The following is a 226303-nucleotide window of genomic DNA, read 5'->3' on the forward strand; positions in this document are numbered from 1 at the left end:
AAAATGTTTACATTTACAGACTAGCCTTTAACAAAAAATGTGAATATCTGAAATGTCTTAAGAGAAGAATGTGGAATTTTAATAACATTTGTCCTGTTATTTAATGTTTTATGTATTTGTACATCCACTGTGATCTCAAAGTTGTGATTCACATGCATAAATGATAAACGAAAGTGTAATATTGTTAACATTGCACTTATTTTACTAAAGAATTTTCAGTTTGTTCATATTTTTTCATGTTATGTTCAAGTATAATTCGTCGATGGAAACATTTTCATTACGGAATTTACTTTTTTCACTCAAAAGTTCTTATCCTTTTATTTATATTATTTTACTGGTCCGGCCCACTTTATATCATATTAGGCTGGATGTAGCCCCTGAACTAAAATGAGTTTGACACCCCTGTGTTATGTGTTAGACCAGGGGTGTCAAACTCATTTTGGTTCAGGGGCCATATTTAGCCCAATTTGATCTCAAGTGGGCCAGACCAGTAAAATAATGAATTAATAAACTATAAATAATGACAAATCCAGGTTTTTCTTTTTGTTTTAGTACAAAAAAAAATAAAAAAATTCAATTATGAAAATATTTACATTTTACAAAAAAGATGTGAATAACCTGAAACAACAGAAATTTCTTTTGAAAAGTTAGTGCAATTTTAACAATATTATGCCTTGACTTATTAATTATACATGTACATTACACACAATGTTACATAAACATTTAGTAACAGGCAGAATATTGTTAAAATTTTGGATTTCGAACTAGAATTTGAACAATTTCAACAATATTGCGTCTCTTATTAACACAACTCCAGATCACAGTGGATCTATAAATGCACCAAATATTTAGTAAAAGGCAGAATATTGTTAAAACTGCACTTTCGAGTTGTTCATCTGTGTTTTTTTATGTATTTATTTGCATTTAATTGTGAAAGAATAGTTTTGTAAATGTAAATATATTCAGTGTAATGTAATTTTTTTTCACTAATTTTTTTCCACATAATTTTTCACAAAGAAAATTTGTAGTTGTCATTATTTATGGGTTTATTGTGTTGTTATTTTTACTGTAGATCACATTCGTCTGTATGTGGAACCTAAACCAAAATGATTTGGACAACCTGGACTGTTCAGGTTCATTTTTGCACTTTCATCCCGCAGGGCCAGAACGGAACCTTTGGCGGGCTGAATTTGGCCCCCGGGCTGCATGTTTGACATCTGTGTGTTAGACAATATTTGTAAATTGATATCTAAATAAAGTTTTAAAAAAAAATCTGTTCAAACCAGCATACTCACTCAGACTGCACTACACTTATTTTCAGGTTGATGCTTTGTTTTAATTATGTTTGATGCTATTTTATGTCTTTTTATTGGCTGTAAGGTGACTTTAAAGGTATGCTGTAAAAAAAAAAAAAAAAAACATAAAAAAATAGTATTATTCCGGCAGCAGGGGTGCCAAAAAAAATACTGTTAAATGACGAAAAATAACAATCTCATAAAAATATGGTAATTTTCCATAATTAAAATACAGTTTTTTGCCCTAACTTTACATGAGATGTTGCATATTTTTTTGACTTTTTAATGTTTAATAAAGAATATTTTCATGTATTAAAACAATCAAATTATCTATAAATATTTATATATATATAATTTTTAATGAGACTAAGTTGTACAATCTACTGATTAAATCTGTATTTTGTCAATTTATCAGGGCTTATACATGTTATATATTCACAAAAATACCTTTATTCAGTATTTTTGTTGTGAAACCTGTAATTACACAACATATTTGTCAATTAACAAACAAGTCTTGTTAAAACTTACATAACAAATACTTTTTTACAGTTAACTGTCAGTAATTTTATCTCATTTTATTTATTTTTTTTTTTTTTACAGTATTAAACTTTAAATTAACAGTTCAATCTCATAATAGAAAATATTTGTGAAATTATGATACATTTGCAAATGGACTTTAACTGTATTTTTCTGTGAAAGAAGAAAAAATTTCTTCTAAAAAAATGAAATTTTCTGGTTATTCAGTTAGTTTTTCATGTTATTTTACATTTGACATGTAAAATCCCAGTCTATTTTTGTCATTTCTTTGATATTTTCCTGTATCTTAAAAATACAGGAAAAATCTGTTAAATAAACAGCGAAAATTCTGTTAAATTACAGATTTTTTTTTACAGTGTACCACCAAATAAAATGTTTTTATTATTATTATTATTATTATTATTATTATTATTATTATTATCATTATTATTATTATTATTATTATTTATTATCACATTGAAGTCCGTTTGCCACATTTATTATAAGACACTGAATCATATTACAAAATAAAATCATTTATTTACCCACTTACAATTATATTCATTGGAATCTACTTTATATATGACTTAAGATGAGAATAATGTGCAAAACAGGACATGAACTTCACAGTCATGATTCCACCCTACCAGACAAACACACACCTACTCAGTATTCACAGGTTGTAACACTTCACTTCCACTTCCTGAGGGTGTTGACCTTTACCATCTGAAATCATGCCTTTAGGAGTTGAAAAAACATGAATATTGTAACTGTGTGGTTGTGAACCGTACACTGAAAAATGCAATGTCTTTTTCATACAACCAACCAGAAACTGGATCACACATCCAGTGCTTCTATGAAACTGGGTTCATTTTGGTATCTGGCACTTTACCAGCTTTTTTAGACCCAATAATAAATGAGAAATTTAGACATATTTCCCCTTGAGATGTACCTAATGATGACCTCAGATACATACAAAAAAAATATACTCTTGCTCTGAGCCATCCCAAAATAAATGAATTTTTAATAAAAATAGGACCAAAACTGGGACTGTAAAAGCTACCTAGGTGTCAGTGCATTTCATCTTAAAAACATGGTTTGAAATGGTCATGGTTATACACCGCTATAAATAAAGACACTGTGTTAAATTTGTTGATCCTAGTGATTTTTCTAATCCAAACATGTGGGTTTTTCATGAATCGGCAGTCTCATTCCAGGTTTCGTGTGTAATCAATCGCGTCCACTGGCGTTACATGTGGAACCTGCCCATTTAAACACAAATAAATCGTGAGTAATTTTGCAACAAAGGCCATTTCTGTGAAACTCTCTGCCTTGCAAAATTAGTTCAATTTCCAAAATGTACCTGTAAGAGAATAAAAAGATATTTGGAAAAACAGTAGCACGTAATTTCGTGTCCTTTTTACCATGTTACATGTGGATTTTTGTATAAAAATATAAAAATGTGTTTTATCTGAAAGATAGTTTATCTTTTATCTCTGTTAATATTTATTTTTTAAATAACCCAAAGTGCTTCCAAACTTGCTTCATAACAGTCTACATCTGGTGTGAATTTTTAGCCCCTCTATCCTGTTTTTAGGGACCAGTTTCATAGAAGCACCCATATAGAACATATCATACTGTAGCATGACTTTGTTTCATTCATTCATTCATGTTCATAATATATACATTAATAACAGAATTACATAAGTAGACACATGTCATTTCATATTACATGCTTTACAAGCAGCTGCTCAGATGGCGTTCCACTAACACAAGCAAATTACACCTGCAATTTTAGACGCATCTCAGAACACATTAGTTTCAGGAAACCCACCACAGCAGATGGGGGGGGGGGACTGATGATAACTTTACACCTCAGAACTAACAGGTTAAATCTGAGACAGTTACTGGCACGTGTGCAAGTTTCACTTTCAAGTTTCCCCAAGTTTGATCTTCATCTTGCAAACTGCACAAGAGCCTCGTCTCTGGCTTGTTTCTAATACCTTTACAGAGACAGGCAGCAGTCTACAACAATAGTTCAGCTTGTGCATGCATCTCAGACTGTGTTCTGTAGTCATTTCTGACACTGGAAATAGCTTTAGCTTCTCTACTTATATAGTGTATTTCTAGAAACTTTCAAATCTCTAAATCCAGGATTAATGTCAATCATCTGCAATCTTCATACTGTGTAATAGGCTGTTCCTGGAAGAGCAAGTAATATGAAACATTTGAGTAACACAAAGAGAAATGAAGACAGTGAATGGTCAGCTCTCATCGTACCAGCCTTTCAACAATCTTCAATATCTGACAGACTGATTCTGAAACCAGGTGTGTGTGTGTGTGTGTGTGTAAGGAAGCAATTCTAAGGGTAAAAGTTAGTGTATCTATGATGTAGAAATACTGCTACAAAAAAACATTTCAACCCGACAAACCAAAGTGCTGATTGTGTCACAGTCATATGACATTCTGTGACATTCACTGATCCAGTATCTGTTGTTCTGTCATTTCTATGTGCATCAGCTCTTGCTCTGACCAGCTGCATATACTGTGCTGACTGTTTTAAAATATGCACAGTGGTAGAGTCATGCACGGCAGATACTGTGAGAAAGTCATAAACCTCTGTTCATATTACAGTAAAAAAACAGGTAAATCCATCAGCTGGTGTCACGTTTCTTTTGATTTAGCATCTTTCTGTTTACAGTTTACAGTCTTTACAGTACGTGCCAGTCAGTCTGAAACACGTTGGTTTCAGGAGCAGCTCAGTTTTCTGTCTTTTCATGTGTCAGACTCGTTGAAACAGTAGAAGCCGCTGTTTCCATTATGTGTGAAAACCCCAGGGTGGATGGTCCCGTGTATGTCTGAGGGGATACTCCATCGCGTGGGACAGAGGTCAGTTGATTATACCAGCAAAAGTGTTGATTGGTAGGGGAAGTCCTTTGCTCATGTACTTGCTGAGTCCAGCATCTTTCTCCTCTCCCAAGCTGAATTTGGACCTCATGGTTTTCTGGACGCAGTAACCAGGATCGAGACATGGGAAGATTTCAATGCTATAAAACAAACATATTTCATGTAGATTTGTTAGTTTAGGGTCAGGATTCATGATTTTTCACCTTCAAACTAATGACAAAGCTGAAGAGAAAATACTGGTGTAGCACAAAAAGATGCTAAAAAGAGAGCAATGGAGCACAAGAGCAGTTTTATATAGGTTTATTGTACAGAAAAAAATATTAGACCATCAAAAGTCATCAGAAGCAATGGTTATGCAGTCAAGTGCTACCTCCTGTGTGCATCATGTGACTAAAACAGACAGAAAATGAAACATGGAATGCCTAAAAGCACTGTTTTTGTCAGTACAATGCCATAGATATTGATGTAAGAACTGAAGTGATTTTGGTTATTATTAAGAAAACATGGAAAATGGATAGATATCAGCTCTGAAATTAAAACTCTTATGAGCTGCTTTTGTTGTTATCATCATATTTGTCCAAACAAATGTACCTTTAGTTGTACCAGGCATTAAAATGAACAAGAAACTGAAGAAAACAAGGGTGGTCTAATAATTTTTTCCGTGACTGTAGTTGTTGGTTTCATTTTAAAATTCACAGTATTTTATGACTGAGTCGGCATCTGTATTTTATTTAATGACTTTAATTTTCTCTTACCTCTGCACGTCTTTGAAGGTCCTACGGCAATCTCTGTCCAGTGTAACAGTGAATGATCGGTTTTCCAGTGAGCGAATATTAATGTCGCTCATCCGAATCTTTGACTCCTGTTATTCAAAGGATTCTTTGTTTTAATACACAACCTGTTTTACATATACAGCCGTTAAGGATGGTTCACAGCACAGATTGTCTGGACTTACCGCTGTATGGTTTTTAGTTTTTGTTGGAGGTTCGTTAAAACTCAGTGTCAAACAGTTCAGATCTATGTGACAAAACAGGGGGACATGAGATTCATTAAAACTCTTCAAGTAAAACATAAAAAAAAAAAAAAAAACAGGAGGAAGGTTCTGATTTAAGAAATAGTACAGAACCTTCTGCTTCACTGGAGGGGATAGCACTGATCTGTGCACCCGACGTCCTGATTGACATTCCCTTTCCAACGTCACGGCCACTTAGCGTCACCTAAACACACAGACCAGCCAGAGGTTAAGTATTCATACGTATTTATCCTTTATACAGGGTTCCTACAGGTTTATACAAGTTAAATTTAAGACTTTTTAAGACTACTCAGAACAGAATTTAATGCCCATTTCACAGCCTATTTCATGTCCATACTGGCAAAAATTTGTGACTCCTAAAATTTAGGAAAACTTGTGTCAACCAGGTCAAGAATGATCTTTTCTCCTACCAAGCATTATTTAATTTGCACTTCCCCATGATTACTTTTCGCTTGCAAGCCGTTCCTTAAAGTTGTCAAAGCCAGCCTTCTTGGGTGACTAACAGCCCCAAGTGGGCTGAATGTTCTGTGATCATTTCTCAGGGGCTGCAAAGTTACCAATAATTGGTTCCTAATTTCAATATAAATTGTCGGTTTGGAACGGAGTAAACTAATGTTAATGTATTTGCAGCTTGGACATTTCCCAGACACAATTAAAGACAAAACAGTCACAAGTTTGCAACCTAAGTTAAGACCTACCATATCAAATTGAATACCTTTTAAAGACTTTTTTAAGGCATTAAATGCAGATTTGTAAATTCAAGACTTTTATGACCCCACAGGGAACCCTCCTTATATTCAGGGTTCCTACATGTTTCTACAAGTTAAATGCATGACTTTTTAAGACTATTTAGAACAGAATTTAATGCCCATTTCACAGTCTATTTCATGACCACACTGGCAAAAGCTTTGTGACTCCTAGAATTTAGGAAAACTTGTGTCATCCAGGTCGAGAATGATCTTTTCTCCAACCAGGCATCATTTAATTTGCACTTCCTCATGCTTACTTTTCACTTCTGTGATCATTTCTCACCAGAGGCGGATTTGTTAGCAATAACTGGTTCCTGGTTCAATATAAATTGTCAGGTTGGAACTGAGTCAACTAACGTTACTTTCTTTGTAGCTTGAACATTTAACAGTCACACTGAAACACAATAAGGTGAACAAGATCATGGTAACATAACTTAAGACCTACCATATCAAATGAAACACATTTTAAAGACTTTTTAAGGGATTAAATGCAGATTTGTAAATTCAAGACTTGTAAGACTTTTTCAGACCCTGCAGGAACCCCATATATTACAACATGTAACTTTTTCAAAGTGAATAATAAAACCCACAAGACAGTAATCTAATAATGTTTCTTAAAAAAAAAAAGCAATTTACCTTATTGTATGTTATTGAGACAACAGCTCCACACACCTCACTTGAGCTCCTCCTCTGTTTTTCTGTTTTTAGATACCAGATATGTTATATACAATGAAAATATCAACACAAACATGGTAAAAAAAACATCCACACATACACTCAATATACCTCTGACTGATGCTGAGATCTGTTTGAACTCAGGAAACTCCAGGTCTAGATGAGTAAGAAACACATCTTCTACAGGATCCTTGGTCAAGCTGGTGAAGGTCAACTTTTAGGAAACAAGCAGTGGGTAAAATGTGAACATTTAGTATAAATGTGTGCAATGTGTATTTTAGTGCAGTACTGTTTAGGTAAATGCAGGCAGAGTAAATTGTGCCTTTATCACTGACTGTATAACACTACCTTTACAAAGTAGATGGTGAAGTAGACAGGCTGCTGACCGGTGCGAACGTAGTAGGAAATGACGTCAGATATGAAGGGATCTTTTGGCCTTCCTGGGTTCACCTGTTGCTAGAGAACAAAACAGAAAGTAAACTGCCTGCGCGCTGGTGTAACCACAAACCATTTAGTGACATTAGTTTAGCTCAAAGTACATATAATAAGACCCTTAAAGGTGTCCTGCTTGTTACAGAATACAATAGTATAACACACTGGTGTTCCTCATCTGAACATCCATTCATTGCTCTGAATAAAGAAAAACGGATCAGATTTGTGCAGTTCGATTAGCTCATTACCCTCCAATTTGTTTTACAATTTTCCTTCTTTTAACAAAATGAAATAGTCCCATTTTTATAAAATTACACTGAAAAGTACTCGCTTTATGTTACACTAAAAAAACTAAAATTTCAAGGTTTTTGTGTGTTTAACTTTCTTTCTTCTCCTGTGCATCCCATAAGACAAAACATAAAACAAACCTGAGCAGGATCTTGGGCCATTGAAAATGCATTAATTTCAAAAATAATTGGAAAACAGAAGTACTTAGAGATGTTCTTTTATTTAATGACATAATCTTAATTTTGTATGAATCAAAAAGATAAGAGAAAAATATTTTTGTGAAGAAATAGACTGTCCTTTTGAATGTACCCTAAAAAAATGAAGTCTCCTAAAGAAACGGAGGAATAAATTAATTACTGCCTGTAATTATGTTATTTCATACTATTACATGATATTACATCTACTTTATCTATTTCTGTCTAAAAAGTTTCCTATCTCATTGTTATTCTGGTTTAAGCCTCTAGCTTTAGCACATTGTCAAGATGCCTCAGAGTTTAACACACCAAATCTACGGTTTAAGTAAAATTGAGGTATTAATTTTGTTTGCAAAAGATGTTATGCAATTTCCTGTGTGTGATCTTTTGTAGAGAGCAGCTGCCACGTTGACTAAATGGGATGCGGTAACTTGATGACATTTTCACAGCGTCTCTGAACTGTACTGACAAGAGAAACTAAAACACAATACTCTGCACACTCCGAAGTAATACAGACGAATTCTAATTATACAAAATCAAAAGAATGTGGTATTCACAGGAGAAATTATGTGTGCAATTGTGAATACATCTCTCCCACCAGTCACTCCAACACAAGCTAAGACTTAAGTCTTCTGTGGAAACGCATTTCACTTGAAAACTGCAGTAAACTGTAAATTACCATCTCAGCCAGTTTGGCAATTGTGCATCCTAAATTCTTGATGTTACAGTTGTACCATGGATCCACCATGCTCAAGTAAGAACCGAGAGTGCAGGGACTCCCCTTCAACTGACTGAAGATTTCCTAAAAAAAAAGGAACACGAAAGCAGAAATGAATAAAGTGCAGTAGGTACATTTTGTGTGTGAACTGGAACACATATACGCTGTTTGTGTATTTCATGGAAGAGAGCAACTTTTAACAATTCAAATATCAGTGGATTTCTAAAAAAAATGTTACTTCTAGTTACAAAAATGTATTTTAATGGGATATTGATAATGGTAATATCACTAAGCCTTAAATTAACAAAGTGAATGACTGCAAAACAAAGAATGTGCAAAACACTATAAACTTCCCAGACAGGTGACAAATAGTAATAATTAAAAAAAAAAAAAAAAGAGGTACAACATGCCTCCAGAACAGCTTCAATGCACCTCAGAATTGACTATGAATTTATCTACTTTACTGGAGGAATGAACATCATTCTGCCAAAAGATACTAGTGTACTGATACGTTGGTTCAAATTTTCCCATAGCTGTTCAGTTAGGTTGATTCTGGTGAATGTGAAGGTCATAGAATGATATTCACATCATTTTCATACTCCTGATTACGCTTTGGATGGGGTCACTGTCATCCTGAATGAAATCGCTTTCATCGGGGTAGAAATGTTTCATAAAAGGTGAAACACTCAGAACACAGAACAAAATGTGTGTTTATCTTCGCATACTCACTCTGATGGTTTTGCATCACTGAACTCTTAAACGTGTGCTCGGGTTTGTAAAGAAACCTACAATAATATCAAAAGGAACTGCTCTTTCTGACTCAGTCTGGTGAAGCTCTGCATTCATTTTCACAGGTGTCTGAAGGAGAGCTGCTCCTCTACATTTCACACATATCACATTAATGCATGTGAATTATATCAAATGTGCAATCAGCCATATATTGTCAACCCCTATGACACCCTCATACTTCAGTCACTATGTCTGAAATACTTTCCATTTGGGTTGTCTTTGAGTTTGAAACTACTGCCGTGTTTCAAAGCCAGCTATATCATTTCTTCTGGTTGCATTATTATTAGATGTTCAGTTGTACCATGCAGTGGACCTGTTTAGAAGCATTCACATTTGTCAGGTTTCTCCATGCATTTATTTAGGCTTTGTATACTAATTAATAGAAAATATATTCATTAATGACACCTATACCCATATAAGTTTAAAAAAGAGAGATTTTTAGAAAGAAAGTGTTAGCGATGAAATGATTTAACTGCGCCACAGCGGAAGCAGATTTCAAGTTTTGAGCCCTTTAAGCTAAAAGTGACATAATTTTACATTCTAAAAGGTGTTTCGCAAATTGAGTTTTTGAGTTTGTTTCTTCTCTTTTTTTTTTTTTTTTTAATTCAAATTTTTATTCAGAACAGTCTCGTAAGATACTACACAGGACATCAATGGTACAAAGTACACTGTTCTCTTTTTTTGCTAAGAAAAAAGGTTATCAATAAAGCTCACTGAAAGGAAGAAAAAGAAACAGAAAAAAGTAATATAAATAAAGTAAATAAGTAAGTAAAAAATGGATAATTATAATGATATTAACAAACTTGTACACATAGCCAATCATGCCTCTAGGAAATAAGACAAAGAAAACTATGTACAAATACACATATATGTATACACACAAAGTAGTATTCATAATCACAGTACCAAAAAAAAAGGAGCCTAACAGTGCACATGTACATTTACGATTTGGATTTGTTTCTTCTCTCTTTAACCATTAAAAATATAAAAAAGGATTCAGTCAAATCTTGTCAATAATCTACAGATGAAGTTCAGCTGCAGTTAGTGTTCAGTACTTCATGACCAGGAAAAACACACCATTATTCACTGTATTTTTGTGGTAGTTATCTTTAAAAGTATGCTGATGCCATTACACACAGCCTTTGCATGGAGATTTCCCACTGATAAGAGAAAGCGGCTTTACCTTGACAGGAGAGGTGTGAGTTGGAGCTGTGCAAACAGGGATGTAATAAAATTGGAGGTTGACTTTCATTGTAAGAAAAATCCTCCGTGCTTCCCTTTTCCTGAAATGAGAAACCAGAGATTCATGAGAAGCGTTGACGAGTGTGCACGCTTGACCAAACAGTTTGAGAAGTGCTGAGAATTGGATTTCAGCTTATGTCAAATGCAGTAGAAGTAGACAGCTTATGCTCCCTAAACCAGACATAAAAATGTAGAATTTGTGAGTTTGACTTTAATACTTCAGTTTATTTTTAGAACTTACATAAATAGCACAAAGTTTTCCTGTTGTAAATAAGGAAATGCAGTTGTAAGGTACTTTCCACATGTAACGTACAATGTTAGAGATACAATGAATGAAACAGAGTGGCGTGAATTCTCTGTGTTTTCTTTTCTTACCTCCTATTAATCTGACCAAAAAAATATATACCAGATTCAGATTCGTTCAGATTCAGATACAGATAACTACCGCTCACTCAAACATCTTAAAAAATGTTATTACAGTATTTCAGAGAGTGGAAATCATACGTATTCCAGACTTATTACATATAAACTAAAATTACACACAATGCTTGATATTAATTTTAATAATTATGGCCAGCAGCTCAAAAAAATCATGTCTGAAAATATTAAAATATTTAATTTTGAAGCTGAGTAAACCATTAGTTATGCAGGATAAATACCATGGATCTCTCAGTGCAGTTCAGTTCACACTAAAACCAACACAGAGAAGACTGCTGACTGGGCAGCTGTCCAGAAGACACTCACTGATGTCCTCTACAAGGACGTTAAGACACAGATGATCACTGCTGAAAGCGCTGTTCACGGAACGTTCGATTAAAGCAGATTCATGGAAAGATGACTGGAAGGAAGTGTGGTAGGAAAAGGTGTACACGCAACAGGGATGACCACGGCCTTGAGAGGATGGTTAAAAAAAGCCGACTGAAGAACCAGGATCTTCATGAGTGAACTGAGGCTGGAGTCAGTGCATCAAGAGCCGCCAGGCACAGACGAGTCCAAGAAATGGACTAATGTAGAGGTCAGTGTCAGGTTCTAGGTGTCAAACCACTCCTGAATCAGAAACAATGTCAAAAGAGTTTTACCTAAGGAGACTAAGGAGAAGAAGAAGTGGACCACGGCTCAGTGGTATATTTTATAGAGTAGGGAGGTCAGTGATGATTTGAGGTGTCGTATCATCTGCTGGTGTTGATCCACTGTGTTTTATTGAGTCCAAGGTCAACAAAGCATCTACCAGGAGATTTCAGACCACTTCATGCTTCCTTCTGCTGACAAACTTTATGCAGGTGCTGATTTCCTTTTCCAGCAGAACTTAGCCCCTGCCCTCAGTGTCAAAACCACTAAGAACTGTTTATTTGAACATGGTATTACTCTGCAAGACTGAAAAACCAACCCACCTGGACTGAACCCCATTGGTAATCAGCTTGACATTGTCAAGAAGATGTGAAACACCACACTCAACAACCCACGAGTTGAAGGGCATTATCAAAGCCATCATCGCCTCCACACCCTCCACACCACGCCACACTGATATGTGATTGACTGTGTGTTAAAGAAACCTCAACCAAGTACTGAGTGCATGCCTTGAATTATTTCAGTTTATGTGAAATGAATCCAAAATATATTCAAATGAAAGCACTATTTGAACTCAGTTACAGAAAAAAAGAATTTTCCCACAACATTCAAATTTTCTGAGACACATATGTGCATCTGCAACTACACCTTTTGTGATTTGAATCCCTCACCTGAAGAAGTAGTAGGTCTGAGCCAGGCGTCCCAGTACTCTGTCATCACCCATGGCAACTATCCTGGCTGTGAAGTATCTCTGCTGCTTTGGAAAGGGGTTCTGCATCGCGCTGTTCCCTGCTCGCCTTTGTAGAGTGGTTCCTCTTCTTCCTCCTCTCCCTCCACCCCCACCCCCCCCTCCATGACTTGCGTGGTCCTCTAAGGTGTCCTGCATCAGGACCATACTGTCCTTTACTGTGGGTTTCATCTTGATGCATCCTCGTCGTGAGAGTTTACCTGATTCTTGTTCACTAGGAGAAAAATTAGGTGATTTTAAGAACCGATGACAAAGCCATACATCCAACAAACAGATAAATTACACTGTTTCAGACTATTTTTACACAGTATTTTGGAATTGTGGTAGTTAGTTCCGGTGAAAAGCATTACTTTGAAGCGCTAAAGTTAGTGGGACTTTAGTTAAAGTAAAATTAAAGTGATTTACCTTTTCCCTTGGTCCCATGATGTACATGATGTGGGAACGTCTAAACACAAGGATGCAGAGGGATCGGCACAGGGGGGAAGGTCTCTTTCAATGCCACTGTCATTGGACATGACAGAGAAGCGAGTCTTGTCAGAGGGCGGCTCACTGGGCGACTCCCCCAGTTCGAAGTCCTCCTGCTCCTGGCAGAGGGAAAATGGATCCGACACGGAGCTGGATCGAAACCACTTGGCCAGTTCTCGCCCTGTCAATAGATTACACAGTATATTTACATGTATCTCACTCACATGGAGTAAAGTAGCATGCAGAAAAAATTACAGTGCTTCTGCTGTCACACTCACATCAGCTGCTTCGTCTGTGATTAGCCACCAAAACACATCCTTTTTAATCCTGACATGTACAAGGATGCTGTAGATCTTGTGAGCTTTAACGCCTCATAACCCACCCACAAACATAAGTTTTCTACTGTGTATGTCTGTTTGGTTCTGGATCAAAAGGGCACGAAAATGTCTACGCTTCAACATAGGAAGATTCAGTTTATCAATATGCCAGAAACGTATTAATTTAACATTAATGGGACAATTCACAGTATTTACTGAAGTCTTTTCATAATCCTGCCAGGCACATATTTGGTCATTCCTTGTGATCCCATATGCCTGTTTGGTTGAAATCTGTATCATCCACGGATAAATATCATAAAGTAACATAATTCTTCATATTTTGCAAGAAAAAACATATTCTTTTAATTTCAAAGATTGCATAAAAGTATAGAATTTTCACACAATTTACTTCTGATTGACTTTTTACTACATACCTTAAATGTATGTATAACCATGGGGCTAATTTCACAATTAAATTACTTACACTCAAATCTGTTTAGCTGAAATCAGTTTGTTACGTTGAATTTGTTCAACATTGACAACAGTGTTTCTCAACAGGGGCGGTGCCGCGCCCCAGGGGGCATTGGTACAATATCGGGAGGTGTTTGGTGTGAGAAAGCAGAGAGGAAGGCACTGATACAGAAATGGGGGGCATTAGTCACTGTCATCCCAATGGTCACTTTTACACAAAGATCTCATAAAAAAGGTGAGATGGTGATCCCACCTTTTTTCCACCACTGACATATTTCCACAGCCAAACCAAAGGAGTAACAGAGGTGAGACAGGCTGGAGTTTTACAAAGCAGACCTGCGTTCCAGAATCAAAGGGGCAGTGACGGAGTGCAGCGTATAGTGTGACGTATAGATTATGTGTCGAAAATACCCCAAGCATAGCGGTGTTGCAAACCTCTCCAGAGTCGTCTCATCTTTCACAAATATTAGCATGGATAGAGTTCTCTGCCCGAAGTGACAAAAGTTCACGGATCTCGGCGTCTCCCCAGTTCGACATCTTTCTGGTCAAGTTGTTATGTTTGTTTACCGTACACGGCCCTCACTCATTTTTAAATCCCGCCAGCATGGGGTTCGCAAACAAAATATGTCATCAAAACGACACCTTGGCTGTGGAACGAGAGGTGTTTCTTTTACATAGCGTTCCAGAATCATGATTTCACCTTTATCGCAGCTCTGTTACTATCTCCAGAGGCCTTATAGAGATAAAGGTGGGACCAAATTATCCTACCATTTTGTTTTTCACAGACGTCATTCCAGAATAAAGGTGAAATATTCCCGTAACAGAAGTGCTGTGTAAAAGGGGCTAATGTGAGGGGGCGTTTGGTCAAAAAAGATTGACAAACAATGATCTACAGGAATAATGCATCCACAGAGTCATACAGTGCAGTGCTTTCTAATTACCATACATTCTGTCTCAGCTATTTCTGGGGTAGTTATTAACACAAGCAGAAGCTGAAAATATGCTTATTGTTTAATGAAGCTTCTGTTTGTCGACTAACTTGCATTCATAAAGGATTTCTCTCTTTGTGATTAAAAAAAAGGCTCAAAATGTATTTAGTACGTTCAGCTTTGCATCTACTGGTGGTGTTCCAATTAAACTACCAAAAGTGTTCCTATAAAGCATCAAAATTAGCCATGAAAGATGGAAGAGGGGTCATGTTTAAGTATATTTTTGGTAATTAGGGCACACTTTTTTTTCTTTTTATTTCAGGTCATTTCTATCCAAAATGGAGTTCTTATTCATTCAGTTCAGTATGTAATGAACAACCCAACCATCACCCTAAATCATTTCAGCTAATTTGTATTAACAACTTCCTTTAGACCCCCCACATCGTCCAGAGATACTCACAGATATCCAGATCCTCTGTCCACATGTAGAAGCTCATCTCAGGGTTGGGAAGAGGGCAGTCACACAATGGTCCGCAGGACAATGGCTCTGCAATAAACACACACACACACACACACACACACACACACACACACATATATATATATATGAAGGAAGAAAGAGAGGAAGAGACCAAAACTGTCACAGTGACACTCAGAAACAAAGCAACCCCCAACTTCCTCCCTGTAAATACTCCTGTCCATCTCTGTCTCACAGCTGGGGCAAAGGGACAAAAAGTTTATCAGATGGGCCACCGCCATGATAATAGCTGGGATGAGAGTGGATGTTATGGAAATGGATATCCGGAAAATTGTAAAAATAAAGATTAACTGAGTCAACTGGTTTGGCTAAGGGGGAAATCTGTAGATAGAAGCAATGTCACTTTAGATCTGGACAACAGCTGGCAGGTCAAGCCCCTGTAGGGGGAAACAAACATGTCTATCAAAAGCCATGTGTGGTTTAAGATCACACTGAACAACACTACATGGATATAAAGTATAGTGCTCTCTACTCTTGAAAGGGTTTAGTCTACAAACACACTGTTTGTAGAATAAACCTTATTCAGAAAAGAAAAAAAATGTAGTACCTTACCAGATATCTGACAGAGGAATTATTCCAGAGACAGGAAAAGTATTGTTTACTTTGGACCTGTACAAAACTATCTCTATAGATTTGTTTAAATCTTCCCTTGGATTTAATATAATACAAGAAATTTGCAAATCACCTTAATATTCCACCCATTTACAGCAGATAATGTTATGCTGTTAGACTACCTTTTGTCTATACTAAGATTATTAAGTATGAATACTAACATTTATAGATGTTGCACTCTGTGTTACATCATCAGATGTGACTGTTGTTGCTGTTGTTTGCTGGTTTAAGCACTCAGTTTATTCCCCAGACAAAACAATTCAGTCTCCAAGACATAGTGATTCAGAACACTTTGTTATACTTCCTTACCTACAAATTTATCAGTGACAATCTCACTGTACAGCTGCTGAAGGCGACTTCTTAGCATTCCCCCCTCTCCTTTGCTGCCTCCCTCCATGCTCTGCTCTAAAGTCGCCAACACTTCCTGAAAGTACGGCTCAACGTCTTGGCCCATGTCCTGTCCAAAAAACACACAAACACATGTGGGTGCACAGACATACACACAGGAAGATAAACACACACAGGCTACATATTAATAGCAAAAAGGTGAAGGGTCACTAGTGTGTGTACGTCTGCCCTCGTGTGTGTCCTGCTGAGGTGTTACTTTAGGATCTGTGCCAGGAGACACTTCCACCTAGCACCTCAGACAACGAGCCTTCATTGAGGATGTACCCAATGACACGTAGATATTTTATTTTCAAGTGTTTATACGATGCCATGAAACAAATTGGAGTAAATTTAACACAAAATGATTCTAAGCTCAAACCCCCACCACCACCACCACCACCATCACCACCACCAAAAAGAGCAGGTTGTGTTTTCAAGAAGCTGCTGTAAACAACTGCTGGCTTTTAACTTTAACATGCAGAAAATATTCACATTTTTCAATGCAAAGAAAAGTTAATAAGAGAGAAAAGAAAGGCAAATCTGTCATCAGCAGAACTAAACAAACAGCAGCAAGTCTGACAAAAACACAGTACTGCACACTGCAGTGAAATGGTAACACACCACAGAATAACACAAGTAACAGTGCAGGACTACTGACCTTCAGGGCTTGAGCCAGCTTCAGGCCATGGCACTGCTCTGCTCCTAAAGCAGCCTGTATGGAGTGTTGAACGACACTGCGCATGTGATCTGATGGAGATGGGAATCCACCTGATGCTGAAGCCGATGCCTCAACAGCATCAAACACAACCTGTCCCAGGGCACCAGAGAAAACCGCTGGGTCTGCCAATATAAAGACCCTGCAGGGAATTTAGACAAAAAACTTGAGGGATTGCCACAGTAGGTAGTTTGACTGCAAAATCCTGTGTAAATCTTTAATTCTCTGAGGGTGTTATTGTGCGAAGAGAGATATTTGTTTATGACATACCTTTCCTGAAAGGGATAGTGCTCATTTTTCAGTCTCTGCTCTGCTACTACCATCCTCTGGTACATGAGACCTTTGGATCAAATTGTATTCTCATTAACGAAAATAAGCAGTGGCATATTTATACTCAGACTACTTGACACATTCTCATTAAATAAAAAAATACTCTTTCATTAAGCCACCAAAACAGTGTATTACTTTAGGGTGGTGACAGTTGGTGCCATTCAAGCTCTTGGTCTTTTACATCTATTAACTTAATAATGTTTTTAAAGTTAATCTTAAGTCATTACTTTAAGTGTCCCCATTCTTCCTTCTCTTACATGAGTAAGAGATCATTACTATTTGGATAGAATGTCATAGGGGTGATTATTAGTGGTGAATGACAGTATATAGTTACACAATCAAAGGATCACATCACTGTCATCAAGACAGATATGCAGTGGGGCGTGTCATAACGAGAAAACACCAAAATAAAAAAAACATTTCCTCATTGTTTTTAATGCAAGATAGAAAGATTTTTATTTAATGTGTGAGGTGAAAGGGAAATAAATAATTAAAAGAGCAAAGGAAAGCAGGTGCAGGTTTTAAATTCTGGCTTGGTTCAAAGTGACACTGACTCAGCAGCTGAAGCTCCTGACACCAATTGTTCTGAAATATAAAGCAGTTCTGAGACTCTTCTTTAGCATTTCTAATGAGTAATAAAACTGTGGGTCAGTAATACCTGGAATGGAGCGTTCAACTTTTATCTGTCTTGTGTAGCTGAGGCCAACAGTGCAGTATGGATGAGGGTAAGTAAGGAGTCTTTTAGAAAAGTCATACACCCGCTTGTACAGCTCATCTGGAATGTAGGCCGTCTGGAATATTATCAAACACACATTCATAAAAACATGCAAACACATACCCACATGCCACAAGTCATTAATTCAAAAAAGGAAAGGAATATTTTATATCTAACTGGTAGTATTAGTGAAAAGGAATTGCCACATTACTCTTGTTTACAAAGTAATACACGGGGAAAAAATAAGAAGAGCTTAAATTTGCTGAAATCAAAAATGTGCAAAAAAAAAAAAAAAATCAAAAAATTAAAATTCAGCCAACAAACTGTGCCCCGCACCTCTCCTAGTACTAAAGAACATCTGTGTCCAGTTTGAAAAGAAGTGGGTGAATAGTGTCTGAGAAATTGGTTGAACAAAAATCTCAGATGGTCGGACAGATGGATGGAAGGAATTCCTGGTATATCCATATTATATCTATATTACATTATTATACCCCCACCTGAGGTTAAATAATAATACTAGAAGCACTCGGAGAGCGCAGACCTCCACCAAGGCTGATCAGTGGCCCCCCCCGTGGGCCCCCCCACGCCAAGGAGGTTATGTTTTTGCCAGGGTTTGTTTGTTTGTTTGTCTGTCTGTCTGTTTGTCTGTCCGTTAGTGTGCAACATAACTCAAAAAGTTATGGACAGATTTTGATGAAATTTTGTGGTCTGCCCCCCCCCCCCCGTGGGACCCCCCACCCCCGATCACCACCAAAATTTAATCATTTCTTCCTTATCCCATTTCCAACAAACCCTGAAAATTTCATCAAAATCTGTCCATAACTTTTTGAGTTATGTTGCACACTAACGGACAGACCAACAGACAGACAGACAAACAAACAAACCCTGGCAAAAACATAACCTCCTTGGCGGAGGTAATAACATAACATGGCATAACACAAGTAAGTAACATATTTTCAGTTTTTCATTTCCTTGTGCACATTTGTTCCTGGAATAAAATCACATTTCCTGTTTCATACTAAGTGCACTCTGAACATTACAAAAACACATCCAAATCTAAATCAGGTCACTCCGTATAAACCAGTAATTGAGGACTAAAAAATACTGTACCTATTTCCGTAAAACTTGGTGGAGGGGAAAGGCATAGATATACACACAGTGTGCTTGAACAAGGAAAACAATGATTAATGTTGTGAATTCTCCATAACATTGAAAAAAACTAGAAATGGACTTAAAGAGCATAGACCTCCGCCAAGGCAGATTAGTCCGTCCCCCCTGATCACCACCAAAATTTAATCATTATATTTATGTCCGCCAAGGAGGTTATGTTTTTGCCAGGGTTTGTTTGTTTGTTTGTCTGTCTGTTTGTTTGTCTGTCCGTTAGTGTGCAACATAACTCAAAAAGTTATGAACAGATTTAGATGAAATTTTCAGGGTTTGTTGGAAATGGGATAAGGAAGAAATGATTAAATTTTGGTGGTGATCGGGGGTGGGGGGGCCCACGGGGGGGGCCACTGATCAGCCTTGGCGGAGGTCTGCGCTCTCCGAGTGCTTCTAGTTTTGTGAATTTTTTGCAATATTCTGTCAGACTGTTCCTGAGATCTGTAATAGGGGCCAGCCAATGGACAGCCACACACTCTTATAGAGATTTAGATTTATTACCCTGCCCCCCGAAGGGGAGGCAAGGGTTAGTGTTTTTGGTTTGGTTTGTTACCTCCGCCAAGGAGGTTATGTTTTTGTTGGCGTTGGTTTGTCTGTCTGTTTGTGTGCAAGATAACTCATAAAGTTATGAACGGATTTGGAAGAAAATTTCAGGAAATGTTGATACTGGCACAAGGAACAAATGATTAAATTTTGGTGGTGATCGGGGGTGGGGGGGCCACGGGGGCCCACTGATCTGCCTTGGCGGAGGTGCTTTTCTTGAAAAGACAGTGCAGACCTCCGCCAAGGCAGATCAATGGCCCCCCATGCCCCCATGCCGCCCCCCCCCCCACGATCACCACCAAAATTTAATCATTTGTTCCTTGTGCCAGTATCAACATTTCCAGGAATTTTCATCCAAATCCGTCCATAACTTTTTGAGTTATCTTGCACATGGACAGACAGACAGACAGACAGACAAACCAACGCCGGCAAAAACACAACCTCCTTGGTGGAGGTAATAAGTAGACAAAATGCGTGGCCATGTCATCAATAGCCCTCTCTGTAGTGCAGACACAGTCTTGTAATTATCAGAAAAGGCTAAAAATATTCCACCATCCTCATTATTTTATGGATCTGCTCCAGTTTTAAATATGTTTGTCTTAGTCCATGGCTTTACCCTTCCTCAAGTTTCAGAAAAATGTGTTTTTGTGTAATCCAGCTGAAAGGCAGTCAAACAAATGCATAACCTCTTTGGTAGCAGTAACACAAAACCAGAGTGACCATATTTAATCAGTAGTGCAAGACATGACACAGCCCATAAAGACTGAATATACCAGATACGTCTCTGAAATGACATTCATTTAACAGTGTAATAAAGTGAGACACAACATTAAAATACAGCTACGAAGCAACAATAAGGATCACTGTACCTGCACAATGGCATACATGAGTGTGTGGAGTAGAGGGATGATGTATCTGCGGCTGTCCCATCTTTCAGCCTGCAGAGCAAACACACTTCATGAATGAACAGATTTATTTATTTATTTATTTATTTTTTTTTTTTACTTCAAATACGGAAATGGTACAAGCTTCCTGATTGCTACTAATTGACTTCTTTGCATTAGAAATGAAAATTCAAGGAAGCAAAAAATAATAATACACACAAAAAAAGAAAAAGAGTCCTATTTGAAAAGCAGTGAAAAGAAGCATACATATATACACATCCACATATACAATCATATACATACACAATTTTTATCAATGCAATATTTATTACTGTTTGAAGTATTAAGTAAAACCCTAACTTCTGTGAATCTCTGCTGATTGTATGAACAAGCAACAACATTTTTACCTGTCAAGTAAATAAAAAATGAAAGTTTGACACCAAAATACATGTATTTAGTTCCTGTAATTCATTACCTTCTCTAACTCCTTTATCAGCACCCACACTAGAGATAAGCTGTTGGCAGGATTGTTTCGAACCTTCTTATGAAGCGTCCATCTCAGCATGCCTACACACACACACACACACACACACACACACATACACACACACACACACAGAGAACCATTGACACAAGCAGTATTTCCATGGCACTGAACAGAAACTTGGTAAATGTGTCACATTTTTCCCTAAGTGTGCTAATCCAAAATATGCCAGTGACTAACAACAGAACGGGCCTCATAGTGCTGACACAGCTAAACATGTCACTGTCTGATCAACATTCACAGGCTAGTGTTATTAAATACCTATTCAGCATGGAAAAGTTTATGAGACAGAAAAGGTTTGGATATAGAACAACAACAGAAGAAGACAGGCAGGCCATGACGACAAGTTACGCCTCGGTGACATTATCAGAAAAATCAGGTTGTTAGATTTTATGCTATGTGAAACAGTAGATATAAACAACATGTTGACAAGAAGACAGTGTGAAGAAAAGTCCTATCTAAATGCTGAAACAGATCATATTGTACCTTTGTTGTAACAGTCAGGCGTCTCTCGGTTGTCTGTTTCCTTGGGCAGTACAGCCTGGATGCTGCGGTACAGCTCAGGCTCGGGAACTGTGGGAGAGCAGCCGGCTGATAACAGATAAACAAGTGTTGCTTAAGTATCACATTGTATTTTGAAATTACAAAGTCCATCTCTGAAATACCAAGATGCATTTAACAGACATAAAGTGGAAAACCAGAAAGCGACTAAGTATAACTGTAACTGAGTGTGTCCAAAGGGGGCAGTTAATGGGCTGCAGAACATAATTTGATATCATGAAGTACAGTGTTGTGTGGGTACCTGTTAACTCCATGCTGCACAGACTGCTTGAGTTATCCCAGGGCGCCTTGTTGGTCATGTCTCACGTGCATTGTGAGCCTATCAATGAAAATAACAAGAACCATTAAAGGGTGAAATATTTAGTAAGTGGTCAGCGCTACTATCTGTATGACTTGCACCACAGCTAAAGGCAAATGCGGGAAAGTGATGAGCTTTGGGCTGATGGGTCAGTGTAAAATTATAGATGTGTCACTCTGTTCTATTTAACACTCCTTACTGTGGTTACAAGTAGACGCTAATGTTTTCTCTACTTACGTGAACCTTACACACGGACAACCTTTTCCTTTAATGGCTATGTGTGAAAGACAATGCCTCTAGTTGACTTTTAGTCTTCAGTGGTTTTGTTGCAGAAGTAAGTAAATGTTTAGGGTTGAATGTCTATACACATATGGATCTACATACGACCACACACACCTTCAGATGTAGGCCGATGACTAAGAGGCAACCAAAAATGTAGTGGCCTCATGCTAAGTGCCTCACTTCTGTTTTGAGTCATTTCTCCCACATGTGCAACATACAAAGCCAGCGACAAAACACCTGATAAACATCCTTAATGTAAAGCCCTTTCAGATCTGTTATGATGAAATTAACAATTCCAATATTTTATGAAATGTGACAGTTGAAACAGCAAGAAACACTAGTAAGTAAATAAATGCCACAGGAAACTGAGCTTCCTTTGGCATTACTTCGCATAGATGGACTGTTTCTTGCAAATACAGAGGTACGAGATTTTCATACCTTGATAAAAAAACATATGAAAGAGGGCTTATAAAGGCTAACATAGTGCACTACTGCGTAAAAGATACCACAAACTCAAACTGCAGGAACTCCAGAGAACACAAATAGTACAAAACAATCTGAAACTACATGTTTTTTCTTGACAAAATCACCTTAGCAACAAGCTTAATCAAACCAGTGTCCAAAAACAACCATGAGATTATGAAACCCTTTTAATCAGTGTACAAGAAGAGCCAAACTACAACAGGTAACCAGTAAAGTAGAGAAAGAATGACACTTACGTTCTGTACAGTAACAAAGCTAACACTCCTGCATGTCTTTCACATCCACGCACTGACGCCTCTGTACCAAAAGTAACAAGTGTGTGATACAGAGCAAGAGCAAGAGCAAGAGCAAGACGGGGAGTGACTGAGAGAGCCACGAGCAACTGTGAATGGCGATTCATGATTGTATTTCCTCCTCTGATGGAGTTTGAGTTACTTAGTGACAGGGAATAATTACTGACAGTGCGTTAGCGGCGTCAGAGGGGAGGTGAATAAAAAGGACAGGGGAACAGTTTTGTGTGCAGAGATCAGGGTGTGACAAAGAATCATGAGTTGTTTGAGTGTTGTTTATTTGTCTTAAAGCGGAATGTACCTGACTTTGATTCTGAACTTGCCACTCATAACATGCTTTTCTAACTTTTACTTGTGGCTTTGTGCTCTCTTTTACTTTACTTTCTGTCCCGCTGTTATACTGTTTCACCCTCGCACACACACAGACATGCATTTGGAGTCATTCCAGAAGCCTGCACATGAACAATGAAAGGGTTTACTGTGATGGATTTAGACTTGATCCGTCTGAAAAAAGCAGCATTTTCAACAGCAAGTTAACAGCGCAGCCTCAGCAGTTCAACACTCGCTGCTTGACCACAAGTTTCCGGTTGTTCGTTCGCCCTCTTGTTTCTGTTTTACATTCTCTGCCCCTGTCCCTCAGTCTTATTGTTTGTACTTTCATTATACAATAAAATAAGAAATACAAACTTTTCTGGTCAATCTGCTCACTGAGTAGCAGCTAAGTGGACACTACACTTGGATACATGTAAAACTATTGTTCAGACATCTGCAGTCTCACCCATGTAAATACAGACACTTTTTCTGTTTTTCAGAGTGCACCTATGCACTGAGCTAACGCATATGCAGCACTTCCTGTCTGACAGAATGAGTGGGCAGATGACACTCTAAATTTAGACCAAGAGAGAGAGAGGAGGCATAGAACACACAAAAAGCTTAAAAATAGACCCAACATCATTCATAAACTCTCTGAATAACTGGCTTATAAAAACCACAGTCTGCAGAAAGTCTGTTACTCAAAATCTTCAAAAAGTAAAAAGCCAAAACTTTCCGGTAGAATATATGATATAACTATGACTTCTCTTTCTTTCAATATATGTAAGTACATTATTTCAACATGCCATCTCCCATACATTTTATAGAGCCCACACATATACAGTTTTACATGAAACTTTTAAATAAAGACCTGCATGCTCATGTTTCTATTACTTAGAGCAGGGGTGTCAAACTCATTTTAGTTCAGGGGGCAGATTCAGCAAAATTTGATGTGGAGTGGGCCAAACCAGTAAAATAATAACATAATAATATATAAATAATGTCAACTCCAAAACTTTTCTCTATATTGTAGAGAGACAAAAAGAAATTTACATTATGAAAAGGTTTACATCTACAAACTATCCTTTCAAAAGATGTGAATAACATGAACAAACTGAAAAAATAAGTGTAATTTTAACAATATTAAGCCTCAGTTTATCGTTTACACATGTACATTATAACTTACAGATCACAGTGGATGTACAAATACACAAAACATTTAATAACAGGCAGAATATTGTTGAAACTGCACTTCTCTTAAGACATTTCAGGTTGTTCATATTTCTTCAGGTTATTTAGATTTTTTTTGCAAAATTATACTTTGTTTTAGTGTAAATACATAAAAATATTTACATTTACAAAGAGAAAAGTTTGGAGTTGTCATTATTTCTATGTTATTATGATAGTATTTGACTGGTCCTGGCCACTTGAGATTGACTTGGTCTGAATGTGGAACCTGAACTAAAAGGATTGTTAATATTTTATTTTTGCATTTCACAAATTCATCCCAAGGGCCGGACTGGACCCTTTGGTGGGCTGGATTTGGCCCCCAGGCCGCATGTTTGACACCTGTGACTTAGAGTATTAACCTAGCATTGCAAGCACAAATGCTCAATGTACAAATACACATCAGGAAGTGGAAAACCAGCTATTCCAATTCATCAAACAAAAGCAATGTGATTTATGATGCTTAACAAGCAGTTCATGTTTTATAGTTGCCTGCCAAATCAACTAAAACACAATAACTATAAATATAATAATAACTATAATTGAATATAACACAGCTCAAAGTGCCACGAATCAAACTTAGCTTTTCTTTCTCACCACTTAAGTTCACTGGCCAGCTGTGTAACACAAAGGCATTTATTATGATTACAAACAGTGATCTCTGATTATTCTCATAAACCACTGAGGTAGTTAACTGGACTGTAAACTAGTTACATGACCCAGCCCAGTGCCACCAAGGAGAGCAGAAATGACATTACAGGTGTCAAAGTTGCATGCCAAAGGAACAAACTTCCTCTTTGACCATTCACTATTTACATTGAATGTGGCTAAGTTCCTAATCTCACTTTCAGCTACCATCCACCGGATCTGCCCTCTGGCATTTCTATGGTAAACATATTTGTCAATGTGGTCAAACAGAGGAGTACTCATATCCATACAGGCGTTATGCAGGCATCTCAGAAAACAGGAAGGACCTGACAGTCATGTGTGGAAGTGTGTACCCAGAGCAAAAGAGTGGTGGTGTTTGAGCAGTGTAGCACAGAGGACGACCATGTGTGTGTGTGTGTGTGTATTGTGTGTGTGTGACTGGAAATCCCCAGCCTACAGTAGAATGGGCTAACAAAGAGGGTCTAATCATCTCGTACATTTACAACTTGACACACAGAAAGGGATTGCTGTAATGAGACTGTCCCCAGTCACACCTGAAAAACATGTACAGCATAACAACACCTACATTCCCTATTAAGGAAATTCATTTCTACTAGTTGACGGTAGACATCATTGAGTTCATCATGTTTGTTTAATGAGATCATGTGTGTTGAGAAATCTTAAAATCATCTAAGAAAAAAACAGAAGAGAAAAAAACAGCAGAGCGTTCACAACCTAATTTTTTTTTACCGTACCATTTTAGCTACAGCTGAATAGAAATAGTTCATATTTTAGCTATGGCAAAGTTATTGGTTGGTTTTAGTATGACTTTAAGAGCTGCCTAAGACAGCTCTGTAATACGGCAAGCAAACATGCTAACACATTTGAAACAGTTGTACACATTGCCTGAAACTGACAACTTTCCTTGCGGAGAGAGCAACGGGAATATCCATCAAAGTGTTTTTCCTGCATCAACATACTGGACAATATGAGGAAGTCCTCTTGGATTGGTCGGTGTTTGTTTATGTGTAATTGAGTCAGTGCATATGTGTGCAAAAAGGGTTATTTGTGTTTAAATGTATAGAAAATTCTGTCTATTGTTCAAAATCATCAACACACAGGTCTGTATGCCACAAGGCACTCAAAAAAGTCACTGTTTGATAAACTTTCTACAATGTGTATGAAAGGATACAAGATTAATGCTTAACAAGGGTAGTGTGCTAAATCCATCAGGCCAGAGGAAGAGCGATAGGAAGAGGTAAAGATACAAAGGGGTTTCCTGAGAAAGTGTATGAGCGTGTGTGTCCGTGTGTATCTGTGTGTGAGTGTCGTACACTGTAATCCCTCCTGTGTGGTCGATGACGGTGAGAACTGGGTCACTTGGTTCAGGAGGGGTCAGTTAAGGATCTGGCATTTAGCTTCTGTCTATGAAAACTCAATGGTAACACAAAAATGCAGATCAGACAGACAGAAGAACATTAATACACAGTTTGGATGAACATGTACATACCAGTTAAAATACACTGGTTGGAATAACACCATAATAATAATAATAATAATAATAATAATAATAATAATAATAATAATAATAATAATAATAATAATAATCTGATCAAACATCTCCAATCAGATGTTTGCATAAAAACTGTTAATTTTGCAACCATTTCTCAGCTCTTCTCAAGTATTATGCTCATAGGTGTCTTTTGAATATGACACCATATTGTAGAAATGTCCATTAGTGAGGAATAATGATTTAATTTTTTTTGAAATACCTAAAATACCTCTAAATCCACACTTAGTCATTTACAAAGAAAACAGCTGTGAACAAGGACAGTGCTGTTTCCATAGATACGGTTGGGATTATTAGGTAGAAGTGATGAGTCCTTACTAACAATAGATTACAGATCAATGTTTTTTCAAATATCTCAGCTTCAGAAATGTTTCCGTAAAACTTGAGCTTTTGTAGCATCACTGGGTAAAAATTACATTATTACTTTTCTATTTTACTTCAAGTGACATGAGAGAGCAGGAGACTTCTGCATCTAGCCTATTACTTCCCTACATTTTCAGCCTGTAGGACAGTGTCTATCAACCTTGGGGTCACAACCCCACATGGGGTCGCCTGGAATTCAACTGGGGTCCCCTGAAATTTCTAGTAATTGATAAAAAAAAAAAAAAAAAAAAAATTACTAATAAAAAATATTTATTAATGATTCAATATATAATCTCATTATAATTAAAATGCCATGCACTTTTTCTAATAAAAATCAAGTTCAAATAAAATGCAGGATATAATATCTGAGAGGGCATATCTTCATTGACCAGATCATGTGGCCGTGAGCGTTACGACGCTTCAACCTGCCCGGACACAGTCGCGGTCAGAAAACCAGACCGAACAGAGAATGGAAAGATTTCTTCACCTGCCTGCCCCTGCTAAGACATCTCCCAGAGAAACTGAGAAGCAGACACCAAAAAGCTGCATTATATACATTATATAGCCTAAATGTTGTCTAAAATTAATGTTTACTTGCTACATATATAGCAAACTACTACATGATCAAAAAGAAATTAATTTTAGCAAAAAAAAAAGTCTCCGTTTTGAATGTCTGGGGTTGTCAAAAATTTGTGATGGTAAAATGGGGTCATGAGACAAAAAAGGTTGGGAACCACTGCTGTAGGAAATCTACCTAATATTCTCAAATTATAGGTGTCTTCAGACAGGTATGAGGATTAAATACATACCAGACAGCTGTAATTACTAGTCACTGGTCAGATTCTGTCAGATATTATAACCTTTATTTAACCAGGAAAAAACTCACTGAGATTAAAAATCTCTTTTTCTAGAGTGTCCTGGCCAAGACAGCAGCAGCAGCAGAAGTTACACAAAAAATAAATCACAGCCATACATCCGCACTAAAAATATACATAAAAATACACATAAAACACAATAAAAGTCAATACTAAAACCAAACATAAAACACTAGATAAGAACATATATATAAAACATCACCATTATTTTAAAAGGTACTAAAAGTATAACAACAATGTTCCTTAAAAGCATCTCAAAGCAGAACCCAATTCAGTCAATTACAAAAACATCTACATCCCCATTTATACTTTTCCCATTCTTTTAAAAGGATTTTGAATATATAAAAAGAGACCAGTTCCTTTAGTTTTATCTCCTTCTGTAACCTGCTACTATAAGACCGGCTATTGCTTTACTTTGGGTCTCAACATGCAAGCTTGGAAAAGTGGCTTCAGTTTTCCATAACTGCATGAAACATCGGGTCATCTAGTTAGCCTTTTTATTTTGACTGAGAGGAAAGAGCTGCAGAAGGAAGGTACATTTCCCCTTGATTTCAGCTCCTGCAGCTTTAATAAAAAATATAGGCCATATGAATACTACTTTTTTTCTCATGTTTAAATAGATTAAAACCTGTACCTTTTAAGGGGTCTTCAAAGTAGCAGTTACACAACTGGTTAAATCATGTGGAATGCATTTCAATAACTAGAAGCACTCGGAGAGCGCAGACCTCTGCCAAAGCTGATCAGTGGCCCCCCCCCGTGGGCCCCCCCACCCCTGATCACCACCAAAATTTAATCATTTCTTCCTTATCCCATTTCCAACAAACCCTGAAAATTTCATCAAAATCTGTCCATAACTTTTTGAGTTATGTTGCACACTAACGGACAGACAAACAAACAGACAGACAGACAGACAAACAAACCCTGGCAAAAACATAACCTCCTTGGCGGAGGTAATAAGGCAATTGGTAAGTTCAGTACATACAAGATAGAATTCTGTAACTGCGTGAGAATGTAGACAAATGTAAGCTTTTCTGTGGGCTGTTGGTCTTACCAACCAGCTGACCATATTTAGTCACTATTGGCATAATGAGACCGAAAAAGAGCAGGAAATTTCACTGGAGGTAACTGGGTGTAATCCAGCAGCTACAACCACAGGATGTATTAAGTGTCACATTACAAACTAGAAGCATTCGGAGAGCGCAGACCTCCGCCAAGGCTGATCAGTGGCCCCCCCCTGTGGGCCCCCCCACGCCAAGGAGGTTATGTTTTTGCCAGGGTTTGTCTGGTCTGCCCCCCCCCCCGTGGGCCCGCCCCCCCCCCCCAATCACCACCAAAATTTAATCATTTCTTCCTTATCCCATTTCCAACAAACCCTGAAAATTTCATCAAAATCTGTCCATAACTTTTTGAGTTATGTTGCACACTAATGGACAGACAAACAGACAGACAGACAAACAAACAAACCCTGGCAAAAACATAACCTCCTTGGCGGAGGTAACTATCAGAAATTGAACTATACACACTTTCTTGGCTGGAAATAACTTAAGTCAAGTCATGTTTTCTAAGAAACCACCAAGAAAGTGAGTACACCAAGAAGCATTGCCAGTGTTGCCAACTTTTGTTTTTGTAGCCTTCACAAGACAAACACAAGGGTGGTGTCTCAAAATAAGAAGTCTGCGGCTGTGTGGAGGCTGCAGTATGTGGGTTTTATGGTGTTTTAAGTCTTAAAGAAAGTTTAAAACATTGGCTTGAAGCACTGCAGACAATGTGTGGCTAAAAGTGACAAATACTACTCATACTGACTGTATTGTAAAGAGATGAGAGTGTGGTTTGAACACTAATGAGCGCTTTGTTTGTAAGGCATCGTAATCAAGTCATCTGACTGAGCTAAAATGTGAAAGTCTTGCAGGATTCTGTTGTCAACGTAGCCTTAAGACATGGAGGAGTACACTTTGATGCAACCATCTGAAACTACTGTTAAGTCACGCAAGCCATAAAACAGGACAATAGAAAGGTTTATTGAGTTTACTGCCTCTAACAAAAAAGAAACACAACAAACTAAGCAACAATTTCCCTTTGTAAGTTCTTTATGTTGATCTCAAAGGCAAGTTCAGTCTGCTCTCTGAAATCACACTTAACAGATTTATAGCAGCATCTTACATAATTTTACTTTCAGCTCTGAAAATAAAATTCTACATAGCAACCTGTGGCTAACTTGAGCATGCAGCCTGAGTTTCTCTCTTCAGTCTTGCCATGCTGGTTTTTTTTAACATAAACATTCCAAGTGGCATGAGGTGATTTTTCCAGCACCACTTTTTTTAATCTATCAAAAATAGACTAGTGGTTGAAGGCTCACAGAATACTGAGAGGTCAGATGACACAATAAATCATTCCCTGCTCACCCATGGGTCTAACATTAACACAAAAAACAGCAGGAACATGGGCCATGTCATCCAGTGTTTAACGGCACACAAATGAAGAGAAAAAGAACTCAAATGTGCTTGGAAAGCTGATAAATGTGGGTGGTGCAGTATGCACAAGACGCCACATAGTCTATAACATGGCATAATTGGAATGTAGTGTAGCAGGTGACTAGGCCAACAACTGAAATTACAGTTACTATACACATTATTTGTTACCTAAGCCTCATGGTACACCTCTTCTAGTTATAAGCACATCTGAACATCCATCCAAAACAGGGATGGGCAAAATGATGATATATTTTATGTCGATAAAATATGTTTTTTGTTTGGACGGTGCACTGCATGCGACAATGGAGCATCTTATAAAAAACACCTCTTGTGGACAAGTGCTGTAAAATAGTGTTTCACTACAAACATTTAATACAGTGCATCTGGGACTTATTCATATTAGTTTCAGTGCTACTGTTCTGTTACATCAATATCAAATAAATGAATAAACAAGTGATGACTGGCATAACAAACCCTGTCCCTCACACTTATTGTAGCTTATTTTGGTATTGATCCAGCTTATGTCATCATGTCAATGTGTGTGTGGATGTCAGCATATTAATTGTCTCTATATATGTGCGAAGTTTGAAGTAAACTGAAACAAAATTGATGTTTTTATAAACGTGAAATTTTGCCCAATTTTCTCCCAAGTCAATGGGAGAAAAAAAAGATTTAAAAAATTCATAAAAAATCTGAACCTTGACTTATTTTTCCCAAAATGTAATCACATCTATTCTGGGTCACTGGCAATCTATAAGCCAAATCTGGTATGAATTCAACCAATAGTTTTGTTGCTAGAGTGTTAACTAACAAACAAACAAACAAACAAACAAACTGAGCCAAAAACACTACCCCTTGCCTCCCCTTCAGGAGGCAGAGTAATAAATGTAAATCTCTATAAGAGTGTGTGGCTGTCCATCGGCTGGACCCTATTACAGATCTCAGGAGCAGTTTGACAGAATATTGCAACAAATTCACAAAAATATTCACTTGGACTCAAGGATGAACTGAAACAATTTTGTTGGTCAAAGGTTAAATAAATGAGAGAATTGCATGAACAGATAATGACATAGAGGAGAGAGATCGTGACACAGAACAGGGTAATTCCAAACAGGAGATGGACTCCAATCAGCTGAGACAAAACAAGGAGTTCATGCCTAAAAGAGAGGATACGTCAGTCACATAAACATGGTTTGGTTACATTAAGTCTGCCATAGACCATAACTAGGGCCCTCCTTGTGATCAGTTTATTTAAACTATTAATCCATTGATTTTACTCAAATTGTCCAATGTTGTATGAAACTGTCTGTATATGGATGTGAGATTTTGGTTAAATACAAGTCACTAGTTATTTTCCTGTGTAATCTGATCACAGAGGTTTACATCATAACAGTGAGCTACATGTAGGTGAAGTAATGTTTCAACGTGTGACCATCTATTAGTCTGGTTTACTGGATTGTTTTGTTTTTTGTTTTTTTTTGTTTAATTGAGCATCCTAAATTAGAACAATTTAGTCACTGTTTCCTCATGTCTGACTACAGAGCCTCACCCAGTATCTGACAACACTAGTTTGATTTGGACCAAGATAAGAGAAATAATTCTTTCGGGCGCTGTGTACAACAATGTGGACACACAACATTGATTTTGGTTTTTTAGTTAGTAAATGTTTGGACTTATATAACTGTTTAAACTTTTCATATGCAGACAGTGATACAATAGTGAGACAATTGATAAAGCACTTTGTGACTCTGTCTGTGAAAAGTGCTCTATAAATAAAATTTACTTTACTTACTTTACTTTACTTACAGTGCCTCTGTATTCTCCATAGTACAGCATGAAGTAAAAACTACTCATGGACACAGACTGGAATGCCTTAACCCCAAAGTAATACCAGGAAACTCAGATCTAAAACAAGGAAACTAGAGGAAAGACAGCTGTGCCTTTAGACTCCAACAGAAACAACAGAGAGCATGGTCTTCAATGAGATCAGCCACTGTTATCAAACCCCTGTTATTATCTCAGTGGGGAAAAAAAATAAACCAAGCCTCGTGCCCTCATGTGTCATAGGGCACGGTGTGTGGAAGTGTTTTTTTTTTATATTCTAGCTTACATGTAAAAGGGTTCATTCATTCAATAAAGGATAAAGAAAAAATAGTTATCTTCAAGGAAGCTGCACACCAAACCCAGCTGGGATTTTTCTGTCAGGTCAGGTGCAAATAACTAAACCACACTACCACAATCTTATCTAGATAACGTACATCTGACTGTATCCTTATCAGTGCAAAACCTAAACACCATTAAGGCAATTTGAGTCATAAAAGAAAAAAAGAAAAAAGAAAAAAAAAAGAAATAAGAGAGGCAGCTGAAATTAAGGACTAGTTGGAGTCAAATTAGTAAGCAGCAACAATAAATAAATATCTATAACACCATATAAATTACCTAATATACATTTCATCATATGCTATGTGTCAGTGTTAGCTAGTGAGATCAATCACTCATTTATTTATGCAGTTTTTGTCTTCCTGTTTGCCTGTTTAAAAATGAGTTTTAAAAAAAATCTGAATATGAAATTACCCTGGCCACATTAGCGTGTTGGCTAGACAATGACATAAAAATGCATTTCTCTAAAAATTAAGGAACATATTTCTCTCTCTAGAAAGGTACAAATAAACTTACCAGCGGCTAAGTAGATAAAGTATCTCCGTCCTCTTTACTGTACCATCTGTGACACTTGAGCCGCAGTCAACAGTGTACCCCACAGACCACGCCCACAATCACAAATCGACCAATAGCAGAGCGTAAAAAAACTTAACAACCAATCAACTTCTTCCTCCATGTAGGTTTTTTTTTATTATTATTTTATTTACTCACAGGTGTTTATATTCTCTACCTCTAGATATCGTCACCTTCCCAAAATAATTGCCTGTGTCATTTTTTGACAACAATGGCTTTTTTTTGTCCAAATGATCAAATTCGTCTGATTATGTCTTTTGTCTTTAATGAAAAATCTGAATAAACATCATTTTTGTCAACAGATGACAGGTTACAGTTTTAGGAAGGTGACGATATATGGATTAAAATAAAAGAGAATGAAAAAGAATGTGAGATATTTTAGACAGTCATAGTCTGAGTCCAGTTTTTTATTTGTGTTCATTTGTCTGACCATACTTGATGGAAAAGGGCAGTGACAGGCTTCAAACGTATTTATAGGGTCTAATATGGGACATTTTTTGTATTTCGATCTTCTGTAGAACATTACAATGTTAGGCATGGCAATGTAATAATAATAATAATAATAATAATAATAATAATAATAATAATAATAATGCATGATGTAAAGCTTAAATGTCCCACATTAGGATAATTCACCCTACATGAAATCACTCATTGTCAGGTGACAATGTATAGCAAAAATATTACAAGAACAAAAAGGAGACAGTGAAATAAAATATTGTTTTGCTGCACAGACCTATACAAAGTGCAAAAAACATCTGTTATTTATTTGTTTATAAAGAAAAATGTGCGTGTGAATGTATTTTAGCACCATAAAAAATATGTTTTCCACATGTGCCTTGGCTTAAGGAGTAAAATCATTAAAACTTTGGCATGATCAAAAATCTGCTTCCACACAAGACATCAAGACATAATGAAAACACAGCCCTCTGCTGGTCAGAGGTATACCTGCAGTCACTTCCAGTCTGTCAACAGTAAAGCGCATTTGTGAAGATTTACAAAATCCATTTTATGTAAAATTATATTATTAAGGTCAATATTTTATACACCTAATATTTACATTATCTACAAATGTCCAAAAATGTATAGTGCCCATTTTGAAACACAGTATTATCTGACATTCAGGAAAAGTCAAGCATAAAGACACCAAAACACAAGCTTCTTTATCCATGTTCCTGTAGGTCCAAAGAAGGGAATAATTATAAGGATTATAAGAGGCTTCCCAGGATATTAGATTTCACACCCAAATTAAGACCCAGTCTGTCTTTACAGTACGTATTTCTTGCTACTGTGAATGAAATCTATCTGTATATTCATGTTGTTTGGACAAAATACATTCTTTTTCAGTTCTTTGCCAACAGTACGAAACTATTTTTTCTACACTGAAAACTAAACTCAAAACCATAGTTTCTCCTCTTCATAAGTTTCATAGGTAATTTGGAGCCTTCCAGGTCTGTAGGTCCTTGAATATGTAAAGGCTAGTCATTAAAGATGTTCTGTATGTTTCAGACAGTATTATTGTCCTGGCTTTTGGGTAGTCTGGTAGAAATAAAACAAAAACTCAGTTTCCTCCACAGTCATCCTCTGCAGTGTCTCTCCATTACACAGAGTTTATGAGTCTCCATCCAAACTGACCGGAGATCAGCTGTCTCAGGGAAGAGCCCCACTGAACGTGACAATAGGCAGGCAGAGAAGGGAACAGAAAGTTGGATGGAGAGGCTGGATTTGGGCTGAGGTCTGAGGTTTTCTGAGTCTCCAGTCAGTAGAGCTGTCAGTTTTAAAGCACACTGATATTTCACATCTGTGAGGAACAAAATGAGACACATGGGTTGATAATTAATAACACTTACAAAACATGACCTAAATGTGTTAGCAATAATTTCTAAAACCCTTTGAAGATGTTTGTTAGTTGGTTACAAAACTATTTTGCTGACAAAGTTAACAGATTAACAGTTATCAGCACTTGACCTAAATACTTGTAGTTTTTCAAATATGTCAACATCAGTTCTTCTCAGTGTTCCCATGTGTTTATCTAAACTCCGCACCTGGTGACACTCTGTAGGATCTTCTTCTCATCCTGGTCTAGACACACAGCAAATGTGTTTCCAGCACCAGTGATCTGCACCTTGTCCACCTTCACCTCTGTTACACTCAGCTGCTGCAAAGGGAGGAAACAATGCAAAAAAAAAGAAAAACGCTTTTGTAAATTATGAAGACACATTTTTGTGAAAATAAATATGTAGGTCTTGTAGATGTTTATTTGAAATCTATCTTCACTGTTATGGTTGAATTGTGTTGCGAGGCCTTGTTTTTGTCACTGTATTGTAGAAAGAGCCCTGAGTACTTAAATAGGTTTACATTTTGCTGAGGTGTGTATAGACTTTATAGGGCAAAGCTCCAGCTAATCAAGGTTAATTCTGTTGAGCAAACAGTATTGTTATCAAAACACAAACAGAACGAAAGAGTTGTGCGCCTTGAACATATTGTGGCTTTTTGTTCCATCAGCCTGTCAGTTTGAAACTCTTTGTTCTCACCTGTGAAATGAGAAACTGAGTACTGATGAGTGCTATCGAGTATATGCTGCTGCAGTGCTTTATTTAGAACCACAAACCACCGAGACACGCTGATGTAAAGTAAAACTCACCTGATTGTAGCCCTTCTTGCCTTTTCCGTTCTGTCTCTTCAAGACCTCAGTCATTGTGATCTGCAGGCACTCCATCTTAGAGTCTGACAGATATTAATTTAGTAAAATTACCATCATCAGATCTAAACATCAAAAGGTATTTCGTTCAACATCACTCAAAGCAACATTTTAAATAAAACCCGACTACTATCTGAGATTAGTAATGGCAATAATCAAAGCTGTTTAACTGAAATCAAAGACTAAAAATATAAGTAATTATTATTTAGATGATCTTAAAATCTTGACATATCTATTTGTACTCTAAGCTTTGAACAATCCATTCACATAAATTATCACATTAAGCGTACCAAGCTCCTCTGGATTCTTGCATGCTTTGGTTAAATTCACTGAAGTACAGACTTTTGTTTCTCTTTTCCACTGGTTTCTCCCACTAATGACCACCTAAATGAGAGGAAAAGGAAGATAAGTTGAATATGAACATCAACATCCTAACAGTAATTTCAGTCTAAGAGCGAGAATTGTGTTTTTTTGTCATAATAAAAACACAGAGCCATGAAAGGTAAGGTACAGTTAGACAAAGTAGAGCTAATTCTGCTATAACAACAAAGAACAAGCTTAGTGCTCATAATAAAAAAAAAAAAAAAAAAAAAAAACCCTGCATGTGTTCAGTTTGTCACGTCCTAAGGGAAGGGTGAAAATGTGGTGATAAATGAAACAATTCAGATTTAGGGGAATAACCAGGTTCCCTGCATTGTATTAAAAACTAGGGTGGGGGTTTAAAGGTGTTTTTTTGTTTTTTTTGTTTTTTTTCAGAAGACTTATTTACTGATCATGTAATGTGTTTCTGAAAGACATGATCAAACTCCATCTTTACCCTGTTGTACACCATCTCCAACATTAAAGGCACTGCTTCTCTGTCACCGTCGATGCCAAAACGTTTACTGGCAGCACCTTCATTAAGACATAAATATACAAACATCAGTGATCCATGTGAGAACAGAGAGGCAATAATAAATTCTGGAGTGGTGATTAAAAAAAAACAAAACAAAAAAAAAACCACAAAATATACCAAGTCAAGCAAAATAGTTTTACAGAGAAGTCATTATAGACAATTTGGACTTGAAATTACAACAGCTAGGCTACCACATGAGCATATTATGTATGGTGAGTAATTGAAACAGCACAGAGTCACTTCCCCAGAAACATGAAGCATAAACAGATTTTCCTGAATTTTGACTCGTCTAATGAAATTAAAAATCAGAAGTGCAAGTGGTGGTGACAAGTGAAACCTGAAAAGAAGAAGTACACTGAGTCATTACATAGAAATAGCAGATGTTCCTCTACCATAAATTTAGTCCAGCCTTAACCTCATAATAACTGATGATGCATTCCGCTGCATGGAAAATGTGGAGGATTTGTTGTATTGTGGTACAGTTGCTAGGATATGTGCATGTGTTGGTGTGTATGTCAGACTTACCCATAGCCTTGATGGCTCGTGTTCCTGCGGTGTGACCCAACTCCAGCGAGTGGACGAACACCTCCGTCCTCCTCTCGCCTCCAGCCAGTGTCAGCTACAATAACAAAGACCCTCAGTCACTCACTGTGTTTTACAAATTATTACTAAGGGACCTAAATGTGTGCAATGTGGTAAAGTCTTTAACATACACTGAAGGGACAAGTTTGCCTTTTCATCAGAATGGCCTTTGTTTTACTATTAAATTCTAAAAGGTTCATTTTCAACCCAAACTACCATTTTTTCCTATATGTAACCAACTGATTTTAGCACTGAAGCATGGCCGATGTCCAAAAACTCATAATCTGTAGTATCTAAAACAATCTGCTTGATAGAACTTCCTACAGTTTTCAAAAAAATTCAAACTTCTATCAGTCTTTGATGTGACCTGTGTCTTCATGTACAAATATGTTCACTTAACTCATGTTCCTCCCAAAGTTTTCCAGAACTTCTTTATGTTGTCTTCTGTTATTCACAATCATCCCACAAGATATTCAAACAAATTTTATCTTCGGTACTGCCAAACTTCTGACAGTCAGTATTCTCTAAAATACCGTGGATCACATCTTTGGAATAATCTACGCCCGTAACGTCAATCAACATCTTCTTTATCATTATTTAAAAAGCATCTGAAAAGGATTTATGAAAAAATGTAAGGCTGTATATCATTTGATTAGTATTTGATGATTTGTAATTTGATTTGTATTTTTATTGTTTTTACTTTAGTTTATTATTCCACTTATATCGTATTTTTAACATTATTTCTTTTTTCTCTTTTTTTTTTTCTTCCTGTATTCATATAACCCTTTTTGGCTTCTATCCTCTCCTGCACAATGATGTTACTTGTTTGAATGTTGTTGTTGTTTTTTGATTTTTCTCTTGCAGTTTTATAATGTGCAAATAAATAAAATAAAGCTGTTCCGACTGCCTATATGATAGACAGGAATGTGGCTGTAGATGGAAATGCGTCTCACCTCAGCCTGGTAGAGCTGGATCAGTGCTGGCCGGGCGGCATAGCGGCAGTAGTACAGAATCAAATCAGCCAAAATGGGCAAACGCTGCTCATACGAACTATCATATGACTCTGACTCTGTCTTTGAGGTTTGCTGAGGGAGAATGGAACACGGTTAGTGCACTAGTTCACTGGTTAGTATGTAACACTGAAGGGCAGTTGTACGATAAACATCCTAGTATTAGCTTTGCATTTAGCTTTGGTAGTGTGATATAAAAGTTAGATCAGACTTGTACCTGGCAAACAACATTGGCGGGCAGGTTAAGCAGACTCAGGGTGTTTCTTTCGTACCAAGGGTCGAGCATTCCAAGAAGATGAGCAATGTCATTAGTGCTGTCTCCTATGCTCATGAGTTTAGGATCCTGATTGAGCAAAAGCAAGAGGAAACACAACGCACACAAGAATCTTCATTTAGATGCATGTTGTCTGTCACAGTCTAGCTTTCTGTACTTCAAAAAACTGCACAGCTTAGCTCGGCAATAACACTGGAAGTAGGATTTCATAAATAAAGCATTGTTCAATGTCTATAAATGAGGCACAGGTATTGTTTTGCTTACATTACTTAGGGTTACTCCTTTCTGAGTTCCAGTTTGAGCTACAAGAGATGGAGATGGAGATGTCACATGTCCAAAACCTGTTGTTGAATCTCTCTTTACAGGCACAAAGTAAAACTGAAGCTTGAAGGTCCGGGTGAGACGTGGACATGCACTCTCCCTCCTCTTCAGACTGTTGTAGGCCCGGGCCACCTTTCCTGCAACGTGGTCAGCACCAAACACCACCACCCTCAGTATAGTGTTTTTACTGTCCTCATCACTGCTGAGAATGGGCCTCCTTCGAAAGCAAACATGCCTCAGGGCCTGACTTTGTGGATTTAGTCGGGGCTCGGGACTACGTAAGTGAACTTGCTGTGGTAGGGAATTGGAGCGTTTCTCTCTCACCACTAAAAGGTCTTTTGATTCAGTGTTTCCTAAGCTTTTAGCCCGGGATAGTAACCGAGGACTCTTAGGTTTAATGAAGAGCCGGTAAATGTGTTGGCTTAGCCGAGCTGAGGCTTTGTTGAAAGACTTGGGTGAACCTTTTTCAACAACAGGAGAGGAGCAGATATAGTCATCAAAATCATCAAAGTAGTCGCTGTCAACCCCAGAGGTGACAGAGTGCAGAGATGCAGCACATGACTCGGAAGCTACAGATATGGTGGAGAACATCGAGTCCTTGGAGGCAGTGGACACTGACGAGATAGTGGAGAAAGTAGAGGCACGAGGGTTGGCACTAAAATCGTCAGGAATGATGGACATTAAAGGCAGTCCCACATTGTCTCTGTCCTCTTCCTCTTCCTCATCCTCCACTTCTTTCTCAGTTCTTGCCTCATTCTCCTCCTCCTCATCATCATCATCATCAATGTCTCCTTCCTCTTCCTCAGCCTCCCCATTAGTGGTCAAGTCATCCGGTTCATGCTCCAAAAGACTGTTAAGAATATCTGCAGAAAGTCAAATCAGCAATTATTAATCAATCCCATCCTCAAAATGGAAGGATTTCTATTTATTGTGATACTTTAGTCAACAATAACATTTGAGTGTACAGCAAAACAATAAAAATCAAATTTACTCTTAAAATAAATCAAGAATGTCATGTATTAGAAATATAATTTGTATAATGGTATATAAGTGAGGAGAGAAAACTGTTTTCTGATTGGGATTTATCAGCTCAGAACCAAAGGTCATCATCGCTGGATGCACTGAACATACAGAATATTTTACCAAAGTTATCTTTTTCCCAGTGAAACATGTAACACTTGGCTGTGGGTAGCGGTAGCGTCTGTAGCATTCCTAAGATGGGTAAAGAAAAAAAACAGGCAAAATAATCATATAACAGCAGAACAGTAAACAAAGACATCATATGGCCTACTGTGGACATGTCTTCTAGGTTTTAAGACCTGCCTTCTTACCGTCAGACTTCCTTCCACTGGATGCGGGGATTCTCATCATCTCCCTTAGACCCTCCAGACCCTGGATAACATGACTGCGGCCCTTCACAGGGTCACTCATGGAAGCTGCAGTCTCTAAGATATCACTGACTGTAGAGAAGATCTTACTCAGCTCATTCACACTTTTGGCCTGAAAGGAGGATTCGTGACACATGTATGTTTCAGTAAATCATAACACACTTTTTCAAGATTTGCTTCAACTGTCAGCATGGATGCAGGACTACAATAAATCTTCTTATGATAAATTTGTATTGTATTTGATGAACTTGTATTAACCCTTTCATGCATAGTGGTCACCACAGTGGACAGCTATTCTACAGTTGTTCTCTTATATATCCATGGATTTTATTGTTTTAGTTCCATATCAGCCAACACAGTGGACACCTGTGCATCATCCCATACATTGTAATTCATACCATTACAGTAACTATGCTGTTTTTGATAAAACCTGATCTGCATTAACATGTTTGAGTGTAAATCAATTGCTTGTTATTGTTAATAGACTGTAATTAACCATTTTTCTTAAACAAAAAGGGTTTTTTTTGCATATTATCTCCATAAAGTAAGTAATAACTAATATTAGAGTATGTTAAAATGTGACAAAACACCAGATTAGCAGCATTTAAAAAAAATTATTTCATAGTTTTCACACAGTGTATCAGTAAATACATGTTTCTTTGCTTCAAAAATTAAATGCATGATGTTCAGCTGAGTGGATATTTTTGCAACTCCATGAAAAATAGGTTCATAAAAATTTTTTCGATTGCATTGTTTTTTTCATGCCGAAAGAGGAATAAAAACACTCAGGAAAAATCACTTGATTAGGGTTGAAAAACGGTATTCAAAATCTCTCTGAAGGGACATTTTAGAGACAATTTGACCCACATTTTTTATTTTTAAATTAATTTTTGCTTTAGTTGGACCATAAGGGATGATCCAAAACAAGGAGCTACTTTATATTGAAATAAATGTTGGAATGGCAATCAATTAAAGTTCGCTTTCTGACTGGACATTACTGCGTTTTTGCCCATTAAGGTTCTCATAATTTATGCATGAAAGGGTTAAAATGTATCAACTGTTAATAATAAATGCACAAAGACAGGATGTATTTTTGACTTATAGCAGGGGTGTCAATCTCATTTTCGTTCAGGGGCCACATTCAGCCCAATATGATCTCAAGTGAGCTGGACTAGTAAAATAATAACAATAAAAACAGTAAAGTTACATATGAAAATGTTTACATCTACAAAGTATCCTTTGAGAAATGCGAATGATGAGAACAATATTATGCCTCAGCTTATCATCTATACATGTGCATTACAACGTACAGATCACAGTGGATCTACAAATGCACAAAACACTTAGTAACAGATATAATATTGTTCAACTTGCACTTATTTCTCTTAAGACTTTTCATGTTCATATTTGTTCAGGTTATTCCAATTTTCTGTGAAAGGATACTTTATAAATGTAAACAGTTTTATGTAACATGTGAAGAGAAAAACTTGGAGTGGTCATTATAGGTTTCAGTGGCGGCTTTACCTGCCGGCACCCACTCAGCCAGTGATTGAGTGAATCACACAAAGTTGTCAAACATAGGCCTATACCTCTATTGCACAGGTGTCAAACATGCGACCCAGGGGCCAAAACCAGCCCACCAAGGGGTCCAATGCGAGCTGTGGGAAGAATTTCTGAAATGCAATATTTACACTGAAGTTATTAACCATCAATGATGTTAAAATCATTTCAGGTCAATTCAATCTAAAGTGGGTGAGACCAGTAAAATACTATCATAAAAACCTATAAATAAAGAAAACCATAAATTTCTCTCTTGGTTTTAGAGTGAAAAGGTAAAGTTACACAAATATTTACATTTACAGACTAACCTTTTACAAAAAATGTGAACAACCTGAAATGTCTTAGAGAAGCATGTGAAATTTTACAACATTCTGCTTTTTCTAAATGTTTTGTTTATTTGTCGATCCACTGTGATCTGTAAGCTGTGATGTACATGTGTAAATGATCAACTACAGCATAATATTCTTAAGACTGCACTTATTTTTCTTAAGAATTTTCAGGTTCATATTTGTTCGTGTTATGTTCTAGTACAGTTCGTAGATGTGAGCGTCTTCATTACAGAATTTGACTTTTTTTCACTCAAACATATAAGACAAAACTTTGGAGTTGATATTATTATTCAGTTCTTATCCTATTTTTTAGATTATTTTACTGGTCCGGCCCACTTTATATCATATTAGTCTGTATGTGGCCCCTGAACTAAAATGAGTTTGACACCCCTGCTCTATTGTATCCTGTTGTTTCTAATTTTAAATTATTTGGAATGCAATGGAAGTCAATGTCATAACTGTGGACAACCTTATTAAAGCCAACTCTTTGCTTTAGTTCTAAAAGTGGTCACATTAGTGAGGTTAAAATGCATTCATTTTATTAGTGTATGGACCTCACCATTCTCAAGGATCCGCCTCTGGGTTTTTATACCGTTATTTTACCAGTTTGACCCACTTGAGATCAGATTTGACTGTATGTGGCTCCTTAATTGTATCTTCAATGTAATTTTTGCATTTCACAGATTCATCCCACCTGCCAGATTGGACCCTTCAGTGGTCTGGTTTTGGCCTATAGGCCGTGTATTTGACACCCTTGCGTATAGGTTTCCTGTTAGCCACACATCTATAAGTACTGTTCTGAACACACACCTGCAGAGCTCTGTGGATGCTGAGTAGAGGATACTTGGTCCCTAGTGTGGACTGAAAGGCGTGTTTGATCAGAGTGATGTAGGTCTCTCTCTGTGAGTGTGCAATGCGACTGAGCTGCTCTGCCACAGACAGAAAGTCAGCAGGCACCTCACCAGGGTTCATTAAGAGAACAGTCCTGTAAGACAGATGTCAACAAATTCACATGGGAGAAGAGACCAGCAGGATGTTTCATTTGGTTTTGGTGGGTGCAGAGGTAATGAAAAGGGACTTTCCAACTCACAAAATGAGTACTACTGTACAACATAGGTCACTTAATGAGGGCTGTGTTTTATGCTTTAAAACTAAGGCGTCAGATCAGATTAGCCGACAGTGAACCGATGACATGTATTAAAAAAACTACCCTTTGTAACAAGAAAGCAGAAGGTGACATGTAAGAATAACGCAAATAAAAATAGACTGTCACTGTCATTTCATTTGAAGCTCTTGAGAAAGACAAAAGACGCTTACTGTTGCACCAAACTCACACACATACACACACACACACACACACACACACACACACACACACACATCTGATCAAGCATGAAGAATATAACAGTGGGTTCTTACATGGTCTTAGAAGACTGGCTAGGATCATTCAGGCCCTGCTCTTCTCTTACCAGTCTCTGAAAGGATATCCCTGTGACAAAATCAAAATAATTACATTTAATGTACTGTACTTCAGTTAGTTGAAGTTCTTCTAACTTCACTGGTGACCAAAATACCGTGTGTAAATTATTTTACAGTAACTGTATTATAGATAATCAAAGGTTCTCATGGTCACTGAGCTCAGTTGCTTAACACATAACCTGTTAAATCTACAAATAATGTAATTTCACAGTAGCAGTACACAATGTTCCTGTCTGAAAGCTAGTTGTCACTACAACTATACATTCATGTTGAACATAGTGTTTATACATCCTCTTTTTTTAACAGGTTTTTCCTAATGTCTGTGCACAATTCACACATTGCACTTTCTGTTTGTTGTGCAAGATATAGCTCCTGCTGAGTTTTCCCAGTAAAAGGGATTATTTGGGAGAAGTTTTTAGGACACAGCGAGCTGTATATAATCTATTCTAATGAAAACTAAAATGTTACATCTAAAACCTCAGTATCAACATCTTTAAGTGTGATTATGTACAACACATTTTTGCACTGATTTAGGTGTTGCGTTAAAAAGACCATCAAAGACTTAGTTTAACATAGGTTCATTCAGTTACTTCATGTGTGTTCATTCAGTCCATTGTTTATCTCATAGCACTTCCTTTGACCCTTCTTGGAACTATAAAATCTAGGTGTTCTGGTGCAACTTCTGCTTTTTCTTTTGTAAATGTTAAAGGTACATCCGCTTTCAAAAAATATATCAGTGTGATCAGTATGAAGAAGTGTCCAGTTCTTGTCATATTCCTAACAGTGCTGTTTTGGATGCTGGTATACTTATCTGTGCAAGAAGTGTTTTAAGATATTTCATCATGCACTTCTTTAAGTAGCCACAAGAGGGAGAAAATCACAAGAGATTGAAAGCAACTGTGACTGGTGAAAGGCTTTAACAGTATCAAATCCTATATCTTTACCTGGGGCCTTGATCTCCAGCTGTAGTGTGGAGAGGAGATTTTTACACACACTGCAGTAAGGCTCGGGCCAGGTGAGAAAGTAACGGAACACCTCAATAGCTTCCTCTAGTAGTTCTGTATCCGGAGGGCAGTACGGTGTCTGCAACCAAAGCACATAAAACCTGTGTTAAAGGAGCTTACTGAGGAAGAAGAAGCTTTACAGATCATTGCTGATTTTTTTTTTTTTTTTTTTTTGTCTGATGGATAATCAGGTTATGCATTGATACAGAACTTCAAGCTCTGTGATCCTTCTAGACAATCAAAGCCAACTTGTAGCTGTAAAAATGAATTATGTTTGCTACCATTGACCACACACTGTGTTTTGTGTTTTTGTTTAATTGTTTCCTGTTTTTTGTAAAGGAACAGCACAGATACTGGAATTGCCTTATTCCATGCCTGAAACTGCAAATCAGTCAGAGTGGTTTACATCACATTCAATGTCACTTTTTTTGTGTTTGCTAACTTTTGTCACACTTACACCCGCAGTCACAGCGGTCTGAAGTGAGGAACTTGCAGACCTTTTGGCTTGAGGTTGCTCTTACACATCTGAAACTTTCTGAATAGTACTGAGAGGTTATGAAGGGTTGAAAGACTCAAAACATTTATTTATTTATTTATTTATTTTACCTGAAGGAGTGTGGAGGAGAACATGATAGCGAGTGGAGCCACTAGTTCATATTGACACTGTTCCTGGACCTGAATTCACACAATAACAAAGACAAAAAACAGGGAATTAGGATAAACAATCAGTAGCTGCTGTCTTACAACACTAATGCTACGTTTACACAAGGCTGTGTATTTTTTGAATATTTCCCCCTCTTCGTTTAAAAAAAAAAAAAAAAAAACCTAGTGCAATCATGACTGTTTTCAGAAAAATCTGCGTTTACAGGCCCAGTAGAGCATGCCAGGCCTGTAGATGGCAGTGTGGTGAGATGATCCAAAACCATTAACCAATCAGAATCCTGAAAAGAATCACAAGGACACATTACTTCCGCCTGAGCCTATGGAGATGTAGTTTTCCTGGTTCCGGGTCCAAACAAATCTGGGATGTGTAACCAAGATAATACAAATGGATGAACCGGTGACTTTTTTTTTTTTTTTTTTTTTTTTAACAATCAATTCAATCAATCAACAACAGTCAACTTTTTTTTTAAACAATTTTCTGATCTGTCTGAGTGGATGAAAAAGGGTTTGAACTCTGCTGAGTCGAACGGTGTTACTTCTGTAGTTGTTAACAGCTGCGGTCTGTTTTTCGATCATGTTTTGTCTTTCGCTCATGAAAACTACTAAATGGAAATTATTACTTCAATTACCTTCCACTGACCTGGACAGAACAGATAAAGGACTGATAAACAAAATATGAAGTATGACGATGTGGAAACACCTCATGAAAGCCTCATTTTATATTTATTTTAAGTAAATATAAAAAGATCCTTTTTAGCAGATGTTTTGGGCGTTAATTAGCTAAGATGCTAATGTTCGCTAGCACCAAACTTCTTTATTTTCTCATTTAATACTTGTAACCTCACTTATCAGCTCCTTCCTCTACACCAGCAGTGTCAAACTCACTTTAGTTCAAGGGCCACATTCTTCCCAATATAATCTCAAGTGGGCAGGACCAATAAAATAATAACAGTGAAAAAAGTATAATTACATTATGATAATGTTTACATCTACAAAGTTTCCTTAAAAATCTGAATAACATGAACAACTTCAAATGTCTTAAGAAAAGCAAGTGCAATTTTAACAATATTCTGCCTCAGTTTATCTGTTTATCATTTACACGTGTGTTACAACTTACATTACAATTACAAACACACAAAACAAATAGTATCAGGTACGATACTGGTACAATTGCATTTACTTCTCTTAAGACATTTCAGGTTGTTCATATTTGTTCAGGTTATTCACATTTTTTGTAAAATGATAATTTGTTAATGTAAACATTTTCATGTAATCTTACTTTTTTCACTAAAACAAAGATAAAATCTGCAGTTGTCATTATTTTTAAGTTTTTATAATACTATTTTACTAATCTGAGCCATTTGAGATCTGTATGTGGAACCTGAATTAAAATGATTTTTACATCATTGATTGCTAATATCTTCAGTGTAATTTTTGCATTTCCCTATTTCATCCCCGGGGCCGGATTGGACCCTTTGGCGGGCCAGATTTGGTCCCCAGGCTACATGTTTGATGCCTGTGCTCTATACTGTGCCATCACAGGTGAAGTGGTAGAATATTTCCTTCGAAAAACTGTGAAGTCTGTTCTAGAATCTCCATTTTGTATTTCTGTTTACACACAAATGTGAAAACGGAGATTTGCTGAAATCTCCAATTTGGCTGGAGTTTTTAGAAACCTTTGTTTTCGGTGTGCATGCCTGTCATTGTCATGTAAATGATAGGCATAAATGCAGAGAAAAATTTCCGTTTTCCAAAATACCCGGCTACTTGTAAACGTAGCATATGACACTGTCAAACAACATCATTTTTTTTCTCATCCACCAGGACCTTTGACTTTTACTGTCTCACTCTCACCTCTTTGGTTTTTCTAATGATCTGTTGTAGAAGGATGAGGAAGTTCTCCGGGTCCCTCTTCACAAGCTCCTCCAGACTCCAACGGTTCATCGACTGACCCGCTGAGCACATCAACACTGAAATGCGGCACACAAAGATTTATGAAGGTACATCCACAAGAGAGAGTCGTTCATTCTGAAAAAGCCAATCCCTTTGGTTAAACACAACAATAGAAAACTACACTTCTAGTCAAAGCATCAGAAATAAAACAATTTCTGCTTAAAGCTTAAAGAGGACTGTTAGTTTTAATTCATTATGATGATGGAAGATAATTTGAAAGAAAATAATAACTCAGACATACATACAATTAATGGTTTCGTGCTGTTGGTTTCAATACTTGTGTGAAATCAAAAGTGTAAAATCACATCATCATTCATTATGGCAGGAGCAGAAATTATGTGAACAAATATGTATTGAAATGCACTAAATAGGCCATATAAAAAAATTTTTAAAAAAAAACCTCTTGGTTTGCGTTTTGAAAGAGAACACAGACCAACTTAATTTAATTCCACATGAATTTTTGGTTGGAAAACCTCATTTTCAAGGGGAAAAGGCAGTTTAGAAACAGGGATGGGCTTTGTAATTAAAAAAAAATAGACCAACTAAGAGTAAGTGAAACACAAGTATACCATTTCATTTATAGAAACACTTTAAGAGTTTTTAAGTGCATTCATGGCCATAAATACAAACATTAGTTCCACATCTCTATGAAGTTAAGCATCTTCTCACCCCCACCCCAAATAAAAATCAGTCAACTCTTAAAAAAAGAAACTGTATTTTGAGCAGTCATCTGCAACAACAATTCTGTAAAAAAAATTCTGTTAAGATTCTGTTATGATGTAAAGGCAAAAACAAATCCAGATTTTATCTGTATGTTCTAAAGCATGCAGATAAAAGAAAAAAAAAACAAAAAAAACACCACTTTTCATGTTCTGCAATTTTTGTTACAAGGCAGTGCAGATTTTCTGTGCTCAATGTCTACATAACTTTTTACTGTTGCCCACTACTGTATATATTCAGGGACTCTAAAAAGAAGTTAATCCACAGTGAAATCTCTAAATTAAAGTTATCACGACGGAATATGTGTGGGCACAGGGATAGGCACTGAGGTATTGGACACATTCATGGGAAAGCATGACCATCATATATAAAGCACCAAGTGAATAAAATGTTTTTTCTTTTTTCTTTTAGTAGGTATTGTTTGTGTTTAGTTCTAAGAACACCGAGAAGTAAACGCACATTTTACAACCTTAGAATTACAACAGTCTCTTAATTCAAATAAATAACCATCTGTGCTGTCATACTTGAAATATGTGATTTATTATTGAGTGTGTTTACATTAGAGGAGTTATAAATATAAACCTTTAGAAGGAGGAATAAGATTTTCTTTTGGTACTAAATTTATCTTAATGAAGAAGAATAGTCGATCACAACAATCAACTGTATTTTTAAAGCCCACAGAAATGTTTTATTTAAATGTAGAAACTTTAAGATGTTAAGGTCTGGTGGCAAATGGAAAGAAGATAGAAGATAAAACAATGCACAGTGTATAAAGTATCTAAAACCTGCACAAGTACAGAACAGAAAAGCACTGAAGTAACTGCTGACTCCTCTCAAAGCTGAACTTTCCATTTGATCCCTCAGTCTCAGCGGTTTAGAGCACATCTCTGAGGAGCTCAGTTTCCAAGGAAGAAACACCTCAGCAGTTGTTCCAGTTACACCGAAATGTTTTTCGAGAAACTTGTCAGTTTTGTCACTGCTCACTGTGGATTGTTATCTACCATCAATGTGCAGCGTCTATCTAAAGTTCTGTGGTCTATTTGCATTACGTGTCGTCACCAGAGAACGTGTCAGGGTTATTTGGATATCACTGCTGGAAATTAAGCTGCAAGTTCTGAGTGATCTTGTTAATATCTGAATTTGTTTAAGTAAAGGTCAGTGACAAACAGGTCTGTATGTCTCATATATGACATGCAGTCCTCTGGAAATGCTGCAAACAAAGTGATAAAAATCATCAAAACCATCACTTCACTGTCTAGCAAGATTAAAAAAAAAAAAAAAAAACCTTGAATGCAGCACTGTTTGACAAAAGCCAGTTTGATTTTTTTGTGTTGTTTTGACACACTGCACCATAGTAACTCCTGTTTCACTGTACCTCAGTCACACACTGTGGTCTGTGCCACTACTTCCTCCCAGCTGGTGTGTCTATTCACATAACTTCCTTCAGAAGCCAATAACACCTTTCCCCGATGATCATATGCAGCAGCAGTATTACCAACAACATGCTCATACACACATCAACTCACATAACCCCTGTGCTGGCTCAGTGTTTGTCACACTTTGCCTGTGTGTTGAGAAAGTGAGAAGAAAAAACTGTTCAAGTCAGAACTGTAATGGTAAACACTGGATGTCACATTCAAATGTATGTGCTGGGGTGCATAAATTCTGAGAAAATGTCTTGCTTGTAACATCCTAGAAACAGAAAGTCACAAGTTTGAACACTGCAAAGGACACGTACCATTAAACGAGACTGTTTAACTGTCAGCAGTAAACAGCTCTAGATTGCATGTCAGCTAATGTTGTTGGTTAGATTTGAATAGTCTGACACCTTTGTCAAAACAAGTTTTTTTTTTTTGTTTTTTTTTTCTTTGCATGCAAACCCCTCTTTCCTCTTAGACACTGACTGTACGCCTGACCATTACCTGTCAAAATCAACTCAGGGAAAAAAAGTTTTCAATGTACCTCTAAAATATGTTTTCTAGTGATAAAAACAACTTCATGGATTTAAGATGTTAAAACTGCAAAGAAGTTATGTTACTTAGGAGAATGAAATTGTGGTGATAATTGTAAACACTACTGAATTCTGAATATTTTTTATTTACATGATAACTGCAAAATCTTAAAAAAACAAAAAAAACAAAACAGTAAACATTGTGCTAGATTGATTGTCAACTTGCAGCCTGATGCAGATTCATTAGTTATATAGCTATTATTATAGTAATTTAGTGTCTTTGAGTACCTGGAAAAGTGCTATATTAAACCAATGTATTATTATCATTATTATTATTATTATTATTATTATTATTATTATTATTATTATTATTATTATTATTATATACTTTCTAAGGTGTGATTCTCTACTTCACATGTACTAAAGCAGGGGTGTCAAACTCAATTTAGTTCAGGGGCCACATACAGCCCAATATGATCTCAAGTGGGCCGGACCAGTAAAATAATAACAGTGAAAAAATTCAAATTACATTATGAAAATATTTACATCAACAATGTTTCCTTACAAATCTGAATAACATGAACAATCTGAAATGTCTTAAGAAAAATAAGTGCAATTTTAACAATATTCTGCCTCAGTTTATCATTTACACATGTACATTACAATTTACATTACAATTACAAATACACAAAACATTTAGCAACAAGCAGAATGTTGTTAAAATGACATTTGCTTCTCTAAAGACATTTCAGGTTGTTCATATTTGTTTGGATTTTTCCCATTTTTTATAGAAGGATAGTTTGTAAATGTAAACATTTTCATGTAATTTTACTTTTTTTACACTAAAAGAAAAGAAAATTTGACATTTTCATTATTTATAGGTTAACATGAGACTATTTTACTGGTCTGACCCACTTTAGATTGAACTGGCCTGTATGTGGAACCTGAATTAAAACTATGTTGACTCCACTGATTTTCAGCATCTACAGTGTAATTTTTATATTTCACAAATTCATCCCACAGGCTGGATTGGACCCTTTGGTGGGCCGGTTTTGGCCCGTGGGCCGCATGTTTGACACCTGTGTACTAAAGAATTCAGTGCACTCCAGCGTAATGTTACAACGTTCTAACAACATACAGTAGAAACAAGTCAAAACCATATTGTCATTATGCTAAAACAAGCCTGAAAAGTATGTGTCATGCTTCCTGCAGACGTTCAATCATCTCCATTATACCAGTGCAGGAGAGTAATAAATTGTTGCCACAGTCCCTGGCAAACCCAACCCCAGCTGTGACCCTCATCACCAGTGTAATCCTGGAGTCTTACCGTTCCAGTGGTGTGCTGCTGTGGGACTTTGTCTCAGTCCATCCAGGCATCTGTCCAGAGCGTGCTGGATCCTGTCCTCTGTGCATGAGGTGTGCTGCATCTTCACCGCTCAGGTTCTGTGGAAGGACATGATAAGAGCGCTGATGGTAAGTGTCAAAACATATGACGTAAACAAAGTCCCATTCATGTATTCTGCAGAAAAGAATTTTTGAATGTCAAATTCCTCTGTGTGTGTGATCAGTGTTGGCATGCACACGCACATATGTTTGTCTCTTTTCATGAGCAGTGTGTGTTATCGTGCCTGTTTGCATGAACGCAAATCACCAGCTAAGTATGAAAATGAGCCTATGATATTCAAACCATGAAAAGACATTTCACAGAAGGAGGAAAAACAGAGTGGCTTTTATTGCTGTTTTGTTGCTATAGTTCCTTAGAGGTCACATGCAGTGCTACACGTTTAAATGGAATTCTGACTGTTCTGTATCTACATTATACATACTGGATATATTTTTAATCTATGTATGGTCTGTATCTGTTTGTTTAACTTTCTACAGGGCACCTATAGAAATACTCTGAAATGTTAAATTTCAACCTAAAGCAGGGTGCACACTTAAAGATAAACGGGCTGTTTTTGTTCCGATTTTCCCCCTTCCCAACTAAGGAGTTGCAAACGCCAGATTATCTTGTGTTTTATAAGATTATCCTATAAGATTATCCTGTGGTCTAAGGTGTGTTAAGAGTGAATTTGTCCCGATAATCGGCTCTGAAACAGGTCGGGGCCGACAATCATAAATATTAAACTTGTTTAATATTTACGATGAAAAATCTTCATGTGTGTGGGGAAAGTCAACAACTTCCAAGCAGTGTCCTGCACGGGTCCACTTTTCCAAATCCACACCTGTCCGGGTGGGGGGTGGGAGGTACCTGACCTGATTCAGGACTCTGCTCCCCAGTCATGCTATGTCTCTTCTTCTTCAATTTTGTTAGATCACATTTGATCATGCTAGATTTCTGGTTTGGAGGACTAGATTGTAGATTAGTGGTGGGACAGAACCGTTACATGTGTGGTGTGCTGTGTTGAGATTATCAGAGTACACCACACACAGTACGATCAAAACTGTTCAATGCCTGATTTTTTTGTCTTCGTGTGGGGTCTGTAACAGATAAAAAAAATCTCTTCAGATTTAGAAAATCCTTCTGTGTGTACCCCGCTTTAGTGTGTTATTGGAGGACCTAACAAGACTTTATTACGTTGGTGAAAATTTTTTTTTAAAAAAGAAGAATTTATTGTGTTGTGAATGAAGTTACCATATTTGGTTCTTTGCCCATAAGTGGCTAAAAAAATAATAATTAAGAAGTAAATATAAAAAATACAAGAAAAACACATGTAATGTAAAAGGAACATGTAGTTTAGAACATTAGAAGATCACTTTTAGAGCTTTACAACAACATCAGTGCTGATCCAGACCCCTGTCCACATCCACATTCTCCCTTTGAACATCATTCCTTACATTAGTACCATTACTTCATGGTACCTAACAAAGCAGGTACACTCACTGTTCATGCAGAGGTGGACCTTACAGACCCTGTAGACCACAACTGACATGAGATTGTTGACTGTCTTATAATGTATGCGGAAATTAGCAGAAATAGTCACTTGCCCCATAAAGGGTTAAAGTCATGTAAAAACATAAAATTAATAAATAGTCTCTGTGTAGTTTACTGATCCCCTCTTCAGTGCCTCCTACAGATGCTTACACAAACACTAGAAAAAACAAAAGGGTTTTCGAGTGTTTAAGATTTAAATCAACAAAAATGGCAGCTCATTATTATTATTATTATTATTATTATTATTATTATTACTTATATGATTTTAGCTTTTACCTTTACAAAGCAGGGCATATAATTGCTCACATTAGTTTGTCTATCAGCAGGATTTGTGTGGAACATAGTAAAATGTTGGACATGTGCCATGGACGAACTAAATTTTGGGTGATCAATAAAATGGATGGATCCTTTAGCTCAGCTTCTATCACTGCAAGATGGGAAGGCTGCGGAGCCTTGGCAGAAGAATAGAGAAGAACGGTGTTATAAGTTAGACAAACAAGATGAAATTAGTCAGCTATAGGATCCTAGTATGACTACAGGACCGTTAGTGCATCATATCCTCACCACTGATGGTTCAGATTGTACTGAACTTTACTCTTTAACTTTCAGTTTATCAGTGCATTTGGTTGTTTTTCACACTGAGGATAACCCAGGTGTGGCAATTTGTTTCAGTTCTGTTATGAATGCATCACATTAGAGGCCGTGCCCAACCCAATACAAATGGGTATCCTGTCAGCAACTGAAGGGCTGTGACTGGGTTTTTGTGTGGTTGATAAACAACACTCATATGGCAGACTTTTGATGACAGTGTTTGACAACTGTATCTGGCATCGCTCACAATAAAATACCAACTGAAACTACTATCAGAACTCATATAAATATTTCAGGAAAAAAAGAAGACTATACAGTTACCAATGATTTTCTGGCAACTACAACATTACAAAACCTACAATTTTCAACCCAGAATTGCACAGGTGTTTTGGTGGAGCATCCTCTTGTATCCAAGATCACACAGGACAAAAGATTACACGTCCAAAGAACCATGGCAGAGCCAGTATATTAATGCCAAATGTCTGTCTCATCAGGGTATTTGACTTCTGGAAAATGTTTTATTTGTTATCACCATATTTTTTAGATCCACTCCAATCCATTGATCCTAAATCAACCATGTATTTGTTTCTTTAAATCCATCTAAATCTGCAGCAGACTCAAAACAGAACAAAAAATATTGAAGACATTGAATTTTGGTGTTTATCAGATTCATGATATTTTTAGGTTTGGGCAGGTAAGCCTACCAAAAAAATAAAAAATATTAAACTAGTTTTTTATTTGGTCCAAGAAATGATTACTAAACCAACTTTCATTAGACAAACAGGATTTCAATGACTATTCATCAGATCGCTGTCAGTGGAAAGGCAACATCATTGATTATGTATCATAGTGTTGCTTGATATATTTTTAATCTTTCTGTTGCGTCATTTTGGCTTTTTACTTGGAAATACAGAACATGGCTAATAATGGAAAATATTCAAAACTGAGAAGCAGAACAAAAAGTTCCCTAAAGGAAGGGTGGCAAAGCTTTACGAACCAAAACTTTGACTAATGTAGAAAAAAAAGGAATTAGATGTGCTTATATCAGTGTTTTTCAACCTTGGGGTTGGGACCCCATGTGGTGTCGACTGAAATTTCTAGTAATTAAAAAAACAAAACAAAACAAAAACGTACTAATAAAAAGTATATTGTGAGTTGAGAGAGACAATCACATGCATAAATGACATGACAAACTGTGAAGCTGAAACTGAAGCACTGCGGTACTGTTTATCTTTCAAATGTTCATTGTGGTCGGTTTCAGATGCTGCAGCTCTTTCATAATTCATAGTATGAGTTATTGTTTGTTCAGTATTAATTGTCAGCCTCGTAAATCCAAGCTGGACTGACTGTACATATCCTGACCAAGGAAAATAAAATTCTCCCTTTGTGCAGTAATCTACACCTGGCTTTTCTGCCTCCATCCATAATAATAAACTTTATGTAGACTAAACGTTGTCTAAAATTAACGTTTATTTGCAACATAGTATAGCAAACTATTACATGATCAAAAACAAATTAATTTTAGCAAAAAAAAAAAAAAAAGTCTCCTTTTTGAATGTCTGGGGTCGGCAGAAATTTGTGATGTTAAAATGGAGTCACGAGCCAAAAAAGGTTGGAAACCACTGGCTTATATAATTTGAACATTTATCTTAATGATGAAAATATAATTTGGTGCGTTTCTAAATAATGTGTATGTAAATGTAAGTTTGTATTACAACTGTGTACAGAAATGTCACAACTGATCAAAATCTCTAAAAGCTATTATTTGTATTTGGTGGTGTCACAAGTTTCTGCTGAGGAAACACATATACACACACATAATACCAAAAACAAGAACAAAAATGAGCAATGGCATCAAAGGCGCTGCTTTTTTTAACTGATAACATGTTCATAAATTTCCCCAGTGAATTTGGAAAATCCCCCTTTTAAAATGAAAGACAGAAATAAGTGAAGACTGTTAATGAATGACTCACTTTCCCTAAGATGCTCACTCACCTAATAACCATAAAAGACACAAGGGAATGTGTGTTTCATTTGTTACACTGACAGATATTATTCACACATGCACACATAAGCAGGGCCGTTTCTTGCTATAGGTGAACCAGGCGAATGCTTAGGGACCCCAAGCCATTAGGGGGCCCCAAAGCTGCATGTTCAGCCTCATCTGAGGAAAATTCAACTGTCTTGTCTTTATCTGTAGCTATCTCATGTGTTTATTACAGCCCTGATATACTTTAAAAAAATAAACATAGGATGCAAATAAACAAACTGCAATGATAAGCTGTGGCTGGTGTTTTTGTGGCATCGTTAGGTCATATTCATTAGACAACACTCTCACACAGTTAGTGATGTAGCGGGCCGCCAACAGGTATGATGGGAATGATTGACAGGTACAGCTACACACCTACCATTGCTCTTAGCAAGAGTATTAAACAAAACAAACACTGTATTGTCATCAAAAAGAAGTTATCTCAGCAGTTGTATTTTCTTTTTTAAAGTAAACATTTTTTTATAAACACTCAATATGTGTTTTATTTATTGACATATAGAGAATTGTTGTTTTCCTTGTATTATAGTTTTTTATCAGTTCAACTCTCCTGAGTGGCTCAACTTAAAATGTATACTTTTAACTGTAGCCTGTTTTGCTCATGAAGTGTAATAGAGTGTGGCATCTTAGGGTGTTTTCACACTGCGTACCTGGGTCCGTATCTGAGTATATTGGACTCCAAAGTCCACTTAATTTTATCAGTGTGAATGCAAATGCTCTGTGCGCGAGTACCATACCCAAGTCCAGTTGAGTAGGTAGTCCTGGGTGAAGACTGCGTGGAATCGAGTATGGTACTTTGCCATGTGAAAGCGATCTGTGCCCAAAAACGGACATGACCTAATCGCCACCCCAACAACACAAGTGACTTAATCAGCACGAGACCATAGACCATGCTCCTGTTGTCTCCTGAAAAAGCCTAGGATCCGTGCGGCACAGGCTCGCCTTATTGACCGAACCACTCGGTGATATATCAGGGAAAATGAAGTTCGCCCTTCATTTTGCCTCAAACAGGTTAACAGACAGAAAAGCATTGCCTGTCTTGCCACCATTGTAGACAAATAAACACAACAGTTGCACGGTTGATGACATAAGGGTTTGTCTTCTTCTGACTTTCGTGTCTGTCAGACAGCAAAAGAATTCCTTCCGCACCACCACCTACTGTTTCAGCCCTGTAACACCCATTTGTACTCGGGCACAGGCCGTGGTACATGCTTGTGAGTGCAACATCTACGGGAAAGGTGTGAATGTATCCAAGTATGGTATGGACTTGGGTACGCATTGTGAAAACGCCATCTAAAGGGTTTAGGAATCTCTTCATCATAGTTTGACAAACTAGGGGCCCCCCTAGGATCATTTATACATATGTACTGGGAGTGCCCTGGTGTGTTTGCTTTTTGGAGGCAAATTTCTGTCACTTTGAGTAATATGCTGGAGATTATTATCCCATTATCACCATCTTTACTTCTGCTTAATGATGACTCTACGTGAGAACTTTCTCTTCAGCAGAGGCGGATATTATGGGCTGCCCTCACTGCAGCCAAGAGAATGCTGGCAGTGAGATGGCAGTCGCCTCGTACTTTATCACGGCAACAATGGATCAACTATTTTGTAGACATAGTTATGATGCAGAGGTCAGTGGTCCGGATGCATGCAGCCAGTCGAAAAACTCCTAGTATGTGGGATGGTGTTCACATTATGGTTAAAGAAAGAGTGTAACATAATTGTCTATGACTATCCTGATCACCTATCTGTTTATATCTGTAAATTATATTCATTTTCATCTACATACATGTATTTGTTTTTATTAGTGGTTGTTGTATTTTGTGATCCAGGTTGGGTTGGTATGGAGGTTGCCATTGGGTCTGGGGGTTTTATACTTTGTGTGTCACAAAATCTTGTATCATAAAATGTGAATTTCTGTCTTTTTTGTTATTGTACTTTTGGAGATGCACAATGAAAATAAATAAAAAATTGATAAAAAAAACAAACAAAAAAAAAACCTAGGGGCCCCCAAACAGCATCTTGCTTAGGGCCCCCACGAAGCTAGAAATGGCCCTGCACATAAGTACACATAAGCATATACCGTAGGAACATCTGACCCTCTCTACCTCATCATGTAGCCTGCTCTGCTTAGGAACTGGGGCAGGAAGCTCATGCAAATCCAATACAGGAGGGCACAGGAACGAAGCTCAATTATCCCCCCACCACTTCAGTCCTATTCCAACATTTACCACGGAACAATACCATCAGGTCCAGACATAAACAACATGTCCACGTAGCCCTTTTCTCAGAGGCCCTCCCTCCCTTGAGAGGTATTGTGTCTGAGAGGAGTCCCGAGTGCCACTGAGCAAGGGAATAGCACCCGGCGTGTTGGATACTTATGCTAAGGGCTCCGGTCATTGTCAGGTTGTGCAGAGCTGGATGAGAGCCCGATGAAGGTGGAAGGAACTAATAAGTCAGAGCCGTGATGACTCCAGCATCCATGAGGTTCAATGGAGGCATGTAAAGGTAATAAAAGAAAGGTCTTTTATCAAGTGGTATACTTCAGTGAAAGTATAAAGACAGTGAACTAAACCCTCTGAATATAGAGCAGTGGGGACATGTTTCCAAATCACTGTAACATAAGCTACTGTGTGTGGATCCTAGCATCATGGAATGTTTTGCACATACTGGGCATTAGAAGAAATTTCCGCTTCACCTCCAGATTGTCATCACAGTTGTTTACGTAGAACAGTGCGTTGTGTTGCAAATGCATGAGTCTGTGGCGTTTCATAAGAGGATGTATGCAGTACATCCCTGAGAGTCAACAAGGTCACTTCCACTTTTTCACTAGTTGCAACTTGCAACAGTGAGACAATAACAAGTAGCATTTTTGCAGACGTAGAACCTCAACAAGTTGGACTTAGATGAACCATCAGCTGACTGAAGACACCCAGACGATCATTACATCAAGTTTTTTATGTCAGAATGACATAATGACTTGTTGTAATGTTTCTATGTTTGAAATACCACACATTTTAAACATATCAAGTATTTGACAGTGTTACAAAATTAGCAAAGATTTCATTTTTTTAACATTGATATTTACATCTCAGTTATGTATCGTTAGCCTCATAGCATAATCACTTAAGTCATATTTTTGGCCAAATTGTGATATCTGCATAAGTTTGTTCTCCTTACATTGCTGATTAATGTTTCATCATTGCTATGAAAAAATATGACTTAGGCAGTTATGCTATGAGGTGAACAATATGCAGCTCTAACACTAATATTAACCCTTAGAGACCCAAGCATCCACTGTCGACCAAAAGCATCTACTAAACTGCTGAATACCTGTTGATCTACTAATCCTATCAGTACATATAATTGGTGTAAAATGCAGTTTGTCATCTTTTCATGGTCATCAGATATGACCCATTTGGACATTCAGAGGCTCCGTGGTGAACGTGGAAACACTGTCATCTTCTACAGCATTGATTCACCAATAAAACCCATGAAATTTGATAAAGGACATTAGCTGGAGACGCTTGTTTTATGTTCCGTTAATGATATATTTTGCTTTCAAAAGTCACTTTTTCTTCAGTTTTCTCCATTTCTGATATAATAACCTTTGACACACAAAAGCACTCTGAGCTTTTGTGAACATCGACATCAGAGGTGTTTTAGTTCAGGGGCCACATTCAGCCCAACTTGATCTCAAGTGGGCCGGACCAGTAAAATAATAACAGTAAAAAAAATAAAATTATATTATGATCGGGTTTACATCTACGAAGTTTCCTTAAAAATCTGAATAACATGAACAACTTGAATTGCCTTAAGAAAAACGAGTGCAATTTTAACAATATTCTGCCTTAGTTTATCAGTTTATCATTTACGCATGTGCATTATAATCGCACAAAGCATTTAGTAACAGGCAGAATATTGGTAAAATTGCATTTACTTTTCTTAAGACATTTCCTTTTGTTCATATTTGTTCAGGTTATTCACATTTTTTTTTGTAAAAGGATAGTTTGGTACTGTAAACATTTTCATGTAATTTTACTTCTTTACACCAAAAAAAAAAAACAAAGGGAAAATTTGGAGTTGTTATTATTTACAGGTTATTCTGATAATATTTTACTGGTTCTGACCCACTTGAAATCTAATTAGACTGTATGTGTCTGTATGTAGAACCTGAATTAAAATGATTTTTACACCACTGATTGTTAATATCTTCAGTGTAATTTGGCGATTTGGCCACCGGGCCGCATGTTTGACACCTGAGATCTATATGATCAATGAATTAAAAGTAGAAAATACCTGATTTTCACTGGAAAAGCACAAAATAAATAGAATAATGTTACGATAAATGGTGATAACAAGAAAAGTTGAATATGAAGAAAAATTCAAAACATAAAAGTAGCACTGGGTCTTTATGGGTTAACCACATCTGTCCAACACATGGAGGCAGGTCTCAGGTGTTCGTTCATCATCCTTTCTCTTTGCTTATACTATAAAAATGACAAAAATCTGTATCTAAACCACTACTCTGCACCTACACCTGCATCTCTCTGTCTCCTTCTGAAGCTATCCTCCTTTTCTTCCCCTTCCATCGTCTCACAGGCTGCTTCCCAGTTCTCCCACTGATCCCATTACCAACTGCTTCCTAACAGGAAGATAGCTTCCCTGCTCAGCTGAGGAAGCAGGTGCCTCCCTATTGTTGTTGTGTGATCCGACCCTCAGATATACTCCCACAGACCAGGGAGGAGAGGTTGTGTGTGTTTTGCATTTGCCGTCATGCGTGTGTTGTGTTGTGCTGTGTGTGTGTGGGTGGGTGTGTGTGTGTACAGTAGCCTACTTGTGCCTGTCATTTGTGCCTGATAGAGTCTGATATTCACAATCTCGTCTTCCTCTGCAGCCCCAAAGAGCCGCTATCCTCCCTTTCTCTCTGCTGACCTACTGGATGTGAACCAGGCTCTTATGGCTTTAGGAAACAACAAGGATCCGACTATAAAGCGCTACTGTAATCAAATGCTTCCCTTTAGTTCAAACACCCAATGAAACCTGCTTATGGAAGGGATCCCTCAAGACCTAAACAGCCACTCACGACCAAAAGCATCTACTGATCTAAAATGTTTAATAACTTCTTCACCAGTCATCCTTTAATAATCGGTACGTTTAAAATAATTTAGGGAAAATGCAGTTCTCAGCTTTTCAAGGGCATGAAATATGACCCATTTGGACATTCAGAGGCTCCGTAGTGAACGCGGAAACCATCATCTTTTATAAAATGGATTCACTAGTAAAACTCATGTAGTTCGACAAATAACATTGGTTGTAGACTTATTTTTATGTTCAGTTAATGATATCTTGCTACAAAAAAAGCAACTTTTTTTCTGCTTTCTGTTTTGATATAATGATTTTAAATGTATCATGGAGAATGCAGTGAAGGCAGAATGTCACTGTTTTTCTTGATGCCACTATGGTTGAATAGTTGTTATTGTGTTTTATTGCTCATTGTGTATCATGTATGTGTTTTATGTTGTTTGGACTTTGTATGGCTGCTACCTTAGCCAGGTCTCCCTTGCAAAAGAGATTCTAAATCTCAATGGGACTTCCTGGTTAAATACAGATAAAATAAATTAAAAAAATAAATAAATAATAAGCTTTGAATTTACTCTAAGCTTTTATGAACATCTATCTGATTGGCAAATTAAATACAGGAAAGTACCTGTATCATAATAAATGAAGATAAATCACCTCAGAAAGGTTAGATGTACAGAAAAATGTGTTAGGAAGTCGCCTCAAAAATAGTTCTAGGTCTTTGAGGTTTAGAATGAGCTGAAAACTAAAGTGAGGTTTAAAAAAAAAAGATTATTGCATGAGACAAACTCAAAAAGTCCGCACAGATAAACTTCACGTTATTTTCCCTTGAAGCAGCAGTCAACGAAACTATTTCAGTATCTGGTTAGTGGCTGTGTTTGGGGCGTAACAGCTGCATGATTGCCATTAGCAGATGATTTTTGCTCTATTGTCCATCCAGAGGCACTGATGTATTAACTTCTCTTCACAACATCAGTATTTTTACTTATTTAAACATCTGGGGAGAAATAACTCTATTTATCTTTCTGCAAAACTACAGAAAGCCATGTGTTAACCAAAATATTTCACTATTCTTGTTGAATCAGAATCAGCTTTATTGGCCAAATTTGAGCACAAAAACCAAAAACGAGGCATTTGACTCCAGTTTAATCTTAGTTTTTTTCTGTGTATTTATGTACGTGTATATACTGTATATACTGTTTTGAGGAAGTAAAGGACAAAGTTATTACTGGATGTTTTTTTTCCTGTTCTCTAAGTTACAGAACTGCTTGTATAGTAGTGAGTAAAAAATTTCCACCCCAGTTATATTCATACATACATACATTCATTGACTTTGTCCTTTACTTCCTCAATAAACAGTAATAAACATATGATATGATGAAAGAAAAACCAAAAAACATACAATATCAGACATAGTGACATCACTTTATGACACTTCAAACCACAGGACCCAGGTATGAACCCACGTATACACTGATCAACTCTGGGTTTTTATCACTTGGCAAAGAATGATGATGCAAATAGGCATGTTTCCCAGTAAAATCCAAACCAGCTTTCATTTCATTCAAATCCCACATGGGAAAAGTTGTAAAGCTTGAATTTTTCTTAAGCAGGTGTGTGTCTGTGCATGTGTTCAAATACACGGGGGTGTTGACCTCAAACTTTGTGATGTAAAGGTGAAAATGAAGATTTTACTGATACCACTGCCTTCAAGAGACAAACAGGAAGCAGGGTTCTGAACACAGGCTGTAGCGCTGGGATACTGCAATCACCTGTGTTAGATGTGAAAGGATGACGCACGCTGACAGTTTTCCCTCTGATATAAACTTACTGTATGTGTTCAAGTACATATCTAATTTACAATCATTGTAAATGTCATTGTGAATGTCACTGATGTTGTGCTCCTTTAACTTGAACGTTGACTCATGATCTCCACCCTTTTACACTGACAGTTGTTCTTTCTCAACATGAAGTGATGATTGTACTATGGCTGATTGTGAAATTAAACCATTTCTAAGAAGTTTGGATGAACTCTTCCTGGGGTAACACAGGAAGAGTGACAGAATCTGACAGGAAGAATAGGTTTCTTACATTTAGTTCTGGTATTTATCTTTTGGGGACAAATATGGTTGCTGCGTTAACTATATATATTTTTGGTAGTAGACCTGTGGTTGGTGAAGTGTTATACACCTGATGGCTAAAGGTTTCAACTTTCATCTTGTGAGATCTGGTTGATTTCCTCTGTAACCATCATCTCTGTTCTGCATGGGAAACCAGACAAAAGAATGTACAAAGTTGAACGGATCTCAGAATAGCTGAATAAATCACAGAAATTTGTGATCGCTGAACTCAAGTCCCATTTTATGTTTTATTTTTCACATTTGAGACTTGCTTTGTCAACACTCGAATTACTGTCACGCTTACATATTAACTAAAGTATGAAAACAGCCGGGTGCCAAACACGTGCTGAACCCTACTTCCTCTGTGTTTATTAAAAGTATGAATCATATCAAGTATTTGAAAAGCAGAAGTTTACAAAATGGTATCACAGTGGAGGGGGTCTGTGAGCTCACAGAAAGGAACTTTTATCTTCACTGCAACACTGGCTGCAATAAAGCAACATGTGTCACCGACTGTTATAAAACACATTTGTATATTTTAAAGCACATAGAGTTAACAGAGCAGATAGATAGATAGATAGATAGATAGATAGATAGATAGATAGATAGATAGATAGATAGATAGATAGATAGATAGATAGATAGATAGATAGATAGATAGATAGATAGATAGATAGATAGATAGATAGATAGATAGATAGATAGATAGATAGATAGATAGATAGATAGATATTATACTAATTATTTAGTCCTTTTTATTCCTATTTATACATATCAGTAATCACCTTTGACCAGGTACAATGAATACATACTGAGTCCCAGTTACACTTTATCAAAACCAAATCCCATTGTCACAATCATTTCACAATATTTAATTTTATTATAACATAAATACAGATATACGTACAGATATACATACAGACATACGTACACACACACACACACACACACACACACACATATATATATGCACACACAGACATATGTACATACATATACATACAGACAGACAGACAGACAGACAGACATACATACAGACATATGTACATACATACAGACAGACATACGTACATACATACATACATACATACAGACATATGTACATACATACATACATACATACATACAGACAGACAGACATACAGACATACGTACATACATACATACATACATACATACATACATATGTACATACATACAGACAGACATACGTACATACATACATACATACATACATACATACAGACAGACAGACATACATACATACATACATACATACATACATACATACATACATACATACATACATACATACATACAGACATACATACATACATACATACATACAGACATACATACATACAGACAGACAGACAGACAGACATATGTACATACATACATACATACATACAGACAGACATACGTACATACATACATACATACATACATACATACATACGTACATACATACATACAGACATACGTACATACATACATACAGACATACATACAGACAGACAGACAGACAGACAGACAGACAGACATATGTACATACATACATACATACATACAGACATACAGACAGACATACGTACATACAGACATACGTACATACATACATACATACATACATACAGACAGACAGACATACATACAAACATACATACATACAGACATACATCGATGTCTTACCTGCAGTCTACTGTCCAGCGTCCACAGCCTCTGTACATGTCTGAAGAGTCCACAGATCCAAACTAAAGTGTCTCCGGTGTGTCAGTGTGACTGCCATTCATTCACCGTACACATCATACATCAACAGACAAACCCACATCCTGGGCACGGCTGAGAAGTGCAGTGAAACAAGAGTGAAAAACAGCCGCTGGAAGATGGTTGTAGCTCTCTGCTGCGCTCAAAGACGTCTGCGCTTCATACACACAGCAGCTCACAAACAGGGCAAACAGGAAGTGAATGAGAGAGGTGCATGTGAGCACAATGAGGAACGCTGACAGTGTGTGACTGCATGTGTGTATCAGTGGGAAGTGTATGTGTGTGTTGACGTGTGTGTTTAAGAGGTTGCATGTGGATTTTGAAGGGATGTTGGTCAGTAAAAGGAAGTCATCTGTTTGGCCTGCTTGTTTTGATGCTATTTTCACACTTTCATGTGAAGTGTCTTTGTTTGGGTTTGGAGGTTTTGTTCATTATTTTACAATAGTGTGTTAATTATTGATGGTGCTGGGCATCATTATCCCATAATAAAGATAAACACAGTCACATAAGCAATACTGAATACAGAATGATCCTGGAGTAGTTTTTATCTTAATCAAAAATAAAATAAAAACACTGTATGAAAGGTTGTAAAAATGACTGATTCATGGCCAGAATTTTAATTGTTCAAAAAAATATATTTTTTGAGGAAATGTCTTTGTTTTATTTTAGTTTCATTAGTTTAATTCCTTATCCTCATCTGTTCTCTTTTTACCCCCCTCACTCATGAAAACACTGACTCTTGTTCCTCCTCTGGCTTTGCTTGTCATTTACATTTCTGATATTACTGTGGTGGTGAATTCCCCTTTTCTGAAGGGAGGGAAATGTGATGGCAAGTCATGCAAAAGAGTGACAGTAAACACAGATAGTGCCATCACAGAATTGCCATCATCCCAACACTGACAAATTCTAATAGAAAAAAAAAAAAAAAAAAAAATTAAGAGCGACTACACAAACACTGAAGAACATGTTCATTCATTTCAATGGAAAACTTCACTAACCCATAAAGACCCAAACATCCACTGGTGACCAAAATCATGTACTGATATTAAATGTTTAATACCTGTTGATCTACTAATCTTGTAAATCCATGTAAATAATTGGTGTAAAATAGTTTGTCATCTTTTCATGGTCATCAGATATGACCCATTTGGACATTCAGAGGCTCCGTGGTGAACGTGGAAACATCATTGTCTTCTACATCATTGATTCACCAGTAAAACCCATGGAGTTTGATCAGTGACAGTGGATGGAGACACTTGTTTTATGTTCAGTTAATGATATATTTTGCTGAAAAACTCACTTTTTCTTCAGTCTTCTGTGTTTTTGATACAATAACCCCCAACTTTAATCTGAGCTTTAGTGAACATCTACATGATCAGTAAATTAACCATAAGAAAATATATGATTTTAACTTACAAATGCAAAATACAGAGGATAATATTACAGTAAATGACCTCAAGAAAGGTTAAAAATAGAGAAAAATTCATTTGGAACTACCACAAAAGCAGCACTGGGTCTTTATGGGTTAAGAATATAATAAGGAGGTCCACTGAGCAATAAAATAAGCTAATTGAATTCCATAAAAAAGATAAAACAAGGACAAAATAACACAGTGATTATACATTTACATACAGACAAGAACACCAGTAGCTCCACAATTAACAGACAAAGTTAAGTTAGGCTGAAGTTCATTATCCACAAAATGTAAAATGTTCTGTCTTGGGATCCACATAGAGAAGCAGGATACACAGAAATGATCCTATTATGTAAGTGCATTTATATTGGTCCTGTTTGTGCATTTGTGTGTATTTGGGCCTCTGTGCGTCCAAAATAACAGTGACAAAAAGGAATTTCCCAAATGGGGGACTGATGAAGACATTTCTTTTTCTTGGTACAGGCAGCTGATCCACTTCAGTATCTTAACCCATTCACTGCACTTGGCCTGTAAAAAAAAAAAAAAAAAAATTCTTGTGGATCTTGTGAGTCTAAAATGCCTTCCTGAGGGAAACAGAAGGTCCTTGGCTGACACAGATCACATGTTATGTTAAGAACTTATTTTGATGCATTTCTAGTTTCCTGATGATCTCACTTGCCATTTTTTCCACCACTGACAGTTCCACTTTGGACCTCCAGGTGCCCGTACCAAGTTATTCTGTTACTCACCTGGTTGAACTCATCCCTCATGGCCCAGGGCCTGGCTGTAGTGGATCAATTCCAGGTCCAGATCCTTGCTCTACACCAGTGGTTCCCAACCTTTTTTGGCTTGTGACCCCATTTTAACATCACAAATTTCTGCCGACCCCAGTCATTTAAAACGGAGACATTTTTTGGCTAAAATGAATTTGTTTTTGATCGTGTAATAGTTTGCGATACTACATTGCACATAAAACATTAATTTTAGACGATATTTAGTCTATATAATGTATATTATTATGGACGGCGATAGAAAAGCCAGGCGTAGATTACTGTATAAAGTGAGAATTTTATTTTCCTTGGTCAGGATATGTACAGTCAGTCCAGCTTGTATTTATGAGGCTGACAATCAATACTGAACAAACAAGAACTCAAACTATGAATTATGAAAGAGCTGCAGCATCTGAAACTGACCACAATGAACATTTGAAAAATAAACAGTACCACAGTGCTTCAGTTTCAGCTTCACAGTTTGTCATGTCTTTTATGGATTGGGATTGTCTCTTTCAACTCACCACAAATTTTTATTAGTAAGTTTTAATTTTTATTTTTATCAATTACTCGAAATTTCAGGTGACCCCATTTGAATTCCAGGTAACCCCATGTGGGGTCACAACCACAAGGTTGAAAAACACTGCTCTTCAACATCTCTAAGTGGCTGAAAACAAAACAAGAATAAACCCACTTCTAACATGTATAACAGGGGTATTCAAATCCAGAATCCTTCATGTTTAAGGTAGTTCCCTCTTTCAGCACACCTGGAAGCCATTACATCATTATCAGGAAAACTCTTAGCTTTATTGGAGAGAAAGCTGGTTGAACTATGGAGGTGAAGGTAGTAAGTCTTGTATACACATACCTCATTTTCATAATATGAATAATATAGTAAAACTGAAAAATCATAATGAATGAAATCATCTGCAGAGGAAGTAATGACTTGGTCAGAACCACAGGTTGTTTATTAACATTTCAACACGGAAAATTATATATTAGTATATATTATATATTGGTCTAATAATTTTTTCCGTGACTGTATATAACCTCTGCATTGCATTTTTAAAAACATACAACACACCTAAGCCTGGCTGAGTTGAGTTTAGGATTAGTTAATCTCTGTAAACTATGTAATATTTTTTACAATCATTAAAATAATGAAGCAAGTATAAAAAGTATTTGACTGTTCAAAGATTTTCTGTGAATTAAAGAGAACTTTGTGTTGCATCTATCAAAGACTCTCATTTTCATTGTTTGGTTTATTTGATTATGGAACTAAATTTTAATTCTGTAGTAAATTAAAGTAAAGCCTTGTTGTGTAGTTATACTTGTGAATTGAGTCTATTTATCTTTTTATGTATGAGCTCAACATCTAACGATTTACTGAAATAGTCTCATCTTCAAAATACAAGTTCTTCCTTCAGAGGTTTGTTTAATGTAAATCAGAAATTGTATAATATTAGTCACAGGATGATATTTGTTCCCCAGACATCATACACCTGGCTGATCATTTGTAATTTCATGACCCATCCCAGTGCAGATGCAGACCAGTCAGCCATGACAGGAGCAAGAAAAGGAATAAACCCTTCTGCACATGTATGCTATTTGTGCTAATTTTCCATGCAAAGACACATTCTGTGAGTAGATCTTTGTGCTTAGATGTGTTTATTGAATTTTCAAAATACAGAACAATGATAATACACTCGGGTATTCACACACACAAAGAAAATCAAACAATACCCACCTGACCCTCCCAAACCCCTTACTGTCACCAGATATCTGTATGCATATACAATATGGCACTGTAGAAATAAATACAACTCTGTGTGTAGATCTTAATTATTTCTACAAAGTAGAGCTTTCTAATGTATAATTTACCATTTTGAAATGTTAATAAACAACCTGTGGTTCTGACCAAGTCATAACTTCCTCTGCAGATTGTTTCATTCATTATGATTTTTCAGTTTTACCATATTATTCATATTATGAAAAGGAGGTGTGTGGATATAAGACTTCCTACCTTCACCTCCATAGTTCAACCAGCGTTCTCTCCAACACAGCTAAGAGTTTTCAAGAATCTACATGTGTTCCATTTTGTTTCACCTGATGATGGTTTTAATGTGTGTTTGCAAAGATAAAAACTGTTTTTATACAACACTCCATTAGAGGTGATATATACAGTCGCAGAAAAAAAATTATTAGACCACCCCTTGTTTACTTAAATTTCTTGTTCATTTTAATGCCTGGTACAACTAAACATACATTTGTTTGGAGAAATATAATGATAACAACAAAAATAGCTCGTAAGAGTTTAATTTCAGAGCTGATATCTAGACATTTTCCATGTTTTCTTGATAATAACCAAAGTCTATTCAGTTCTTACATCAATAGCTATGGCATTGTACTGCCAAAAACAGTGCTTTTATTCATTCCATGTTTTCTTTTCTGTCTGTTTTAGTCATATGATACACACAGGAGTTAGTACTTGATTGCATAACCATTGTTTTTGATGACTTTTGGTGATCTAATACTTTTTTCCATGACTGTAAAGCAGATGGGTGAAAGAGGAAGGATATGGCAAAATTTGAGCATACATTAGAAATATTTGGAGATAAAAAGTGCTTTTTTTTGTTTGTTTGTTTGTTTGTCTGATGAAAAACTGTGATCATGAGTCACAGCAAAACTGACTATGACTAACTACTTTATTAAAATGTATAGGGTTGTTTTTGTCTGCCATGTAGCCTCGGTTCTGGTCCCAAAAGGACATGAAAATAATATCAAGCAGTATTTTATTACATTAAAATCCATTTCATCCAGAGGACATCATTTATTCTTATATGTCGATTTTCAATTCGTGGTGATGGGGTTGCACTCATTTCCTTCTTCTTCAGCATCCTTCACCTTATTTCTCATTTTAATTCAAACGTGCCCTAAATATTTTTCTCGCAGGGAATGTAGGCACTACATTCTACTGGGAAATAAAAACATGTGATGGAAAATCAGTCCGCTCCAGTGAGAAATAGCCTCTACATTCATTCATAATTAATTTACATTACAGAAACTGTGTAATGCCTCCACCACCTGGGGAAAAAAGGAGGCAATGGCAGAGAGAAAGAAAGAGAGTGTGGGTTTGTGGACACTAGATGGAGCTGTTACTTGTGCTATTCAACATTCAACAGGTCCAGCGAAGTGGCAGATCTAAGACAGGATGGACCGTTGGAGGATAGATAGATAGATAGATAGATAGATAGATAGATAGATAGATAGATAGATAGATAGATAGATAGATAGATAGATAGATAGATAGATAGATAGATAGATAGATAGATAGATAGATAGATAGATAGATAGATAGATAGATAGATAGATAGATAGATAGATAGATAGATAGATAGATAGATAGATAGATAGATAGATAGATAGATAGATAGATAAGCTTTATTTCAGACTCATGGTCCACATTAAAAAGCAAACAGATAAATACAAACACAATTTAAAAAAAAAACAAAAAACAACTCTATACTTTCAAGAGGCAGTCATACCAGTGTTTCCAGAACAGAGATGCATTCTGCAGAACATTCCTTTTGCTGGAGGTTTTACAAAGGTTTATTTTGCATCCTGTGTTGTTTGTGTTAGAAATGAGAACCCAGTTTGATCTTTTTTATGTATGTATTAGTGGATAAACCGCCTGTGACTTTACAGCTAGGAGCTGTGTTTACAGAGGTGCATTTATAAAACACATCTGCTTTGCTTTATTATTCAACATTTAAGAGACGCAGCCTCGTTTAGGATCTATTTATCTTAGTAATTCAGAGTTAAAGAGAGACTAGAGAGAACTTAAAGCTTTAAACACTTTTTACTTAGTCCTCTAGAAATAGATTTTTTTTTTTTTTTTTTTTTTAATTATGATCCCAGAGCTGTACACTGTAAATAACAGCCCTGTGGATACAGTAAGTCCAACTGTACTTTCAATAAGAATATTTTTTTCCATAAATAATGCATGCACAAGGAAAAGAAACAACGAGGCAAAAATTATTTTAAAAAAATCTTTCATTGTGTGCAGAAACGGCTGAAAAGTGATTTGGATGTTTTGCTCCCAATGCGTAACAGAGTGCGAGCTGCAGGTTCAGTGGTATTAAGTGTTCTTCGTGTGGAGGTGTGGCCAGCGCCGGATCTCCGCCGCCTTTCCCCCAGTTGTGAGGCTCTCCTGCGGTAATTTGCTCTCCAGGCACGTCAATCTTCTCACTGACGCGCCACCAGAGGATGTCGTTGTTCCGTCTGGTGTCATCCCCTCAAGATGAGCTGACCTAAAGCGGTGCCAAAAACAGGATCCGACCCTCACTTTCCTCTGCAGAGAGAGGGAGAGAGAGAGAGAGAGAGAGAGAGAGAGAGAGAGAGAGAGAGAGAGAGAGAGAGAGAGAGAGACCGGCAGGAGGAGTGGGACTTGCTATAAGGACACAAGCAACTCTTAAATCCAGCCGTTCCTCTGTTTTTACGCAGGAGATTTGAGGAAACAAAACAACAAAACAGGTGGAGCTGTGATTTGCTTTCGATAGAGAATAAATATCCTACCATCGCATCGTTGTAAATTTTCAGGTATAGTCACTTTTATTACTAGAAATCTCAGAAAACCCACGTGCATGTGGTGGGAGTGAATGGGATTTTTACTTGTCTTGACGCGCACCGTTTATCATTCAATGTATGTTTGGATGTTTATGTGAAAATCCTCTCTTGCCATCATTAAACTTTGTCCATTCTCTTCCCACATGCTTGCTGCCCCCCCACACACCCACCCCCTGTCTTCCAGCGGCAGAGACACTCGGGGAATCCAGGGACCTACCATGATAAGGGTTGTGGATGTTTTGCTGACTGCGCTCCTCACCGTGTCCTTGTCGTGCCAAAGCGCGCTCGGCGGCTACGGGATGAGTCTGTTCGCGGCGCAGACCTCTCCTCCGGACCCCTGCAACGACGAGCACGGAAACCCCCGGCGTTGCATCCCGGACTTCGTCAACTCAGCCTTTGGGAAGGAGGTGAAGGTGTCCAGCACCTGCGGGAAGACGCCCAGCCGCTACTGCGTGGTGACATCTGCGGAGAAGGGAGACGAGAGGACCAGGAACTGTCACACCTGCGACGCGTCCGACCCCAAGAAGTACCACCCTCCGGCTTACCTGACGGACCTCAACAACCCCCATAACCTCACCTGCTGGCAGTCCGAGAACTTCATCCAGTACCCACAGAATGTCACCCTCACTTTGTCTCTGGGTAAGAAGTTTGAGGTGACTTATGTGAGTCTGCAGTTCTGCTCCCCTCGACCTGAATCCATGGCTATTTACAAGTCAATGGACTACGGCAAAACTTGGGTGCCCTTTCAGTTTTACTCGACCCAGTGCAGGAAGATGTACAACAAACCTAACAGGGCCGTGATCACCAAGCAGAACGAACAAGAGGCCGTTTGCACCGACTCCCACACCGACATGTACCCTCTGACCGGCGGCCTCATCGCCTTCAGCACCCTGGACGGAAGACCCTCTGCGCACGACTTCGACAACTCCCCGGTGCTGCAGGACTGGGTGACGGCCACCGATATTAAAGTCATCTTCAGCCGGTTGCACACTTTCGGTGACGAGAACGAGGATGACTCGGAGCTGGCCCGGGACTCGTACTTCTACGCGGTGTCGGACCTGCAGGTCGGAGGCAGATGCAAATGCAACGGACACGCGTCCCGGTGCGTCAAGGACCGGGATGGGAGTCTGGTGTGTGAGTGCAAACACAACACCGCCGGGCCCGAGTGCGACAGGTGCAAACCCTTCCACTACGACAGACCGTGGCAGAGAGCCACAGCCAGGGAGGCCAACGAGTGTGTGGGTAAGTCCACCCCACGACACGACCCTCCGTCCTGGAGAGTCTGTCTGTCAGAGTCTGGTATTTGCATGAGTAAAGATGTGCGGGATGGTTTTAGAGAAGAAGGTTCTGAATTTAAGAGAAGCAGTGGCTAAAAGAAATATTTCATGAATCATGTGAAGATGACGATAAATTGATCTAACAGTGGAATCCTGCAAAACTGTGCATAATAATAATAATAATAATAATAATAATAATAATAATAATATGTTTTATTAATTCAAACCGAGGCTCATCTTGCTACAAAACAACCCACAGTAAATTCCAAATCTTTGCGTAAATTGTGGCGCACGTCCGCAAACATAAAACTGCACATGCAACATGATTATGCAATTTGAAAGTTCATTTAGTGTTTCAGGCCATAATGGAGGCTTTTCAACCACCTCAAACAGAACCGCTGAATCTAATGATCCACAGGAACATTTCTCAGAGCTCAACTTTACCGCTGCAGTAAAGAAAACCCTTCTCATTTATCTGAGGAATCCTTCAACAAACTCACCACAGTGATAATTGGACACAGATTTTTTTTATTTTTTTTTTAATCGTTATTGTTTTCCACATCAAAATCAACAATTAAACGATATAATAAATTGCACATCTGTGTAAAATTATGTGAAATTTCATTTTTAAATGTAATTTATAAATTATTACAGTTTATTCCCTCCTCTAAAATTATTCTTATTACCACCCTATTGTAAATGTAACTGTTTTGACATTGCATTAATTACACATTTTTAAATATTATGAAAAATAACCAGTATTAATGTATGCAGTTTAGACATTTTCTTAATTATTGCTTGGTTCAGAAAAAGTACGGATGGATGCTTACATCTTTTTAAAAATGCTCAAACCAAGGCAAGAAAAACTGATAAACAACTAAAGAATATGGGCGTTGAGCCATTTAAAGATTTTAACATGCTTATCCTAAAAAGAAAACAGGTGGTAGAGGAAAAACAAGATCACCTCTGATCCAGTCTGTGCTCCTGCTCTTTGTGTCTGAGAGCCAAAATGTTTCATCAGCTGCTGAACGATCAAAGAGATCCATGTAACAATAGTTTAGTATTTTTTACAACCTGGCTCAGACACGTGTACCTGTAGATTACACAGAAACCTGGCCAAGATTGTGTCAGTTTATATTGTGCAGCTGATAAGAAAGATAAGAAATGTTGTTGTTCTTAGTTCTTCACAATGTGGTTTTTATAAATGTTTGCATTCAGAGTTAGGCCTGAGGTGACGTTTGGTTTTGCACCATACTGAATTTTTTTTTTTCCGTTTTGGTTTAATGTAGTTTTATTTTAATGGTTGCAAATGGATTCTGCAGCTCCTGTTGATGAGGAGACATATAATACAAAGAAGGAGGAGAAGGAGGCAGAGGAATAGAAGGAGAGGCAGAAAGATGTTGATGACAGAAACTGACAGTAAGACCTCAGCCCGATTCAGAAAGACAGTTGACTTGCAGTAAAACAAACCATTTCAGACCCTCATATTTTCCTTTCTGCAGGGAGAGAGACTGTGTTGTTTGACAGTCACAGCACATGTCAGCCACTTTGACGCATAGCAGCTGTTTAAAAGGTTTTTGTTTGCCGCCGTTGTCCATTTCTTAAAGCCCAGAGACATTCTTGTGAGTGTGCTGCTAAATCAACATAATGCTTTGTATGTACAGTCCTGCTGTACATAATATGTGACTGTGGAGAGGGTGGAAATGTGTTGAACAGAGCAAAACCATGGCAGGAGCTGTTGGTACATGTCATGTAAAGTGGAGTTATGCCTAATAGTCGTTTTCATCAGCAATTATTCTGCTGATTATTTTCACAATTAATTGTTTTCTCTGTAAAACTTTAAAACTGTGAAAAATACATCCCATATCCACCAAGCAACAGCTCTAAACCTTCAGATGCTTCTTAACCCTTTCATGCATACTGGTCACTACAGTGAACAGCTATTCTACAGTTGTTCTCTTGTGTATTCATGGATTTTGTTGTTTTACTTGCATATCAGCCAACACAGTGGACGCTTATGCATCATCCCATACACTACAAATCATAAACCTGATAAAGCTGATCTGCAGCAACATATTTGAGTGAAATCAATTAGACTGTAATGAACAGTTTCTTTTGAAACAAAAAGTTGTTGTTTTTTTTTCATATTATCTGAGTGAGTAATAGCTTGCATTATAGTATGTTAAAATGTGACAAAACATCAGATTAGGAGCATTAAAAAAATATTTCATAGTTTTCACACAATATGACAGTAAATACATGTTTCTTTGCTTCAAAAATTAAGCAAATGGTGTCCAGCTGAGTGGACATTTTTGTGATTCCATGAAAAATAGGTTCATAAAAACATTTCAATCACATTGTTTTTTTCATGCCTAAAGGGGAATGAAAACACTCAGGAAAAAAAATCTTGATTAAGGCTCTCATAATTCATGCATGAAAGGGTTAAACTCTTATGTGAAAGATGCAAGAAAAACACTAAAAGCTGCATCAACTGGCCAGATCATCACATTTTAGATTTATAAAGAGACCCCCCCCCAAAACATTTACTGAAATGATTAACTGATTATCAAATAACAGAGTAGTCTATTAATCAATCAGTTGTTGCCGTTTTTTCTTAGTAATATGAAATATGAAATAGTATTTAATTAATTTTTCTGTCGACAGTGTTGTTTACAGCAGCCAGTTCTGTTTTATAGAGAGAAAAAGGAAAACAAAATGATAAAAAAAAAAAAAAAAGAGTCAGCACAATAAAACCTCCAAATTAAAAATGACTTTGATGATAAACCATTGATCCAGATAAACACTTTAATAAACCTGTTAGTCACTGGAGAAAAATTAGTGTATGAGAGAAGTTCAAGTTCTACAAGTATTTATCATTCAGTGGGATTTTCAGCCTCACAGAAGACATATGGGCAGGTGTACGTTTACAAGTAAAATCAAACATCAAACTTTAAAGAGAACAGGAAATGACATCATAACAGTGATCATATTGAGTGTGTTGCCTGTGTGCTTCTTTGTGTAAATAAAGTGTGTGGAGTCACAACTGATGTCAGCCGACATTTACCAACCCTCACTTCCCAACAAAGGGGAAAAAAAATCATGAAATAATGTTTGGACACACACAGGTCCCTGTTTTTCTTCTGAAGTGCACTTTACTGATTACTCCGATCACCATCTTTAAGTACGCCTGAGTGTGCGCCTCCATTTCAGATATTGATTCCTGACAGGGAAGGAAAGAAAAAAAAAGCTAAAACTACCATTAATTTAATATCCAGCACCGAGGCACAATTGAAACCTGCTTCAATTCAATTTAGACTTGCTAATCTGAGCTCGCAGTAAAAGTACAAAGAGCTGTTTTACCACTTTGAAAATATAGATAAATGGTCTGTCAGGATGGAATTGCCTGTTTTCACCACCACAGAAAATACACTCTACTGATACTCAGTTACAACCACTGCTAAAAAAAAAAAGGTGACATATTTCAGCTGATTACTGCACGATAAAAAAAAAAAAAAAAAAAAAAACTACAGTCAGGGAGTTCCAAACTGAAGATACAGTGGAATTTTTCTTACCCCAGTCACCCAATTTTTAGTTGTGTGCAGTTAACTGGACGTCTTGGGTTTAAAAAAAAAAAAAAAAAAAAAAAAAAAGAAGGGGAGAAAGTGTCTTGAATTATTCAGGAAGATTAGAAAGACAGCTTAAAGGCATGCAGAATGAGGGACTTGGATTGCAGTGCAGAGAAAAGGAGGGATGGAGGGAGGGGTTGGAGATGGAGCAGGATGACAATAATGAAAATGAAAGAGATGGACGTAAAGTGAGAGAGGGGGAGTATGATGAGGAAAATGTGTGAGTGGGGAAATAAAGGGAAGTAGAGTGACATCTGCATGGTCTGTGGACCGGTAGAGTGTTTGCAGCAATGTGTGGGTTTTTTTTTTACACTTTTTATTGGAACAGTGTTAATGCAAAGACAGGAAGAAGCTTCTTTACTTATTCTTTGATATTTAAACCTCTGTTAGATATTCTAACATATCAGTGACTTGGGTTACAGTGTTTGGTTCTTACTGCTAATGCTAATTTGTCTCTGTTTATACAAGTATCCAACTGTAAAGTCTTATATCATCTGGATGATTTGAGCTCATCACTTATACACACATTTCACTCAAATGTCCCCAGGTGATGTTTGCAGGTGCATATAACTAACAGGAGCAAGAATGAAACACAGAGGTGAAACTTATTAAAGCATGAAGTCTTGACAGAACAACCGCCAACCTAGAGCAAAAATATTTCTTCTTTTTCTTATACAGTCACATAAAAAACCTCAGAGGTAGTACGGAATTCCCACAAGATCTTTAACATTTTGGTGGTGAATTTTTCTTCATTTCATGGATGATTGTCCAAACTGTTTTCATATTCCAGAGCAACTACAGCAGATTTTAATATCAGAAAATGTCCTAGCAATAGCAACAATTTCAGATTCCAGTACAGTCCACAAAAACGGCAGAAACGGAATTCTTTCTTATTTTTTAACATCAAACATTTCACGACAAGTGGCATCTGAAATAACAGGAAAGAATGAATTAATTAACAAATAATCAATAAACACTTCCCATCACTTCTACTGATCAAATTCACATTATATTTAACCCATAAAGACCCAAACCACATCAATTCTAAACTCTTACATACCTGTTGATCCACTCATCCTATCAATTTATGCAAATAATTAGTGTAAAACATAGTTAATCATCTTTTCATGGTCATCAGATATGACCCATTTGGACGTTCAGAGGAAACACCGTCAAATTCTACAACATTGATTCACCAGTAAAACAAAAAAAAGGAGTTTTTCTTCTGTTTTCTCTGTTTCTCACATAATAACAGTGATAAATTGGTGACAAATGGTGATAAATTACTTAAGAAAGGTTAAATAAAGAGAAAAATTCATTGACAAAAAAGTAGCACTGGATCTTTATGGGTTAAAATTAGGATTTTTTTTTTTCTCATGGTAAAGAGGAGTCTTCCAAACAATCTCACCATTTAGATCCCATTATGTCACAGGTGTCAAACATGTGGCCCGGGGGTCAGATCCGGCCTGTCAAAGGGTCCAATCCGGCCCGCGGGATGAATTTGTGAAATGCAAAAATTACACTGAAGATATTAATCAATAGTGTAAAAATCATGTTATTTCAGGTTCCATACATACACATATAAACCAATTAGATCTCAATTGGGTCAGACCACAAAAAAAACTGTCATAATAACCTATAAATAATGACAACTGCAGATTTTATCTTTGTTTTAGTGTTAAAAAAGTAAAATTACATGAAAATGTTTGCATTTACAAACCATCCTTTTACAAAAAATGTGAATAACCTGGAGAAATATGAACAATATGAAATGTCATGAGAAAAGTAAATGCAATTTCATCAATATTATACCTGTTACTAAATGTTTTGTGTATTTGTAATTGTAATGCAAGTTGTAATGCGCATGCGTAAATGATAAACTGATGCAGAATATTGTTAAAACTGCACTTGTTTTTCTTAAGACATTTCAAGTTGTTCATGTTATTCAGATTTTTAAGGAAATGATGTAATTTTACTTATTTCACTGGTATTATTTTATTGGTCCGGCCCACTTGAGATCATATTGGGGTGAATGTGGCCCCTGAACTAAAATGAGTTTGACATCCCTGCATTATATGCTGTCCAGGAATAATGGTTAAAATGTTAGTTTTGACTGAAGCTGACTGAAAATATCAGCTAAATAGAAGGATAAAGATGTTCCTCAGGCCTTTCCTCAAATAACTGTCATTGTTTTGTACCTTCCAGACGACTTCAGGTCTTGTTAATGTTTGAGCAGCTCACCGTATGCCTATATAAGTCGGCCTTCTTCATCTTCAAAGGTGCCGTCATGATGCATTGTTAGACCCAGCAAACAAAGCTGGGAATAAACTGACAGAGTACTTTTGCACTTTGCACTATTATTCCTCACATTCACTGCTTCACTCAGCACTCACCGTTTTTTTTTTTTTTACCCCTGACATACACACACCTGTTGTCATACACACGCACGTACAGGGTTTTGTTCATGTTTTTAGCCGGTAGTTCAAACAAGGGGGGGGACGGCCTCTCTCTCACTTCAAGAACATCTTTCCCTGACCCTTTATCAGTGTTTATGACTCATTTTGTAAACCGCTGCAAAACGTTAGTCTGTCACGGTCCAGACGGTGGTCCAGATGGCTCGCCTACCCTTCTGTTTTACATTCAGAGATCTTTTATATCTTTCAAACAGACAGGAACATGTTCACCGAGCCAAAACACATACTGTAAGCAAGAGTCATGGCTATGTATATCAAGTCCCGTAACCAAACGCCAAAAGTGACAATCAGAAAAGATAAACTCAAATACACATATGTAAAGAGAAATTTTAGTAAAAGGCACAAACTTTTTTTTTTTTTCTTTTTTAATTCTGTTGAAATGCCCAATTTACGTCACTGCTGTCTAATATTAGCTGCTTCTAAATGTAAATATGAATGAGTCTATAGCTTTCAGCCTCGGTCCACACTGGCAGCTGTTCAGTGGTGCCACGATTCAGTGATGTGGACAATATGATTTGTAATATGTAAACAGTAAAGAGACAAATGTACTGTTAACATATATTCCTCAGCAGCACAGTTTCTGGTAGTTCTCTGGTAGTATGTTTTTACCTCTCCAAAGTGTCGATTATAGTTTGGCTGGTGATAGGATGTATATTTCTTCTTCAAACTGTCCTTTTGGTTTGTTGCAAATGTAATCTACAGGTTGATTTACAAGAAAACAGAGTGAATGTGCTGCAGTGTTTAACTAGTTAACAACTGACTCTTAAGGAATGTAGAGAATTAATAAAATAATAACCATATAATCCCTGGAGTCAATTTATTTTAATCTAGGCTAAAGTGAAAGCAATATAGATGACAAATAATGCTGATAATGTTGAGTAGGTTGAAGCATGGAGGATCTTGAAGCTATTAATGTCAGCGCTTGGCACCAGTCCTCTTTGACTGGAATTTTGGAGCTAGTTGTTGCTTGTCATTAGGCCTGTTCAGAAGCAATTCAATTTTAATGGAATTCCAGTTTTGTACAGATGATAAATGTTGACAAGCTAGATGATGAGTGTAATTGAGTTTATACCAAAACGTGTTTGAGGATAATCTACGGACGAAACCGCCAGGCGACACACACACACACAGATTTAATTAGTGCGTGTCTCTGTTTGTGCTAAGCTGCCACCCTTCATAAAACATCTGCAACTGTGTTTTACTATCTGCATGTTGCCTGGTATTAGTCTCAGGTGGAAAAAGATCATTTTCATTACAATTCACTTTTCAAGCCTTTGACAAAGCTCAGGTCACACTGCTCGGGGTGATGGAATGTGTTCAGTTGTCAGAAAAGACAAAAATCCGTTCTGAAATTTCACAGCCTGAGAGTGTCTGTTGTTCAATTCACGGTCCTTTGGGCAAAGTGAACATTTCTGCGGCCGTGGTTTTGTTTCATTGCTTTGGCTACAACACATAATGCAACACAGATCCCGCTCACAGTGTGAGTCCAGATTTTTGGCCAGTACGCTACATGTGTGAGTACGTGCATGCAAGTTTCTGTGCATGTGTTTGTACCAGAAATGGAACCTCGACCTTGTTTTTGAGAAACGTTTTGGTAAGAAGCCATATTGCCTCTGAAGGAAAGCCATATTGCGTTACTCTTTTGGCTTTTGGCCTGTGCTCACTTCCTCTTGTCACCCTCACTTGTGCTTGAACTCACCGTGGACTGCGGCTGGTTTATTACAACGTCCATCCAAGCCAGATGAAGAGCATCATTTTTATTAATATTATTTTCATCTTCTTATTTGTTATGATGAGAACTATCACTACTGCATGTGAGTCATGAAAACTTTGTGAGTCTCTTGCATTTAGAATCAACAGCAGCTGGTCATAATTGGTTTGTCTGATGTGATCCAAGCAAATCTTTTCCTCTTCTTTCCATCTTTTAAGCACAGTGCTCCTCTTACTCACTATTAGCTACACTTCACTCACAGTATTAGCTCCCACTTCCGTACTTTGTTTCTACACTGTCAGGTATATTTTCAAGCGGGAGACCTGTATGTGCTGTGCACTAAAGATTTTCAACAATCTGATTAATCTTTTTCAAACCACAAATGTGAAGTATACCTTTTCTTTACAGCGTTGGCAGCTGTTCCTTTATTTTCTTTGGAAGGTGTGGAATTTGACAGTGCAGAGAGCTCAATCATAGCTGGTAGCCTTAGGTGCAAAATGTTAAATGCATTACAAATTTACCGAAACAGCAATCAAACATGACTAGAACGGCTCCCAAACATCTGCTCAAGTGCTGCTAGGTGTTGTAAAAAAAAAAAAAAAAAAAGAAAGAAAGAAAGAAAGAAAGAAAGAAAAGAGAAAAAAAGGTGTTTGAAGCACATGGGCACCTCTAATAATTTCACTCACTTACACACACTTACATAAAGCATATATACACACACAACTCGACAGATTGATCTCATGTTTCATTCCCCCAGCGACACACAGACTGAAGATGTGCGCTCATTTGAGTTTCTGTTGATACCTGTCTCTGTCGTCTGCCAGGTACCTGTTTATATTTGTGTGTGTGCATTCTTTTATGTGAGTGTTTCCATGTGTCGTTCTTCCCTGCCAGTGGCTTCTCCTGACATTACACAGTGTATTTGATTCTGCCATTCAGAGTGTGTGTGTGAGAGAGAGAGAGAGAGAGAGAGAGAGAGAGAGAGATTGTGCAAGATGGTGAGTGTGTTTCTTAATCTGCGTTGTCTGCCAGTGGGTGTTTATGCAAACAGTAATTCTGTCCAGGTTGTGAGGAGCTATTCAGCCCCTGGGGAGATGTCTGTTAATGAATTAATTGGTGACTTGATGCCGTAGTGAAAGCTTGTCTTAGCTGACGGAGGATCTGTGCATGCTGTGGATTTGGCATGAACTGCAAGATGAGTGTGTGTGTGTGTGTGTGTAATGGAAAGGTTGGGTTCTGTCGGATACCAGATGATTAAGGGTAATTAAAACCCACGCCAGACAACATCATAGTTCACGTATTAGACACACGACGCTCCAGTGCCTCACTCATCAGCTCTATGAATCACAGCCTGCCTGTCTCTGACATTTACACCTCAGAATTACACTGAGGCAACAATGCCCAAACTGGTGAGATGCAGTCTGATCCATATAAATAAATAAACAGAAGAATGACAGCTTCAAAAAAAGTTTGTGTAAGCCATATGCAGATATTTTTTATTAGTTTGTATCATACATTAAGCCTAGTATGAGGAAAATCTGCAAGATGAAAATATCAGATATTTAATTTGTCGATGACAATATGACTCAGGGTAAATAAACTGCTCCAAATAATAAAATGAATAAATAAACAGTGTAATAAACCTTGCAATAAGAACTCATATGTATAATCTATATACATGTCTATATATGTAATTATGTGTGTAGATATGTGTGTATAGGTGTATGTATGAGTATCTCCCCCATCCAACCCCATCTTATCTTATCTTATCTTCTCTTATTTTATTTTATCTTATCTTATCTTATCTTGTCTTGTCTTGTCTTGTCTTATTTTATCTTATCTTATCTTATCTTATTTTATTTTATCTTATCTTATCTTATCTTATTTTATCTTATCTTATCTTATCTTATCTTGTCTTATTTTATCTTATCTTATCTTGTCTTATTTTATCTTATCTTATCTTATCTTATCTTATCTTATCTTATCTTATCTTATCTTATCTTATCTTATCTTATCTTATCTTATCTTATCTTATCTTATCTCATCTTATCTTAAACAAACCCTGAAGCTTCCAATAAAAATGACACTAATAAAACAGATGGGGAGCTGACAGGTAACAAGGGCTTCATCTGATTGGCCAGATGGTGTATTGGGCTCAATCTGTTTGGTCATATGTTCACATGTGGAGTGTGAATGTTTTCTCTTATTGATCCCGGTTGCCTTTTGGAATGTATCTATCACTCATGTTCATGTCACAATGATGAAAACATGATTTATCAGTTGCCATTACTATGTACTATATACAATAACTAGATTTAACTCAGAAAATAGTTAATATCTTTTCACTGAATTATTATTGCAATAATTTGTATGTTTCAGTTATAACTCTCACTCTCACTGACCTGATGCACACTAATACTCTGATCATTGTCTGATTTCTGGAATTATCAGATTATTCAAGTGATCATGTGATAATCATATCATAATCTGATATGCTTTATGGAAAAACAGCAGTTATTTGATTAGGAGAAATCTGATTAACACACCTGGCTTTGTCCCCCATACTCTGAAATGTGTGTTCATGTGTACTGGTTAATCTGATTTATTTCGTTCTTTTCATTTGTGCATGTAAAAATATAGAAAATAAAATCGTAGAAAAAGGAAGCGACATAGTCAAACATGAGTAGAAGACAGTAATAGGAAGTTTAAGTCTACCATCACTATGTATGTGCGTACACCAAAAGAAATCCAACAAAAGACTGAAATGTCTAAATCAGGCTTGTATTTCTGAAGTGCATGTAAACACATCAAATCTGATTGTTACAGTTATCTGATTACTGTCAGTTATTGGGTTTTTATGCTCATGTAAACGGGCTCAGTGATGCAGTGAGTCACTTCTCATTTCTTCAATAACCATCACTTTGAAAGAGAACGTAAAGATTGGACTGTGTTTCATTGGAAAAAGGTCATGTAGTCTGATGAGTCTGGACTGACCCTGTTCCAGAGTGATGGATGCATCAGGGTAGTAAGAGAGGTGAAAGAAGCGATTACCCATCATGCCTGGTGCCTAAAGTACAGGCCTGTGGGGGCAGTGTTATGATCTGGGGTTGGTTCAGATGGTCAGGTCTGGGATCAGAAACATTATGTGCCCAAACAATGTGGTCATCTGAACCTGAATATAATGAATGATTGGGTTTTTCCATCAGTCGACTGCCATGATGGCAAAGACATTTTCCAAGATGACAATGTCAGGATTCATCAGGCTCAGATTGTGAAAGAGTGGTTCAGGGAGCACGAGACGTCATTTTCACACATATTTTGGCCACCACAGAGTTCAGACCTGAACATGGGGTTCAGGAATCACAGTGATGTGATGGAGAAGACTTTATACAGTGGTCCAAGTCTCCCATCATCAGCACAAGATTTTGGCTTTTGTTTGTCTTTTTTTTTTTGTTTTAACATGTTTTCAGTCAGTTACAAAAAGGAAAAGACAAAATGAACAAACAACAATAAAAAATAAATAAAATTAAAGCTGCAAGCAGCATTGGGCGGGACCTCGCACCGGGCGTTCCGCCTCCCCCGCAATCTGCGTCCCGGGAATGTCCACACCTCAGCTCCACTCACACCTCTCCGTCCCCATACCAGTTCCCACCCTTTAGTGTCTGTCCTCCTTACATCTGTACAGAACACCAGCGACCCTCTGCTGAAACCACCATCACCTTTAAAATGACACTTTTATTTTGGAAACCCTACTGTGTGCATGTGCATTTGTTTTGTATGTGAGAGAAAGAATCAGTTTGAAAAATGAATTGAAATTGTATAAATAATTGAGCATTAAAGTGATGATTTCTCACATTTAAGGCTTTTATTTTGAAAAAACCCTATTGTGTGAGCATGTGTGTCTGTGAGAAAGAGTACTTTTGAATGAAGAAACATTGCACAAACAGTTGAGTGTTTGGTCATAAAAATGAAAAGAAGTTATGTAATAGAAATTTTGTATTATTGGTAATTAGGGTTTTATTTAGAAAAAATGTACTCAGTGTACTTTTGAATGTGTGCAAAATTTCCAATATCCAAAATACAATCCAGTAAAACCTGTTTTAAAATGGAGAAAGAAGAAAAAAAAAAAAAAAAAAAAAAAATTGGATTGTCTGGGATTTGAACCTGGGTCCTCTTGTTTCATCAGCAGCTACATGAACCACTGCACTAAGGACAGACACATACAGCTGTGCACCAGGAAGAGTTATATAGGGACTTTGTCATTGTTAAAAGTGAAAGTAAACATAGTCTTCAAAAAATCGCCATTATTCCATAACCGTAGGTCGGATCTGAAAAATTCTTTCACTTTTGGATTCTGCAGACTTGTGGGAATTTAATGAGGTATAACTTTTTATTCAAAGGTCTGAAATGACTAAGCAGTAATTGCAGAAACGTATAGTAACTTTCAAAGGAAGATTGCCAACTTCCTGTTGGAGTTAGCTCATGAGTGTCAGTGTAGGATTTGTCGGGCTCAATCAGACCAACATTTTGGCATTTGTTTCATGTTTCTGTGACATTCCTACTGGCCGCTAGGGCAGATTTTGTGTGTTTTTTAGTACATAGGTGGCGCTACAGAGTCCATTTTGGCACACAAGGGGTTAATTTTGATATTGAATGAAAGTGTTCACCAGCCATGACATACATGGCAAATTTGGTGAATTTTGGAGCATGTTAAGGGGGTCAAATGGCAGTCTAAAGCCGAAAAAGTATGAAAATAAACAAACTGTTATAAATCAATAACCGTACCTCCTGTCTCAAAAAGTTTTGGATGTGAGAGTTGTGCTGAGTCCCGTGAACGCGTAGATATGTCACATGTGGGGAAAAACTCCAAAATGAAAAATGAGTTCCAAACATGGCAACTTTGCGGGCTTGTAAAAAAAAAACTAAGACAGTTATGGAAAAGGTGTGAAATCGTTGTATTAAGGAGAGTTCACTGTATCTTTTGGCACTATTTAGAAGTCAATACCACAAACCGTGTCATCGGAGTTAGTTTTAGAAATTTTATTTTGAAAGGCATATTGCAAAGTTCCTGTTGCAGATAGGTCATGAGTGTCAGTGGATGATTTGTAGAGCATGATTCATCAAAAATTTTAGCACTGGTTTCGTGTCTGTACGACATTCCTACTGGCCACTAGGGCAATTGCCGTTTTTTTTCACATAGGTGGCGCTAGAGAGCCCATTTTGGCACCTATGGGGTTCATTTTTTCATTTTATCAAATTTTTCGCCAGGCCTGACATGTGTGCCAAATTTGGTGAGTTTTCGTGCATGTTCAGGGGGTCAAAATCCAGGTCAAAGTGGTGTGTGAATAATAATAATATAAAAACGAACGAAAAACAATAGGGCCTTGCTTGCAGGCAAGGTCTCTCACTGCGTGAGAGGGCCTTACCTTTCGGCTCGGTCCCTAATAAAGAAAACAAAAAACAAAACAACCAACAACTTCAAAAGTCAGCTGTAAAGACATCTCTTGTGACGTTGCTGAAGCCTATCATGGCATAAACATAATCAAAGCCAATGGTGGCCTATGTAATACTGTGTGTGACTTTTTGGCCGGACAGTGTATGTGGTAGATATTTGCTTCGACTCCACAATGCAGAGCAATTACCTTGAGTGCAGGATTCATTCCAAGAATAACTGTTGGGAAAGTTCAAATACTGTCTTACCTTACAGGCAAAAATGTCAGTTTTCACTATCACACTATTAAAAGGTGAGGGCCAGGACAGATACTAGATCTGACAAGAAATCGGTGCCATTTGATTTCTTTAAGGCAGACATCCTACTCAGCGTCACTCATTCTCACAGTCATCAGGTCTGAAATAGACTGTTAGCATAAAACTGATTCATTGCCATCATAGACATTGCTGAGCGGTCTCACTTGTTAACAAGGAGCCATAAAAGGATCGGTAAACAGTTTAGGAAAACAGTGGTGAACGGCTGTGTGTGAGAGAGTGTGAGTCTGTATATGTGTGTGTGATGATGTATGCTTAGGCACTGAGAGTGAACCTTAGAAGAGTTAAAAACTGGTGAGTTTGTGTGTGTATAAGTGAGACCTGATCCTGAAGCTGGGGCCAGCGGTGCTGTAGAGGATCAGAGCTGATGACCTCAGCACCTCTGTGTGGCAGCAGGTTACTACATGGTTACCAAGAGGAGGGCAAGTGTTTTCAGCCAAGGCAAATATATATTGTGGACGGGAGGTAAGGGCAAAGAGCGAGAAGGGAAACGAGAAAAAGAGAAAGTGATTTTGAGGAAAGAAACCCAAGTCCCTCTCTTGTTCCCTTGGCTCTGCATTGCTTTGCGTAGTTAATGAGAAGAAATGTAAAATCTGAGCTGTATGCCTGTGAGTACCTCAAGGTAAAAGAAACACATCACAACAAGTGCTGAAGTTAGAGGAACATGTGTTGTTACATTATGCTCCAATTATCCAAGTCTGTTCACACTTAAAAATGAAAGCCTTGGCTCAGGTTGTTACAGCTCTCCTCCAGAATCCACTGATAAGCCTTTAACAGCATCATCAATAACAACAACAAAAAACAGATACATGTGAGCGGGAGAGAAATAAAAGAGAAGGAGGCTTTTGTATTTGCAGCAATTCAGCGTCTGATTCAAGGTGAAATTTCTGGCAAAACTTCTTTGGCAACAGCCGTACTCCTCGCCGACAGGACCACCTAGCAGGAGCATGAGCACATGGAGCCTGAAGCAGGGGTCCTTAACACTCACAGTTATAAATGATTAATGGCTGGATGAAGTTACACCCCCCCCCAAAACAGCAGCCTGTTGTGCAGATCAGAGCGCCCCCCGCTGTTTCTGTAGCACATTGCTGTCGTCATCTGGGTGAACTGCAAACAGCTGAACGTTCCATTGAGGCAGTAAGTGTCTGAGGTGGTTAATCAGGCTGTAAATAAGACTGCACATGAGGAGAATGTTTGTTCTTCATTTTGTTCTGTTTTTTGTTGTTTTTTGTCTTAAAATGCATCGATGACATGTATGAATTTGCTCTTTTTACCTCTTTTTTTTGCATCCTTGCATCCTGAAGTACGCTCACTCTCCACTTTTATCTGACACACAAACACACACTCACGAGGCAGATATTTCTAGTGTACCTGTGACAGATCAAGCAGAGTCAAACAATTTTATTTTACGTCAAACAAACTCACACACTGCAAGGTGGAAAGGCAACCCCCCCCCGCCCCCTTCCCTGAAATTCTTACTGTGTATGTGTTTGATGGTGACTGGCTAAGGATGATTTATCACCAATGTCTTTGTCTTTCCCATATAAGTCACGGCATAAGTTGTGTGTGTGTGTGCGTGTGTACGTGTGTGTGTGTGTGTGTGTGACATCCAACAGGTCACCAGAGGATTGTAGCACCCGTTGTCATGGATGCCTTCAAGTCACAACTCTTTGCGTGTATTTATTTGAGTGTGTGTGTGTGGTCTGTGATTGTCTCTATAACCAACAGTAATACAGGCAGCTGAACGTCACCTTTCTTTATCTTTGTGTTCAAGGCCGGCTGTCTGCTGGACCGAGTAAAGCAGCAGGTTGACACGGCTGCACACAGAGATCTCAGTCAGCAGAGGTCAGCAAAAAGTAGACAGATTTACAATTATGTGGAGTAAAGGACATGTCTGATTCCTAATTAAAAGAAAAAAAATGTTGTGTATCCTCAGTAAACAGTATGTTGACGCGTTATCATGGAACTGATATTGTCTCGATGAGTTTCCTTTCATGCAGCAGGTACAATAGGATGACATTTACTCAAGAGTGACATGTGTCTGTGTATTTGTTTGGCTGGTAGAAGTGGAATGCAGACTCTTGGAGTGCGCTTAAGGGAAAGTTTGCGAGGTCATCTCAATTTGCCAGGGGTAAGCTCAGGTTAATCCATCACTCATTAGTTCTCACAGATAAGACATAGTAGGGTGAGGGGCTTCGAGTCCACGTTTTCTCTCTCTGTGCTTTTCTTTTCCTCCGCGGTCCACAACACTCAAGGTTCTAGTGGGAGGCTGATGAATCGGTTGGTTGATTAAGTGCCGTTTTGAGGGACATCATTTCACAGCATGAACCTGGGGTTATTTCATAAGCGTAGCATGTGCAATTTTTTATTTCTTCTCAGAATTCCTGCTGAAGTGTACTGCAGTTTAGTTTTTTCTGTTATGTGGAGATATTTATTTAACTGATACAGTTATTACCCCAATATAAAATAGAACACAAAGTAAAGTGTAGGGTAGATTTGTAAGAGCAAACCCGCACAATAGCGTTGAATAAAAATGATTTGTTAGCATATTCAGCGTTAGCAAAGAAAACAAGCAAGAAAAACAAAGAAAGTACCAATACTAACAGAATTAGACTCAGATTGTCACTGATAGCAGATTTTAGGGTTTGCACCTACCGTTACTAATTTTCAGCTAAAAAGTGACATATTTTTTATGGTTACTTTAATGTTTAATGTATTTTCAGGAAGCATTACTTTTACTTAGATATTATCTGATTAATTTGTTATATTTTCATATCAGTCCATAGAAAAATCCAGGATTTTAAAGGCATTTATTTACTATTGTGAAGCTCCTACCTTCTCTGTCAGTGAAGACAAAATGAGAAGTTCACTTTTCTCCGTATTAACCCCTTCCTCTTGCTGGTTCGACTCCCTCTGGGACGGTGCGGACAATTAATTAGGCTTGGTGTCAAATAAAAGCAGAGAGAAGCCCAGAAAGCACTGGTGTCAGCTGATTTAGCAGCGCTAAAGGAGGTTCATTATAGAGAAGAAGGGGAAAGAATGAAAGACTATAGGGTCGGCTTGGACAGAGTGAGGGAGCGAGGGGTGGTGGGTAAGCAAAAAAAGAGAAGAGGGAGAGGGATAAAGACAGAGAGAGCCTCTTGACTCAGCGTGAGTGCTATTTAAAAGCTTCCACTGCTGCTGGGTCTGAGACAAGGCAGCCTGTGGTGGTACTGTTATATGGCATACGCATGTGTGTGTGTGTGTGTGTATTGAAGGGGCTCCTCAACAGCTGTGGGGACCCCCTCCTCCAGCTGAATAAGTCATCAGGTTCCCGCATGTGTCCCCTCTCTGCTTCTAATAACAAAAGGTCCGTATCACCGTGGATGACAAAGCAAACAAATGGGCCTAATTATAGGGGGTAGATAAGGAAATTATAAGGAAATTGAGTCATTAATGGTAATATTTGTGTTATGAGATGATAGTTTGTGGAAAAAATTCATTTCCAAAAGGGGCCCCTCTGTGTTTTCTCTGAAGCTAAGACCTGGACCTGCAGGACACAGGGAGAAAAACTTGGCCTCAGTCTTGTTCGTTCTATCTATCTTTTGCTTTCTAACCCCATGAGACACAAGCAGATATTGAAATGATTATGTACCAGGTCTCCATGGATATCCAGATGTGTATCTGATAAAAAGAACCTGGAGAATTCATTTCACCTAGCCCCCCCCTCTCTCTCTCCGCCCCTCCCCCTTGTTCCTCTACATTTTGGAAGAGTTTGCCTCCTGTATTTTGGTTATATTTCATTTTTGCATTTTTTTCAGTGCAGCTCAGACAGGTTGTTGGAGGGAGATGAAAGTTCAGGTAGTGCATGAGGGATAACCATTGGGGGATGATTCCTCTGTGTCCTGGGATCTCTGAGGAAGAGAGTGGGTGAAGAAAAAGGTAGATGTATGGAGCTCAGCTAGAAGGTTGAGAGGGAGGTAGCCTACTCCCAAAACTCACCTCCTCTGCTGTGTGTTTCCTGTGGTTGTTTCATATTGCTATGGGAGTATCAACAGAAGCCAACACACATCCTGACCTTAATTATTTGTGGCTTTGTGCATTTTATTATGAAAAATATTGTTTTTAAAAAAACCTTTACACCGGTTCTTCTTCTGGAGAATTGTCCAAATCTGAAACACATGTCACAAAGTTTAACAGTATGTTAACATCTTCAATTTCAAGATGAAAAAACAGCTAGTTTTTTTAATTGAAAGGCCAAAATAAATAACCGCAGGTTCTGATAAGGCACACTTGAGACAAACCTAGAAGACAAGAAATCCCTCTGTCCCCATCAGCACATCAGTTTCAGGAAAATTTGTATTTTCGTCGATAAAATAAAATTGTTCGGGTTAAATTAGACCCTGATGCTATTGAACCTTCTCTTAAAGTTATGCGTTGATTTTTTTTAATTTTTTTTTTTTAAGAAAATGATGCAAGAGGAAGTATGGTTAATTGTTTTGGGGTTTTTTTTTTTTGTTTTGTTTTTTTTACAGGTAAAAGTATATTTACACTCAATCTTAAAATGATGTCTAGGATTTGATTTTGCTTTGTTTGGTCGTGTTTTAAAAGACTTAATTTTGCTTGTAATAACAGGTTACGGCTTTCTTTTTTACATCAGCCTCTAAAGTATTTTATTGTGAGAAACAAAATCAGTAATTATCCTCTTACTCTAGCTGTAATTATAGAACATTAGACAATCTGCTGACAGTCCCATCAAAGTCTTTGTTAACTAAGCCATCACATCACAGTTTGCTCTGTGTCCCACCTCCTCAACCTGTAACAGCCACTATTTCATTAACAACAAACACAAGAAAAGGCAGTTTCTTCTTTTTGAGAGACAGACGGTATTAGATTTCTATGAGAGGTTTCCATAGCAGTGGGTGGGAAATGAAATTACCTCGGATCCCCAATAACAAACAAGGTCAGAGAAAAAATAAAGAGTGAGGCGATCATAAACAAAGATAGGGCGAAAAAAGAAACAAAGGAGTGGGATTTAAGGAAAAGAATAACAGTGGCCGGGGTTTTGGTTGCTGCCTCGGTCAGTGACCTCATAGGAAATGACACCTCTTTTGCCAACACATTGGATTTCATATTTCAGGCTCAGCAGTGTAGCTTACAATGGGTAAAATGCACTGATAGAAGATTATTTTTACAGATGTGAAAATTGATAAGAATGGGCTCAATGTTGACAATGCGATCATCTTGATCCAGTCGGCATTATATGGAAGAGCCCTTTGTTGGGCTTTCATCGCTTTATTACTCAGCTGCAAGATGTTTAATATAAAAGAAGTGTTTTCTGAAGTAATTTTCATTAGATTAAGTTTAAGTGGCCTATTTGATAATTATAGTCAATTTTCCCTACCAAGCGCTGTAATCACCCTGTAGCTGAGGGTCAAACTCATGCCAGAGCAAATATAAAGGAATATCTACGGAATCAATAACCCATTGGAGGTAATATTATCCTTGACAGAAATTACACAACCACTTACATTTCCTTGGAAAGGGCAGGTTGTTCATCAGCCAGGGAGATTACAATAGTCGTTCTATTTAGATGGAAGCTAAACCCTAGGGTTGCAGAAAAGTCGTCCAAAACTGTTTTTCCAGAACTTCAAACTGATAATCTGACAACCTTTTGGAAATACTCTTCTTCTTAACTTAGTATTTTGTTCTATAAATGCTGGAGTTTCCTCTTATATTTTGTACCATCATGTCAGATATGTAGGTGGTGCGGTGGTGCAGTGGATATCCTCACAACAACAAGGTCCTGGGTTCGATTCCAACACCAGTCAATGGGGGTGGGACCTTTCTGTGTGAAGTTTGCATGTCCTCCCCATGTCTGCGTGGGTTCTCTCTGGGTACTCCGGCTTCCTCCCACCATCCAAAGACATGCACTAATAGGTTAATGGGTTAATCTAAATCGCCCATAGGTGTGAATGTGAGACTGATTGTTTGTCTCTATATGTTCAGCCCTGTGATGAACTGGTGACATGTCCAGGGTGTACCCCGCCTTCACCCATAAGTAGCTGGGATAGGTTCTAGCAACCCCCCTGACCTAGTGAGGATAAAGTGGGTTCAGAAAATGAATGAATGTCAGACTTGTGTTTTGACATCACAATGGTGCAATGGTGTCTGTGGTGGTAGACCCTAAAAACTGATCATGAAAGTGAGTGTCAGCATGAAGGGTCATAGACCTGAGAATCTGCCTCAAGTGACAATGCAATAGAAGGATCTTAAAACCATTCTCTGCTCCTGCCTTTTGCATAAAAAAGTTTCATCCAACCTAACTTGAATCAATCCTCGTAAAAAATGAGACCTGAAATAAGTAAAAAGGCCCCACTCTTTTATCCTCTACTGATCTGTATGAGAGGGGGCATCAGTCAGACACATTGCGGTCTCCAGAAAATGCTGTTTAAATGCAGTTCGCTTTGTTTTCCATCAGATAAAACTTCTCACCTGCACTTGCTTGCTCTTGCCTTACAGAAATAACAAGTATTGTTTATCGTCGCATTATTAACACGGCTTTCATTGGAAAGCACAGAGCTCAGCCTCAGCATGTGTCAGCCGTTTGCTTGCTCTGGCAAAGACCAGTCCTCCCTTTCCTTAATTGCCTTCTACCGATGACTAAATTACAATGAGGTTTTGGGTTTCCGGATCAGAGGGGTCTCTTTTCCTCCATCTCTACTTCCCCAACCGTATCCTTCCTGCCTGAGTCAGAGGTGTCACATTGGGTTACAGAAAGTCTGCAATTTGTGCTAGAAAACATTTTCTGCTGGAAAGAAACTCCAAAGCTACTGTTCCAGCACTGCAATCAAATGTATGTCCAGTATGTGTGTGCTTATGTAGCGTCGCTTTCTTGTGTGCATGAGGGTCTAATTCGTGCTGAACAGTAGGCACTATGCCACAGCAGAGGAGTGCAGTAAATGTGGTTCTGGAGCCAGTACAGTAAAAACATCTCCCCTCCATCAGTGTCAGAAACAATCTGTGTGGACCAAACCAGCTGCCACACCATTGTAATGCACAGAAAACACTCTGCTGGAGCAGGAGGGTAGCATGTGCCAGCCTATAGACTAAATAAATGTACATTCTGCTGATTTTACTGCATTCAGTCTGTTTTTGAGCTGTTCTGCTGTTGAGAGATGCTCCTCTTTGGGTTGATGTTTAATAAACTGGATTCTTACTGATTTGGTTGTTCATCTGTGTATGTCAGCCCTGCGATGAACTGGTTTCACATCCATCGTGTACTCTGCCTTCGCCCGATTGTGGCTGGGATAGGCAGCGTCCCTGCAATACACTAAAGGAATAAGCGGTTCAGAAAATGAATGAATGTGTTCTGAGCGATTTGCAAATAAAAGTAGTTTGAATCAGAGAATATTATTGTTATTAAGAGTTACTACACTGAACACTGAGTGTAAACAGCAGCTCTTTCTATTGAACTGAAGTAAAACTGTAGAAGTCTCAGTTCTAGTTCAAGGAAATTCATTGTGGTGAGAAAAAAAAAATCCAACAGGCCTGTAGTGCAGTAAGTGCATAACAGCGTACTTTATTTTTTTCTCACTACTTTCTGTCAGTGTAGCCATCTGTAATCTGTATATTAGGATAGAGTTTAGTGAACTACCGCTGTCATGGTAACCCCAGATGTTTCTATGAAAAGTGCTGTAATAATTTAAGTGTTTTGAGGTTTGATTGTGTGACTGTTCCTCGTATAAAAGTTCAACTCTCTAAGTAAAAGGATCTAAAATAACTACGAGTTGCTCTGGGAAACAACACAAAATGTGTTTGATTTGCTTTTCTAGTGTCCTATTTCTGATGATGTTGGATTATTACGCAGCTGAGGTTGAAAAGCACACACTCCTTTTGAGAGCACAAATACAACATTCGCCATAAAAGTTATGCATATGTATGCACACACTCTTGCCACAATTTGATTCTTTTGATCTTCTCCTTCTACTTGAAATGTGTTTCACAACTTGGCCTCTTCACTCCTCAGTGTTTGACTGTGGACTATAAGGGTAACAACCAGGTTAGTGAGAGATTAGGGTCAGTTAACCCTTTTAAGACTGCTATTATAACAGGACACCTATGTGTCTTCATGTTTTCTTTGCAATTAAAGTGTCAGAAAATGTATTTTTTGCCAATTATTTTGCCCCTTTGTTTTCAGGAAGAACTTAACTTTCAATATCTGGTCATTAATTATCATATTATAAATAAAAAATGCTTAAAACAGTGTGTTAAGAGTAAAAAAGAAAAAAAAAAGCTGACTTGTTTTTAGCATATTTATTAACAGAAACAACTGTACATGTCCATAACAAACCTTTTTGAGATTGCAAAAAGAAACTTTCAATTATTTTGCATCTGCTCAAACATGCTTTTTGGTCTTGAACATTCAGTGTCCATATTATGGCTTCATATTTTTTGTTGTTTACAGGCATTTTTTGTCCGTGTGGAAGTCTCTGGAACAGTTCCTTTCTACTTGTAATAGAGTCCCACATTGCTGCCGTATAGTGTTATATAGTGTCAGAAAGCTCAGGATCTCAGCTTTCTGCTGTTTGTGGATAGTGAAAATGGTTCAGGTGTTACAGTAATTTGAATGCTGTAAAGTGCAAAATGCAGCACCAGTGAGATTGCCATTAAAGGGTTAAAAACAAATGGTGATCGTTCCTAAAAACTCGTCATTATTCATCGTGTCTGTCAAAGACCCTCCTGGTTCAGTAATATTCATTGGCAATGTATCCTGCAGTATCTTGACATCAACTTTTCTGCCAGAGCCTGGCAAAATCAACTTCTCTGTGAGCTCATCTCTCCACATGCAACTTCACTCTCCACTGCCTCTTCCAAGAAAAATGCCTGAGCTGTGGCAAAAGTGCTGCCTGCCTGGCTTCACACTCCATCTGTGACCGAAAGCATCTACACACTGAGCGAACTTTAACCCATAAAGACCCAAACAGCCACTGGCAACCAAAATCATCTACCGATCTAAAATGTTTAATAACTTCTAATCCACTAATCCTATCAATACATGTAAATAATTGGTGTAAAATACAGTTTGTCATCTTTTCATGATCATCAAATATGACCTATTTGGACATTCAGAGGCTGATGGAAACACTGTCATCTTCTACAACATTAATTCACCAGTAAAACCCATTGAGTTGGATCAATGACAGTGGATGGACACACTTGTTTTATGTTCAGTTAATGGTAGACTTTGCTGATAAACTCATTTTTTCGTTATTTTTCTCTATTTCTGATATAATAACCGTCAACTTTAGTTTGAGCTTTTATGAACATCTACAAGATCAGTAAATTAACCCATACAGACCTAAACATCCAATGTCTACCAAAACCATCCACTGATGTAAAATGTTTAACACCCAACTGATCCACTAATTCTATTAATACATGTAAATAATTGGTGTAAAATACACTTTGTCATCTTTTCATGCTCATCAGATATGACCTATTTGGACGTTCCGAGCCTCCGTAGTGAACATGAAAACACTGTCATCTTCTACAACGTTAATTCACCAATAAAACCCATTGAGTTGGAGCAATAACAGTGGATGGAAACACTTGTTTTATGTTCAGTTAATGATAGATTTGACTGAAAAAATGACTTTTTCTTCAGTGTTCTCTGTTTGAGATATAATAACCATCAACTGCACTCTGAGCTTTTATGAACACCAACATTAGGGGTGGCCAACCCTGGTCCTGGAGTGCCACTATCCTGCATGTTGTAGATGTAGCCCTCTTCCGGCACACCTGACAATCATTATCAGGCTTCTGCAGAGCTTGGTGATAGGAGGAGGGATACATCTAAAACATGCAGGATAGTGGCTCTCCAGGACCAGGGTTGGGTATATTAACCCTTTCATGCATAGGTCACTACAGTGGACAGTTCTTCTCCAGCTGTTCTCTTGTATATTCATGGGTTTTGATGTTTTAGCTCCATATCAGCCAACACAGTGGACACTTATGCACCATCCCATACACTGACATTCAGACCATTACTGTAACTTTACTGTTCTTGAAAAACCTGATCTGCAGTAACTTGTTTAAGTGTAAATCAATTGTTATTTGTTAGACAAGAAGGTTTTTTTGCATACTATCTCCATGAAGTGAGTAATTACTAGCATTAGAATATGTTAAAATGTGAGAAGACATCAGATTAGCAGCATTAAAAATGTTCATTGTTTTCATATTACTTTCTAATATTGGGTTTTAAACATGTTTCTTTACTTCAAAAATTAAATGCATGGATATTTTTGTAACTCTATAGAAAAAAAATAACTCGATCGCATTGTTTTTTTCATGCCTAAGGAGGAATAAAAACACTGAAGAAAAATATCTTGACTAAGGTTCTCACAATTCATGCATGAAAGGGTTAAATATAGGAAAATACCTGATTTTCACTGACAAAACACAAAATACAGAAGATAATATTACAATAAATGGTGATAAATTGCTTAAGGAAGGTTAAATATAGAGAAAAAAATCATTTGGGAACTGACTTAAAAGTAACATTGGGTCCTTATGGGTTAAATATAGGAAAATACCTGATTTTCCCTTTAAAAATGCAGAGGATCATATATTAATAAATGGTGATAAAACACTTAAGAAAGGTTCAATAGAGAGAAAAATTCATTTTAGTACAAAAGCATTGGGTCTTTATGGGTTAAAGCCCAGCACATGGCTGAGACAACACGAGGCTGCTGCAGTGACAAATGATTTCCCTTTAGCCTGATAATGTACCCTTAAAGGTCCACACTGAGGGGGTTTCAGAGTCCAGGACACTGAGAAATTTAGGGTGTGTGCAGGTTTAAAAATGTATGAAAGCTGAGGATAATATAACAAGGAGGGGAAAATGAAAAGAGGACAATAAATGTGTCACTGAAGTGAAGGGATGGCGCGGTGGGGTTTCAGATTTATAACTTTCACCGGCTTCCTGCTCGTTCCCTGCTCGGGATAGGTCGACTCGGTGGCAACAAGTCAAAAATGCACTGAACACACACGAAACGTTTTCATGTACGCACTCCTCAACGCTCCACCGCATGCTGCTTTCTGCACGTCTGTTTTCAAGACCAGATGCTCTACGATGATTGGTGACCTCAGGTTCTGATTTATCTCGGATGAGACAGTTTCAATGTCTCTCTGATTGCACACTTTGACAACCCGGCTCTGTTGTCTGTTTACATTCTGGCTTATAGAGCAGGGCAATCATGTGCTGCTTTTGAACTCCCTGCTCTGGTGTGTTTGTCATTTTTCTACATTTTATTCATTCACGTAACCTTCTTTTCCCAACCTTTCAATATCACTGGTGTTTGAGCTTTTGGTATTTAAATGTGAGTGAAACTGACAGTACAAAGAAAATTAAATTTGATTAAAATGTTTGATTGGCAGCTATCTATATTTCCTTAAACTGGCCTGTGCAGTACAGCTTGCAGCGGTGTATTCTCTATATTTTCCCCAACAGCTTTTTCTGCAGCGTTCTGCTCACAGTAATTAGACAGGGCTGTTGAGCTGATTGAACTGAGTTTTTATTCCAACCTGGTCCTGATCCAGACCTGCCCCTTGACAGTGTTAATAGTTATTGTCAGGTTGTAAAAGAGCAACAAAAGGTCAAGCAGCTAAGTCGTGGAATTTCAGTTCATTGTAAGTTTCAGCTGGAAGGAAAGACGCAGAGGGATGAGAGTGATGTAGGAGCAGGAAGAAGAGCAGTGTCTTTAAAGAAAAAAAAGTCTGTCTAGTTGAGATTTATCTCTTTTCCATTCACTCCTCCATTTCCCCCCTGCCACTGGATCTGAGGATCGACTTGTGCTTCAGATAATTCACGCTCCTTTCCTTTCCTTTCCTTTCCTTGTTTCTTCTCATTCCTCCACGTTTCTCCTCTCCTCGTTTCTCCTTGTTTCTCCTCATTTCTCCTCTCCTCATTTCTCCTCGTTTCTCCTCTCCTCATTTCTCCTCTCCTCGTTTCTCCTCATTTCTCTTCTCTTTGTTTCTCCTCATTTCTTCTCATTTCTTCTCATTTCTCCTAATTTCTTCTCATTTCTCCTTGTTTCTCCTCTCCTCTCCTCTCCTCTCCTTGTTTCTCCTCTCCTTGTTTCTCCTCTCCTCTCCTCTCCTGCTTGACCTCCCAACTGAACTTGTTTTCACGGCTTATAAATTTTATAGTCAAATTTGTCTGAACGGTCAAAGTAACACTTACTGATGACATCTGGAATAGGGAAGGTCTGGTTTTCCCCAGAGGTAAAAGGAGAGTAGGGGGACAAAGAGGAGGAGGAGGGTCACGGCTCATTTGGGAGGAGTGGTAACTTAGAGATGGGGAGTTGATAAAGGAATGCGGGTGTGAAGGTCAAAGGTTTCCCACCTGCTTAGCATAGCCACGGTACTGTGGTTGCTAATGAGCCAATAAATTAAGCAGACCTTAAATTTAGCATTCACTGGCCTCTTTGGTCGGCCCATGCATACACTGATATGCTGATGTTACATTGTACACTGTTTGGAACCACAACTACTGGGCTTGACTTCCCAAAGACATCTGAATTTTAGCATTTCAGCTGAAATAAGAAATTTACCATAAACAGCAACATTCTGGCTGTATCTGCATAGTAATTTATGTCATATTTTGGTTACTGTATTAGGACTGGCTCAGGTAAAGTGCATTTTATATGAGTGGAAGAAGAGAGAAATCCAAGTGTACATTCCTATCTTCTCCCTAATCCAAGACTCATCTGCTTTTTCCTCAAGGCTGAGTCAGTATGGGAACAATTTCCAAAGGTAAGAAGCTCCCACAGGGCTCCTCTTCACATGTTGTCGGTAGAATAAGTGTCTGAAGAAAAAAAGAGAGAAAAGAGGAAAAAGATGAGGCATTTATGACTGTTGATGAAGGTACGTCTCTTTGTTTTCCCATAATTTAGCAGAGGAAGCTCTCTCTGTCTTTTCTTGCCTCAAGGGCCAAATTCACTCATCTAATCTTCTAATCATCTAATCTTCAAACATGGTTTATTTTCTCAGCTCATAGCTGCCAATCAGCGTTAGCCGATTGCATATTATTATATTACAACAGGTTTAAGATCTTTGGTTCCCATTGTTGGTGTGGAGTGATTGCCTTAATTGCAGAGACTGTGGGATTAGTGTGAATCCCAGTTATAGAGGGCCGTGAGTTAGCCCAGTGTAAGCTTTGTCTTATTGTTTAGGACTGACAGTACCGGCCCATCCCTGTCAGCCACAGGCCAGCAACACACAAGAAGACCTGCCAGAAGTTATGTGAACCCAAAACACTATGGATCCGCTAGTCCCATAGAAACCAAACTTGCAGGGTAAATAGACTGGAGGTGATGTTTGACATGAGCAGAGAGAGCCCTTGTTTGGGGCGGATTTAGGGATCTGTCTCGCGTGTTTCCACATCTTCTCGGTGAAAGCCCGCTCGGTGTTTGTGGATGTGTGAGGCTGTAGGTAGAGGAGACAGGGTTAGGTAATGGCTGGATGTAAAACAATAGAGAGTAAAGACTGTGGAGAAACCTTGTGATGCTTGGCTTTGACAGGCATGTTGATGGCGGGAAGCTGTGCTGTGGTTGCAAACCATTGCACAATTGATTTACAGCTTATACTTGAAGAGCAGGAGGAGGAGGAGGTAAGACACAGATAGTTCACATCGTGATTATCAGATCAGACACTGATCGCATAGAGAATTGTTAGGTCCTTGTCTCAGTAATCCACCCTTACTTTGAAAAGGAAACATTGCTCCATCAGTCAAACACAATATATTTCTACACTATTCCCACTCATAGGCCTTCAATAAAAACCACACTTGTCAGTGAAAGCAGAGATTTTTGGCCTTTCTGCTACAGGAACTGTAAATCCACTTAGTTCCAATCAGTATCATGCTCAAGAAGGATCTATTGCTGTCGTGCCATTACATCCGTTCACACATGAGGTTTCTGAACATTGAGGTGATATTCTTCTGCCAGCACTGTCGGTTCAGAGTAATATAAATGTACAGGATGCATTCACTGTCTAAACTATGTGCTGAACCCTCTTCTATCCTATTAGACTGTATTATGTTATCACAGAAAAGTGTTGTTCAGGCTCCACCAATCTAAGCATGGATGCTGCTCTGAGAATTGCATCGCTCCTAAAGCTGTCAGTTCCTCACGCTATTAAGACAGCTGCTCTCAGTGGGTATTGTTTAGCTGGGAGCTATGGGGACCTGACAGGCCTAAGGAATCTTTATTCATCCTAAAGGGCCTTTCACCGCTATAGCCCTGAATAGGACCTGCCAATGTCATCCTCCACCCATGGCATTTTTATGGCATAGCTGACATACACACAACGCACTCTCATCAGCCCCTCTGCGGCTCTAACCCGGCCCTCTTTATCCCTGCACTGTATGTCAGCTGGTGTTTTTCCATAGACATAAATTGAAGGAGATCTTTTCCAGGCAGTGCCACTTTATCTGGGAATTACTCACGCAAACACTCACACGAAGACACACACTTTAAGAGCGCACAAATAAAGACAGATGGGCAGAGAGAATCTCCCTCTTGCACTTTTGGACACAGACGTGCACACACACCTTCTCACACACACACCACTGTACACACACCACTCAGACAAAAGGCCCTTGATTACTCAGCAAATGGATGCACCACTGATCACAGGCCAGCCCTTTTACAAACTGGCCTATTATGTGGTCACAGCGTGGGGTGGAAGTGTTGCAGGGGCCCGAGGCACTGTGGCTATGGAGAGCTGAAGGACTGTGTGTTAGAGAGAGACAAAGTGTGAAAGTGTGTGCACAAGCACTAAGGCTAAGAAGTGCTCCCATGCTGCGCTGCCTAACGAGAGGGCAGGTCAGACATTAAATGGGCACTAATGCGGGAAATTGGAGGCCATTAGGCCTTTCTTTGTTGTTGGACCTCTGTGTGGCTAGTTAGACTCTTGAAAATGGAAAGCCTTTAAAGCCTTATTAGCCACCACATGAACACAGAGGATGAATATCTGGGCCTGCTGCTGGAGGCTGCTGCTGATTGTTACACCATGTGCACATGAATGTAGATAAGTTTAAAATACAGCAATATGTCAAAGGCAATCACATCACGTGTTTTTTTGATCAGTTTATAGAATATTGCAGGTCAAACTACATCCTCAGTAAAATAGAAATGTTCCTCTATGCAATTAAAACCAATGCAAATTGTAAAATAAAAATAAAAATGTGAAATAGATTGAAAGACATCAGCCATAAGAAATGAAACACCAAGGCTTTTTTTCTGCTACAGTTATGAATTTGTGTTATTTACACATTCAATACATTACATCTGCTTGACTTTTATTCACTTTAACTACTTGTGACTTCTGATGTGATCTACTGGTATTTACTTTGCACTCTACTGTAAATCCATCGCTTCAAATTAACCTTCACTCCGGTGCTAATCGCTTCATGAGAGCTTCCTTTCTGCTCTGCGGCGAAGCGGTTCTCACAGCTGTTTAATTGCACTGGTCGGTTAATCACACTGCATTTAATCACCCACTGACAGAACATGCACTGTAGGCTCGGCCTGCCGTGGGAATTGCATAATTTGACCAAATATGAGAAAACATCTGAATATTAAATCATGAAATATAGTAAGGGGAAATAAATATACTCCTTGACTGACTGAAAAAGGGTCGGACACGTGTGTAAAGGCAGTTTGACGGCAAATGGAATCTGTTCACTAGAAATCAGTCCTTGCTGCATATTTAATCTTCCTTTGATAACCCTGCAGGGCTGATAAATATTCTGTATGACTTGATCTCAATTAACTGAGTCTCCTTTAGACAGATCTGGGATTTAACAAGCAACAGATTTCCCCTCCTACGACCCACCTCGTGCTTTTTTTTTCTCCACGGTATGTTTTCTATTTCTAACTTCTCTGTGTATGTATTTTTCCTCTTGCTTTCTCACACCCTCAGAGCAGTGTATAGTCTTTATTAAAAATACAGCAGCAGTGAAACATGGCCTTCTTTGGGAGCAGCTGAGATCCAGAGTTTAGTTGGGGTCATTAGAGACTGAATAAAGAGGGCTCGAGGGCTCATGGGGGCCAAAGTGCTGCAGCTAATTGGCTGCAATAAAGGCATTAAATTAGCCTGATGTAATCTCTGTACTGGGCTCCTCATCCTCCTCTGAATTCTCTCTTCCCACCCGCCTGCCCCCTCACTCATTCACCCAGAGTTTCATGGCTTTCCCAGGTTTGAAGCCCATGTTACAAGTCTGCCTTTAATCATATTTTTATCTTTAGTTTACAAGAGGTTTTACTGAGAATTCAAATAACACTTGTGCAGCATTATTCATTAGACTGCTTAGCTACCAAAAATATTAGATACTGTTATGACTGTGTCTCTTTTTTTCTTTTTTTACAGTTTAATAATGTGCCTTTTTTTAAATTTTGCATTGCAATCAAACATATCGCCACCACATGTAATGAAAGAAATATTTGTTTGTTTAACAGGATCCCTTAAAGAGGTAAATTACTTTTTTTTTATAAATATATAATTGCAACTAAATAGAAAGCCATAACAAAAACACTAAGTGTGCTTTATCTCTCATCTTTATCTGTCAAATATCTTCATTTACCTGTCATTTGGAAATTCCCACTTTTATTATTCCACTGTCTGGATCAGCTAACACATGATAAAAATCAATATTGTCCCTATTAATAAAAAAACAAAACAAAACAAAAACGGCTACATAAACAGTCACTTCTTGGAAACAGGATGCAATTACACTAATAGTTGCCACAAAAGTGATTTATGCGTTGATATGTAACAGGGAACAAAATACACATTGCGTCTTGGTTACAGAGTGAACACAAATATTTCTGTAATTTAACATCAGTCATTGTTTTGGTTATTGGAGTCCATAAAAAAAGTGAAATTCTTCTTTTGTTTTGGGAGAAACAGTCATTATTGGTGGCGGGTGATTATTTCTTCATAGTGAGATTCCATCGTCAGTGAATGACATTTTCTTCATTCATGTGGTACCACTCCGGTCTAATGTGAGGCGCTGCCGTACTGAGGCCCACCTGTCACCAACACAGTGTTTTTAAGCCTCTCCTCAGTAAGAAAATATCAATAAGGTGTTAATCTGCCTGCGAAAGGATTCTTTGTGTGTGTGTGTGTGTGTGTGTGTGTGCGTGTGCGTGCGTGTGTGTGTGTGTGTGTGAAATCCCAGACATTAAAGCATAATACTGTTGTTGGTCTTTTGTCGCTTCGTGCCAGGTTTAGGATATGTCATCCCACCTTTTTTTTTTTTTTTCTACCGCTGCATCCTGTTTATCGGCTCCAGCTCCAAATATTTCAGCTTTTACTTACTGACATTTATTCTTTTACCTCTCTACAAACATAAATGAAAACATGTGAGTATTGAGCCATTGTTTTGTTCTTATAATTTCAATTTAGATGACTGTCTTTCAAGCTCATGACGCCTAAGGAACATTTCTGAGCTCAATGTATGCTCATTTTCATTTAATTGATGCCATTTAATTAATTTATCAAAATGTAAAATTAATATAACCCCTGCAGGGTAAATTAATTAATGAAATTAAATTAGTTTTTGATTAAAAAAATTAATGAACATACTGTTCAGGCGCCAGCAGCAGTAAATAGGTTGTAACACATGTGACTGACAGTTTTTTACCTTCACTCTGAGGTGGATAACAACATATCATCACAAGCAAACACTGATATTTCAAGCACAGAACTAGATCTCTGAAATGGATCCATGTGGGACCTTGTGTTTGACACACATCTGATTCTTTGTTTGGTCATGACAAGCAGCAAACTTTCCAAACACTCCCGGCATGTGTGTTATGTTTCCCCACCGACCCCTAGAGAGAGAGAAGACATCAGGGTAACAGGGTAACCAGGGTAACCAGAGGGCGGTTCACCTCAGTGTGGGTTGGACTTAGTACTGCAGTGTGTGCACGTGTATGAGGGAAGAAAAGAGTGATGTTTTACACACTGTCATGATCTAATTTAATGCATTATACAGTACAGAGTATCAGATTGTTCAAGTTTATGAAAACATTTGCAGAAAACGTTATATTCTACTCCCAGCCTCCACTCTCGTATTGTTAAAGCCTTCCCAAACACAGTAAAGACAGCACACAAATGTGTTTTTCATTGTCTCTTGGGAAGGTTTTAGAAGTTAATCTGATTACTTTTGGGGCGCCCGTCGGATTAAAAGTAAACTGTTCATGTGTAGACTCCCCTTATTGTTTGTTTAAAAGTGGGGGACAGAATAGCAGAGCTCCCGCCGACCCCCGGCTCCCAGGCGGTGGTGTTGGGTTCTGGTTTTCTGTCCTGGTTTGTGGGGGTGATGGCAGTGGGGAGGCTGACATCTCCTGAGAGCTGTGGAGGTATGACAGCCTCTCCAGACCTCACAAAAAGATGAGAAGTTTTTATGTTGTTGATCAGAGAAGAAGGAAATAAAGTAGTAATTATTACTCCACTTACATAGAGTTTTCAGGTATTTGCGCTTTACTTGATTATTTTCTAGCTGCTTTTTACTTTTACTTCCTAAAAATACTTTCTACTTATATTTTCAAACCAGGCTTGTAGCTTTCATGTATTTGAGGAACCAGTTTCAACTTAAACAGATGGAATAATCATCAATCCCTTAGTGTTTCCATCACACATAACAAACATAATAGAATGAAAATGACATTAAAGACACAGCCACAAGGTAAAACAGTTATGTTGGATTATAGATGTTAATGATCATTTCAATATTTTCTTTATTTTAAGGTAGAATGGTTGAATAGTCTTTGCATTTTATTAAAGTAGCAGGAAATCCAGAAAAAGCCAATAGAAACGTCTTTCTTACGTTTATTCTTGGGACACATTTCAGAGTTTGTGTTTTTTAACTTTAACTTTAGTGGAAAAAAAAGTCCTTTTATATTTATGATTTTGAATTTGATATTATTCTGTGTTTTTTGCTTAAGTAAGAATGCGTGTACTCCTCTGTTGATTATGCATGGTCGTATTTTATGTTTGTACCCTTTCAAATGAAATAATAACAGCTAAAGTTGCAGAAAATCCAGTCTGTGGAGTAGGAGTGAAAGTGGCAGAGATCGGCTAGTCGAGTGTGTCTTAACAACAAATTAAGGCTGTGACCGACATTACTCAGTTACCAGGCTTATCGTAAGTACGATGAGCTTAACCTCAACCTCCAGCTCTGTTGGTTGAGCTTTGCTTCTAATTAGCCGAGGGAACGCCGCCGCTGTGCTGCTGAGGTCAGTTGATAGAGGCTGGGAATCACTGAGAGAAACTAATTAGCCAACTTTCCAAAACACACTCAGACGTTGCACTGAGGCCTTGTGTTTCCAAGGATGTGCGGGAAACAGCAACAACCGATAAACAAATCGGTTTCCTGTTAAATTCTGCAGTTTGAGGTTAAAAATTTCTAACAGCTGCAAGATTCACACAAAGCTTTTGTCATTTCAAAGAGCGGTGGTCCACATTATGGGAGGTGTCGAAAAGATTTGGGTAAGCTCAGCCTTATCCAGCTAATTCAGTTACACTTGTTTTAAAGGTATCATTTCACACTTGGTTTTACTGCTCACCTGGGGGTGGTTACAGCCGACCACTGACGCACTAATCCAGCCTGAAGCAGTTATCTTGATTGAAAACAGGCCAAACATTTCAGGGTTTCTCATTAGGAAACTCAAGTCTTTTGTATCAAAATAAAGACTAAGCATCCTATTCCCTAATAAAATAAAGTCCTTCATATTTTACATTTCTTTTGCAAAAACATGATCATTTATATCACCTTCATGCAAACGTTTATAGGTATTTTATTTATTAGACTTAATGTCCTATGTTAATGTGTATATGGTTAGGTCTTAATAATAGTGGAATATTTTACATTTCTTTTGCAAAAACGTGATCATTTATATCGGCTTCATGCAAACATTTATAGGTATTTTATTTATAAGACTTAATGCCCTATGCTAATGTGCATATGTTTTGGTCTTAATAATAATGGTAGATTTGTTTACCCTTCAAGTGTGTCTCCACTGATGTGCAGAAAACCACTGGCCGTAAAATCTGTATGTATGTATCTGCAGCACTGGCCCATTTTAAGTTGCTATTGTGAACATGTATTTCCAAGTCAGGAAAGTAACAAAAGAAGGATCAGTTTCAAGTTCTAGATTTTATTATTATTATTATTAATAATAATAATAATAATAATAATAATAATAATAATAATAATAATAATAATAATAATAATAATACATAAAATAACATCTTTCATGTGTGGTTGAATTACTTATTAAAAGTTTTATACTGTTTCTCTGATTTTTAGGATTAAAAAGGTACCAGGAATGATATCACCATGCTCCTGTTAGAGATATATTTGGTTAGTCTCCTATAGGAAATATAAATACAGGTAGTTTTTTTAATATATACATTTCAGTGTACTGTTGTCTTGTTCAGCAAATGTGTTTCATCAGCACAGATAGAGACAAATAAACAACTGCTTCAAATGTATATTTAAAGTTAGAAAATGTTAGATTTAGGTGGTGGTTAATGGCAAATCCTAAAACAGTAGATAATTTCTTACTTTTCTTCTCATAGTTTCACAAATATTTCTTAGTCCATGAGTTATGAGTGATAGAAAGTGACAGACAAATACTCTGCTATGTATGTGGGTGATTGTATGAGGGGATACAGTGTAATATTTACAGATAATTGAGGGCATTTTTTTTTTTTTTTTGCTTCTACTTGATATTTTAAAGAGACAGAAAATGAGGAAGTTGTTCTCAGGGTGTTTGTGCCCATATATGCACCCCCAAACCACTCAGCTCTTGGGTCATTCAGCTGATCTATAAATTGTATATGTATTTCCAAGGTTAAAATCTATAGAGAATGTTAGTGTAGCATGAACTTCAGCGGTAAATGTTTGACTCCCCTTTTTTTTCTTACAAAAATAAAAAGTGTATTTTAGTCCTACTGTAGTACACAAAACATCTAGCACAATTTCATGTTTTTTTTTATCTGCACATGCACTGTATTTGGTAATAATTTTATAAGCACATGCTATAGTTAACGCAACATGATTCACTTTTGACTTAAGTACGAAGTGTTTTGGAGGTTAAAGTACGTGTAAGAATCTTGAAAAAGTGGCACGTGTTAAAAATAACTGTAAAAACTGTAATCATTACCTTAATTACATAATGGAGTTTCTATCTAGTTGTGATCACCGCAGTAAATCTGACTCTATTGTTACATCATTAGCAGCAGCGTGGGTCGAAGACACAGTCGACAGCCGAGACTCTGTGTCACTGGGATATTTGATCATCATGTTATTTTTAAAAACAAGTCGATCATTTGTTTGATAAAGAGACATGAATGTGAACAAAGAACTCCTTCACGGTGTCTGTTGAGGCTGCAGGAAACCTGATAAGGTAATACAACACAATTGAGTTATTTTTAATTAAATATGGCTGTAATGAAGTGACGTCTACACTTTTGAGACTCCTGGATATGTGCCGGTGTTATTTTATGTGCTTTTCTTTCTTTTTTTTTTCTTTTTTTTATTGGAGACAAGGCTTATTGTATGACAGGCTTACATCATGCGCAGCGTCAGTGAGTTTAGATAAAGTGTTTCTCACTCTCTCCCATTATCTGCAACAATCTCTTATGAAGCATGATACCTTTAAACACAATGTGGCCTTCAGCTTCTGTACTCTCTCTACAATAACCAACACATGCTTCAGGACATAAGCATTATTTTCATCTGGTCCGTATAGTCAGGTAGTCTAGAATTCCCCTAGCTTCATTTTGGGAGGGTGTGAAACAATCTTTGTAGTGTAACAGAGACTTGTCTGTGGGTCTGAGGGCGTGCACTGATCCTCCATCAGTTTAACTCCTCTCCATAGTGATCCCTGTTACCTGCAGGCGAGTGTAGAGATAGCTTTCACCAAAGTGGGCCGAGGGCTGGAGTCACACACACACAGAAAACCTCCCCCTGAGGCCTTTTAAGACTAGATTGACCGCCAGCTCAGAACACTAAACTCTGACACAGATCACTTCCGCGCTGTCGTAACAGTTATCTAGATGCTAATTTGGACACAAAATACTAATAAATGAAAGTGTCTTTACTGTAATTTCATGTCTGATCGGTGTCTTTGACTGAGCTGACAGTTCTCTGTAGGGATATACTCGCTGGCTCGTGGCTATGAGTGGGTTTATGGGGGTTTCCAGTGGACGCAAAGAAGTTTCAACATTGTTTGAAGCAGTGGCATGAGTCACACACAAGTGTAAAGATGCAAAACCAGATATACTTGAAAACACTAGGTCTGTCAACAGGCGACAGGAGCAGATACAGAGCATATGCACACAGTTTTACTCTAATAGAAGTACTGATCCAACTTCTTGACAGTAAACGTGAGAAAGTACAGGCTCTGGGACGTACTGAGAATGAAAGTATATATTGTATAGTAAGCATTATTAAACTATTCTATCTGCAAATAAAATCGTAAAGAAATACATTTGCAACATTCGCAAATGGGTGCTTCTATGAAACTGGTCATGGGGCTAAAAATTCAAACCAGATATAGATTAATGTTATGAAGCAAGTTTGGAAGCACTTTGGGTCTATTTTAAAAAAATAAATATTAACTGAGATAAAAGAGAATTTTTTTTTTTTTTCAGATAAAAGACATTTTAGTATTTTTTATATAATTTTTCTACAAAAATCTGTGTGTAACATGGTAAAAAAGGACACAAAAATTACACACTGCTATTTTTTTTTAAAACATCTTTATTCTGACACAGGTACATTTTGGGAATCAAACTAATTACACAAGGCAGAGTGTTTCACAAAAATGACAGCTGTTGTAAAATCACTCACAATTTATTTGTGTTTAAATGGGTAGGTCCCGCGTGGAATGAGACTGCCAATTCATGAAAAACCCACGTCTGGATTAGAAAAACCACTAGGATCAACAAATTTAACACAGTGTCTTTATTTATTGCAGTATATAAGACCATTTACAGCCATGTTTTCCAGATCAAATGCACTGACACCTGGGTAGTTTTTCATGTCCCAATTTTGGTCCTATTTTTAGCCCCAATATTTTATTAAAAATTCATTAATTTTAGGATGGCTCAGAGCAAGAGTATATATTTTTTTGCATTTATCTGAGGTCATCCTTAGGTACATCTTGGGGGGATATATGTCTAAATTCCTCTTTTATTATTGGGTCTAGTGCCAGGTACCAAAATGAACCCAGTTTCATAGAAGCACTCACATCAGTTTTCAGTGTCAGTCCCAGAGCTCAGCCCTTTTTTCTACGGTTCAGTCTCCCTTTCGTGAATGTGTCTTCTTGTTACATTTGTTGAGCACTAAATGCAATAATAGATATGTGACGGTATCGTCTTTTTATGTGTTATTGCCCCATCCATTTACACTGAAACCTGTCTTGATATTGGCAAGGTGTGCAATAATGCAAAATAAAAAGCAAAATCATCAAAAATCTAAAGCAACAAGCCTGGTTTGAAAATCAGAGAGTGCAAATATTAGTGATAAAATATAGCGAGTGAAAGTAAAAAGCAAGACTCAAATGTAATTAAAAACTAAAATATCTCATTTCAGTCTGTGGTATCATGGTGGAGTGAATCAGCTTCACTTCCCACTGAGACTGAAAACCAACAATCTGATGTGATGTCTGGAGTGAACTGAGCATAGAGTCATGCTGTATCTCTAATTAAACCCCTGCTGTCCTGCAGGAAGGACGCAAGGCTGGGAAAACTAACTTACTACTGATAAGGCACAGAGCTGCTAATGCATGTGTACTGTATATTTGTGAGCTTTAGAAAAGATATTGTAATTAGGTCCTTGGAGTGGAGGGAAGGAGTCTCAGGGGTTTTAAAAGAGACACAGAAAACACAGAGAAACTCAGATATACACCAGTGAAGAGATACAGCAGACCGCCATCAGGTTGAGACATGAAACTGTCCCTGTCTACCTCTGTTTTTACAGGCAGAGGAGGAAAACAGGATGGTGCAGTGAAACACGGATAGAGAAACCAACTAGGAGACCCCACCCACCCACACACCCACACACCCACACACATATCCATATATACACACTCATATATACCCACACACTGTATCAGAAGTGGTGTTGTTAATAATGCATGAATGTGTCTGCGTCGGAGATGGTGGTGGTGGAGGACCAGTGTCCCGGACGGTTGGCCTTAATGAAGTTGGGCATGTCTGCCTCACTCCGCTGCCAGAAAGTCATGAATAAACATCAGCTGGCTAATTAAACTCAGGGCTGGCAACTGTACTGTGTATCAGTAAACAAGCAGGGGTCTCGCACATGCTCACAGGGATTTGCAGGGAATGGAGGAATGGTTGATACTAGGCCTTTACTTTCTGTTCAGTACAGTATGGACTCAGGAGAGGAGAGGACCTTGAAAAGAGAGAAGAAATGTTGGACGCAGCAAAAGAAAGCTGCATAAGAAAGAGCTAAAGACAGAAATAGGGGGAAAAGTTGCCTGCTTTACCAGAAGAGTCATATCTCTATCACTGACTTAAATGTGGTATCAAACTTTGTCCATGAATGTGAATTAATCCCTTAACATCGACTGTCATAAATTTGCATCAAATCATTTCCATTACGGAAACAGCCGAGAAAGCGTATGTATTCCCCCAATGCCATTTCAGGCATATTCGATACGTAGTCAGACTGCTCAGAGTAACTCTGTGGCATCAACAAAACCATCTCCATCTCCTGAGACGGGAAAATCTGTTTCATTACTTTTTCATCACTATTGACCATTATGCCTGTTGTTGCAAATTTGTATCATACCCAAATCTATTTTATATGCTATAGTTTAATTAGCAATCTCCACTTAATTTAGCATATGCTTGGAAGAAAAAAACACAAATAGTTAATTTTTTAACAAACTTGTACATAAATTCAGGTGTTAAGGGTTTAACGTATTTCCCAAAATTATTTTAGGTCACACTGGTGAAAATGAGCCAATAATGTGTATAAATGAATACATAAATAAATACTCAAAATAAAGGCTTTAACAGGATTATGCAGATGACATTTTTGCATTGCTTTACTGTCGGCTATTGTAATAAACACAGTTATTTAGTATTCATTCACATAGTCAAATAACAGTCAAATATTTGGCAAAGCTTGGTCCATATTTGTAACCATACTGGTTAATTTTCCCGAAATCCTGGTGTTTTTTTGTATGTTCAGCGCTGAGTATAAACCATTACAACTGAACTTTCATTAAAAACATGGTAATTATTTGCAAATGCTAAATACAAAGCATTAAGATGTATGTAGAATAGAATAGAATAGAATAGAATAGAATAGAATAGAATAGAATAGAATAGAATAGAATAGAATAGAATAGAATAGGTGATTGTTGTCAGTTACAGGAACAATAAAAATCAATTAAAGTGCAAAAAGAAAGACTCAATATAAAACCATCACACTTTAATTCCAATTTAATATGTATTAGAAACAAATATTAAAAGCACTGATTTGACATTTGTCCACTTGTCCCTTAATATTTTAACCAAACAACACTAAATCATCATACAAAGTGCTACTGAATGTTTCCATCAAATCTTAATTTTTTTTTTTTCCACACAGCATGTAACTGTAACCTTCATGCCCGAAGATGCCGATTTAACATGGAACTGTACAAGCTATCAGGGAGGAAGAGCGGAGGAGTCTGCCTCAATTGCCGCCACAACACCGCTGGTCGCCACTGCCACTACTGCAAAGAGGGCTACTACCGAGACCTGTCGAAGCCCATCTCACACAGGAAGGCCTGCAAAGGTACAGCGCTTATTTTTCTTGATTTTTTTTTTTTAATTTCAGATACCAAATGTGAGCAGTCTCCGTCGGCTTTTTAATGACTGCTTTTGCTTATACCGAGAGTATAAAAGGGAAAAAGTCATGGTGAAAGAGGACAAACAGGCCACTTTTGACAATTTAAGATTAATGTAAGAATGTTAAAGACTCAGACAAATCATCCATAGTCAGTACCAGCCACTGCTCATTTTATTCCAGTCTCTTATGGCACAGTTTTAGATAAATTACAGGAAGTGGGAAGAAGCTGAAGTCTTTACATTCCTGAGTCTGTCTCGCCCTCATCTCCTTCTGTCAGCGGAGATGAGTTGGGGGTCTGTTGGGACTGTGGAGGTCGTGGTGGTATGGGCGGGTCGGGGTGGGTGTTCCCTCATCGACACTGAGTTATTTGGCTTCAGCTGTAGGTTGGTGGTGTGTTGGGGGGTGGGGGGGTGGGTAGATGAGGGGATGACAGAACAAGCAAAACAAACAGACCTGAGGTGTGAAGTGATCCCCAGTATAGGTCAAAGATGAATAAGACACAGGAAGATGGGTGGAAAAGCTGCAGGACTAAAAGACGAGACGTGCAGAAGACAAAGGAAAACTCAGGTTCAGAGAGTGAAAGATGGGAGGGAGGGATGAAGACGAAGGAGGAGGAGGACAGGAGGAGTACACCCCCACGCAGGTGTGCTCGCCGCTCTGCATGCTGGATGAATCGCTTCGCATCAGCCTTCACCATAGCTAATAAGGGTCAAAGAAAGGAGGTGGGGGTGATTGAAAAGAAAGGATATGTTTTCTGGCCTCTCCTATAGCTGCAGGGAAAGATAACAGGAGCTGAATCCCTGTGCAAACAAGCCCAGAGTCACTTCGCAAAGATAAAGCTGGAACACATGTACACATATATACACGGCATACCTGTTCGAAGGTGTCACAGCGCTCACTTCCAAAGGTAGTCTGTGAGGAAATATTAGCTGCCTGTTGACAATTTAAGCCCGTGATTTTCCACATCATTCCCCTGGAAGTAAATAAATAAACTGAGCCATCTGTTCGTGTGACTGAAAGCATGCTTGTATTGTTTTGTGTTTTATTCTGCTGAAGTCATGAATATTACAGTTGATCTCACCTATTCAGTAGTAAGTTTGCACCTTTTCGCCTGCAGAAAGTGCATTCGCCATGATGAAATGCTTAACGCTTCTCTAACAAAAACACATGTCAAACCAACGCAAAAGAACGTCACAGAGGATGCGTTCAACCTCCTCACACTACTGACATCCAGCAACCATATCAAGCGCATTTCATTCCTTTGCATGAACACACACTCATAACAAAGCTGTCTGACAAATGCATCCACTTATTCACCCCTCCAGCCGCTCATGAGCAATGTTCCTAAACTGACATTAACACCTTCCGTGGTTTTGGGCCCATTCTCGTGTCAAGCAGGAATGCAAACAGACATTCATCAAGATGAGACGTTGTGTATCATTAACCCCTATCCTCTGCGATGTCTACTAAGCCGGCTAATTGTGGAGATTTAACCTCTTTTTTGTTGTTTTTACATCCCTTCTCATGTGTCCAAGACTCGATTCTTTCAGCATCCCATAACTCACATTCATGGGGGTTTGTTTCTCCTAACACAACTTTAATTCCTCATCATCCTGCGCTACAGAATTTAATAATGTTTTTTTTTTTTTTTTTTTTTTTTTGAGGAAGCACAAAAGTTACAGGGAAAATATCCAGTACATAACTATTAACACAATGCATTTTAATATCTGCAAAACAGATTCAAACCAGTGTTTATATTAACTGTTGGTAAAAACATAACTGGATGCATTATTATAACAACTGTATTATAATGTGACATGACGTGACATTGGAAACAAGCAAGAAAATGAGAATAAATCAATCAGTGGTTTTCACCCAAAGCAGATGAACTAGATTAAAGCTCAAATCAAGAACAGAAACCTCAGTGTAACGTCAAAGTGCTTTTAAACTAAAATACTAGTTTCCAAAGTCCACTGATGCAGAAATCTGCTCTCATACAAAGATGGTGATTAATTTGATTTAAGGAAATTTTGGATGGATGACTCATGTGTGAGGTCAACAGAACCTGTCAAAAGCTGTGGTGAAAAATGCACCTCGTGTGGACATCTGGCATCTGGAGTTAACTGATATCGTGGGGTATGTGAGCATCTGTATAAATGGGCGTAATTCAGTGTTTTATAACTCATGATACTGATTTAAAAGCGTTCCTCTGTCCTGTGTGTGGACAGTTTTTGTGACTTTTCTGACTTGCTGTCATTGCGGGAAACATGCTTCTGCAACTTTCAGCCATTTTTGACCACAAATAACCTGCTGTTCTGTTAAAATTAGACAAAGATTTAAATGACATATCGTCATAAATTAGCTATTTCTCAACACTTAAAATGATGACCTTTCATATTACCATCCTTATTTTTTATTATCATTCTCATTAATCAACTTCAGCAAACACGGATTCATTGAATTCATCGTATGCCAAGTCCAGCAACAGTACATTACATTTACTCTTTCTTAACCCTTAACTATGATCATTAATGATAATATGGTGATTTATAGTCCCACAGGCTCTTAGCAGGAGTCCACTCATGTCATATAGTCATTACATCAGAGTTCCCAAACTAGTAAATATTAAATCATCTCACCCACACTAGAGATTTACTTCTCGATTCCTTCTGCTGCTGCCTCTCACTGAACTACAGTATAAACACATTTCATCATCATTTATAAAATTGTCAGCTTATCCAAACGCTTTTGTTGGGTTTAATTCATGAAATTTGCCAGAGTTTGTGCACCGCCCACCTCTCCAGCCCTGTGTAATTATAAGCAAACGCTGTCTACCCAGTTCTACTGAGGTATTCATTTACATCAAAACAGACTCACAGTGAAGAATTGGTGGTAATTACCCCAAACTGACAAACAATACAAAGCATGAACTCACCTTTTCACTTGCTAAAAGATTTTTGCAAACAATATTTGGAAAGTCACAGATGAAGACTTTAAAGGTGTGTGTTGTTATATCACATGTTCCCCTCTCTCTGTCTGTTAATGACAGTGTTGTGCAGATTACTTCTGCTGTAATCCATTACAGATTACTTGTTACTGTGATTTAAAAGTAATTCCTTACCTTACAATATTACTGTCCCAGAAATTAAATGTGTTACATGACTCCTGTATTACTTATGAGTTACAAACAGACTCTTATCATAAATGGTGCATGTGCAGTAGAACCCCACCCACCCAATACTAGAGATAGCAGAGCCTTGGGATGCATAAATTGGCCCCACAAAGTACACGTGGACAGATAGCTCGGTAAGTAACGCTAAGGTCTACGATGCTCGAATCCCAGCAGGAACTCTTGCATTTTTTTTCAACATTTTACATGTTCAAACAGTGGGCGCAGCGCCGAGGACGCTGGTAGATAAAAAAGAATTCTAACTAGTAATAGAAACGTTAGCTTATCTTGTCATTGCTGATCACAGGGATCATGCTAACTAGCTTCTGTAAAGCAGGGTTAGGGTTAGTAATGAGTCCATGTGGCCAATGAACTGTCTTCTGCCGTCTTCACCCATTGGCTGAACACCAACAGGAAATAGAACTTTCCTGTCGCATTTTTGATTCCTGACTTTCATCACCAATTTTTCATCAAATCTGTAAAACCTGGGTGATAGCCTAAGTATGACGAACCCATTAGTCTTTCCGTGATTACACACCTGCATCATTTCCCTCACGGTGAACAACTTCGAAGTGTCCTCCATCACAAACAGTCCTTTGTGTACATACCAAGCTGAAACCAAACCGCCACTCAGGGATTTTCCGAACTCCACGCAGCCGCAGCAGCAAGAAGCAATGAAGCTGTTTCTGTGTTTGTTGCTGCTGTGGCCATACTGTGGCTGCGTGGAATTCCCATTCCCACAATGCGCTTCGCAACAAAATTTCCAAAAACGCCCAAGTGTCATGTTGGTTTGATATGTAAACAAATGGAGTGTTTGTGATGGAGTACACTTCACCATGAGGGAAGTGATTCAGGCGCGTAATCATGGAAAGCCTAAAGGATCGCGATACTTAGGCTATGACTCGGATTTTACAGATTTGATGAAAAATTGGTGACAAAAGTCATACACCACTTTAAGGTCTCATAGTCTTGCTTTTTTTTTTTTTTTGAGCAATTAAATTATGGGCAAAAAGTGTGTTGTAAAACAAGCACTGCTGAACATGTACAAAGCAAAATATTACTGAAAATTGATTAGTAATGCCTTACACTACTGCGCAAAAAGTAATCTGTTACTGTAATGTATTACTTTTGTAATGCATTACTCCCAACACTGGTTAATGAATGTAACAAATTTACCACACAGAGCTTTTCCCCAGCACTAAACACCTTTACTTGATGTCAAAATCTGGCCTTGCCAAATTCTCTCAGGTTTACCACATCATAACTCAAGATAATTCAATGAAACTCAAACCGCTGAACTAATTTCTGTCCGCTCCTCAACCGGCGTGAGCGCTGCGCCGAAGTGACAGCAATTAAGAGGTTTGGTTATTTATTGAACTAAAAGAGAGGCTTTTGCTGTGCGGCTCTTGGAAGAGAATGAGTGCCGTTGGAGCTCACTCAGGTCGGGGAGCACAAGAGTTTGCTTTTATATGCGTAATACAATCCTCCCTGAAAGCTGCTCATTTCCATAGAAGGCCATTACAAGTAAAAGAGAGCAACGGCGGACGGGCTGCAGAGTGAGCAGTGGCCGGTGGCTGCATTTACCCGCCTAAATTTATAACTTCACCCCTCATTGAGTAAGAGGGTAAACACAGAATACATTTCAAGTCGCTGTTGTTTGTATCTTTTAAGTGTTTGACAGCTTTTGACTGAAGCTGCTGCAGGACACACACTGAGCGTATTTGACAAAAAGAAATGCATGAGTTTAACTTAAAAAAAAAACGTGATTGTGAGACTTAAACAGACCACAAGTTGCTGCACTTTGGGTGGTCTGTGAAGACCTCTGCCGTATAACTTAGATAGCAAATGTCGCTCCACAGTGATAAGTTTAATCAGCTGTTATTCCTGTTTGTCATCCTGTTACTGATTTGCGAAGCCCTTCTGAACTTTTAAAGCGTTTTAAGATTAAAGTGAGTGATTTCCTGTAGAGCCCATTTTGATGTGGAGTCTGTATTGGATGACAATGATATCTACATGAGGTGGCTATGCCAAATAATGAGCCCTGCACTTGATTAGTCCGCCATAGAGGACCATCGAACGTTAATAAAATCAAGCTTGAGCAGGTTGGCATTGGTTCTGTGACCGATGGATTGAATTCATGCTTTCACATTCAAATCCGAGCATCAGCCATCATATAATTATGTCGGTCAGTGGGATGATGAGGAACATATTTTGCATACAGAGGAAAATTAGGCTTTGATTGAGAGACGGTCTATTTCAATCAGAATAACATGTTAAAAACGCACTCCCCTCTCCTCAGCATATGTCTTCCATTGACACAGTAGGGTTTTTTTTATTGACCACATATAAAATGTTTTGTGCTTGGAATTTGAAAAATATAGTTTTTCATGACTTCACTTTTCATTTTGGATTTCCAGAGGGTGTGCTAATATCAGTGTGTTTTCAATTACAACAGCACACGTTTGTAGTGTTGTGCATCAAACATCTTTGGTAAAAAAAAAAAAAAAAAAAAATACATTTGAGTTCAACATTTACAACATTTCGGCGCCATCTGTGGCCAAATGCATGACTGTTCGGGCCATTGCAGCCTGTAAATCTGATCAATAAAATCCTAAACAACCCAACAAACAAGACACACCCTTTATAAGATAAACAGATCATTTAGGAAGCTTTTTATGTATAGTGCAACAGCCCAATACCACTATCTTTTTTGCTTTCCAAAGTTTCTTGTGGAGGAGCAGAAAGTTAATTATAATAGAACACAGACTCGGGTAGGTTGGCTTCACTCCAGGGCCAACAAATTATTCTTATTGGCACAGAAAACACAAATCGAATGGGGGAGTGGAGTTCAGACTTCAAACACTAGCTTTATGGTAAACGATTGGCAGAGTTCAGAATTCTCACATTGTGCAATCTCACTTTCCTTCTTCTCTGACTTATCCGAGTGCCTGACTTTGACTTTGGAAAAGGTTCACATATTTTCATTCTTTTATATGCAACCAGGGCCAACAGTGGGAGAAATTATCTAAAAGCATGAATAACACAAGTGTAGTCCCTAAGATGTAAAAGACTGGTTTACCAATTTGAAGACATCGCCATGCATTATACACCTTTGCTGGAGAAGGAAAGTGCCTCTTGAGGGCTCCTGTATCTTTGCGAGCCATCTGGAGTAGCCACGAAGCACATCCACTTAAATGTGAAGTGGGCACACACGCACACAAACCAGAAACTCTCACTCACACCCTTGGTAATCCAGTCCATTAACCAGTAGGTGGGTCCTCCAGTGAGAAAATCAACCAGCTTGCCTTTAAACCCAACAGCAAGTCGCTTAGCCTTCAAGTCGATGATTAGGACCAAATGTGAAGAGTGTTTCCCACCTGTAGCCCATGTGTAATGCACCTTGATTTACTGGCAGGCTTAAAGCTCTGAGCCGTGGTTACTGAGCAAATGCTCTTAAAAATATAACCCGAGCTCTCTGAAGCTCCAACCGGAGTTGCACTTTGCCCTCTTGTGCTTCAAAATCCTCTGACATACTTCTAAATTTACAGGCTTGAAGACGTGCCGGACTGGCCTCCACGCTGTTTATTAGGCTTCCTGAGGCCGTGTGTATAAATGTGTGTGTGTTGAGCTCCTTCTCCCACTCACAGAGGACGCAACTAGGCAATGAAAGCAGTGACAGATTGGTCTGATAAAGGCACTAATACGTAAACACACTTCTGAAGAGGCCTTCTGATGATAAGGAGGATATTATCGCCTTCACACTCACAGGCATACAGGGGAGATAAGAGCAGCAACAGAAGCTGAATCACAGGAAACAGGCAATAGAGATAAAAGGGAGGGAGGGGGAGGCAGACGAAAGGGAGAGGAGCCTGAAATCCAGAGCCTCCAACAACATGTTGGCCCTCACACAGAGGATAGAGTTGTCTGGTTGTACCTCACTTGTCAAAATAGCTCGCACAACAACAACAGTGTTGGTTTATAGAGTCTGAGATCAATCATAAGGAGAACAGATACTGTACTACATTTCCACTTGACAGCAGTTTTTCCCAGAGGCCTCCTGAGCTCTTCTTTCAGACAGCCAGGCCCCTAGATAGAATAACAAGTACATAAATACTTCAGATTAAAGTAATATAAAGAACATATTGCAGCAAAAATGACTATTCAGATATTGAAATTCACACAACAAAATAACTTGTATTTCTTGCTAATCTCTTGAATGTAAAAAATGAGAGTGGAGCAATGGAAGTAGAAGTCTTTGTATTGAATGTGTGAACCTCTTGGTTTCTTTTAAATGTAGTTTTTAGGTAGATATTAAGCAAAGCATATAACATCTGGCTGTTGTCAATCAAAATACTACTAACAGATGGAGTAGTAGATGACATGATGTAGCATGGGCTCATGAGAGTTGTTTTCATCAGCATTGCAAATGAAAATCAATGTGATGTGACTCAGACATTAAATTTACGTTCACAGAGGAGGTAATGCATTGAAGTTTAAGTGCTATTAATTTCAGGGATGTACATTCCCATGTATGTCATTTCATTCTAATGAAACAGCCGCAAGTGACATTAGCAACAAAATGAAGCCACAGACAGGCAACTAAATGAAACAGGTCATTACATTGAATTAAATGAATGATTTCTCTGAATGTTAAAATTGTTTGAAACATTTGGTGTAATGTAAATACACAGGTCAACAAAATGTAAAACACAGGCCTAGTCTAATGCAGACGTGCTGCATGTTGTAGCTTTAAAGACTAATATTTATGCAGAAATAAGAAGGTTGTTTTGAAGCTCTAATTTTGAGCTGTGGGCTGGACAGTCTGTGTGGTTAAAAACAAAACAGGCCAAACCACTAAATACCCCCATAAACCTCAGAATACTAGATTTAATTATGCCTTTGAAGGTTTCCAGTTTGACAAGTGACATGACGCAGGAGAAGTCTTTGAGGAGGGGCGACGCATGAGCAGAGCATACACTGGAACTGAAAATCAGTATCACAGGTTCTCCACAGGAAATAAACAGAAAATATAACACTTTCATGCTGAGGAATGAGGGGTGCTGACAGCTTAGTGACAAACAGTGTTTTTCACTCCCAGGCTTCACAAGTAAAGCGTGGATATAGTGATAGATTATCAGGACTGTTCTGGATTAAACAGGCATGATTTACTGTACAGACAATGTAGAGTACTATTAATTCAACCACCTCTCTTTGCCAGAGTCACAACAATTTACATCCAAAAATAGATGAAAAGAAACAACTCGCAGACAACTATTATTCAACACTGATCTTAAACCTGACAGTGGTTTGGCTGTGAAAGAAATGAAGGGCTTGGATTGGGACGAGGAATTGGAAAATGATTACATTCCTGAAGCATATGTGTTCGATAGACCCCCCAGTTTGGGAGGAAGTGTGACAGACGTTTTGGGCTCATGCTCAAAGCCTGACATTAATCAGAAACAGGCAATTAGGATTATCCTTCATTATTTTATCATTTGGTAAACATGCACAACCGTTTTTCTTTACCTCACACATACAGCTGCAGTCCCGCAGACTAGCGTGCACAGCAAGGCCGAGCAGCCGCACACAAGCACACGCATCATGTGAGATTCAAGATGCTGCTCACATTGTATCTTGGCAGTTGTGATGATGTTACATGTGACGGTTACATGATAATTAGATAATTAGCAAGAAGCGCAAAAATGTGTACAAATGTTTACAGGTTTAGAAGATGTGTTCTTCTTTCTTTTTGGCTCTATCAATGCAAAAGGAGCATTGTGGCGTCATGTTGGACTTGAGTGAGCTCTGTCTCTTGTGCACGCCTCCACCTGTCTCTCACCACTCTATTATTGTTGCCACTGCTGCTGTGTACCCACCTGCACACTCTGTAGATAGTGGATATGTTTGTATCTCCCCACATGTCTGTGTGTGTGTGTCTGGATGTGTGTGTGTGTGTGTGTGTGTGTGTGTGTCTGTGTGTGTGTGTGTGTGTCTGTGTGTGTGTGTGTGTGTGTGTGTGTGTGTGTGTGTGTGTGTGTGTGTGTGTGTGTGTGCTTGTGTGTGTGCGACCACTCACTGTGCCTCTCTTTCTTCCTCTGTTCCCTCACAGCATGTGATTGCCATCCCGTGGGTGCTGCTGGCAAAACCTGTAACCAAACCACAGGACAATGTCCCTGTAAAGACGGCGTGACTGGTATCACGTGCAACCGCTGTGCTAAAGGCTACCAGCAGAGCCGCTCGCCCATTGCCCCCTGCATAAGTACGTGGAACCAGCCTTTACCATATTTACCTCATTGTAGAGGACCTGGCCTCAGGTCTGTTGCATACCTGTAAAAGGGAGGGACACAACAGAAACTGAAATCTGTGCATGTGCATGTTAAAAATCACACATATCACCCTTTAAACCAACATTTACTGCTCTATATTATAACATCAGACACTGCTACAATGGTTTAATCCACCAATCTTTTCTACAGACAAGTTTTTAGTGTCCAACTGTCGGTTTTCTGGCCAGTAAATCCACAAACTTAAATAAACACGCCATTAAACCAAACCTTGAGGTTATAGTGGCCCAGCCTTCTGGACTTGTCGGCGTCCATAAATCTACATAAAGACCCAAAGTTGTTAACACCAGAAATCCCCAAATGTGTTTGGATAAAAGCACATAAAGCTTTGGGTTGGATTACAAAATCAATTGTTCTCAGCATCCACTGACCATTTGTAAGCCAAAAGATCCTGCTTTATTAATGTCAGCGGGAGAAAGGGCCTTGAAGTGACTTAAAGCACTGTAGTCCTTGACATATTTTGGATTTCCTCACTATTAAAACAACACTATTATTGGAGCATTTATAATTAGATACAAAGAATTAAATACAGCCATATATGTGTCGTTTTCACTCAACATATAAGCAGGGCTGAGGTTCAATAAAGCAGTAAATCAAACCTGCTTTTCAGATATCCAGGAACACGCAGTGCTCCCTGTTAGATCAAATAGAGGTCCCTCTCTGATGATTACTTTGTTATCTTGTGTAAACAGCCAGTAATGACTTGGTAAGGCTTGCCAAGTTTCACTTTAACTGAGTCACGTTACAATGCATATTATAACGTGACTCACAGCACAGCGACTCTGTGTATTCCTTTGAGCGCTGTCAGTTAAAACATAGCACATGTCAGTAATGAGAACCAGGTTCATTATAAGAACTGGCACACACGGTGACAGACTGAAGATAGCCGACCGACAGCAGCATCATTGAAGGGACCTTTAGGGTTCAGGCACCTTTCACTTAGCGCCATTTGTTTTACTTGTCATAGGCCAGTGTGTCATGGCGTGGTCTCCTTATAGATTATATCCACAAGTCAGCAGCAGCCATGCACCTCATTCCACAGATTTCCGCAGTAGATATAAACCTTGTGTACATTCAGAAAACAGGAACCAGGTTTTCTCAGTCCCAGCTAAGACATATTACACCGAATCAAAAGACTTGATTCTTTCTTTGCCTCTTCACCTGCGCACAGCTAAAAACACCTCTGCCCTCACTGTGTCCACTTCTTTATTTGCATGAGTCTTTAAAGAATCCCCTTTTGTCCTCGTATTCCTACACACTCTTCTGTTTTGTTTTTTTTTTTTGTTTTTTTTGTTTTTTTGACAGGACCTTCTCTTCCTCCGACAACAGCAACAAAGAGGCATTCTGTGTATTTTATATCTTCCGTTGCCATCCTGCTCTTTTGTAGATTAGTGGGCCGTTTTCATGCATGGTTTCTCTCAGTGTCAACTTGCTACCCACTTGTGAATTCAGCAGGGCTGAGAGAATCAAGTCTTGGACCATCTGAAGCAGCTGTTTCAGTGCAAAAGAAAGAAGAGGAAGAAGAAAGGAGATCTGTTAAAAATAAAGCATTATGAATAAAAATATACTCAAGAAAAGCAGAAGACAAAGGCTTAGACCCTGGGAGCCAGAATGAGCACCCTCACTATTTTTATGTATTGTTTTATGTATTGCAGATTTTTTTTTTTTTTTTTTTTTTTTAAACCTGCAGATTATTTAACACCTGATTTGTTTGTAGAATAAAAATGATGGACATGTGTGGGGATCTTTAATGAGAAAAGGGTTGCTCATCTAATTAACCATATATTGCAAGAGCATTGTGGAAATGCAGTGAATGTTCATCTTGCATTTTGCCCCAAAAAGCCCCTGAGTATAATTTTTTTTTTTTTTTTTTTTTTTTTTTGAGGGGGGGGGGTGTGGATTTGCAGTAAAAGCTTGTCTGATGAAAAAAACATAAGAAAAGTTACAGCTGCAAGACTGACTTCAATTTCTCATCTTTTGTACCTTTTTTATTCCATTTACACATCACTATGCATGAGCTCAAACACACATTTTTCTGCATAATATAACATAACTGATCTTTCTTTGTATTTGTGCCATGTTTTCTTTGGGAGCAGAGATTCCAGTTGCACCTCCAACAACCCCTTCCAGCAGTACAGAGGAGCCATCAGGTGAGTCCAACATATGATATTATTTATGTTTTTGTTTTTAAGCTGCGTTCGTGTCCGGCCTTTAGGGAAAAATGAGGAGAACATTGTATAAGAATATGTTTTCGGTTATAGGATTTTCAATAGTTCCACGCCTCACTCCAAAATGTTTCCTCCAGTGTAAAAACAGAGTGCATAAATTGGATCCCTCTTGCCTTTCCCCTCCTTATTAGGGGTTCATGAATATTAAATCCATTAGCAGAAACCCTGGGATGTGCCTTCTTTAATCTCTCACACTTTCACAATTAATCAGTCTAACTGCAGCACAGTGGGGTGTTGGTCTAGCATACAGCACGGGGGCCTGGCAGTTTGATTTGATGATTTTTTTCATCTGCTTCGTTCTCATATGATGCTGCTTAGTGAGAAATAGACTGTTGACTGACAGAGAAGTTGTACTTCAGTGAAGGATTCAATAATTTACTTTACTTTTCCTGTCATTACAACTTATGTTTGAAATTACACTTATACATTAGGGGCCACACTGTACTTTTACTACAGGATATAACATCATCATGCGCTAGTAACGGATGGTATAAACTAAAAAGAAAAACTGCCGGGATGTGTTCAGTAATGTTATTTTTCCATTCCCCTTCCACTTATTTATTTATTTGAATTAAATTTGTATGGAAAGTTGTCGAAGTTGTTGTGTAACTTATTGAAAATTACATTTAAAGTAAAGTTGGGTCTGATAAACTAATGATGGCGCTCCTTCATTTGTTTTCCCATAAAACCACCATATGGAAATGATCACTGCCTTAAAACTGATAAATGGAATAGAACATTTATTGATGATACTAATTCCACATTCTCCTTAAAGAAGGTCTATTTTCCCAGTCCTATGATATACTCATTTCCTCTCTGTTACCAAACACAGCTAACTGATAAGTAAACTCTGCACACTACATGTTTAAATGACAGAAATGTGAAACATAAAAATGTAAATATCTGAAACCGCTTATTTTTTTTTTCTCTTTCGGCCTCATGCTGGAAAAAGTTAAGTCATCTTTCAGCACTAAGCTTCCAGTGTCTTAAGCATGAATTTGCAGAGGGTGCGAGGTATACGTGCATGTGAGAGTGTGAAGGCTCAGAAAGGCTCCTGCAGCTGTTGTTCGGCCCTCTCAGGTCCCTAACATTCCCCGGACAGCTCCGATTGACAGCACAGTCAAGATACTGCTGGTCCCCAACCCTCCTCCACCTCTTTTCTTTTCTCCTTGAGTTTCTTTTTTCTCTCTTCCTCCTCCTTCGTCTCCCTCTGTTTCACGCTTTGTCTTCATATAACACGGTGGGTGGTGCCGAGCTAGAATATCTGGAGTTTCTCTGGGCCCCCTTGTCAGAAATCTGTCCACTTTTAGGGTGCAGGAAATTTTCTTCACCTCATAGAGGGATTATTCAGGGGGCTAAGAGAGAGAAAGAACTATATTATTCAACTTGTATTTATTCAGGTCTATCAGGATAGTATAGGATTATCGCAATACTCAACAATGAATAGTAGAAAATAATCAGATAATGTGACGCTGTGCTTTTTTAAGTTTGAGTTCTTCCTGTTCACTTTTGCTTTTAGAAACTTTAGCCTGTAAAAAACTTCCTAAAGTCCTATTGATTAAATGTCGTCGGACTAATGTAAGCATAACCTGAAGGAGACTGTATAATGACTCAGACCATGTAGCTACAGATAATCTAATCATGACAGAGTTATGGGAGTTCCTTCTCATATGTATAATGGGCATGAGTCTGTTCAGCCCAGAGAGGTTGAAATCAAGCAGACTGTGAGCTGCAGGACTTTGATGGACGTCCTGCATTGGTCATGTCAGAGTCATGAGTAGTCGGGGGTCCCACTGGACCACACGGGCCTGAGGCCCAGAGGATGCATACATTACCCTCAGAGTCTCCTCAGAAGGTTGCTCCTCTGCTCAGACTGAAATGTCAACAACTATGATTTCACCCAACATGTGAGTGCAAACAGATGTTTTAATATTCCTTTTAAAGTGCTTCACAAAGTAGCACAGAGATAAACAAATTCACAAAAGGAATCCTACAATAAAATTTTGTAACCCACGGAAATTACTGTAGAAGTACAAAAACAAGACAGGAGGAATTCAGGAAAAGTTTTATTAGTTTTTAATCAGAAGTAGAAATATGGGGAGAAGAAGAAAACAAGTACAGAAAATACATGATACATAAAGAAAAAGGAGCAGAGAATGGAGGGAAGATGGAGGGAAGATACTGAAAATGGCTTAAAATTCAGAAATAAATGTTGGAAAAGGAAAATGTGTGTCTGAGGTGAAGAGCTGACGGCTGTGAGGCAGGTGCCTCGTTGCGCCTCCGTTAAACGAGAGGAGGGATGTTTTTTGGGGAGTGAAAGGAGGAGGCTGTGAGGGAAAATGGAGTAGATATTAATTTGTCTCCTGCAGCCGGGCTCTCCCCCTTTCGACCACACGGAGGGCTGGAATGCATGGAGAATACCTCCGATGGTGTGGCCCAGACAAAACACACATTGTGCTGGTAGGTCACGGATAGTGTGAGTTGCCACTCCCACGGGTCGTGACAGAGACGTCTGCAGAGCAACGCAATGTGGAGGAGATTAACTGCTGATGACCTGTGATCGCCGCCAAGGCCTGTCAGGATACACAGGATGTGAAAGTAACTAATGATGATGAGGAGAAGGAGAATTGGAGTGACGATGATGAGGCTCATAAGGGTAATAAGGCTCAGTCTTATATATGTGTGTGTGTCTTGTCTGAAGCTGGAAGCGATCAGAATGTGTGACGAACCCCTCCTGGATTTTTTGGTCATGAGTCTTGCTTTACACACCCTTCTCCACCGTGCCTTGCAGTCATGTCACCGAGGGATCTTATTACTGTCATATAAGTGTTTAAAAGATCGAAAGAAAACAGGGAAAATTATGGTATGACATACTTTTTTCATTGAGCAGAGTTGTAAATAAGAGAGCAAAATCATGCCGTTTCATTTTATCATTCCCTGCTGATGCTTTGGGTGATAACAAACAGAAGTCTCACATGATTCACTGGAAACTAATCACTGACATGAATGGAGGACAACCTAAGACATCAACAACAATTACATGTCACCAAATCTGGAATCAGTGCAAAAACACAAGCATCCAAATCACAGGCTGTTGGAAAACAAATGCTCTTTTGCTCATGGACGATTCAATGAGATAAAAAAAAAAAAAAAAGTAGGAGGCTCCATCTTTTTCTTACCTCCGTTCGCTCTCTGTCTTTGCTGGACAGGATCCAAACTCTCGGCTGTGGTGTAAGCAGAGCAGAGGCAAACAGAGCAGGGCAGCACACTGGGCTCCATAATCTAATTACATGCTTTATTTGCTGCAATTTGTTTCTCAATCAGTCTGGTTTCGAGTAAAAAGCCCTCCTCCTGGGCTGTCATTTACACCTCATTGTCTGATCATTCTGCTTCTTCTGATGCTGCCCTTTCTCTCTGGCCATGTTCACACTGAGTATCTTTGTATCTACATCTTTGTATCCTGTGTGCGTCTAGATTATGTTGCAGTGGGTTTTTGCGTTGTACCTGACTTTATCTTGGTTTTCATCTTCATTAAGAAACTTCTCATAGTTTTTCAACATACAACAGTGGAGCTAGGAATACATGTGGTCACACATTTTCCTGACCCAAGGTTGTAGATAGTTTTGCCCTTGAATTGTTGTCGTTTTTTTTTTTTTTTTTTTAGCTTGAATGTGTTTAGTTGTTAGATTTAATTTTGTTTTCCTTTTTGAAAAATTAACTATTAAAGGTGAAATCACTGCATTACCCCTGGATTTCACCCATCGTAATACACACATAGGACTTAGCATTAGCATTAGCACACATACGGAGCAGTGAGTGTCCATTGAAGGCATTTGAGGACAAACTCCTTCATCAGCATCATGGCCAGAGGACAAACGCTGAGAGTCAAACCCAGAACTTTTTTGCTGTGAGGCAGAAGTGCTAACCGCCATGCCACCACGCTACCATAAGATGATTTTGATAATTTAATTTCTTTTTTTTCTTTTTTTTTTTTACTACAAATTATTCTTTAAATTACACTGGATTACAAAAAAATGTTTTTTGCAAGTTGTCTAGGTTTTTTCAACTGAATTAGGACCATTTTGCACCGCTAAATCCAAAAATGACATCTGTTTTTCTCAATTAGGTCAGTTTTTGCCAATTTGAATTTGAAAAATTTGATCTTCTCACAAAATTGATTACATTTTTGTGACTTTATCTGTGGATTTTTTTATGTAGCTCTCACCCAAAATAGGTTTTAAGAGGAAAAAAAATTATTTTCTAACGGGATGTATTTATTATTTATTATGTATTCACCGTAAATGTAGCAGAATACGTCAGGCTTGTTTTTGCAAGATCTTCTAGTTGAAGCCATTTCATTCACCTGTAATATTAAAAAAATATATATATATTAATCATAAATTGGCAAAAGTAAAATCTTCAGAACTCGTTTATTGCAAGAAATATGAAAGAATTGTGTATCATATGATGTGGAAATGCCCATAAATGTAAGCAAAAATGTTAAAAAGCTAATATGTAGCATAGTTCAGAAAGTTGACCTGATTGAGCAAAATTAATGTGATTTTTGGATTCAGCACACCAAAATTATCCTAAATCAGCTCAAAAAACTTAAACAATAAATTTGTTGTTGACCAGTGTTATTATTATTTAGGGGCTGTTTAGTTTTAGTCTTTTTACATCATTTGTGACACTAGACCAAAAACAGCTCATAAAATGTGGTAACAACCTTAAATTCAACAGTCTACCTTACTGCGTTAAGCTAAGCTATCTTAGCTTTCTTGTGCAATCTATTCAAATGGACTTTTAGATTTGTGGAATTTTACCCATTGAGACCCATATATAAAATATGCATATTTTACCACCTTTCATTCATAGTTCGTCTTTTAAAGTAATCCCAAATGGGCCAGGACTACCATAAACTGATTTTTGTAACCGTAGTACCGCGCATAAATTGGCAACTCAACCATATGTGACGTGCTGCCACCTGCTGGCATAAACCAGGAGCAGCTAAAACAACTGGAAGCTATTTCATATGCACCCAAAACATTAACCCCGTTAGCCCTAACAGCCTGCCCGCGGGCCAAAAAAATTATATTAATATTCATCTACTATAAAAATATAATAAATCAGGACAATGGATGTTTTTTTCAACTTTTGCTCAAAGTTTAGACCCTAAGGTTAATAAAAGTACATCAAAAGTGTATTTTAGTGCAAACTTTAATGTTCAAACATGATTTTTAATCTTTGTGGGATGAAATATACACTATTAAAAATCTCCGACACGAATAATTAATTGATGCATATCATCATCAATCCAGCCGAAATAAAACAGGCGAGGATAAAAAAATTCTAATTTCTCTTTTGGTTTGTTACAGTTTACTCAGACATAGTAACAGACACAATATTTTAGACAACGGGAATAGATTCTGTGAGGTCTCTAAATGTCCATAGACACCAAGAACATCCATATGAACCTTATTATTATAAGTATTATAAGTAATTCTTCATTTACTTTGAGTATGTCTTTTTAGGTGTTTTTCCCCTGAAAATATGGTCAGGGTTAAACAGGTTAAGGTTATATAAGTAATGAAAGGACAAAGATGCAACCTAAAGACATTTTCTCTTTTCTATTTCTTTTAGCTTTGTTTTTATTTCACTTAAATATGTTGTTTGTTTGTTTTTTCTCTCTCTCACCTTATTGGGTTAGTTTTCATCACTAATAAAGCCTGAATGTGACCATACACAGAACAAAATTTCTCTGTTTTTAGAACTGCTCATTTATTTCTGTATCATTCATCTTAATCCCAGAGGTAAATATTTAGAGGAAACAAAGTTGAAATTTCTGGCACATCATCTACTTCCAATGGAGAAGGAAGGTCTAGCTTTAGTAGAGTTGTTCTATCCAAGTACTCTAGAGTTCTGTGTACCAGGCCTACAGTTTTACTTTAGTTATATGGTGCACAGCTCTAATGCATAGCACTGTACAGTACTGTTTCCTTTCTTAGAGCAGCTCTGGTAAGAAGCATCCCAAATGAAAACGATTAGCTTAATAGGGCTGCACAGCACTTTGATAGAAGGGGCAAAGGTCCACCTCTCAGTTACGTACTGCTCAGTGTTCTGAAAGGCAGGAGACAAAGCGCTGTAGTAACTACATCTACTCAGAACACCCAAAGCACATTTTAGCTCAGTGCTACAGGACTGCTCCCACTTCCCCTGCTTGTAGTGCGCACACAAAGGGGACATTTGTCCTCACGGTAGGGGACTGCCTGGCCCTAAATGGGGATCTCGGGGTGCTCTCAGCGGGGCCCAGAGCTGTGTCTCAGGGGTACACTAATGGGGAACGAAAGGCTATCAAAGAGAAGTATCATGATGGCATCAAGGGGGGTTATGAGAAAACAAAGCGTCCTTTCCACAGCTCCCCCTTCGATCATTTACATGGTAATCAGGTGCAGCTCATATAGACTCCTCTGTTTCATTTACTCTGCCATTTTTTCTTACTCTCTCTGTTTACTACCGTCGGCACCAGCCACACTAGCTTTATTTAAAGGCTCCCAGCTTTTGCTTTATCTCTCAAGTGTGGTTATTACATAAAACCCGGCTGCTCCTCTTCTCCTTCACTTCCCCCTGATAAACTTCACTCCTGTCTTCTTTTTTCTTTTGGCCAACTTCTCCACCCCTTCGCTCTCTCTACCAGTATCCATTCTCCCACCTCCTTCCTTTTTTTGGCTGCATTTTTTCTTGTCATGGTGTTCCCCAGGCAACCTCATTCAGAAAGAGGATAAAGGAAAGTAAAGGCATGGAGCAAAGATCTGGTCACAACAATGAAGTTTGTTCATATTCAGGCAGCCTGAAAGCTCCAAAGATCCTTCTTCACTGGCCCCACGTCACTCTCCTCCACAGCCACTCACTGTCCATCCATCTTTTTCTCCCTCCTTCCTCACCCATATTCTTGTACTTTACTCATGACAGCACTGACATGTAAACTGAGTCTTACTCTGGGTTCAATTTCTGCACGAGGGCTGAGGAAAAAGAGGAAAAATGTTTTTGATATGGCCTCACATCCCATTATTCTGGCCTTCACTGTAAGTGGCTGGCTATGTGACAGCGTAGCATGGGGCAATCACTGAAGCTATGTACTCTGTGGATTGTGGTGGAGAAAGTGGGGGGTATACTGCTGCCTCCTTCACCTCCTGGTAATTTATCATAAAACTGAAAGCACACACATATTCTAGCGCATGTATTTGGAAAAGACGCAAAGCTAAGAACTACATGTGAGGGCGTACTTTACAGGGGACTGCAGATGAAAAATAGCTATTAGGCTAACTCTGGTGCATTTATAACAATGTAAATAAAGGTGCACTGTCCCTGTTAAATAAACCAATAAATAAAAATACTTCTCCAAGGGAGGGGATGTGCATCTAATAATATATTTGATCTTGAAAATGCATACTCTACACAACTAGATTTTTTTAACATCAGGATAGACAGTCAAAATGTGTCTGCCCTTCAGTGTAGAAGAATTTACTTTGTGTTGTCGTACACAAAGAACATGTTCAACAATAGAAAAACCAGAGGCATATTGGATAACAAATACAGGAAAAAAAACAAAACAAAACACTTGCATCAGTTTGTACTCAAAATGTGTGTGCGCTTCCCCATGAGAGACAATCTGAGTGACCCCCCTTTGCCTGTGTGAGGTATTTATTTGTTCACAGCTCCAGAGTGGACACCCCACCCCCCAAAAGCGGTCCAGTGCCTTACGCTTCATGGATGGCTAATTTTCCCTTCCTGACCTCCCTTTCTGTGGCACTGACCCCTTCACACTCACCACCTACTACTCCCTCAAATAGCTGCCCAGCCTTCAGTGCTCTTTCTCCGCCGTCCACGCCATAATAATTGCAATAGCTTGACATGGTTCTTAGTAGGGCCTATTTTTTGGGGGGAGAGGTCGGAGGCTGAGGTGACAAGCGAGGTGAGATTTGGAGGATGGTGGTAGCGGTGGTGGTGGTGGTGGGGGGTCCATATGAACTATTCCCACAGTCCGACAGAGAAAGAGTGGGTGGATGGAATGGCTATGGCAATTTGTGTTTCTATAAACCCGCTGCTGGTACCATAAATGTTATTCAGAAACACACACATCGCCCCCTAATTATTTAAACAGTGCACTTTGCAGCACCCCCATGGAAATGCCATCACACAAGACAGATGTTTGTTAACCAGCCAAGACAAAAAACAATGCCAGCTGTGTTCTAATCATTATTTTTTTTAAGCTGCTTTTATGTCTTTCTATTTTCCAACTAAAACTGCCTCACAATAACCAAGTGTCAGACATGATGCATGAAAAGATCTCTGCTAAAGCGGTACATATAAAATGCAAAGATAATAATTAGAACTCGTCTAAAAAATGTGGCGAAAAGGGGTAATGCACTCCATCAAGTAGATATTAACTCCCTTCTACAAATTGTCTTGTTTTAGATTATACTTTTTTTTTTTTTTTTTTTAAATGTTCAAATCAGACTGACTCAAACTGTATTTTCTCATGTTATCTTTTTCTTGCAGACTGTGACTCTTACTGCAAGGCGTCCAAAGGCAAACTGAAGATCAACATGAAGAAGTATTGCAAGAAAGATTACGGTGAGTCAACAGTTTATTTCAACATATATATGAGTGAGCAATTTTTTTTTATTTTTTTTTTATAGACATATCTCATTCAATGGCTTTAAAACATGGTATTTTATTGAAAATCACAATAAATTAAAATATTACTTATTGTTTTCACTGATAATTTCACCTTAAAAGTGTGGTGGATTTGCAAAATGCCATATTACAAATTACCTTGAATAAATATACCGGTCTAATTTTTTAATTAATTTATTTATTTTTATTGTCTGCCTCAGAAATAAGCAGATATATTTTATATTCTTTAACAAGATGAATTAGAAAACAAATAATAAAAGTGTTGGTTCACTGATGTTTTCAATAGACATGATAAAATTATGACACATATATGTTGATTTAGGTACATTTATGCAATAGATTTATAAATCTTACATTATAAAGAACCTGTAAAGTGAATGTATTATAATGTGTAGACAGTGTTTTGAAGTAGCTCTGAGACAAACATTCCTTTAGAGTAAAATTCATTCTCTCATTAATTCTCACAATTTCACATTTTGACCTAAGACTGCCTGGGAAACAACAGTCAACCAACATTTTTTGACACAATAGTAGTGGTTTCTTTTACCAAGTTTGAGTCACTAAAGTAAAATTCAGTTGCTACTTTTATTCTGGAGGCATTTTACTTTACTTTAGACCAATGATATCAGAGAACATTGTGGGTTATAATCCCATAATCCCTCTGATCAAACTGGAAATATTCATTCCTCTAAATGAAGGGTCTCTCACCTGAGCGCTCGACAAATAAGAGGCTATGTATGAAAATAAAACCCTCCACAACCTGCAAAAATAATCTTTTTTGCATTCGACTCTATACCCAGCATGCATCCTGTCTTTATATCCCCAGTCTTGTGCGTTGCTGGGGAGCTCCTCTAGTTTGCAGGGGAGGCATTTTATTGATGGCTTACTCCTGCTCTGTGAGGATGGAAACAAAGAATCAAACAGAAGAGAAAAGATCTTCCAGGAGAGAAGCAGACAAACAGAAAGAGAGAAAGGGAGCCGGAGAGAAAAGGCAGGATGAAGAATTAGGATGAGATGTGTGTGTCTCTGAGTGGGCATTTAAGACCTGAGCGGATAAAGCCAAGGCGGTGTGATGGACAGTGGGTGCTCACTAAGAGATCCTCATTAAGGCAGCCCGCTACCCCCACAACCGATGCCTTTCTCGCTGCATTCCTGTGACCGTCCGTCCGCCACGCCATTCAAAGGTGTGGATAAGACATATGACCTCTCCCCTCTTCCCCTCCCTCTATCCCCTCCCCTGATTGAAGTCAGGCTGCTGAACCGGTCAACCAAGCAGCAGCATCCTGCAGCATAGCTCCGCAGCTTGACAGACAGGCCGGAGCTTTGTTCTGCTGGGATTTGAAGGAGTTAGAGGTTCAGCTTATACACACCTTCTCTTCCACCAATGCCTACCATGGAGCTGATGTCCTGAGAAGAGCCTAGTCTGAAATACGCAGCAGAACGTGTAAGATGAGTGACTCTGATTTTTGGGGGACTGTTTGTGAATATAGAAAATTATACCCAAAAATACAGATCAAATGTGTTGAAAATATGGATATTAAAACCAGTGTATTTCAGAGATAACAGTAGGAAGCATCCAGTGGAGTATGGAGAAGCAAACAGAGACATTTCCTGCTGTTATGCTGGAGAAACCATCATTCAACACATCCCTAAGTACCATCATCTATGTATATCTACCAAAACGACAAAACTAAGCCGCAAAAGCCTCCTGACAGTGTGTGTGCGTGTGTAAATTGTAAGAAATCTGCTGGTCCTGATGGCTGAGATAACATCAGCCAAGCAAAACACAGGGAGAAGTGGGTCTTCTGCAGCCAGATGTTTGTGTATAGATGCAGGTTATTTATATGCACAGACAAAGTTTAATATAAGCATGGACAGAAAGGTGTCTTGTGATGTCAGTTCAGTGGAAATGAATTGTCTTTTTTTTTTTTTTTGGAGTGTTTTGTTTAAAAGTAGTGTACAATCAGGCCTAGTTCTGTGATTTTAAAGGAATGATATTATCCTTTTTTTCAAATACAATTATGTATTTTAAAACATTTACATAAACTATAAATGCTATGCTTGGGTCTGAATTCTTCATTAATTCAACTCCACAGGTCCATCTTCAACTCTATTTCTGAGTAATGACACCAGAAAGGTTGTTTTGAGCGCTGGCCCTTTAAATACTCGAGCCACTTCACGCCCCGCCCCCTCCAGGTTGTTGACCGTGCTGCTCTGTCCCATTCAAACACTTGTGTTCATTAATACAACCAACAACTGAATATTTTAGGTAACTGGCTCAAAGTTTGGACATATTTTCAGTTTTTACTACAACCGCTGCTGCTGAAAAACAATTATGGTGTACTCAGAGAAATGTTCGTCAGAAGTCTTGATCTTATACGTGCAAATGTCATGACATAACTAATTATAAAATGTAACAAATTAAGCAGGAATTGATACAGGTTGTAGAAATCCACTCAGTTTTGTCAAAATGAAAATAAAGACAGCTTTGCAGCACCTGGAGGGTTCAAATTCAAACTTTTTGAACTGTCAGGATCCCCAAATACACAAATAAATGAACCAAAGACTAATAAAAGTGGGTTTAGCAAAATGTGACCCCTTTAACACAGCTTAGCCAATGATACAGGGGTACTCAACTTATGGTATGCAGACCACATCAGGTCTGGCCTGTCAACCAGGTCTGTTTCAACAAACTGAATGTTTACCTATGCCAGGAGATATTGTGATCACTTTGCTTTGTGTGTTTGTTTGTTTGCATGTTTGTTTGTTTGTTTGTTAGCAACTTTACGAGAAAACTATTCCAACCATCTTCCCCAAATTGTACCCACAGATAGGCCTAGGCCCTGGGACCAACCCATTAAATTTTGGGCCAAGTAGGCCAAAGTTCAAAGTCACAGCAAGGTCACAAAATCTCAAATTTTCCTATCTCTCATCACTGAGCAATTTTAGAAAATTCATAAAAATTCAAAACGACTCCGATTAACCTCCAATATGAGACATCCGTAGCTTATAACAATATCTTGTATCTGGCACAAAATTGTTCACATCCACTGTGGAATGTGGACTCTGTGGACATTTCAATTTAACATTAAAAATCCCACGTACGACACATTTTTCATTATAACTCAACAAATATTGATTGGAATTTAATATAATTTGACATACACATGACTGGTACCAAGCTTTAACGTTTTCTGCTGTATGGAACAACCTTGAAAATGTTTAATTTAAAAAGAAATAGTCGATCCACACATGCACACCGTTCGGGGTGCTTGGCAGAGGTTTGCGTTCTCTGAACACTTGTTGTTTGTTGAAACACTTAAATGTGAAAGAAGCATTTATAGGTAAGACACAGCTGTTAAACACAGTGAAATATCATGTTTATCTGCCATACATCCTTGTACTAAGTTAATTTACTTAATATGAAAACACATAATTTCCAAAAATGATCAGTCATGGGACAGTTTACTGATGTATATGTTTTCACTGTAGTTGATAAATATTATTGTTAGCTGATTACCTGTCATTGTGCATAAATGGGCCTAGAGTAAAGCAATGCAACTGAAATACTGCAGTCACATGTACAGTACAGTGCAGTACGTACAAAAACAGATAGCATTTACTTACATATTACTGAACCATAATGAATTAGAATTAAGAATACATTGTGAAAGCTATTACTTTGTTTTCCTCTTAAACATTTCTTAACTGCCATAAATTCCATCTGCACCTCTTTAAACCTCTGAAGCAGGGGTGTCAGACTCATTTTAGTTCAGGGGCCACATTCACCCCAATTAGATCTCAAGTGGGCCAGACTACTAACATAATCACAGTGACAAAAGTAAAATTAAATTATGTCAATGTTTACATCTATAAAATTTCCTTAAAAATCTGAATAACATGGACAACTTGAAATGTCTTAAGAAAAACAGGTGCAATTTTAACTATATTCTGCCTCAGTTTATCATTTACACATGTGCATTACAACTTACTTTACAATTACAAAAACACAAACTATTTACTAACAGGTAAAATATTGGTAAAATTGCATTTAAATCTCTTAAGACATTTCAGATTGTTCATATTTATTCAGGTTATTCACATTTTTTGATAAAGGAAAGTTTGTCGATGTAAACATTTTCATGTAATTTTACTTTTTTTTTTTTTTTATACACTAAAACAACAAGAAAATTTGTGGTTGTCATTATTTATAGGTTACTGCGATCATATTTTACTGGACTGACCCACTTGAGATTATATTTGTCTGTATGTGGAACCTGAATTAAAAGGATTTTGACACCATTGATTGTTAATATCTTCAGGTTAATTTTTACATTTCACAAATTCATCCCAAGGGCCGGACTGGACCCTTTGGCGGGCCGGATTTGGCCCCCGGGCCGCATGTTTGACACCTGTGCTCTGAAGTGTCACATTATCCTCTGGACACTGGGTAATCAACTTTGTCTTCACTTGGTTTTCACCAGGGGGCCTTTGTGCTCACAACTACATGAGTACCGTGAAAAAAAAAAAAGGATCAAAATAATAGCCAAAGATTCATAACAGACCAGGACAAGACCCCAGTACTGTATTTACTTCATACAGCAGAGCAGAGCTAATCGAGAAGTCAAACAGCATGTAAATCTACAGGATAACACAAGAGAGACCGATTTAAAAAGATCAGCGGGAGACCTGGACTCCACACTGTGTCGGGAAACGATGCTACAAGCCTCTGCGGTCGATATACAAACCCACATTAAGAAACACAGGAGGAAGCGGAGTGCAGGGAGGGGGTGAAAATGTCTGATCTCAGCAAAATCCCATTGAGAAGCCCTCCAGGCCAATCTATGGTGCACAGTGATCGCTGTCCGACCGCAAACATAAAATAGTTCCCAGTGAAAGGAGACAGGTACAAGGTGGAGCCCAGAACATCACAGCTGTTCAGTGAAATAAAGTTTAAGCCGATTTTATGGGCATTGGCAGGAAGATATCTACAAATATAAGCAGAAAATTGGATTGGTTGATAATATTAAAGCATATGAAGGAAAGCAGAACCTTCACTTTTCATTATAATCGTCATGTCAGGAGTACATAGATGGTACATATATATACTGTTGCCCATAAAGATGGTATATTTTTGTTTTCAGACACATTTGTCTTTTTATTCCTATTAATACACATCTGTAATCACATTCAACCAGGTACAATGATTACATACTGAATCCCAGTTACACTTTATCCACCACGAACAAGTCACATTGTCACAATCATTTCATGAGAAGTGGGAAAAATATTTTATTCCAACGTTATGGGCAACAGTGTATAGGCTTCAAGATGCTAAATGTATTACTAAAAAGCAACATGAAACTGAGTGGATTTCAAGTCTTTATAAATAATAAATTACAAAAACAAGTGGTACCAAGCACAACAAGCCCCACCCCTCACACATATTGTAGCTTATTTTGGCATTGATCCAGCTGATGTCATCATGTCTATGCGTGTGCTGATGTCATCATATCAATTGCCTCTATATATGTACCAAGTTTGAAGTAAATTGAAACAAAACTGATGTTTTTATAAACATTTGAAATTTTGCTCAATATAAGTAAAAGGGGAGAAAAAAAAAAGATTTAAAAAATTCATAAAATATTTGAACGTTGATCTACTTTTCCGAAAATGTAACCACATCTATTCTGGGTCACTGGCAATCTATAAACCCAATTTGGTATGAATTCAACTAATAGTTTTGCTGCTACAGATATTTGAAATTTCGCCTATTATAAGTAAAAGGGGAAAAAAAAAAAAGATTTTAGAAATTCATAAACTCAACCAATAGTTTTGCTGTTAGAGTGTTAACAAACAAACACAGAAACAAACAAACCAAACCAAAAACAATATCCCTTGCCTCTCCTTCGGGGGATGGGGTAATACACTTCAATAAGCTTGATTAGACATTCCACACAAATGCATACACAGTAGTATACTCAGTGCTAATGAAAACGCAACACTTGAAGATTCTTATATTTTTTTAAATTGATGAGGATTTTTATCCCATAAGCTCTTTGGAATTAATCACAGGCCATTTCTATACAGTAAAAATAAAAAATCACATCCAAATTTGTTGACAAAAAATAAGGATAAAGAAAGAAACTCAAGGACCCCCAAAACCAAAAGTCACAAAGCGGCCCCGGAGGTGCTGCAGCTCAATGTAGCAATCCTGCTGTGGTGTGGTCACATGTGCTCGTCCAGGGCGAGGTCTGTCTGCAGTTGAGCCAGTTTCTTCATGCCTCTGTTGCATCCTGACTATGGTGGACACATTGCATCTAAAACGGCGCGCCACCTGCCGAGCAGAGACTCCGGCCTCCAGGAGCCCCATAGCATGGCATCTTTAGTCACGTGTCAGTCTACAGGGTGGGGAAGCAAAATTTACAATGAACATTTAGTTGTTTTTTTTCTCAGCAGGCACTACGTCAATTGTTTTGAAACCAAACATATATTGATGTCATAATCATACCTAACACTATTATCCATACCTTTTCAGAAACTTTTGCCCATATGAGTAATCAGGAAAGCAAACGTCAAAGAGTGTGTGATTTGCTGAATGCACTCGTCACACCAAAGGAGATTTCAAAAATAGTTGGAGTGTCCATAAAGACTGTTTATAATGGAAAGAAGAGAATGACTATGAGCAAAACTATTACGAGAAAGTCTGGAAGATACTATTAAAGAAGAATGGGAGAAGTTGTCACCCATTTGAGGAACACTTGCACAAGTTTCAGGAAGCGTGTGAAGGCAGTTATTGAGAAAGAAGGAGGACACATAGAATAAAAACATTTTCTATTATGTCAATTTTCTTGTGGCAAATAAATTCTCATGACTTTCAGTAAAGTAATTGGTCATACACTGTCTTTCAATCCCTGCCTCAAAATATTGTAAATTTTGCTTCCCCACCCTGTAGGCATCGCTGAGTTATTGCAAATGATTTTGGTGCTTTTCAGCTTGCCTTTATATACAGAACATGACCACTCCTTAACTGACCACAATTCCATAAGTTGAGCAGTTTATTTTTGAGCAATGAGGAAAAACAAGTCTTATAAATGCAGACAAGTTCATTCAAACGTGACAATAGCTCAACCCGTCTCAGGTTGTTAAGAAATTGTCTGGGATTACCTTATACAGGTGAAACTGAAACATATTGATGCAGCTCAAGAACAATAAAACACATTCAAGTGTTGCGTTTTCATTGGCACTGAGTATAGAATGATGCTGAGTAATATAGGGATGGGATAGTCAAATCAGAAAATATCCGTCTTCATTTTTCGTACCAGTCTACTCCTGTATAAAACCTGGGTAAGCAGGACTCTCATGATGTTCAACTCCATTAACGTGTCCCTGAAGGTGAAACCAGTGACCCCGTCCTATAGGTATATGAGCATTATAATGGAACAGAGATATAGTCAATATAATACATACTGATACATGCTGAGTTAGGGTCCTGGAGGGGCGACCCCATCTTTCCTCCTCTTCTCCACTCTTTCCTTCTCTCGCTCCTCCTCCTCTGATGACCGTCCCACTTCATTCATCATGTGATATCTCTCAGCTCAAGTCTCTAATAGTCCTCTCCTGCCTCCTAATCACATTACAAATCACACTGCTCTGACAGTAGTAATGGACAGAGTGCTGCTGTATGTCATAGATGGACCAGAGGATAGTCTTTTCTAGAAAGGATAAAAACAGAGTTTAAAACTACTAGGGTCCATTCACAGGCTTAAGGTATCATTTTTGTCTGGTTGAGTTTATGAGGCAAAAGATTTAGTGATATTATTATTCATCTAATTTCTATTTCCAGATACAACTAAGTATATCTGCTAATTGTTGGTGTTATTAGTAGGTTTATAAAACAATAAAAGTGACCACCACCAATAACAACAACAAAAACCATCTGGTCAAAGTCCGCTTTGTTGAGCCTGTTTACATCCAACCAATACTCCGATCATTATCCAATTTCTGGAGTTGTCAGATTATTTAAGTGATCATGTAAACAGGATAATCTGATCTGTTTTATCAGATAACACCAGTAATCTGATAATGAGAAATCAGATTAACACACCTGGATTTCTCCCCAATACTCTGATATCTTCCGGCATATACACTAGTTAATCTGATCTATTTCATTCTTTTACGTGTGTGCATGTATAAACACAATTAAAATCATCGACAATGGAAGTGACGTATAAAACAAAAGTGAAAAATAATAACTGGAAGTTTAAGTGACCTGATGGGCAGAAATTCAATACCGTGTATGTTGTAATATTTCTCTGCAGTTTTCCTGAAATTTAAGAAGAAACAAACAAAAGTGGTGTATTTGGTTTAGATACCCTGTATACCAGGGGTGTCAAACTCATTTTCTTTCAGGGGCCACATTCAGCTCAATTGGATCTCAAGTAGGCTGAACCAGTAAAATGATATCTGTGAAAAAAGTAAAATTATATTATGATCAGGTTTACATCTACAATGTTTATTTAAAAATCTGAATAACATGCACAACTTGAATTGTCTTAATTCAAGTGCAATTTTAACAATATTATTATGCCTCGATTTATCAGTTTATCATTACAGTCACACAAAACATGTAGTAACAGGCAGAATATTGATAAAATTGCATTTACTTTTCTTAACACATTTCCGTTTGTTCATATTTTTTCAGGTTATTCACATTTTTTGTAAAAGTATAGTTTGGTAATGTAAACATTTTCATGTAATTTTACTTTTTTTACACCAAAAAAATAAAGAGCAAATGTGGGGTTATCATTATTTATACGTTATAATGATAATATTTTACTGGTTCTGACCCACTTGAAATCTAATTGGACTGTATGTGTCTGTATGTGGAACCTGAATTAAAATGATTTTGACACCATTGATTGTTAATATCTTCAGTGTAACTTTTGCATTTCACAAATTCATCCCACAGGCCGGATTGGACCCTTTGGCGGGCCGGATTTGGCCCCCGGGCCGCATGTTTGACACCTGTGCTGTATGCTCTTATATACTACATGTATACTACTATTTCTGTTATCACCTTATTATAACTTTTATCCTGTGATTTTATGTATATATTGGTGCTTCTATGAAACTGGGTTCATTTTGGCACCAGCTTTTTATACCCAATAATAAAAGAGAAATTTAGACATATTTCCCCCCAGGATGTACCTAATGATGGCCTCCGGTAAATGCAAAAAAAAATTATACTCTTGCTCTAAGCCATCCCAAAATTAATGAATTTTTAATAAAATATCGGGGCCAAAAATAGGACCAAAATTGGGACAGTACAAGCTACCTAGGTGTCAGTGGATTTGATCTGGAAAACCTGGTTTGAAATGGTCTTATATACCGCTATAAATAAAGACACTGTGTTAAATTTGTTGATCCTAGTGGTTTTTCTAATCCAGACATGTAGGTTTTTCATGAATCTGCAGTCTTATTCCAGGTGTAAAGCCGTCGTGTCCACTCGCATTACACACGGAACCTGCCCATTTAAACACAAATAAATCGTGAGTGATTTTACAACAGCGGTCATTTTTACGAAACACTCTGCCTTAGATATTTACTTCGATTCCCTAAATGAACCTGTGAGAGAATAAAAAGATATTTTAAAAAACAGTAGCGCGTAATTTTCATGTCCGCATATTTTTGTATAAAAAAAAAAAAATATATATATATATATATAAAAATATAAGAATGTGCTTTATCGAAAAATAGTTTCTCTTTTATCTCAGTAAATATTTATATTTAAAACAGACCCAAAGTGCTTCCTAACTTGCTTCATAACATTAGTCTGCATCTGGTTTGAATTTTTAGCCCCATGTCCTGTTTTTAGGGACCAGTTTCATAGAAGCACCCATATATACACACACAACTTAGCTAGCTAATTATGATTATTATTATTACTACTTTGCTACAGTTGTTTCTACATGTACTTTACAATGTACAATTGCCTGGGTTTTTTTTAATACTGTTTTTCTTTTTTAAAGTTAGAGTTTGCTCTTTTCTTGTGTTTATATCTGGTGTTGTGCTGTTATTGGAACCTTAAAGTCCTGACAGCTCTGCCCAAAGGATCAATAATATTCTATCTAATCTAATCTAATCTAATCTATACCTGAGAGACCCCCAGTAGCAGTCTATTATCTTTATATTGTTTGGCCATTGGGTTGTTTGTTGAAAGTGAATGAGGATGTGTCTTCTCATGTCTTCCGATCTTGTCCTCTGCAGCTGTCCAAGTACATATTCTGAAGGCAGACAAAGCCGGCGAGTGGTGGAAGTTCACCGTTAACATCATCTCAGTCTACAAACAAGGAGAGAGCCGGATCCGCCGCGGGGACCAGTTCCTGTGGGTCCGTGCCAAGGACGTGGCCTGCAAATGTCCAAAGATCAAGCCTGGGAAGAAGTACCTACTTCTGGGGAACGACGAGGACTCCCCCGGCCAGAGTGGCGTGGTGGCGGACAAAGGCAGCCTGGTCATCCAGTGGAGGGACACGTGGGCGCGCAGGCTCAGGAAGTTCCAGCAGCGCGAGAAGAAAGGCAAGTGTAAGAAGCCATAAGCAGAAAAACGGAGAGGATGGCAGAGAGGGGAGAGAAGAAAAGCTGAGCGGGTGAAAAAAAAAAAAAAAAAAAAAAAAAAAAAGTGAGAGAGACAGAGGACTACAGACAGAGAAAAGACTGTTTATGTCGCTGCTTTTTTGTGTAGAAGCATGAAGAGAATTATTTAGGATGATTTTTTTTTTTTTTTTTTCCTAGTGAACTTTTGTTGAAGGAGCTCACCCTGCAGATTTGGTTTTATGGTTTATTTTACTTCGAGGTTTGCCTCTCTTGTGGATTTGCCGAATTTGCACCTATTACCAGTATATAAAGTTATTTGTGTTTGTTTTCTTTATCCCAGTATGAATCCATTATATTTTATGTTTTTATTTTATGGACATTTTCTCCTGGTGCAAAAATGACACAGAAAAAAAAACAACCACTTAATTACCACTGCAATTTTGCCTCTGTATGGTTTTTCTTATTGTATCCTTCGCTAAAAATGATTTGTCAAAAGCCTTCACTGTTCTAAATATTGATGTGTTCAGAATAGTGAAAATATAGGACCGATTTAGAGAACAGTGCCATAAAATATTCTTTCTAACTGTTTATAAATGCATATTACTTTTAGCTGCCAATCTGTTGCTCTTTCCACTTTGCACAGATTCAGGTATGTAAGAGGAAAAAAAAAAAAAAAAAAAAACTGAAAAAACCCAACGTATTCTTCAGAATATTTAGTGGTAAAGATTTCACAGATTTTAAAGACACAGAACTGACCTTTAGATTTTTTGACCCAAAATATTTCATGTATTTTTACTCATACATGTGGCTTTTCAATCCTCACTGGTCATGTTTTGGTTTTTCACTATTTGCACAAATTAAACCGTAACTTTTTTTTTTTTTTGCATGGGACTGCGATGTTTACTCAGTACAGCTGCTGATGGTACTAATTTTAGAATAATTACACCAGGAGGAAGTAACACATTTAAAAATAATGATGGCTTTTCATTTCAAGAGTTAAACAAATGATTAAAAAAAAAGAAAAAAAGACAAAAGGCCAGTCACAATGATTATTAATAACGGAACAAAAAAAAAAATGTGAAGAAATAGTAACCAATTTTAGGTTTTTCCAAATAAAAATAATGAATATTGGTTATTAAGTGGCTACTAAATGTCCAACCTTTTAATTTAGTTTTAATCAACTTTCTTTCTTTGTTAACATTTTAGTGAGCAGTCATAAATATTATCATGATGACGATAGTCCAGAATGGTATAAAAGCTGTAAAAGTTAGGTCACTGCACAAAAAAAGGGTGTTTAAGTTCTGCACAATTTCCCAGAGTTGCATGTAAATTAATATTCAATTTCTTTAAACCAGCTCAAGAAAAAATCACTTGACTATTGTGTAAAATTTCCAAACACTATATCTGTAAAAGTGAATTTTTAGGCCAATAAAGATGAGCATGGTTCTTTTTTTTTTTTTTTTTTACCTTATCTGGTGCAGAAACATAAAACGGTACCTTCAAAAAGTGCTTAACACCTCTCTATGACCCTGTCTTTATATAGAAAGAGACTAGAAATATTTAGCAGAGCCCTTAAACCTGCAGGAGGGGTCTGTGTTCAAATCCCTGCTATGAGATTGTAGATAAACACCTTTCCAGTCCTCACCCTCTTTTAAGAAGACAATGCATGACTGTAGGTTCACTACAGGATGCTGTGTGACCAGTCAGAAGCTGCAGTCTCCCCATTGACCTGTCACTTTCATTCTCTTCACTTCGACACCTGCAAAAGGAGGAAACGGAGGAATTGCAAAGGAGATGTAGTTCAGTCACTTGACGCTGCTTGATTCAAACCACATTGCTCATTTATTTGTATGCAGTTCAGCTTGGATTTCTCCATTTCTCTGAGGAATGCACGGTAATAACACAGCTCAGGTTTGTTAAAGTGTATCTAATGTATCATAAACTGGGATTCCTTTCAGTCCATCCCAAAACACTATCAGCAACACTTTGATGTTGCTAGTATTTGTTGTGTACAAACCACGTTTAGCACCTTTTAAACTGTTAAATGGCACAAATCAAAACCATAAAAAGGGTCCACTTTAGAAACACATGGTATTAATTCAGTGAATTTTCTACTCACCCTTGTTATAAGATGGTAATAACAAAAAAAAAAAAAGTAATATGTCCTAGATTTTTCTGAATGGACTGAAAAGCCTTCAAGATGCTGAAAAGAGGCCTCTTAAACCCTCGAAATCACAATCACCTGGGTTCAATCGAAATGACAAAGAACGTATGAGCTTGTTGCTGAAGTATTTCGCAGTATTTACATTAAGAGTTTTTTGGAGGGTGCTGGTTTTTCACTGTACAATCAATCAAATGATTGTGATTTTAACGTGATGCTATAAGACAGTATGTGCTGGTCTCCAGCAAACGTCATGACCACATGTTCTCACACACTAAGTCATGTTCCTGCCTTTTATTGTTAAACACAGCCATCCAGGTCAGTGTTTTTGTGTTTGGCACAGTTAATCCATAATCACACCTCTCTAGTGTCTGTAGCCTCATGCTGTAAATTTTAGATCTGTCTCCTGAGCAATGGTTTGACAAGCTTCCTGATGAAATTCTATACACACACCTGTCAAAGCATTGCTTTGTGTTCATACTATGAATTGTAAATGTTGTTTAGTTGTCACCATTGCAAAGACTTTTTGCAATGCTGTTTTACAATGCGTACTAATATATTATGGTTATTATATATGAATATATTTAATGACACAAGACATTGTGAATTTTATTGTCTTTTTCAACTTTTTTTTTTTTTTACATGTTTGTGGTTGTTTAGGTCTTTGCCATTAAAGAAGGAAATAATAACTACTGAACACACCAACTTGGTAGAACTAAATTCAGATTTTCAGATGAAATAAACTCTTGTTACTTTGAAAAATTACTGGCCTCCGCTGTTTGTATTAATTTATTCTGCTGTCAAGTTTATACTATAGGATATAATCGTATTTTTCTCAGTAAATGATTACCATGTAATATTCTAAGTACATGAAATAAAACAGTGGGTAGGTTTCATGATGGAAATATGGAAGTGTGCTGAAGCTTGGTCAAACCTCAGCTAAATCAGAACGCAAAACACCACTATTCTGCAGCGTGAGCCCTGAGTGTAACTGCAGACAGAAAGGAGACCGAGGACTATTAACTGGAAATGTCATTTATTAGAAATTACCAACTCAACTGATTTACAAGGAAAGAAAACAGCCATGTCCCAGCCAAGCTGTTTGTTTTGGCTGGGAACTATTCTATAAACATTATAAAATCCATAACATTACAGCTACAGTAAAGCATGGGTAAATATAGTAAGTGAGAGGGAATATCACAAAGCTTGCAGAATTACTGTACCCTAGTGTGAGGCACATGTGAGCCCACAGACACACACTCATGAAAGGAAAGCCCCTGCTACCTGCAGAACATCCTACTGTTGGATCAACATTAATCACAGTCCAAGCAAAACATTTTCTCCCCGATACTTACAATTATAGAGGTGTAGTCAGTTTAATCAGATTATTAAAAATAACAACTTCTACAATATGCATAAAAAAAGAAACTTTTTGCAGTTGCCTTCATTCTACCAACAGACTATTAAAAAAAAGGCTTGAGCTTTTTGCACATCACACAAAGAATTGGTCTTCATTTCACATTGCTTGGATGTCTGTGTTTTTTACATGAGGTGCAAGATGAAAATAAAACCGATAGAGAAAAGGTGTCTGGTGTGTGTGTGTGTGTACTGTTTAGCATTCAACTCCGTAACTGTAACTTAAGTAGTCATCCAACTTAGGTCCATGATCCCCGCGTCCCCTTCAGCTACACAGGCCACGCAGCGACCACTACGATGGCTATTAGAAGCAGCACAATCACCACCAGCATCCCTGAGGAGACAAGAGAGAAAACCAGGTCAGACCAAGCCTACGCAGATATGCCCACTGCAGGCTTCATTTGGTAAATCCACAGACTGTTTTCCACAATCCACAGTTAAGCGCAAAACTCATATCTTCCACAAGATATGGAATTTTTAGGCTCAAGACCTGATATCTCATCGTCATAACTTATATAAGTGAGACCATACCCCTTTTTTGTGTTAATTGATGTTTGATTATGTATCAGATAGAAAAATAAATAAATAAATGGATGTTGAGAAGTATTCAAGTCAATATTAATTATATTGTCTGTCAATTATTATTTTATGTTATTTACTTTTACAGCTGTTTCAAAATTCAGAGGTGGCCTGGGGATTTATGCTCAAGGGAGACCCACAAAATATTATCATTTCATGTCAGAAAATATATTTAATGTGTGAAAACCTTAATAAAGATATGTGTTTAAAAAAAATCCACATACTGGCTGATCTGCGTTTCAACTAGGGGACACTGTACACAACGAAGAAAAGTCTACAGTCTCCTTACATCAAACTTACTCTTACTTTGTATTTGACAGGGTTCCTACAGATTTCTACAAGATAAATTTAAGACCTTTTTAAGACTATTTAGAACAGAATTTAATGCCTATTTCATAGCCTATTTCACGGCCATACTGGCAAAAATTCTTGACTTGTAGAATTTAGGAAAATGTATTTATTTACTCCAACGTCTTGATTCCCACCATTCTGAGTCATTTCTCACCCGGAGCTGCAAAGTTAGTGATAACTGGTTCCTAATTTCAGTACAAATTATCAGGTTCGAACGGGTGGAAGTGAATGGACTAATGTTACTGTCTTTGCAGTTTGGACATTTAACGGACACATTTACACACAAGTTTATGGTAAAATAACTTAAGACCTACCACATAAAATGTATATCTTTTAAAGGCTTTTTATGGTATTAAATGCAAATTTGTTAATTCAAGACTTTTAAGACTTTTTAAGACGCTACAGGAACCCTGATTTGAGTAACATGTTTAGGAACAATGTTTAGTGGTGAGTATAATGAAACTGATGCAGAAAAATAAAACTTTTAACCATCTAAGACTTAAGTAGACACCAACGACTAAAAGCATCTACTGCTCTAAAATATTTAATAGAGTGTTTGCTCTTTATCCAAATAAAAATTCCAGACTTTTTCCAAACAGCTATTTTTTTCCCCAAGACCTTGACTTGATGTACTTTCATACTTGCACGCCTACTTTTATGGTGGAGATTTTACCTCTTGTGTGTAGTAGAAAAGTTCATTTTAATAAATGTATGAATGAGTGAATGCATAATTTGCAGTAAATTATGGTTTACTGACAGAAATGTTTTCAAAACATATGAAAATCACAGAAGTATATGGATATCACACAAACAAGTTTCACTAGAATCATTCCACTACCGACCAGTTTGTGAAATCATATGAAGTTTTTAGTATGTTTTCCTCATGTATTTCTTATCTAACAATATTATGTCCCTTTGACCATACTCTAAAATTTGACTATGAGCGAAACTTTTTCCATACTTTATTAAGACTTTCACACAAAATTCCAGACTTTTCAAGGTCTGGAAAACAGCATTTCAAGTTCCATACTTTTTAAGATTTTCAAGACCTGAGTAAGCACCCTGTTAATAACATTTGAACCACAAATCCTATCAACACATGTACATAATTCAGGTGAAATATAGTTCCTAATCGTCATCAGATATGACCCTTTTGGACGTTCATTGGGGCCGTAGTAAATGTGGAAATAACGTCACCCTCTGTAACACCCATTCACAGATAAAACCCATGTACTTTGACAAATGACAGAAGTTTTAGATGCTTGTTTCTATGTTCAGGTAATAATATATTTAGCTGAAAAGTCCCTTTTTCTTCAGTTTTCTCTGTTTGGATTTAATAACCTTTGAATGTACCTGATCAGTAAATTAAATATAGGAAAATAACTGACACTGATTGAAATATGCTAAATGCAGAGGATGATACAACAATAAATGGTGATAAATCCCCAAGAAAGGTTAAATGTAGAGAAACATTCATTTGGACACAGCCACATACACACTTCTAGGATTTTAAGGGTTAATTGATTGAACTGCTAAAAGGAATTGAATCATTTCTTCTACAACACTGAGAATCTTATTGTCTGTATAAAATCAGGACGCAGGACTTTAAGTTTTTTACAAAAAAGAACTCCACAAGCAGAATTACCTGGTTGAAAGAACAGCAGTCTGAATATTAAAAGAATATCCATTTGACTTGACTTTATTTCTTCATCTTCATTATAAAACCTTTGTAGTTAACAAATTCTTTTTAACTTTAATCTCACCGTCTCAAATGTCAAGCGGCCGAGGAGCTCCAAATCTGATTTGAGGCAGAAGGAGGGGAGCGCAGGAGACACGAGGGCACAAGGGAATACACTTGGAAGAGGTAAGAAGCCTACGTACCTCACTGCTAATTTTCAAAGTCCTTGATCTAACGTGAGTCCCAAGTGCTTATGCCCTCGCAGCATATCACCATTCTTCTCTTGATGACTTAATGCAATTTACATGCGTTCAACAGCCGCAAAAGCTTTATTGCCACAGATTGCACACTTTGATAGACATATGTTTCTGATTCTGCCTTGAGAGGATAATCATTGTTTTTCACTGATACTATGGAAGCAGAGAAAAACGTGCAAAAGCTCACTCACACTTCATCAAAGCTCTTTACCCCCCGGACCTGAAAATATTACAGTTTTTATTATAGCCACCACCCATAGAAAAAAAAAGAACTGTGGTTTAATCCACTATAGACGGAATGTTCATCTTTAGTTTAAAAAAAAAAAAAAAAAAGAGGACCATAGCGTAAAAGACATTTCAGCAGAAAAGAGAATACAGCTGAGGTTTCATATCATGTTATCAGGTGTGTGCGTTTGTGTCCAGCTGTTTCCATTTGTATTTCCATTTTGCACAAAACCAACAAAACAGCAGAGATGGCAAAAAATTTAGGAAAAACAGAGCAATCAAGGTTTGATACTTGGAAGAAGGTGGATTAGTTGGTGCATTGATGAAAGGTGAATGAACAGAAACAGATTAAGGGCATTTTATATTCATTAAATTAACAGAAAATGTCATATTTGATGAAAACAAAATGAAACAGCGCCATCTACAGAGAGCTGCTCAAAGAAAAGGCAGATAAAGGCTTTGAGGAAGAGCTTAAAATAATCCAAAGAACTGGTTTGATTCAGTTCAACGTGCAAAAGCGAAAGCCAGCTTTAGGTTTTCAGAACAAATATCTGTAATGTCTATGGACAGTTCAGCACAGGAAGTTATAGCAGAAATACTGCATATTAGTCAAACGGGTAAAGTTTTAAACGATGATGTTGAAGAGAATGAGCTCTCAATATTCACATTACTCTAGTCGATGCACAAATTTGAATTTTCTTTTGGAAATCTGAAAATTAGGTTGAAAGGTGCATTTGCATGAAAATTCATTCAAATGTACTTCAAAAATGGACATACAGTATATAACATAAAACATGTGAATAACAAATCTGCACTCACTTCAGCTCTTCGGAATATTTTAAACATCTTTCAGCATACTGTTTCGGTTTTACAGCCCACAATCTTCCTGTTTTGGCTCCGTTGCACTGCTTTCATCAAACTCTTTTCTAGTCTCTGCAGGCAGCTGTTTTTAGCCAAAAAAGACTCTGATAAACCCAATGTCAGACACTTTTCCAGGTTAAAATGAGCTAATGTTGTTTTATGCTGGATCTATAAACAGGTAACTGGATGTTGACACATTTGCTATAACTAAAAGGTAATAGTACTGTTGCATTTACAAGTTCTAAGGGCCCAAAAATCGATAAATGTAGCTTACATGCAAAAAAACACATAAAAAAAACAAAAAACTGACAAGTCATGTAGGCCACAATTAAGTTCAGCTGTTCCAAATTCTCAAAGTTTTTAAAGTGGTACGAGGGAGAGGTAACAGTGGGTGGCTCATATCATGCGCATCATAAACTCTTGAATGCCTTTAAGATGTGTCATTTTAGTGTATATATACTCAATGACTTATACCACCAACTCGGCCACACACATCAGATATGGAAAACTTTCTCCAAGGCCGCGATCACCCCATCCCTTCCACTGAGAGCGGCGCAGGAGTGAAGATTTCAAACAACTGCATCTCTGGCTGGTTTGGGGGCTGTCGACAGTCCCCTCACTGACTCAACTTGTCCATTGTTATTTAGCATGCGGCTGGTATTTTCCCCAGCCTTTCACTTTGGGTTTACATTTCTCTCATTCTTTGGCTCTCTCTGCCTGCGTTCCCCTCAGCCGCCTAATTGGTCGTCTTTCCCACAGGGAGAGAGACGGAGCGAGATATAAGCCATGCTGAACTAATTGCTTGCGGTGGTCGTGGTGGTCTCAAGAAATGTAAGGCTGATGTTGATTTCCTTGCCAGGATATGGTGAACGGCTGCAAGGGGTCCATGTGTCTTTGTGCCTCTTTAGCACTGTCGACTTTCGCTGTCTGTCTCATTTGTTTCTTTTCCAGTATTTATGACCGACTTCTTCTCTTTGCTTTTAAATAGCTTTATCTCATAGAAAATGTTTGGATGAGTGCCGATAGCATCAGAAATAGACCTCCCAATTCTGACTTGAACAGCTGATGTGCCGTGACATTCAGCATTTCAGCAGCAAAAGTAAGAAGCAAAGTCAAGTTGCTTTTCTGTGCTATGCGGTCTCAAGATCACTCCGATGCAAAGTCTCAGAAGGTATTATGTTGGATCCAGACAATGGGTTCAGGATCAGTGAATGAATCAGAAAGGTCAGTCCGATAGCTGATGAGTAGTGCTGCAACAACGAATCGATTAAACTGATCCAAATCGATTCTTAAAAGAGTTGGCAACGAATTCAGCAGTCGATTCGTTGGGTCTTGAGCACGTTAGTATTGAGGCATGCCCACACACTGTGTAGTGCAACAGAGGAAAACACAGAGCAGCATGGCTGAGGCTTCAGATACCAGGCCAGATTTTTAAAGCTTTACATTATGTTCCTGGTGGCCACAGCAGCCCTGTTTGACTGAAACATAGCGTGCTGTTAATGTAACAAAACTTGAATATGGAGAAAAAAATGGCCAAAATCCCACGGCGCACTACATTTCGGGCAAATGGGGCTGTCATGACCACCGTGAACATAATGTAAACCTAGCTTAAGATAACCTACATTTTGTTATTACTTTAGCCCGCTAGCTAGTTAGACACTGTCATCATAATTAAAACATTTTCATCCATTTCTGTTCATCAGACCACCAGACTAATATTACCAACCGGAGCTTGTTGAAGACTAGTCTCCAGCCATAACAAGTCTAGGTAGCGGACTAGTGCTCGCTAACTAAACCCGAAGCCATTGTGGGGATGTAATCATTAGTGACTTGTCTGCAGCCTATATTGCTTTGGGTTAAATACCAGTCTATGAGAATTTAGTCTATTGTGTTTATCCGATGAATCGATTAGTTATTAAAATAATCTACAGATCAATAAATTATTAAAATTATCCTTAGTTGCAGCACTACCGATGAGTAAATAACATCAGGATCGGGTTAAAGTACGAATATTGAATCAGACTGGACTCAATTCCAGTGTAAAGAAGGCGTTCACATACACTGTATCTACGCAGGACATGCATGTTGGAAGTTATCATTGATCTTGACAGGACAACTTATCCTCTTGATAACTTACACATGTGAAGTTAATAGAAATGTCAAAGCAGAAACACTCGCTCAAATAGTTCTTGTGATGGCTCTTTAAAAGCCTCACACCAAAAGCAAATAGACATACACAAATTCCCAGCAATTATCTTTGTTTGGGTGGAAATGATACTAAACCAACGCCCAGTCCGTGTAAGATTCAGACATCACAGTTTCATTCAGCCTGGTCCAACATCTGTCAGCAACTCAATTTGACAACACCATAGCAACAATAGAAATAAATAGTGAGCTGTCTAACACAGACCCACTGTACACCCTCCAGTGTCACATAACAAACAGTCATATCAGCCACATTAGGCCTCCAGTTCCTTCTGGGCTGTCTCTGCTTCAGAAACTAAACAACCTCCTCCTGACCCTCAGGAGGCCTCCAGAGACTAAAGACAATAATGGCGTTTGCTTGCCAAATAGATTAGGCCTCTGCTGTGACAGTGATGCTGAGGCTGATCGTCGGTGTCTGCTGATAGACTGACCACCCAGGAACTTCGGAGGCCAGAGTCTGGGTTCTTCCCATCTCTGCAATTTTCAGACACATCAGTAAGACAAATTGCACAGACAATGAATAATTGGTGAGAGAGAGGAGACAACCTCTGAACTTTTCTCACTACTTCCTCTGTTTCCCCGTATGGTTCAAAAAACCTTTTGGACCATGAACAGCAGGGGTGACCTCAGGAGAAAAGAGAGTTTTTTTATGTTAACGGGGTTAGTGTGACACTTATCATTTATCTCTCAGTAAAATTCAACAGCACGAAATCTTTCAACAGTGTTTGGCTTTGAGAAATTTGTTCACTTTTTGTTGATAAGCTACAGCTTAAATACTAGTTCGATAATCAATTAAAAATGTTGCTTTTTGTAATATCTCATTTAAATCATGCATTTATCCCGATGATCTGCCAATAAATCACAGAAATTGAAATGGTGTGTGTCAGGGTCAAATATTCAGGGATGAAACTATATACACCTTGGTGTAATTTTGTGGTGTGGGTACAATAATAAGAGCAGAAACTCTTGGCAACAATTAAATGTGTAAAAGGTTTCAAATATTTATACATTTTTGTGGCAAGTTTTATTTAACTTGCCACTGAGAGAAAAATTAGATGCAGAAACATCATTAAGAAGATGTATTCCTTGAAGAAAATCTTTAATCAACTCTGTGAAACATATTCAGTTGCCACTTATGCTTTTCAACAGTCCAGTATGTTGGAACAAAGATGACAGAGTCTTCAAATTTCGACTTCCCTAAAGAGCCAATTTAGTTTCTCCCTGACAGCTCCAAAATCAGAACTGGAGACTTGGTGTAGCACACTCTAATTTACATGCACGTCTTCTAAAAGTGCTGCTCCTCATCCTCCCACCCCCTCTACTTGAAACAGTAAAAATCTACTTGAGATGCGAGCCACCTGCAACATTCATGAGTTTGCAGAAGTGGCCTTCTACAAACGGAGGATTAGCTCTGCTGAGATCGGCCGCTCGAGCACTCGGGGAACTCACACCACTCTCGAAGAGACCTTTTAGTCCTTTAGACTAATCTGCCATACTAATCCAACCACACTCAAAGCCTCCACTCCTCAATTCCCACCAATATCAACCAAAGCAAGTGGTAATGACTCTGTGTAAGAGATTTAAGTAGTTTTAGTGGGACCAATGAACTACATAAAAAATTGAGCTTTTGGTTTGGGCTGGACTGGGCAATAACTGCTTACACATAAAATAAAATATTCAGTTCAGTCCCTTTAACATCCAGATGGTTCTTTTAAATTTTTTAAATTTTACATGTATTTTAAATGCAATGGAAAACAAGTGATGCCAGGCACAACAAACCCTGCCCGTCGCACATATTTTGCCCATTATAAGTAAATGGGAAAATTACAAAAAAATCATAAAAAATGTGAAGTTTGACCTTCTGTTCCCAAAATGTAATGAGACCATTCTGGGTCACTGGCAATATATTAAGTCAATTTGGTAACAATTCAACCAATAGTTTTGCTGCTACAGACATTTGACATTTTGCCCATTATAAGTAAATAGAGAAAAAAAAAAATTTAAATTCATAAAAAAATTTAACTTTGACCTACCTTTCCCAAAATATAATGAGATCTATCCTGGGTCAGTGACAATCTATAAACTAAATGTGATATGAATTCACCCAGTAGTTTTGCTGCTAGAGTGTTAACAAACAAACAAACCAAACCAAAAACAATACCCCTTGCCTCCCCTTCGGGGGTGGGGTAATAATAACATTATAGATGTAATAGTGATTTAAGCCATGATAACAAATTTTACATCAGTTTGGTTTATGTAATCAGTGAATGAAATGGCAAGATGTTTCTACAATGTGCATGATGAACTTTCACACTACTGCCCATGAAATCTCACAAGAACAAAACTGGTGGATGTAAAAAGCAATAATGGTATTATTAAAAAGCATATACACATGGCCAAGGAAAACATGGATCTCTCACTCCTCTGGAAAGGATGAGCCTTCCCATTGGCTGGCCTATACTTCTCCAGGTTTACTGGAGATCGTGCAGACACGCAAAATGTTCCATCAACAACTTCTACAGTGATTGTAATACCAATAAACCTGAAGTGAAGGATGTGTTTTTGGCTCTATATTTAACCTGTGGCGCATCGTTGGTCTCTGAAAAATAAAATGCTTCTTTCTTTATGAGGCAGCTACCAAAAGTTATGTTAAGTAGGCCCGACTGTCAAAGCTAGACGTTCCTACCTTTACAAGGACTCAGCTGAGACATAACACCAAATGCCGGCTTTGGAAGGGAGATGGTTTCAAAAATAAATAAAGCCTTAAAGCTAAGGAATTATAAACATGCTGCCATGGAGAATGAGGGAAAGCAGTTGAAACAATCTGCGGCATGTAGTATTTTCAATTCTTTCACTGCTTGACACAAAGACAAGTGTCAAACAACTGGAGAGATGAACAAGGGGATGACAGAGAGGTATGGAAAAAAGAAAGAGAGCATTGAGGTGAGACTGAAGAAGACCATAGGGGAATTTTCCATTCGCTATAAAGGTCTGACACACGTCAATACATACATGCGTGCAAAAGAGTATACTGTGCAAACAGTTGCACAGATTTGCATGGACACTTCTGCACTGTAAAAAATGCAGTTGGCTCATATATACAGTAGATACATATGAGGTATATATTAAAATGTAGGTGTGCTACGTGCACAAAAGCAGACACAAACACACACGCCCCATGAATATTCCTCAGCCTGAAACTGAGGAAAGGAAGTAAGAGGAAAAAAAAGGAAAGCGTCTTGGTTGCATGACAATGTAAGCTCTGGGATCTTCAAACAAACTCACGCTTGGGCACCATGGGGACAAGGCCAACAAAACCAAAGATCCTGAGGGCTGGCCTTCATTTGGCTTCACTTGTGTCTGTGACCACCTGTTAGTCGGGTCCCCTAGCACAATAATGCAGCCTTTGCCATGGCAATGTGGTCTGGTGTTTAAGGGGGCAAACTGAGCCTGGCTTTCGCCTTACATTCCATAGACTAGCTTCAGCCAGCTAACACACCTCTCCCAGCAGACATTTTCCTTCTGAAAAGCTTTACTCATTGAGAGAAAAAAAGAAAATCAGTCTTTTTGTGAGAGACAAAACAACAGTTTAACAAACTGAAGCAGAACTGTGGTAATGGTGAGGGAGGGTCATGCATTCATTAAGTCTCTTAGTGAACAACTCAACTCCACCAAATCTGGAGATGAGACAGGGAAGGCTGATGACTTATCAACTGATTTGCAACTTTCATTAGACATTTGAACATTCCTCAAAGCTCAGGACAGACATGACAGACAGAACCAGTCCACCCACCATTCACTGGCAAGACGCTCCTGCCAAGTGGGCCTGTCCCCACCAGTGTCATTTTTCTGCTCCATTAAGCACCATTCATTCAAGAAATGGAAACAAAGGCAGCAACAACCACACTTTCTCAGTTAATTAATTGTTGAGAATTAAACCTGTGTAGTGCTTGACAAAATTAGGACACAACTGCTGTAAAATGAACAGCACAATACAATACACCTTTACAATATCCAAAACAGGGTTGAGGAAGCTGCATTTATGACTTTTTAAGACATTATTAAAGGCATCTTTGCTCAAATTTAAGACCTGACATTTACAAAAATAGCAGACAACAGGCCTCATCATTACTGACTCGAACCAGTCTTAACTATGTTTTAATCCAACTAATGTTACTTTTCCACATGACTGTTTCTATTGACATTCAAGCTGCTAAAGCTCATACCTGGACCCCTCCACCTATGAATTAGTGTTGGTGTCTTCACTCACTCTAATCTCTGTTACACAAAAATGCTAAGCACTAATCACAAATTTGATAAATTGCTTACAAGAAGCAAATATAGAACTATCATTATTGTATCTGTGGAATTATTAAGACATTTGAGTGCCAGATTGAAGGATTAATTATCAATTTTAAGAATAACTGTGGCCTTAATTTAGATAACCATATATGAGACTTTATAAGTATCCGCGAATATAGCATGTAATAGTTACTAGGCATAAATGAACAAAATACCTTTAATTACTTTTCAGCGTATCATAATCCTGTAAGGCTCCAGAAAATCTACCCCATGATCTATTCCACGACAGGAAGTTTTGGTCGATCATAGATGTTTTCGGATTGACAGCTTTCAGTAAACATGTGACAGCTGCAATTACAGATTGCGTCTCAGATGTGACTTTTACTCAATGGCAAGACATGGAATCTTGGAAAGGTGGCTTCACTTTTCCATGGCTGTATGAAGGCTATGGAAAAGCTCTCACCCATATTTATATTTAGGTTGGATTTGGAGTGAGAGGAGAGAGCTGTAGAAATAAGGGGAGTATTTTCACTGTTCCCCTGATTTTGGCTCCTGCAGCTATAAAGTCAGTGTGTTGAAGGTAGAAACCCCATGTCAAATGCCAGTCCTGCAGAGATCATCCTAAAACAGCATGCTGCATTTTAAGTAAAGGCACCGAAGGCTCACCACAGGAGGCTGACTTTGTTTCCACTAGCTTCACCCTTCGTGTTTCGTTACGAATCCTGTCATCTGTCTTGTCCACAAGATGTGCGAGGTCATCAATTATTTCTGTGAGACAAAGAAAAGAGGAAAAAAAAACCAAGGTAAATAAGGTTAATTTCTGCTTTGTATTATACACCAATCTACTACTATTAAGTTTTCACAAAGCATTTATACTTGAAAAACAGACCTCCCAATATGCTTTGTGTAATAAAGGACATTATCCGTAATGAAAAAGTGACAGGTTCTGCAGCACATGACATCAGAGCAGTCAACAACTTCAAAAAGGCAGATCCTGCCAATGCGCAAGTGGTGGTGATGGAGGGAGTGGGCTGTTGGAAGCACTCCTCGCCCTTTCAAACGGTTTCACTACTTCCTGAATCCATTCTGGATTTAATCAAGCCCTTATTGTTCATGAGTTTTAAAGATGTAAGCCTCGGTTTCAGGGATGGGGCTGCTAGAGAAAGAGAGAGAGAGAGAGAGTATGTGTGTGCGTGTGTGTGTGTGTGTGTGTGTGTGTGTGTGTGTGTGTGTGTGTGTGTGTGTGAGTGTGTGTGTGAGTGAGTGTGTGTTTATGTGTGTTTGGCAGTTGGGCTACAGTTCTTCAGTAGGAGTTCCTGACTTGAGGGTCGTCCAGATTGAAGCCTATGTGATTTGTTAGAGCTAGCCACTGTGTTGACATGGCGTATCCAGAGGTCTGGCTCAAAAACAGATAACTGCTGACATAATTCCGAATTCTTGATTTGTTAAGGTCAGACATTAAAACGTGTTGCAGGTTTCAGATAATATTGCCTCAGGGTTAAGATTTTGAGCTGCCTATACTTGTAAATGACAAAACAATCTCAACTGATGGATGTACTAGTGATTATTACCTGAAAGTAATTCTACTGAAAGCTGAATATACATTTTACATACAACAAAATTTACAACTTCTTAATCCTCAAAGACTTAAACACCCGCTAGTGACCAAAGACATCTATTGAAAATTTGTAATAATTATATCAACACATTTCAATAACTCAGGTAAAATGCAGTCTCTCAGCATTTCAGCGGCATCAGATATGTCTTATTTGGATGTTAAGAGACTCCGTGGTAAACACAGGAATACTGTGACCATCACTGTCAGCATTGGAGACATTTGCTGCACTTGTCTGAGCTTTTATGCTTTTATGAACATCTGCAAGGTCAGTAAATCAAACACAGGAAAATACCTGATGTTCACTGAAAAATACAATATGCAGTGGACATATAAAATAAATGGTGATAAACAACTTAGGAAGGGTTGAATGTAGAGCAAAACAGTTCTACGCATTTAAGGGTTAAACTAACACACAGCTACAAATGAGTACATGATGAAAAAATTTGCAAAATCACACAGCCTTACTTACTACTTCGATAATAAATCCAGGGATTTACTACCCAATACAATTTGAGCCGTCCGTTTCACCCGAAATGTGCGTCTGCAGATGTAGATACATAGCTGGCATCGTATATGTTCTGCAGTAGTGGTGGTAGCTCTTGTGCAGTTCCTATCTTAACGGAAAAAACACAGAACTAAACAAAACCAAAATGACGTAAATGAAGATGAAATGAAAATAAAGACAAGATGAGGGTAAGAAAAACTCCTTAAAGTTTTTTGCATCAGTCTCTGATAAACTGATGTTTCACAGAAAAGGGAAACTCAACTCATTCACAGCTGCCAAGTCAATCAATCCCATCCACTGAATGAAAACTGTTGCTGCTACTACATGCAGAAATAATACTCGGTCATGTTTCAGTATTCTTTAGAAACTCTTTGAGCCTTTGCTTTTGGTTTGCCAGAAATTGGGACACACAACTGAAATCCTGCAGGTGAGTATTCAAGCTTGACTTTTTGACTTCTGTCTTTAGCTCTAGTTGCAATTAAAGTGGAGAAAAAACATGTTTCTTCAACTACGAGCCATCAGTATCTGACAGGACAGGACAGCTTACTATTGGCTGACATCAGATAATTAAGCTGCACAAATATTTTGAGGAAGGAAAGAAAGGCATGTCAGTTTGGAGGTTGCAGACGGTACAGAGTGTGAAGGGGCAAGGATATGGGGATGGGAGACGTGAGAGCGCCGTATGTACAGTGTCCCCAGAGACTCCCACATCATCATCTAAGCATCAGGCAACAATTTAGAAGGAAAGAACGCTTCCTTTACTGGCAGACAAGGGGTGTAGACACTGAACCATTTGTGCCGCGTGCCACTCCAGCTAGTCATAAAGGATGTTTTTGGTCAGCTGGTGCCAAGTTTCTTGATTCAGTTCTGGCCCTGGAATAACATCTCAATTCATTGATGAATTCCCAACCATGCCAAGATACAACGGTGTTAGGATGTGACCTTAAACTGCAGCTGTAATGACACGCTGAATTAATTTTTCAGAATGGCAGCTTCGGCAGGTACTGGCCTTTTCTACGTGCGTAGTCCTTGAATTCACTCTGTTATCAAGTCATGGTCCTAACAACATAATTCTCAATTTCCTACTGTAACTGTTGCTTCCATGTATGACAGCTGCTGGACCTGGCTTGGATCTGCCACACCACAAAGAAGGCCCTGTTTCAGGCTAGAGTTGTTTATTTAAAATGCTGTTACACTGGATAAACCTCCAAAGCCACAGTGTGGGAGAGCACGTCATGTGCGCGAACATACTCTTGTACGCAAACATTTCATTCGGCCTGTTTGTCGGGTGTTTAAAGCTACATTCTGGATTTTTTTAATCTCTTACACAAAGTGGACTGAGTGTGCCATACCTCTTTTAGCAGACAATGTAGGATAGATGCTGATAGAAAGCATCAATCAGCCTGTTCTGAAGTGCATAATATCAGCATCATTTTACCTCGAGACAGTGACGGGAATTCAGTGGTGTCTTTTTATATTTGATATATATCAGAGAAACTAAAATAAATTATGCTTTAGATAAGCATTTCATCAGAGACTAGACTATGTAAGTAATGTGACAGGAACAAACAACTGAAAAAAGACAGAGTCAAATGAGTTATAGCTAAACAGAACTAGTCTCTCTGTGGATAGCAGCAGAACTTTGCATCTTTATAAGATAGCATTGCCTTTCTGAGTTAATTCTGTGAAAATATGCAACACAAGGTCATTAAAAAACGCTTTGGGCCTAGGGACTTGTTGCTATAGTGTTTGTTATGCCATTTTCACTGCAAATACAAAACAATTAACATTAACAACAACAACAACATTAACAGCTGGCTATGTAAGCATTCACTATAAAAACATGACCAGTTATTTGGCAGCTGAGACACACAACCAACATCATAATAAATATGAGTGACAACAAATTTTGTAGTGCGGAACAAGACTAAACAAACTTTGCTTTTCCTGTCATCACAAGCCAATACACTCTTTATTCATGAAGTTAATTAATTTTTCCAGTTACAGCACAATGCATGGTGAAATAAGATAACTGCTTTTTATAACTACCAAAGTTACTATATACAGTATGTATGAGGTTGCATGCATCAATCTACAAAATGTGAAAGGTGTAAAGGTGGCACAGATGACATTTTACAATCCTGTCACATAATTTGTCTTGGCCACTGAGATAACAGCAGCTGTGACATAACGTGATGGAAATGCCAACTCTGTTGTTTCTCTGCAACCAACAGGGTCATTTGTTTACAAAAAAAGACAGTATACGTAAAACCTGATGCGGTGTAAGAATAGCAACAAGAGACAGATGTTGCTCTCATATAACGTCATTCACCTCATGCTGCTGACTTTGTGCTATCTTAATGCAGTTTAATCTCTTGTCCAGCACTTCACAGTTTTGTATATAAACAGTTTCAGTTGTGGCCAATCCTGCTCCGTGTGGGCTAATGGGTTAACAAGTCTGTCAGCGGCACCTGGAACCACATTCACTCACTGTCTGCACGACTGAGTGCTCTACGCAAAAGGTTTACTACACGGCCAAGGCACAAACTGGAAGAAAACACTAAGCCTTTGGGCTAAGTGTAACCCTAGTCAAGGGTGTACAGGAGCAGATGTATTATTCCAACCATTGTGGCTGTTTAAGGCTTACACCCATAAGCCTCATAACAACACTGCAGGTGTGACACGGAGATCCAGCTGCCTTCTCTTAACTCTCCTCACTGCTGAATTACTTTGAGAAGGGTATAAGTAATTACAACCAGACCATTACACCACAAAAACTAACAAATACTTCAAATGAAAAATTCAACTATTATACTGCAATCTTCTCTCAAAGGTCAATGTTTCTTACTGTATCTCTAGGAATAAGCCTAGCCACTCCACATAGAAATGGATTCCCGCCTGCCAATAAAATGTTAGGATAAGGTTAATTTGCCTTTTTTAATCTCATACGGAAATTTGGTCCCTGCATTTTACCCATTCTAATACACACAGCACCTAGCATTAGTATTAGCATTACCAACTAGCACATTAGAAGCAGTGAGGTGACACTGGAGGCACTCGGGGGGAAAAGTCTAGATCAGGGGTGTCAAACTCATTTTAGTTCAGGGGCCAGATTCAGCTTAATTTGATCTGCAGCGGGTCAAACCAGTAAAATAATAAAATAATAATATATAAATAATGTCAGCTCCAAACTTTTCTCTATGTTTTAGGGTGAAAAAAGTTCATTAACATTATGAAAAGGTTTATATCTACAAACTATCCTCTCAAAAGATGTAATTAACATAAACAAACTGAAAAAATAAGTGTAATTTTAACAATATTATGCCTCAGCTTATCATTTACACATGTACATTATAACGTACAGATCACAGTGGATCTACAAATCCGCAAAACATTTAATAACAGGTAGAATATTGATAAAATTGTACTTGCTTCTCTTAAGACATTTCAGGTTATTTGCATTTTTTTTTTAAATGATACTTTGTTTCAGTGTAAATACATGAAAATATTTACATTTACAAAGAGAAACATTTGGAGTTGTCATTATTTATATGTTATTATGATAGTATTTTACTGGTCCTGCCCACTTGAGATTGAATTGGTCTGAATGTGGAACCTGAACTAAAATTACACTAATATCTTAGTGTAATTTTTGCATTTCACAACTTCATCCCAAGGGCCGGACTGGACCCTTTGGCGGGCCAGATTTGGCCCCCGGGCCTCATGTTTGACACCTGTGGTCTAGATCATCATCAGTACCATGGTCAAGGGCACTGACTTGAGAATTAACCTTTGTAAAGCCAGTTTTTAAAAGTGGGGAAAACCACAGGACCTGGAGGAAACCCATGCGGCACAGAGAGAACAGGCAAACTCAACACAGAAAGGCCTAGTTCTAATCCAAAAAAGGGTTCTTAGAATATACTGTCCTTGAGGCCAGGTCTGTGAATTGCTACCACCACAGTTCACGTCTGTGTCAGTCCAGTCTCATAAAATATATGTAGTGAAGACTTAAAAGGAATTTCAGTGGGCAGTCACTTTGTGATAGTGACATCATTACAGCATTTGACCAAATGTGAAATTTTGTTAGTATTCCTTACTGTTGCTGAGTCAAATGTTTTTGCAGAATATTACGAAGCTGACCTCGACCTTATGGATATCAAGGGAGCAAGGGGTATTGTTTTTGATTTGGTTTGTTTATTTGTTTGTTTGTTTGTTAACACTCTAGCAGCACAACTATTAACTGAATTCATACCAAATTGGATTTATAGATTGCTAGTGACCCATAATAGATGTGGTTACATTTTGGGAACAATAGGTCAAAGTTTACATTTTTCATAAATTTTTAAAGTCGTTTTTCTTCTCCCATTCACTTATAAGAGGCAAAATTTCAAATGTCTACAAAAACATCAATTTTGTTTCAATTTACTTTAAACTTGGCACATATATAAAGGCAAATGTTATGCTGACATCAGCACACACATAGACATGATGACATCAGCTGAATCGATGCCAAAATAAGCTACAATACATGCGAGGGGCGGGGTTTGTTGTGCCTGGCACCACTTGTTCTTTATGGTCAAAATGTGAGGTCAGTGATATTTCACTTTTTACCACCAAATTCTAAATCAGTTCATCTTTGAGTCAAAGAGAACATTTGTGTGAAATTTGCTGAAATTTCCTCATGATAATGACCTGAGATGAGAATGTGACAAGTAGCCGCTGGTGTAGAGACACAATAAAACTCACTTTAATAGTAATTCAGGTCATCTAAAGTACTGCCGACATAGTTCTATATTATACCATACATACTACTATATGGTTGACTCATTGTTTTATTGTTTATACGGATCCCCATTAGCTTCCACCGTAGTGGTTGCTACTCTTCCTGTGGTCCATTACTCTTCCTGGGGTCCGTAACATTCTAATCATTCATTCTTCATTCTAAACACAGAACAATAAACCGTGTAAAAATTTGGAGGTGATTATCCTTATCCCAGTTAACTCAGCTACAAATTGTGCCAGTGCCAATGATCTGCAAGGTAAGCAAGACCTCATCGTCCTCAACAAATGTACAGGTCTAGGTTTATGATACTGGATACTGTTCACACCTCAGCAGAACCCACAAGTTTTATCCAATAATGTCACGACAGAATCAATAACAAGGCACTTGGTTTTGTATCTCAGTCCCAGTGCAATATCCTGAGTTCCATACAAACCTGAGACTGAGTACCAACCAAGAAAGCCCCAGAATTTCCAAAACACAGAATCTCAGGCCAAATCTTATCCATCCTAAACGCTCTGCCACTGCATAGACTTGATTACCACACTGACCTCCCAGAAACAGACATTATCCAGACCTAAAAGGCGAGTGAGGGACAAGGATAATGGAAAAATATTGTCAGACTACAGAACACACAACAAACTGGCCCATACGACACTCATGTTTCTCATTAGGTTTTAATTGTATCATCCACTGAAATGGGAGAAAGACAGCGCTGTGGAGAAAGAGAAAGGATAAACTGAACAGAAAAAACAGTGTTTGTGTGCACTTTGGACTGAAGCTTAGAGATTCAAAAATGTAGCATCTTGTGAGGGATTTTCTTTTCTTTTTTTTGTGGTTTTCTCTTTTAGGATGTTTACTTGAGATACTGACAGATCCCACTGCTATAACAAACTGCAGTGCCAGTGAGGATACAAATACATAGATAAAAATCACCCTTTTCTTTGCAGATATGCATTACACCACATTGGGTAAATGCAACTTAAGCATGAGGTCTAAATATCAATTTCAAAGCAAATCATCACATAGTTTAAAACCTAATTCAAGCCAGAAGCCAGCAAATCTGAGCATACATAAGTTTGGTAAGATGTTTATCATGGGCTGTATCTTAATTATTAAACTCCTGCATACCAAATCTGCTGCACATCTACTTAAGCCTCTGTATTGCTGACTGACACAGAGGCTATAGCAGTGGTGGTTTTGGTTTGTGTGAGTGAGCATGTGGTGGAGGCAATACCATAAACAGTGACACCCCAGTGTGGCTCCAGGATGTGCTGTATTAACTCTGTGTGTTATTATAGGACTGCTTCCCAGAGTGGGCAAAGCACACAGAGAAAATGCTTGTTTTCTCTTGCCGATTTAAATGCAATCTGACTCAGTGGGGCTAATTCTGTTGTGCTTATTCAGGAGATGATTTCTCCTGAGGATATGGAGAAAGGGGCAAGTAAAAAAGATTTTTTTTTTTCACTCAACCCTCCTCTTGTGCCCCTTGTTATAATGCAGGGGGAGCTGACTACAACTGTTACCAATTGGCCCTGGTGTGACTGACTGTGTATGGAGGGCAGTGCTGTGTTGCCAACCAAAACACACACATTTCTGGATGTAACTGGAACTTCACTTGGCACACACAGAGGCACTCTGCGCGATGATACAACACAAGGCAATTACGGTATTTACAAGAAGTTGCACAGTCTTGGAAGAGTTTCTTTAAACTTATTTCTCTTTTTTCGTCTTCCTCTCGGCTGCTTATTGTAAACAAACTCAAACTGAGAGTCTGTAGGGAGTCAAGATTAAGGGGAGTTCCATTGAAAACCTTAGTTTTTTTACCAGCTGATAAACTAAGTGTGAAAAATTTCTGCCCATGGAAGATGAGATGGTAGAGAACAAAAAATGAAACACATGCTAGGAGTGAAATAATCACAACCACTTTCTTTCATCAACAAACCTTTAGCATGACAATGAAAAAACATGGATAGCTAATGATTTGATTTTTACTGCAGAGGCCAACAGCTCAAGGAAAGCCACTTCAGTGTATTCTTTTTCACCAAGGGGCCAACCAGTCTTAATGTAATACATTAGAAATCAATGAATATTAAATGACTTGCCTCTGAAATGCAATAGCAATATGAAGCAGTGAAATGCCCATTTAAACAAACAAGATGGGAAATGAGCATGAAGGATGATATCACTGTGTAAAGCAATGTTGGGTATACATATTGTACATATTGTATATGTAATAAAAACTGTGCTCTTGAAAATTTCTACCAAGGTTGTTTGTACTCTGTCATGATCAGAGCAGTTCAAATACACAGACTCAGTTGTTTTAAATACATTTACTTCAGCACAGTATGTATTCTAAACTCTCACCCAATATATTCATGTTTGTTTGTGTGTCTTTAAGGCAAAATGTGCACATGTGCTGGTTCAGGCATCACCACATACAATTCATTCTCCCAACATCTGGCCTTCTGAAGTACTGAGCCACATGTGTACAGATTAGTCTCACTGCTGGACACTGTCCCCCCCTCGGCCTCAATGAATCTCCCCCTCCCACAAACTGGACTGACAGGATGCCCAGGTCAATATGCTGGGGATTGGATATCTTCTATTGCATCATTTGGCATTTGTTCTCACTGGTGTAGCAGCAGGGCGTGGAACATTACCAAATGGTCAAATCATAGTATTGTTTGTTTAAACTTTAACTAGGTATTGACCGTGCCAAACTTTTACAACTCCATCAAAAGATGCTATAACCTTGTGACAGGTGAAACATAACATATATTTAAGTAATTCTACTACACAAAAGCATCAGAAACCAGAATCCTCTGTGGTAGTTAAATGTTTAAGTGTGAATAAATGAAAGCATAAATGAGAAAAAAGAACAACAGGTAAGCAAAGCGTGGAATCTTGTCTGACATTGTGATGACAAAACTCATTTCCCTTTTTATAGTGTGTTGTGTGGTTGGCAGAACACTGACAAATTACAAATGACACACAAAAAAACCTTAATATATACAGAGGAGTTTAAAAATACCAAAAAGTGGTGACGGTAGTGACCTTCCACTTTGACTCCTGTAACATGCTGACTTCCACATCTCCAGCTCTAATCCTAAACATTTGTGTGCCGATTTGAAACTGAAACCGGCTGTGTGTCCACGGATAGTTTCACCTCACTAACCCTGCTACGTTCACGCCAAGATCCATCATGGCAAATGATGGACACCAAAAAGGATAACCAGTTGATGAATGTTGAACCTCTTCCATTTGAAAGAACATTGTTCAAAGGAAAGGACATAAATTGAGGAAAACTTCGCCACTGCACACAGTTTTAGCACGTACAAACCATTCTTAGAGAAGGTGGATGTGAATTATGGGAATGTACTGTGGCAAACAAATTTATCTTAAAGGAGTACATTAGCACACACATAAATACATCCACTTACTATGTAAGGCATGTTTTTAAAAAGGTATTCTTACCCATGACTTGCTACTTTTACTAACATGCAACTGCTACTTAACAATAGAATCTTGTTACTGTATGTTATGAAATTGTCTGACATTAAGTTGAAAGGTAAAGTATGTAATATTCCTCGCTTGGATTTCTGCACAGAACTGGTCAAACATGGCTCTTCCTATCCATGTGGTGAACGAAGAAGAGAGTGAGAATAAGTACCTGAATAGTGTTGCAAGAACAAAAAGAAGTGAATGAAAAGAAAAATAATTTCATGTTTCTGTCAAAGCAGTTATACTCTTAAAATACTAATTAACAAGAAAAGCACTCGGAGAGCGCAGACCTCCGCCAAGAGAGACCAGTGCCAGTATCAACATTTCCTGAAAATTTCATCACAATCCGACCCCCCCCCCCCCCATCACCACCAAAATTGAATCATTTCTTCCTTGTGACAGTATCAACATTTCCTGAAAATTTCATGAAAATCCATCCATAACTTTTTGAGTTATCTTGCTAACAAACAAACACGCACGCACGCAAACACACAAAGCAAAGTGATCACAATACTTCCTGGCGGAGGTAACAAACACACACAATTACATAACAAAATTCTACAGCAATATTCCAGAGGCAACATATGGTGAAGCACAAATGCCTGCTGTGTGTTGTCAACAAGTCTGTTAGAGGAGAAAGGCTGGAAGGACTCAGTTTGTGTGTGCTTGGCACAGACAGAATACAAGACAACACCTGAAAAGAGGATGCTGGGGATTTTTCATGAGCACTGCATGAGTTTAACACCACTGATGCTTTTTCAAACAACCTGTGTCATAGTCTGCAAAAACAGGAAATGATCAGCGTAGTGCATATAAACAAAAAAACAAGTGAGTCAGACGATCATCAAACAAAGACAAAACCCCATCAGGAGGAAAGAGATTTTGTCAAGACCACTGGGCATGTGTTGACTGTAATGGGTTTTAGCTTTTATATGCTTGGGTTTTTCAAGCCAGCTGGAACATATCAATATCATACCCACAATTAATAAAGATCAAACTCATAGTGCTACCAACAGAAAAAATAAAGGATCTGAGTAAGAGCGGTGAGGAAAAAGTAGTAACATGACCACTCCTATAAGACTAGTCATTCCTGTGCAGTAAATGTAATGAACATGAACTGAAGTTATTGGCGCATTACATATACTTTGTCATTTAAGGATTAATGTAAACAAGTTTAAAATGTATAAGAACAGAGCATAGACTGAAAGAAAAGGGAAGACGTCTGATTATTACCAGGCTTTCCACCCTCACCCTTCATACGGCCAGGTGCCACTGAACAATGTGTGCATGATGAGCATCAGGGTGCCAGCAGCAGCAGCCGTGTGAAGCAGGGACCACCCTGTCACTGGCACAGCACCTCCAAACCAGCCCCTGTTACACTTCATCACTAACACCACACTTCATTAGCGCGAACACCCAGGAGGGGGTGACATATTGAAAAATAGGAACTAATAAAGAGAGAAAAAAGGAAAACTGTTGAGAATGAGAAGAGGATACTGGCACAATTATTAGATTATCTATTGTACCTACTAGTTTTGAGTCAGATGTGCATTAACACGAACGGAGCATTCAAAAATAAGAAAATGATATAAAGGTATCGTCTCATTCAGATTAAGTATGACTCATCTTTGTATTATTGCATCCACAGGAAGGATGAATAAGTTGTAAACAACCAAAAGAAGTACAAAGTGGGAGCATCCCCTTAATTGAAATAATCTGAGTCTAATAATTCAGCATCCCCTGTGGAGACTAGAGCTTCCCGGCAATACGCTGGCCGGCTGACTGACTGACTAACTGACTGAGGAGTTACGGACAGACTTTGATCTTCATGCCAGAGCCTGTTTTACTCATAATGCACACGCAGGGAGATACATATGCTCCCATGCACAGACGCTGACACAAACACAGAGTCGTCAAGGAACACTAGAACACAGACAGGCACACACCCCTAAAAATAGGAAGGTGCACACTTTCACACATACATATAGCCGATTTCCAGATATGACATGCTTCCATCAGACATTTGGATCACAAACTGAAGAGGAGTCATCTCCAGAGTGAGTAATGATGCGTTTGGAGGGAGAACAGGAGCAATAACAAACGGCGAGCTATAAGACCCCTGATAATGTTTTATTGCAGAAAAGAGAATTCAGGATCTGCTGTTATTTATCTGCTGAAAATGAACAAAGGATGCAGAACATGAAATGTCACCATGTTGTTGTTCAGCCAGGAAAATTCTCAGGGACGGTAGGATCAAATCTGGGATTATGGCTGTCAGTGGACTTTACTGATCATGCACTGTGCATGAGTCCTCGTCCAATACGGTCCTGGAGTTCAAAGTCCTAATAAATGTCCCTTCTGACGGAGAGGTAACATTGACCAATATAAAGAGGAAGATAATAACAGCAGGTCAAAGTGACCTCATGGAAAAGACTTAAAACAAAAGTCATTGTCTCTGAACATCAGATCTAGTCCAGGTTATCTCGTTTTATTGACATATCACACTGCTGGTAAAATGACTCAATGGGCTGTACACAAACCACTACCGAAGATGAATATACAAACATGTGACACACCTAATGAATGACAATTCAACATCTAATATCTGTAGTGTCAGAGGTGATTCGTTTTTGAATAGAGGGGTGGAAAATGGGACATGAGGGGGCATCATTTTGTCAATAAAGTGACAGGTTGCAAAGCACAGTAATTGATCCCCAGTTCTTTTTGTACAAGACGATGAAAACAGTCCCAAGTTCATCCCAGTGGACAGGTCAGAGCTGTGCATCACTGGCTGAAATAGTGACAAAGCACTTCATAAATGCAGTATGCTTTTGTACTTAATGATAGTAACACTGGTAACCGACTAATCTGCTAACTTCACCATATGAGGAGAAATGTCAGTGCATTTAGGAATAATACCTGAAACTCATCTCTCCACAATACAAATACACTAGTACAGATGTCAAGAACAGATACATAAATCCACTATATAGCCACCTACCAAAATTGCATTATAACATGACATAATATTTCTACCATGAGGCAGTTTGACCCCTCAGGTCATCTGGAACAGGTTGCCTGGTGTCCATAACTATGGGTGAAAATGCCTGTAGTTTTATGCTGCAAGTCCCTGGAACATGTTGCCCACTCACATACGGTGAGGCCCAGAAATATAATATTTTAAGGTTAAACTGAAAACATTTTTACCTGCAAATTTAACTTTGATTACGTCAACAATAATAGGAAATTTTATATTCTATAGTCTTAACTCAGGTGTGCCATGGGTCTTGTCTTGGTTTTATTTATTATTTTATCTCATTGTACTGTTGATTATTTATGTTTTTATGAGCCGTTTTTAATTTTTAAGCTTATTTTATTAGTTTTTACGCAAAATTTTAGTAATTACTATTCTATCATTTTGACTGGTTTTGTATCTTTTATGGCCTACTCTTTGTTTTAATTATTATTTCATGATATTTTATTTTAATGGCTGTCAATTGTTATGTTTTGGCTGCAATTCATACAATACCCTGTACAGCAAACTGTGCTGTTTTGCTTACTATTATAATGGCACAGTCTTTTTGGCTAAAATGTACCAGTGCTGGATACATTTATAGCTTATAACATAAAACATTATAGCTATCTTGTGACCTCAAATAAATGTGCTGTTTGATTAGAGCCAATCTGACTGCATGTATTTAAATCTAAAATAGCCAAAAACACAACCAGTCTGGCATACCAGGTTTTTACTCAGTCAACATATTCGCAGAAAATCTCAGTTGTGTATTCGGTGGATTTGGCGCAACTGTCTTCTACTCCTAGATGTTAGAATAAATGTTTGGCCAACAGTGCGGCTGAAATAATTTACCACCCTCCAAAGAAACAGCTTGTAGACAGCTAGGAGTGGTGCAAGGCGCTAAGCAAACAAAAAAAATATGACGCAACAAGACCACATGCAACGCTGTGGACTATCCACCGAAAAACACTTTAAATCACAGAGTAAAATCATATGCATAGTTGTATGTGCACACAAGACATGACAGTCTACAGCGTGGTGTTGTCCAAGTCACTGGGCTCAACTCTTATTGTTGATAGCGATGAAATGTGACAGTATGCCACATTATGCAGCCATTTGCAAAAACAGCTGCACCTACAGCTGTTCTGTAATTATCCAGATCCTCCAGCTGATGAGAAAAAAAAAAAAAAAAAGGTGCTGATTTCTGGAAGAGAAGAAGAAATGTCCGCAGAGGAACTAAACAAATTAACAAATCCTTTGTGAGATCCTGTGACTCCCTCAACTAAACTTGGATTATTTCACCACCGCAACACATCTATCCCACAGGAGACACAGATACATGAATCATTCCAGTTGGGAGGTGTAAACACTAAATGAAAACCCATGTTTGTGTGCCACCACTGACTCTACTGCCCACAAGTGGATTCATGTGTGGGCTGCAAGAAGGAGCTGAGGCAGATGGCCTGTGATTATAACTCATAGTTTGAACTGTATTTAAGAGTTCAAATGCTTAAATACAGCAATAAGACATATTAAGTGATTGTTTTTTAGGGAAACTTTATTTTTTAAAATATTTATGTCCTGTGAGTGTGAGAAAGAGGGGTGGCGGTGGGGGGGTCACTGTTAGGTTGAGATGTTGTGTATGATGGCACCCATAATGGGTTATCAGATAACCGATGAAATGGCACCTGAAATGTTTTGTTCTAGAAAGCTGACACATCAGTAATACTTTTTAGAGCATGATTAAAGACTTGTAACAGATTGCTTAAGTGGAGCCTGTGATTAAGATCACCAAGGATGTAACACTTTGAAGGTTAAAGGATCATTATCGCTTCCAGACTTATTTCTGTCAAGTGCCTCTAAAGTACAATAACAATGAAGATGTTATGTCTACAGGTACCTTGTGTTAAGTTACAACACAAAAACCACAGTAAAGGTAGAGTAAATAATTTAAACGCAAGATGTTAAACAAATGTAGGTAAACTGCACAATAACTAATCTGTTTAGTGCCATCTCATTTCTCATTCTTTGTCTGCCTATGAGATGGGTTATGTTAATTTAAAAGCTTGTTTGAGTTGCAAAGTGTCACAAAACACCAGTATGTTACAATGTCAGTCTTCTTCCCTGAAATAAATTATTTCACTTCCTTCTCCTCCACATCAGCTATAAGCCTTTAGATGAGCTCCTGTTGTGTGAGACCACCTGACTTCTTCGTTCAGAGAATAATCTGTCCTTCTGTCATTGTAGTTTATCTGTTCCATCTTTTTTGCATAAATTTTGCGGCTCTCGTTCCGTCTCTTAACCACTGTTTTTCTCTTCATTTCCATCTTGCCCCTTGGCTCACTGTTAGAATCTCCGACTACCTCACCGCACCGTCTTTGCACAGTGAGTAGCCCACCCTAGTCTCCACAACACCATGCACAGAGCAGGGTGTGTATTTGTGTGCGCTTGCATGCCCATAAGGTCCTATGCTGACGTCTAACTCAAACTTCGTCTCATCCTCGCCCAGTCATTGGTCTCTGAGCTCCTCATGCAGTTATAAATATGGCCTGTGTGCCAATCACAACCTGACAACATATGCTGGACATGTGGTGTACACAATGATCTCACACTCAGACAGGGCACTTACAATCTCAAGCATGTGCACACGGACACACACACTGACTGTGGGCCACTAAAGAGATGTATACATGTGTACTTGCACACGCACATAAACATGTAAAAATGCCCAACAGATGAAGGTGCAATCTTCCCTCTGTGCTTAAATGGGAACCACGTGCTGGCTCTGGGTTGAAGCAGACTTAGTAAAGTAAGTCCTTCCACTCATTATGTGGGATGACCCATGCTACCCTGAGGCTGAGGGGAACGCAAGGCAGTTCTACGCTAGTCGGCTCTTTGAACGTGGCCTCCAAACCGGTGCGGTTAGCAATTAAATAAACATAGGGGGAGATTTGTTCCCGCTGTCACTTGCGTTAGCCAAAAGGAACCTGCTGGCCTGAGCCAGTCCAAGGTACCATTAAATGGCAGGGAATCCTTTGCCTAGAGCCAAGGGAACTGGCAGCTGAAATTGAAGAGGTTCCCAACCACCAATACCACCAACACATACAGCTAATGTGCTTCCCCTGGACTTTCTGCCCACAAAAGCTCTCAAGGGAAAAATTACAGCACAGTATCAACATCAGTTTGCCGTTAAATTGTACACATACCACATGCACTAGGCAATTCTCTCAAAAAAGCCAGAGCAGTGACTTGGCTATGCAAACATAGTACAGTTAAATCATGACATCCTCTTTCTAAACAGGTTATCCAGTGAGGTAATGCCAAATAGTGGACAGTGCAATAAGTACTGACACACCAGATAAATCACATAGTTATGTGCCACACATTTCAGTTTATAGTGTTGGCCACTGGAGAAGGTCTTACCTCCAAAACACTGCAGCAAAACTGAGGGACAAAACAGCACAGGAGTCAATTATTTGACAGATCAATGTCTGTGCCAGATTTTGCAGCAAATCACTGAGTTGTTTTAAGTAGCAGTAAAGTAATTAGAGGACAACCAAATTCATCAGGATTATCCAATGCACCAGAAATAGAGATATTTCAATGTGGGACAAAGTAGTACTGACTGACCACTGAGCAAAAGAAAACTGTAGATGAATTGTAGAACAAAACTGTACTTTTGTAATTCCAAAGTCCTAATGACAGATGTATATTGATGGATGCTGACGTAAATACTGGCTGATGTGTGGAAGATTGATAGATAAACATAAAACTTTAAATTTATGGTGAGAAAACTTCACAGTGAAAGTCACAATGCCTGCTTAACATCCACTAAGACAGAACTGAAAAGATAGATTTCTCAAAGACATGGTAATGAGACCAAACCCTTCAAAGAACACATACACACATCACAAAAACTATTTGTTTCCAAGTGTTGTGTCATCTTTGCTTTCAAGATGGTGGTGGGAAAGAACCGGTGAAATCATACTTCCCTACATTTTTTTCCCCTTTCTTATTAGTGTATGCATTTTGAGGGATAATGCGCAATTGATAGTTTGTGAAAAAGCCTGTGACTGCCAGGCATGGTGGCTGTGCGTGTTGTACAGGATGGATGGAGCAGGGAGTGGAAGGGAAACAACCTCACCCAGTCTCTACACAGGCGTGTTGGTGGACATCTGGATGTGATCCGGGTCTGCAGATGAGCTGAGCAGGGCTGACCACACCTCAGACCTGCATCATGCTGCACACTGGTCTCCTTTGGGTGCAAAATGTCTGTACAGAACGCCTGTAATAACTTATTTACTTGCACGGTTTAATGTTGTTTCAAACTACCCCATGTCATGATCCACCTCCACCTCTGACTTCATCCTTCTCATCATGCATACTTTACGTTTACTACAACATCTCCTTAATCTTACACTGTTAACAATGTATTCAGAACTTGAAACACATGAAGACCAAACTGATATCAGATGTCTACATAGTAGGGTTGGGAATCTTAGTTGTAAGGCCGATATGATATGCATCTCGATACAGCATCTCCGATCCGATATATTAAAGATATGTGTGTGTGGCATCTCAAGATACGATGCGATACAATTCACACCGAAATCAAAATACAGAGTGATTAACCAGAGCTCAGACTGTAGTGTGTAGTGAGTGTGCATATTCTGTGGCACATGTTAACGTAGGTCTGAAGAAAAGAAAAACTTTACCCAAATAAATAGTAACACTTTTAAATGCAAGTAAAAAATATATTCTATTGAACGGATCGAATTTCAATACAAACATACAATAACCAATGCATTGCGATATTATTCCAAACTTTTCATTTACTCACTGTTTCTCTACTGGCGCGCTCAAATTGTGCATGCGCGTGTCGGCGTATCGATACGTATCAGATAACCTTCCCATCCCTACTACATAGACTTGATTAATTAGAAAGACACCGATTCTTTACATCTCCATAAAAATCAAGACATGTCCTGAACCTCCACATCTCACAATTCATATTAATATTTTGACAAGAGCATGTAAGACACATAACTATATTTCTGCATGTTAACATGTTTCTTATAGGAACAGTTAACACCAGCATAAATCAGCTCACATAAAAACATTTCTCTTATGCCACTTCAAGCTAAACACCAGTTTCCACAGACGTGCAAGCCACAATGAGGCCGAAAACTGCTCTTAATACATTATAACACCACTTACACAGAAGACAAAACACATCTAGAAATATGTCACCAAGAAATCTTGTAGTATGCTGCCTTAATTCAACATATTACACTGAATCTAAATAACTAAACATATTTAAGGTTGTTTTACTCCAGTAATGAATGACTGGTATGTAGGAAAAATAGAAATCTTCAGCGTTCAGTCCTCAAAATAGATCATTAGTATTGAGGGTGCAATTTGATAAATAAAACAGAGAAAAAAATGTTGCATATTGACTGAAATTGCCATGTTTTTTTACCCATACAAGAAAGCTCTACATCAGCTATCATTTCTTTCTTGGATTTTGCTTGGATCATCTGTGGACCTGCTGCTGCAGTCCTGCTTTTCTCCTGCCTCCATCATTATTATTCATTTATCCATTATTGGTACTAACTGCTGCAGCAGGAGTATATCTACTGTTAATACTTGTATTAGTCGTAGGAGTATTAAAAGTTATGGGTATTTGTACTAGTTATTGGTAGTTATACTAGCAACAGCAATTCTAGTTTTTAACAATTACTGTTCAGTTTGCTGTGCATCCATATGCCCCCCCCTTCCCCCTTTGATTGATTGAGTTATGTGACAGACTATCATCAGAACTCTTGTTTTTACGCATTTCTTTGTTTTGTCACAAAAGCAGAAAGGTTACAATTGATAAAATCAAATATTAGTTAAACTGTCAAGTGAGATTTGAATCTTCCACTAAATACACATACAACACTAACAGATGCGCCTACTACTGGCTCAGGGTGCAAAAATAAATTTATCACTGATAGCATCTCATTATCTCTCCTCTACTACTGCCTCACATCATGTCAGTCTTCTTAGAGTCTGGGAATTTTTGCCACTGGCTTTTTATCGTGGGGCCTTTCCTGCTAACCACTGTCACTAGCACACATTTGCTCCAGATGGATTGAGATAAATTAAAGCCATGATCCAGCAACAAAGCCTGGAACTTGGAGAGTAGAAAGCATGTAGGAGGGAGACTTCATAGGATGAAAGCCTCCTACATGTTAGCATCTATTAAAAATAACTAAAAAAAAAAAAACTGGGGTTATTTAAATCCACCTTATATCCTTTTGTTGTTGAGAAAGAGACATTTACATACAGACTGACGTTTTAACTGGCAGATGCATTATCTATAATCGATAAATCTACATATTATATCAACAATAGTGGCTTTTCCATTGGACATGTGCAAAATTTTACTAATATTTACTAAATATGGAAAAAAACAGAAGTGCGTAATGTTGGTTTTTCCATTAAATCACAAATGCAATGATCTGTTTATTTATTATCGCAAGATGACACGAGAAGTCATTCCATAAACATTGCAACGAACATAAATATCACGTTGATTTACACATATATTCATTATTATTATGTATTACCCCTCTATTCTGTACTAAATTCAAAACACATCTCTTCTTCTTCACTTGTTGTAACATCCATGAACATTTTTCTTGTTCATGTGACCCTAGTTGCAGAAAAAGGTCTTTCCATTGCCGTTTTGCGTGATATACCAATTTTTCTACGCCCCACAAACCACATCTTGCCAGCGCAAAAACTTTTCATCAAAAAACAAGAGTTTTGTTGAAATTTTTATGTGCAAGTTATATTTGCACAATTTGAGGGTCAATGGAAGAGCGACTAATGATATATTACACATACTTCAAAAATATTTTTCTCACATTCTGATACCTTGAATTAATATTAGGTAATTACTCCGTGCTTCAAAATGCACATCATCCTTATCTATAAAACACTTTACACAATGAATGCAACTCCCAAAAAGTACATGTATGTATGCACTACAGACATATATACAGTATATATGGTACATTGCTTATAATCACTTATTTTATGGGGTATGATGTGTGTAATGGAAAACAGCCAACTTGTTTGCATACACTTTTTACATGCAAAACATCAGTTACATTATCAACAAATTACAACAAAGAAAATCTATACATTAAAAGTCAATCAAATGATTTTAGTTCCTAACACTCACATATGTTTATCTAAACTTCCAAAGAATAGACACATAAAATGAATAATGGGTGTAGAGAAAACACTATTACAAAGGTACAACAGGTTGCATTCAAGACACTGAAATACAAAAAAAGTAAATCTAAAGACTGGCTTTCTTAGTGATAAACTGAGGGAAAACAGATTGTGTGACTGATGAAATGTCTTCAGATGCTTTTTTTCTTTTAAATCCTAAAATGTAAATTTCTTTTGCTGCCCTTAAAATGGATTATTCATCACTTGGCGGTCACTGATGTGACCCAACTCCCTCACTCACGTCTTTGTTATCCTTCCCCTCACTACAACACCAGTGGTGTGATGCCAACAGGCCTTAGACAGAGATGGATGCAGGGACAGATAGATAGAGAAATAAGGACACAAGGACTCATGATTGATTGTAGCCTGGTAAGGATGCAAAGACCTATGGTGTATCTTCATTTGGCTATTTTTTGTCACTCTATCACTCAGCCACCGCCATCAATAAGATATTGTGACCTTTAATGTGATTTAAAAAAAAAAAAAGAAAAAAAGGTTTTAACAATTTAATCTAATCTAATGGAACTTGAAATACAAGTGTATACATGACTGCCTGAAATACAATCACAAGCAACTTTTATAGCAAACTCCAAGTTCGAAACAATCCAATTTCTGAGTGACAAAATAGAAACAGAATAGATTAGAACTGAATATTTCCATTAACCTGCTCAGGCAATTTGTAAAACTTGTGGCTGATGCTCAAGCATGTGAGTGCATACCCATAATCCTGTAATTACATTAAAAGGCCTATCATGTAATGGTAAAAAAAAAAGTATTTCCATTTTACATTTCATTAATAAATGCTTACTTATCAGTTATACTGTACATTTCAGATGGAAAAAACAGGAATGTGTCATGTTGCGTGTTAATTTATATGGTGCTCCTAAATTTTGCTCTGGTGCTCCTAAAATTATCAGCCGGGTACATCAGCGCTAGTGGAAAAAGTTAGTCTGGAGCTCTTTATATAGCTCTCTATAATTCCTAAAGTCAAAAACCAGTCAGCCAATCTGGTGGTCACATAAGATGACGCTCTCTTCCATGGCTCATTAAACGCTCAAAATTCCTCTGGTGACAACACTGTTTTGAACGTCTCATCGTGACTCGTTGCATTAACATGCTGTCTGGAAAACACTGCTCACAACTAGAAGCTTCACTCTCAAACACAGTGAATCAAACAAACACTAAATCAATCTTCAACTCTGACCACACTCACATTTTGCAGAGTGCCATCATTAGTATGGTTTATTTGCTCACCGAGTTGTTTCTAAAAGCAGAAGCGAGCAGAGGGCCATATTCTCTGGGCTCGCCACTGATGTCATTGTGCCACAGTAGTAAGAACCTCTCTATCCTTTCACTCTACTGTTTATTTGGAAGTCATCACTGCTGCCCAGCTTAGGTCTTTACATGCTCTGCTGAAAGCACTGAATCAAATCAGTGATCTAATTATTAGCAAGAAATGAACTCAATCATGGGAGTAAAGGCTATTCAGTTCTCTTAAGTGGCTGGCTCTGCTACAGAGAGGACACTTGGCAAGTAACACACTTTTACTGTACCAGTGATCAGGCTGGGTGACAACGTGCTGTAAGAAACCAGCTCCAGAAAGGTCACCATCTGAGCTAATGCACCAGCAACATGAAAGGGTCCATAAATGGCACAGTGAAACAGTAATTGGGCAGAACAAGATAATAGAAACAACACATGAAAAAGTAATCACACTTACTAAGGTAGCCAGGAGAACTATTTTTACTAGAAATTCCCTCTCTGTAATTGCAACAGAAGCTACCGTACTGCAGTAGCAAACATTCTCAATTTACCATAAAGAGCCAATGCTATATGTTGTTTTTACTGATAACACAGACTCATTATTACAGAAACACTATAGATTAGAGAGTCTTACCAGACGCTGCTGTTGATGATTTCACTGTTCATGATAACGTTTTGTTTCGACGTATACTATATGTGCATCATCCTCTGGCAAACCAAATATCTTCCATATGGATATTAAGGCAACAACTGATGTATATCATCTGGTTTCAGATACATTCCAGTATTATACTCACATGCATCAATGATACCACACATATGTACACATTTCTAATGCTCTGAAATTACATTTTAGGGACTTTATGTACTATCTCTACTTATAAATAAACATTTTCATGACAGTGATTAGAATAAAGAGCTCTGAAGTTTTCCCAAAGATGCCACTGTATTGGATTGTAGAGACATGAACTGAATATATTCCTACCCACAGTCCAACAGATGTATGTGGCCACTAGAGGGAGTCACTCTGTCTCCCATGGTGAAGAAAACTAAAGCCATGAGGCCTTTGACCAAAACATCAGAAAATAACAAGATGGGATGAGAACCGTTTAAGAAACAACTTTTAGAGTCAAAAAAAGTGATAAAAGCTAGGAGCACTGTTGTTGTTTTCACTGCTAGACACAGCCCCAAATGAAAAGAATGGACTTATGTGCTGAAGTCAGAGCATTTCTTCTACACCGGTGGGTTTGACTGTGAGGCTCATGATGGTATACAGTTATTTTGTGATTTTATTATCTTTCCTAACTAAAGTGGGGTATAGACATAAAGATAAACGGGCTGTTTTTGTCCTGATTTTCCCCCTTCCTGATCAAGGATAGCAAACACCAGATGATCTTATGTCTTATATGATTATCCTATAAGATTATTCTGTGCACTGAGGTGTGTTAAGAGTGAATTTGTCCCAATAATCGGCTTCGAAATGGGTCAGGGCCAACAATCATAAATATTAAACTTGTTCAATATTTATGACCAAATATCTTCATGTGTGTGGGAAAAGCCGACAACTGCCGAGTCATGACTCAGTGAATTGTGACGTGAACGGAATGTAGCCAGTCAAGAAGTGAGCTGACTGAGGAACAAGGAAGCAGGTGGAAATAAAAACAAGCATGGGATGACCTGAAACATAAAGTTCGGTGGACCTCAGAAATTCTGTATTTTTCCATAAAAAATAGTCCCAAGAACACCATCATTCCCCCCTTTCATATGTCCTCTTCCATGTTGTGTGTCGTGTTTTCTGATTGTTGCTATGTTTCTTCTTCATCGTTTTTGTTAGATCACGTTTGATCACGCGAGGTTTCTGGCTTGGAGGACTAAATTCTAGATCGGTGGTGGGATGGAATCGTTATGTATGTGGTGTGCTGTGTTGAGATTATCAGAGCACACCACACACAGTACGATCAAAACTGTTCAATTCCTGATTTTTTATCTTCATGCGTGGGGTCTGTAACAGATAAAAACTCTCTTCAGATTTAGAAAATACTTACATGTGTACCACGCTAAAGTTCACCATTTGTTGATCCATGGTTCAGACTAAACTGTGACAGTTCTGACCTTGGTTGAATGATTTCATACAAGTCTTTAGTGCAGTTATGACACAAACTGTAGAAAATTATTTGTAATTTTTCTGTCTAAAAACAGAGCTAAGCTAACAGAGCTATGATGTAAACTATCAGATGATGCAGCATGTGAAGATTATAAGAAACTGTCCATTTGACCAACTGTCAGTACAACCAACTATAAGTTTTTTATGAGTTCTGAGGTAGAAACCTTGAAAATGACATAATACTGATGTGTGCAAACAATGAGTTTTATACTTACTAATTCACTGAGTGATACAGTCTGTGGATACTGATTTGTTGGTGGTTTTGGTAGTCATAAGTGTAAACTGGTACATCACATTCCCCTGCTGTTCACAGACTGGAATATTAATACCAGATATAACTCCTTTAAAAACTGATTAAATTAATGTCTCAAAATCAAAAACCAGTAACAGAATTTAAAGAGAAATGTAGTTGTAAATGTGCATATTTCACTTTTGAGTGTTAATAGAAAGTATTTTTGAAATTTCAGTTCACTTTAAGTTTAGATAAAAGTGTTAAGTGGGCACCTAAAGTAATACAAATAAAAGTACTTCTTTATTTTACCAAATAACCTGAGATTTACCCAAGAGAAGAACTGACCTATTACTGTGCCATGCAAAAGTCCTGAACTTTTTGTTATCTTTCAGTCTCAGACAAAGTGCACATGTGGTCAGACCTTTTGCTCTGTCTAAAAGAAAATATCTCTTGGATCCATCTAAAATTTGTTCCAGAAGGTCTCAGCCCAAATGAGCGTCTTTTCTTTCAAGTCCTAGACATACACACAAAAGTGTGTATTACTGCATTTTAAGTAAAGATAGGAGTTGCCTAGCAATACAAAGCAGCCAAAAGCATTATTATCAAAGAAGGGGGAAAAAGAGATGAGACATGGAAAGGCTGTGGCTGTGATAGTTAATAATGTGAGAAAACATCTGCTAAAACCAACAGAACTGAGGTCTTTTTAAAAATAAGGTCTGAAGGTGGAAACATGCAGCCTATATGGAACAAATTGCAGGGACTTGTTTCATTTGAATGCTTTATGTGTGACCAGACCAGATTTTTTTTTTCAGCTGGAAACTACTGTTAAACTTAAAAGTAGACTGATTTACTGTTTTAATTTGTTTCTCCCAAATACACAGTTCCCTATTTTGATGATGTCTCTATCTCTGACTACACAATAAACTCTACAAGGGCAACATTCAACAGAAGCTATGAAGAGAAGAGTTATTATATGCCATAGTAGCTGTATATCATCACTAGTCAAATACAAATCTGATAATGCCTTGAAAGTCTGGCTCCAAGTTTTGCCTCTAGGAAAAACAGCTTTAACGAGTTACCCACTATCTGTCACTCACAAGTAGGAATGAAAAGACATGGACTGATGTCACAGTTTGAGGTCACAATCTGAGAAAAATCAACACTAATAAAGTCAAATTAATGTTGATCTTTCTTTGTGGGGAGGGAGTCTGTTGCTGATGCAGGTCATTTCAGTTGGTATGTGGTGAACAATTTCTGCAACATTTAATTTGGAAATAAAAATATACCAATCTTTAGAAACATCATGCTAGAAATGTGAAAAACTTAATGGCACCACATCATTTAACTAATTTTAACACCCCAACAATCATGATTGAATTTCCCTTTTTTGTTATGACTGGCAAGTGAAATGGGGAAAGTCTACACTGTGCAATGTTATATGGCATAAAGCTGACAGTGAGAATTGAAGTAATCGGTCTGCTTACTCATTTCTGAATTTAAGTCTGTTTTGATCCAGTTAAATGTGTGAGGAGAGTAACTGAGGGCTTTGGGTTCATCTTTAAACCTCTGAGAAGGGTCATCTTCCTTAGTGGCCTCAGCCGGAATTGTTTCCCGAAAAGGAAATGACTGCAACCTCCACTGCACTTGGGTCATGAGCTAGACTTGAGCTGCCAAACTACAAAGAGCCTAATCTATTTATAGGAAAACATCGCTACAGTACAGTGATCAGGGGCAAAAGGAACCCTGCAAGACGGAAAGACAGTCGGACGCCAAGGTTACGCGCCAACTGTCAAGATCAACAAGGAGTCGTGCCTTTTTCCTGCTTTATAACTCAAATCCATTTTCCCTGCCTATCCGAAAACATTAAACTATCCCATTACTTTTTACACCGTCGATTTTGACATTTAATACAAGCAAGAAATGCAGCACCTACAAAGCTGTCTCAAGCAATAATCTAAGTAATTTAAGTACAAGTCTGAAAGAAAAACATTCCAGTCATTCTATTTTTTACGCTGAAAATTTATTGAACCTCAGTGTCTCTCATATTCAGATAAAATGAAGAGGACAAGCTATACTTTCAACAAAATTTGTATCTATGCAGAAGTACTGCTGTGGCAACAAGCATATAAAAACTTTAAGGCAAAAAAGCAACATTCTTTGCGTACTAGATTAACTACCACAGAGAGCTGGAGTGAACGCCGGGTATTTAGTGTGGCACAGCCTTAAAGACAAAATGGAAGAGCTCAAACACTCTTTTTAACAACCCACTTAAATTATATCACACAAATAAAGCTGCCATAGCAACAGGATTATAACATTACTTGGCATGCTCAGTAGAATAGGAAAATCTCCTTAGTTCTTATTGCAGATTGATGATTTCTAAATTGCCACAATCAATATTTTCAGTCAGCACATTTTGTTGCTCTTTAGTGTAGGTAAAACAATACTGCCCAAGCTGCACCAACACACAAGACTGAATGCTCAAATAGAAAGGAAAACGATTTATATACCTGTAGAGAGTTAACTTCAAACACTAAACTCCACGTGACGTTAAGCACTGAGGAAAAAATAAAGGAGGAAACTTGCGAATGTACCCACCAAACAGTTATCAAAACATGTCATATACACTATGATTTAGGGATTAAGGATTGGCTATGAACAAATAAGACATCATTTGACGTAATGGTACAGGTCAATACTTGTGAGGTGTGTTTCACCAAAAGATGTTTCTACAAATTTCTGATTGAATTTATGCTCACTGAAATCTACTGTGATGAAGAGGTGAAAGGCTTAATGTTTAACCCTTTACTGGACAAGTGACTATTTTTTGTAATTTCCTCAAACATTAAATATAGAACCAATCCCATGTGTAATGTAGGCTGGCCGTTTAGTAGTTGGAGGTAAGTGAGATGCGGAAGGAGAACAGACAGGTAGGAAATGGCGTGGTCCACTATTTTTAATGTTTTCAATCATCCATAAATACAAACAAAGTGCATGTGCCAAAAGAGTGTAGGTGTAAATGGAGGTCAGAGGAGTAGTGTCTTCTCCAGCAGCAGAACCACAAGTGATGGAAACAGGCGCCTTATATACTGTCCAACTAACTGATGAAAACCACTACAACTCAACAAGGGATATATCAATTTACATAAATGGTTAAAACTAACCTAAAAACCTCCATAAACCAAAACCACAACCATGAACCATATAAAACCCAAGCCAGATCAGCCCCCCCACCACCCCCCCCAATCATCACCAATCACCACCAAAATTTTATCACTTGTTCCTTGTGCCGGTATCAACATTTCCTGAAAGTTTCATCCAAATCCATCCATAACTTTTTGAGTTATCTTGCTAACAGACAAACCACGATGAAAACATAATCTCCACCATTCCTTGGCGGAGGTAATAAAACATTAACCCTGGCTCTCCTTCACATTTCCCTGCCTTGGTCCAGCTCAGAACCTTGACACACCTTGACCTGGACACAAGGACAAGGTAAGTACAAACACACTAAAACACCATTCACTAAACACTTTACGATACACTAACACACAAACACTAAACAAAGCTAAACTCAGGTATTGCACATTTCTATTGCACAGAGTGAATTTGTAGTCTAATTTATGTCTCCCTTGTCTCCAGGGCCAAGCAGCCATCAGTTAAAGTGCTATAGTGTCACCGGGTCTAAACAGGAAAAGGAAAGACCATAAATAATCAATAAACCACTTTTAAAATCAATAGTGTGCAATTATTTTGGTATGTGCAAATATGTTTGTTTAAACTGCTGTGTGCTTTCAAAAGTGCTAAATATGCAAGTTAAAGTGCCCAAGTGAAAAGGTGAAGGTGCTTGTGTTTATACTTGTAAGTAACAAACGGGCTGTTTGTTACACCATGCCTCAGAGAGGTCAAGAAGCATGTTGGTTTTTATAACACTAAACAGTGATTCAGAGAGATTTTACAGAAATTTTAAACCTGTAAATAGTGAATATGAGTGGCCTTTGTCAGTTTAAGACCTTATAACAGTTGTTTTATTGCATGTGTTTACTTTTTAGCAAGTGCTGCTCAGATGTTTTATGGCAAGAGGAGGGAGACTGTTGTCATGACAAATGACGAGGAGGTAAATGACGATGGTCAATAACACACGAAGGTTGAAATTTTGAATTTCAGAGTATTTCAGTGAGTGCCCTATAAAGGGTTAATAGTAAAATATCTTTATCTTGTTGTCCTCTGTCTTTTTCAGTCTGAAGTGAACTGCAGACCATCTTTCATTTTGAATTGGGTTGCTAGTATTTCAGAGACTTACATAGTGTGCAAAAAATAGAGGTCAGGAAGAGTTTTTAGATCATACACATTGTATTTTTACATACAGTATAAAAAAATGCCACTGGCTTTGAGCAATTCATTCTCCTCTTCAGGGCACATGAGATTCTGTAAGAAATCCCCGATCCCTATCTGGAAGTCGGAGACTACAACTTCCTGAGTAACACCTACCCGATCCCTTATTTTCCACTCGGTAAAATACCAAGTAACCAAAACCTCTCTCGTAACTCATCATTAGAGGATGCAGGAGAGACATGAAGATGACAGAGGGAAAAAATAGAAAATAATTCATAAGGTAAAAAAAAAACTGTTGAAAAGAAGTAAAGAAAAGCACTGAGTGAGATGAAAAATGGTGGGGCAGCAGAGGTCCCACAAAGGAAGAAACACAGGAAGGCATTAGCTGTGGAGGGCCCTGAAGGCTCTGTGAATCATTGGCTGGTGTCAGCAGGTCTAACAAAAAAGAGATTTGGTTGTAAATTTTGGTGATATCTAAGAGAAACTGTGAGGTTTTCATAGACTAGGCCTAACTCTGTATGTGGGATTCTCAACACTTTACCATTTGTCTGAATTTCCTCTGGGTAGTTATGAAAAATGATTTCTTTTTATATTATACAGGTTTTAAGACTACAGATTATGACAATATATAGGCAGGAGAGTAATAAGAGGAAAAATCAGATGGAAGTGTGTTTTATATTCATGGGGCACAAATACTCACTGAATGGTTTGAGTATGAAAATGACATGAATTATATGCTATGGCCTTTGCATCACCAGGTATCAGTCGCAACAATCTCCCATATTTACATTTACAGGAGATTTTGGCCTAATACATCACACAACAGTCATCAGTCCACCCTGCAGATATGTAGTAGCCCAAAAGCTTACCAACAGGGTTCCTACAAGTTAAATTTAAGACTTTTTAAGACCTCTTTAAGACTACTTAGAACAGAATTTAATGCCCATTTCACAGCCAAACTGGCAAAATTTTGTGACTCGAATTTAGGAAAATGTATGTAATTACTCCAGCGCATTGATTCCCACTGTTTCGAGTCATTTCTCACCGGGGGCTGCAAAGTTAGCGATAACTGGTTCCTATTTTCAATACTAGAAAAGCACTCGGAGAGCACAGACCTCCGCCAAGGCAGATCAGTGGGCCCCCATGGCCCCCCCACCCCCGATCACCACCAAAATTTAAACATTTGTTCCTTGTGCCAGTATTAGCATTTCCTGAAATTTTCATCCAAATCCGTCCATAACTTTTTGAGTTATCTTGCACACGAACAGACAGACACACAAACCAATGCCAGCAAAAACATAACCTCCTTGGCGGAGGTAATAAATTGTTGGGTTGGAACAGGTGGAACTGAATAGACTAACATTACTTTCTTTGAAGCTTGGACATTTCCCAGACACATTTAAAGACAGCACAGCAAACAAGTTTATGGCAACATAACCTGAGACCTACCGTATCAAACTGAATACCTTTTAAAGACTTTTTAAGGTATTAAATGCAGATTTGTAAATTCAAGACTTTTAAGACTTTTTAAGACCCCATGGGAACCCTGTACCAAGACACCTGAGGTTGGCGAAGGCTACGAATTGGAAGGAGCGTCAACACTTGGAGCCGGCTGCAATATAATAGGTGACATATATTTGGACATTACAGAAATAAAATACTGAGTTCCCATCAAATGTGTATGAAAGAGTCATGTGGGGTCTTGCTGGAAAAGTGATAGGGCGAAGCATTCAGGGCCAAAATTGTTTGCCTTCTCAATTACTTGCAGTGGAACTGGTGTAATTCTCAGTTACAGCTCTCCCATCACCCATATAGGTTCATATTATTGGAAACACTGACATCAAGCTGAAAAAACGAGAAGAAAAACACAGCAGTCGGAGCATTAGAGCAATGATCCGTCTCTAGTTCAATAAGGTAACAGGAGAGCAGGCTAAAACAATCAGCTTTCCTTTCTCTCTTTTCCCTTGTCCCATTGGCAGCAACCAAAATCAGCCAAACATCTGCCATTCCTTCCCAGCAGAAAGGAAGGCTGTTTGTTTCCACTTGGACATCCCTCAGTTATACAACCTCGGTGCTTGTCTGGTACAACTGCTCAGACAGGATATTGCAGGATAGTACAGCTCCTACTTTTTTCCTACTTGAAATTGGTCATCAGAGTAGAAAAAAAAACAGACTGCCTGCATTGTAGGTCTGTGGAACAACTTATCATAAACATCTGAAAATAATATGCATCTTCTATTAAGTCAATCACACACACTTGTAATTAATCATTTTTACACCAAATTAAGAACAGGGTTTGTTCTTTTACAGAAAATCTTTCAAATTTAGACTTAACCACATTGTATATTGATACCACTGTATATGACTTGGAACAGTAGATTTACTGGTCCACTTATTTACTGAAGCTCATTAAAAGAAAGCAATACCAGGTCTAGAGTCTGTATTACACCCATTCAACGTATCCACTCCTGCCTAAACGCCACTCTCCTATCCCAAGTGTCACTTGCCTCTTATTTTCTATTATTAATGGGGGCTCGCTTATGCACTTGCCTCTTGTATTGACCTGTGTGTTACAGTTTCTAAACTGTTAGGTTTCTTTTCCCGTTTATCACAAGAGAGGCTGACAGACTAATGCATGTTCTGAGATCATTGTCAGTGTGAACAATTAAGCAAGGACAAAAAAAACCCCAACCCCAGCATGTGAATATTCTTCTCTGTAAGGTAACACTCCCAGACCTCGAACTATTAACTACTTAACTCTTTTGAGTGCAGCGCATTAAGGGATCTAATTGTTCACTGGTTGACAGATGATGATTCCAAAGTCTTCTGTCTCAAGTACCACCCGTCTGAGCAGGAAACAGTTTGAAGCAATGTACCCCATTTTGCAGAGCATTTTCTACCTGTGATGGAAGCTATTTTTGGCCTGATGAGGGGCAATTTGCCAGAAATAACTCAAATGACCCATTAGCTCTCCAGATCTGATTCCAAAATCCAAAACTCACAAAGTCTTTTAAACATGTCCAAGAAACATAAGAGAGAGGTGACCTTTGAACAAAACCAACATACTAGTAAGCACACGTGATTGTGACCTCAATATAAGGTCACAGACTCTATATACTGTGTGAGCATTTGTGTTTGGTAGCGACTGTAGCAGTGTCAGTAGTGTGAGGGAGTATGACTGTCCAGCAAGTTACATGAGGCAAGTCGTTCCATTGCAGAACAAGTATGTCTGATTACTTTCACACTGCAGTGTGTAATGTGTCTGGAATTTTTTTGACTAATATGTACAGACACACATGCACATCAAATGTTACCATTATGTTCATCGAGCTCGTTGCCAATCTCCTGGCCCATTATCTTCTGTCTGCTGATGACAGCTGCTAGTGCATCCAAACCTGCATCCTGGGCTGCAAAGAGACAAAATTAAAAACATTTGAATATGAGACAGAAAAAGGGAGAAAGTGCAAGATCATAGACATTGTGAAGAGACAAGAAAGAGGAAAAGTTACTGCATACTAATTATTTACAATTCAGATCAACTTTAATCCACAAAGCTCATTACATACATGTTCACAAGAGTGTAGATTTAGTGGGGGGTAGGAAAAACAATAAAGGCATTCCTTTTCAAAAAACAAGCGTAAGAAGGGAGCAATTACACTACACTGTACTTGTGATATAATGAGGCAACTATTTGGGAACCAGGAATGACAGGCTGTTGGGGTCCAGCTCTGCTCACGGTGCCACATGTGAGTCATTCAGTACTTTACCCCACTCAGCCATGCTCCTGTTATTACAACTACAACAGGCCAAGGTAGACAGAAAAAACACAGAAGAGAAGAGAAGAGAAGAGAAGAGAAGAGAAGAGAAGAGAAGAGAAGAGAAGAGAAGAGAAGAGAAGAGAAGAGAAGAGAAGAGAAGAGAAGAGAAGAGAAAGTCTCCAAGTTTGACACACTCACTACCGCAGGAATTTTTTATGACCGCAGCTTCAGGCGCTCACCATTACCCAACTCCACCAGAAATCCCATTGGGGAGTAAAAACCTCCATGTGGTTTGGTTTCACTGTCTTAACAGGAATCTCTGATCCCAAATTGAGAATAACCAGAGACGTAATGGAGACATAGCAATGAAGTGTCACATGGAGTCAGGTGAACTGACATCTGGGCATTCAAGTCATGTCACAGCCAGTCAGGCAACGAGGAAAAGGAGATAGATATGTGTGTATGCGTAACAAATGTTTAGGATGAGACTGCCATGCTGTATTTGCTGATGATGTGTAAAAAAAAAAAAGCAGTTACAATGTATTGATGCACTGGAATATTTGTGTTGAACAGTGTATCTTTGTAACTAAATTTAATTATATGTGATTACCTTCAATAATTCGTTGCTGCTGCTGTTTGATTTCTCCAAAAGTCAGGCCCCTGGTTTCCTCTGTTTCATTAATCAACCAGGGATTGGCAGCACCACCTCCACTTGCTCCTGCGTTTCCAGCCATCAGAGTCGACCTGTAATATCAAACCAAGAGACTGTTTCCAAAAGAATCTACGAGAGCTCTTTCACAAAGCTACTTATTAAACATCCTCACATGTACAAGCAATGCCATCAATGAAAAATTTTTGGAGACAAGCCTTTATAGTAAGATACTGTGAAAATATCAAAGACAAATCAGTTCAATACAAATATAAATAGAAAAACAAAATGTATTTTCTTGTCTGTCATTCACCACTCAAGTACAGAGGTATACACACTGATGATGCAGTTTTTTCAGCTTTATTAACACATGCACGACTTTACAACTTTACACATGTAAAGATTTTTCATCCATACCATTCTTACAGAAAACACATCTGGAATCTGGAATGCTACTTTTTCACACTATGCTTCTTCAAGGAAAAAAGTTACAAAAAAACCTTGTGCCTTTTAAGTTTTTTGGAACACCTGAAATGTACCAATTCACCCAGTGCAGTATGTAAACAGTTTGTGTTAATCTATCACAGGAATGTGGGTTGCAGGGGAGGTTTTGCACTGACAAAGTGACAGATCATAGCACTGTGCACTGTGCTGTGCTGTTCTAAACACAATTGTAAGGTTTAAAGGCAATTCTTCTGCAAATAGTTTAAAGCTGTGTCCCAGACCCCCTCGTCTTGCGGTGATGGGTTCAGGGTCTCGGTGTGAGACTGGATTTAAACAAGTCTGCTGAGAACAAGTCATATGGTGGTCAAGCACAGGAAAAGCGACCTAAGCCACATTTAGACCTAGCTGGAAAAAAGGTCAACACAGTACTGAAAAACTACATAGGAATTTCATGAAGAACACATTATAGTTAAATAGTTTTTATTAAATGAATACAAATGAGAATTGAGACAGGAGAGGACAAAATATGAGTTAAAGAAAATATGTTTCAGGTACTTTATTGTGGTCAGTAAAGCTTTGCAGGACCACTCACAAAGCTGGCTGCCTGAGGCTGATCCCATCAGAGGGGCAGGTATTCGGTCTAATCCTTCTGACATGTTTGATTACTATGAGCCCGCGTGCCAGCCCTCCACTTCCTCCATGCTAGTGCCCAGTGTGTGAAGATCCAATTAACCAGTCAGTGGAGAGCGCCAAAATCAGTCAGGCACATCTCTTGGCAGCCATAATGCACTAGACTGCCGCCTTTGGGGCCTGAGCATCCACGTCCTGACTGAGTGACTTGGACAGGCAAGATTTAACTAATTACAACTATTTCCAGGGCAATCAAATACAATGGAATGGTTAGTGAATAATAGAGAAAAGGTGGGTCCAAGGGGCAACAGGGTGAACTAAGCTTTCAACTGTAGGCACCATCCCCTTCTTTCAGAACTTCTGCTCTGTCTGAAATTGAGATACTTACAATGAATTGGTTACGATAAATATTTTTAAGATATTACTATTAAGATATTATAATTATTTAACTAAAGTACATTCTCTTTCTTAATCAAAAGTGCTCACAAAAAAGGGAAAAAAAGAGTACCTTAGATTAACTAAGCATGGCCAATCCACCCCCTCCCAAAATCTGTCCTGCAGAGACCACACAGTGGGAATAGGTCCTAGCCACAAATCCAAATTACCCACCACATATCACTGTTAAAGTTAAGTCTCACTGAGCAAAGTAAATACCATAAAACCACATGATTACAGTTTGCAAAGCTAATTTATTTGGAAATGTCAATTTTTGATTTTCTTTCTTTTTTCCTTTTTACCAGAGCCTTTAAAGTAATTGGGTGTGTGGTCTGTAAAAGATGAAAGCCTTTGTAAAGTACCACTAAGTAGATTAATCCAAAAAGCTTGTGAAAGAGTAAGGCAGTCTCATGTCAAGGCATCAATAAAGTATTCCTCTAGAGCCTACTGATCTGATGTTGTTATTTTGAATGCAGGTCAAACAAAGAACCAGAAGTACAGGCTAAACGGAGTGGCTAACTAACAAAAATAATTGAGCAGGACAAAAGAAGACAGAGGAAGTCAACAACATGACACCATTTCCTCTTTCTGTCCAAACAAATATCACCTGGCCTGCACAAGGTCAAATATTACACAAAGTAATATGACTGTTGCTTATGGTTTCCAAAGTTGTCACACCAACCTAATATCAAATGGAGAACAGGATATAAGTTATGACATTCAGCTCTTTGACTAGCTCCCTAACTACTTCTCAGTAGACAATTACAAACTGTACACTCACTCCTTCCATCTCTAATCACACACTTAGACACATTTGTCCACTTAAAGAGTTGCCAAATGTTTGATCAACAGTGCGAAGCGAGCAAATGTCTTAATGAAAAGAAATTACCTATGAAGTTAAACATCCTGTCAAAATGTCAGACAGAGACACTTCCTTCCGTATGATAGCACAGGAAGACTGGACAGGTCATACCGGATGTACAAAGACTTTCACACAGTTAGTGACCAGTGACATATCATCAAAGTCAAGCGAAAAGCCTATGACCTCTCTGGTCACGGAAATAGTCAAAAGAATGAGGAGTCATTATTTTTAATTGGACACCTTCCACCAGATATTACAAAAAAAGGATCTCAGAGGAAAATCTCAAAATGAAAGGTGGCATCTTCTGAGCAAGATGCCCTCTAAATTTTCATAGGTTAATGCTTGGTTAGCTCTTCTGACAGTGACTCAAAGTGACAGACTAAGATTCAAGGCAGCCTGTTAGTTATTTTTACTTAGAGAGCTTTAGAATATCTCTCCCTAAAAAGAACAGGCATTTTTAAGGCAGTGTTAATGAGCATCCACCTGTAGATTATGTGGACTGTATTCTTAATAAATACAAGGGATAAAAACAAGTGAACAAACACATCAGGATAAAATATCTTTCCAAAATGTACCTGGCTGGTTCAGGCTCACTGATGTCTCCCTTGAACGTAGCATTGAGCTGCTTCTCCCTGGTTAGCAGGTCGTCAATAAGGTTCTGCCTCCTGTCAGCTTCTGCCTGCATTCTGATGTGGCAATATTAAGGTCAAAAAAATAAAAGACCAACATCACCTGGACTTCAGTGATATTGCCCAGATGATCCTATTGTCGTTACATTTTACTTAGGAACATCAAAGTTATCTAAATGGTAAATCTTCAGTAGTAAAAACACTTTTTCAAAAGACTATAATGCCCTCTATTGGAACACAGCAGTCACTGCAAACTGAAAAGCCCTCGAAAATAAAATGTAATCTGAGTCTCATGACTTTCACTGCCCATAAGGAAGGATACACCCGTCGAGATGATGAAGCCCGCAACAAACTCTCTTTAAGCTGGGCAATATTCTGTTTCAGCTTCTGTAACGATGCCCGAAGAGTCATGTTGATCTAAAAAAAAAAAAATACAATAAACATTCACATCATTTGACTAGTCAACAAAGCTTAGCTCAATAACGCATTTATACTTCAAACGCACGTATTTATAATTAGAAATACTAACACACTGCTTACTTTGGCTGGATTCCCCCCAGTTCTCTGCTGCCTGTTCCGTTCCTGAATATTTTCTGCTATTTCCTGTGCCAGTCGACATGTGGCATCATAATTCTGTAACCTTGAGAAGTAAAAAAAAAAAAAAAAAAAAAAGAGAGAGAGAGAGAGAAACATAAGTCATGTAAATGTGTGTGTGTTTTAGTGCATACCAAGAAGTAGATCCTGGCAAAGACTTCAGTTGTCTGACGGTTAAGGTTATAAAGAATTAACATATTTCGGACTGCTCCGTTTAATTATAAGGCTCATTTACTTTACACATTTAAGTGTTTGTGTTGTCCACCAACCCGTCGCTTTTACGTTTTAGGTGTAACGTAAGAATTTGGTTAAAGCTTCGCATTTAGTGTGTCACCTAAACACTTCCTTTTCCTTTCGTTTCCCTTCAGTCTTACAGCTTTCACCACACCACAACCCTATTTTAACCCCTTTTTAGGATTTTCACTACACAGTCATAATACCTTTAACCAACGGAAAGTCAGACAAGACAAAAGACAAATTAAATCCCTCTGAAAAAGAAAAGTTAATGTGTCTGGCTAACTTAAAGCTCTACAGGGAACTAGCTAAAACAGTAGCTAGCATGCAAATGTATTAACTTTTTAACTTCACTATCGACTGACATTTTTTATACTTGTGATAAAATAATCATAGATGTTTAAAATGTCACTTACCAGGGATCCTGTGACATTTTTTAAAGTTAACTACGAAGATAAATCTACTTTAATCAAGTCAGTAGGAGCTAATGACGAGCAAACTGTTTCTTGTTTGGGTGTGACGTCATTACGGCAGCCCGTGTGTAATACGTGACACCAGGCGGTGGCAGAAAAGCGAAAGTGCGTTGCTTTTTATCAATAATGGGAAAATATCGCACAATGTGATGCGTTTCACAGGTGTAAATGTAACGCAATGCTACCATAGACAGTAAAAATTAATTAGCGAAATTTAACTAGGTAAACAACACGGATAGACCATAGTCAGTGAAACCTACCCATTATGTGAGAAAGAAATACTAGTAGTCTACAGGTTAGACATAATGGGTTTTGTTGCAGAAGTTACTTATGCCTTTCTCTCTAATCACCTTGGACTGTGCAATTGATAAAACAAGTTCAAAATTGATAGTGTGTGTTTTAAGAAATTTACTGAAAAGATTAAAGCAAAAATGACAATCTAATAATAAATCAGGGATCTAAGTATTATGACATCACAATATCGTTATCATCATATCATAAAACGAATTGTAATGATTCTGAATTATATAAATTACATTTTGTCTTTTATTTCTTAAATTACGCTTGAGGTGTAATCATTCATCAATCAATTCAGAATCAATTCTCGCTTGTTCCAGCCTTCATTGAAATTGAAAGAACCAAAACACGTCCATAATAATGAAATTCTGACTGTTTTTCAGTTCCCTTACATGTGGAGCCCACATATGAGATAAGTACTCACAGAGGTTTTATGTTTCATGACAAAACAACGCTTGTGTTTGGTTAAAAACACATATCTGTTGTGCAGAATAATAACCTTTGCTAGATTTCTTGGAATAGACCCATTTGGCATTTTGATACTACGTATGCAAGCAGTTTCAGACAAAATACCAACATTTACGGCATGATACTCATTATATTTCTGATGACCTAGTCCTAGAAAAAAAGAAGGATTGATTTGCTTGGATTAGACTGCCTACAAATCTAATAAATAATAATTCAAGGTATTTGTTAACTTCAATTGCAGAAACTCTTTCCAAATTTGCAGATGCACAGTAGGTACTTATTTCACTGTAGTAAACAGGGTTATTTCAAGGGCAACCTACAAATAAAACCAATATCTTTTCTTTGTCATGTGATCTAAATATTTTTATTATGGTATTTTGGTTTATTGTGATGGTATTCAGGCTACTCCAGTCTAGACAATGATTAATTACTTCTGAGAATGAGACAGATTGTAATGGAAAAACCTTTAACAGGAATAGCAGTGGAACTTTTCCTGTTCAGTGCCTGAAAACACCACAAACAACCCATACCTGTCTCACATGACCACAACCCACAGGTGCATATAAAGCCCAGCCTCTGAGTACGTGCAGCAAGTAACAGGTGACACCAACATTCTCTACTTGTGTTTCTTTCACAAATAGGACTTGAGATGATTGAAGTCTCAAGAACGCCAGAGTTTTCTAATTGTGGAAACATGAATTCATTGTCTTTGGGATCATCTTCTGGCCAAGATCTGACCAGTGGAAGCAGGCAGAGGTCTCATTCTTACTATAAAGTTGCAGAAAATCTGCAAACACAGACTGAGGAAACATATTTAAGACCACGTTCCAGGTATGTTTTTGATTTCAGCTTCTTTTATTTGCTTCTCTTTCATCTGGAATTACTTGTTACATATGGTTGTGTTTTAATGTATTAGCCAGACTGGATGACTGACACACAAAGCCATCATGACATCTAAAAAGAGGTATAATTATTACCAAACGTATAATAACTACTGAATTACCTGCTCTTCAGGTCCTTCTACAGTTATGAGACATCAGAGGTTGACTCCGACTTTGACATGAAAAACTTTAGCAGGTCGAATCCACTAAGGCAGAGGGCGAGCTCACTGCAGTTTCAAGGGAACAAAAAGGAGAAAGAGAGAAAGAAAGAAGGTAATGGGGGTGGTGTACGAATCCAATCCAAGAAGTCCAAGACAAAACAAAACAAGCATTCAGTCTCTAAAGAACAAACGGGTACTTAATGAATGATTTAAATAACTTTTACTCATTCATTATTCCAGATAATGAGTGTCACTTCAGTGTTTTCAAATCTATCCATGCTCTTTTATTTAGGCAGTAAAGGCAGTCTTAAGTCAGTATTCATGATGACTATCTCCGAGTATGACAATTGGGAAATTTCCTCCAGTTCGGGAATGAAGTACGGACAGTTTGTGGATTGGGAGAAAATAGACCCTGAAGCTGCAGAAAGATACCAGGAGATCCTAAAAAGTGAGCACCAGCAGCTGAAAACTATGGCCAGAGAAGGATTCTGGTCCATGCCCCACACCCTGAGGGCCAAAGCTTACTACCACATAATCCGCAGCATCAATAACAGGTTAAGACTGTCACTGGATCTATTTTCTACATACAGTAATCTAAATGAATCAGTAAAGCATGAATTCACTTCAATGGAAAAGATTAGTTACTTCACCAAACGGTCTAAATGTGGTTTCATGTCTGTGTTCTTGCAGTAAGACTACCTCTCCAGAAAGAGATGTCTACTATGATCTGGCTAAAAAGCTCTTTGGAGAACAAAAACTCAGCAGCCACCCTGTCCCAGAGTATATGGAGGCCGGAGAAATACCTAGGTATGAAACATCACTGTTCTGATCATCTTCATACCAGTCAGTGTGATCATTTTGTACAGTGATAGTCTGAGTTATCTGAATAATAAAAGAAAGATTAAGATTTTTAATGTCTCAGAATGTAAAGTCACTAATTGTGCAGATTCTGTGACAAATAGTCATGAGCCAGAAAATTATTGAACCGTTGCTAACAGGCTAGTTTATGTAGTTTTATATAATAGATTACTTTATTTATTTGTGGATTTGTATGTATGTTATTCAGTTGTGGAAAAAATTATTAGACCATCAAAAGTCATCAGAAACAATGGTTATGCAATAAAGTAGTAACTCCTGTGTGTATCATGTGACTAAAACAGACAGAAAAGAAAACATGGAATGCCTAAAAGCATTGTTTTTGTCAGTACAATGCCATAGCTATTGATGTAAGAACTGAAGTGATTTTGGTTATTATCAAGAAAACATAGAAAATGGATAGATATCAGCTCTGAAATTAAACTCTTATGAGCTATTTTTGTAGTTCTCATTATATTTATCCAAACAAATGTATCTTTAGGTGTACCAGGCATTAAAGTGAACAAGAAATTGAAGAAAACAAGGGTGGTCTAATAATTTTTTTCCGCCAACTATGTGCCCACTTGTGACATTCTTAGGACTTGTAATATATTTACTTTCACAAATCTTGGTGAGTAGTGGTCAAGCAGAAAAGCAGAAAAACATGTAATTGCAATGCCTTCCCAATGGACTACTCTATGTCCAAATGAGTTAATGAGTTTTCTTCTCTTACTCAGATATTGCCTCAACGAAGCTGGTCTGAACTCTGTCAAAAAGATCCTTCTTTGCCTCGCCAAATACTTCCCAGACATGAACTTCTGTCCCATCTTGCCTGCCCTGGTCTCCCTCATCCTCCACTTTAGCCAGGATGAAGCAGAGTGCTTTTTCAGCGTGTCCCGACTCATCTCTTACAACGACCCAAACAAACGTTACATTGACCAGAATTTCCTAACCTACCGTGCTTCTTGCATGACTTTTGGAGATCTTGCCAACAAGTGTTGCCGTGGCATTCGTAAGCTGATTGCCAGTTCTCACCAGAACCTTTTTGAGTTTTATTCCGACTGGATCATGTGGATCTTTGCTGATCTTCCGTTCACATACGCCATCAGAGTGCTTGATGTTTACCTGCTGGAAGGCTACAAGGTCCTCTACAGGTTTGTAACTTCATCATTTTTACATATATCATACACAAAAACCCTAAATCTGTGCATATGTTATGTATTTGCCATTACATACAAAAAATACCCATGAAGGAAACACAGAAGTGAAAGTGTTTCCCAATCGTTCTAGGGTGGCATTGACTTTGCTCAGCCTCTACAAAGTATCAGTGTCCTCTCGAGTGGCAGATGTGGAAGACTTCAGAACAGATATGAAAAGGTTTGTGCAAAATGTAGATCGCCACTGCACAGTTGAAAAGCTTCTGGAAAGAGCTTTCCAGATTCCAATGGCTACACGGAGAGAGCTCAACCTCCTCTTCAATGCCAATAAGGATTCTCTCATGCAAAAAGGTGTCAGCATGCATCAGAAGAGGTGGGTGAAAATATGACAGATATTGTAGCATACTTTTTTGTGACAGATTATTAACCCATAAAGGCCCAGTGCTACTTTTATGTCAATACCCAAATGAACTTTTCTCTCTATTTAACCTTTCGTACGGAATTTATCACCATTTATTATAATACTATTCACTGCCTTTTGCATTTTTTCTTTGAAAATTATGTATTTTCCTATATTTAATTTACTGATCACGTAGATGTTCATAAAAACTCAGATTAAAGTTGAAGGTTATTGTGTTAAAAACAGAGAAAACAAAGGAAAAAGTTACTTTTTCAGCAAAGATATCATTAACTGAGCATAAACCGAGTGTTTCCATCCACTGTCATTGATCAAACTCTATGGGTTTTACTGGTGAATTAATGTTGTAGAAGATAACGGTGTTTCCACGTTCACTACAGAGCCTCTGATAAACATGAAAAGATGAAAAACTGCATTTTACACCAATTGTTTACATGTATTGATAGGATTAGTGGATCAACAGATATTAAATATTTACATCAGTAGATGGTTTTGTTCAGTGGTTGATGTTTGGGTCTTTATGGGTTAAAATGAAAAAATGTGGACATATTGCTCATGTGCATATTTTGATTCTACTTTATCATCATCATTTGTTTTATGTTCAAAAAGGCAGTCTGTCGAAACTGTGGACTTCAACAGCTTTAGCTCCAGTGTAGTGACAGGGACTGAGATGAGAGTGGTGTGGGCCTGGATACCTGAACGCTTCGCCCTTTTCAGTCCCATCAGGCTGTTCAGTACAGTAGAACACAAAAGAAGTCTTGCCTCGTGAGTAACCTTTGTTCAATGTGTTAAATGTACACATAGACCACCTGTGACTTCAAAAATCATTTGTGTCATTTGGTCTTTGCACATGCGAAATACAAAAATGAGGTCAGGACATTACACAGATCATTAACTCTAGAATATAGTGTCCCAGCAATGTAAAATAGATACTCAGGTGCAGTTACGTAATAGAGGGGCAGTGTTTTTACTGTCAACATGTTTGCTGTGAGTGTGACTTAACGTCTATGGTGGCAAATGTTACCCAGAAAAAAAAAAAGTCAGAATTTCTACAGACATGCAGCTAAAACTCACACCCAAGCCTGCGCTCATTTTTTATGTTTTTTGTTTGTTTGTTGGTTTTCTTTGAAGGCATCAGTTTGTTTCATGTTAAAACATTTCCTCTGTATTTCTGTTTTGTCTGATACAGGTTTTACTCCCATGTGGAAGGACATGAGCCTGCAGTCTTGATAATCAAAACTGTGGATGAGGAGGTAAAGGCTCTGCTCTTTAGTCATGTTTTATTTTTCTTCTAGCCGGTGACATTAAACAAAAGACTTAATGTTATAAACTTTGCTGTCCCCATTTCACAGGTCTTTGGTGCTTTTCTATCAACTGATGTGATAGAAAGAAGAAAGCATGATAGTGGGGAACTTACATATTTTGGAACTGGGGAATGCTTCGTTTTCATGGTAAGGTTTAAACATTTTTTCTCCGAAGTTCACCTCACGCATGTCATATCCAGCCTCACTCTTAAAGAGACAGTAACCCCTTTTACACAGCACTTCTGTTATGGAGATATTTCGCCTTTATTCCGGAACGACGTCTGTGTAAATGAAATGGTTGCCTCATTTGGTCCCAAGGTGTCGTTTTGATGGCATATTTTGTGTGCAAACCTCGCACCGGGGGGATTTAAAAATGAGTGTGGGCCGTGTACAGTAAATACATATCAATGCGACCAGAAAGATGTTGAACTGGGGAGATGCTGAGATCCGCAAGCTGTTGTCACTTAGGGCGAAGGACTCTATCCGTGCTAACATTTGTGGAACGGTGAAAGACCAGGTGACTCCGGAGAGGTTAGCAACACCACAATGCAAGGGGTATTTCCGATGTGCCAGTTATACATTACACTATACGCTGCGCTGCATCACACACACACACCCCTTTGATTCTGGAGCACAGGTCCACTGTGTAAAAGTCCAGCCTGTCTCACCTCTGTTACTCCTTTGGCTTGGCTGTGGAAATCAGTCAGTGGTGGAAAAAAGGTGGGATCAGCATCTCACCTTTTTCCAGGATCTCTGTGTAAAAGCGGCTAGTAATTTCAGATGAACGGATATCATGATTCCTCATAAAAAGTCTACTGGAATGCTAGTAAAACTGCAAAGCGTGTGTCATGATCATTCTTTCAGCTTCGTCCCAGCATGGAGCGCTACCAGCAGGCTGTGTTCAGCATCATGACCAGAAGAGCTTCCCCTCAACAGGACGGAGCCTACAATGACACCACCTTCCAGATACCCAAAAGTAGCAACTTCTACATGACCTCCACCACTATGTTTAATGGTGCTACAAAACTGATTTGCCCTGCTGGGACCCCCCAGGACCCAAGCTACCTCACAGTCCCCTTCACTGTCCCATCAAAGCAACTCATGACTGCCAAAGAGCCAAAGAGACCCAAGGAAGAAGAGGCCTCCATGTTCATAGCTGGCAGTGACACTCAGCTCATTATTGGTACGTCAGCTACACATATAGAATACATACAATACAATACAATACAATGCAATACAAGTGACGTCAGGATTTTGTTGATAGTGCTCATATGCTCTGCTTTCTCTCAGGTGGTGATGGAGGCCACGCTCTCTCCCTTCAGGAAGATCTAGAAGGAGGATTCTCACAACCTTGTGACACATTCAAGAGCGCCCAACTGTGCAAGGGACCTTTCAAGATCCAGTCTCTGGAAGTCTGGGGGATCCAGAACTCTATTTCCTTCTCTCATTGTTTTTCCTCACACTAAGAGAATGAGGAGATGAATGTGCTTATACTGTGCCTTATGGTCAGTCTTGTCTTGAGCCAGCTTTTGTTGATGCTGTTTCTTCAGGTTTATTGATGTAATTCCAAATATTTATTTTGTGAAATGTGCATTGTGGCATGCATGATTTTCTTGACTTGTTCTCATATGTTCGGAGGCTTGTTTGAGACCACTGTGTAATTGCTTAGAACTTATACTGCCACATATTGTACCAGAACATTACCTGCTCGTACTGACTGATCTTATTATATGTGGTATTTATATTACATTATTTAAAAACTGAAATGTATATTTTTTATCATTATTTAATAGATTTTGCATAACATGTATCTATATTTCAACAACTATATCTAGTATTAATCCACCTATCCCATAGACCCTGTAGACTAATTAATCTGTTTTGTGGTCCTAAAGTGAGCTTCAGGCTGTTAACATTATGACTATATAATGTCCTCTTTCTGCTACATTTTGAATACTACAAGCCACTTATCATAAAAATAAACTGATTAATGAATTAATGTTGCAGTGCAAAAACTGGCAGGGATAATACGCATGCTTTGAGCACTGGCCTTATCCCCTGCTGCTCCTTTAGAATATACTGGAAGAGATGTGGAGGTACTTTATAAAGAATAAAAGCAGACAGAGGAAGCCAACTACACTGTTTGTTAGTCACTGCAAAGATGATCGGATATTGTTAAGGTGCCTGAGGAAGTTTTGAATAATTTATTACATTGGTATAATTTATTGATTTTATTTTCTATGAATTGTATTGTTTGATTTGCATATTATGCACAAGAGCACAATTAAATGTTGTGCACAGTCAGGATCCATGCCTATCTTCATCAAGTCTATTGCCATTACTATTTATCTAAAGTTAATAACTGATTTTCTCTAAATTTTTCAAGTTGTAATTGCATCCCATATGCACAGGTCTTGTCTTGTACAGAATGTCATTGTGCCATGGACTGAATAAACACCCTTGACTGGGTTATAATGGTATAAACGAAGAGGTCCTCTATATAACTATGGATTTTTTTCCACGTTATAATGTAGTGGAAAATTTTGAACATATCTAACATCTGAAGTGGGTTTATTGTTATTATTATTATTATTATTATTATTATTATTATTATTATTATTATTATTATTATTATTATTATTATTACATTGACAAAACTGGAAATGCTATGTTTCGACAGTGACAAAGACAAAGCCTCATTGGTTTATTCTTGAATTGATTTTCGTTTTAATCAAATAATAAAATATGGGATGGATAATACACGCTTTTGTGGTGACAACAAACACAAATCTTGGTACCGATACAGCAGTGAAATTAAAAAGCAACCCAGACGGTTTCGTCCAAACGTCTCAACCGGAAAAACTACGAGGGTCAGTGAACGCCTCACGTCGCAGGAACGTTAACCCGAGGCTCCCATAGCTTATTTTACAAGCGGCGGTCGGCTATGTGAAGATGTTATATAGACAAAGACCCAAAGGATGTGGAGATAAGTTGTGACCAGTTTATGGTTTTTAGCAGCATCACAGGTGAGGCTGAGTGTTGTAGAATCAACTGAGTCTGTGTAGTTTGACACCAGCTAGCTAACGCATCGTTAGCCTTAGCTCAGTTAGCTACCCTGCTATTTCTATGCATGTGTTTGAAGTTTAAAAAAAAAAAAAAAAACAGAAAAATAAAAAACAAAAGCTACAGTCAGTTTTTAAATCAAATCAACATATGCTTACAAATGGTTAACATAAAGCATGGGAGAGTAGAGGGTTTTTTTTGTCGTGTGACCTGATAATTGTAGAGGCCTGTACGTTTTTCTTGTTATAACAGCTAGCTAAACACGATTGTGTCCAGAGCGTTATATAGTTTACAGCATTTTTCCATCTAAGTTCTTCTATTGACATGCATTTTCTACTTAGAGATGTTTTACTACTACCCCATTCCGTTCCTCTTTCAACATTGACCAAATATTCTGTAGCAGAAGACGTTGCGTGTTAAAACAACGTAAATCTCGGCGTTGAAATAGTTAAACATAAACTATAGGGCTGGTTTTGTCGTTAATGGCAGCTGCCTCGACATTTTGAAATTCAGTGCTATTTAATACAGCCAGTGGAAAGACAAGCATCACTATCACGATCTCTCCTTTTTTTACTTGTATATATATAAAAAATATTGCCAGCCTAAGAAATTCATTATGAAATGGCAGGTAGAAGTAACTTACAGCATTATTCATCACTGACTGACAATGACTCACTGCTCTATAATACTGATATGGATTTGTTTTTTGTGTCTGTGTTTTCAGTTGTATGAAAATAAGCTTCAGTCATGGGTCCTGACACTGCATCTGTCCCTAATGAATCTTCAGAGGAAAGTAAGTGGGATGGTTCCTTGTGAGTAAGTGGAACTAACAATAAGTAGATAGGTTGCGCATCAAGGATCAAGCAGTTAACATTCAAGGACCTCAGATTAGAGCTACATTACACGTATTCTGTCGGTAGAAATCACACCTCAACCCTCGAAATTAATTTCAGCTGTTGGTCATACTGGATAATAGGCTTAAAGAACTAGAGTTACTTCGGGTTCTTAAGTGTGTTTATTTTCATCATTATGTAATATGTGACTAATTAGAGGAAGGTATTCAAAGAAAAGTGTTTAAATTTTTTTCCCTTTCTCCTCAGGTCTGGGAGAAGTTGTTGTAAAGGTAATCTCAGAGTCAGATTCCGCCGAGGTTTCAACAAGCACCGAGCCTATGAACTCCAAACAGCTGGAGAGCAACATATCCAACAAGTATTATTCTTGTTCTGTTTGTGGGAAGACATTTGATAGACCATCTAAGCTAGAGAGGCATAAACCTGTACACACGAAGAAGCCTAAAATGCTTCACCAGTGTGAGCATTGTGATAAGACTTTCACACAACCAGAGAAGCTGATTCGGCATCAGAATAGCCATAATAGAACTAACATCCATCCTTGTCCTGATTGTGAAAAAGTGTTTAACCGACCATCAAAATTGGAAAGGCATAGACGCACACACTCAAAAAAACCGAAGGTGCCTCATCAGTGTTCATACTGCAAAAAGTCTTTCAGTAAACTTAATAAACTTGTACGTCATGAGCGAATGCACACTGGGGAGAAGCCTTTCACATGTTCAGTCTGTGGGAAAGGCTTCTCTGAGGCAGGTCACTGCAGAGCACATGAAAAAACCCATGAGGAGCAACCAGAAAAACCTCACAACTGCACAGATTGTGGGATGAGTTTCTTTAAAGCTTCAGAGCTCCGTCGCCATTTCCGCTCACACACAGGAGAGAAACCTTTTAGGTGCACCTTGTGTGACAGCTGCTTCTCCCGCTCAGAAGGACTTAAAAGACACATGAGGAGTCACACTGGGGAGAGACCGTATAAATGCATTATCTGCGCGAAAGGATTTTATTCTCGTCAGGATTTGAACATTCATGGGTTGACGCACTCGGGGGAGAAACCACATCTCTGCCCTGTGTGTGGCAAAGGTTTCTCGCAGTTGGGCAATATGAAAGAACATGAGCAAAATGTTCATATCAAGTCAGAAAAGTATATTTGCAATGAATGTGGAGCAACTTTCACGCGATACAAGTCACTAACAAAGCATCAGCGGACGCACACAGGCGAAAGACCCTATCTGTGCCTAACCTGTGGGCGCAGGTTTTCTTGGAGCCACTCTTTGAGCAGACACCGGAGGACACACACACACAGGCAGTTGTCTATGGACACATCAAAAGACATGTTAAATTTTGAAGGAACCTCTGAGGTTCTCAGCAATTAAAAGTAAGAATGAAGTTAATGTTACGATCATTTCCAGATTCTGCAGACAATTAACGTTTCTTCATAGTGCTTGTAAGTTCACAGAGAACTCATTTTAAAACTTTGTAATGATTCATCTTGTTGGGTGTTTTGTCAAACTGGCAAACATTTTTACAAATATTAGTAAATGGATACAGACTTTTTTGCTTAAATGTTAAGAATCACAGTTGAAATATGGATTTCACTTTCTTAATGTTCATGTTTAGTAATGTGTATGATACATTGTGCATAGACATTTGTATTGTCAATTGAACACATCATGTATATTCATGATATGTGTATATAATACAAGTTAGCTGCTGTAGCTGGTGTGGAGCAGCTTTTTTCTTACGTATCTTTAGACTGTATATAACAATATTGCAACTTAATTCCTATTTATGATGAAGCAAACAATGTCAAACAACCAAAGGTTTGGTCTGTTGATAATTTGACAAATATGAGAAACCAAACTCATACCAAATAACGGTTATTAAAGTCTCTGATTTTATGATTTGTACAGATTTCATGTTAAGGTCAATATATAAAAATGAATGTTATGTAAGAACAGAAGTACACATCTGTTAAATGAAAAAGCAATCAGAAATGATATGTTTCTGTAACTGTTACAGTACTATTTGGGATGACAAGTGTGTTTACAAGTGGTTTCTGTGAACTGACTGGTGAAATGCTGTGGGTGTCATAAATCCGAAGGTCAGTCCACACACTTGATGTATGACATGTTTGTTTAGTGCTTGTGCATTGAGGAATTGTTATGTTTCACTTGGATAAAGCTTGTACAGTGTAACTGAGGCAAAAAAAAAAACATTTAAATATAATCTTTATGCAAAAAAAACAATGGAACTGGCTGTTGATTTTTGCTTTCATTTTGACTTTGTTTTGCAAGGCATTAAAAAGTGAACTATGTCACTATTTATTGAATTTAACAAACCATTAAAAGTATGTTTTAGACCCTAAAATTTAGAGGAATATGTAAGTAAATATGTAGGGGACACACTAGAAGCAGTTACATGTACCTCAGACATAATATTTATACATTTCTTAGCTTCAACCACTACAATCACACAAATAGGGACCATTCAAGAATGCCACATCACTATAAAATAAACATCTCAGACGTGCTGATATGTTTCCAGAACACTGAACGTAGGACAATAGTCTGCATTCTGTACCTTTTGCATACAACCGCTTTGCAATTCGATGTTCCATGAGGCTGTGAACGCAGCACGGAGTACACCTCAACCAATGAGAGAGCCCGGCTGTTGCTAGGTTACGTTTGTTGTAGACGAACTGCTGTGCCTGTTTAGTAAGATATCGGTAGCGCTAGTTAGCTAAGTATTTGGCTCAAAAATTAAAAATAGATATATTCATAGAGGTACGCCTGTTTCAGTGAAGCTCCTTTTGAGAGAATATACAGTTTTGCAGCCATGTCTGAGGAAACATGGAGCGCTCCTCAACTGGAACTGGAGGCCGTTATTGGGTTTAATGGTAAGTTTGTTTGTTTATTGGGGGGTGTTGTTTGTTTTTTTGTTTTTTGTTTGGTTTAATGGTAAGTTGTTAAGTTCCCTTCGTCAAACAACCACTGAATACATTGTGTATTATTTTATTTATATCTTAAACATTAAATATGGAGCACATTTGAAGTTTAAACAAACTCACATGGTAAAGGTTTGCTAGCTGTATTGTAGGCCTACCGTGGAGGTGAGTTGAGTTTACTTTGGATACTATTTATAATATTCACCTATATTTTTTCACCTATATTTTTTTTTCCTTAAAGTAAAACTGCTTCTGTGTGCTGTATGTTTTTCATTTCATTAGGTTATGTGTTTTCTGGCTTGAGCGTCCATCCAGACAAGACACACCTGATCTATCCCCTGGGATGTACTGTTATCCTAAAATCAATCAAAGATGGCAAGCAAGAATTCCTACATGGACATACAAACAATATATCCTGTATTGCCGTGTCCAAAAGTGGGAAATATATTGCCTCTGGACAGGTCAACTACATGGGCTTTAAGGTAGTCTCTTCTACAACACATTGTCCTTATGTAAATTGTTAGGATTCAGTATCAGTTATTCAGTGATCAGTTTAAAATTATATGGGTTTGTGTGTTCAAAGGATACAGTTTTTGTTGTATATTTCTTCCTAGGCTGAGATAATTATCTGGGACTATACACAAAGAAGTATCTACGCTCAGCTAGTCCTTCACACAGCAAAGGTGGAAGCTCTGTCCTTCTCCCCCAAGGAAAACTACCTGGTGTCCCTCGGGGGTCAGGATGATGGCAGGTAAGCAAGACCAGAGCCATATAAAGAGAGTAAGGATACGCTTTGATGTCATCGCTCCAGTGATCACGTGGTTCATGTAAGCCTGAATTGTTCCAAATGAACTGAGCGCTCCCATGTTTACATTTACATTTATGTATTTGGCAGATGCTTTTTTCCAAAGCGACTTACAGGGGAAAACCAATCAAATCACTCAATCAATCAAATTTTATTTACATAGCACCAGATCACAACAAAAAGTTATTTCATGACACTTTATATATAGAGTTGGTCAAAACCAGACTCTAAGCCAATTTACAGAAACCCAACAGAATCCTCCAGGAGCAAACACTTGTTATTCAATGGGAGAAACAGCAGTGAGCATGGTAGATCTGAAAATAAACCACACACAACAGTTTTGTCACTACTATATGTACTGTTGTGTGTGTTATACTTTTGAGTAGTGGGGTTGACCACTGAAAGGAGGGCATTTATTACTTTAAAACTTACATTTTGGGGAAAGGTTGGTGTTAGCTTGGATTGGCTACTTATGTAAGAGGTGCTAACTTTACAAGTTCATTCATTCTGCAGTTGTACTGTACTGGTAAGGAGATTGATAATTTACCATTTTTAAGTTTTACTATTATAGGACTGTGGTCCAAGCAGACAACAGTGGTTAACTGTGAACACTGTGTGTCTGCCAAGCTCTGCTCTGACAACACACACAATAAGGCAGGGGTCTCAAACTAATTTTCTTTCAGGGGCCACATTCAGCCCGAATTGATTTCAAGTGGGCTGGACCAGTAAAATAATAGCATAATAACCTATAAACAATGACAACTTCAAATTTTTGTCTTTGTTTTAGTGTAAAAAAAAAAACCATGAAATTATGAAAATACTTACTTTTATAAACTATCCAAACAAAAAGATGTGAATAATCTGAAAAAAATGAAATTTCTTAAGAAAAAATAAGTGGAATTTTAACAATATCGTGCCTCAACTTATCATTTATATATGTGTATTATGGATCAAATCTACAAAGACACTAAACACTTAGTAACAGGCAGAAAATAGTTAAATTGTGCTTAATTTTCTTTAGATATTTCAGGTTGTTCATATTTGTTCAGGTTATTCACATCTGATTGTTACAGAATAGTTTGTAAATGTAAATATTTTCAAAATTTTATTTTATTTTTTGTACTAAAACAAAGACAAAAATTTGAAGCTGTCATTATTTATAGGCATAAGCCATAATGTAATATTATTTTTTTCACATCAAACCGAAAAGAAAATATGGAGTCATTAATTTTTGTAGGTTATTATGCTGTTATTTTACTTGAGATCATATTGGTCTGTATGTGGAACCTGAATGAAAATGAGCTTGACAGCCTTGACTGAGGAATTTCTGTACTTTGCATATTCAGCCCACGGGCCGGATTGGAACCTTTGGCGGGCCGCATTTGGCCACCGGGCCGCATGTTTGAGACCCCTGCAATAAGGCATTAACCAGTGGATAGCATAGCGGCTAACTTAGCCTATTAGTGTTAGCATGGACATTAAACTCATTAAAAACTCAACATTAGCAAACTCAAACCTCAACAGAATTTTTATAGGATGAATTGGATCTTACAAAGGCCAAATGACAAAAGTTTTGCTTCCTTTAACTGATGAATAATAACTTTAATGAACTTTTATTGGCAGAGCTCAGGTCTACAGTAACTCTCCTCCTATTTAACACATGACCTCAGCTGACAAACTGAACCAAACACAACCAGGGTTAGCAAAACAACTAAAATAAAACCCACTGCTAACAACATTTGTACTAACGTTATCTTCTCTTAACAACACCATAATTAGAGTTTATATATATTTTTATTCTAAACAAGTGTTATGTTGGATTTTCAGCTGTAACTCAATAATTAGCTAGACTGACTTGTCGAGCTGTTGAGATCTAACCACTATAACCACACATACCAAAGAAAACAGAATTTACAACATAAATGTCCCCTAATACCGGAAATACACTCAATAATTTGAAAGATGACAATATCTTATTAACTTAGCGCTGGGGTTGCTAGATCAGCTGCAGTAGAAATGAATGTGTTCCGATGGTGTTACATTCAATGTTGGAACTATCGGCCCCTCCAGAACCCGGAAGTAGGTCCATATTTCGTCCGCCATTTTGTACAGTGGTAGTCAATGGAAGTGTTGCTGCTCTGATATATATCAAAGACTCTGCATTGCAATTTTGCCCAATATACTAATATGGCTACGCCTGAAAAATGTATTGACATTTTTTTAAACACATAGTCACCAAAAACAACAAAAAAACAAACCAACCTTGCTTGGGTACACTATACAACACCACAATCACATTATTCACTTCTTCCACCATTCCAGGTTCCATAATCAGTCCATTTATTACATTTTTTGTAATAATAATAATAATACATATTAATTAATTAATTATTAATTAATTATTATTAATACATAATACACAGTAATAATACATTTGTGCTTTTTGAAGTTGCAGTTTGTGAGTTATGTTTTCCATTGTATGTATTCCTTCAATAATTATGATCCATTGGTCCTTTGTTGGCGGTTCTGTCTATCCCCAGTTTCTTGTAATAGCTTTTTTACAAGCCACTAAAAGTACCTTAACCAAGTATATGTCATTTCCCACTACATTTCCATCAGACAAGTTACACAAATACATCACAGCACATTGGAATCTCATACCCAATTATTTGTTGTAGCACTCCACACACCATCTCCCAAAACAAAGTTATTTTATGAGACATTTAATTTCAGTGGGGTAGATATTCAGATAATGTGTCACACGGGAAGAAGATAAGTGGCATATAATTATTTGAAAAGCACAACGGTAAGAAGAAACACTCACAGCGCATGCAGTGAGTCTTACTGTTAACCCCACAAATGTAATAACTTCCACAAACATAAACCGCAAACATATAAAAATTTGCTGCTTTTAACGTAATGATCCCACAAATGTAATAATAGTCACCTGCCACAAACATAATACCTCATTTTCCAACAGTGTGCTCCTATCCTCTCCATTATTATCATAATCATATCCAGACATTTTATTCACATGGTACAAACATAGGCTTCTATTATACGTAATGGGAATAAATAATAGCCAGTTCATACTGAAGCTTTTATAATAAAACCTTTACAACGTTTTTGCCCATTCTGTTTGATTCCTCCACTTGTATTTATAATTAAACACATATTAATATGCAATTAGTACCATAAGGTGTAACTGCAACATTTGATCATTCTTAAAAGGCAAGTATTCAAAGGACAAGAATAAATGGGAAGAAAAACAAAGATGAATGAATATTCATGCATGTATTACATAAATGTATGTGATGTACAAATGTATTACATTTGTTGGAAGTTATTACAATTTTGAGTACTGAAGATTTCTACCGTCCCACAGACATAATAAATCTCCACAGAAGTAATAATTATTACGTTTGTGGGAAATGAGGTATTACATTTGTGGTAGGCAACTGTTATGACATTTGTGGGATTATTACGTTAAAAGCTGCAAATTTTTGTGGGGTTAACAGTTACTCATCTAATAACAAGATGATTTATACAACAAGGCATATATGACAGAGTACACAAAATATCACCACCATATGAAAATGTGCAATTAAATAATCAATTTTATTCATACGACAGCATAACTAGATATGGTAATTATCCATCCGACTAAAGTATGACCTCTGTGCTGACATCATCATTTTGTCAGCTAAATTATGTTTCCGAGTACATTATCACAGCCTTTAATATCATTGAAATACAGTCCTTTTCTGCAGATCATCATACCTGTACTACACTGGAGAGTTCCGAAAATAGATACAATATTTTTTGATTACGCTGAAATTGTTTTTAATTTATAGTCGAACCTCAATAGGAATTTTTTCTCACATAATGAACCTTGAACTTAAAAAGAAACATATTTTGCTGTACAGTGTTTGGAGTTTTTCCTTGCAGAGAAGGAGGGTCTAAGGATGGGGGATGCCCAGGACATTAATCCTTTCCCTTCTTTTACCTTTTATTTGACTGTTGTTTGTTTTCATATCCAACTAATTCTGTAAAGCCCTGTTTTTTTTGTTTGTTTTAGGGTATTTTTTTCGTTTTGTTTTTAATGTTTTCATGTTATGTACCTGTTGTGAAGCACATAGAGTCTGCCTTGTGCATGAAATGTGGTCTATAAATAAAGCTGAATTGAATTGAATATGGATTACATAATAAATTAACAGGACATGCTTCTGTGTGGTTTTAGCATAGCGGTCTGGAACATTGAGGCCAAGCAGGCCATCTGTGGGAGCCCAGCTTCACCTCACAGCGCTGGTCACTGTCTCACTGTACAGTACTCCAACACCAATGACAACATCTTTGTTTCTGCTGGAAGGTGAGCAAATAATGGAAACCAAGTATAAGCCGAGTGCAGTTTGTGAAACTGTAACTGTGGGTTTGTCTCGTAAATCTTTACTTTCCCTTGTGCAAAATGTCCAAATTTGGGAAAAAAAAAAAAAAAAAAAAAAAAAAAAAATATATATATATATATATATATATATATATATATATATATGGGCGCTGATGCTATTCATTTTTTTTTGTATTGAATTTTCTTTTAATTATTAGTATTTCCATATTTGCCTCAAATTTTTCTTTGTGAGCTTTGTTCACTGCTGTTGGTAACTGCTAACACATTTACTGCTCTGTTGTCACAGCACTTTGTAAACTGCTGTTTTTAAAAGGGCTATATAGATTTTTTTTTTTTTTTTTTTAAATTATATTGGATCTGATCAAGTGAAAGTGAACATCAACATGAAAAAGTAAATTTGCACACATCATTTATCAAATGGGCTCATTTTTAGCTAAAGATTTGTATTTTATGGAACTGTTGTCCTTTTTAAAATACTACTTGTAGAAAAAAGTTACTATTGATTTTATTGATTGTACTTTTTACACCATAGCCATGCCTCAGACATAAGAATATAGCTCGAATTTCACGCTAAAAATTATATCTAAATACTTTTAAAATTTATTCAATCTGTCACATTTAATAAGATTATTTGTGAACTGTTACAGAGAAATGACTCTTTATTTGTAATTTACCTATATCAGTATGGACCACCACAAATTGTAAATAACACTATGTTAGTATTAAATACGTTAAATAAAGCATTGTGATAATATCTGACTTGTTGTTTTAAAAAATAAGTCAACATTTTGGGTGATGCATACAATGGTAAAGAGTTGTCCACGTGTTACTATGGCAGCCTGTCCACATTACCATGTTATCATGTTCTTATGTCAATAAAACAAAGGCTTTTCAATATTTTACTCCAAAATGTATTTTCAGCATAGTTGAGCATAATATCTAAAAGGTTTTGTCCTACTTCATATCAGTTTTTGTGAAGAACTGCATGTTTTGAATGTTTGCGTAAAACTTAAAAAATAGATGTCCGTTTCAGGTCCATGTCTTACCGTGCAGTAATTTGACATTTTTCACCTAAACATTTTATCTCCCCAAATTTTGTTCTACATAATGTTAAAGTGCTTATAAATACCTACTCAAATATGTATAATACATGCACATAAGTTACTCTGCTTACATGACAGAGACTGTTGAACACCACATGTGTCATTGTGTTACCGCTTGATCAGACCCTGTTATGTTATTATCAGTTTTGATGTGTTATGTCTCTGGGCAGTGGAACTTTACGTGTTTGGGAGCTGGACCTCCCTAACAGGAAGATTCAGCCTTTGGAGTGTCAGACAAGCAAACTGAAAAGGATTGTCAGATGTATTGAGGTACGAGTCTGTTGGTGTCTTCTGTTTGCATCACTTTTTCACTAATGAGATTTAATAGGTTTAAGCACCTTGAACAGTGTAACCAACTGAAAACTAGATGTTTTTTCATCACACTAAATGATTTTGTGTGCATTTGAGCCAGTTGTCTAAGAAAACAACCATGACATTATTTTACACAGGCACTTGTCCAATGGTCATATTAGTATTTTTTTTCTTTTTCATTAACAAATCTTCATTAATTGTTGAAATCTGAAATTGCGCAATACCTTATATAACATTATTAGACTGATGACAGCACCTATAACATAGGGCTCATGCCTTGTTTACATGTTTACACAGATCCCAGAGGATGATCAGTTCATTTTGTGCGGCACCACCAGTGGAGACATAATGAAAGTCAACTTGAAGACAGGCCTTCTGAGTAACTATGGTCCTGTTAAAACAAAATACAGCCTGGTAGGTGAACACACACACACACACACACACACACACACACACGGTTGGTTCCAGAGAAGGTATTTTTAGTCTTTGATCACTCACAATCTGCCTAACATGTGCCATACAGCCCGTAATTATGCACCACTTCATGTTTCTCATATCAGTATTGTCACCTATAACTTGTATTTTGCACAAGTAATTCATAAATATCTGAACTGACCGATAAACTCCTACAATAGCTTTTACGTAACACATTTTTTTCTGTGTATGTGATAGCACTTTTAAGACCATAAATTTAAATCTTTGTGTTACTTCTTCTGTGCAGGGTGTCACCGCCCTAAAAATATTGAAATCTGGGAATATACTTGTTGGATCTGGATCTGGTTGTTTTTCTCTGTGTTCTGGCACCAACTTCAAAACCATTAAGTAAGTTAAGCAACTGTATAATACGTGTATTTGCATAAATCCTTTATAGAGCTGTATTACCAGTATCAAGAAGTGTCTATTTTAGCGTCCACTCTGGTTATTTGCTCCTTTATTTTTCTTCCCTAACAATAGACAAGTCAACCTAGAAAAAGGAGTGACCTCCATCGCTATCAGAGGAGAAGGACAGCAATTTTTTGTTGGAACAGAAGCTGCTCAGATGTACCGCTTCCGTTATGAGGACTTCAAGGCTGAACTCATATCCACGGGTCATCCCAGTGCAGTAAAAGATGTAGCCATACCTTAGTGAGTGGCAAACAAATCAGAAGTCATCAGCTGATTTCGGTGGTTTGGGTCCTAAAACCTTTACAGAAAGTATACTTGGCAAATATGCATAGAAAGCAGTACTACACTGTGCTCACTAGAGGGTGACAAAAGCCTACTTAGTCCAAGTTGGTTCACCACTGTGGTTAAAAAAAAACTGTACCAAGCTGTGCCAGGCACAACAAACCCTGCCCTTTGCACGTATTTTGCCCATTATAAATAAATGGTAAGATTAAAACCAAAAATCATAAAAAATGTGAACTTTGACCTACCTTTCCTAAAATATAATGACATCTATTCTGGGTCACTGGCAATCTATAAACCCAGTCTGGTATGAATTAAACCAGTAGTTTTGCTCCTAAAGTGTTAACAATGAAACAAACAAACCCAACCAAAAACAATACCCCTTGCCTCCCCCTTCGAGGGGCGGGGTAAAAAACGGTTTTTGGTGTGATGTAGACCTTGGAAATTTATTGACACAAATTTGACTTTTCCTTGCAGTATATAGATACATTTACAACATGTGCTTTACCTATAAATACAATTCAATGTCTCTTTTTTTGTTGTTTTTGTATTAGTGGAACATCAGAGTTGTTTGCTACCTGCTCGTATGAAGACATCAGGGTGTGGCACATCGGTAAACCAAAAGAGCTGCTACGCATCACCATTCCCAACATGACCTGCAACGCCTTGGACTTCATGACTGATGGATGTCGCATCATCAGTGGTGGGAATCAGGGAGAGAATTTTGCCAAACCACCTACAACTTGGGCTTTTTTTTTTTTTTTGTTTTTTGGAATAAGGCTTTAAGTTTAGTCATAAACATTTGCTTTATTTGCTGGATGATGTACTGTTTCATTTTCTTGCTAAGTAAGAGCAGTGGATAATATTGACTCTCTTTTCTAGCATGGAATGATTGCAAGATTCGTGTGTTTGCACCGGAAAGTGGCAAGCTTATGCACGTCATTCACAATGCACACATGCTGGGAGTGACAGCTATTGCAGGAACCAGAGACTGCAAGAGAATAGTCAGCGGAGGGGGAGAGGGACAGGTTTGTAAGAAGCTCCAACTAAGACTTACAGTGATCTGATCAAAATGACCTGATTTTGTCCTTTCTTCAAATACATAGAGCATATTGTCACCTTCTAGAATAATTGCCTATGTCTTTTTTTTTTTTGGTACAAAGTTATTTATTTTTGCCTAAATAACGAAATACTAAATTTCTGGTTAAGTTTTTTGTGTTTCCTGAAAAATATGAAAAAACTAATTAGGCAATATTTTTAAAAAGGTGACGATATAGCAACAAGGTAAAACTCTTTACAACCATTATGGCAACGTGGTGAAACAGTTAACCTTAGTGATTCTTAGAATTTTTCAGCAATTGCTATAAAACACTTTATTTCTGGATGCTAAACTAATGTAATATTAGTAAATTAAAACAGTAAAATAGGCACACAAACACAAAAAAGCTCTTATGTGCTGCATTATAGCGGTTTTTACTAAACCTCAACTTCAGAGATGACATTTTGAGGTTTTATATTCATAACCAAACCCTAATATCTGATCCCACATTACCTTTGTTATACTCATCACAGGTGCAAGTTTGGGAGTTGCAGCCATGTGGACACCGTCTGCTTGGAACCATGAGCAGAAAAGCGTACGAGCAAGAGGATAAAGCCATGATCACTTGCATCAAAATCAAGAGTGATGACAAGGAGTGTGTCACTGCCAGCACTGACGGTGCCTGCTTCATCTGGGATTTAGTGTGAGTAGTCCATCTGCATAGCCAAACAACCGTGTAAACTCTGGAGAAAGAGACAGCACAAGACACACACTTCATACTGAGAAAAATGCTGAAGCTGTTCATTGGTGTCTGGCTGGCACAGTAGGAATGGAAAGAAATCCAATGCATCCTTTATGAAGAAAGCGTTAAATCGTTTTAATCCACTGGCTTCTTCTGTGAGGAGAATAAAAGCTTTAAACACTCTGAAGGTGGTAATGTCGTTTTTCACTCCCGATCCTCTTCAGTGAACAAATCTGTGGATTAGAGGCTTCGGGGATGTATTGAGTAAGAGTAATGGTATGAATTTTCTTTTTTGTCTGACAACTAATATTTGCAAGATTAATAGACAGGCAGACATTTGCACCCTCTTCAGCCTGACATGATATTTGCATCCGTGGAGAAAACTGTTGAGTGGTGTGTTTGGGGCACTGAGTTCTTAATGCGAACATTTGCAAATCACTCATGAGGCTTAAATTGTCTTTTAATCATGAGCTCATGAAATGTTGACATCAATTCTGCTGCATCTCTGAGGCAAGTGCTGTTGTACCTTGTGCTCCAATTTTAATCATCTGTCTATTCTGCAATTTTTCCTGTAGGCGATTTGTGAGTCTTCAAATGATGACTGCTAACACACTATTCAGGACTGTGTGTTACCACCCAGAAGAACACCACATCATTACAAGTGGCACTGACAGAACAGTGAGTTTTTTGGTCACTCTGTTTTCACTGATTGGTTGAATATTGGTTGAAAGTACTCAAGTACAAAAACATTTCCACCTTTATGGTTATACTCCACTACATCTTAGAAACAAATATTGTACTTTTGACTCCACTATGTTTGGCAGCTTTAGTTACTTTACCCATTTCATAACCTGCGTGTCAAATGTGAAATATAAAACTCCAAATGTGTCGATATCACATGTTTTTTTGGTTTTAGTTCAATGGCCTGAAAGGTCCAATGGACTATTGGTATTAGTTGGTGTCCATCCATTGTCCGTCTGTTGTCCGTCCGTGGTCCGCAAACAATTTTTCAATCTTCCTCTCCAAAATCGTCTCGTAGAATGACTTGATATTTGTTGTGAAACATCTTTGGGGTAAGGTCTACCAAGTTTGTTCAAAGAATTGGGAAAGTAAAATTTTTAATTTTCTTATAAATTTTTGAAATTTGAAAAATCACCAGAGCTGGCGACTTGTCCAGGGTGTACCCCGCCTTCGCCCCTATGTAGCTGGGAAAGGCTCCAAGCGACCCCCGTGACCATAGTGAGGATAAAGCGGGTTCAGAAAATGAATGAATGAATGAAAAATCACCATTGGCTTATAATGGCACAAACAGTTGACGATATTGATTTAATTATTGTTGGCAATAGATAGGAAGTCCCACATGAGCTTTCATTTGGTGCCATGACCTTTGACCTTGAGGGATTTTTGAACTTTTGAAATTTTAAAAATCCCCAGTAGTTTATAATGGGACAAATTTCAAAGTGCTGTAACTTGAAAACCGTTGAAGATATTGATATAATTACTATTGGCAATAGATAGGAAATCACATATGGGTTTTCATTTGGCGCCATGACCTTTGACGTTGAGTGACCTTGAGAGGTCAAACGAATGTCAATTAATGTCTTTAGATATGGCGTTGGACTACAGGACTCTTGGTCCTATTTTTAATAAACTGAGTAAATTGAGAAACTTCTTATATTTGAGCTAAATAAACCCTTTAAAAAGCCATCTTGAATCCTAAAAGAAGGCCTTTTTTCTCACCTCATGAAAAGGTGCCTTTTTTAGAGACGTGAACTCACAGAACAGGATGAAAGCGTGTAAGTAAAGTCGACAGAACGTTATAAAAGTCTGCTTTCCTTATGTAATTGTTGACTTTTGTCACCCTGTGAGTGTTTCAATGGTGACTAAACATTTACAGCAGTAATTTACATCACATACAGTACATTAATGCAGCTGTAATATGAATCCAAAAACATCATATGTAATAGCACTGACTACTTTTAGTTTTCATGTTTTTTTTTTCCACCACTGCTTTCACTTAGCGCTCAAAGCTGTAGGCTGTATTTGAAGACATGTCTGCTTTCCTTAGATAATTGCTGACTTTTGTCCTTTGAAAGTTGAAATTTGCAGAATTTCTGATAAGAACTGGAGGTTAAATATAAAAAAAAAAGTTAATAATGGTTGAGGACTGTGCAGTGGGGAAAGAGACTTACCACTCAACAGGCATAATCTAGATGTCTTATTATGCTGTTATTGTTATTATAATCCGCACTGAGTGAACACAAGAGGAAAGCCTCCTGCTCTGGCATGATCCGCATTAGAGGAGGGCAGTGGAGACAATCATACACACACTGTGCACACTTGCACGTACACAGATTAGTCTGAAAAGCTTGTAATTTATTTCCCAGTGTCATTAAGTCATTGTATTGAATGCTTTTCATTGTGGTAAACAACACACTCTTGCACTTAACTCTTTACAGGTCACCAATGGAAAAGCCACTACTGTAACTGTTGCTGTCACTGTCTTGTAATGTATTTGGAAATTACCAAAAATAGTCCCTTGCCTGATAAAGGGTTAAATCTGTCATTTCGTTCGTAATTTGGATTAACTCAGCCACAAAAACAGTCACTTGCCTGATAAAGGGTTAAATCTGTCATTTCGTTCGTAATTTGGATTAACTCAGCCACTGAACGTGAGGTCATAAGTTCACAGCAGCAAAATGAAACACTTGTTCCCTTGATTGTGCATTTTCTTCACACCTCCTAGAGCCAGGTCACAGTCTAGAGCCATATTGTTGCCTCCACTGCACGCTGACAGGTGAGTACAAGTTGTGCTGATTAACACGGCACTGCGGATGCGCTAAGTGAGGCGAGAGTAGCACTAAGAGAGAGAGAGAGGGTGAGAAGGAGGGATTCAGAGATGGAAAAAGAGAGGAGACACAAAGGAGGGTGCTGTGGCGTTCGTGCCTTCCTGCGGATGTGCCTATGCCACCCAAGTGCCAGCCAGATCTACCATCTGCTCATCCCAACACACAGGCACTCTGTCTGAGGGAACAAATACCAACACTCTGCTCTCTCTCCCCTCCTTTCTCCAAGCCTTCTTCACATCCCAGAATGCCTCCCTGTGAAAATCACTCTAATGGAAAGGAAAGAAAGAGTGGATAGAGCGGCAAAGAGAAAAATCAGATCAGGGTCAGGGAGGTGTTGTTTGTAGAAGATACTTAATACCCCTGTGAGTGATGCCAGTAATGAATTTTAAATGCAGAGATAATATGGTACTGACTCTTAACTGCAGAAAAGGACCTCATAACGCAAAAACCCCGTCGGTAGCACGAATGACTTTACATACAGGTCTTAAGGTGAGCAGTACAGACAGTAGGCCTTGTAATTCAGACTTACCCTTTCTTGCTGTATGTAATTAATTTCCTGGTGGCCCATATTGTGGCTGCAGGCCAGTTTCCCAAGCTGAGGTGGAGGGAACACAGATGGACTAAGACAACTCACACAGGTGGGAGCCTCTAATAAGATGCTGTAATGAGATGAGAAAGGTGGGAGAGGTCGTGACTGTGGGTAGGAAGAAAAGTCAGAGAGTGATATTAGAGCCAAGAAAAGAGGAGAATGTTGAGGAATACCTGCTATCACCATTAGATATGCCTATGAGTGGTAATGTCTTAACTCTCAAACAGATAGAGTAGACATAGATTAGTGATGTTGTTTCTATATCCGAAGTAAATGAATTAGAATAGTCTAATCTTGTGTAAATCTTGCGGTTGTAATGTTGTGCACAAAGAAAAATGACTTTTCTGTTCAGATATTCAGCTAAATGCTGTTTTGTATTCTGTGGAAATATTAATATTGGCAAGCCATTTCATCTAATTAGTCAGACTGAGAAAAAAAAAAAAAAAAAAAAGAAATTCTAGCAGCCTCTATACAAATGCTCCTGTCACTTGCAGGGGCACCTTATTGCTCTGAAAATCACTCTGCACTTCTGAAACTATAAATAAGACTCCCTCTTACAGAGCCTTTTGTTCCTCTTTCATTCCATTATAACCATCAGTGTTTCATATGTCTGTCTGAGATTATATTTCCCCCCTATGATGCAGTATAGCCTTGGTCTTATACAGAAAAATGATATCCTGTCTCAGAGGTTATTCTGATAAACATTGGCCTTATTCTGAGAAGCTCCATGTAATATGAACACTTCCTTTCACAGTGTAATACGTATCATTCATTTAGATCCATCGGGCAGACAAACATACATAAGTTAATTAAGTGGGTTAATTAAGTTACACTGTTGTAAAAGCAATACACTTTGGTGTGTTCAGTTGATTTTGAAATGTACATTTTTTTAGTTTGGGATTGAAAAGCCTTCAAAATGCTACTGGACTAAACGTATGTAGGGACTGAGCTATGCCCTTGAACCTTTTACCAGAGATTCATTAATATAGGATCAACTGGAAAACTGACTGAACCTACCTGGACCTTTATTCAACTTTTAAGATGTAATAAGCTGTGTCAGATGAATAATAAAAAAGGTTTGTTCTTTGTGATGTTTCTCCTGCCTATGCTATAAATAACTTGAGCCAACGACTGGCTTTTGTGAGACTACGTGATAACTTTAAAGTTAGATGGATTATTAAATCTCATTTACATCAACAAACATAGTTTCAGTAGATCTGTGTGACAGGAGTCTAGTCAAAGACCTGCACATTTTTATCAAGAGTGACGAAAATATGTAGGGAAAAGCTGATGGTTTAAAGACACGTACAGTATTGCATATTACCAAAATAAACGAAAAAAGGCAATGATGGTTGAACGTAACAGAGCAAACAGGGGCGGTTGTCAGTTGATTTTACTGATTGTTTTCACTGTCTGAAAACAAACTAGTGAACAAAAACTGGATGTGTAAACAAGTGTATGACACCTCTCCTGCATTTGAGAGCTTCACTGTGTTCTTCCCTCCCTCTTCAGGTAACGTACTGGAATGTGTACGACGGCTCGACCATCAGAGAGCTGAAAGCCTCACAGTCAGGACCCATTAATGGAATGCACATCTCCCAGGACGGAAAGCACTTTGTGACAGGTATGGACCATTACACACCTGCTTGTTGTCATCTACTTCCTGTACCTCTTTTTTTGTGATTTCCACACAATGGGCTCTCAGTAACGACATAGACAACACATCTCAGGCACATAAGGCTTTTGTTCATTAGTAATTATGATAAATAATTTTTACCCTTTTACAAACTCACTATTTTTGTCACAACTTCCACATTTTGTTTTGTCTTTACTAAGTGATTTATCACACTTTTTTTTTTTTTTTGGAACATTATCCTCTGCATTTTGCATTTTTCAATGAAAAGCATGTATTTTCCTATATTTAATGTACAGATCATGCAGATTAGGGGTGTCAAAGTCATTTTACAGGGTTCCCCAGGGGTCTTGAAAAGTCTTTAAAGTCTTCAGTTTACAAATATGCATTTAATACCTTAAAAAGTCTTTAAAAGGTACTCAGTTTGATATGGTTGGCGTTAAGTTATGTTACCATGGACTTGTTCACTGTATTGTGTTTAAATGTGTCTGGGAAATGTCCAAGCTGCAAAGAAAGTAACCTTAGTCTGCTCAGTTCCACCCTTTCCAAACCGACAATTTATATAGTGAAAAATTATTGCTAACTTTGCAGCCCCTGGTGAAAAATGATTACAGAACATTCAGCCCAACACACATGCAGCCGTTAGTCACATGTGTTGCCTGAGATTCTGTTCTACGTAGTCTTGAAAAGATCTTAAAAAGTCTGAAATTTAACTTGTCGAAACTTGTAGGAACTGTTTTAGTTCAGGGGCAATAAAATGATAACATAATAACTTATAAATAATGACAATTCCAATTTTCTTCTGTGTTTTAGTACAAACAAATCTAATTAAATTATGGAAATGTTTACATCCACAAACTATCCTTTCATAAAAAATGTGAATAACCATAAACAACCTGAAATTTCTAAAGAAAAACGTGCAATTTTAATAATATTATGCCTCATCTTCTCATTTGCATATGTGCATTACAGCTTACAGATCATAGTGAATCTACAAAGACACAAAACATTAAGTAATTTTGAGAAATTTGAGAAACATGAACACAATTAACAGAAAAAAAAATTACAAAAAACAACAAATATGAACAAGATAAAGAATAACAAGAGCAAAACATGTACAAAAATGAACATATATTTGTGAAACATGAACAAAACGAAGTGAAAAAAAGCAACCTAAAAAACCAACAAATACGATCAAATTAAGCAATAACAAGAACTTTACACATGTACATTACAAGATACAGATCACAGTGGATCTATAAAGGCACAAAACTTTTAGTAACGGGCAGAATATTGTTAAAATGTGGGAGTTTGGAACTAAAACACCTTTGACTTAATATTGTTTGTGTAAACATTCATCCCATGGTCCGGATTGGAACCTTGGGCCGTATTTTTGAAACCCCTGAATGTTCATAAAAGCTCAGAGTAAATTCAAAGGGAGTAAAAAAATGAGGAAAAAGTGACTTTTTCAACAAAACATATCATTAACTGAGCATAAAAACAAGTATCTACAACCACTGACATTAATCCAATTCCATGGGTTTTACTGGTGAATCAATGTTGTAGAAGATGACGGTGTTTCCACGTTCACTATAGAGTCTGTTTACGTCCAAATGGGTCATATCTGACAACCGTGAAATGATGGCAAACTGCATTTCACCTCAATTATTTGCATGCATTGACAGGATTAGTGGATCAACAGTTATTGAACATTTTAGATCAGTAGATGCTTTTGGTCGACGGTGGATGTTTTGGTCTTTATGGGTTAACACGACTTTCTGTTTTTGGTAAATATTTTTTAACCTTTGATTTATTTATGAGGTATTTTTCATCCTACAACTCAAAGACAGAATCCATTCACCCTCCGGACCTTCCTCATATTTCCTTATATTTTTCATAACTCTATTCCAGGAGGAAATGACAAGATGCTGAAGGTGTGGGACTTCATGGAAGGTGTAGTGACCCACGTAGGCATTGCCCACGGTGGCACTATCACCAGTGTTCAAATCTGCACAAACAACCGCATTTTGGTCAGCACCAGTGAAGACGGAGCCATTCTTCGTTGGAAGTTCCCCCATCCGTCTTCGTCTTAATTTGACACACCGCCTTAGATGCTCAAATGAACAGTGGATTAATCAAATAACACTGCATGTATTCTCACCTTTGTCCAGAACTGTCCTAAAATAGAAACATTCCCCTGCCTGCACAAATGTTAGTGAAAGTTTTGACTGTTAACTTTCAAGTTATGGAATGTATCTACACTTCGATCAATAGAAATAAATAATCTGAACTCACCAGTATATTTGATTGTTCTTTACAATGAAGTATGTGAATTTAGGGTATGGATGAAGGGTATGAAGGGTGGGGAAGCAAAATTTACAATATTTTGAGGCAGGGATTGAAAGACAGTGTATGACCAATTAGTTTACTGAAAGTCGTGAGAATTTATTTGCCACAAGAAAGTTTACATAATAGAAAATGTTTTTATTCTATGTGTCCTCCTTCTTTCTCAATAACTGCCTTCACACGCTTCCTGAAACTTGCGCAAGTGTTCCTCAAATATTCGGGTGACAACTTCTCCCATTCTTCTTTAATAGTATCTTTAAGAAAGTCCACATTGCTGTGTGATGTTCTATTGGTAGCATGTTCTAAAACGCCCCAAATAGCAGAATCCAGAGGGTTTAGATCTGGGCTAGAAGGCGGCCATAAACATGATTCCCAAAAATTGCTAAAGTTGGATTTGTTGCTGTTGTCAACAAGTGTTTTGGTGTTCTTGTGTAAGATTTTAACTTCAAATCATATTTTACTGCATTTCTAACGGTCTTGTTGTCTACCTCAAGTTCAATTGCCATTTTTCTCATGGATTTGGTTGGATCCTTTAGGATTTTGGATTTGAGAGCTTTAATAAAAGCTTTGGTACGTTTTTTGTTGCTTCCTCCACTTCCAGACTTTCTCGTAATAGTTTTGCTCATAGTCATTCTCTTCTTTCCATTATAAACAGTCTTTATGGACACTCCAACTATTTTTGAAATCTCCTTTAGTGTGACGAGTGCATTCAGCAAATCACACACTCTTTGACGTTTGCTTTCCTGATTACTCATATGGGCAAAAGTTTCTGAAAAGGTATGGATAATAGTGTTAGGTATGATTATGACATCAGTATATGTTTGGTTTCAAAACAATTGACGTAGTGCCTGCTGAGAAAAAACAACTAAATGTTCGTTGTAAATTTTGCTTCCCCACCCTGTGTACAAAAATGATAACAATACACATTGGTAGAGTAATTTCATATGTAGGAAATCATCAGTTAATGCCCACAGGACCTCATTAGGAAGAGATGCTTTAGCCTTAAACTGACAGTTAAGACACTGCAGGGTAGTCTTACATCAGAATGTTTACATTAAGAGACTTTACATTTAAGAAGTGTACATAATGCCACACAGTGCTTTGACAATGCAGATGAACTCAGAATATGCAAAAACTATAGAAATCCACCTTAAATGCAAACTTCAGGTATGACTCTTCTGTCTTCTGCTGATAAGGAGAGTCAGTGAACGCATCAGCTGTGGTTCCCTGGGGGTTCTGGTCTGGTGTGTGTGTGGGGGGGGTATATATCTCTGCAGACGGTATCTCTGACTGTCTCTGATGTCAACCCATTCTCCTCACTATTGTTCAAGACATACATTAACTCTTTCATGCATGAATTAATAGAAAACTGAGAAGGATCATTACTCCCAAACAAATAATATATCCAGTTGGGTTATTTTGAGTGAGATACATGTTGAAGTCAACTGTTTGCTCAAACACAACTTTAATGAACGAATAAATATGGGTCAATATATAATTGAGGGACTTTTTTAGTTCCCTTTACAGCGTAACATAGTTAACAGGTAGAGTTGACATTTTTTGCTGTTTTCAGGCCTAAAATCAACATAACCATAACACCACATGGTATTTTTACAGAGAGATTCTTCTAAATATCATATATACAACTGAGTAAAATTGAATTGATAGTTATTTACAAAGATATTATAGTAACACTGTTGACATAAGAGTGTGATAAATACACACTTGACTCACACACTATATTAAATAACTAAGAAAGAGGAGAAAGAACATACCTTGGAGTCTTGCCAGTGTTTTCTTCAGGAGCAGGTCATGTGATCTGGAATTAGCACACTTGCTTCTGAGGTATTTTTGTAATGGGTAAATTAGTTGAAAGATTTCTTGGACACAGATGCAATTTGTTATACAGACCTGATCAAAATCTTAAGACCAGTTGAAAAATAGCTAGAATTTACCTTTTGCACATTTGGATCTTAATGAGGTTTTAAGTAGAGCTACAATATACAAAAGCAAGAAGGGGGAGTGAGACAAAAAGCACTTTGAAAAAGTAATTTATTGAAAACAACAAGTAAACTGAAATAGGCTGTTTATCAGCCGATCA

The 226303-nt window shown here is 37.8% G+C and overlaps 7 protein-coding genes across 12 annotated transcripts; 4 read left to right on the forward strand and 3 right to left on the reverse strand.

Moving 5' to 3' along the window:
• Positions 1–3311: 3311 nt before the first annotated feature.
• On the reverse strand, positions 3312–33357 carry pik3r6 (phosphoinositide-3-kinase regulatory subunit 6). 3 transcript variants are annotated; one of them, XM_030137076.1, is made up of 21 exons: positions 33322–33357; positions 22068–22145; positions 21752–21856; positions 21197–21288; positions 20707–20775; positions 18077–18209; positions 17359–17428; positions 17032–17230; positions 16296–16443; positions 15297–15383; positions 13060–13300; positions 12578–12868; positions 10780–10879; positions 8769–8891; positions 7524–7631; positions 7287–7389; positions 7137–7198; positions 5845–5935; positions 5674–5735; positions 5474–5580; positions 3312–4858 (listed from the first exon to the last, which is right to left on the reverse strand). In XM_030137076.1, exons 2-21 carry the CDS (start codon positions 22123–22125, stop codon positions 4702–4704), a joined length of 2406 nt encoding a protein of 801 aa, XP_029992936.1. In that variant the 5' UTR covers positions 22126–22145; positions 33322–33357; the 3' UTR covers positions 3312–4701. The 3 variants fall into 3 exon arrangements, with proteins under 3 accessions (XP_029992936.1, XP_029992944.1, XP_029992929.1); XM_030137084.1 differs by lacking the exon at positions 33322–33357 and adding an exon at positions 23126–23312 and having other exon boundaries at positions 7524–7625; XM_030137069.1 differs by lacking the exon at positions 33322–33357 and adding an exon at positions 23126–23312.
• A 153-nt stretch (positions 33358–33510) lies between these two features.
• On the reverse strand, positions 33511–64946 carry pik3r5 (phosphoinositide-3-kinase, regulatory subunit 5). Of its 3 annotated transcripts, none has more exons than XM_030137031.1 (18): positions 64676–64946; positions 51536–51651; positions 47439–47554; positions 45528–45596; positions 44862–45000; positions 43858–43927; positions 43249–43423; positions 40493–40661; positions 40305–40373; positions 39105–40024; positions 38784–38909; positions 38510–38641; positions 37500–37593; positions 36897–36973; positions 36370–36463; positions 36023–36105; positions 35424–35533; positions 33512–35179 (listed from the first exon to the last, which is right to left on the reverse strand). In XM_030137031.1, exons 2-18 carry the CDS (start codon positions 51633–51635, stop codon positions 35029–35031), a joined length of 2694 nt encoding a protein of 897 aa, XP_029992891.1. In that variant the 5' UTR covers positions 51636–51651; positions 64676–64946; the 3' UTR covers positions 33512–35028. The 3 variants fall into 3 exon arrangements, with proteins under 3 accessions (XP_029992898.1, XP_029992891.1, XP_029992882.1); XM_030137022.1 differs by having other exon boundaries at positions 35424–35536; positions 64676–64945; XM_030137038.1 differs by lacking the exon at positions 64676–64946 and having other exon boundaries at positions 33511–35179; positions 35424–35536; positions 51536–51644.
• Positions 64947–71358: 6412 nt separating this feature from the next.
• On the forward strand, positions 71359–145750 carry ntn1a (netrin 1a). Its single transcript, XM_030137149.1, has 7 exons — positions 71359–71533; positions 71745–72802; positions 112096–112284; positions 121617–121766; positions 123948–124001; positions 132639–132713; positions 143046–145750. The coding sequence occupies exons 2-7, from the start codon at positions 71779–71781 to the stop codon at positions 143372–143374; spliced, it is 1821 nt and encodes a 606-aa protein (XP_029993009.1). The 5' UTR covers positions 71359–71533; positions 71745–71778; the 3' UTR covers positions 143375–145750.
• An 802-nt stretch (positions 145751–146552) lies between these two features.
• On the reverse strand, positions 146553–194873 carry stx8 (syntaxin 8). The gene is made up of 8 exons (XM_030137244.1): positions 194760–194873; positions 194056–194155; positions 193838–193932; positions 193462–193572; positions 190477–190610; positions 189423–189515; positions 158074–158175; positions 146553–147283 (listed from the first exon to the last, which is right to left on the reverse strand). Exons 1-8 carry the CDS (start codon positions 194774–194776, stop codon positions 147219–147221), a joined length of 717 nt encoding a protein of 238 aa, XP_029993104.1. The 5' UTR covers positions 194777–194873; the 3' UTR covers positions 146553–147218.
• A 1311-nt stretch (positions 194874–196184) lies between these two features.
• LOC115421298 (TBC1 domain family member 24-like) lies at positions 196185–202662 on the forward strand. Of its 2 annotated transcripts, none has more exons than XM_030137115.1 (11): positions 196185–196412; positions 196596–196816; positions 196916–197177; positions 197314–197430; positions 198216–198632; positions 198769–199008; positions 199663–199818; positions 200243–200306; positions 200406–200504; positions 201222–201540; positions 201648–202662. In XM_030137115.1, exons 1-11 carry the CDS (start codon positions 196231–196233, stop codon positions 201821–201823), a joined length of 2253 nt encoding a protein of 750 aa, XP_029992975.1. In that variant the 5' UTR covers positions 196185–196230; the 3' UTR covers positions 201824–202662. The 2 variants fall into 2 exon arrangements, with proteins under 2 accessions (XP_029992975.1, XP_029992982.1); XM_030137122.1 differs by having other exon boundaries at positions 196596–196735.
• Positions 202663–202801: 139 nt separating this feature from the next.
• LOC115421337 (zinc finger protein 239-like) lies at positions 202802–206511 on the forward strand. Its single transcript, XM_030137183.1, has 3 exons — positions 202802–203383; positions 204145–204213; positions 204521–206511. The coding sequence occupies exons 2-3, from the start codon at positions 204168–204170 to the stop codon at positions 205639–205641; spliced, it is 1167 nt and encodes a 388-aa protein (XP_029993043.1). The 5' UTR covers positions 202802–203383; positions 204145–204167; the 3' UTR covers positions 205642–206511.
• A 487-nt stretch (positions 206512–206998) lies between these two features.
• Positions 206999–224156, forward strand: cfap52 (cilia and flagella associated protein 52). Its single transcript, XM_030137134.1, has 14 exons — positions 206999–207164; positions 207495–207694; positions 207827–207963; positions 212258–212386; positions 213696–213795; positions 214135–214251; positions 214559–214659; positions 214792–214962; positions 215559–215707; positions 215887–216032; positions 216577–216746; positions 217361–217463; positions 221736–221847; positions 223768–224156. Exons 1-14 carry the CDS (start codon positions 207104–207106, stop codon positions 223947–223949), a joined length of 1878 nt encoding a protein of 625 aa, XP_029992994.1. The 5' UTR covers positions 206999–207103; the 3' UTR covers positions 223950–224156.
• Positions 224157–226303: the final 2147 nt, after the last annotated feature.

The sequence above is a fragment of the Sphaeramia orbicularis genome, chromosome 1 (assembly GCF_902148855.1).
Source record: "Sphaeramia orbicularis chromosome 1, fSphaOr1.1, whole genome shotgun sequence".
NCBI classification, from domain to species: domain Eukaryota; kingdom Metazoa; phylum Chordata; class Actinopteri; order Kurtiformes; family Apogonidae; genus Sphaeramia; species Sphaeramia orbicularis.

What these genes read in the sequence shown, in the direction of transcription:
- cfap52 (XM_030137134.1), top strand. Translation starts at nt 207,104, where the DNA reads ATGTCTGAGGAAACATGGAGCGCTCCTCAACTGGAACTGGAGGCCGTT. An exon ending in TCAACTACATGGGCTTTAAG is followed by an intron (nt 207,695 to 207,826) that starts GTAGTCTCTTCT and finishes ATTTCTTCCTAG; the next exon opens with GCTGAGATAATTATCTGGGA. An exon ending in TTAAAACAAAATACAGCCTG is followed by an intron (nt 214,252 to 214,558) that starts GTAGGTGAACAC and finishes TCTTCTGTGCAG; the next exon opens with GGTGTCACCGCCCTAAAAAT.
- LOC115421337 (XM_030137183.1), top strand. Translation starts at nt 204,168, where the DNA reads ATGGGTCCTGACACTGCATCTGTCCCTAATGAATCTTCAGAGGAAA. An exon ending in TAATGAATCTTCAGAGGAAA is followed by an intron (nt 204,214 to 204,520) that starts GTAAGTGGGATG and finishes CTTTCTCCTCAG; the next exon opens with GTCTGGGAGAAGTTGTTGTA.
- ntn1a (XM_030137149.1), top strand. Translation starts at nt 71,779, where the DNA reads ATGATAAGGGTTGTGGATGTTTTGCTGACTGCGCTCCTCACCGTGTCC. An exon ending in GCCCATTGCCCCCTGCATAA is followed by an intron (nt 121,767 to 123,947) that starts GTACGTGGAACC and finishes CTTTGGGAGCAG; the next exon opens with AGATTCCAGTTGCACCTCCA. An exon ending in CAGTACAGAGGAGCCATCAG is followed by an intron (nt 124,002 to 132,638) that starts GTGAGTCCAACA and finishes TTTTTCTTGCAG; the next exon opens with ACTGTGACTCTTACTGCAAG.
- LOC115421298 (XM_030137115.1), top strand. Translation starts at nt 196,231, where the DNA reads ATGATTGAAGTCTCAAGAACGCCAGAGTTTTCTAATTGTGGAAACATG. An exon ending in TATTTAAGACCACGTTCCAG is followed by an intron (nt 196,413 to 196,595) that starts GTATGTTTTTGA and finishes CCTGCTCTTCAG; the next exon opens with GTCCTTCTACAGTTATGAGA. An exon ending in TGACACTCAGCTCATTATTG is followed by an intron (nt 201,541 to 201,647) that starts GTACGTCAGCTA and finishes GCTTTCTCTCAG; the next exon opens with GTGGTGATGGAGGCCACGCT.
- stx8 (XM_030137244.1), bottom strand. An exon ending in CGAGCTCGATGAACATAATG is followed by an intron (nt 158,176 to 189,422) that starts GTAACATTTGAT and finishes TTTGTCTCACAG; the next exon opens with AAATAATTGATGACCTCGCA. An exon ending in AACAAAGTCAGCCTCCTGTG is followed by an intron (nt 147,284 to 158,073) that starts GTGAGCCTTCGG and finishes TTGTCTCCTCAG; the next exon opens with GGATGCTGGTGGTGATTGTG.
- pik3r5 (XM_030137038.1), bottom strand. Translation starts at nt 51,635, where the DNA reads ATGCAGCACACCTCATGCACAGAGGACAGGATCCAGCACGCTCTGGAC. An exon ending in TCATTAGAAAAACCAAAGAG is followed by an intron (nt 45,597 to 47,438) that starts GTGAGAGTGAGA and finishes GTGTGAATTCAG; the next exon opens with GTCCAGGAACAGTGTCAATA. An exon ending in CCGCCAATGTTGTTTGCCAG is followed by an intron (nt 38,642 to 38,783) that starts GTACAAGTCTGA and finishes ATTCTCCCTCAG; the next exon opens with CAAACCTCAAAGACAGAGTC.
- pik3r6 (XM_030137076.1), bottom strand. Translation starts at nt 22,125, where the DNA reads ATGACCAACAAGGCGCCCTGGGATAACTCAAGCAGTCTGTGCAGCATG. An exon ending in TCATGTATGCCATTGTGCAG is followed by an intron (nt 18,210 to 20,706) that starts GTACAGTGATCC and finishes ATAATATTCCAG; the next exon opens with ACGGCCTACATTCCAGATGA. An exon ending in AGCTGGCTCAAGCCCTGAAG is followed by an intron (nt 16,444 to 17,031) that starts GTCAGTAGTCCT and finishes TTTTTTGGACAG; the next exon opens with GACATGGGCCAAGACGTTGA.